This window comes from Xenopus laevis, chromosome 8S, assembly GCF_017654675.1.
Source record: "Xenopus laevis strain J_2021 chromosome 8S, Xenopus_laevis_v10.1, whole genome shotgun sequence".
In the NCBI taxonomy this organism is placed as follows: Eukaryota; Metazoa; Chordata; class Amphibia; order Anura; family Pipidae; genus Xenopus; species Xenopus laevis.
In genome coordinates this window covers 58,947,334-59,235,691 of record NC_054386.1, presented here as the reverse complement: position 1 = coordinate 59,235,691, position 288,358 = coordinate 58,947,334, and the positions used below count along the sequence as shown (strand labels likewise).

Below are 288,358 nucleotides of genomic sequence, written 5' to 3'. Positions count from 1 at the left end.
AGTTCTCTTGAGATTTGGGAGCAACATCCGTCACATGAGATTTTCCCGGGTCACCTTGAAGAGGGGAACTCTTAGGCTTCACAGGACAAGAGTTGGCAAAGTTGGATTGACCACCACAATAGAGACAAAGTCCAGCCGTACGTCTCTGGAGTATATCCTCTTCAGAGAGACGAACTCTTCCGACTTGCATAGGTTCCTCCGGAGGAATAACAGAAGGCTGCTGGGGGGTAGAAGGTAACAGCGGTCTTTGGAAGCGAGGAGCCAACATGGGTTGAAATTTCTTGACTCGATCCCTATCAGCCTGATGTTCTCTCTGACGGGTGTCCACCTTGACAGACAAGGCAATGAGGTCTTCAACCTGCGTGGGTAATTCACGGGAGACCAGGTCATCTTTGAGGCGGATAGAGAGTCCATTGTAGAAGGCAGCATGATAGGCATCATTGTTCCAACAAGTCTCTGCAGCGAGAGTACGGAAATCAATGGCATATTCCGCTACACTGCGATTCCCTTGGCAGATCTGGAACAGACGAGAAGCAGTGGTCGCCACCCGACCGGGAGCAACGAACACCGTCCGGAATTCTTGAAGGAAGGCTTTGGAATCATCTAATAAAGGAGATTCTTTCTCCCAATGCGGAGATGCCCATTCAAGCGCTTTCCCTGCCAGACGATTGATCACGAAACCAACCTTAGCTCGCTCAGAGACAAATTCTGCAGGTTACAGGGCGAACCGGATCTGGCACTGATTCACAAAATCACAACAGGCTTGAGGGTCACCACTGTAGAGAGGCAGTGGAGGAATAAGTGGACCAGAAGTGGGGGACTGTGTAGCCATATCGGCAGCAACTGGCGTGGGCGTTGTCGGTGTTGGAATGGTCGGCGTCAGCATGGATAACTTTTCCAAAATCGCCTCCAGCGTGTGTCCGACAAAATTTTGCCGAGCTTTGTACGCCTCCATGCAGACCTCGAAAGGCCCTGCCGAAATCTGCCTGAGTGGGATCCATGGCCCAAGAATAATGTCAGGGAGCCGGGAGCTCCCTCCAAGGAGGTAGTCTGGATCAAGGAGGAAGCCCTCTTGAGGGAGCAAGTTTGCGGTATCCGAAGGGTTAAGCAGAATCAGTAGTAGTGGTCACAGGCAGGAGTTAACGAGTGCAGGCAGATCAGAATCAAATATCAAGAGTTCAGGCAGGGGGTCAGAACCAAGGCAGGAGCAGGAAACAGGCTGGGAGCTAGAAACAGACTGGGAGCAGGAATCAGGCTGGGAGCTGGAATCAGGAAACACAAACAGGAATCCAGGATCAATGGAAGCAAATCCTATTCTTGGGTGCCGTCACAGTGTTTTGGGCGCCCTTTTATGACGAGATCCCGGCACCATTAATGACATCATCATGCAGCGACGCTGCAGCCATGTGTTCAGCATGGGTGCTGCCATCTTGGATCTTCACTGACCGCCGGGAATGTAAACAGCGCCCTCGGGTACGTATGGCAGTCCTGACACCAATAACCAATTCACAGGTAAAGAGGGCCATGCCCAAAAGTGCTTACAATAGGATAGGAAACAAAGGCTTGCAGCAAACGGTCATGGGTAGCAAATGTGCAATTACTAATTAAGTAAAAAGACATTGCAAGTGCATTGCCATAACATGGGATCTGTCAGTAGAAAACAATATAATCTTATTTACCTTGAAACTCTGCCTTAGGTTTTGCGTTTTCCTTTAATCATAGTGAAATGCGTGTTGTTCTCACGCAAGCCGCAGGATGCTAAAAGCCCTCTGGGTGCCGCCAGATGGTTGTACTTAACAGAGAAGAACTGCAAATGCGCAGTTGGTATTATTTGGAAAAACATTCAGGTTTTGTAAGAAAATCTCCTTGTTTGTCACTCACTCACTGTACAGAAAAGAATATACAATCAAATTTTTAGGGTCTTGTGTAGTTGTATTCAGGGCCAGAACTAGGGGCAGCTGAGTATGGCCCTCTTTGAGGGTAGACTGTCAAGGTTGGGGTTGTTTTCTCTGGAAAAAAGGCGCTTGCGAGGGGACATGATTACACTTTACAAGTACATTAGAGGACATTATAGACAAATGGCAGGGGACCTTTTTACCCATAAAGTGGATCACCGTACCAGAGGCCACCCCTTTAGACTAGAAGAAAAGAACTTTCATTTGAAGCAACGTAGAGGGTTCTTCACAGTCAGGACAGTGAGGTTGTGGAATGCACTGCCGGGTGATGTTGTGATGGCTGATTCAGTTAATGCCTTTAAGAATGGCTTGGATGATTTTTTGGACAGACATAATATTAAAGGCTATTGTGATACTAAACTCTATAGTTAATATAGGTATGGGTATATAGAATTTTAATTAAAAGTAGGGAGGGGTGTGTGTAGGGATGCTGGGTTTTCATTTGGAGGGGTTGAACTTGATGGACTTTGTCTTTTTTCAACCCAATTTAACTATGTAACTATGTAACTATGTAACTATGAGTAGGCGCCCGTCTAGGGCTGCGGGGGGGGGCACACTTTTTTGTGGAATTATTTTTCTTTCTTTTTTAAACCCTGGATTGCTTGGATTTAAATAATGTTTCAATTGTATAAAATGCCTGCTCCAACTCCCTCTTGCTCATGATTCGTACTGTGGGCAGAAGCACTCCCCACCTCCCTCTTGGCAGCTGCTGGCACAGGTACATATTTGTGGGCAATATCTTGGCTGCTGCTTGCACAAGAGAACGGATGATTAGGGTCAGAATGATTTTGTCTGCTGCTGGCACGGATACATATTTGGGGGCAATATTGTGTTTTTTTGGCTGCTGCTGGCACAGGTACAGATTGGGGCAATATAAGGGATTGGCTGCTGCTGGCTCAGGTATATGGGACAATATGGTGGCTGCTGGCAAAGGTACACAGATGTTTGGGGCAATATGATGGATTTTTGGCTCCTGCTGACACAGGTACAAATAAGGGGCAATATGAAGGATTTTTTTGGTCGCTGGCATAGGTACAGATTGGGGGTAACAATATGATGGATCTTTTTGTTTATGATGACACAGGTACAGATTGGGGCAATCTGAGGGATTGACTGCTGTTGGCACAGGTACGAATGGAGGCAATATGATAGGTGCTGGTGCAGGTACATGAGGCAACATGATGGCTGCTGCCACAGGTACAGGGGGCAATATGAACAGTAAGGTTGGAAATGGCAGTGCAGAGCCGGCGGGGGCACTGATTGAAGCCTCTGCCTAGGGTGCCAAAATACCTTGGCCCGGCCCTGGTTGTATTACCTCAAATCATAAAGGTGGTCTTTTTGTGTGTAGTATGTGTAGCAATGTAGGGCGTGTTCTTTCTACTTATTTATGTGCGCAATATGTTAAAGGACAATTCATTTTAATTCCAGCCCCAGTAACGCTGATGGGGTTAATTATGGAGCTACATAGACCAGAAGTGCGTGGAAATATTCTTTGATTACACTTGCATCTTGGATAAAAGCCCTCACATGCCTCGTACTGATAGATGGAACTCCATCAAGGGCATGATTATTGTATCCAGATTTGTCCGTTTTTTAGTCCAAAACTCCATGCATTTTATTAATATATCAGACCAATAAAAGCAATTCATATGCAAATCCATGTTACCAGTCTTAACGATTGAAATGCCCCAAAAATCAATTCCTATGCTTTAAATATACATTATAAGGACACTATAAGGAAAATAGCTGGGAGGAACCATGTTAGAATCCAACTTAACACATCAATACCTTATTGTCAAAGGGCAGTTGGTCAAAATGGTGTGTGTGCAACCACCAGTTGGTCATAAGTCTAAACACACAACTTTTAAATCTATATTGTATCTGGGAGGTCACCAGAGGAATGCTAGCTCTTCGGCATGAGGATCAATCTACATGGTGTTTGCGCTGCCATAAACCTAAAAGGAATACTACTTATTTGTAATTATTATTAGTATTATTGCACAAAAAATCCAAATCAATATATATATTTTGCTTTTCTATGTGAATACATTACACTTATTTAGATAAAATGCTTCTGTAACCCTAAAGTTTAGCTTTGGCAATGTTATGAATAGGAGAGGCCTAAGGCTTTTGTAGCATTTTGCATCAGTAGATGTTTTCATTTAGAGTGGGCCCAGGGCAATAGATAAAAGTTTTCCCTTTTTACATTTTAATACAGGCATTTGAACCATATACAGTATGTGTAGGAGAGCTATGTAAACATGTCTCTGCTCTGTATTGTTCTGTGCAGGGAGTGGGAGGAGTCCCCACCCTGTGACCTGATAGGAAAGAAGTGCTGAACAGGAAGTGCTGGGAGAGAGAAGCAGCAAAATCAAAGCAAGGTACTGCAAGATCCCAGAAACCACTGTATGTGTAAAGTCAGCAGGGAACCTCAGTGGCGGAAAAGTGTGCTCTATATAGGGTGCGGAAGGAAAGGGAGCCCTTATCAAGGCTCTGAGGAGGAAAGCATGCTCTTCTCAGGGTACAGAAAGCAAAAAGGAGTCCTTCTCAGTCCCCCCCAGCAGCTCAAAGATACAACCATCTGAAATATTATGTACTAGACATTAAGCCCGTTAAATTAACGGGCGTTAGAACATATGTAGTCAAACATTCGCCAGAGACGGTCCGTGGGGCACATGCGCAGTAGCGCAATCCCACGGACACAGGGACTGGACGCAGAGACACTTCAACTTTATTATATAGGATAGGATATAGGATAGGATAGGATATAGGATATACATATATATATATAAGGGGGATACCAACTTGTGTTCTTATCTAAAGGAGACTTTTTACTCCACGGCAGTTTCCAGCAGATGGCGGTCCTATTATTAGAAACGCATTGGTCAGGAATTGGCAGCTATTTTTTTTCCTGCGGGGGGCGGAGATTAAAAGTAAAGCGTGCGTCTCTGTTGTCATCAACACACCGGAAATGGATTGGTAGAACTTTGACTGGAACGCAGGTCTGGCTCTAGACCAAGGACAGAAACGGGGCATAGAACACAGTGCGATGGGTGCACTGGGAAGACAGGAAGTGGGGCACAACTAAGGAAATGCGAATGTCAGCGCTGTTGCTAGGCGCAGAGCGGAAGTGGGGCTTGTGGAGCAGGTGTGTGGTATTCGCAGCTGGTTAGTGTGAGTACAGCAGTATGGATAACCCGGCTTTTCCCTGCCTGTGCGCTCTGTTGTTGTTGGGGACCCTGTGCCCGGTGTGTCCCTCCGCCACTAAGAAAGACATGTTGGATTACTCGGAGACGCACGACCATTATTATGACTATAAACAACTGACTGAGCTTCTCCGAGCCCTTGAACAGGCACACCCAGAACTCGCCAGCTTGGGCAGCATGGGCCTTTCGGTGGAGGGGAGGGAGCTGTGGTACATGAGACTCACCCATTTTAGAGTTTAAATTCGCCAGAGACGGTCCGTGGGGCACATGCGCAGTAGCGCAATCCCACGGACACAGGGACTGGACGCAGAGACACTTCAACTTTATTATATAGGATTAAGTTGCTCCTGGCTGGCATGCTGTATATATCATGGTCAGTGGCGTAACTAGATGTTACTGGGCCTCACTGCAAATTAAATTAAATTTAACCAGAGGTAGGGCTTCATATGTAAATCCATTATCCAGAAAGCTCTGAATTATGGGAAGGCCATCTCCCCATGAGTTCTTTTTAAGCAAATAATTCCAATTTCTAAAAAGTATTTCCTATTTCCTTGTAATCATTAAATTTTGCTTTGTACTTGATGATAACAAAACTGAATGAATCCATATCAGTGGCAAACAATCTTATTGGGTTTATTTAATGTTGAATGCATGCAAATTATGGCTAGGCCCACTCCATCCTATACAAAAAAAACCCACAATTCCAGATACTAGATACTATACTTGTAGTAATAAAGAGGGAAAAAAAATATAGGCAACAAACCTGATTACCTCCAAAAGTGTTTTAATTCAGCTATATATCTAAAGGTAAGACTATGCTCTTATATGAAATGCTTTACGATAAACCTTCATCTGTACTACTTATGAACTGTTTACTTTAGTACTTTGAAGAGAACATGGAGCACTGTAAGTCAGAGGCCTAACTAGAAACCCTTGGGCCAAACAGCTAAATCTTTTTAAGGGCCCCAGACCAGTACCGGCCAGTCACGTTGCCTCCCACCCCCTGACTCACTAATAGGCATGCACCTATGAATAGTCACACACGGCCGGCCTCTCTCTACAGGAGTAACAGAATGGACAAATGTGGAGACAGGGGACTGGACTAAGGTAGACAGCAGAGAAGGTACATGCCTGGTGCCCCCCCCCAGCTTTGCGCCCTGCCCCAGACTCAAACCCTGCAGGAAGATGATCTGTTTTGTAATAAATATAACAGCCACTGGGCCTGCAGTCTCTGTGGCTACTGTTGTGTCATTCCCTTTGCCCCCTTAAGGTGGATAACAACAAGACTAAATGAAAAAACACAACCATGGTCAAGAGTATATGGCTGGTCAAAATATTAATTAAAATCAATTATTTAAAGAATCAATTCTGATTCCTATATCTAAGAGAATAGGCTTTGTGAGACTAGGGCTTCCCCACTGCATCCTTAGCTTGCTGCACCAAGATTACTGGCAACTGACTCAGCACTTCAGTTCCACTAGATGACACTGATAATATTGTTATAAAACAACGGTCCCAAATGTATCCGCCTGTTGAAGAACTTAGATGATTTGAGTCGCTTGTAAATACTTAATGAACATTTTCCAGATGTATGTGCCTTCACTTTCTCATGTCCAGTCTTTGTGATCCTGTGCTTCAGTTCCTGCATCCATAGTTAGCTGACACAATAGTGAGTGGAAAAGCCTTCTTAAAAAAAGCTATTGAAAAAAACCCATAAAAAACACAAGCAGGGCCTTCAAATTATAAAATGTCCGTCTGACTATTTGTGTGCTTTTTTCATTAGTACAAATTCATGTTTTTTTTACAGTTTTTACTAATATCTATCTAACACCTACCGGTAAGTTGGCTAACAAGTATATAGGGCTTATTAATGACCACAACTGCAGTTGGGGCTGTCGAAAAAAAAAAAACATTGGCCCTATTCATTAAAGGTACATGTGGGATCCGTTATCCGGAAACCCTTAATCCAGAAAATTCTGAATTATGGAAAGGATGCCTTCCATAGACTCCATTATAATGAAATAATCAAAAATTTTAAAAATTATTTCCTTTTTCTCTGTAATAATAAAACAGTCCCTTGTACTATATCCCAACTAAGATTATTCCTTATTGGGAGCAGAACCAGCCTATTGGGTTTATTTAGTGATTTTCTAGTAAACTTGGGGGGTTATTTATCAAAGTCAGATTTTTTTCTGGTTGGACTTTTAAAGGGGAAAATCTAAATTTTTCATACAAAAAAACCTTGAATTTTTTATGATTTATTAAATCCTGATGGTGTTTAAAGTTCGATTATAAAAGTACTCCAACTCAGACCTGCCAAGTTCATGTACAAGTCATTGGCAGATGTCCTGAAGATATGGGACTGGGTTTCCAAAAAAGTCGCAGTATTCGGACGTCAAGTCTGCATTAGGACTGGTCAAATCTGAAAAAGTAGTGGATTCAGATTTGTTTACAACCTTATCGAGACTTTTCCCGCATAAGAATTTTTTGTGAAAATTGAATGATAAATAGGGCGGAAAAGTACGGATTTGGCCAGAGTGGCTTTCCCAAAATAGTGACATAAATTTAGATTTTGATAAATAACCCACTTAAATTATTAAGACCCAGATTACAGAAAGATCCGTTATCCGGAAACCCCCGGGTCCCATACCTGTTCTTGATTTCTCATGGTTTGTGCCTATTGACATAGAAGAACCATTAAAGGTGTCTTAATTATTTTGTAATTGTGCCTAAAAAAACAGGTTAAGAAATTTATTTGGATTTTGAAATTTTGACCATATTACCAGTTTCAAAACGAAACCAGTTGAACATGCTGTGCTTCTGGTCATGGTGTCCTACAGAAATCCAGTAGGCTATCTATGTCACGAACAAGAACATCATTACAACCCCCCTGGAATGAGGTGACACTAAACAGACAGACATTTGCAGACAGGGTAGGGTAAAAGTCAGCACTGTATAAGAACTAAGGTGAGCTAAAAAGTCACTGGCTTTTAATTAAATATAAAAACAGTCACTCATTAAACCTACAGAATATTTTGTCTCAAAATTGGTCCTGAGATTATATATTAATATATATAGATTATAAATTATTATGAGAATTATAAGGGAGTATTAATGATCGGTATAAAAAGATGAGTAAGTCATTTTGTAACTGTATCCATGATATCTGAGGGATCACTAGAAACAAAGAGGGCCAGGAAAACAACAACAAAGGGATATGTTTAATCCTAGATACTATATGTAACCCGGAGTATAGTCCATCCACAGAGCAAAGCAATCATTCTGTCAATAATAAGTCTTGATGTCTTGACAGAGTTTTTTGGCTCATCCAAGATGTGCAGCCAGATATGAATTAACTGTATATCTTACATTAAGGGGGTTAGTTATTTACTAAAATCTGAATTTTTCTGATTAATTAATAAAAAAATCAGACCAAACTAGAATCCACGATTTACCCTTATTTATCATTAAAAACCACGGAAAAATCTGATCAACAAAAAAAGGTGATTTTTGCAGATTGTCGCTCGAAAATCCAAACTTTTCAGAAAAGTCCGAATTTTTGGCGAAATCGGCTGAAAATGTTCGGATTATTGTACGGAACCCAGTACAGCCAATAATATCTTCAAATTGCAAATAGGACTTTTGCCATTGACTTCTACAGGACCTCAACAGGTTGAATATGGAGTATTTTCAGATTCTGACTTTTTGTAGCCTTGGGGTATAATACATCTAGAAAAAAAAATTATTTTATGGTAAAAAAACTAATTTTGTGAGTTTTTACCATTATAAATAACCCCCTAAATTTGTCACCTGCAAATATATTGTATATATTTGTTATTGCCATGCTGAAATCAGACACACATAGTTCACACATACCTATGAAGTAAACTTTCAGCGACAATTGGCTCCCATCACATATTTGTTTATTCACTTCTAATTTGTAGTGAGCACTACTTTATGCTAAACATAGCACTTTTTGATTAAAACTTTTGACTAAAACACAAGCCAATAATGAGACATTAAGTGTGAGGCTAGGAATTTGCTTTTTTTCTTACAGGAACACCTTCATCATTTCTAATATATTAGCCATTGTGCTGTTTCTTAAAAATGTTTATCCTTTCCCACCCCTGCACCTAGACAGTTTATACTGTTTTATTTTATAATACCTGGATGCTTCGATCATTGCAGTGGGCCCATGGACTAATTCTAGTTTTGCTAGGACATACATGTTATTTGCTTCACGTTAGTGTTACACATTGCTAAATCACACACATGTTGCAATTACACTTTAAGGCCCTAGGCTACTTCGACCTTCGACTACGACCTTCGACTTTGAATCGAATGATTCAAACTAAAAATCGTTCGAATATTCGACCATTCGATAATCAAAGTACTGTCTCTTTAAAAAAAAACTTCGACCCCCTAGTTCGCCACCTAAAACCTACCGAGGCCAATGTTAGCCTATGGGGAAGGTCCCCATAGGCTTTACAAGGTTTTTCTGATCGAAGGATAATCCTTCGATCGATGGATTAAAATCCCTTGAATCGTTCGATTCGAAGGATTTAACCGTGTGATCGAACGAATTGCACTAAATCATTCAACTTCGATATTCGAAGTCGAAGGATTTCAATTTGGCAGTCGAATATCGAGGGTTAATTGACCCTCGATATTCGACCATAGGTAAATGTGCCCCTAAATGACAGATTGCATGGGCAGTTTTGGGCATTTTAATGCCAGCAATTTGCAAAAGATATGGTGGGTTAGATCTTAGCATCATCAGGGTGTGAAATGCACTTCAGAATCACTATAGTCATATATTACTCACTGATTTAATGAAAGAGAGTTTATTCAGACATGACCTATACAATCAAGATAAAATATAGTATTTCTGTGTCCTATTCTGGTGATTAAGGTTCTGCAGGAAGAGACATAAGAGAATATTCTTTGATCGGAGGAGCTAAAGATGGCCCATCCCGATACGACTATGAGGTCTTCCCAATAACCCACCCATTGGACAAATATTTATCGAGCAGTCCTCCATTATGATCTGATGATTGCCAGAGGTACCAAACCATCAGATCAGCTTGATCTGCCCCAGCACATTGATGGCACATTTGACAATGCCCCAGCACATTGATGGCACATCAAATGAGTGGATCTTACACTGTATGTCCACCAGTGTAATATTTACAACTTTTGCAGAAGGAGTTTTTGTAAACTAGATTTATTTTGTAAAGTATTATTTATTTCTATTGTGCTCTTCATTCTCCCCAGCAGTTCCAATGATCAGAGGAGCAGGAAGTGGAGAGGAGCCACAGAGCTGTGTCACCTTTTTGTTTAATGTCACTCTCCTTCACTTCACTATTCCAACTGACAGAAATTTGAATGTCAAGAATGATAATCATTGATACACCTAGATTGCAGTTTGAACAGGACCCTGGCTGAACATACAGGCCCAGAATGTAGGGCAGCATGGTCAGAATTGTCTAAACTGCCTGACCAAATCTGAGTATGTATGGCCAGTTGTATACATGCTAAGTTCTGATACTCAGTGTACCTTTAAATGGGACAGGGAGTATGGTATATATATATTTCATAGTGCCAGGTGATTGTTAGGTTCCCCACTGTGCTGTGCATACAGTATTGTTCCTGGCCTGCCTCAGGGGGATAAACTTAGGGACTAAAGATGCCTCAGTCTCTCATCAAAGGATTCTGTATAGCATCCCTTTTAAATGATGTGATTTCAGCACCCTTAGATGTGCCTTACATGCATCTTAAGGCATTATGTGTTATTGGAAACTATGTTAATTGCAGAGATACTTCTTTATAGCCTAAGGATAGTTAGTCATGGATTTAGGGACCACTGTGGCTTAAACTGTGTTTGAACCAGTCCTAAACTAGTTTCAGGGGGTCATGATCTTAAATGCCTCTCCATTAAGTATTAAGCATAGATATTGATTAATGCATGGACTGAGAAATTAAGCAATATAATATTGTTTCATTATAGTCTCGGAGGGGCCAACACCTTAGAATATTAGCCAATTTAACTGGAACTGGAATTTAAGGAGGATGGTTTTAAAATGTATACATCTAAAGGCTGAAGTCTCTAAGTATATATCATCACTTGTTTGCATTACTTGTGGCATAATATCACCTCCAAATCAGAGCCCTTATAGATTAGCTTCAGGAAGACAAGAACATAGAAAAAAAACATGAACATGCAATCATAACTGAGATACAAACAGGATCTCCACAACCACTTGCTTGTGCAGGAAATGAGCTTAGCATGACAATTGCCCCTAGTCAACTATGACTGCATGTAAATTACCCATAACAGTCAATGAAAGTAGTAACCTGAACTATAACCATTACATCAAAGTATGACTTTACAATCCCCAGATAAGTGCTACAATACCACAACGTAACACTGACCACTGCATAAAGGTATTGAGTCCTGGAACACATAGCTACTGCCAGCTAAATGCTATTTATTCAAGAAAAAAACTGCCAAACTGTAGAGTTGTTCCCATAGGTGGAGGGTGATTTTTGCGCTTGGGAAGGCTACTTAACCCATTCCTTGTTTTTATTTTACCACAGGGCAGGTCATAGAAAAAAGAGCATTTACTGTGCTGTACTGTGTTAAAGGAAAAATATAGCCCGTCGAACAATGTAGGCCTCTATAAAAATATATTGCATAAAATAGCTCATACATAAAAATCTGCTTCATGTAAATAAACCATTTTCATAATGATATACTTTTTTAGTAGTACATGCCATTGGTTAATCGTGAATAGAAAATTGCCATTTTAAAAAATAAGGGCTGCCCTCTGGGATTCTAGGATTCACGGTGCACACAAACAAACCAAACATGTTAGGTCACATGAGTCAAATACAGACAGAGTTCTGTCTTTTGCTTCCACACTTCTTCCTTTTACAGTTAGGGGCAGATTTATCAAGGGTCAAATTGAAAAATCTAATTTTACAGGTATGGGACCTGTTATCAGAATGCTTGGGACCTGGGGTTTTCTGGATAAGGGATCTTTCTGTATTTTGGATCACTATAAATCTGCTAAAAAAAATCCAATACAATTGTTTTGCTCAAATAAGGATTAATTATATCTTCGTTGGGATCAAGTACAAGGTACTGTTTTATTACTTCAGAGAAAAAGGAAATTGTTTTAAAAAAATTAATTATTTGTTTAAATGGAGTCTATAGGAGATGTTGAGGCTGCCAAATGAGAATACTTCCACCCTAAGGAGGCTGATCTGATCATTTTGATCAATTTATAATGGAAGCCTAGACAAATTGGAGAGAACTGCTTGTCAAGAAGGCTCCAAATATAATGGACAACTTGGTCTTTCCAGACATAACCGGTTTATGGCCTTCTTAACAGTGAACAAATTCGAGATTTTCAGGATTTTTCATAGCTGTCATCTTCTCTTCATCAATTGCTTGCTTGGACCATCTTGATAGGTGACTTATACATGAACATCTCTAGAACTCACCACACTCAATGCTACATGAACCCTACATAAACGCTTACACAAAATGTCTCAAACTTTCATCTGCATGAAGAATCAACAGATGAGTAAGTGGTTCCTCTTCATTTCTTATTGTGCTCTCAGCCCAAATAAATGGAACAGTAAAGAGGTGGCAATACTATCTATGGCCCACGTAACGTACAGTATCCTGTTCAGCCTGTGGGTCAGTTGGTTCTGTACTGTACAGGATTTTCCTTTAGAGCCCACCTTTATCATCTGAAAGATTTGAGTGGCTCATGCAAGTTAGAGAATTTGTGATTTGCTATATCAAATGATATACCAAATCCAAAAAAAGGATCAAACGTTCTAAAACTGTCCTATCTCATTTAAAAAGGTAATAATTTGAATAGTTTTAGAGATAGTTTTATAATATAATAATGAGTTTCCTTCTGTCCTAAGAGTCCACTTCAGTGTTGAAATAAACTATTGACTGAGCTAGGCAGAGACATATATCCACTGAGAGAGTCTTATTCATTCGCACCTATTCTTTACAAGACACTAATGTCCCTACAAAGAGTACAGTATGTTGAAAATTATAAGAAGAAGCACAATAGCAATCAGAGATTAAAGCTGTGTTATCTAATTATGTAAATCATGCAAAACCCTAGCTAAACAATTTGTGCCCTGGGATATTGATTCTGCTAACGGAGAAGTCATATCAGTGTAGGATTCTGTAATAAAGAAAAATATATTTGTTTTCTATGTGTGTATGTGTGTGTACAATATTATACATGGATAGTACACAGTCAGAATACACCATTAGGTCGAGTATGGACTGAATGTAAGAGAAAATATTTAGATGCAAAGCAATATGGGCTGTAGCAGAATTGGCTAGCGTGTGAACTGGGAATCCCACCACTGGTAAGCCACTCAAATCTTATGTTTACTGTTATTATTATTATTATTATTATTATTATTGTCAGCATATGCATAAGTATATACAATGCCACAAGGTTCTGAATAGTTTACAATAATGTATAAGAAATGTTCAGTATCAGTATAGTCAACCTATATGAATCTTAATGGACCATAGGGCTCTTTTTTAAAATATGTTTACAAGATGTTTGTGAGTTTTGGAAGAGATTGCCTTGTGTGTAGCTTGTGTAATACTGTGTGATGCCCATCACTTCAAGAATTGTCCAGGGCTGATAAGCTATCATGGGTTTACCAAGGAAAGTTACAAGGGGAAATGAAGATGGAGCTAGACAAAGAAGTCAGTGAGATAAACTTTAGGTTTACTCTGCTCTAGATACTGTAGGTTTGAGGGATAGATTTGGAATGGTTATGGCTTGTCCTAAAAATAACACTTTGCATTTAGGCTAAAGCAAGGATTCTTAACCTATGGGTCAGGACCTAAAAATGGGACCCCATGATATTTATAGTAAGTTTCCAAGATCCCATTTAATACATGGAAATTACCACCTAAAACAGACAATAGTAATTAAAAAGCTTACATAATTTATCCTTGGCCACATAGCTTCTTGATGGTGTAATTTGTTCCACTGTTTTATCTTAGTTTTCACTTATCATCCAAAATGCTCTCTACTTATCCCATAATCTGAGTCTTGCTCCTGGCCCCTGCTGACCTAGACATGACCCCTACCTGCTGTGCTGTCAGGGGCTTATTGGGGTATAGAAATGAGGACTGAGAAGGAAGCAAACAATAAAGGGTTTTATAGCATTGAGTCCAACAACTTGGCAGGGGTGAAACCCAAAAGCCAGACAAAGGGCAGGACATGTGACAGCCATGGTCTGGATATGCAGAAGTTTAGAATCCAAGAGGTCCAATCAGGCCTGGATTTGTGGAGAGGCCACCAAGGCCCGGGCCTAGGGCAGCAGGATTTTAGGGGGCGGCATGCTGCCCAACCACATCCACACAGAAACACTGGGGAAGCGCAGGAGATCCGATAGTGTTTAAAATTTCCTGTACACCAATCCCCATTGCTCTGGTCCTGATGATAAACATTTTAATTAATAAATGGGTAGGGACGAGCAATGAACGACAGTGGGCCTAGGGGCACCTGCTATGTAAATCCGGTCTTGGGTCCAATTGTTAATTTACACTTACAACAAGGGAGGCTTAAATATGGGCACAGTACAGAAGCAGAATAGGTGCTATGACCTGGGAGCTGAAATGCCAGGTATCAAAGTGCACCTCACAGTGTGCAGGAGGCGGCACATTACAACCAGCAATTGAAAGGGTCACCAGTTAGAGATCCCTCTTACAGAACAATAACTGTAATATAAATTGTTTGCAAAATAAGGTCAAGGCTGTTTTGTTGTGTAGGCAATGATTTAGCATGGTTACATAATGTTGTTCTTATCTAATATCTTGCTGAATGTAATGTTTAATTGGAACAATAGCCATAAGTAAGCTCTAAGCACCTACAGGCTAAGACCAACTATGCACAATTAATGTGTCACATGACCTTTGAAACCCCTTGAGAGACATTGTGGGAAATAGTTGCAGTTGCAGATAATACTGTAGCTCACTTTATTAGGCTCAGTTTTTTTGTAAAGGTAATGCAATAACTTCTTAGCAGGCAGTAAAAGAACCTGAGATAGTTATAGCCATAAACACTATCAGGGATACAAAGAAGGTACAAAAGTTTGCATTGGCATATGGTTAGAAACTCATAATTAACCAACAATGATAGGCCATGTAAGCACCATCTAGAACACATATGTTTCATCCTTTATGAACAGATACCGCTATAAAATGTATATATTTAAATGGATACTTAAAAATTTTACAGCCAGATGAGATGACTAGAGTATTATAGAGTGTTTTGTTCAGCTGCAAAATTGGTCTTGCAGCCTCCCCTCACTCCCACTTAGGCCCAGAGGAACCTTAGAATGATTTCACAGCCACATTTTTCAGTATTCATTGAGGTCTGGCAAGTTGCAGAGAGACTGGCAAATTGCTAATGTGGTGCCACTATTAAAAATGGTATCCCGTTCTCAGCCTCAAAATTATAGGCCGGTAAGTTTGATAGTAGTAGGAAAACTTTTCAAAAGGGCATTAAAGAATAAGATACTTGACTTCATTGCAAATCATAACACTATGAGTTTGTGCCAGTGTGTTTTATGCTAAATAGATCTTGCCAGACTAATTTAATTTCCTTTTATGAAAAGGTGAGCAGGGACCTTGATTCTGGGATGGCAGTGGATGTGATTTACTTAGACTTTGCTAAAGCATTTGATACAGTGCCACACAGAAGGTTACCTGTTAAACTAAGGAATGTTGGTCTGGAAAATATTATTTGTACCTGGACAGAGTACAAATAATAGAAAGATAGATTACAAAGAGTTGTGGTAAATGGAACATTTTCTAATTGGACCATTGTTGTTAGTGGAGTACTGCAGGGCTCTGTGCTTGGTCCTTTGCTTTTCAACTTGTTTATTAATGACCTGGAGGTGACATTGAAAGTACTGTTTCTGTTTCTGCTGATGATACAAAATTGTGCAGAGTGATTTGACTACATTGGAAAACTGGGCATCAAACTAGCAAATTAGGTGCAATGTTGATAAATGCAAGGTTATGCACTTTGGCACAAATAATATAAATGCAAGTTATACACTAAATTGCAGTATGTTGCGAGGTTCCTTAACTGAGAAGCATCTAGGGGCTTTTGTAGATAACAAGTTGTCTAATTCCAGGCAGTGTCATTCTGTGGCTACTAAAGCTAATAAAATTCTGTCGTGCATAAAAAAGTGCATAAACTCAAGGGACGAAAAACATAATTGTGCCTCTTTATAGGTCCCTGGTAAGGCCTCACCTGGAGTATGCAGTGCAGTTTTGAGCTCCAGCCCTTAAGAGGGATATAAATGAGCTGGAGAGAGTTCAGAGACGTACAACTAAACTGGCTATTGGGATGGAAGACGAGGGTAGATTTTCAAGGTTGGGGTTGTTTTCTCTGGAAAAAGACGTTTGTGAGGGAATATGATTACACTGTATAAGTATATGAGAGGACATTATACATAAATAGCAGGGCACCTTTACCCATAAAGAGCATCACCGCACAAGAGGCAACCCCTTCAGACTAGAGGAAAAGAACTTTCATTTGAAGCAATGTCGGCGGTTCTTCACAGTGAGGGCAGTGTGATTGTGGAATGCACTGCCGGATGTTGTTCTGATGACTGATTCTGTGATACTAAAACCTATAGTTAGTATAGAAATGGTTATAGTATAGTTTACGTGAGTGTATGGAGGAGTCTGCAGTCTGCCGTCACTCAGACAAAGACAACATTTGGAATTATTTTACAGCCAGATGCGATAACTATAGTATTAGAATTATTATGTACTCAGTTTTAGCCCTGGTTGGTCCTGCAGCCTGTCCCACTCCTTCAAAATGATCTGTAAAGGGTACAGCCAGTTAGAGTCCAATAGACCCTTCACAAATCATTTTGCACACAGATGAGAATTTTTGCTCAGTACTGTTATAGCCTTGGTTGGTCCTGCAGCCAGCACCCCCCCCCCCCCCTTACTCCCTTTAGAGCTGGTATGACACTCCCACTCCTAGAGAGCCTTTACAAACTATTTCCACCCAGATGATTTTTTCCCCTCAACTCAGTTGTAGCCTTGGCTGATACTGCAGCCTACCCACCTCCACTCCCTCCCAGTGCCAGTCTGACAGTCCAATTTCCAGAGACCCTTTATACATTTTTTTGCCTATTATAAATTCTTTTTTTGCTTAGCTCAGTTGTAGCCTTGGTTGGTCCTGCAGCCCATCCCCTCCCCCACAGACAGTCAGACAGTCCCACTCCCTTTACAATTATTTCGCCCCCAGATCACAGAATAAAAATGTATTTTTCTTTCTCTGTTCAATAAAGCCTTGTTTGGTCCTGCAGCTGCCCCCCTCCCTCACGAGATGGACAATCCTCCGATGCTTTCTTTTACAAAGTCTTTTGCACCTATAAAGAATTAATCATAAGAAAATAAATGCAACATTTTCTGCTATGACCAGTGTTGTTAGGGAAGTGCATTGGGGATCTGTCCATGGTCCATTGCTTTAATGAGGTAGGCACTGTAAGAACACTCTCTGTCTGTTATACTTGCAGACAAATAGATGCAAGCTTTTACTGTATGTAAGTTGTACACCAAATGGATTTTTGCTAGAGTCTGCCTAAACTGATATAGATTTTGAGGTTGTTTGTTGTACATAAACAAATAATAAATAACACAACTCAAGGCAGTCTCAGTTGGTGGTGACAAAAGCACTCAATTTCAGCATACAGCGCAGTTTCAGGCATTATTCCATAAGTACCGTATGATGTTGATGAGCAGGAAAGGATGCATAAATGTGCAACTAATTCATATGAGTTATTAATTATGATTATGAAGACTTACAAAATAGGGTTTGTTTTTCACTTAAGAATTCTCTTAATATATGATATTTGTTCTACCAGTTGGTTCTTTGTTAAGAACTCACTACTGACAGCTCCATAGTTGGGCAAGCATGTCCCCTTATTTTTGTCATGGAATATTTCATTGTTGGAAAGCTTGGTACAGTCTGTTAACCCCCTCTAACAATGTAACAGCAGTTAAAGGGCATGCTAACCTGACCTCCTGACGCGATCTCATTATTCAGGGCACCATAGGAGGCTACTTGTCAAATGCAGAGCCTGGTAAAGTAAAGCCAATGTCAGAAAGGAAATCTCACAGGAAGCAGCGCTGTCAGTTGCTGTTATGCTTCATGAAGTCGCAAATGTACAGTATAGCAAGCATTCAGGAAGTAGGAAAATGATTGACAAAATGACAATGACAATTGTCATCTCTTCCTCCATGGAATATTCTGCAGCAGATTTATATCAGCTCAGTGACCTGTCCTTTGGGCATTGACTGGTGTTTTTTCCCCAGGGATATAACACTGTACAGCAGAAGTATTAATGTTACGGATTGTCTGCTTTAGCATCTAAATTTAATAACTAATAATTAAAATGCAACAATGCTGTTGGTCTGGGCTACAGGTTTTAAATCTGGATTTTGAGAAAACTATTTGTTTAATTTATTCAGTAGCCGCTAATACAAACAAGAGAACAAAACAGGGAAGAAGGGAGGGAAAAACTGTATTATAAATTTGCAGGAGGTTTAATAAAACTTTACCACTGGCCAAACTTGGGGGTATATTTATCAAAGAGTGAAGTTAGAGATCACCACAGTCCGCTAGAATGAAATACCACCTCTCTTTATTTATTTCTATGGGATTTTTAAAGGCTTATTTATCAAAGGGTAAAAGTGAAAGTTCACCATTTGATAAATACGCCTTTAAAACTCCCATAAAAATGAATGGAGAGAGGCGGTATTTCACGCTAGTGGACTGTGGCGATCTCTAACTTCACTCTTTAATGGGATGCTGTCATGGGAAAGCATGTTTTTTTCAAAACGCATCAGTTAATAGTGCTGCTCCAGCAGAATTCTTCACTGAAATCCATTTTTCAAAAGAGAGAACAGATTTTTTTATATTCAATTTTGAAATCTGACATGGGGCTAGACATATTGTCAGTTTCCCAGCTACCCACAGTCACGTGACTTGTGCTCTGATAAACTTCAGTCATTTTTTACTGCTGAACAGCAAGTTAAGCAGGCCACAGACGCAAAGATCCGATCGTAGTATCGGACTTTCCCATCTCCCGACCTGCCACTAACCATAAAGATCAAAGTCTTACTATTCAGAAGTAGTAAGAACAGATCAGCCGATGTTCTGACACTGACAGCAATCGTACGATAGTTATGTCCCACAAAGCTAGTGACAGTCTCCCTCTGAAAATCATATGATCGTCAATACACGTAGAGATATTACCCGCAGCCGACAGAAATTTTCTAACCTGTCCGATCAACCAAACGACCGTTGGACGAAAAATGTCGGGACTCTCCACACACAGTCCGAATATCGTATGAATCCTCGATTTGTACGATCGGATCTTTGCGTCTATGGCCAGCTTTAAAGTGATATCACCCACTCCCCCCCCCAGCAGCCTAACAAATGAACAATTGGAAGGTAACCAGATAGCAGCTCCCTAACACAAGATAACAGCTGCCTGGTAGATCTAGGAACAACACTCAATAGTAAAAGCCAAGTTCCACTGAGACTGATTCAGTTACATTAAGTAGGAGAAATAACAGCCTGCCAGAGTAGAGTAGAGTAGTTTAGGATGGAGTAGTTCCATCTTAAAGTGCAGACAACTGGGGGCAGCTGGGAAAACTCACAATATGTCTAGCTCCATGTCAGATTTCAAAATTGAAAATAAAAAAATATGTTTGCTCCTTTCAGAACTGGATTTCAGTGCAGAAGTCTGCTGGAGTAACACTATTAACTGATGCATTTTAAAAAAAAACATGTATGCCTTTAATAAATATACTCCTTGGATTAATAAAACCGATGATGCTACATTTTTGTATGGCAGTAAGAGGGCAAAAAAATCTGACAAGGGATTATCGATGAGGACAAGATTCCATATTTGTCAGTACAGTGTTTGTGTAATAAGATAGGGGTATTGTCATGGAGAATGTGGAGAAAGCCTGAAGTTTGGAAAACCCTGGGGAACAAAGTAGGAAATGTAATGAGATAATGCTACTAATATAAACCTAGAAAGCACCACCAGAACTTCCCCATATATGTAAACAAAAAACAACAATAGCATGTTATCAGTTATTAGAAATTTCTATATTTCTAATAGTACTTTTTAGCCATTTGATAAATTCCTGAAAGTGACCATTAACTTGGCTGGAAAGCACCTGCCAGCACCAGTATTGGCAGTTTTTAGCCAAATATTGTGTTACAGGTTCTGGTAATTCTGGGCACTTTTCAGCCATACCAAAAGCTGAAATTGTGACATTTTGGCTGTTTAAAACAGGTTTTATTTAAGCATGTAGAGAAAAACTTTCTCTGTGACAATGAATAAACTCAAGGTCGAATCCAGGATAGATCTATGAGTCACAGGCAGTTGGCACTCCCTGCTCTGAGCCTTTTTATTATTGCTTGCCTTGAGAGAGCCAGTAATTACAAAGCTACCTGAGCCTAACAAACCCCTTTGCACACTGGCCTGGCTTTATTCAGGTCATTCATATAGTGTTCCCCCATTCAACCCTATTCGTCACGGCTAACATAGAAATAAACCCACTACTGTATCTTATCTGTATACATCTAGTCATGTTTTAAATCGCCAGATTTCTTTATATTTATCACAAATGAAATCCCATAACATTGCTATTTCATGTAGGGGAGCTTTTGCTCCAGTCATGCAGATCCTGGCATAGACTTCTTGTAGATGACAGGCCCCATTGATGCCCCCCCCCCCACACAGGTATCCAAAGAGGAGTGCAGAGTAGACATGAGGCCTGCAGAGCAACTCACAAGAAAGCCCTGCAATACCATAGAACAGTGATCCCTAGCCAGTAGCTCGTGAGCAACATGTTGCATAAGCAGGTGCTTATTTTTTAATTCCTGGCATGGAGGCATGTTTTGGTTGCATAACAACCATGGTGTACTGCCTAACAGTGCCTCCTGTAGGCTGCCAGTCCATATAGGGGCTACCAAACAGTCAATCACAGCCCTTATTTGACATCCCCATGGACTTTTTCATGCTTGTGTTGCTCTCCAACTATTTTTTTACATTTAAATGTGGCTCACGATTAAAAAAGGTTGGGGACACCTGCCATAGAATTTGGATATAACCAAAGTGCAGAAGGCTTCAACATGGTATAAGCTTCAGGTTTGCATGATTATGTAATCATTTTCTTGGTGTTAGAGGTTAATGTCTGAGTAAGAAACACTGTCAGACATAAAGCAGTCTTACTGTTCAACCCATCTCTTCCAATTATCTCACTTACATCTATTATTTCACCCAGAAGCAGGAGGCAGAAATTTAATTGGCAGGTTGTAATTCTACATGTCTGCTATTTTTTTTAGCAGGAGAATGATTGATCACAAATAGCTTTACAAATACATCTGAAATAAGTAATGTTTTGTGGCAGTAATCCAAAGTTCCAGGAAAAAAAGTCCATTACTTTACTTTTTTTATTAGAATCAGAAATAAGAATGTGTATGGGAAATTTTGGGCTCCTTAGTGCACCTAGTGACCATAAATGAGCCCTCTAATATAAATGGGTTTTACTTGCCCTTGCTGATAAGTTCACGAGAGACCCATATGAGGAAGACCACCACAGGGCACCAATTGTTATAGGAAAATAAATATTGGTAATTTTATCGTAATTATTTATACGCTCATCTATTCTCCCATAGCCAGAAAGGCAGACTGATTTCTAGTATCATCTGTGTGGCTGGTGTTCCTAAGATGGTGCTGGCAACACGTGCACCAGTACTTTATGGTTTGTTTGAGCCTGTGGCACCAAAAGGGGCTATAATTATTTAGGTGGGTCAAATGGCTCAGAGTGGACAGTGCATTTTCCTTGCACAGTTGATGATATCCCCTATCTCAGAGAACTCTCCTGGAGAATTAGCATTTGAAAATGATAGAGTATACCTTCCAAAAACCTGCTCCAAAACAAATGGCCGGATGATTGATTTAATTTTACAGGAAATGTGAAGATGAGTTATTTATGTTGCAGATAACTTCCCTACACAAGGGTAAGAAATTATGGCAAAGGGATGTCAGAGGCACATATTTCTTCATGACTTTCTCAACTCCAATGAATTTTAATGTCTGTGTATTCCCAAGGTTATTTAATAACAGAGTAGTATCATTAGTATTCAAGCAGTAGTCCCTATAATGTTTAAATTACTAAGTACAAGCTGTTTTTCGAAATGAATTTGGGAATGAGTGGTGATCTGTATTCTGGGTTAACTCTTTGCGTGATAGAGAATGCTGTTTTCTTATCTAGTCTTTACTCTTGAACGTTTGATTTCATTCTTATGCAACACGTTATACCAGTTTCACATTGGTCAAATCAGTTTTTGAGTCTAGATATCAAACAGTTTAACACCTTGCTGTATAAACATGTTAGAGGTACAGTAACATCAGCGTTAGACACTAGTCTTGCACACACCCAGTTAATAGAAAAAAGAGGAAAAGCCCCACTGGGGTTCAGTGGATCATATTAACCCCATCAGGTAACGTTACTCACCACAAATATATACTAGTATCAGGCCTGGACTGGGATTTAAAATGGGCCCTGGAATTTCAAGTACACCAAGGCCCGAACAGCCCCCACAGGTCAAATAAACAGAGACTGTGGCTATTGCAAAGATTTAGGTTTGGTGATGGTGCAGGCCAGTCCTGCTTCTTTCCTAAATAAGGTTTGCGCAGCTGTTGTTCTAATGCATGATGAAATTGGCACCCAACATGCCCTGACCACAGGGCATGGTATGCCATATTTACAGTGATTGGTAACTTTTAAACACAAGTGTTTCTGGCCCAGGGTAGGAAAACCTGAAATTCAAAGACACAAGCCCCCAACAAAGGTTAGAATATTAGAGGGCCACAGGGTGAAACCAGGGGGAGCTGCCGGGATACCCTTAAGACATAGGGGTATAAGATAAGATAAGATTTGTTTGTCAAATTCAATCTAATACTAGCCCTTATGTCCATCAGAAATGAGTGGACATGATCACAGGTAATAAATTAACTTTAGCAGAGTCTCCATGGAACATATTTAAATGATTATATAATTATAGATTGATTCATTCTTTGCTGAGATGTTCATAGTGATGGCAGTATATCTTATACATGCCTTATTTTTCAATTGATTTAATTCTATCATTGCTAGCCAATGTATTATATGATATTGACCTCCCCACCTATTTCCTTTAAATGTCTCTTTGACAAATATTGTGTTGTTTGGCTAAAGCAACATCAATCTGTTCCACTGGGCCTTTCATTCATTCACTTGAGTTTGAAAAATGGTCGCTGTGAATACCTGCCAGCTATTCCATTAGTTATGTCTTATACAGGAAATATGGTTGTAAGGCCAAAGTACAAACTCAAAACATTAACAAATTTGATTTTCTGTCCCATTCTTCACTGGTGGCTGATAACAACCATGCATTTGTATGTTGTTGGTTATTTTTTACAGAAATGCTATACTATACCCTAATTGGGTAGGTGGTTTATTTTATTCTATCTATCTATCTATCTATCTATCTATCTATCTATCTATCTATCTATCTATCTATCTATCTATCTATCTATCTATCTATCTATCTATCTATCATCTCTCTCTCTCTCTCTCTCTCTCTCTCTCTCTCTCTCTCTCTCTCTCTCTCTCTCTCTCTCTCGCTCTATCTATCTCATCTATTTTATTTACAAAGGGCACATTCTCTAATGCAGATCAGGTACATTGTTTTAGCTATCTATCTATCTATCTATCTATCTATCTATCTATCTATCTATCTATCTATCTATCATCTATCATCATAGTTGTACCCCAACTAGCCTAATACAGTTGCATACAGGAGACAGATAGTTACACATTTTTAAAGCTATTATGTACAGGGCCCACGGGATTCAAAATCTCCGGGGCCCCCGCAGCATGTGTGATGCGCATGTGCCGGCCTGTGATTTGTTGTTTTTTGGGCCAGCTGAATGGGGAACAAGTCTGGGCTGGTGTGGGCCCACGGGGGCTGGGGCCCTACGTTTTTTTTCCAGGTGTCCTGCTCACCCAGTCTGACCCTGATTATGTAACTGAAGGAGCTATATTGATACAAGAAAAGCTAAATGAAGAAGATGTGAACACACACCATATTCCACATGTTAGTATGTCCTGTAAATGTGTAGATGGGGTTCATTATCCAGAAACCAATTATCCAGACCACTCTGCATTATGGAAAGGCCTTCTCCCACAGACTAAATTGTATCAAAATAATCCATTTTTTAAAAAAAAAATAATTTCCTTTTTCTCTATAGTAACAAAACAGTACCTTGTTCTTGATTTAAACTAAGATAGCATTAATCGTCATTTGAAGCAACATTAGCCTTTTGGGTTTATTTATCGTTTACATGATTTTCTAGTGGACTTAAGGTATGAAGATCCAAATTACAGAAAGACCCATTATCAGGAAAACCATAGGTCCTGAGCATTCTGGATAACAGTTCCCAGAGCCGGTTTTCCTCCGAGGGCGCCCAGAGGCCAGCGTCCTCTGGCACCCCCTCCCTCCTTTAGGATTACGCACATGCGCAACCTTTTCTACCAGAGTGCTAAGTGCCGAGCTCTTAGCGCTCCAGAATCAGGCGAATGACCGTGTGGCTGGGCGGCATGCCGCCCTTTACTTTATGCCGCCTTAGGCCCAGGCCTTTGTGGCCTGTACAACATTATAATGCAGTTTAAAAATATTTTCAATCTGATTTGTTTGCAAAATGTGGGCTTTCTGCAGAGTTCTGTAAACACGATTGCATGATTGCATTTTGCCTTATGGAATAATATTTATTAAATGCTATCCATTATTAAGATTGTGCTAACAAATTTGCTTTAAAGAAATTGTTCATTATTGCATCTGATTTGAGCCAAAATGCTGCAGTTGCACAAATCTTGACACATTGGCTGCAATTGCATCAAGCTCACCCCCTCCCCTGACAATTACAATTACACTGGAATGCTGGAAAAAGATGCTACTTTCATAATAGGCATAGAACACGGATAGCACACTTTTCCCACTGAGTTTGCAGTTAGATAATAACCCCTTAAATGTTTCTAATTCTAGGGAAACCCAGGAAGCTAAAGCTGACCCACTGGAGTTTTAAAATACAGCTAGGAAAATCTGTTATCTGTGATAGGCAAATTTAAAATCACTGATATTCAGGAGAAAGAAAGCTTGCACCCATAACAAAGCAATATACCAGGAGAGGAATATCATATTTGGTTTAGTGTTTTTTTTCGAGCCCCTCTTTGTTTAGTTTCCCTCGTAACAAGATTGCATCCACATGGGCTTTCCATAACACTGTATAAAAAAATAAAATAAGGGGGTGTATACTTTTCCAAAATGTTGTGCTCCATTGTAATCAAACTTCAGAAGGGAGGACATGGGGCTGTTTCGGTGTTCATATTAAGAAAAATGTGTTTAAATGAACAGTAATTCACGACAAAAATAGCAGTTAGGCAGGCACCAATCCGGCACATCCAACAGAAATAGAATCCAAGAGCCAAAAATTGAATATAAAAATATGATACTTTATTTTACACTACATCTAAAAGAATAATGCCTGACGCGTTTCGTGTCACGCAGGGACACTTAATCATAGGCTAAACTTTTTGAAATACACACAAAGTATTTAAAGGAAAGGGAACCGATGAGAAACCACTAAGGCGTCTTTAGTAAAATTGCCTAAAAAGTAGTTATCTCTAGTGGCCAATTTGTAGAATACACAATATACAATATTGTAAAAAATGTGTTTATCCACAAAAATACAAATTCATTAGATACAAAGATATTTAGATGCATAATGTAAACAATTATTTCGTATATATAAAGATGCTCAATATTTTTATATATACGAAATAATATCTAAATATCTTTAGATGTTTGCTTTATAAACTCTAAAATAGTTTATCTTAACAGCCTGGTGTATAGCCACAGGGGCAGCCATTATAAACTATAATTGTGTATCTGAAGCAACACACCAGTTTTACCAGTCCAGGACATTACTACATTATATTGTTCCTTTAAAACACTTTCATTTATGGTTGTTACTGTTCCTTTAATGCTCTTAGCAATGACCAAATTAAACTAAGAGCAGAATCCATCTGTACAGTCACTGGACTACAGCTCCAACTGTTTATAGTTGCTGGGAGATGTAGCCCAGAAACCATTTGATGGTCATTAGGAACATTTATTTTAACTTCTGCAATAATTTTGAGGCTACTGTTTTTCTAGTTACAAAGTTCAGTTTTCATCACCCTTTTTTACAAGCTCTGATTTATGGTAACTCTTCTTTCCTAATGTAGTTTCCACTCCAGTGGGTACAGCATGCTAGTGTCAGATTTTGGGGTTAATTAAGCCAAAATGTTATCTAATGCCAGGATAAATACGTGGCAAGTGCCATTTATCATTTTCACCTGCACACAGGCCTGGGAGCACAGTAAGATTAATTAGAACAAATATGGCTCCAACTGAGCTAATTGGAATAGGGAATTGTTAGACTTTCTTTCTTCCATGTGGTGTTGTTAGATTTGCGTTAGTTGCTGGCATGGCCACAAACTGGATTTACCTAATATCCTCCTGCTTGCTCATATTCAATTAGCATTTTATTTGCAGTCAGATTACACCTTAAAGGGGTCAAAAGTAGGGATGGGCGAATTTTTTCGCCTCGTTTCGCCGAAAAAATTACGCCCATAGACTTGTATGGAGACGTGCGTCAAAAAAAAAAGACGCGCGACAAAATAATTTCGCCGCGCAACAAATTTTTTTTGACGCCCATAGACTTTAATGGGCGTCTGCAACATTTCGCCGGCGGCGAATTTCTTGCGAAATGAAACGGGTCAAATTCGCCCATCCCTGGTCAAAAGCCCCACGTCAATAGGCATTGGTATGGATCATTTTAGTAATATCCCCAAACAACTGTAAGCAGTGTGCAGCGTCAAGTAGGTATAAAAGCTCCTGTGGTTCCAAAGATACAATTCCTCTGAGCTAGATTGCCAGAATCAGGAGCAACAATATCCGCATCCAAAACTGGAATGTGGTTACCTTAGATACCACCTGAGAGTGGTGGATGTAATTAAAGAGGCGCAAGACTGTATAATAATGGATATTTTATAGGTTCACTGACCATTTATCCCAAAGGTAGGCCACATGAACCTGCAAATACCTTGAGAAAGAGAAGGAATAACCCCAAAAAATTCAATAACACTATTTTCTTGTAAAAGCATGTTGGGAGCTGTAGTCCAATAACCACAGGGTTGGATTCTTAAAGCAACACTTTATTTAGACTTGACTCTGCATTAAACAGGAATCCTAAATTTAATTACAGACACACTGATAACCATCCCTAATAGCACTACTCAGTCATCTTGTTCTTATATCAGTGCTGAACCTTCTATCCGCACATATTATTGGAGTTCATAAAAGAGGATAAATGGTGCTTCCCAGTATCATACTTTGAGCAGTACAGGGAGTGCACCAAGGGTTTTTTTTTTTTGTAAATGGGCAGGCAGCATACACTGTTCACAAGTAGGGGATGGCAGCAGTGGGGATAACTCAGCTTGTTCGTAATACAGGTGATGGGGATGTCAGCTCAGATCAGAAGGAACTGACAAAATCCCTAGGGCGTGATCTCTTCAAGGAATGACACACGAAAGCTCATTTCATGGAAAGATCATCCCCCTCCTTGTAAAGCACAAATGCAGAGCTTAAAGCAACATACAAAGATACAAATAACTTTCTTTGTCGGCATCCTGGTAAGATTGAAGTTGCCTCTCAGCAGGATCATGAGCAGTGTCCAACCTATGTCATAGATGTATTTTCCCTCTCACTGTGCAGTATGATTAGGAGGCTATGCTCTCTCTTTTTAACTGCTAGCATTCCACAGTGATCATAATGTTGTCATGTCCCCTATAATACTGTCTTTTAAACAGGCAATTTACTTCTCCTTTCAACATGAAGCACATAAATAGGATTGTTAAAAAAAAACAAACATATTTTTCATTAAAAAGCATTTTGGATGATTGTGTTGTTTTAAACCTTACTGTCTTCTGCTCCCATTATCTGGAGTTAAGGTTAGGGGAAGTTTAAAGAGAGATAATTAGCTCTGTATGCATAAACCCTTTAATTTCTAAGCTCCAATCCACGATGCACATTTATAGATGTAGATGGTATGTTAAACTCAAACAGTTTCTCCTGTATTTGGAGTGAAGAGGTCGGCCGCCAAATCTGGCCATTGTGGAAGTGACATCAAATGCAGCAATTCACGTGGCGTCACTTCTGCAAGCAAGGGGGTGCAGTGAGGTCCAGTGCCTAGGGTGGTACCAGCACTAAATAAAGTACAAGTACTGGGTCTACTGTGTGCCACAAAGGGCTCCTTTAATGGTTTAGTCAGGACCAAGTCGGAGGCTGAGCTGGGAAATAAGCAGAATATGTGCTTGGCAAATAGGACCAATAAATTAACATACAGGCATGGTTAAAAGGCAATGCAGAAGGTAGGCACTGACACAGTGATCTCTTTTGGCAGTCTCCACTTAGGCAAGGATCTGTATTATAGAATAAAGTCTACATGGGGACCCACTAGAGCACTTGACATAAGCTAAGAGCATTGCTTTAGGGACTTGCTGGACTATCTAATCCATATGTGTATAAAGTCCATTTTATATAACTTTAGTGGATAAAATAGCACATCTATTGAAGTAAGTGAAGTACCGTATTAATTAATTCCTCTGTTATGAAATGCTATTATTACAGAAAAAGTTGTTGGCATTAGACTTTCAGGACAGGTGCATGTTTGTAAACTCCTTTTTTAAAAATAAGCTGTAATTGAGTGTTTGCCCCATTACAGCTTAAATTGTTTTTTTCTTACCTTGTTATACATATGATTCCTTTTTTTCTTCTTCCAGAGATCAACAGAACATATTCTCTATAATAATATTTGAAGGTAAACAGTCAAACATAAAAGTAATATCATTACAATGGCTTTTTGCAACTCCAAGACTAATGTATATTTTATGAGCCGCACAGCCTGAGGCAGTATAGCTTTACCTTTAAATCACTGTGTGCACAACTCATTCCAATCTGTACATGTGCCTGTATTGCAATAAGAAGTCAGATTTACTGAGGGTGGCTGGTATGTAGAGCACAGAAAAAACTGTCTGTATTTGTACAAGAAGAGAGACATATCTAACCCAATTATAGTTAGCGATATCACTGATGAGTTGGGGGGGATGCTTGGATTCATTTTTGATTGATTGAAATTGGAAAATACAGTTCACGTAGCAGTTCTGTTACCTAGAAAGTTCCAAAATATGGCAATGGCATATCCTATAGTGTAAAAAAACAACTAAACCTTCAATTTAAGCTAATGTTCTCATTCTCTTCAATAAAGAAAAAAAATACACAGCAAATGTATTAAAATTCACAAAAAAGGAAGAGTGCAGAAAAACTTCCCCATAGTTAATGTGTGTAAAACCCCATTTGTGACAAGTACTTGTTTAAAAATTCACTCCTTGCACTTCCACATAGTTGCACTAGTGGTTGCTCAGTACTTCCTGCCCCCCAGTCTGAATGGATCGCAGTTGCACCTATTGATACAGAGGAACCTTGGAGCTAATCTACCTTGATAAAGAGTTGAGGTTGTGTGATACAAATGTGACATGGCAGGCTATGTATGAATGTGAGTGTGATCAAGTGCATTCAATATGGCTCCTTAGTTGTAAAATGGATGTACTGATATTAATAGACCAGGGAACAACTGGAGTTGAGTTATTCAGTCATTAGCAGGAGAACAGGGAATAGTAGGAGTTAAGGTAATAGACTCACAAACATATAAGTATGTTTATTAAGGAGAAAGCTCATATCTTATTCACATAGTTATAATCAAAATACACAGCTATTATACACAGCAATTATTTTCAATTAACATGGTTATTTCCATTTTCATGATCATTCTCATGGCCATGTCCTGGGCATGTAGCCATTATTATTATTTTATATGTCTATGTGTAATGATCTATTACTTTGTTATTGTACCAATATAAAAAGGAGCTCAGCTGGGGGGGCTTCGGGACTTCATCTACAAGCAGACGTGTTGTGTAGAATAATTGGTCTTGTAAGGACCATTGGCCGATTGATGTGCTCTGGGAGTCGATGTATTTGATTTGGGCCCGGGGTCCCCCAGCTGATGTTCCTCTCAGAAGTCTGCCAAGGGAAGCTCGGCTAGACGTTGCGTTGTCTTCAATCGGTATTGTATTACTTTTCTTACAATATATTATTCTGGTTTAATGATGATCAATGTGTGTGTGTTTTATTTCCAACCCTATATTTGATAAGTCTGCTGGGGGAAGTGCTCAGTTAGACATTTAGTTTGTGATAAGTCTGCCAAGGGAACTTGTAGCAAGACATTTTGGTACCAGGAGCGGGGTTCGAGAATAAGATAAAATGTTTGAGAGAAAGAATAATAGCATTGTGGGGAAAGCTGTAAATATTGTAGATATCCCTGGTTGGGATGATACTTCATGTAAAATTATTGCCACTGAGTGGTCTAAAGGTGCAGGATTGTGTGAGGATTGGGTGCATCAATTGAATGATGTTAGTCCAATTAACGTAGTTACATGTTTAGAGAAAGTACCCTTTGAAAAAGGACAGGAGTTGTGTGCTTTAGGAAGACGGGGGTGGATTTTGTTGTCTGTGTATCGCAAGCAGCATAGTGATTGTTTAGAGTTAAAAGCACGTATTTCTCAGTTTGAAAAAGAAATACTTGACTTACAGAGTCGGGTTACAATGTTGCAGTGCCAAAATAGATTATTAATGGATAAAGCTGACACGTATCAGCAAGTTGCCGAAACGGCCGCTGTGCGATGTGCAAAGTATAAATATCGAAAGCGTAAAGGAAAAATTAATATGAAGAAAGTATCCAAACTAATTGCTAAGGCAGGAGTTGATTGGGATCCAGATGAGTGGGATGGCAATATTTGGGATACTAGTGATGAATCAGGGGATGATAGGGAAACCCTGTGTGAAAACCGACAACAGTACTCAAATGAGTTTCATGCTGTAGCCAAACCAATTGAGCGGAGAAAAGCAGTAAATGCGCCAGGTGGGGTCGTAAATACTACCACCTTAGAAGATTTTACACAGCAAGAAGTAACAGATTTACATGATAGGTTTAAACAAAGATCATCAGAGCCCCTCATATCCTGGCTAGTGCGGTTATATGAGGGAGGGGCTGCTGGAGTTAATTTGGATAATGGAGACTCACGTAAGTTCTGTTTATTGTCTAATGAGGCAACTGTGCAGGATGAGTTTCGTAATTTTCAGGGTGCAAATATGTCCTCGATGTTAGCATTGGCTGCTCGTGGTGCATCCAGGCGTTATCAGATGGAGTCAGACTGGCCGGCTAATGATAAATCTTGGTATACTTTGAGGGATTGTGTACAGCGAATAAAAGAGGAAGGTATGAAAACTGCAGTATTTGTTGGGCAAGCAGATCAAGTACTGGATACTCCCTTAACTGTACAAATTAGAAACAAAATGATTAAGCTTGCTCCGCCAGCATATAAAAATGTTATTATGACGCTGCTCGTTAATGAGACAGGGCAGCCGTTACAGCATGTTATTGAGTCCATTCGAGAGCTTGGAGATCTAGGAGATTGGGGTCCCAAGGATAAGTACAAGGACAGGGATAATAAAAAGGATAACAGTCAGAAGGGAAATTTTGGTGATAGAGTCCCCAGAAGGGACATGTTTAATGCCCTAATGAGAGATGGAGTCCCAATAGACGAGATAGATGGAATAGATACTTTGGAAATGTGGAGATTGTACAAAAAACGGGGCTTGCATAAAAATCAAAATAAAAGTGTGGGAAAACAAGATAAAGAGGATGTTACAACCTCTACTGGATTAAAAGCACATGAGTTGAGTGAAGAGTCAAAAGGGATATATCCCTGGGCTGATCTGTCTCAGGCTCAGTGATTTAAATCAGATTAGGGATCAGGTCAAGCTCCAGTAATAGGGCGTATACAGCATGTAGATGACCGCCCGTACGTTTATTTAAATATATATTGGAAAAATGGAAATATACAAAAAGTACAAGCCCTAGTTGATACGGGAGCGGAGGCCACTATAATTGCTGGGAATCCAAAATATTATAAAGGGCAACAAGTCACTATTACTGGATTGGGGGGAAAACAAACCCTTGGTGTACAGGCTATGGTTGAATTAAAAATTGGACAACTTCCTAAAAAGAAATATTCTGTGTTGATTGTACCTATTAAAGAACACATAATAGGTATAGATATATTAAAAGGAATGCAATTAGATTTGCCTGATGGCCGATATCAGTTTGGTGTTCGTAATTGTAAATATGTAAATACTGTTATAGTTGGTCGGGTTAAAAATGCCTCCCGTGGAATTACCTCCAGCTGTTAAGACTACGAGAATGAAACAATACTGAATTCCGGGAGGGCATAAAGAGATAACTGATACAATACAAGAGTTAGTCAAAGCAGTCAGTATGCAGAATTATATGCTGTTTTTCAAACTTTAAAGCAAGAAAATTTAGGAGAGTGTTATCTATACACAGACTCGTGTTCGGTAGCTAATGGGTTAACTACCTTGTTGCCTACTTGGCAAAAACATCAATGGAAAGTTCACGCAGAAGAAATCCGGGGTAAGGATTTATGGCAGGAGATATGGGATATTGTATTTAAAACAAATGTTACTGTATTTCATGTTGATGCGCATTGTCCTATTGATTCGTTAGAACGTTTATTCAACTCTATTACAGATGAAAAAGCAAAAGTTGCTGAAGCAGAGACCCAGCCCATTGATGATATAGACCTTAAAGGTTTGGCTTCCTGGGCACATCAGAAAAGTGGACACTTAGGAGAAAAAGCCACGTATAGATGGGCGCAATCACGGGGAATAGGTATCCCATATGATATCATTAGAACAGTGATTTCAGAATGTCCCATATGCCAACATACACAGCATAGACCAATACCACATACTATGAAAGGACAGATTACAAGGGGTAAACTACCTGGTCAAATATGGCAAATAGATTAGCATGGCCCCTTACAGAGCAACGCCAGATGCTGCAGGTTTAGATTTGCATGCTTATGCAGCAAATACAGTTGCTCCACAACAAGTTCAAATTATTGAAACAGGAATAGGAATTCAAATTCCTCAGAAACATTTTGGATTAATTTGTGCCAGATCAGGATTAGCTATTAAAGGTATTCAAGTATTAGGAGGAGTTATTGATTCAGATTATCAAGGAGAAATCAAAGTAATTTTACTGAATTCAAGTGATACTGATTTAAATATACAAGCAAAAGACCGTATTGCTCAAATAATCATTATGCCAGTCTATCATGGGCCAATAAATAAAGGAAATCCTCCAACTGTATTAACAATAAGAGGTGATAAAGGTTTTGGAGCTACGGGAATTCAAAGTGGTGCAAAAATTTGGATACAGCACCCAAATAAACAACCAGAACCTGCTGAAGTAATTGCAGCAGGAAAAGATAATGTTGTATTAGTAATCAGACCAGGTCAAGAGAAATGGGATTATGTCCCAATAGAAAAATGTTATTTACGAGAATAATAAACTGTATCTTTTTACAGATCAACATTAAATGAAAAAGAAGTCTTACCTATGAGGACTGAAAAACTCTTTCCCAAAATGGTGGTTGGATTCCCAGGACGATCAACTATCTTGTGGCCCTACCCAGTCTTTGCTCCAGGAAATGGAGGTCGGGTTTGTCAAGTTCTTATTTTGGCAGGACTTGTGTTCCTGATTGTCATGCTGACTACTACCTGTGTGTATCAACCGCAGGATCTGCCATGGTGTGCACAATCATCCGATCAGCTCAATGGGAGCAGAGAGAGATCTAAAAGGGCACTGTCTTTGCAAGGGGACAATTTGTGGGAGTATATGGCTAAAGATGTATTGAACACTAGCTACATGTGCTTAAAGGATGTCCTAAGTGCTGGTGAACTAATTGAGACTTGTTTTATTGCCATCCCTACACCCACGACAGTTTTGACAGCAACATTTCAAAGAAAATATAATGACTCAAATGTTGAGGACTCAGATACTGAAACTTATATACCTGTTTATGCATATGTTGGAGATCAGAATGCTACAAGAAAAATGAAAAAAAAGTTTTCTTTCTTTGATCACTCACCATATAACTGCAGCAGATGTGTGTTATAATATGACTTGTGCTAGTGTAAAGATTCCTGCTTGTATTATGGTCAAGAGTATAAATGCTACCAGTAAAGCTATTGCTAGTCTCTTAGCAGATTTTGGAGATATTAGAAATGCAGTACTACAAAATAGGGCTGCCATTGATTATTTGCTTTTTAAGCATAACCATGGTTGTCAATATTTTAAGGGTATGTGTTGTTTTAACCTTTCTGACCATTCTCATGCCATTAACCAACAATTAGGTATTCTACATAATTTAGTCACTAACATCACTGAACATAAGGATGAAGGTTGGTGGGACTCAGGGCTGGTCCTATCAAATGTGGGGCCCAATTGGGACCATGTTGGCGGGGCCCCTAGACAAAGTGTTGCTGGCTACTGACACACCAAGTATTTAGGAAAATAAGGGCATACAGGCACAAAATAGAAAGGAAAGGGGCAGACAAGGTAACATAATAGGGGCACACAGGGTAAGAGAGAGAGGGAGGAAAAAGGAGAGTGGACTGGGCCAATTAGTTTGGGGCTGGGCCGATTCAGCTTGGGAGCAGGCTTGGTTGGATTGGGGGCAGGCAGGGCCTATCAAGGTTGGAGGAAAGCTGGGCCTATGAGAGTTGGGGGCAGGCTAGACCTATGGATTTGGGGATGGGCTGGACTCTCAAAGTTGGGGGCAGGCCAGGCAGCATCATGTGCTGAGGGAAATATTATCTGTGCTGCCCTGTGGTGCGGGGCCCCCCAGAGGTGCGGGGCCCAATTGGGCCCAATTGGTCCAATTGGCCTAAGGCCGGCCCTGGTGGGACTGGCTTACTAGTTGGATCCCTGATGTGGGAGGTTGGGTTCAAACAGTTATAGAAGTAGTTTTGGTTGTGATATTTTGTCTGATCATAATTCAATGCTTACCCTCACTAATATCTATGTGTACCCCAAAGCAATGAAGAAGTATAACTTTTTAGAAATATACTAATAGATATACTATATAACCCAGTTATTTAGTGGTATAGTTACAGTTACCATAATCTTCGATAGTAGGAAAGTAGGAAATATAATTTAGTAGTACATCCAATATTGATATCATTGATTTTCATATGTTGTGAAGTCTCTCGCTTGTATTGCAAACAACCGAGGGTCGCGTGAGATTCTATTGAATGCAATTGATCAAGGGTCGAATGTGATACAAATGTGACATGGCAGGCTATGTATGAATGTGAGTGTGATCAAGTGCATTCAATATGGCTCCTTAGTTGTAAAATGGATGTACTGATATTAATAGGAGACCAGGGAACAACTGGAGTTGAGTTATTCAGTCATTAGCAGGAGAACAGGGAATAGTAGGAGTTAAGGTAATAGACTCACAAACATATAAGTATGTTTATTAAGGAGAAAGCTCATATCTTATTCACATAGTTATAATCAAAATACACAGCAATTATACACAGCAATTATTTTCATTCACATGGTTATTTCCATTTTCATGGTCATTCTCATGGCCATGTCCTGGGCATGTAGCCATTATTATTATTTTATATGTCTATGTGTAATGATCTATTACTTTGTTATTGTACCAATATAAAAAGGAGCTCAGCTGGGGGGGCTTCGGGACTTCATCTACAAGCAGACGTGTTGTGTAGAATAATTGGTCTTGTAAGGACCATTGGCCGATTGATGTGCTCTGGGAGTCGCTGTATTTGATTTGGGCCCGGGGTCCCCCAGCTGATGTTCCTCTCAGAAGTCTGCCAAGGGAAGCTCGGCTAGACGTTGCGTTGTCTTCAATCGGTATTGTATTACTTTTCTTACAATATATTATTCTGGTTTAATGATGATCAATGTGTGTGTGTTTTATTTCCAACCCTATATTTGATAAGTCTGCTGGGGGAAGTGCTCAGTTAGACATTTAGTTTGTGATAAGTCTGCCAAGGGAACTTGTAGCAAGACAGGTTGCTACTACTGTGAGTATAAAAACTTTTTAACAGATTTGGTGTGCTGCCTTTTATGAACTACTACCACCTCTGGAGCAGGCGGTAGCTCAAAGGTTCCCTCAGTGCCCTGTATTAATAGGTGCAGAACTGGATGTGTACTTCACTCTTGTGCCGAATAATGGCGAAGTGACAAAATTAGACTTTAGCACAATCGTGTCCAATTTACGGCAAGTACAACAGTATTCATTTTGACACATTGGCCACAATTACACCAGAAGCAAAGGCCCCTGTTACAGCAACAATGCTAGAATTCTTGAGAAAAAGCTGCATTATGTGAAAAAAACGTTGTAATAACGCTCACGGAACTTGAGGACATAAAGGAGTCCTTCAAACTCAGTTTTCTGATTTTTCTTAGAATTTTTTGGATTTATTAGAAAAGTATCACAAATTTGAATGAAATAATTCAGCAAATAAACCTGACACACTTCTATAGAAATATTATACACAAACAAGCAAATTTATTTTACAAGTCAAACTTTTCTGTAAATAAGTTAGGAATAAAAAAAAAAAAATACTTGAGAAAGAAACTAGGATTTATCAGTGAAGAAAGAAAGTACTCTTATTCCCAGACAACATACATTTAGGTTGATGGCAAATTCATCCCATTGCACTTTTTTCTAATGTTAAAATGTTTTAAATTTCCTTCGGTCATTTTCATTCATTTCATTATGTAAAGGCCCCTACCCAGATGCTAAGTATTTTGGATAATTAAATCCCATATTTGTATATAAATGGTTGTGTCTTAGGGCTCTTACAGACGAGAGTTTGAAGCTGTGCTCCCCTGCGTTCTGTTTTTATGTGTTCAGCCGCAGGGGAGCGCAGGAGTAGACGCATACAGTTTTTTTCAATGGGCCTGTACTCACACAGGCGCATGTAGGCGCTGAACGCAGGTTGAGACGCAACATGCTGCATTTTTCCTGTGTTCGGCGCCTACATGCGCCTGTGTGAGTACAGCCCCATTGAAAAAAACTGAATGCGTCTACTCCTGCGCTCCCCTGCGGCTGAACGCATAAAAACGGAACGCTGGGGAGCACAGCTTCAAACGCTCGTCTGTAAGAGCCCTTACCCTCATTTCTGTTTCTGAAATTTTACACTGTATTATCTTAAAGTGATGTTATACAGATGTAGCTTCATACAGCATAACATTTACCATCCCTACTGGCCGTTCACTGGTGCAAATACACCAGATAAGGTAAGCCTTGAATTTCATAACTTTGCAACCCAAATGTAGCCAAGAAAAAAGGAAGCAGATGGAAAAAAAAAGCAAAACTCAGCGAAGAGCTGAGAGAAAAGTAAAGGCTGCTGTTTAGTTATACAAGACCTAAGAGAAGGAAAATAAGATCCTACATACTACTCTTGTAGACTTTTAGTTTTTCTTTGCTCATGCGTTCTGGGCCCTTACCAGTATGTCGATTATTTCTTTTATTTCTTTTATCTTCGTTGGATATTTATGTTGTAATTTTTCTTTCATTTTCTGCATGGTCCATGGGGGTGATTCCTCTGCTTGTAGACTTAACAGCTGCATTGTGGGAAAGTAATTTGTATGTTTCCCTTAAACATCGAGGGATGTTTTTCTTTATGAAGGGATCCCATTAGAAGGGATGGTGACATTTAGCTGGACTACAAATCTGAGAATGTTTAAAAATATTATCAGGGTTCGAGCATGCTGGGAGCTGTAGTACAGTAATATCAGATTTGCAATGTTAAACGACATTTCCCAGCTAACTTCACCTGCTCTCCAGAGGCTGTGGTTAAATTAATGCATGGCAATCCTCCATTAAGAAATTATTAAAAATAATTTGTTTTTCCTGCAAATAACATATATGTGCACCCTACGGTATGGTACAGTAGTTCCACTCACAAGCAAATAAAATTGGCCAGTTAGGAAGGTGGGGAGTACCAGGCCCCCTTAGAGTTCAAATAAACTTATTATAAAACCCTGTGAAGATATTCAATCAATTTATGACAAATTATCCAAGTCATTTATTCAAGTATTGGAGCACTCATTTTGTTTGGTGTATACATCACATTTATTAGGGCTTTACGTTGTCTAGAAGGCCTGTGACTCATTATCATTTGATCCCCAAGTAACGATTGGATCATTCACAGGAGATTAAGCAAAAGCATTGGCATGTTAACCCAATGCATTTTGACCCCCCAAAAAACATATGGGGAATTGGAATACTTCGACTTCGAATATCGAAGTCGAGGTTTTTTTACATCGAATTTGGCCATTTGCGGTCGAAGTAAAATAATTTGATCGAACGATGAAATCCTTCGAATCGAACGATGAAATCCTTCGAATCGAACGATTCGAAGGATTTCATCCATCAATCGAACAATTTTTCTTCGACTTCAAAAAACTTAAAAAAATACTCTAGAAGGTCCCCATAGGCTAACATAAGCACTTCGGCAGGTTTAATTTGGCAAAGTATTGAAGTCGAAGTTTTTTTAAAAAGACAGTACTTCGATTATCGAATGGTCGAATCGAAGTCGAAGTCAAAGTCACAGTATCCTATTCGATGTTCAAAGTATCCAAAAAATGACTTTGAATTTTGAATTTTTTTACTTCGAAAATTCCCTCTAATTCACTTCGACCCTTGATAAATCTGCCCCATGGAGTCTTGACAAAGGGGAGTGTCCCCGAAACGTTGCATCACCGCATAATAAACGAACAGGCTGTTCCCTGCAACGCTAGTTGCCTTGTGTGCCGATATCCTTCTTCTATGTCTTTGTAAGAGGCTCAGAAAATACAAGCAATTACACTCATGTCAGTGCAGAAATTAAATATCTTTTACAAAGTACATTAAGGAGTGTACCCAGTGTGGTGGGGATCGTTAACGGGGGCCTATGAAGACCAGTCAGGAGGGACAAACTCACCAATGTGGTTTATAAGCGCTAGGATATATGAACCTGCCCATAAGATATTTTCCCAAATTTTCACCAGATCTTGCTTCAGCTGGCTGTCCCAAGGGCCCCATATATGGAAAGATTTGTTGTCTGGAAAGCCCCAGGTCTCGAGCAATCTGGATAACAGGTCCCATACCTGTACTTATAATTACTACATGGCAACACAGAAACCAGTACAGTTAGCATCAGAATTTAATAATCAGCCTTGTAGCATCAGCTTATATTACAGGCCAACCTCATTTTCTGCTTGATAATTTGTAATGACCCTTAAGCTTTGCTTCTTAGAGCCCACTGAGCATGTGAGTGTCACAGACACTTTCTAAAATGGTGACCCCCCGTGACAAATTAGCCCTGCTATTGAAAAGCTTTAGGCTGGTGCAATAAGTTCTGTATATGATGGCATTTTTTGCCATCTTAATTTTTAGGGTTTAGTTTTCCTTTAAGTCAATACAGTTTAAGTTATTCAGCAGAGAGAGAATATTATATCATGGTTGGGGGGCATACCTAGAAATCTATAGGATCCTTGAGCTGGATTGGAACCGTAAAAATCTATTTGAAGGTTACATCTGACCCAGTATGTCCAAGTATGCCTTAGCCACAGATGCTGCCCTACCTTTACATAGATACATGGGGGAAAATTCACTAACCTCCCGAAATTCAGCAGTGACGGCTTTGATCACAGCGCAACACTTCGCCAGGCGTAGATTCGCCAGGACAACGCTAATTCACTAAAATCCGAAATTGCGTCCAGGGTGCTGAACGCTGGCGAAGTTGCGCTAGCGTTACTGCGCCAAGGGAAGCGAAGTTGCGTTAGCGTTGGCTAATTTGCATACACGGGAAGTTAAAGTTCAATGGATGTATATGTTGCAGCAAATACATTACACTACACAAGCCTGGGAAACCTTAATAAGATAAAATAAAGTTGTTGCCCTACACATGAGCCTAGTGTATAATTGATGTGCCATATGTTAGGAAATGTAGGGGGGAGGCCAGTTACCCACAAAAAAAATTATGCTATTTTTCAGCCTATCGGCCTGAAAAAGGAAAGGACGCCAGCGTTTTTTGGGACTCTTCAGCTATTTTTTGAGCAACTCCTATCTACTCTATTGCGCTTCGTTTGGTCTGAGGTGGCGAAGTCAAGTCTGGCGCAAGAGGTAACGTTCAGTAAAATCAAAAACTTAGTGAATTTGCGTAGTTACGTCCATTCGGTAGAGCGCATATTCGCCAGGCGTTAGGGAGCGAAGTACCTCTAGAGTCTATCTCCTTTGCAAGCGTTACGCCATCGTTATTCACTTCACCCTATAGTAAATTTGCCCCATAGTCACAGTTAAGCAACAGTTCATACATACACTGGTACATACTGTTCTGTTCTCACTCTACCCAGACATCAAGTCACCTTTATAACCTATGTTACTATACTGCGATGATACCATACATGCACTATGCATTATAGTACAGTGTAATATTACAGTATAATATAATACAGCAGAATTTCACAATATCTCTGTATGAGGAAAGACAACAGCACTCTCACTGGTGAATTCTCTTGCAGTGAACAGAGTTATGTAGGGCTTTTATTTTTATCTCATTGACAGGCAAACGCATTTGACACATCTGTCTAAATTCTTTACCTTGTTAAATAGGCCTCATAGAAATTTTTGTGTACAAATGCTATGCATGCTGTTCATCTAGTATGCACAGAATCACTGTAATTTCAGGACTAAGTGAAGCAAAAGCCTTATTGAAACGTTACAAAGGACACACCGTCTGCTGTGATAATTTCCCCTGACTCCTATTGTCAGCACTTCCAAATGTTCTCCCTTATGCCATTTTAAGGAAGAGGAGAGCAGAAGAAAATTGAGTCGGATGCTGAGAATGGACAGGTGAAGGCATTATTCATAAGATCTGGTCTCTGTCTTGAGGAAAAAAACTGAATCAAAGATATTTCTTCCCCTTCCATCTGCAAATTACCCTTTCAAGTTACAGACGCACATACAGTAATCTCCTTAATTGCAGGCAAGGGTGGAAAACTCTGCAGAAATTATAACCATGGAGAGAAAGAAATCACACAATGGCACTGCCCACAGTGGGTAAAGCAACACTCTGTAAAGAACCACTTTCTGCTCTTATAGCCTACTGTGTCCCAATACAATTCCCAGACCTTGGGGAAAGCTTTGCCGTCTGATTGTGTGATGCCACATAACCTTTTCTTACCAGCTGCAATGTAAGCTTAGCAAGTGGATACTAGAGTTCTCATTCAGAACTCTCAGTGAGAAGGAAGAAGAGGATGGAGGTCATGAAAGCCAAAGATAAAGTGAAAATATGCTACATATTACACTGTATAAGGAGAAGGAAGAAACTTAGAAATGGCTATCAATGAAAACAATGAAGAGACAAGCCACCCCCTCTATGTATGCCATAAGATACTAGATGCACAACTTGAGATTCGCTGAATCCAGGATTCAGGTTGGGAGTTCTCTTTAACCCTTTCTTGCCCTCATTTGCATATACAAAATAGGGTTTGGTTCAGTATTCTGCCGAATCTTTCATGCAGGATTTGACCTTTAAACCTAGTAAAGGTTTTTACTCTGCCTGAAAACACTGAGTAATATTATATTGTAATGGTTACATTTACTGTAAGAGTTAATTGGTATACTCAATCCACCCGCAGATTCATGCCCCCCTTCAATAGTCAGTATTGTTCTAAGTCGTCCATCATGGACACAATGAGGTGGTTAAAAATTACCTATCCATTGCTGTACCACTGGTGTAACATCTCTGGGTCTTATCAGTACTATGTATGGTTTCATTGTTTAGCAGCTGTGGGGCCAGTAAGGAAGGTGAGACTCCCTTTGCCAATGTTCAAGGCTGTTCTCAAAGCTGAAGGCTCCCATACCAATGTTTTTATGTTTTTTTCGATGAAAGAGAGGAGAGCACTCGGACGCAGATTAACTGCTAGTGATTATTTATTATTCATGCTGCTTTACACATGTTTTGGGCTAGTGGTGCCCTTTCTCAAGTGTCTTGAGAAAGGGCACCACTAGCCCGAAACATGTTGTGTAAAGCAGCATGAATAATAAATAACCACTAGCAGTTAATCTGCGTCAGAGTGCTCTCCTCTCCTTCATTAAAAAAAGTGGATATCTCTGGATGACTGGTACATCTTTTTGAGAGGATTGATGGATTTACAAATACGTGATCATTAGGCCGAGCGTGGATCTTCACAGCTTTCAATGTTTTCTGCCTTTTGCATAACTTTGTAATAACATGTGATGTAGAAGGGTATAAAATACCTGCCCCACCCCTTCTTTGTTCTGTATCCTGCCTCTTTGGAGTACAGAATCCACGCAGCTCGTGCCAATAAACTTCAACTCTTTACCTCCTGTTTTCTGTGAATTCCCATGACAGTTAATAGTGGAGAATGCGGGCAGACTCAAGTCGCCATTCACAGTGAGGACCCAGCGGAGTATTGGGACATCACGGGAGTGGCCACACAAGGTATGATTACCTTGTTCTGTCTCCCTTTTCCCCTCCGGTTCCACGCATACTGGGTGTTGCTGCGCGGCCAGCCTGAACTAGATCACTCAAGGTATCTGTGTTTTGTCCTAACCCTGTGTTCAGTATGCGGGTGGACTCTGTCTATATTAAGTATACCAATTGAACTCTTACAGTAAATTTAGCCATTACAGTGTAAAGTAGCATCGTTTTGGAGAAAAGATTTTTTACTCCTGGGAAAGTAATCAGCACTTTTTTTGCTTTCATGGAGGAATCCATGTTCTGCAATTTATGTGACTGTTTTTCCTTTCTGGCTTAAAACAGATTCTAGATATACTGAATGCTCAAACAGGTAGACCATGGCCTAAGTAACAAACTGGAAAATACACCGGAAAGAACCTCAAATGAAAGATAATTACACTGCATGGAAGTAGTTTGCTCTCTTAATGTTGGAAATATAAACTTTCTAAAGATTTAATAAAAATCTGAATAATAACTAGTCCTTTCCACTTCCAAGTTGGTTACACTTAGACAGGAAAAATTACAATAGACACACACCCCAGTAAAGTCCCTAAAATAGATAAATAGTATGGGGAGCTTGTCTATTGACTTAAAAAAGGATAATGACTGGAAAACTCCATTGGGATATAAGGAAGAACTACACAAGCAATAAAATATTAGAGAGATGGTCAATATTATCCACTGTACAATACCTTTACAGGTATGGGATTTGTTATACAGAATGCTCGGGACCTGGGGTTTTCTGGATAATGGATGTTTCCATAATTTGGATCTTCATATTTTAAATCTACTAGAATGTCATGTAAACATTAAATAAACCCAATAGGCTGGTTTTGCTTCCAATAAGGATTAATTATATCTTAGTTTGGATCAAGTATTATTTTATTATTACAGAGAAAAAATGAAATCACTTTTAAAATTTAGATTATATGGATAAAATGGAGTCTATGAGAGATGACCTTTCCATAATTCAGAGCTTTCTGGATAATGGGTTTCTGGATAACGGGTCCCATACCTGTACTATCCTTTAGCCTGTTCTGTGTCTCTTTAATTGTACTAGAGAATTCTCCCAGCAGGGTGTATGCCTTGACTAGGTGACCTGGAAAATCTAAGTGATATTTTCCAAATCTCTCCATCAGTATTATGGCTGCTGTCAGTTTCAATGAAGTGAAGATGCGGAAAATATGACATATTAACCAAACCTTTCCATCAAATATGATTACATTCAGCTTTACCTAGGCTCAGCATGCTTTATTTAGGACCAAGAGTAAAGATTTATAAGGCCCTCTGATATAATGCTGAAATAAGAAAGGATACACTATATCATTGGTTCACTTCCAGATTTAGAAAACTGCAGCAAGGTCAAGCTGAAAGACGGAGAGAAAGAAACTGACATGAGCTGGTTGCTGACTCTATTTTCAACTTAAAGGAGAACTAAAGCTTATCAAAGAAGAAGAGTAGAAATGCTGCACATTATGTTATGAGGTTCTGTACTAACCCAAGGCAACTGAAGCCCTTTAGTGATTATGTCTAAACTATCTCCCCAGCTTCCTTTCTGCCAATTCCGAGAACATGCTCTGTGCAACTGTCAGTTACCTGAGCTTGGAGAACAAATCATAAAATACTGTTTATATAGTGAATAAAGTACCCTCTCTTGTAAAATATAAGGATATTATAAGTTACCTCGGAGTTTCATGACCATATGACATCAGAACTCACCATTTATATGGATATAATTTACAAGATATTCATGGCTTTTGTGTATCATATAGAATATAAAGTTCACTTTTAAATCGCCTTTTAATATGATGTAGGCAGTGACATTCTGAGAAAATTTGCAGTTGGTCTACAATTTTTATTTTTTGTGTTTTTTCCGTTATTTGGCTTTTTTTTCTGCAGCTCTTCATTTGTGTTTTCATCTGCTATCTGATTGCTAGGTTCTTATTTACTATAGCAACCAGGCAGTGGTGTGAATGAGAGACTAGAATATAAATAGGGGAGGGGCTGAATTGAAAGGTAAGTAATAAAAAATAATAACAACACAATTGTACCTTAATAGTGCAACCACCAGCAGGTGGCGCTGTTATAACAAAATTCATTCATATTAACAGTACATGTACAGCAGGGGTCCCCAACCTTTTTTTACCCATGAGCCACATTCAAATGTAAAAAGAGTTGGAGAGCAACACAAGCATAAAATAGTCCCTTGGGGTGCCAAATAAGGGCTGTGATTGGCTCTTTGGTTGCCCCTATGTGGACTGGCAGCCTACAAGAGGCTCTACTTGGCACTATACTTAGTTTTTATGCAATTAAAACTTGCTTCCAAGCCTGGAATTCAAAAATAAGCCTCTGCTTTGAGGACACAGAGAGCAACATCCAAGGGGTTGGAGAGCAACATGTTGCTCGCGAGCTACTGGTTGGGGATCACTGATGTACAGTATCCCTTAATATCTTTGGAATAAAAATGAAATAAATAATGAAAGTGCTAAGAATATCCCCTCATAAATTTTACATTCACTAGTAAAATAACAAATCAGACAATATTCTGCCCCTGACAGCAACCGAACGAAAGTTAGGTCCGACAAAATCTGTTGACAGTCTTCCACTGATATCGTAAGAACGGCAATACATGCAGAGATATTATCGTAGCCGACAGAAATTTTCTAATGTGTCCGATCGTCTGAACGACCGATTGCCATGGCACGAAAAATGTCGGGACACTCCCCGCGGCCCGACAATCATATGAAACGGAGATTTGTCCGATCAAATATTTGCGTCTATGGCCAGCATTAGGAGACAATAGGATTGAAGGGATAGCAGTTAACATCTTATGCTTTTTCCCTGTGCCTGTGTTTTAATCAGTTTCATTCTATTGTAATCTATGCTGGACCTTGTTCATTGAACAAAGCATTACATATTCTTATTTAGGGTATTAACTCCCTTACTCTAACTACTGGGACCTACCTCTATCCCAGGTAGGGTTGCCACCTAGTTGGGAAAAAAGATAAATATATAGGAAGGCCGGTATTTATTTCCAGAAAAGGTGACTACACTAATCCCAGGCTTCTAGCAAACATTTCCTCCAGCAAGGGAAAGCCAAAGAGGCAAAGCACATGTTGGCTTCCCTTTTTATAAACTATAGGGATCCTGACACCTTATTGCCATACACTGAGCTCCCCTTTCCAATTATAATATAGGCCTTAATCTAGCTTGCCATAACCCTCCTAGTTACCCTTTATCTTCCTACACATATACCCAGTGAAACACCATAAGATATGACTCTTGGCCTACTGCCCATCTAGGCAGGTACAGTGAACACTTATATGGGCAATACCTGCAATACCTGTATATATATATATAGTAAACCCCTTCTAATACTAAACCATGCTTATCTTTATGTAGCTTCAGTGTGTTGCTAAATGAAATACCCTATGCTACATCTCTTACCTTGTTAAATTCTGATCTTGCTCATTACCTTACCCTGTGTCTCAACACCTTCTCCTTGTAGACAGTAAGCTGTTTTGATCAGGCCCTTTTAACCTCTTGTTTTGGTTATTGGTCACTATGCATGCAATTCTGTATGTTCAATCTATAAACCCATTTATTATACATGTGGAATATATTGATGCTTTATTAGTACATGATAATAATACTGGTATGAGACTTGATATGCAGAATGCTTGGGATCTGGGGTTTTCTGGAAGATTTTCAAAAGTTGGATCTCGATACCATAAATCCACTTAAAAATCGTTTACACATTAATTACACCCAGTAGTATTGTTTTGCCTCCAATAAAAATTAATTGCATCATAGCCAAGATCAAATTAAGGGGCAGATTTATCAAAGGTCGAAGTGAATTTTCGAATTCGAAGTAGTTTTTGGGTACTTCGACTATCGAATAGGCCAAATTCGACTTCGATTCGAATTGAAAAAACCTTAGAAAATTCAACCACTCGAAAATCGAAGTACTGTCTCTTTAAAAAACTTCGACTTTGACACTTCACCACCTTAAACCTGTCAAATTGCTGTTTAGCCTATGGAGGACCTCCTAGAACCCATCTGAGGCTTTTGGGCAAGTTTTGAGAAGTCAAAGGTTTTTTTTGAAAAATCCTTTGAATTGTTAGATTCGAAGGGTTAAACCGTTCAATCGTACCATTTTAGGGTTAAACCGTTCAATCGTACAATTTTACTTGAATATGGCCATTTTCGCTGGAAAACGGCCGTATTAGACTATCGAAGTACTCAAATTCGATGGTCGAATTTCAAAGTTTTTTTACTTCGAAATTCGATCCTTGATAAATATGCCCCTAAATGTACTGTTTTTACAAGAGAGAACCTTCCCTTGATCCCAGCTCTCCCACTAACTATCGACCGGTCTCCCTTCTTCCATTCGCCTCCAAATTACTAGAAAGGCTTGTTTATAAACGCCTGATCCAGCATCTCACTCACAACTCCCTCCTCGACCCCTTGCAATCTGGCTTCCGCCCATCACACTCGACTGAAACTGCCCTCACCAAAGTAACCAATGATCTTCTATTGGCAAAGTCTAAAGGTCATTATTCCATTCTAATCCTACTAGATCTCTCTGCAGCCTTTGACACAGTTGACCACACACTCCTCCTTGACATTCTACACTCATCTGGCATTCGGGACACTGCTCTTTCATGGTTTACATCTTATCTGTCTGACCGTTCCTTTAAAGTTTCCTTCTCTAACTCTACTTCTACTACTTTCCCACTCTCTGTTGGAGTTCCTCAAGGCTCTGTTCTTGGCCCCCTGCTGTTCTCGCTCTATACAACTTCACTAGGAAAACTCATTCAGTCATTTGGACTTCAGTATCACCTTTATGCTGATGACACCCAACTCTACTTGTCTACTCCTGATCTTTCTAATTCTGTCCTTTCCCAAGTCACAGACTGTCTCTCTGCTGTCTCCTCCTGGATGTCACAGCGCCACCTGAAACTGAACCTTTCTAAAACAAAACTCATCATATTTCCTCCAAGATCTTCCCCTGTCCCTCAGATATCACTCACCGTATACAACACCACCTTTCATTCCACCACACAGGCACGCTGCCTAGGAGTTATCTTAGACTCTCATCTGTCTTTTTCACCACACATTCAAACACTTGCAAAATCTTGCCGTATTCAACTGCGCAACATTGCTCGAATACGACCCTATCTCAGTTCAGAATCAACTAAAACACTGATTCAGTCTCTCATCATCTCCCGCCTTGATTACTGCAACTTACTCCTCACAGGTATTCCAACAAGTCACCTTTCACAACTCCAATCTGTTCTAAACGCGGCCGCTAGACTCATTCATCTAGCTCGCCGCTCAACATCAGCTGCTCCCATATGTATGTCCCTTCACTGGCTCCCAATCTCTTCTAGAATCAAATTCAAATTACTTACACTCACATTCAAGGCCCTTAATAATGAAACTCCTCCCTATATTTCATCTCTAATCTCCAAATACACTCCTTCACGAAACCTACGCTCTGCTTCTGATCTTCGCCTCACTTCTCCTCTGGTCACTTCTGCCCATTCTCGTCTACAAGACTTCTCTCGGGCTTCTGCTTTTCTCTGGAACTCTCTGCCACAAGCTGTCAGACTTTCTCCTTCCTTCCAAACTTTCAAGCGCTCCTTAAAGACCCATCTGTTTAAAGAGGCCTATTCGTTGTACCTTAATTAATCATTGCTGTATCAAAAATGACAAAGTGTTTATATGATCCTTTTGTCTCAATTGTACCCTAACCTTTTAGTTTGTAAACCCTATTGTACTCTGTAATCCTTGTCTGTTAGCCACCATTTATTCCCTGTTTGCTATAACTGCAGTAAAGCACTGTGTATCTTGACAGCGCTATATAAATAAATGATGATGATGAAGAGAGAAAGGAAATCATTTTTAAAAATTTGAATTATTTGATGAAAATGGAGTATATGGGAGATGGCCTTCCAATAATTCAGAGCTTTCTGGATAATGGCTTTCCGGGTTATGAATCCTATACCTGTACATCTTTTTAAAAAGTAAGAAAAATAAATGAGCACATTTTAAACTGCTGCAGAACAGCCACTTGTTGTGATAAATAGATTTTAAGAGTTGTAATTATTGGCATCTGCCAATGCAAGGTCATGGGGGATATTTTTCATGGTGAAAAAAATGGCAAAGTGGGGATGAGGGCAAGGGACAGTGTGAAGGCTAATGTTATGAAACCATTGCTGTGTATCCTTTGCTATACTTTATTGTAGCAGGTTCTCCACTTGCTACATCCTTGCCCACTTTACCAGAGAGCTGAGCTGATCGCGGTAAATGGGATGTTGCCATTTCATATGCATCATAGTGTGCCTAAATAGCATTACATTTTTCCACATACTTTGTTTGGTGTGTGGAGACTTAGTTGTGACATCCATAACAGTGTTGATATATTAAAATATAGTGCAGAAAAAATCAACATTATAAACAATTGGAAGAGAAGAGAGAGAAAGAAACAAACATGTATGTATAAGCATCAAATGTCGCAAGTGTATCAACTCACCAAATTGAACAGGTGGCCCAGGTGCTCCTGCCCCAGGCCCTCGGCTCAAGGAAGAGGACAAACCATATATAAGAAAACAAAATGTTGGAGTAAGGCACTCGAATAGGTCACCCATGGATCAGATAAATGTTGAGTAAAAAAGAAAATTCTATTTGTATAAACAACTCATGCCTGAGGGGTTTCGTGTCGAAGACAATTAGTCATCGGCTACCAAAGCAAGCTTTGCTCCAACATTTTGTTTCCTTAAAAACAAAGTTTTCTGCCAGCCTGATATTGCCTTTCTCAGTATTGTCTGTGGGCCTGGGGTATAGCCCCAGTAGCATTTCTAGGTTTGTTCAAGTTGCAGGAGTGTTACAGTACATAAGGTGTGTATGTGTGATAGGACATCTCCCCAAAAGGTATATAATGAGGTGTGTGTTCCATGCTACCGTCAGAATGGGATCATTTCATGCATTGTAGGGAAGTGGATAGGCCTATTCGATGTGCACATTTATGTGTAATATATAACCTTTGGAGGAGTTTTAAGGTGGTGAAATTTGTTGCACAGTGACAAATCTCCTCTTCTTCGGGCGACTAATCGCCCCGAAATTCCTTCCCACTGGCAAGAATGTGAATCGTCAGGGGGATGGCTTTTGGATAGCTTTGTTTTCCGAAGTTGCCCAGAATTGCCTTACGAGATAACTTCGGGCGATTTCGGAAAATCGAAACAATCCATATGACATCCCACTGGCGATTCAAACTCTTGCCGGCAGGAAGGCATTTCTGGGAGATTAGTCACCCGAGGTAGAGGAGATTTGTCGCTGGGCGACTATTCTCCCCGAATATTCACGTGTGCCACCAGCTTTAAGGCCATGTCTTGAAAGTACACTGCTGATAAGTCTTTGGTACACTTAGCATATGCTGTATTGAGTAATGTAGTTGTGATATTTGGGATCACTTCTAGCAATCTAGACATCCCTTCTTTGCAGAGATCATAATTTATTGTTGGTTTAATGATGGCACATACACCTGAAGCATATAGGATTTGCCTTCTGTTGGCTTTCATCAAGGTTTTGAGTTGAGATTGTTTACATCTGGTCACCAGCTCAACATAACTTTTGATCTGTAAGTACACAAAGCTATGTCTGCTGGGAAGCCCATCTTAGAAAATATTTTATCACTGATTCTAGGGTAAATGCTCAATACTGAATGTTAATCCCTATACACACTGCCTAAGAAGAGTTAAAGGGATCATGTCATCAGAAAACATGTTTTGTTCAAAACGCATCAGTTAATAGTGCCACTCCAGCAGACTTCTGCACTGAAATCAATTTCTCAAAAGAGCAAACAGATTTTTTTATATTAAATTTTGAAATCTGACATGGCTAGACATTTTGTCAATTTCCCAACTGCCCCAGGTCATGTGACTTGTGCCTGCACTTTAGGAGAGAAATGCTTTCTGGCAGGTTGCTGTTTTTCCTTCTCAATGTAACTGAATGTGTGACATGGGTTTTTACTATTGAGTTTTGTTCTTAAATCTACCAGGCAGCTGTTATCTTGTGTAAGGGAGCTGTTATCTGGTTACCTTCCCATTGTTCTTTTGTTTGGCTGCTGGGGGGGGGGGGGGGGGAGGGAGGGGGTGATATCACTCCAACTTGCAGTACAGCAGTAAAGAGTGATTGAAGTTTATCAGAGCACAAGTCACATGACTTGGGGCAGCTGGGAAATTGACAATATGTCTAGCCCCATGTCAGATTTCAAAATTGAATAAAAAAAAAACTGTTTGCTCTTTTGAGAAATGGATTTCAGTGCAGAATTCTGCTGGAGCAGCACTATTAACTGATTCATTTTGAAAAAAAAATGTTTTTCCCATGACAGTATCCCTTTAATTTTGAATGTACACTGCACACCTTTGTGCTCCTAGTAAATAATGCTTTAGTAATAGGATAACTAATATTTCAACCAAAATAATACAATGTTGTGTATTACATTATATAAATTGTGTTCTTTCATTATTCAAAGCTAATGATGAATATGTGATGAACAAGGGTCAGAATTGTTTAATATTTAAGAGGCCTATAAAAGGCTGGATGAAAGATACATACTATTCAGCTCAACTGAGCAAAAGAAATTACATATTGTTCTTCATCGTCAAGGTTTTATTAAACAGTTCATTGGGTTTTGTCTTTGACATTTGTATTGCAAAGTGTACAAACCTTTTATGTATAACTATAGCTTCTTCATCCATTATTCATCATTATCCTTGCCTTTACTAACTGCAAGATAGATTCCAACCTCTCTCAAAAAATCTTCAGGCCGAAGATAGCTGCTTGCTCAGACTAGATTATACATCATTGTCATGGTCTGATACTCGCTGTGAAATAAATAAGGCTAAAATAAGTATAAACCATACAATATAGGCAGGATCACCCTTTAATTATGTGGTTAGTCCTAGTTAGTAAGTGTAAGAACATGCTCTTGTTTTAAATAACTATTTATGTATACCTTGCTTATTGCCCTTGGATCCCTGTGTTTGGATGTGTTGGAAAAAATCATCTCAGAACATCCCCAGTTCTCTAACCTGTAGCCATTCTCCACATTGCTCCCTTGAACTCCACTCTTGTAACTAGTATAGTATGAGCTCAAATTCAATATCAAACATTTTAGTGTGATAAATACCACTGCTAGCCTAGAATATTTTATATTTATGATTTTACACAGGAGCATAAATGCTTTATTTGATTTTAGGTACGTTTAGCTCAGTATTTATGGCATCTCAATACTTAGGGGAATGTATTTTATCAATGAAATGTAGCTTATTTTTAAATATGAAAAATAATGTATTCAGCTAATCCCTGTAAGTGCCCAAAGACAAAGTTTGTGACTGTCTTAGAGTGTTAGCAGAATGGTGGCACCATGGTTAGCACTGCTGTCTCACACCTTTAGAGCCTAGGTTAGGTTCCAGCAAGGAAATGATCTGCAATTCATTTGAATATTCTAGCCATGCTTTCAGAGGTTTCCTCTCACTCTCCAAAAACATACTGGAAGAAAACTGACTATAGCCTAGACTGTAAACTCAACTGCATACAAGATTGATGTAAATGATGTATGAACTGCTGAAAGTGCTGCAGAGCATGGTGATGTATAAATCAAGGTTATTGTCCTTTATTTATACAGCAACAACATAGGCTGCATCTCTTTTCAAAGATTTTACATTCCTTTGCATTAGTTTCTGACCTACTAGAGGTTACAGTCTAAAGTCCATACAACATACCCAAACACACTATAGTCAATTTAGTTCCCCCTCCCTTCAGATGGGAACCTCCTGTTCTTCACAACCTGATTTCTACCATTTTTTTTGGAGACTTTCGGTTTTGGCAAGCCCTGTCTGTTTTTGCATTTTTGTTACTGATCCATGTCTGTTCTGCTCTGGAACTTCTGCCGTTACCCCTGTGTGTACCTTGCTGTTAGCGCTGTTGCAGAAAGTTCCAAAGCTTCAAAATAGTGGAAGTCTCTTGCTTTATGGAAGGGTAAGACAACAGATAGCTCTATGAGCAATATAAGAAACACACCTTTAGCCAGTTTTGTAATTATTAGTGCACCACACTGAACATGAAGAAAAAAAAAGCAGAGAACTGTCTGAGAAGGTGACAGAAAACAAATAGACAATCTCAAGTCTACAAGTCCATCTTTAGAAACCTTAAAGGGATACTGTCATGGGTAAAAAATATTTTTTCAAAATGAATCAGTTAATAGTGCTGCTCCAGCAGAATTCTGCACTGAAATCCATTTCTCAAAAAAACAGCAGCCTGCCAAAAAGCATTTCTCTCCTAAAGTGCAGGCACAAGTCAAATGACTTGGGGCAGCTGGGAAATTGACAATATGTCTAGCCCCATGTCAGATTTCAAAATTGAATATAAAAAAATCTGTTTGCTCTTTTGAGAAATGGATTGCAGTGCAGAATTCTGCTGGGGCAGCACTATTAATTGATTCATTTTGAAAAAAAGTTTTTTCCCCATGACAGTATCCCTTTAATATTTCTGTCCCCACCATATGCAGTGTTATCATGATGTTTGACTCTGTATCCAATCTCCCTTGACTTGGAAGTAAGAACTAATTGCAGAAAATGATGATAAGTGAACCTCGAACAACTGCCAGAACAGATTCAAGCTGACCTTCAGACACAATGTACAACAGTGTCAGGGGGATCTATATTAGGCAGTTATCAGAGAAAACACAATTAAAGTTTTTCTGGTAAAACACAACATTAAGGGGCACATTTACTTAGTTTGAGTGAAGGAATAGAAGAAAAAATACTTCGAATTTCGAATGTTTTTTTGGCTACTTCGACCATCGAATTGGCTACTTCGACCTTCGACTACGACTTCAACTACGAATCAAGCGATACGAACTAAAAATCGTTCGACTATTAGACCATTCGATAGTCGAAGTACTATTTCAGCTACTTTGCCAACTAAAACCTACTGCGGTACAATGTTAGCCTATGGAGAAGGTCCCCATAGGCTTTCTAGTAATTTTCTGATCAAAGGAATTTCGTTCGATCAATGGATTAAAATCCTTTGAATCGTTCGAACGCTTATTCCTTCAATCGTTCGATCAAACGAATAGCGCTAAATCCTTCAACTTCTATATTCGAAGTCAAAGGATTTAACTTCGATAGTCGAATATCGAGGGTTAATTAACCCTCGATTTTCGACCATTAGTAAATGTGCCCCTAAGGGGCAGATTTATTAAGGGTTGGATTGAAAATTCGAATAATTTTTTTTACAATTTGATTCAAGTTTTTTTTTAAAAAATTAGAATTTTCGAGATTTATCATACTCTGGCCCTTTAAGAATTAGAATTTCACTATTCGCCACCTAAAACCTGCCAAAGTCCTGTATAAGTCAACAGGAGAGGTCCAGGGATCTATTTGGAGATGTTTGTCGCCTTCCTGACATTGGACGTTTTTTTTAATTCAAATCAAATTGAATTCGAGTTTTCAGGTTCAATTTTATTAATACATTTCCACAAGTCAAATGTCGAATTCAATTGAATTTAAGAGAGTTTAATAAAACGCACATGCATTTGAAATTCAACCCTTGATAAAAGTGCCTCTAAGTCTTCATAGAAGAAAATACAGTATCATCCCTATAGTCAAACATGTAGGAGATATGCTGGATGCATGTAGACTGGTTTGCTGCCTCTGGAACTGGATACCTGGAGTCTATGTATGGTACCATGAAATCAGGAGATTATGTTGGGTCTCTGTTGCAAATCAAGAAGCATAAGTATGACATTTTCCCGGGGACCCAGAAAAAGCTACGTAAAATCATAAAATCTAGTAACAAAAGAATGCAGCCTTACCAGCACTGGACCACATTTCCGGGAATACGTACATTCAGGGTATGTAAAAGTGGGGCACAACTGTAATTGGCTTGGAACTTACTTATGACTAACTGATGAACACAATACAAACGTAGAAGCTCAGTTCCAGCACTGAAAACCTTTAAGCATGAATCATGGGGAGAGCATTTGTTGCCTTTAAATGTTCATGTTAAACAGAATAGATTTCATTTGGCTTTGGATGTCCAGGCAAGCTGCTCACGGACAGACTCATATTATGTATATCAACATTGATTTTGTGGAGACTAGTAATTCAGTCTCGATAGCAGCTTTCTAATTTACGTTATTGCCATTTCAATTTTATTATTCCATAAGTAAATTGGGTAGTTTACAAAGTCAGCACACTTAAAATCTTGCTGTCTCTTTTATATAAAACCTTATTATAACATTGTTATATTTTTATTGGTGTTGCTATTAAACACAATAGATTTTTTTAAGCCAGAGAGCTATAGCCACTAAAACATTACAATAGCGTCAGTAAAAAACTGACCGAACTCTATTATATTGCTTTGAATGCATGATATATATTGAGGATTAAGGTTCCCTGTGTCATTAATAAAGTCGTTAGGAGTCCTAGCTACATTAAGGGGGTTATTTACAATTTTTTTCTGGTGAGAGTGTTAATGGGGAAAATACTAAAACACTTTTGCTTGTACTTGCTTCTGTCTTAGACAAACAAGGGAAAGCTATGCTCACGAAAACTTTTTAAAAACATTTAGCAGGGATGCAATGAGGCTGTAACTACAAAATTCATACAGACAAATACAAGAGATCCTCTGCACTCAGCACATTATCAATATATTAAGGAAATTGAAATATTTTGTGCCTTAAGCTACTAAAAAATATCTTACCCTTTAAACTAACAAGAATTGTTTTTCCATATATTGCAATATATTTAAGCTGGCCAACTACGTCAAAGTCAACCCCAGAATGGCTAGTCCTACAATCAACTTGCATCTAATTCCTTAAGAATTCAATTGCTTCATTATACATTTTACACAGGGAACGAGCTTTGCCTGCAACTTACTCGCTGCTTTCAATGTAAATTGCAGCCCCACTTAATGTTTTTAAAAAATAGTGGTTAGCACAGCTTTTCCTTGTTTGTTATAATGTATACAGGAGCAGTGACCAGCTCCTTGTTGTAGCTCCCACCATTTCCAGCTATAGTCAGGTGATACCACTGGTGACTAATAAAAGGGCAACCATGATTGGAAGTTTTACTTTGAAAGCAGCAAGTAAGTTGCAGGTAAAGCTTAGCCCCTGTGTAAAATTTATGAAGTAATTGAATTCTTAATGAATCGGATGAAAGTAGGACTGGCCATACCAGGGATGACTTTGACGTAGTTGGCCAGCTTAAATTTATTGCAATATATGGACAAACAATCCCTGTTTTGTTTAAAGGGTCAGGCATTTTAGTAGCTTAAAGGACATGTAAACCCCCCACAGAAAAATGTAATCGCTGAAGAGCCTCTTTGAAATCTCTAAATACCTGCCACTCTGGTTGTTCAAAGGTTAACAGTAAGGCTGCAGCATCCCCATAATCACCTAGGATTTCTTCTACTCCTCTAACCCACTCAGCCCCCTCACTCGGGAATTTCCTTTGGCTGTTGGTTCATGAGCATGCTCAGTTCTTCTCAACTCAGATTAACAAAGACACCCTCCAGTATAGCAGCCAATGAAGAGATGGCATTGCTGGTTCCCACAGAAACTCTGCTCTAGCTGTCTGCTCCTATTTTTAAATCCTACCCCCCTCTCCTGAACTCAGAGTAGCCATTACAGTGCTCAATCCAAGCTGTACTTGTCATCATAGTAAATTATGCCTGTGTTTGCCTGCATTCTTCAATTGCATGCACTTTACATCACATCACATACATGTGCTGTTGGCGAATATAAATGCACAGATGAAAAATGGCCCCCGGGTGAAAGCTGCTGTTTGTTTTGGAAAAATGTGACGGCGCTGGCAAATGGAGGGGATGTCTGCAGTAAAAATAATGCCATTTTGCTGGGGGAGATGTGCCCAACTTATTTACATGGTAGGAAAATGTAGACTTTCCATGTCCTTTAAAGGCACAAAATGTTTCCATGTCCTTAATATATTGATAATGAGTGCAGAGGACCTTTTGTATTTGTATACTATATATATCAAATTTTAAAATTAAACAGATTTTTGTATTTCTAAAGAGGTATTTCTAAAACCCCAGAATTCTGCCATTATAAATGTTTCTTTGAAAGTGCGATTTTGCATCAAAATATTACATTTTGTTTAATGAATTTCTAGAGCTGCAGCTGTCCATTCATAATATCCAGCAAAACAACAAATAAACAAAAGCAGAAACTTGCATTCATGTCTGGCAATTTCCCTTTGTGTATTGGAAACAATAGCAACAGAAAATAACAGGAAACTGACGAAAATCAGTTTTCTCTACTCACAATGTTAATCGACTCATAGCCTAGCAACTAAGGTTTTGAAAATAAGAGCCAGAAAGCTATATGTTTTACTATAGAGCAAATCTTCACAAGAAATACCGAAATGCCTCTCCTACGAGACTGTGATGGTAAATCAATTACAAACCAATGTAACACTATTTTGGGCTATACGGGGTTAATGTCCAGCTAGTGATTAGAGCATGGGTTACATGTGACTCTTACACTTATTGGCAGATGTATCAAGGGTAGAAGTGAAAATATGAAGTAAAACATTTTGGTTGTTTTTTTTTTTTATTCGAATTTCGAAGTTTTTTTTTATTCGAAAGTCGACCCTTGATAAATCTGCCCCTTAAAGAGATACTGACACTAGAAAAATTACCTTTTTTATCCATCATAACATTATCTTTGAATGTTATTTATAATTTTGCCATAAAAGTATTTGCCTGATGCTTTTACACTACCTTTCTTACCCCCATGTTCCTCTATGAGGGGGCTGCAATATTTGTGCAGCAGGAGTCCGTTAGCATTGACAGACTGAGATCTGACAGTCAGGTTGGCAAACCATTCAGGTTATGAACTTTAAGTAATAAGTACTTACAAAAGCAGAACTATCAGCAAAAAATGATGAACATGACCTATATGTAACTTTTAATGTAGATTAATATTTTGAAAAGAATATTTTTAGTGTCAGTAAGTGGAAGAATAAAGGTGTGGCATGGTGTAACAACTCAGGCTACTGTGCAATAAAAATATAAAAGAATGGATGCCGGAAGGTTCTTGCAGTGAAAACAAAGGGTAACAATTTATTTGTCAGAGACAAATGATCCACAGGGTTACTTACAATGGTCAGTATGACCATTTTGCTTTGCCGGAAAATTCACGAATTTCCAGTGAAATTCGCAAAAATGTGAAAAATTTGTGAAACTCATTTTGGATGCTGGAGTCCGTTTTTGGACGACGGTCGCATATTCGCCAACGAAAATGCGGCGGCATCCAAAAAAACTGTTTTGCGAATTTATTCGCCGTCGGCGAAAGGCTGGAATTCGCCGCAAATTCATGTCTGCCAAATAAATTCGCCCATCACTAGTCAGGGGCTGAAATTAGACGGTATATTACAACAGCCTGATTTTGCCCCATCTGACCCTAGCCTAAAAATATGAGATTTTAAAATGTGAAAACCACAAAGACGCTAATACAAAACTTCAGCAAGGAAAAGATGAGATCCTATAGAAGTCAGTAGGAGCTGTGCTAATCCGATTGTATAATTTTTTCAGAATTATGGAAAGGCCATCTCCCAAAGACTCCATTTTATACAAATAATCCGAATTTTTAAAAATGTATTTGAGTATGAACAAATATGAATTCGTAGGCTAGTCAGCCACATTTTTTATTGGCAAATAAATGTATTTGTCTGGTCAGTATGAAGATTTAAATCTTGTTACCATATAGCCTTTTTTTATAGTAGTAGTATTTAGTATTTATATTTTGTCCTAGCTCCTGACGTTTACATCTGTATTGCAATCAATTTACATTCCATTTCCTTTGCCAAAAGAATGTAAAACAATGATATTAGCTACTTCAGCTACTGACATTTTATATTTTACCTAAGGATAGTTTTCCCTCAATGGTTATTTCGCCTTTTGTCTGTTTGCTTGAAACTTCATTTAGCAGCATTTTATACCTTTCTCTAGCCAAAAATGGAATTAGCATTTCCAACATCACACCGTGAGTCCAATTCATACATAACTCCTAGGTTGTTACAGGGTTAGTTGATCTGCCCGTAATATGTGTCCAAGTACACTGGAGATGTTGATAAGCTGCATACAGTAGGTCACAATGACCCATGAGTATAAACAAAAGCCAAATAATTCATAAATCGCCATTATTGTTTTACTTATAATCTGCACAGCACATCAGAGTAATCAGGGATTTAGCAATCCAAGCTGTAAAAACATCCCATGCTTGCTTATATTACGCAAACATTTCTGAGTGGGCTGGAGAATTTGCTAATAGGCTGGCAAATATATTGTCCCATTGAGTTGGGAACAGCAGCAATAATCCTGAGAACAAAAGAGCTCTAACAAACATGTTGTTTTTTCCCCTTTTCCCCTGGAAAATGTGTTTGTCTAGTCATTAGTGATGAAGTTGCCACGCAACACAGGAACCCTACAGTATGGTGATGTTTTGCATTCAAGTGCCTGGATGCTTTATGCTGATGTATCTGCTGGCCTGTTCTGCATGTGAATATTATAGTTTCATGTATAAATGCCCCAAACGCCATCTAAGGGAGCCCTTATAATGCCCTATGTAGATATGAGGTCCTTGGCTTCCTTTGGCCATTTGCATCTGGTTTGGTTGTACACTTAACTGTCATCATAGGAAAGAAAATGTATTATACAGTACAGAACAATGCAGCTAAGGCAAGTAATGAAGCTAAAGCTCTGTCTTGTCTAGAGAAACCTAACTTTAGGGGATCCAAATAGGAGTCCCAGGAAGGTTGGCTAAAGTAGAGTAGTGTTACTGAACAATAACGTAATACATCTCTCCAGCTTTTGTTAAAGAATAACTCAGTGCCATAACCACAATTACTAATTATTATCATATCCTGATACGAAATATATTATACATTGCTATATAGAACCTTCCCTATATTTCTTGTTTATCGTGATAATGATAGATATGATGGAGCTTTTTGTGGAAATTCTTCAGTTCTTCAATCCCAAGATCATTTATTACCCATTATGTATATGGATAATATAGAAGAAGGCTATTAGTACAGTGCAGACCATGATGCTTGAGGCCTAAAGGAAAAACAATAAAGCCATAAAAATGGCTGATTACGGTTCTCTCAGATGACGAAGCCTATAGTGTTGGGATAGGAGGATCAGTTGTACTCCGAGTAGGTGCCTAATGTCCCCAAGACCCTGCTAATATACTTTCAACACTAATGGAGGGTTTCCATTGTGCTATTACTTAGATCAGTGCTGTCCAACTTCTGTGGTACCCAGGGTTGGAATTTTTATGGCCTTCATGGTGGAGGGCCGTTAATGGAAGTCAGTGTTGATCACTCCCTATTTTTAAACCACACCCACTTTAAACCACACCCATGTTACCATAAGACCATGTACACATTAATGGTGGTAGCACACCAAGAGATTAAATAATTGGTGCTCACTGCAGGGATATCACCTATCACTCATATGTGAAAAAAGTTGTCATATTAAAGGAACAATTCAGTATAAAAATAAAAAGTGGGTAATAATATAGGCTGTACATAATAAAAAAAATTTCAGTTAGTTAGTTAGCTAAAAATGTAATGTATAAAGGCAGGAGCGACTGGACGTATAACATAACAGTACAGAGCACTACTTCCTGCTCTCTTGGTTTCCTCTAGGCAGCAACTAATCAGTGACTTGATGGGGGGGCACATGGGTCATAACTGTTGCTTTGGAATCTGAGCTGATTGCTAAGGATCAATTTAAAATTCACTGAACAGTTATGTATATCCAAAGTGGCCCTCCTTCAAGTCACTGACCAACTCAGAGTTAGAGAGCGGAAAAGCAGGAAGTAGTGTTCTGTTCTATTTTGTTAGATCACGCTCACTCCAGCCTTTACACATTACATTTGTGACTAACTAAATATATTAGAAACATTTTTTATTTTGCATAGCCTGTCTATTTACCCAGTTTTTATTTTACATTGAACTGTTTCTTTAAGAACTACCCTTAAATTGATATGTCTCCTCCCCTGTGGATAATACAATACCCCCCCTCCAACATGTTAGGGGCCTCTAACAATAATTTTCAAATGCTAACAAACCCCCACAAAAAATACCAGGCTTATGTTCAACAGGCACAGCAGGGTACACACATGCAGAATATGGCACACAAAGGGAGCATAGGGAAGGCAAAGTATGGCACACCTAAGGAGCATAGGGCAGACAGAGTATGGCACACACAGGCAGAGTAGGCCAGGCCAAGGTTATGACATACACAGGGAGCATAGGGAAGGCAGAACAGAGCAGGAGACAGTTTCCACTGATAGATGTACTACATACAGTGCTGTTTGCTCATATGGAACGCATTTTAGGACATCCTCCTGAAAATTCCTGTCCTCCATGTCAGTGTCGGACTGGCCCACCGAGATACCTGGAAAACTACCGGTGGGCCCAGGTGTCAGTGGGCCCTTCTACTCACCCAACTATTTGCCTATAAAACAGCAGTTGCCCCATTTCTATATAAGAATAAAGAGTGAAATGGAGTTAGAGTGATGATAATATTTGAGGAAAAGTGATTAAAAGAATAAAGAAAGTGAATGACAAAAACAGGAAAAATATTTTGGAGAGTGGGCCTGTGACCAAAGGTCCGACACTGCTACATGTGATGTCCTACGGCTTTGGAATGCCGCATCGGGTGCTTTTACCGTCACTCATCCTCCAAATCTGCAGTCATACCTCGTCCTCTACCCTCCCTTCTCAGCCGTCAGCCATACGAACTCCGCCCTCGGCCCTCCGTCTTCCTCCCTCAGTCCTCCGCCCTCTACCCTCAGCCTTCCAACCTCCCTGTTCAGCCCTCTACCCTCTTTCATCAGCACTCAGCCTACAGATTTACCTGTTCATCCTCTGCACTTCACCCTCTGCTCTCCCCCCTCAGAACTCATCTGTCAGTCTCCTCTCTAAGCTTTCAGTCAGAGAAAGCGGAAATGTGTTTAAATTGGGGACTTTTCCGTATGTGTCTTGCAATATTCTGCACAGCCTCTGATCCTATAATGGTTACATTTATGGTCAATTTAAAACACTATTTATTTAAAGGATTAACATTTTTTTCCCGTTTTCATAACCATGCTCTGCAAGTACTGTATTTTCCAATTCTGGAACATTCAGCAGAGAGCAGTTATGATTATGATCTTTTCACTTTTGTGGTTTCTGATTTATAGTTTATATTTTTTTACTGTATATATGATTTGCTCTTCAATAAACTCTTTTTTTATTTGAGGGAATTGGAAGCATCTATACAATATATACTGTATATATATATATATATATATATATATATATATATATAGCATTCAAAAAGACCAGCAACACCGGGATTTTTGTGAAACAAAAAAAAAAAAAAAAAAAAATATATATATATATATATATATATATATATATATATATATATATATATATATACATTGTCCTTGAGAATTGCATTTGCTGACCTCTCTGCTTTTTTGCTGTAGACCAGAGCTGTTCAGTACTAAGGGCCAGAATTTTTCTGCCTTATATGGAGGAGGGTCAATAATGGAAGCCAGTGTTGCCCACTCCCCCTTTTAAACTACACCAATTGAAATCATTCCCAGGTTATCACAAGAACTTTTAAGTTTCATGTCCAAATTAATGGTGATAACTGACCAAAACATACCAAATGGTTGATGTTTACAGGGATATCACTCATCACTCATATGTGAAGTATTTAAGTCATACCCTTAAATATAACTTAAACATACCCTTTAATCCATATGCCACATCCTCTCCTGTGGATAACACAGTACCCTCCAGCACATGATTAAACACCTTAGGGGCCACCTAACAACAATTTTCAAATGTTAACAAAATCCCAGAACAAACCCTACCAGGCTCACGTCCCACATGGTACAGAGTAGGGCAGGCAAAGTATGGCACACACAGGGAGCATATGGCAGGCCAAGAATGGCACACACAGGGAGCATAGGGCAGGCAGAGTATGACACATGCACAGGGAGCATAGGGCAGGCAGAGTATGACACACATAGGGACAGGTGGCAATCCTAGACTGAGGTGTGAACAGTACAGCGCTTTTGGGGTGTGAACAATAGAGGTGTTACAGGTGTGAACAATGCAGTGGGATTACAGGTATGAACAATGCAGGAGTTTACTGTCTGAATTTGAGGTGTAAACAATGCAGGGGCCACTTAATCTCAGTACTGATACCTTTTAAATCTTACGCAAGGTAAGGAATCACAGCAGGCAGATATTCATGTGGGGGCCACACAAGGGCATCCAGCCTGCGGGCATCCAGTTGGACAATCCTGCTGTAAACCTTTGTCATTAAATGAACACAGCAGTGCTTTCATTACCACCACCAAGTACATTATTCAACTGTTTTAGTATTCATTTTAAAGTACAAGATTCTGAAAACATGAAAGTAGGTTGTGGCAGTCAGTTTAATGGTGCAAAGACATAGTAACCTGTGCACAGCCATAAGGTCATTTGCCTTTTATTTATTTTCTTTTTTTTATGCACCTTGTTTCCTGTCCATGTGTGATAAATGAGTCCTCTTGTCTTTATTTATAGCTGGGCACAATGGATATTGTAAAAGGACCACAGATAAAAGTATATAGGTTATTCAATAGTAGTAGTAGTCTACTGTATATTGATCCAATTGATTGCTGCAAAGGTCAGTGGACCGGATAAGTGCAATTGGCTATCCATGTGTGAGCTAGAAATCACATAATTAAAGTACTTAGAAAATGTTACTGTACATAAAGTAATTCCTTTGTATGCAGTCAAAGCAAGAGGATTTACATATATTACCATTTTGCATATTAGGAATGTATATCTAATCCCCTTAACGGAACTGTGCTAAGTGAATCCTCAGTGCAGCAATGATCCTGTGATTCATAGAACTTGCTGTATTTTATTCTGTGGCATGTGAGTCAGGAATTATTTTCTTGGCTTCCACTAGGTGTAGCATTAATCCTGCAATACAACTATATGTCCCTAGTCAATACTCAAAGGGGCAATACATTAGAAACACCAAAGTTGACTTATGATTATTTAGGTAATCCCTTCACCAAATTCAGTTTATATGTAGTATATACCTTTTGTGAAAAAGAGCATATATGTAAACTATGCAATGTAACCTTAGAGTACATGTACAACATACATGTCTGCATCCTCAGCAACACCCTGTAATCCTACATGCAAAATAAACTAGCAGATAATGTATATCCTATTATTTTCATGTATATATTCTTGCCACGTCAACTCCACGTGTAAAAAGCAGAAAGAAGAGTGCAAAATTCAAGTTTCTAAAATTTGAATTCAAATTTGTGGGTTTTTTTTGGCAAGAGAAACTTCAATTCGAATGTTGATAAATGCCACCTTAGTCTATGAATGTTATTTAATATATATATCATATAATATGGAAGTTCTAATTCATTAAGTAAAATATAGAGCAGCCTTCTAATTGCTGGGGCCAAATTCAGGTAGAGAATAATAAATGACTGAAATCCTCACTAATTATTTTACACATAGGCTGAGTGTAATACATACTAAAGGTGTGCCTAAAGGCCTCAAGATAGATAAGAAAGGGCAACATACTGTATACAAATCCCAAAATTGAAATATATATAACAAGTCGGGGTACGACTACTCTTTACTTTGAATAAATCCTGTTACGGTATGGATGTTTTGTCTTGAGTATGCTTTGCATCTATGTATCATCTATCTATCTATCTATCTATCTATCTATCTATCTATCTATCTATCTATCTATCTATCTATCTATCTATCTACAGTTATGGGATTCATTATCTGGAAACTTGATATCCAGAAAGCTCTGTCATCTCCCATACACTTAATTTTATTCAAATAATACACAATTTTAAATATGATTTTTCTCCGTAGTAATAAAACAGTACCTTGGACATTATCCAAACTAAGATATAATTAATCATTATTGGAAGCAAAACCAGGGTTATTTAATGTTTACATGATTTTCTAATAGCCTTGAAGAAAAACTATACCCCCAAAATGAACACTTAAGCAACAGATAGTTTATATCATATTAAGTGGATATTAAAGCATCTTACCAAACTGGTATATATATTTAAATAAATATTGTCCTTTTACATCTCTTACCTTGAACCACTATTTTGTGATTGTCTCTGTGCTGCCTCAGAGATCACCTGACCAGAAATACTGCTGCTCTAGCTGTAACAGGAATAAGTGTGGAAGCAAAAGACAGAACTCTCTCTGTTAATTGGCTCATGTGACCTAACACGTATGGTTTGTTTGGTTTGTTTGTGTGCACCGCGAATCATACAATCCCAGGGGGTGGCCCTTATTTTTTAAAATGGAAATTCTATTTATGATTACCCAATGGCACATACTACTAGAAAAGTATATTATTATGAAAATTATTTATTTACATGAAGCATGGTTTTACATATAAACTGTTTTATGTGTAAATATACACAGAAAATTGAAAAAGCCAATACCTTGAATTCTTCAAAACGGATTCAAAATGAATTCTTTATTGCATTTTGCTTCTGACAACCTTACACACGATCAAACATTTCGGGACCACATATCCCCTCCCCATACCTGTACATATGCATCTTTTGCTGATACACCAACTGGATGTTTTATATTCTAGAAGTTACAGGCAGAGGCTTATGTACATTTCATAACAAATATTTATATAGAATGAAAATTATCCAGGCTTTAGTTATAAATAGAAACTGCTTTAATCCTTGTAGCAAAGGCCATCTATTATATTAGCGGAATTAACACTGATTTCCCATCAGAGCACATATCACAATGGTGCTGGAACGAAAAAATACATTCTCTGCTCATATTGTGTCTGGAAAGCAAGAGCATAAAATTCCTAATGTTCTCAGCTTAGTGAAAGCTAGAAAATAGCTCAGTAGCTGAGAAAACCTAATATTTCTCAACAGAGAGTTTATTTTACACAATATAAACTTTAAGGAAATATTGAAGGTGTTTTATTGTGTCGGATGGGTCCACTGGATAATGTGTTTATATAGAGTATAATGACTACAGAAATGTGGTAGACTGTAAATCTGATACTCCTAAAAGAAAATAATGTTTATTTGTTATTAGATAAAGTGGTTGGTTGGTTTTTACTATTGACAAGAAGGAAAGGCTGGTATGACCAAACATGTTTTGGATCTAAAGGTTAGCCCATGGCATCTATTGCTTTAATCATTCAACCAAGTTTTATTTTTTCTACAGATTTGTCTAATACTATCAGCTAAAGTTATATTGATTTATTTTTGGTTTTCCCCTTTATGACAGTGATGTAATAAAAGGCACTAAGTTTGCAGTAACCTATAGCCACCAATCAGCAGGTAGCATTTACAGGTCACCTGTTTAAATGAAATCCTTATTTGTTGCCTGGGCAAACTTAAGGGGTTAGTCTGTTAAAGTTATTGAGGCTCATTTATCAACACTGGGCAAATTTGCCCATGGGCAGTTACCTATAGCAACCAATCAGTGATCAGCTGTTTAAAGCCAGCTGCAAGTAGAACAATGAATGCAGCAATTTCATTGGTTGCCATGGGTTACAGTTACAGGATCAGGCTGGCACAGGGAAGCCAAATACTATGCCTGGAGAGACAGACAGTATGAGAGGAGTTCGGACTGGAGGAACCAGCCCTTTCAGGTGATTCCCATCTGAGTATCCAAAGGGGCTGGAGTTGCACTGTGTTTCCATAAGTGCTGGATGGTATACTAAAGTAGCGCTTGCAGATTTTATAGACCGAGTAAATGGACTTTGTTTCTTTTAGTTAGTCAGTTTGCACCTGCCTAGTTATATAGTCAGGTCCCTATTGCCACCTTGTTAGGAGTGCTGCTTGTATAAGTTGGCCACTTACTTTTAGATAAACAGTTATTTAGTTTACCAACTAATGTGTGTGCATTATTATTGTTCTTTGTGGGGCCACCCGTAGGTGCATTTCCAGATTCCACTAGGTGGAGGCACTGTGCTAAAAAGCATCAGGTATCCAGTCTTTCCTAATACTCAGGTTTGTCCCATCCAATCAAAAACGCACCACACATGAAGATTATCACCAACAGAAGGGGTGTCAATAGATTTGCAAATCTCCAAAACCCACTAATTTACATTAGTTTTGCCCTGTCTTGAATTTCTTTCTGCTAATATATACCAAACATTAGTAGTTAATAATATAAAGGTATATTTTAAACAGTAAGTACAGTGATACTTTAAAATATGTAACCTTTTGGACACAGTTACACCACAGTCAGGTCCAATATGAGACAGATTATAAACTGTTTGTGTGTATGTGTCATAGCCGGGCTAGGCACCCTAAGAAACATGGCCGTCCTCGGCAACAACTGGGTGTGCGCGCATGCACGAAAGGACACTCAAGCACATGCGCAAGCAGACAGTCCGGCAGAGAAGGTCCGGACTGGGAGGCAGAGAAGGTGCATGCCTGGCGCCCCCCCCAGCTTTGTGCCCTAGGCACGTGCCTACTCTGCCTACCCCTAGTTCCGGCCCTGGGACGTGTTATAAATCATCCAGTTATATAAATATTGACAAACCATAATTTCCATATATAGAATAAGTAGAATAAGAGAACTGGACATTATTTGCATGTCACTAGGACATATATGAAGATCTGTGGTGAGCTGGATTTTGTAGATGATTTACTCCATACACCACTAGTGATGGGCGAATTTATTCGCCAGGCGTGAATTCGTGGCGAATTCCCATGCGGCGAATAAATTAGCGAAACCGCAGTGTAAATTCACCAGCGTCAAAAAAAGTTTTTTGACGCCGGCGCATTTTCACCAGCGAATTTGTGCCAGCATTAAAAAAAAGGACGCCGGCGTCAAAAATTAGACGCCGGCGCTGTTTTGCGAATTTTGCTGGAAATTCATGGATTTTTCGTCAAAACGCCCCAAATTCGCCCATCACTATACACCACCTGTTATAGATTCCAGCAATGACAGCAGATTAAATAGTATATTTAAAGCAGGTGTATTGACAGGTATTTTTACAACATGGGCAGGTTTGCTCAGGGATTCACACAGTGGCATAACTATGATTGGCCTGCATCCCCCCCCACAATAAAATATTCAGGGAGACTTGGTGCATGGCATCACCATGCACACATGGAAACCCTCCCATCTGTGCCCCACACACTTCTTCTATCTGGTGCTTGCTCATCTGCCACTTGCTTACTGTCTATGTAACTAATATTTCTGGTAAGGAGCCAATGTGTTGTGTAAATGTTATTTTAGTAAAGGAAAAATTGTGCACACACCTCTGCAGATGAGTATAAATGGGGGGCAGACAGTAAAACAAGTCCTTGAGACAGACAAAAAGTCAAGGGCAGGCGGCAGACAAGCATAATCCAAAAACAGGCCAAAGGTTAGGACAGGCAGAAAACTTGCAGGGTCAGGAAACAGGCCAAGGTCCAACCGAGGAGTCAGAACTAGAGGTAACAGGGGCAGGGACAGCACAGGAACATGGTCACGTGAACAGGATCAGGAACATGATCACAGAATCAAGACAAGATCTTCACAAACTCTGGGCTTGGAGTCGGCAGAATGGCAGGGAAGTAGGCTATAGACAGGGGGTATGGATCAGGGAAGGCTGACAAGGAGGCAAAGTCACAGAAGACACTCTGGGGCAGATTTAATATGTGGTGTAAATGGCGGCAGAATAATTAGTCTGACATCGCTAGGCATCACAGTGTAAAAAATGGGGCATAATTTTTTATGTCCTTTTTCTTTGAGCAACTTCTGACGAAACTTACTTAGCAAAGGTCTAAAACAGTGTAAAATAACAGCTGACAATCTGGTGTTTGAATGGTGTAAATTATCACACACCTTGATAAGTTCAACATTTATTTTACACAGCTTTTTGCACAGTTTTTCTGGCAAATATCTCTTTACACAGCATAATAAATAGGAGCCTCTGTCAGAGTCACGCTTCCTCCTGTGGCTCAAGCAGGAGGAGGAGTAACTGCCAGTATCCAACAGCTCCCTAGGAGTTCCTGACAGTCTTTTGTGTGGAGGACTATCAAACAGCAGACACCATTCCCTGTGCCCCTCTGTCTCCAGACCCCTCTGTGTCTGCTATATGATACTTATTAGTGATGAGTTTGTCTTGCCACTTTTTTGTCCAAATGCATTAAAGTCAATGGCCATATTTTTTCTCATGGTGACTTTTTTGTCACAGCACAATTTATCACTTCCGTGAGGAATTTCGCAGTGAATCCATGCCTGGCAAAAAATTTGCTCATCGCTAGTAATCTGTCTTTAGGTAAAAGTAAAGTTCACTCTGGAGAACCACATTCGATTCAGTGTACGTATTTTATTTAAACACAACATGTTTCGGACAGACATGTCCTTCATCAGGTGCTACAATATAGGGTCAAATGAGTGAGACATACGCTTATAAGAAGGGCTATTATCCCTTCTCCATTGATCCATGCTTGGCGCAGGGAAACACAGAGCTTCCAATTTCCATTTGTAGCCATAGGCCAGGACTGGAGATGGGTTAGTCATGGCACTGCAATCAAAGTTTAGTCTACTACATGGGGGGTGATTTTTACACAAGTTTTTGAATCATGCTCTGAAAAATGTTACTTTCTAAAAGCCTTCTGGTTCATGTAGAAGTCAATGGGAATTTTAAGGTGTCTTTTGATGCAAGTTTTTTTTTAAAAAAATCTTTCAACCTGTTGAAAATGATAAAGAATACAATTTTGGCTATTTGTTTTTTTTCCAGAATTTATTATATTCAGATTTTTTTAAATAAATAAGCAGTTTAGTTTATTTGAAGTAGAAAAACCCTCTAACACTATAAATAAGTCCATTGATCTGTTCTGTGACATTTTTGGTCCTCTATCTATTAACTTGAATCAAGATGTTTTCAATAAGGACATGTTGACTATATATCTATATATATATATATATATATATATATATATATATATATATATATATATATATATATATATATAATATATATATATATATATATATATATATATAGTCAAATACAAGTGTCCTCTGCACTCAGCCCATTATCAATATATTTAAGACAGCAACATTTTGTGCATACTGCTACTAAAAAATGCCTTACCCTTTAAACAAAACAGGGATTGTTTGTCCATATATTGCAATATATTTAAGCTGGCCAACTACGTCAAAGTCATCCCATATCTGGCCAGTCTTATGCTCAATTTTATCTGATATATTGATAATGGGTTGAGTGCAGAGGACCTCTTGTAGTTGACTATATGTATTTTGTGGTCACAGCCTCATTGCACCCCCCGCCTAATGGTTTTAAAAAATAGTGGTGAGCACAACTTTCCCTTGTGTGTTTTATATATATATATATATATATATATATATATATATATATATATATATATATATATATATATATATATATATATATATATATACAGCCTCATTGCACCCCCGCCTAATGGTTTTAAAAAATAGTGGTGAGCACAACTTTCCCTTGTTTGTTATAGTTTATACAGGAGCAGTGACCAGCTTCATGTTGTAGCTCCCACCCTTCCCAGCTATAGTCAGGTGATCCCACTGGTGTCTAATAAAAGGGCAGCCAAGTATGGAGGTTTACTTTTTTATGCAGCAAGTAAGTTGCAGGTAACACCTAGCCCCTTTGTAAAATGTATAATGAAGCAATAGAATTCTTAATGAATCAGATAAAATTGAGCATAGGACTGGCCAGATATGGGATGACTTTGACGTAGTTGGCCAGCTTAAATATATTGCAATATTGCAATATATTGCAATATATGGACAAACAATTCCTGTTTTGTTTAAAGGGTAAGGCATTTTTTAGTAGCAGTATGCACAAAATGTCGCTGTCATAAATATATTGATAATGGGTTGAGTGCAGAGGACTCTTGTATTTGACTATATGTATTTTGTGGTCACAGCCTCATTGCACCCCCGCCTAATGGTTTTAAAAAATAGTGGTGAGCACAACTTTCCCTTGTGTGTTTTATATATATATATATATATATATATATATATATATATATATATATATATATATATATATATATATATATATATATATTTGTGTGTGTGTGTGAAACAGATACAGCAAGAGTTTAACTGGCATATTTATTCTTATAAGAAAAGTGCAATACACGTATGGGACCTGTTACCCAGAATTCTCGGGACCTGTGGTTTTCCGGATAACGGATCTTTCCGTAATTTAGGTCTTCATGCCTTAAGTCTACTAAAAATTAATTTAAACATTAAATAAACCCAATAGGCTGGTTTTGCTTCCAATAAGAAATAAGTATATCTTAGTTGGGATAAAGTGCAAGCTACTGTTTTATTATTACAGAGAAAAAGGAAATCATTTTTTAAAAATTTGGATTATTTGGATAAAATGGAGTCAATGGGAGTCAGCTATTCCATAATTCGGAGCTTTCTGGATATCGGGTTTCCGGATAAGGGATCCTATACCTGTATAAGCAGATAAGCCGTTACTACCATATCTCAGTTGCTGTATTTAATGAACTACACAGTGTCTCATATTTTTAAGCCATTTTCAGTTAATAAATGTACTTAAATATGTGTGAAAAGAAATGGAAGGAAGTTAATCCAGAAATAATTGCTGCACAATTAAGCATGTGTGGCAAAAAAGAGGGGTGGGGGGAAAGCTATTGACTATTAAGTTGCTATTTCATCCATGCATTTTTTAGTTATAGTTTATATATTAGGAGTTTTTATTTTTATTTTGGAGGTGATCAGTCATTTTGGGGTAGTCATTCAGGTGGAAGAACTTAAAGACTAGCCCCGAAGAGAGAATTGGTCTGTAGCAGGATGGCCTATTATGTTATACCTTTCTGAGACATCATTTTTCTCTACTGTTTTATTTTTTGGCAGTGACGTCACTGTCCTGGTTATTTACATCACCATTGTATGGAAGACTGAAGCAGTAATTATATGGAGCTCAATGTGGCAGCATGCCTTAGCTGAGTGTTCTGTGGTAAAAACTACAGTATGCGGCTCAGGCTTTTTATTCCTGCCAAAGAGAAAGAAAAGAAATGATAATGATATGAAACAGAATGTTAATCATTTGCTTTTATCTGTTTGTTCTGCATATAAATGGAAATGAGGGTGTAGGCTTTCTCTCCGTTCTGTAAGAACAATTTGGCATTTGTTATATTTCTAGAGGCTATGACTGTATATTTTGTTGTTGTTCTGCTGTTGAATAATTCTCAGAATAAAATTTGTAACTAAAATTTAAATGGAATCTCTCAACTATAACATGGAAGGAAATGGAAAAACTATTCTCACTGCCTGCAGCACAGCAAATAGAATATTTTTGGCTTCCATGCTGCTTTCTTTGTATTCTTTATGTCTCTGCAGCAGAAGGAGAAAACTTTTTATTTTTTATTTTCTGGGCAAATTTGCACCAATGGTGCAGCGACCCATAACACCCAACCAGCAAATCTCTGTCAGACATTAAGGGGTTATTTATAAAAATCCAAAAAAAAGTCAGACCAAACTAGAATTCACGATTTACGCTTATTTATCAATAAAAAAAACACAAAAAATTGGATCGTGAAAAAACGAAAATTTTTCAATTTGACACCCGAAAAGTCCAAATTTTTCATGAAATTGGCGTAAAAACAAAAAATGACTGGATTTTATTGTTTTTATTGTAAAAAAAAAATTTTTTTTTCGAGTTTTTAACATTCATACTTTAATAAATAACCCCCAAATGTAAATAGTCCAGTGTAGATAATATTGTTGAAATAAGAACATTTTCACCAGTAGGGTTCAGGTGCACTAGTGCCAGACCTTTAGGTAGCCGCAGAGGGTAACTGAGAATTATGGGAGGAGTAGCCAGCATTCTCTGTCAATTAAGATTATCTACCAAAAGAGGCCCTTGTGTTTGCATCTCAGCTTGGAATCTTCCTTTTAAAGTAAATTAAGGCATCTATGGTCTGGTGTAATACACACATCACTGTTAAATGGTGCATTATCCAGATTAATCAAAAGAAACCAATGTATGGCCATAATCTGAGGAGTAGGATATACAGTTCATGTGGCCCAATGACTTTTCACGGTTTGCCTATGTGATACAATCATTGGGCAACTGACTACATAACCTGAACAGTTCTTCCTAGACCTTACTGAAAGACAGTATGTAGTCTGGTCTACCTAGAAGAAAATAGTCTCAAACGTGTAACAGAAAAATGTAAACCATAACATAAATATGTAGAGTGATGAGATACAGTATAAAGCACAAAATATACATATTTATAGTGAAAAGTTTTGTTCCATTTCTATATGATTTGTGTGAAGCAAGAACAATGAAACAAATAGTATAGTTTATAAACTAATCATCATTCAATCATTATTTGGTGTCTAAAACCATGGTTTATTTTATGCATTCTGAGCAAACTTTGATATGAAGTCTGTTTGTTCCTTTTGTGCCTAAAATGTTATTTTTTAATTCTAAAAGTGTAAAATGAAACACCGCATTTCAGCCCTCTACACGAGTCCTTTAAAAAAAGTATTTGTGTAAAACTCTTTTAATTTCCTCAAATTGCAGAACCACTCCGTGCACTAACGTGACCTCCTCAATCAATAGCAAACTGGGAATCTTCAATTAATGGCAAGAAATGTATCCTCATTGTACAGCTATACAGTCATATCACCAGTCCATATCTTAGAGAGTGCCAAATACAAAATATCAGGACAAAATATTAGGACTGTCATATCGGGAAAACATTTCTGGTTTGATCTTTAAGCACTGTGTTTGATTTTTTGGGAAAGGTTACAACAGTCTAGTAAAGCATTAAAATTAAAGCAGGTACTTGTTTTTGCAAACTCTCAGCTAAGACCGTAGAGCCTCACAAGGAGGCAGCTATAAAAAAAATTTAAGTTTTTATAAAACATAGGGTTACTGATGCAGAAGACCAGGATATCATTGTTTCTCTTTATAAACTCCAGTTTCAAACCAACTGGAATATGTTTTTTTCAGCCAGGATAGGCATAAAAAATTATTGGTGGCAGTTCTTGAGTTCCTATAAGAGGAAGCGCTACTGCCTGCTCTAAGCTTAAGGCTCTTTTCTTGAAAAGTTAGTAGCCTTATCCGTACAGTGAAACATAAGCTAAAGCTTTGAATATTTATAAAGAGAACAAGAACTATGTGTATTGGGATACGGTCCAGAGAGTTAACATTGATCTAAAACAATCTTTGTTGACTCAACACAAAACTTGAACACACTTAGCATTAGCACCTTTTTTAACATTTCAATGTCAACTGAAAAATCCCCTATAGAATCAGTTTGGAAAACTTGTTTCAAACATGGCAGTTTGTACCCAGGGGCGATCCTGGCCCCTCCGCCGCCTGAGGCAGCAGCAGTTGCTGCTGCCCCCCTGCCCCGGAAATTCGCTCTTAAAGTACCAGGAGCAGCATTTTTGCTGCCCCTGGTACCTAGTGGGGCGCTGCCGTCTGAGGCGACAGCCTCAACTCACCTCATTGGTGAAGCACCCGATTGTACCAGCTCAGCAGAAAAATCTATAGGCCAAACCTATAGCTACAAATAAAGCTGTTGTCATCATCAACTTCATGAATATAGTACATGTGATATAAATCAATGAGATGTTTCTATGGCTTGGAGTTTTAAACAGATAAAAAGAGTTTTAAAATGAGATGTGTTGCTCATACTAATGAATGACCTCCCTATAAAATATAGGACCGTGCACTAGCGTAAAACTTTGTGCAAGCTAAATGGACATCAGCTTTTTCCTGACTCGTGGCTTTGTTATTGGCATGATAAACAATACACATTATATGATGTGGCTAACCACAATTTGCATTATACTGATACTTTTGCATGTCTATGGTGTCTTCTTACTTCCTTGCTGATGAGGATCAACCCCATCTACGTGACAGAAATAGGCATAGATCTGAACACAAGTAGGTGTGTGAATGGGAAGGGGACATTATTTCTGGTGAAGTTCAGCATTTACTACCACTGAGAATAAAAGTTGTTACTCTCTTTATGTCCATATGGGATAGAATCTCTCAAACCCAAGTGCATGGTACATTCAGTATAGTCTAAGAACATGAGCGTGAGTCTGAAAATGGGTAGGGAATATAGAGTACCATTGGGGTTTAACTGCTTGTAAAGTTTTTAACACCAATAATAAAAGTTAAATTTTAATTTTATATTCTCGAATAAACCTAGGGGTGGTTGGCTCTGTTTGCAGAGTTGGAGCCTGAATGATCAATGTGTTTCAAGAAGCCAATTCAAGGCAAATGTCTGAGCAATCCTCTATTTTATTGTAGGTCTTCAAAAAAGCAGGAGGATCTTACTCTCAAAATAATCCCACTAAATACTTTTGTATCAGACTATGATTTCTATACAAAGCCAGACTAGACGATGATCATGGAATTACATAGAGCAGTATTCTTATAAACCACTTGTATTCAGGCTCAGCGGTGTTACACTGCCTTCTCTGACTGCAGGTGAGTGAGATAAATAATGTAATTTCATGGTAATCTGTAAAGGAAGAGAGTCTTGTAGATCACAGCACGAAATGCTGATACTTCGCACACTTTCGGAAATATGAAAGTGATGTTATTGGCACTGGCTTCTGGGGAATTCAGGAGTACAGGCAGACCTTTGGGAATATTGATTAATGAAGAGTTTCAAAATATGAAAAAAGATCTTCCATATAGGGTTAGAAAATTGTAAAATACAGAACCCCCCATCTTTTTTAATTTTCTTTATTATAGATAATGAATTAAGAAGTCAATTCAATCTCATTCATAAAATTAAAACAAAAAAAAAGTGCATGGGGAAATTGCCTTTTTAATCAGGGCCAGAACTAGGGGTAGGCACGTGCCTAGGACGCAAAGTTGGGGGGCACCAGGCACATACCCTCATACCCTATTCCGGTCCCCTCTCGCTAATCTAGCTGACAGTGTGTCCTTTCTATGTACACTTTTTGCTGTGCATGCGTGCATCTATGTTGCTGCGCATGATCATGTAACTTTATTGACGGGCAGGCGTGTCCTTTTTGACGTTTGTGCATCTATTGGGTGCTTCAACTGGCCAGGTTGCCTAGGGCACCTGGCCGGCCTGGCCTGGTGCTGTTTTCAATTGAAGTTTTGAGTTCAATCCAAATTTGTTCACATAACATGAAATAAACAAACAGGAATGGCCAAATTGGAAACAAAAAAGTCTAATGTGAAGAACCTTTTCTATTGGGGGTCTGGCTTCCTACCAGTGGATATAAACATCCGAAGTGAGGTGCACTCTGCTGTGCCAGTGGACCCAAGCCAATCCTGTCCCTAATATGTGTCACAGGGCCCCATTGCTGCCTGAATCCACTGTACTCCCTAACATGTACATCAAATTAGTCCCAAGAAGTTGCTTGTTTTCTGACCACACATACTCTTACTCAAAATACTTCTGTCTTTTATTTTAAATGCTACTCACCCCTTTAATTTATGTAAGGTAAATAATTGTAAGACTATTCAAGATTTTGAATCTGGGTTAAAAGCAGTGCCCAAACTCATGTTTGGGTCCAGGCAAATGTAAGAATTGGCAATTAATGAAGGAAATAGAATATTATTTCACACATCATGTAATAGTGGATGCACTGTCAGGATGCAATTTAATATAGAGTGTAAATATACAGTGCAATATAATATACACCTACTGGTTAAAACATATAAACATCAAAGTGGAAATTCACACTGGAAAATGGGAGCCTAGCAATCACATTTGCCATTAACTGGGCCACAAGTGCTTATTTTGGGTTCATGTTGCTATATAGTTCGCACTTATATTACAAATGGTGTGCCAATTCTGGAATATTAGGTATGAAGACTGCATTGTCTTTAAACTATGTTGCTAAAAAGGTGCAACTCTTTGGAGTGGGAGAAAGGTGGCACATGGACATATCCTGGAAAGTCTCCAATTTGAAAAGACATGCAAGCTGGGAAGCTCAGTAGGCATTGCAGTATTATTGTTTATCAACTGCCTATAGCAGGAATTAATTACAGGAATTCCTTGCACCCTTTCATGGTGTTGCTTTTAATCATTTATTAAAGCCCCTGACTAGCCCAAGTCTCTAGCAACTAGTTCAACAAAATGATAGATCATTGGAAGAAAAGGACAACAATTATACAAAATATGGAATCATGATTAATAATACAAAATGTATATACCTTGTTCATCTTGGTTTTTTGAAGCCTTATGGATTAAAAGAATAAACAGGATAATCCTGGATTGGGTACATGTACATCAATTGGTATGCCAAAAGTTCATTAAAGCATAGTGCTTCTTTTAACCCTTATTTCCACTCAGCTCTTGTGTAAGACTATTTATCTGATACAGGAGGCTTTTCCAAAAAGTCATTTCATGAAACTGGCTTAAACAAGGAGCAATCTTGATTGCTTCCCTGTCCCTTTAATATCCACATATCAAAGATTGACATATGGAGATGTTAGGATTGCGTGTTGCTCTTTATCCTAAAAGGGCTTACAGCTGACAGTTCTTGTGCTGTCATTAACTACAGTATTTAGAACTCAGTAGTGACTGTTCCAACTAAAGATTTTATCTAGATGCTTTTTCTGGATAATATGGAAGTATAGTTAGATAAATGCATACAGGATACTTGAGACTGAACTTATTAAACCTTTACTCCCATTGCTGGTGCTTTTGACAACAGATGGATGTCTGAGTTTGATATGTCATAGTTGTTATAGATTAGTCACTGCTGCAGTTTGCGTGGTTCCCTAATACAATGCACATCATCTGAATAAAGCTTTGAATTCTGGTTCATACTTATGGTACAGTCTGACCAATTGACATTCTAATTTTTCTTTTTCTTACAAATACCTGACATCACTTGTATATCATGACTTTCAAAGGCAAAGAGTAGTACAAGACACCAGCACATTTACTTTGGTTTCTTTAAACAGTAATATACTTCTAAAGTATTCTTGGTGGAGAAACTTAGGGGGAAATTCACTAACAGGTGAAAATTCGCCAGCGACGGCTTCGCCGCCTTTGCCAGGTGCAACTTTGCATAGACAACGCTAATTTACTAAGTTGCGAAGTTTCATGTCTGGCACCAAACGCTGGCGAAGTTGTGCTAGCGTTACTACGCCAGGCATAGTGAAGTTGCGTTAGCGTTAGATAATTTGCATACGGCAGGAAATTACATTTCAATGGATGTATATGTTGCAGCAAATACAGTACAGTACACAAACCGAGGGAACCTTAATAAAAAAAAATAGAGTTGTTATATTGCCCTACACATGAGCCCACTGTATAGTTTATTTGCCATATGTAAGGAAATGTAGGGGGGAAGGAGGGTACCCAAAAAAAAATTTACAATCTTTTGCAGCATATCACCCTGTAAAAAGGAAAAGACGCCAGCGTTTTTGTGGGACTTAGAAAAAATTTCAACTTTTTTTGGACCAAGTCCTATCTACTCTATTGCACTTTGCCTGGTCTGAGGTGGTGAAGGCAAGTCTGGCGATAGAGGTACTGTAATATTCAGTAAAATCCACATCTTAGTGAATTTGCGTAGTAACGCTCTTTCGCCAGAGCGAAAATTTGCCTGGCATTAGAGTGTGAAGTTGCACCAGAGTCTATCTCCTTCACTGGTGTAATTACGCCAGCGCCCGGCGAAGTGCCGAAATGACGCCATGCTGGCGAATTTTTACCAGCGTTCGCCACTTCGCCCTTAAGTAAATTTGCCCCAAAGCCTTTAAAAACATAAGAAATAAACAATGGCAACCAAATATAGTCACAGAGGATTACATGCAATCTTCTCCTTCCTTTAGGAAATGCAGAGTGAATAATAGACACAAATAGCCAGCAAGGACAATGTGCATAATTTCAGATTTATTCGGCATAAAATCTAGTTTGGTTCATCAACGCCAATTGCTTTGTCATAATAATGCTTTCACCTCATTATTGCAGAGACTTCAATGAATGCAATAGCTTGTGATTATAGCTTGGCAAAGCAATTCCATTACCTTCAGCTGCAACAATCAAGCTTAAAAAATTGAGGAAATCATAAGATCAGATACAAACAGCTTAGTCATTTGCACTAGGGAAAGCAGAAATTGCTCAAAGTAACAGCTGCTGCTGCTAGAAATATGGTTATCTCAATGAAGAAAAGCACCAAGGAAATCGCTGTACATTCATTAATCTGTTTACTAACATCTGTGACCCAACAGAACACAGCTATGAAGCTACCATCAACAACATATACATGAGCAATAAGCAAAATTAAAAGTCAAAGCTTCAGCTCAGAATTTTAACTCCTATCCTTTTTTTTGTTTAGAAAACCCATAACTAAATGCAAAGTGGAAGGAAGTTCTGTACATATTTATTTTATTAATAGAAGGGTGCTTATTTCAATTAATTTATAACATTAGCTATAAAACCCTCTTGGCAAATTCAGTGGAAATTTTTAGATGCTACATTTTTTATTGAAATTACCTTTCAAAGCAAATAGATTAATGTCAAATTTGTATGTCATTCCTGAAGGTGTTTGACCTTCAGTGTTGAGTAGCAGTCACCTGGGGTTTCAGTGATGGACACATTAATGATCTCTTCCCGTGATGAAAAGTTTGCACCATGGGAGTTTTTATTCACTATACCATCTCATTCTCAGGATGAAATGCACTGCGTTTGAAAGGAATATTCCCTTGGGAAATTCAAACTAGCTATGCTCTAGCTATGGACAGCCATAGCTAGAAGCATATTAACACTAGTTATTTTTTTTTGGGGGGGGGGAGTTAAATAACCAAGGAACACTTTGTTTATAAAGCATTTATGCACTCCGAAAAGTTACTAGATAATCACACTGCAATGCACTACAGTTTGATAGTTTCCTGGTACTTTGGCCAGAACTTCCTGTGAATTTAAACCCCCTTTATTGTGGGATTGTTTTTCACAGCATTGACTAGTCCATTAGTATAAAGGGAGAAACATCTGTGGGCTCTGATTCCGGTGGGCCTTTCCAGGAGGTTGAGGGTTGATGGCATTAGTGGGCTTAGGTCCTACATTGGACCCAAGGGTCTCCAGTCTGATATTGCAACCTCAATGCTTTAAACTGACACTTTTAAGTCTGCTTTAGTTAAACTTAGGTACATTGCCAGTTGGCTCAGAATGCTGGAACATAGTAGCACTAAATTATCTTAGTAAAGGAGGTTAAAGCTTACCTGTCCCTCTCATTCTATTCAGTAAATATGGTTATTGCCATTTGTATGGTGCCCTGCTGATCTCGACCGATATCCATGAATGGATATTGATTGTTTTGGGAATTGAGCAGGTTTCAAAATGTCTTCTGCCAGTGCAATTTGTTGGCTGATTCATAGTCCTTTGGCAGATTAAGAAGCGAAGAAGAGGCTCTTTGCACAAATAATTGGGAAACAATGTGAAGGCTTCCATAACATGTGGGCCTTGTATGATCTCCCGCAAGTCAATTGGGTGAAAAATGTATGTGGAAGGTGTACAAAGTCAACATCTTTATGGCTGCCTTAAGAAAGGAGGAAATGTGAGCAATGCAATTCAGTCAATGACATGTCTATGTTTATTATACAAAATAAATACTACTACTAAACATAAATACATCTCTCATTTTCGCCAGGTAAAGTAACATTATAAGAGCCTCATTGCTGCAATCAATGTGCTAAAGGAAAAAGTGGTTACTAAAAGAACAAAACTTGTGTATACTATGTACAGATATAAAACAATAAAGTGTGAAATAATTCTGTTTTCCCAGACATACAGCAACAAAATGATGAATACCATTTTGTTATTGTTATTGCAGTATATATTTCAGTTGTTTAAACTTTTCTGTCTTTGTTATTTGCTAAGTAAGAGGAGATACTCTTTATCCATTCGTGACACAGCCCTGTCCTGGTTCTCTTCTTACATCACCAATCGCTCCATCAGTGTCTCCTACAACGGAGTAGCATCTTCTCCCCTACCTCTTTCTGTTGGGGTTCCTCAAGGCTCTGTCCTGGGACCATTACTATTCTCCCTCTATATTTCCTCCCTCTGCAAATTAATCAACTCGTACGGTTTCCACTTCCTCCTCTATGCTGACGATACTCAGATCTATCTCTCATCTCCTAATCTCAACCCAGAACTCCTAACTCGCGTCTCCTCCTGCCTGTCCACTATCTCTACCTGGATGTTGCAACACTACTTTAAATTAAACCTCTCTAAAACTGTAATGGTTCTCTTTCCTCCAACTAACACCAGTAACATCCCGGAAGTATCCATCATAGCTAACAATTCCACTATCACCCCCTCTCCTCAGGCCGGTGCCTTGGGGTTATCCTAGATTCTGCCCTGTCATTCACTCCTCATATCCAGTCACTTATTAAATCATGTCACTTCCACCTGAGGAACACACCCAAAATACGATAATTTATCACCCACGATTCTGCCAAAATTCTTATTCACTCTCTCGTCATATTACGTCTAGACTACTGTAACTCTCTTTTAATTGGCCTTCCCCTCCAGAGACTGTCACCTCTCCAGTCCATAATGAACACTGCTGCGAGGCTCATATACCTCAGCAACTGCTCCTCCTCTGCCACGCCATTCTGTCAATCCCTGCACTGGTTTTTGCTACCTTTCAGAATCAAATTCAAATAATGACCCTGACATTCAAAGCACTTCATAACTCTGCCCCACCCTACATCTCTGAACTCATCTCTATATACTCACCCAACCGCTTACTACGCTCCTCTACTGACCTGCTACTCAACTCTTCTCTCATTACCTCCTCACATGCTCGCATTCAAGACTTTGCAAGGGCTGCAACCCTCCTCAAGAACTCTCTCCCATGGTCTGTCCGACTTTCTCGGAAATCTCTTTAAACACACTTCTTTCGCGAAGTCTACCCTCACTCTGCTTAACTACCAAATGCAACACCGCATACAGTACCACATTTCTCACCCACTTAATTCGATCCTGCCCACTCCCACACCTTGTGTATTACTCCCTTCCCTTTAGAGTGTATGCTCTTTTGCATAGGGCCTTCATAACCTTTTGTACCGGTATTGATTGTGATGTATGTAACTCCATATGTTCTATGTATAGAATTCATGTGATTTAGTTGTATAATCACATTTACTTTACAGTGCTACGCAATATGTTGGCGCTATATAAATACACGTTAATAATAATAATAATAATAATAATAATCTAGATTTAAATTATTTCTAAAAACAAGGGCATTTGTTTGTATTTTGTTAACATTGCAGCTTTTATCCCATGTTCTGACATCATTACACAAAGCCAAAATGTGTATCATTTCAAAATTCGATAAAAAAATTGCTTTTGCCTACTCCCTAATATCTTCTGATGAATTGGCAGTGAGTCACGAAACGCGTTAAGCGGGCAGCCCCACAGGAGAGATGCTGCTGTAATTTTTAATGGATTTATAATAAATTTTGACTTTTTTAACATATTATTCTGGCTCTACAGTGCTCCGTTCCTCTACATTGATTTTGCCCTGGATTGCCGTTTGGGATAGCTGTCTGGACGTTGCAGCATGCAGAAGCTTGGCTGTGTACCGGTAAGTGCTCCCACTATCACTTTGTTGCTGGACTGCCCACTCCCTAATATTAAATATTTATTCCTAGAATAATGAATATTTGCTAATTTCAGTTATATCCCAGTGCCAAAAGGTGCCTAAGCATTAACAGGACCCCATCACAGCCAATTACCCAAATGTGGTCCAGGTTGATGTCACAGGCTACTGCTCATCTTAGATTACTGCAGAGGCAAGTCGCAAATGCAACGTAGAATATGCATTCTCCATCACTCTTATGCTTCCTCTAAGCCACTTAATCAAAATGTTTTGGTGCATTTGAGATCATATCTAATAATATTGTTTGTATTTGCTTCTAGTTGTAAGTGCTATTAAAGCTGACAGGCTAACATACAGCTAATAAATAAAGCAGCTGGGCAATGCCCTGTGCAACGTAACCCTTATGGATTTGAAGATTTTCCTTTATGCTGTTTATCAGACAGTGGAAAGGTATTTGGATGAAATAGGGATTCATTTCGCAGGGTTACATTAGAATAAACAGTACTGTGTTTCTTCTTTATAATGCCAATATAGAATATTTGCAAAAAAGAGAAATATCATTTGTTCAGACTAAATTGGTGCTATGTTCCAATTCAATACTACCCATAGGGACACAGAAAAGACTTGGTTAATCAGTGCAAGGACCAAGGGATCTTTGACAGACAACCAGAGAACATAAATGAAGCTGTTCCATATTCAGTGGGATCTATGATGCTTAGTTGATACCCTTGTGTTAATATATTTAACTATAACTCCCTACTCCTACAGTGGGTGAAAGTGTGTTTGTTAGGGGGTTGCCATGTTTGATAGCAGAAGTTCCACAATGTGGTCACTAGTTGTATCTGTGCTTTCAAACTGCTTGTAACCATACAACTTCTTTGAAAATCACTGAATTGCCTGAAACAGATAAAAACAGTTTATTTTAACAAATGTCTTCACAGATTATTAGAAATACTCTGAGACTAAAGATAACTTTCTCAGTCTGTTTTGGGCCAATGGCCAGGAATCAAAGCTGGTTACAAATATGAAACTGATTTTTGTTTCTCCTACTTCTCCGTGTACAAAAAAAAAAAAAAACCTTTTAATTAAGTAGCAAAAAATATTTGAGATTGATGACACTTTTTTTTACACAGAAATCTATCAAGGTGACATGTCATATCACTGATCCATCTATGTATATCTGTCATTTAACACTTTTTTATGGTCTATATATCAGGATCCCTCTTTTGTGAATCTATCGTACTTCTACTCCTGAGTGACATGTCTATTAAAGCCTGACAAGATAAAGTGATCATGCCTAGAAGAATGCAGAATGAAAACTCTCTGATAATGATATCACCTTATGTAACCTGCCAAACTAACACATGTTTGGGAATGGTCTGATGCCAAACACAAACAAATTGATCAAACAGTAGTTGTCATCTCAATGATTCCAGTATTTGTGCCTTTGTTTTATTTTGTTCTTCTTTATAATTAGTTCTGTAATTAAGTTTCTTTAAAGCAGCACAGTCCTAAATACTTGCACTCTTTCATAGATCCCTGGCTACTTATAATGTGGATCCTGCTCTACTACTTGACGTACTTCATTTACTTTGAATGCAAAATAAAACCTTTCCATGGTGTTTTCCTTGGCCCTCTCCATGTCCTCACTTTCCGGGATACTTCCTCTCTCTCCTCAATGAAGAACCCAACCCCCTAACTAAAAAATTATAAGGCCACCCTCCTACCCGGTATCTTTTTTGGCTTCTTTTTCTCTTCTCGCGCCTGTATTCAGGAGCCTATTTTTATTTTGGGGAAGAAGCAAGGGCTTGCTGGTAAGCGTCCCACAGATGCGGGGTTTGCCCATGGGGCTTTCCTTCAGCAGCTTACCTCAGGATAGTGGAGCTTCAATGTGGGCTTTAATGGCTGCATCTCCATGTGCCTATACCTTAACCAGCCTGCCTCACCTAGAGGTGGCCTGTCCCCTCTTCAGCTCATCTCACTATTTTAAGTAACAGGAGGTGTGGCAGCAGCTTAGTTTATAGTGAGTCGCACGGCAGAGCTACTGCAGATATGCTTCACTTCTGAGTTTGACGATAGAGGGGCTTGGACCATGTTTTTGGTGGAAGTTTCGGCATCTCTAACATTGGTGCATGGTTGTTGAAGTTGTAATAAGTTGTTGAAGCACTCTTATTATAAATTCTGTTTTTGGTTATAGTGCCATCATGAGACTGTCCAGTTCGAGAGAGAGATTGAAGGAGAACTCAGAAGACAGAAAGGATGTCAAGCAGGCTTCAGCCACCACATGCCTGGGATGTATGGAGCCTCCGTTACCTGACAAGAAATAGTGTCAGGCATGCCTAACTGCTGCCTCAGGCATAGAGGCAGGCTCAAGTGCAGGAATTCTGTCCTGGATAAGTGGCCAAAGAAATTTCTGCTATAGCCTCTACTTCAAGGGGTCCTCAGGTGGAACTAGACCTAGATCCAGAAGCAGTGTCAGACTGGGCTGGCGGGACACCAGGAAAAAACCTGGTGGGACCCCGGCTCTTGTGGACCCCGCCAGCCCAGATCTGCACCCAGATCCCACATCTGAAAGATTCTTTCTGCCGCAACCTTCCGAGCACTCGTGGCAAAAAACAGTGTGAGCGCTCAAGCACACATGGGCACACGCGCGGTAGCGTGGCGCGACGGAGCAGCAGGTGGGATGTGAATTCTTGATTGGCTCACCCAGGGACAGGCAGCTTGCTAAGTCCAGGAAAGTGAGGACATGGAGAGGGCCAGGGAAAAGGGAAGATTGTCCTCTCCATGTCAAGTTTCCTTGTTATTATACAGTAGATTACAGTAGAATTAACATACCCTACATGAGCCTAAATGGAACATTTCTTAAAATAATGTCTTTACCCTTTCCAGCTTTTGGCTCCTACCTCACTCACTCTGACTTTACCCTGCCATCACACTGCAACCTACTGATCAAAGCACTCATTCTTTAGTACACTACTATTGTTTCCAAATACGGTGGTATAATTTTATACATTTCACAAATGGATTATCCAAAATGACTCTAACAAAGTTTTTGAAGTGAAGAGGTTAATTTATATATCTATCCATATATACAGTGTACACACATATTTTTAAGTCACAGAAACACAGAGTTCTTTTTATCACAGGATGAAGCACTACTCTGCTTTTTCTCATCTGTCTTTCTGCCCTTCTTTCAATGACTTATTTGGAAAGTTCTGAGATATGTTATAGTATAGTGAGCACAGTGGCCTTTGTAGAATGTGCATTCCTAGAGCTCAATTTTTTTCCCCTGTACTTTATCAGAACTCATACAATTTTGTGATATATGGGTATGGCAAATATTATCTGGAAACCGTATCCTGAAAGCTCTGAATTATGGCATGACCATCTCCTATAGACACCATTTTAATTAAATAATTCAAATTTGTAAAAATGGTTGCTTTTTCTCTCTGTAATAATAAAACAGTACCTTCTATGTGAATTAAGATATAATTAATCCATATTGAATTCTAAATAATACTATTTGGTTTAATTCATTTTTAAATTCCATCTTTTTTAGTAGATGGTCAGTAAACTTAGTGCTGCAATTGCATGTGAGACTATTCTAGGTTGCAGTTGAAGACTACAACTGCTGCAGCTTAGTTATCCAACAGGTTTTTGTTTGCAATGCAGCACCCCCATATTTTCTTTATTCTATCTGTTATATGAATCAGGAACATTTCACAAAGGAGTTTTATCCAGATTTATCCTACTCGTAACTTTCCTGCCGTAGATGCATATTTGCAGCCACATGCTTTAGTTTGGTGGTTTCTATTTTATTCTAATGGTATCTCATGCAGAGCCAGAGACACAGAATACTAAATAGTGACTGCAGCTCTTCCTTTTCAAGTAGACCTTTATCTGCAGCATCTGATACCAATAATTCATAAAGAGAGGCAAAAAGAGAGAGAGAAACTGAAATATAGGAAAACAGCCAAGTTACCTGGCAGTGAATCAGAAATCATTTTGACCAAATTATCTCTCAGAAAGGATTATTTCATTTTGAGTGGCACTAGTAAAGTATTTGGGGAAGTTTTAATTAAAGCAAGGAAGAAAAATGTTTGTGTGGTGTTTATACAAAGGGTCTGTAGGTGTCTCTGTGCACAAGAGTTATACTGTGTATACATAGCATTTTCTATACTGCTTAAAAGTAGAGTTGAAGTTACTGTTGAAGTGTAATGGCTGCATGAACCTGCTAATAAAGCACTGTTATACTCTACTCATCCTCGGCTACCAAAACATAACAGTTTGTGTCACTTTAAGAATGTTGGTTATTACAGCAGGCTGTATTATTCATGTACATCCTGCCCTCATTTTCGGCATTACATACCTTCATTAATTAATAATAAGATGATAATGAGAACCGGCCACTTGGAGATACAAGTGGTCATTTTTAACTGCATGTGCAGTATGCAAACAGTAATTTTATGTTCAAGTAAACATGTTTTTTTTACCCAAAGTGCAATGCTTTACCATAATTTCAGTATATTTGCAGTTGCATGGGGAAGCTGCTATCCTGATGTATGCAAATCAACCACAGTTGGGGGGGGACAATCTTCGTTGTCGGGATGTGTAATGGAAAAGAAATGCTAAGTAACTTTTCAGTATACAAATTTCCAATGGTTTTGTAAATATTGCTGTTGAAAGCAGAATCTGTCTATTCCTATTCTCTAGTCTACTGGTTTTGATTATCAAAACCAATGTATCAGAAGCCAACTGATTAATAAATCTGTGGAGAAGCAGCCTTGTGGGAACTGGAGTCTTGGCAGAAAGGATAACTGGCTTTTGTGACATGGTTTCAGTAGTTAGAAAAAGTGCAGGGAATAGCTATGGACATACATAGCATTCAACAGTAATTATATACAAAAAAAACAGAACTTAAAAACCTTTGAAAATGTGCAATGGTTGTATTTTTAGAATGGGGTTTTGAATGCCATATTCTCTCATTGAGCAAAATAGATTTTTGAGTAGTGATGGGCGAATTTATTCACCAGGCGAATTTGTGTGATTCGCGACGGCAAATAAATTCGCGAAACAGGCTCGAAAATTCGCCGCCGCATTTTCGCCAAAAAAAACAGACGCCGGCGCCGTTTCAGCGCAAATTCGCTCATCACTAATTTTGAGTTATAACCCCTTTAATGTCAGACACAACAGGATTCACTCATAAGATTCCTGCCTAGCAACATGGCCATTCCCCTTGCTATTTAATATATTGAGACTTCTGTGCAAATTTTGGCTTCCCAGTGTTACTCTGTAATCAAACATCAGAAGGGAGAACATACGGCTGTTTCCTTATTCTCTGTTTGAAAAACTGTGATTAATGCTTCCAACTCCAACTGCAGGAACAACGAACAAGGAGCCAGATTTACATAGACCAGGCAGGATTTTCATCTCATGATTATCCAGCATTCATTGGGCCAATGGCCCTGGAGAGTTGGAGAATTAAGATAAATCTTCATATCAAATATGGTCCTAAAGAGGAGGAACTTTTGAATTTATCTCTGCAGCACCAACCTGACCTCCATTCTCTGTAGGCAAATAAGAAGGAATGAGTAATAAATATGAAGTGTTTCCTGTTGTCCAAGGCCAGAGCTATAAACAGTGCAGCCCATGCAACAACTACAAGTTTGATATTTGTTTATCTGAAGGACAGATGAGAAATTGAGGCTTAAGTATGTTCCCCTAGGGCCCTTCATCATTTTGTTGCATTTGACATTCCCAAACTAACTTATGTGTAAGTATTGGAGCCTGTTTTTATATTAGGTAGACACACATTGGTAATAAGTGATTGCACAAGTGGTAAAATGGGTTACTGAACGGGCAGTGTATTTCTTCTCTTCTGGGGGAAGTCCTATTAGGAAAGGCCCTAGCTAGTGAGCAGGTTTGGATATGTGGAAGGTGGTTCCCCATCCAGACAGGGTTGCCCTTAAGAGATGAGTGGTTCCTGTAGAACCTTGTAAAGCAGGTGAGACTTCCCTATAGTATAAAAGTAAAGGTAAATCCCTGTCAATAATTGCTGCAGCAGCACTTCAAACCTTGATTTAAACTTTTATTTGTGCAAAAAACACGGCAATGTTTCGGGCTATACCAGCCCTTTATCAGGCTTGATAAAGTGCTGGTATAGCCCGAAACGTTGCCGAGGTTTTGGATTCAATCTCTGCAGAGAGGATTACAGCGTGCACCAGACGCTTCAAACAGCGGATTAGTGTGAGTGTGGCACTTTATTTTGACTTTTACTGGTAAATCCCTGTCAGGCATTTTAGGCTTAATGAGGGAAGCCCACCGATGGAACTTTAAACTCAGAGAGAGTGTAGGAGAAAGAACACTGCAAGACATTATTGTTGGCCCTTTAACTGCTCATTTTGAGAAGCAAGACTAGGCTAGACCTTGTTTGGCTAGGAAACAGGCAGATCAGCGGTTACATTTGACCCTTTCTCCACAGGATGGGCCTTTGCTACTTGAAAGGTGAAGGAATGGTGTTGTGCAACTACATCTCACTTGTGCTGCGTGACTAAATAACAGAATTGGACGCCAGAAGGTTTTTGAATAAAACAAATAGCCACAGGCTTTATTCACATAAAGTGCAAATCAAGGTTTTATACTAACAATCCTCTGAGGTTTATCACATACATGTCAGGTAACAGCATAGCATTTTAGATGCCAGCACCTTGTCACATCCTTGTGGAGATTGTGTACTACTGTACATGGAAAGATACACCCTCAGAATCTCTGTACCATGACCTAGATCCCCACACATTGGATCAGGGAAATCACTAATCCTAAATCCCTATCAGGCTGTGATCCCTACACTACAGGCCAGACTTAAGGGGAGAGCTACCCCTTGCTATCCCTCCCAGTTGGAGCCAGGCTGCTCTTGTTAAACTAGCTCTATCCCTCACTTTCCTAGAAAGTGCTGTTACAGAGGACTACCCTGTCCAGACTACACCTCATTTACGGGTCCCTCTATCCCCGACTTCACCAAGGCGGGGCTGTGATCCTGCCCAGTTTTCCTAATTTGGAAAACCAGGCAGGAAGTTTTGACCCGGTCAGCCCTTCAACATACTGGGCTATCCGGGTCTAAACTTCCTGCCCGGTTTTTTCAAATTAGTAAAACCGGGAACTGTGGCAGGAAGTTGTTATCAGCCTCTTGGCCAATGATACACTGTACACATTATGCTAATAAGCAAAAGTAGACCCATGGGCTTTTGCCCAGCAACCAGAAAACAAGGAAGTGTAAAGCCATAGAGGAATGTTAACCCTATGGATCCCTATAGCAGCTAATAAAGAGTCTGTGGCTCTGATGAGAAGGCAGTGGGCATAGTACCCCAGTTTTTCCTTGTACAAGGGTGAATATTTTAATTTTTAAATCTCTTTTATTGTATCGCACAAATGGTTCAGTAACATTGCTTTTATTTGGATGATTCCTGTTATTAATCTGAACCCCATGCTCTTTAATCCTTTCTTTAAGGGGTCTCATGGTACAACCTACATATGGTTTACTGAATTTTAGTCAATAAATTGTTGACACCTGAATTGTTACAGTTTATAAGGCTCTTAAATGCTATTAAATACGTCTCTTAAATGTGTGAAATTCTTTTGTAACTGATGGAAATAAGCAGCTACAGCCCTATTTAAAACAACCACATATGTCTAAGCTACTGACTGGAATGTGGCTAACATTATGCTGTCTCTCAGCCATGTGCATAAGTTGACCATAGCTTCCCTTGGAAATGGTGCTGCTACTCTGCTCAGTAGAATGTATATGTAATCCAGAACTGTACAAAAATACAAACAGGGACAAACATTTCAATAAATAAATACAAACATAAAGAGAGGAGTGACACTTCCCTAACCGGTATAAAAATAAAAAATGTTAAATTTCTGCCAAAATGAAATACAGCTTCCCTGTCTGGAGAAAGAGAGCTGGTGTTTTCTTCTCTAAACCAAAAACTCTGTATGGCATGGGACCTGTTATCCAGAATTCATGGGACCTGGGGTTTTCTGGATAAGGTTGTCTTTCAATAATTTTCATCTCTGTTCATCACTCGACTAAAAAAATGTAAACATAAATGAAACCCAATAGGATTGTTTTGCCACTAATAAGGGTTAATTATATCTTAGTGGTGATGAAGTACAAGGCAGGGTCGCTACACCAATGAGACGAGTTGAGAAACTCACCTCAATCCAATCAAATGGAGCGCTCACCTCCCTAATACACACTTTTGTAGTGCCAGGTGCTGTACTGTGAGACCCACTCCTGTCACTGTGTCAAATCGATATCCAAAAGAAAACCAGTAGCACACTGAGTCAGGTTGCAGTTGTGTTCAAAAAAGAAGAATTATTTTATTAAGCCCATATGCAAAAAGGCAACGTTTCGAGCCTACTAGGCCCTTTCTCAAGCCCCAAGCCTCTTGAGAAACTCACCTCAAGCGGCAGTGCCCCACTGGTAACCAGGGTCAGCACAATTTTGCTCTCTGCTCTAACATCGTGGACCCCTCTGCCAACATCGTGGACCCCCCTTTGACCCCCTCCGGGACAAAACAGGTGAGCAAGCGGGGGGGTCAGCAGCAGCAAGCTGCCTCAGACAGAAGAGGGACAGAACAATTCTGCTTCATTTTTTAAATATTTTAGTAGAATTTTGGAAAAAATATCCTTGGGAATTGATTACTATACCCCTGGCCTTAGGATTAGAAAGCTATATTACATTATACAACATGTCCTGAAGATTTTTGATGCATTCAGATGGGATCACGTTAAGGACTGTCTACTTGCAGTACAATGCAGGTATAGGATCCCTTATCTGGAAACAGTTTATCCAGAAAACTATACGTTTTGGGAAGGACATATAACATAGAGTCCATCTTAAGCAAATAATTCAGATATTTTTAAAAAATGTCCTTTTTGTGTGTAATAATAAAACATAACATTGTAGTACCTACGCAACATGACTTTATAGTGTTGGCAAAACAATCATATTGGTTGTGTAATGAATAGTAAGGTGACCAAAATTAATAAAAATCCCTTATCCAAAAAAACCCATGTCCCAAGCATTCTCAAAATAGATTCTATACCGGTATATTCATAAACTTTTGTGTATGCTAAATTTATAGAATGCACTAAAGTAACATTTATCCAGTGAATTAAATACTAAAATTGTTAACTTTTTGGATAGCTAATTGTAATTGATGGGTTTGGAAGTTGCCTCTCAATAATTTATGAAAATCAGTATAGTGGCAGAACTTAGTCAGGGGAATTCCTGTTGTACTGTCTATTCAGTTTAATGGAAACTGCTCCACTAGGAATGGTTATTGAGATAATCCAGGGTCAGACTGGCCCACTGGGGAATCAGAGGGAAACCTGGTGTACCCCAATCCAGGTGGGTGCCACATCCCTGGGCACAATAATGTGTGTGCGCTGTGAAGTTGTGCATGGTGAAGGGGTGTCGGATGGATGTTGGTCAGTATTTTTGGTGGGCCCTTGACCCGGTACACCAGTCCAACATTAGGTAAGGCAAAGCACAGAATATGATACATTGATTTTTGGAGTGTACAGTGCAACTAACAGGAATTACAATAAGGTGCTTAGTAGAGAGATTTGTTAATGAAATGTTATGTATTAAGCTGCTATTCTCTGTTTAGTTTAATCAGAAAAATGCAAGTTTGTTTTTTCTTTCCAGAACAGATGGTCTCCTAGACTCCCACAATTTCACTCTAAACATCCTATTTTTGTCTGTCTTACTTTATTGGTATTTGGGTTTTTAATGATGACTTGGTATTAAAAACATTTCTTCCATCTGTCCAGTTGAGTAGAACACCTTCTGCATCAATATGTGAAAGAATGAAATAAGAGGAGGTTAGGCAGGTTCTCACATCCCAGTGTGAAAGATTAATGTTCCCCATATTGAAATTCACACATATTGATATTGTGTGCCTATTCACTAACCACAGTAATCTATAACTAGGTAATGGCTGTTTCATTACTAGATTAATGAGTATGTGTGTTAATGAATGATATGTCACAGCCTCAGGAGAACACATAAAGCTGCTAATGTGGCCTTTGAGCCGACTGCATCATCATAAAGAAATATCAAGGTAGGAGGAGAAAACCTAAAAAGGAAAACAATTCCCTGCTTTTTGAGCATGAGCTAATTTAGTTGGGCTTATGTAGAAAAGATACATAAACACTGAAACTTCCATATATACCCGGTACATGTATTTTTTATATTTAATTTCTCATATTAAAAAGAAACTATAATACTGGTAAGGTCGATTTTTCAATCCCTCTGGATTACAGTTTAATGCAACCCCTCCTTCACTTTTTCCATTGTGAAGTGATTACGGGACTTGAAGTCCCTCTGCTTTTCATACTAGGTGGTGCACAGATTCTTTTGAATCAGAGGGACTTCAAGTCCCAGAATCAATAAATAATGTGCATATATTGTTTTCCTTTAATTATGGGGAGGATATCTCTCGAACCAAGACTCATCATCAAAAAAAAGAGGCTTAAAGGGCATGTAAAGGGTATAAAATAAAATCCCAATTTTTACTTTCTTTAATGAAAATGGTACCTATCGCCAGTATACTTCAATTAAAATATGTCTACAGTTTTTATAAGAAACCTTACTGTATGCAGTGAAATTCTCCCACCATTAACTTTCTCTGACTGATGCGAATAGGAAACTTCAGACGGTCCCTAACTGCTCTGCAGGGAAACAATCCTACTTTCAAACAGCAGGGTGGAGGGACTAGAGTCCTGCGCGGAACCAATTTCTAAGACCCGACCCAAACCCACAGCCTGCGACTCAAACCGCCTATTTACCCACTTTGGTCCACTACCCGACCAGGACCTGCAACTGCCTTATCCGTAACCCGACCCGCAACCCGCTGACCACCATCAAACAGGAAGTGATGTTGCTGCAAACCGGAAGTGACATAATCAAAAGTGGGCAGGGACAGAAACATGTTTTGTAAAACTTTAAAAGGAGTAAAATATAGACATTATTAAATAAGATAAGAAATTTAGATGAGACCCGCAACACGACCCGTGACCCGCATCTATACCCGAACCTCAAAATCCTCCCCTCATTCCGCAGGGTGCCCGCTTTTTTTGCGGGTAACTTGCGGGTACCCGACCCGCTGCAGGACTGGAGGGACTTCCCAGAACTTGAGAAAGTTTGTTTGTTTCCCTGTAAAAAAGCTGCGACCATATAGAGAATCATATATGCAGCAGTCAGAGCAAGTAAATGAAGAGTGAATGTAACTGCATACAGTCAGGTTTCTTATAAAAACTGTACAGATTTTTTAATTGAAGTATATTAGGGATCAGTTTCTTTTTCAGCTAATAAAGTAAAAATGTAATTTTATTTTTGCCTTTACATCCTCTTTCCAACTCCAGCTACAGGGACAAAGATCATGGCGCCAGATTTAAACAGATAAACTGGGATTCTATTTGGAGGATTTTTTTGGTTCTGCATTTGGAGAAAGTATATATAAAACTATAAAATCCACATTAGATTATATGACAAAACAGGACCCAGTGCAATCTGCATATTCTGATTATTAATCAGTCTTGCTGTATCTGCTTCTAGCAGATATTATTTGACTTGTGCGGTTTTGATAATTTATGACGATCCCTAAGCAGCAGCTCAGACCACACTGAGCATGTGCATGGACTTGGTCTTGCAAAGATGTTTAACAATGTTACAAGATGGTGACCCCCTATGGCCAACTTTGAAAACATAAATCATTTGTTTTATTAGGCTTGTGATGCAGTAAGTTAATGTTTATGCTTAGTATACAAAATACAGAATTTCTAGCATTATTCTATTTTGGACTTTAGTTTCCCTTTAATGAAAAATTATATGGAGTATAATAGACTGTATTCATAATCACTCAGATGATATTGTTTTAACGGTACATGCATATAATGCATTTAAGTGTGCTCAACTATGTGTGTAAAGCTCATGTTGCCCCAGCTGTACACTGAGCACAAGGCAGACAAAATTGAATTGATTATAAATACAGGCCCGGTGTTTGATGCACATTAAAGGTGCACTCATATAAACACAATAGCCTTCAATGTAGTCATTTAAGGAGAGCACTCAGAAGTAATTCTGCAGAATTGCTTCTGAGTGCTCTCCTCAAACTACTACTTTATGAGTCTCCATAGGGATTGCGGTAACCTTGATCGATGCGCCAACTCTCCAACTAATCATAGACAGAGCGTAAGAACAACCTCCACTGTTACAATAGCCTTCAACCCATTTTACAAGTGCCTGTATGTATTCACCTTAAAAGTCACACAACACTGAGGTGACTTCAAGCAATCATTTAACCCTGATTGGGGTATAATCTATATTTTATAATATTAGAATTATTAATTTATATACTTTATATATCAGGGTAAAAATAATGATTTTCATGCACAATGCATATCCCCTCTTCTAATTCTACACAGGTTTCATGATTTGTTCAACTCCCAGATCAGATGTGCAGCCAGCTTGCCCTGCCTGCATCTTTACCATCATGGAGAACTCCCAAGATCTAGATTTTCATGATGCACCAATGCACCAACCATCCCTTCACCTTCTCACCTACAAGTTGCATTTCTGCTACCTCCCCAGACATCCAACCAACTGTTCTTCCCCTCTAGCACCCTCTTTGCCATCCACAACTCATAGAACCTTCATTCTCAGGCTCAACTCCCTTTAACTGGAAACCCATCTTCTGTTTCCCTGCCTACTGTCCCCCTTGGACATCTCACAAACTTTCTCTGAAGCCCCTTCACTGAACAGCTCCTTTTAATCGTATACATAAATCCTAGCACCATTCTCTGCTGATTCCCTACAAGTTTTACATATTTATTTTTTTAAAAGCCAATATATTTGGGTCCTGTCTTGGCTTGGTTAATGAATTAAAGTCAGATAAAAGTATTCAGATGAATGAGATATGAACTATACACCTCTGTGAAATAATTGTTTGAGCCGTGAGAATTACCCCAAATAGTCTATTCTCTATACAACCTCAAAGGGCCAATCATACTCCCTACTTATGGAGCTTTATCTGTAGTATCCCCTCTTCTTCACAAATTCACATCTTCACTTGAACAGAGATTGATGTGTAGATATTATCCTTTATAGCAACAGGTAACTATTACTTTTTGTGGCAGGTTGATTGCAAAATGATTCTCTTTTTGTGCCTGCTACTCCCTATATTCTCTGAATATATAATATGTGAACATAAATGGCATAGCATTAGCATCGCGGTGCATGGCTATGAAATGCCAAATCATTAATGCTCTCTTAGGAATTATTCGGACATTCCTGGGAGCTAATGTTCTTTAAACAACTCTGAAGGTTTATGAAGGATGTGGACATCCCTAATGGCTGCCCATTCAGTTAAAAAATATGGGGTGCCGTTTGTCCCATGTACATTATGTTGACAAAAAGTACATTTTGTAAGCAAAATTAATCTGTTAATAGGATTTTCTGCATCATTTGGACAGAATTAATGAGAACATGGATTTTGTGCCACAAAATATATGTAGTCTTGCTTAAATATGTATTGTGGAACAAAACTGATAATAGTTAGCAAAAATAAATTGTGTACACATAATATATCTATTGTATTTTGACAAAAGTGCAAATTACTTTTTTGTAGCACAAACACGTTTTGCTCAACTTCCAACAAGTTTTGCTCAACTTTTGTTGTTTTACAAAAGAACATACAGCTTTTGGTTTCACCAAATACATTATGTACAACCATCTTTATTTAAAAGATATGTATGTTTTCACATTATCTCTTTTGTTTGACAAAATGGATAAAAATCAGTGTCTGTTCTTCAGATATCTACAGTATATCACCTAATTCATTTTGTCAGCTAATATTCTGATGCAAACTATGTAGAAAGATTACTTTATCAGTTTTGTGCTATCAGAATTATTTTGTCAATGTAGCATTATTTTTTATCATTTTGTAAGAATTTTGAAAGCCAATTAAAATTTACTGACAATGAACAAATCATGGCTCCTGTTATTAGTTTTCCCCACCCCCTATTTCCTCCTGTTACCAATCCACTGCATGATTTTATAGTCCAATCAAAAGCTTTCTTCTAAATGTAATATGATCTACACATCAATAGCCACCTCTTTCAGCTAGTGCTGCTTTCTCAAGAGCTCCAGCATACTTCCACATCATTGTTCAAATATGGCATCTTCTGAGGTGAGAGCACATGATCATGTTTTTGTCTTAATGTTATTGTACATAATTACTGATTTCTAGCTGATAAATATAAGCAAGCGGGTGTGAGGATTTTATAGCATGCCCTATACATTTGCATAAAGCATTCATTAGACTCTTTGGTACTGTAGTGCAAATGTGCCCAAGAATTATTCTTTTCACAGGTATTACTTGGTTTAAAGGAGAACTGCCATGAACTATAAACCATACCATTTTTGTCACAGATATATAACATTAATTACTACAATAAAATCTATACCCAACTGCATCAAATTTGTGTTATAAACACACTTTCTTCTCACTTATTTCTAACAGCTGTCCAGATCAAGCATTTTCAGAATCTGAAAGTAGTAGAATCTATTCAGTTCAGCAATATTTACTTAGGCCCGCCCATGTTTCCTGAGTCATATTTCCCCTACCTCATCCTCTAGTAACATCATATCTGTGCGCAACAACTCTTTGTTTGCAGACAGGGGAGCATTATTGAAGAACTGAATTTGTGCCTCTAGTTTGGTTGACAGAACATAACTTTTCAAACTGATTGTAGATTATCATTTTCAGTAGTACTGCTCCTTGTCCTTCTCAGGCATGTATTGTTTAAACCTATAATCTCCGACAGTATTGTAAAAACCTGTACTGTTCACCTCAGAGTCAGACCCAAACTGTAATTGACTGCATTGTTCTCCTGATCAAATCTCACACAAACTGCTGGAGTATGTATATATTATGTACACAACATACTATATTCCCTGTGTGTTTGCCAGGGCAGCCATCAGGGGGGGACAGGGGGTAGAGTTGTAGGGGGCCCCGGGGGTAAGGGGGGCCTGGCTACGCCACACTTACTTGATTATCCGGGCCCCCCATCTTTCTGAGTGCTGCTGACTTCAGGAAGGCATGGACGTTTAAGGGGCCCTGGCCACCAATTTTGACCACCAATTTTTTCTCATGTGGGGTCCTAGCCACCAATATTTTTTAATGGGGGGGGCCCTGACCACCAATATCTTTTTATTTTTTATTAACATGTGGGAACCCTAGCCACCAATATTTTTTTTTTAATGTGTGGTGGGGGGCGGACCTGTGGGGTGGGGAGGGAGGACCTGTAGGTGTGGCTTGCAGTGGGCGCAGCCCAGGGGGGCCAGGAAATTTTGTCGTATGGGGCCCTGTGATTTCTGATGGCGGTCTTGGTGTTTGCTATACTCTGCCTGTCCTACACTGCCTGTATGCCGTACTTCATGCTGTATGGCTGAGATTCTAAATATTCTAAACACAACATTATTTCACATTGGCACAGCTCTAAGTTTATACCATTCTTTCACACTGGCATATTTCCTCTCTGATCCCCATTATAAGCAACTTTTGAGGGGGGAGAGTTAAACATATTAATGGAACGAATGTCACATTAAGGGGCAAATTTATCAAGAGTTGAATTTTGAATAGAAAAAACTTTGAATTCAAAAAGACCAACCGAAATTAAGCTAAATGTTTTTTTTGTGTCAAATCGGTCCGTTTTCTTATGAATAGGTACGTATTCTGCCGAATTTTAATTTTTCTAATCGAAGAAATATCGCATTCGATCAAATTCAATTCAAAGTTTTTCCCAAAGTCCACCAATTGATTCCAAATAGTTTCTAGGAGGCCCCTCATAAGCTAAAACAGCAATTTGGCAGGTTTTGGATGATGAATGGTGAAAGTCGAATTTTTAAAGAGACAGTACATGATAAATTGCGATATTCAAATTTTTTAATTTTTTTCAAATTCAAATTGAATTTTGACTCTTCCCTAGTCGAAGTACACAAAAAATAGCTTGAAATTCCACCTTTTTTTCCTTTGAAAATTCGCCTTGAATTTGATAAATCTGCCCCTATTGAAACTACAATCCCCATAATTCCTTGCAAATGGCAGGCTTATGATAAAGGTCATGTCCTTATGACATCCTATTTGGTGGGGGAATCAGTGTGATTGGCTCCTCCAGGGGGATACATAGGAGCATACTTGGAGCTGATTATGATGACACCTTGTTGCAGACTATGCTGCTTTTGAGTTTGCCTGCATGGGATTAGTAAAAGCTTGGTTGAGGATGCAGAGGTGACATAAGGCTATTGTTTCATTATGTAATAGGTTTTATTTTTTATTGTTAACTTTACTGTGTAATACTTAAAAATAGAAATTACTATATCTCATGACAGTTCTCCTTTAAGTTTTCATGAAAACATCTATATTTATATTTTTTAGTTTCATGCTTTCATAACTATACTCCTTAGTCTAACAAAAAAATGGAGAGTCATAGATTCAACCATTAAAACCAGGATTGTTTAAAATGCTGTTGACAATGTGCTGAACTAACACTCCCAGAATCCTTTAACAATTGTAAAAACTGTAAAAGTGATTACTTTCCTTCTCTATTAAAGGATCAGTTCAGTGTAAAAATAAAAGTGGGTAAATAGATAGGCTGTGCAAAATAAAAGTGTATCTAATATACTTAGTTAGGCAAACATGTAATGTATAAAGGCTGGAGTGACTGGATGTGTAACATAATAGCCAGAACACTACTTCCTGCTTTTCAGCTCTCTAACTCTGAGTTAGTCAGTGACTATAAGGGGGGCCACATGGGACATAACGGTTCAGTGAGTTTGCAAATGATCCCCAGTATTCAGCTCAGATTCAAAAGCAACAGTTATGACCTATGTGCCCCCCCCTCAAATCCCTGATTGGTTACTGCCTGGTAACCAACCAGTGGAAACCAAGAGAGCTATTGTTGAAATACTAAAGTATCATGCATTTTACAACTTTTCTTAGTGCTCAGTGCAAATGTATCTACAGCATAACATTGTGTAATAAGAAATTTTAAGGTATGTTTAAAAATAGCATAACTCACATGGAGTCATTTGTGTTTCTAGGTGCACAAGTGTAAGAGCACCAAATCGTGCAAGAGCTCACATAAAAAACATATTTGCCCTGGGGAAAGCTGCATTCTGCTTCTTGTGCTGCATTAAAAATCCGGTGTGGGGAACAGAGTGCAACATCAGCGGGGCACATGCAAGCCCTATTTTTATCTGTTTATTACCACATAGATGCATATGGTAGAACTGCCTGTAACATGCAAAGAAATACAATTTGGATGTTTTCAAATAGTGTACAGTCCTGTAGATCTTGTTTGTTGCAATAGGGGTAGTATAACTTCTTGTTTAACGTGTGCAATAAATATGGCTTGTGCTGAATATACTTTTTTTTAATTGTTGTTTTAACCACATAAAATCCATGGTTTTGCTATTTCTTCAGGTAAGCAGGGCAAGCAGGAAATTAAGATTACTACATATATGGTCCATATGAGGTAGATAATTATATGCATTATATGCAGTTGGATTATTTATAATTTGTTTGCCTAATTATTATCTAATTACCTACCATTCAAGGAACAAACAAGAAGTAGCTTCATTTTCTGTAACAATATGTTCAGCACAAACAGGGTAGGACAGCACTGGGAAAAGCCCGGCCCAGCAGACTAGCATGAACATTGGAGCATGCAAATGAAGCATAAACCTGTAATAATTCAATTGCCATCCTAGATTAACCAAGCAGTAAAATGAGAGACTGGACTGAGTTGAAGAGGGCCTGTACAGCAATAAATTAAAAAGTAATAGAAAGTAAAAATAATAAAATTAGAGCTTCATAGAGCAATAGTAATTTGGTGACCCCATTTGAAAGCTTAAAAGTGGTAGAAGTGGAAGGCAAGTAATTCAAAATCTATAAAAAATACAAATGAAGACCAACTGAAAACCTGCTAATAATAGGCCATCAGCATTCTCTCTTTCATTCTCTCCTGTCCACTATTTACTAAAGCAGATTCTTAACTTGATTCTACTCTTACTAAAGCCTAAATTAACTTTTAGTATGATGTAGACATTGGTATTCAAAGACATTTTTCAGTTGGTCTTCATTTTTATTGTTTTCAGTTATTTAGCTTTCTGTTTTAGTAGCTCTCCAATTTGGTATTTCAGTGGCTAATTGGTTTTAGCTTACTTACCCTAGCAACCACATAGTGGTTTAAATAAATAAATTCATGGAATTTAAAAATAAGAGAGCCTTAATAGGAAGCTAAGCAATGGCAAGTAACAATAACAATAAAATTGTAACCAAAAATATTTTTTGGTTTTCAGGGTCACTGACCCCAATTGGAAATATAAAAAGAGGCAGAAAAGGAATGCAAATAATTCCAACTCTATAAAAAATAATGAAGGCCAATTGCAAATGTGCTAGTAATAGGATATTCTAAAACTTATAGGAAAACTAGACCTCATATAAAAACTCCTATGTAAAACACTGATTTATTTAAATATATAATTTTCCTAAAAATTTACTTTTCTAGTGCCAATGGGTAATCCTAAATAGAAAATTCACATTATGTGAATGACAGTTGTAAATAGTGTTGGACAAATCTGGCGTGTTTTACCGAGAATTTGCGAAAACACATTGACAAAAAGTCAAATATTTTTCAAAATGTGCAACTTTTTTCAACTATACATTAGAGTCTGTAGGCATTTTTTTGCTTTCAAAATATTTTACTCATCCCTAGTTGTAAATCCTGTTGTAGCATTTACACTAGTTATTTTTACACAGACTTTTGCATATAGCTTTTAAGACAATGCATTGACAATTTATGAGTTAAAAACTTCATCTATAACTATTTTTTTCTTATTTTTAGGGAGTTCTAGTTAATAATATAAAGAGATTGTTTGAGTTAAGGCTGACCATATCTGAAATTGCAAGACGATTGGATATCAGTCAAAATATGGTCTATAGACTGATGGATGCAAATGAGATTTCATGGCAGAAATTCACCAGCAATAATGATGCTACATTGAAAGAGGAGATAAAAGATATTAAAAAGTGTCACATGCATGCAGGTGAAGTTTTCATAAATGGTCACTTAAGAGCACGTGGAATATATGTTCAGAGACATCGCCTGAGAACAATACTTCATGAAGTTGATCCTGAAGGGATTGCAGTGAGAAAAAGACCAACCATCTCAAGGAGAGTGTATTATTCACCCTGCCCGAATTATGTCTGGCACTTGGATGGATTGCATAAACTGATTAGGTGGAAGCTTGTGATCCATGGAGCGATAGATGGCTTTAGTAGGCTTATTTTATTTCTTGCTTGTTCCACCAATAACAAATCAGATACAGTTTATTCTTTGTTTCCAAACTCAGTACATGTGCATGGATGGCCCATACATGTTAGAACAGATCTTGGTGGTGAAAATCAGAAAGTGTGGCAAGTTATGACAGATCATCATAGAACAGCAGCATCTGTAATAAGAGGAAGCTCCGTCCACAATGAAAGGATTGAGCGCTTGTGGAGAGACATAAACAGATTAATTAGTTCCACATTCAGATCAGTTTTTTACAACTTAGAAAATATCTGCTTGCTTGATCCACTAAATGATACGGATTTATTCTGCTTGCATTGGGTTTTTAAAAAGTTTATCAATAATATGCTGTCTGACCACATAAAAGCCCATAACAATCATAGCCTTTCAACAGAGTCAAACTATACTCCATTACAGCTGCATGAACTAAACAATCATCTAACAGACCTGCACTTACACAACCCTTCAGAGGAAGAAAACAGTATAGAAGAAATACACCTGACCCATGTTGAAGTACCAGATGTCAGAATTAATGCACCCCCTGAGCTTTTAGAGATGTTGACTGCTGAAATACCACAGGATTTGGTAAACCTCAACAACTGTGAACAACTTTATGAAAAAGCTGTGAATATTGTGGGGCAATTTATTGCTGAAAAGCAAATGAACAATGAACAGACCTCATAGGCTTGATGTTTTGAATAATTAATTTTCTCCCATGGACAGTTGCCTATGCAAACCTGCAGGACTATGTCATATAGCAATTATATTTTTTGTTGAATTGTTGTCTTGCATGTAATAGTTCACCTTCAAATTATATGAAGTATTCATGAAATACTGATTTTATCTGAACTTACTATTTTCTAAAAAATATAATAAATACATAACTTTTTTTTGCAAAATAATAAATTTCTGCATGCAATATCTAAGCACACAGGAGCTCATTTATTAACACTGGGCAAATCTGCCCATGGGCAGTAACCCATAGTAACAAATCAGTGTCTGGCTTTATTCAGGCAGCTGCAGGTAGGACAATGAATGCAACAATTTGTTTGCCATGGGTAACCATGGGTGCATGGGCAATTGTGTCCAGTGTTGATAAATGAGCCCCTGTCTCAAAGAGCATGTAAAACACATTTCATTGGGGAGCATCAACATGTTAGGTACATCCAAGTGAAATAGTTTGCGTGTGTTTATCCTTGGGTTAGTGTTTCTGTTAGGAGAAACCAACACCTGCCATGGAAAAGCACTGCCCCAGCATCTTATATATATCCTATATATATTTCTGCCCCTAAATCAGCTTTTTGTTTGTGCAGTAGAGTAAACCCAGTGAATTGCACTTTACATGTTCTTTAAATAACCTGATAGCACTTAAGTTAAAAATGTCTTCTAAAGTTATTGATTCACTTCTCTACCATAGATATTATTGGAATGTCTGTGAATTCTTTTGGGGTTAGTGCAAGGCAAAACTAAATAAATAAATATTAATAGAGTCAGGCCTGCTTTAAGGTAGCAGTGGGCCCAAGGCAGAGATTGCATGGTATGCCCCCCTAGATTGAAAAAAACATTAATGGGGTACAGAGCATTAAGTACAAGTCTGAGGGGGAACATTATTTAAACCGGCAGACTACCGGAACCTTGACATATCCTTTTGTGACATCAATACAGGGAACATAGGGCAGGCAGAGTATGGGACACACAGGGAGCATAGGGCAGGCAAAGTATGATATACACAGGCAGGGTATGGCACAAGCAGGGAGCATAGGGAAGGCAGGAGACAGCAGGATATAAGGAAACCTATCAGGACCACCCTAAGATAAACAGTTCATACTGTGCTACATACAGGGACACAATATGGGTGCCCCTCCAGCAGTTTGTATGAGTGTAAACCATGGGATTATAATGGAGGCTTGGGGAGGCTTAGCCTTCCCAAACCAGCAGGGTAGTGTTTCCAAATAGGGTATGTGCCTTAAATAAAATCCTAACAAGAATCATAAGCCTTCATCCGAAACGGCTGTACCCTCTCTAAGCAAGAGTTAAAGGAGAAGGAAACCCTGTAAGAAAAAATCCCATAACCCCAAACCACGTAGACCCCCCCTCCCCTCGGCTAACTTCCCCCGGGGAAATGCCCCATACCTTATACTTACCCGTTGTTGCAGATTCTGGCAGTGGACTTCACGGCATCCATCTAACGGCTCCTCGGTAAACTGACTGGGAGTTCGGTATGTCAGAGCATGCGCAATTGGAGCAATTTGCCGGTTTGCCAGGCCCGGATTTGTGGAAAGGCCACCTAGGCCTGGGCCTAGGGTGGCAGGATTTTAGGGGGGTGGCATGTTGCCCAACCACACCCACATTGGTTCAAAAACACTGGGGATGCACTGGAGATACAATAATTTTTTAAATTTCCTATGCGCCAATCCCATTGCTCCAGTTCAGATGATGAAAATTTGCATGAATAAAGGGGAGGGGACAGGAGCGATTAATGAAAGTGGGTCTAGGGGTGCCCACTCTGTAAATCCGGCCCTGCGGCTTGCGACAACTGCGCATGCGCCAAAATTGTCAGAGATTGGCGATCTCCCAATCATCTTACCGAGGACCCGGAAGATGGATGCCGTGAAGACTGCTGCTCCTTTAAGGACCAGTCCCACGGGCATGTATATTCTGGCAGGATGAAGCTGATTGGAGAGTGCCACTGTCAATCTCAAATAGAGGAGGGAGCAAGAGCGGAGAGAGAAAGGAGGAGGCGGGAACTCCAGTGAGATTCAGATAATTGTGCCAGCTCAGACGTTATGAGAAGTGAGTGTCAGTGCTGCTGCAGCCCATGTGTCTGTATGTATATTACATATTTATGATAATTAATGTGAGCTGTTTGCTATAAAATCATCAGGTTGAAAAGTTATTCATAAGTCATTGCCCAAATTATTTAGCTTGGTCCATTTGATTTCTGTCTGTCTTTAACAACTTCAGCTTCTTAGGAAGGAACAGAGAAGCTGCACCTGGGGAAACTTGGGGGAAACTTGAGAGATCCTGGTATATTTACTGGATGTGCAACTACAAATCTCTTCTGAATCAGTGTTGGCCTGTCTAAGATTCTGATTGTCTGCATCTGTGTGTATGCCAGTGTCTGTGGGCTGCCTAAGAATGTGTATATGTTGTGTGTCTATGTGCCTGCCAAATATGTGTTCATTTTCACTGCCTGTCCCAGTATTACTGCATCTCTATGTGTGTTCCTGCCTAAATATGCCTGGGTATACTTATATCAGAATTTCTGTACCTGTGTCTTAATCTGTGTTTGCGTATGTTTATATCTTTATGAGTCCCTGATTAAATGTAGTTAAAATCTGGGTTATTTTATAACCTCTAAACTTGGCTATAGCACTAGTCTACAGGAAGCAAGATTTTATTACACTACATTTCCAGGATTTCATTCATTACTGTTCAGTTGCAAGATGAAACAGCACCACTCCTTTTTATTTTACAAAGGAGTGGTGCTGTTTCATCTTTCAACCGAAAGTTATACCTATGGAAAAGTGGCCACCGGGGAAACCTGCACCACAAATCAAGAAAAAGCCAGGAAGCTGTGCTGACTACTCTGTACGATTCATTATTGTTCAACCTAAAGTAATATGTTGAAATTATTCTAATACAGGTATGGGATCTGTTACCTGGAAACCCGTTATCCAGAAAGCTCTGAAATATGGAAAAGCAATCTCCCATAGACAAGATTATAAACAAATAATCCAAATTTTAAAAATGATTTTCCTTTTTCTCTGTAATAATAAAACAATAATTGTACATGATCCCAAATATAATTAATCCTTATTGGAAGCAACACCAGCCTACTGGGTTTATTTCATGTTTACATGATTTTTGAAGATCCAAATTACGGAAAGTTCTGTTATCTAGAATACCCCAGGTCCTGAGGATTGTGGATAACAGGTACCATACCTGTATTCGTTAATACATACATTTTTTTACACATTTACATATAATTACTAATGCATTTATTCTGGGGTGCATAATGACGCATAAAGGTGACACCTGCTTATTTTTAAAGAGTGGGCACATGTGCACCTGGGCAGTAACCCATAGCAATGAAGTTTTGCTTTCAGTGTTGAACCTGAAGCTGGATAAAATTGCTAATCACAGGTTGGTTGCTATGGATTGTAGCCCAGGTGCAAATTTGCCCACTGTCCATGAATGACTCTTGTATATACTTTTTTGTGTGTTTTGAATATGAAACAAGCAGTGGAAGGTATAGCCTTCCCAAACAAAAATATCACCCTCTGTCTATGGCAGGGATCCCCAATCCTTTGAACCCGTGAGCACCTGGGCAGTAACCCATAGCAATGAAGTTTTGCTTTCAGTGTTGAACCTGAAGCTGGATAAAATTGCTAATCACAGGTTGGTTGCTATGGATTGTAGCCCAGGTGCAAATTTGCCCACTGTCCATGAATGACTCTTGTATATACTTTTTTGTGTGTTTTGAATATGAAACAAGCAGTGGAAGGTATAGCCTTCCCAAACAAAAATATCACCCTCTGTCTATGGCAGGGATCCCCAATCCTTTGAACCCGTGAGCAACATTCAGAAGAAAAAGGAGTTGGGGAGCAACACAAGCAAGATAAATGTTTTTGGGGTGCCAAATAAGTCCTGTGATTGGCCATCAATAGCCCCTATGTGGATTGTCAACCTACATTGAGACTCTATTTGGCAGTACAACTTGTTTTTATACAACCAAAACTTGCCTCCACATTTATAGATTTGTTGATCCAACAGCATTTTCTGTGTATTCTAACAGACACAAATTTCCCTATAGCAGTCTGTCTATATTTCCTTTTGTGCGTTTTTCATGTTAGGGTGGAATCACAGTACTCTGGTAACATACCTCTTTGGCATAACCTACAGCTCACTCATTATGCTCTATATCTGACCACAAAATACAAGCTCAGTGCAATATAAAATACCTGGAGCATGTCATAGTCCAAGGAAATGAGTCCACCTTTGAGAATCTGAAAGACACATTTAACTTACCCAATACTATGTTCTTCAGGCTCTTTCAGTTTTGGCCACACTAAAATTGATACCTCACCATGGTGAATAGAGGAGCTAGCCTTCAAGCCCCAACCTATCCAAACCAGTATCCTCATTTTAACCCTGAACAGGCCAAGGGATCCAATTAAAAATGTCACAGGACATCCCCATCTTACATAAGAACTGTAGAATTACATCCTAGAAACACTAATGATATGTTAAAGGAGTTGCTCAACTTTAAATTGACTTTTATTATGATGTAGAGAGGGATATTCTGACATGATTTGCAATTGGTTTTATTATTATTTGTGGTTTTGAGTTATTAAGCTTTTTATTCAGCAACTATCCGGTTTTCTATTTCAGCATTCTGGTTGCTAGGGTCTCAATTACTCTAGCAACCATACATTGATTTGAATGAGAGCCTGGAATATGAATAGGAAAGAACCAGAATAGAAAGATGAGTCATTTAAAGTAGCTTATTTGTAGCCTCATACAACATTTGTTGTCAGAAGAAGGCAAATAACTCAAAAACTATAAAAAATAATCCAGTTGAAAAGTTGCTTAGAATTAGCCATTCTATAATATACTAAAAGTTAATCTAATGAAGAACCACCCCCTCATTAGCTTTAGGGACAAAATTATACAAATGTGCTACCTACATAGAAATTAAACCCACACATATTTAATACGATAAAGTCTAATAGTCCTGATTTCTGTTCCAAAGGTTCTCATTCTCCAGTAGATTTCATGCTCCTGTCTGCCCTACCATCAAGCAGTTCTGAACAAAAGTGACAGGAGAAATTGGGCTTAATTAGCACTTATTTTTCTAGTTACTCCCAAAATGTTGTCACTGAATCGAGTAACGTAAGGTACCCTCCTCAACCCTCTCTTTATACAGTCAAAGCTTATTGCCATGAAGTGGAAGTCAAACCATCCTGCCCAAAGAAGGGAATCAGTTCATACCAATTAATCAGTTCATACAATACCTACAGAGAGGTTGCCCCAAAAAATTGATTAGGTGTGGTCTTCCTGGATATCAAAACACCTGCCCATACCAGCATCTCAAACTTTGAAATCCCCCCAACCCTTAGGCCACCACTGCCCCCCAGGTAGCAAAAAAAGACACAAAATATGTTAGTAATTTGTTCATTTATGTTCATTAATTCATGATAGTTCCTCCTTAAATGAACAGAAAATATACAACAAAGGATAATGATTTTTCATATTTCAATGGGATACAATTGCTGGATAGGCTACAGACCAATGTCTGTCCTCTAAAATTTTAATTAGACAGTGCTAAATACTGCCCCATTCATAAGAGCAGTCAATAACAAATATAAAAATTATTATCTTTGGTTGTTTTGGCATTGACAAACAACTGAAGCTCATTGTTGCATGTGTGTGCAATTGGATAAACATGATCCTCATCATGAATGAACGATATTCGTGGCCTTGGAGAAAATCCTAGAGCTGGTATATTTCCACTTCCCGTGGCAAATGCGAGGATGTGGCTGGGTTTCAGTTTTTTAATAAATGCAACCTCTTCGTCTGCAAGTTGTTTACAATCTAGGATTTCAAAATAGGTTCCATCTAAAAAAAAAAAAAAATCAGATAATATTAACAAACCCGTTATCCAACAGAGAAAGAGAGAGCAAGGATATGTAATTTATTTAATGTATTTAATCAATTACACTCCCCAGAAATATAGTGAAGCTACTACTTTCTCTAAAACTATGACAGCTACTTGACATATCCACTTGTGATTGCTGCAATTATTACATTTGTTAAAGTTTAGCTTTTAATCTAGTTATATATTTAAACATAGGTCATAGGCTAGGCTGAAATGAGTGGGAGTGTCTCTTCAATCTTCTACAGGAAGTGGTCATAGCACAGACTGACAGGCTGAACTCTGCAGCTGTAGCAAAACCTAAACCCCATCCCACCCTCTGTCCTGTGTGTTCCCAGCCTGCACATAACTGATTTATGCTGCTGCCTGATCATTCAGTTCTGACAATATACCTTAAATGTTACACATAAAGCAATAAATCAAGGGTTAATACAAACTGTAATAGTAATGTAATAGTAGTATTTTCTTTAGTTTAAGTACAACAGTATGTTCCTGTGTTCCACAGCAAATAGGCAGTCACACATGTACCAGCTGGACATAATCTATTGTTCATAATGGAGGGAGAGAAACAAGTACTGTAAGGAGGGGGTTAAATGAAAAGGGCAGGGAGGGGTTAAATGAACAGGACAGAGAGAGAGAGCAGTTCAGGAAAGGGAAAACCAGCAGTAAGGGTTAACAGATGTCTGCAGGGAAGGACTGAGAGTGACATCACAGACACGCCTACTCCTCCCTCATTGGCTGCTGCTCTATAGCTTATACAGAAAGAGCTGTTGGCTGCAGCTCAGATACTGAAGAGTCTGAGACAGGAAGTTGCAAAGGGGGAGGGCTGAGAACAGTTTTCAGGCTAATACAGACATTTTTTAATCCAAAAGGTATTAAAATAAAAAAGTTTTCTTCTATTTTATATGGTTTGATGCATTGTGAAAATATATGCAATATGTCCCATTTAATGTCAGCAACTTTGGGTTTACTAAATTCCCTGAATTGTTTTGTATCATCAAAAGACAGATAATATTATGCAATGTACCACTGCCATCTACTCCCTGTATACAATGATTATTGTTTTGACATAAATGTAGAAAGTACATTTTCATGTATCCCTATATGAAAAGAGGGTTCGATCACATATTGTTACAACCCCGTTGTCCAACCATTTATTTCAGTGCTGTCCAACTGGCCTTGTGTTGCCCCCACATGAAAGTCTACCTGCTGGGTCTGTTTAGCATGTGTAAGGTTTAAATGGTATCAGTACTAAGATTAACTGGCTCCTACATTGTTTACACCTCACATCCAGACACTAAAATCCTGCATTGTTCACGCCTGAAAAAAAAAGTCTTATAGGAAATACGTAATTACTTTAGGAGCGAAGAAACCAGCCGGTAGCTAGGCGGCGGCTTTGCACCGTAACTTCGAACCTTTTTTCTTAGCACTTGTTTGGGCGCATTGACTCCACAAGCAGCTGTAGAGCTCACAAGGCTGCAACTGCGCATTCTACCAGGGAACTCAGAGCACACTACCAAGGCAGTGCATCTCCTGGGACAAGACAGCGCAGTTGCTGGGACCAGTGTCAGTACAACTGATACCACTACACCCATGAGTGTGACATTAGTTATAACTTTAGCTACAGGGAGCGATAAATGCCACGCTCTTAACCTAATGCACCACACTAATTGCATGTCCTGTACCTTAATAGGTATTTATTGGAGCTACCCTAACCATGGAGGAGACTGATTTCCTTAAAGGAACAGTTCAGATTTCCTTAAAGGAACAGTTCAGTGTAACTGAAGCAAATCATTGCGGAAGTCACAGGGGGTAAGAGCACATTTCTACTCACTGGAAAGAGGCAAAAGTTGAACGCACCTAACAGATTTTCCAATAGTAGACACTGGAACTCACAAGGCCAGACCCTATTGCTCCTTTCACTCTGCATTCCAGTCAAATCAAACCGACCAGAGCAAAAAACATACCAGACCAATCTGACACCAACAGGCCAAGAACAACAAAACGACAAACATAATAGTTAGTATAGGTATGGGTATATAGCATTTAATTAAAGTAGGGAGGGGTGTATGTATGGATGCTGGGTTTTCATTTGCAGGGGTTGAACCTGATGGACTTTGTCTTTTTTCAACCAAATTTAACTATGTAACTATGTAACTATGTAAAGGACCTGCCTGTGTATGGCCACCCTAAGGCGTTCACAGCAGAAGGGTCTGTGACTAAAGCTGGCCACAGACGCAAAGATCTGATCGTACGATCGGACTTTCCCATCTCCCTACCTGCCACTAACCATTCAGATCAAAGTCTTACCATTCTGACCAAGTAGTTAAAGAACAGATCAGTCGATGTTCTGCCCCTGACGGCAATCGCACGATAGACAAAACTATGACAGTCTCCCACTGAAAATCATACGATTGGCAATACACGCAGAGATATTATCGGTAGCCAACAGACCTGTCGGATCGACCAATCTCCGTCGGACAAAAAATGTCGGGACTCTCCACACACGGTCCTATCGTACGATTTTCAGCCGTCACTAGCTTTGTCTATCATAAGATTGCTGTCAGGGGCAGAACATCGGCTCATCTGTTCTTTAACTACTTAATAGATCTTTGTGCCTATGGCCAGCTTAAGTAGCTGTTCAGGAAGAGAAGTGCTATGCATAACAACTGAATGGTTGTGACTTCACATTAGAGCAGGAAGCAATAATAAATACTATACAGTATGTTGATAAGTAACTAAAAAAACATGCAGAAATATAAAAATATAGAAAATATATGACCGTAAAAAAACTCATAAGGCTTTAGTAGAATTCATTGATATAGTATCAAATTAGTACTGACCACAGCATACTGTATGCATACCTGTCTTACTCATATGCTTTTCATATGCTTTTCTCTTACATACACTTGGGGGGGCAAAGCACCTCATATACACATAAATATTATACTTGTAACAAAGTTCCACACAAAATAAACATAATGTTTTACCTTGATGCATGGTGTTTAACTATAGTACTTACACAGAATAATATTAGATATATTAAATTTAATAATTGAAAAATATTTTTTACCTGAATCTGAAATTCATCTTCACTTCATTAAGGTTCTGAAGCTGGGAAAATATTTTTAGTGTTAAAACTTTAAAGAAATATAGAGAAAAAATTTAGAAATGCTACTTATTAGGCTAAAGTAGCAGAAGGCTAATGGAATAAACCAATAGAATGCATGGCAATTAAAGGGGTGGTTCACCTTCAAACTAGTTGTTTTCAGAGAGATCACCAGAAATAATGACTTTTTCCAATTACTTTCTATTTTCTATGTGTCACTGTTTTTCTAATACTGAAGTTTAAGGTGTAATTTTTCACGTTCTAAAGCAGCTCTGGGAGGGGGGGTCGCCGACCCTACAAACTGTTCTAAATTGATACATTTAGTTAGATACATTTCTTATCTTTGTCCCTGCTGAGCAAAATCCCTGGATTTCATTTCTGGCAGTTGTTAGACTTGATATAATAGTTGCTAATACTCCAGAGATACTGCTTTCAACTAAATGTTGTAAAATTGTAACAGTTCAGAGTCTGCATCTGAATTACTGAGCTGCCAGACTCAAACACCAGTGACAGGGACATTCAATTTTAAACTTAGATTTTGGAAAAACTGTAAAAAATAAATAATGGAAAGTAATTAAATAAAGTCTTTAATTCTCAGGAACAATCCGAAAACAACTGAACTGAAAAAAGTGTTTGGAAGGTGAACAACCGCTTTAATATTATTATCAGTTTGTATCATAGTTGTCATAGTTAAAAAAAAACATTTGTTCATCCTTTTGTGCTAGCAAAATCTACCTAGGTAACTGTTAGCTAATCATTTGTGTATTGCATACAAGGGGCATGGCCAAAACCTTTGGTACTATGTGCTTGTGTTCAGGGGGAGCCCCTGATGAATAACTTGTATGTGGCTCAATAATTTCTGATGGTGGCCCTGAGTATCCTGAGATTATAGTGATTTATTTATAAAGCATAACAATTTACCAGATCACTTTTAGTAAAAGAGAAATGAGGAGAGCACTCAGTAAGCATGAAAATGCTGTGGTTACTTGTTTAAGTAACCACCAGTACACACAGTGTACCTTGAACCAGTGTATCTTGAACCACAGTGTATCTTGAACCAAGTGGGCAGTGCATTTTTGGACACCAGTACTTTTGAATTTGCATGTTGCAGGGCTGCAGTGCTCATTCAAATTAAACTACAATCAGTGAAGCTGTATTTTCTAGACATGTTGCTGAATTTTCAAGTGATCTGGTTAGCCTAATTTAAAGACTTTGCCATAGTTTTCAACCAACAGGTTCTTTAAATAGTGTATATTTTGTATTACTGTAAAAAATTTTAGCTAATGGGTATGTATATTTTTTGACAGTGGGGAAATTAACATTTTGTTGGTATTCAAATACACTCATACCTGATTAATAGTAGTATTAACTTGGCTGGGTTTTGTTGGAAGTTGAAATGTCTAAAAAAAAAAAAAACAGTTATTTTATTAAGGGGCTATTTTCTGGTGGTTCAGAGAAGAAATCTAATTCAATCTGCACCAAATATTACATTTTCACATATCTATATTTTTTTTACATTTTTCAAGTTTCAAAAATAAAAAGTTTTGGAGCGAAAAAACATGATCAAATCCATTCAAAGTAATAAGCATCTGCAGAGAAATATCATTACTTACACATTACTTAAGCAGAAAATATGGTGCTCATTTATAAACACTGGTTAAATTTGCAACCACTCAGTGATTAGCTTTTCTCAGCCAGCTTCAGATAGAAAAATAAATGCACGTCTGATTTGTCATCATTGGCTACTGCCCAGTTGCCAATTTGCCAAGTGTTCATAAATGACCCTAAGCAGTTCCTGATTTTATACTGCACTAATGTTTGCTTACTAACTCCAACTTCCCTCAACACTAGCTTGTTTTAATTTTTATCAGTCTTGGACTGACCCACAATTAGACTTTTAATATGGAGTTTTAAAATGGACCATTTAGTCACAGGTAGGAAGAGAGGAGAAGGTGTCACCTGCCAATCAAGCTTACTGTTAGACAATATCTGTTGATCAGCCAGAAAAGAAGTCTGCACCTCTGCTCTTTAGTTTGTGCTGTTTATTGTAACGAATAGAACAATTTAAAGATAACTATACGTGTGTATGTGTATGACAGATACAGTGCAGGCCAGACATGTATGCCTAAATTCATTTTGATTTGTTTTGTTGGCAGACCCTATACACGAGATCACAGTTAGCCAATAAGTTCTTATAAGTGAATTGTAAAAGTTTTGTGTGTGTGTGTGAAATTTTTTTTTGCAACGTTTAGGCTGAAGACGGCTCAAGTGAGGAACCGAAATGTTGAAAAAAAATGTTTTCACTTTTTTTTTAAGACCTGACTGATGCAGTCTTCTCATTGTGGCACACACACACACACACATATTATTTATATATATTTCTCTAGTCGGCCCTCCTGTCAGTGCAGACGTATGAGTTATGTCCAGGTTCACCTCTGGAGGCAGGACAGAAGAATTGGTTTCTTGGCCCCTCCCTCAGGATATATAGGCTGGCTCCACCTCTGTTCCACAGTTCATTGTCCTGCCTTGGAGGTTAAGGACAGAAATTCTTCTTCTAGTTTTATTTATTTATTTATTTGTTTATATTTTTTACAACATTTGATATGGGGGCATGCTGATCCATTCAAACTGATCCCTCCTGGCTGGCATTTTGCAGTTAGTGGACAGCCTTATACACACATTATGGAGGCATGCAGAGCTGTCTCTCATTGTGTTAGGATTCTTCCTCCTTACTGGCAATTAGCAGTAAGTGGAGTAGATCAGACTAATTATTACTCCCCAGGGGCTAGGTATGCAGTGCTACCACAGAGCCCAGTGAGGATTGTCTCTGGTACATACGGGGTTAATCCCCATGGGCAGCATGGAGAGCTACTTTTAGTCTCCTATGGACCCATAACTGTGAGTCCGTTCACAGTATCCACAGCCTTTATTACTAAAGTGCTGTGTCCCTAGGTAAGCAGAATCGCACTTTCCAATATAACGCAAGGCGCTATGTCTGGTAAGCGCACTCTGCGCAACCAGAATCCACCATCTTCCTTTTGGGTGACCGCTTTGTTTTGGCATGAAAGACGTTACACGACGTCATTACGTCATAGCGCAGCGCCCAGCGCCATTTCTAGTTGCGCATCACAACAGGAGCAGTCAGCACACGGAGCTCTCATGGCCAGCGTGCAAGGCGTTTACACACAGCCTTTATTACGCCAAAACTGTGCAACTATACAATTGCTACCTTTACTATAGAAAGAGCAGATTCGCTCAGGGACTTAAGAGTCGACATGCAGGCTGCAAACTCTGTAAAGAAATTAACTACGAAGCCAGCAAAAGTGGTTAAATGCAGAAAATACGGCACTGACTATAAGCCTCTTGAGCCACCAACCTTATCTCCACAGGATATTAATCTTGACCCTAACTCAGCCATACTGGAGCTACAGGGGAATGAGGAGTCCATTTCTAATGATCCAATAACTATGCAACCAGTTTCTCATGTAACACCACAACTCCCTCCTCAGGTAGGAGACTTCTTAGAGTGGATAAAGACAGCGTTCCTACCACACCACAAAGAGCCACCAAACGTAAGGCTCAATACCCTCCACCTGACATGTCTGACAGTGAGGAAGGCCCTCATCTAATGTTGATGCCATTTCCTTTCATGATTCAATGTTACCAGAATCAGGGGAGGTGACTTCTGACTCAATCAGTGATTCAGATTCAGAGCAACCTACTTTTGCCAAACCAGATATTTCCAGGAAGCTCCTTAGAGAGATGATGGAGACATTAGAGATAAAAGATGAAGCCACGGCTGTCTCAAAAGCCGATAGGGTCCTAGGTGTACACCAAAATAAATCCCTGTCATTCCCCATATTCAAGTCAATCACCCAAACTATTGACACTGAATGGTCACAACCAGACCGGCGATTTACCTTAAATAAAATATTTTATGATACTTATCCAGTTCCAGAGGAACAGCGCAAAGTTTAGGATAAACCACCAAAGATTGATTCAGCTATGTCTAGTCTTTCTAAACAAACTACCTTGCCAACCGAAGAAGCGGCCGTTAGAGAGCCTATGGACAGGAAATCAGAGCCTTCCCTAAAAAGAGCTTACACTCAAACAGCAGCTATTCTCAGACCGGCAGCGGCAGCAGCAGGCCTGGCCCGCACAGCTAAACAATGGGCACAAGAGATAGCTGACAATCCACCGGCTTCAGCTCAGGATTTAGACAGGCACATCAGTAGACTAGATAATACCCTGTCCTTCCTAGCAGATTCAGCCCTTGAAATTGTCCGCCTGGCGGCAAAGTCTTCAGCCAATTCGGTGATGGCTCGAAGGGCCCTGTGGCTTCGCCAGTGGTCAGGGGACACAGCCTCTAAAAACAAGATGCTTGGATTATGCTATACAGGAGAGTCTTTGTTTGGACCAAATCTAAAACAAATTATCACTGAAGTTACGGGTGGAAAGAGCACCTTCCTTCCAACAGGAAAAAAAGGGCATCTAGACCAATGGAGCCCTAATGCCAACAGATCTACTGGCAGACGCACATGGTCCCAACCGCAATTTTCGTTCCTTTCATTCCCCTAACTTTCGTACCAGTAACACAAGACAGGGGGCGAGACCCAATAAACAACAGTGGCAGCAACAGGGTAGACACAGAAGCCTACCACCCCTAAAGCCACTTCAGCCTGACTGCCTCCAACAATTACCTAAAGTAGGAGGGCGCCTGTCCATCTTCCTATCCTGCTGGGAAACATATGTTCTGGACAGTTGGGTACTCCAGATTATCAAAGAGGGCTACAGAATACACTTCACAAAATTACCACCAAGACGGTTCGTTCCGTCAGTAGTTCCCCCGCACAGACTACTTGCCTTAAATCAAGCAATCGAATCTCTACAACAGTCAGGGGTTATCATACCAGTAGCAAACAACCAAAGACTCCAAGGGTTCTACTCCAACCTCTTTCTAGTCACAAAAAAAGAAGGATCATTTAGACCATTGTTGAACCTCACATTTTTGAACCAGTTCATTCACAGCCAAAAGTTCAAGATGGAGTCGATTTCACCCAACACCTTTATTAAGTTTTACCAGTTACATGTTTTTGCTTCTACACCGGTCTTTGGCCGTAAAGTTTTACAAGCTGCAGTAGCGGAGAGGCATGTTTAATTCAATTGTGGGGTAAAATCAGGTCTTGCAGTACCAACCCAAATTATTAGGGGACAGCTTTTGAACGTCCCATACGTCTGCACTGACAGGAGGGCCGACTAGAGAAAAAGGGACTTATACTCCTGATAAATTCTTTTCTCGTAGGCCCGAACTGTCAGTGCAGTAAGTCCCACCCAAGTCCCTGATTTTAGTATGGGTGTCAGGACTCTCTACTCTGTCTCTCTCTATAATTCCTACTTTTGTCTCTTGGCCTTCCTTCATATCATGCTGTCTCTTCATCACCTCACCGAGCTTTACAACAGAACTGTGGAATAGAAGTGGAGCCAGCCTATATATCCTGACGGAGGGGCCAAGAGACCAATTCTTCGGTTCTGCCTCCAGAGGTGAACCTGGACATAACCCATATGTCTGTACTGACAGTTCGAGCCTACTAGAAAATAATTTATCGTAAGTATAAATCCCTTTTTATATATATATATATATATATATATATATATATATATATATATATATTTAATTTTTTTTTTCCCTATGGGAAATACAAATTAATGTTTTGTGTTCACATATTGTAACGTAAACATACCTTTTCAGTAGCAGAATTGATGTGTCCTTGTTTTGTTAAATGATGTGACCCTAGAGGCTAAAAAAAAAAGTTAAATATATATAGCAAAAGGACCCACAGTTCATGTACAAGGCGTCCTAATGTGGACCCAAACATTAATCAATTAAAAGTTTGATTCACTGTACATAGGGATATATATATATATATATATATATATTTAAAGGGGTTGTTCAACTTTGAGATAACTTTTAGAATAATGTGGAGAGTGATATTCTGAGTAATTTGCAATTGGTTTTCTTTTTTTATTATTTGTGGTTTTTGAGTTTATTATTTGTGGTTTTTGAGTTTTATTCAGCAGCTCTTCAGTTTGCAATTTAAGCAGTCTGGTAACTACGGTCCAAATTACCCTAGCAACCATGCAATGATTTAAGCAAGAGACTGGAATATAAATAGGAGAGGCCTGAGTAGAAAGATGAATAATAAAAAGTAGCTATAACAATACATGTAGCCTTACAGAGCATTTGTTTAGTAGGGGTCATCAATGCCCATTTGAAAGCTGGAAAGAGTCAGAAAAAGAAGGCAAATAACTATAAAACTATAAAAAAAAAATAATGAAGACCAATTGAAAAGTTGCTTAGAGTTGGCCACTCTATGACATACTAAAAGTTACCTGAAAGGTGAACCACCCCTTTAAGTAAAAACTAGGCAAGATATGGATTTAAAGGAGAATTCAACCTGTGGGGAAAAAAAATTTTTTCCCACAGGTTGAATTCTCCTTTAATGTTCCTGCCTCCCTCTCCCACTGCATGTTGGGCAATGTAGTTTTTGTTTAACAATTTGCCTGCTACCAAGGTTAATGTAAAACTATAATACCCAATATTTTGCTTAAATTGCAAACCAAAGAGTTGCTGAATAAAAAGCTAAATAACAAATAATAAAAAATGAAATCCAATTGCTGCATATTACTGACAGTGTAACAAAGATCTGTCTGGTTTCTGAAAAGATTCATTGCTTAGCCTATATCTGTGATTTTCTATTAATATGCAAGAGATGATATTAAAAATAGCAACATATGTAACATGTTTTAGCAATGTTAGGCTTATATGCTATGTTTTTGATAAAATGTACAATTGCTGTAATGTCTTTTCTGCTTGACAAAAAATAAAGATTTAAAAAAAAAAAAAAGAAATCGCAATTGCAAAGTGTCTCAGATTATCACGCTGAACAACCCATTTGAGACTTAAAAACGCATCACAGCAAGAGAAAAACAAAGCAAGCAAAATAATATAAATGCAGTGCTATTATCTCTATAGACCTCTCTATTGCCCTTTTGCACCCTTGAACCACTTCATCAGCTGACTGGTTGTATGTGCGTTGAATTTCAGCACCAAAATGCAAGAGTTTGTATTTTGACACCTTTAAAAAAAAATAAAAAAGGAGGAAAAAAAAAGCAATAAATGCCCTACTCCCTAACCCTTACTGAATTTATAGTGTGAACCCTGCATGTGGGGGGAGCAAGGGGTGGTGTATGTCCTCTCACCTCTGTATTTAGCTATATTTTTTGATAAGTTTAGATGCTTCATGTTTTGCCCTGAGAGTCCTGGTATGACTGGAATTGGATTGGCTAGAGGTTAATGTTTGACCCATTCTGCAGCCAATCAAATGCCTGCATGGCAGTACCAGGGCTTGAACCAGCAGCATCAAGGGAGATCGATTTTAGGGAGCGGGAAAGTGCAGGAATTCCTGTCTATGAAGTTTTTCTGCAGCTGACACTGGAGGTAATTAGCATCACCTTCCACCCAAACTTTAAAGGGGAAGGAAACCTAGTCGGCGCAAACCCCCCACCCCCCCTCCCGTTTGTTGCCCACCCTCCCTCCTCCCCCCTGGCCTACCCGTCCCGCTGGGCAAATGCCCCTAACTTGTTACTTACCCTTCTGCGCAGGTAAGGGTAAGTAACAAGTTAGGGGCATTTGCCCAGCGGGATGGGTAAACCAGGGGGGGGGGGAGGGAGAGTGGGCAACAAACGGGAGGGGGGCTGTGGGGTGTGCGCCGACTAGGTTTCCTTCCCCTTTAAGTTCTATAAGAACTGCAGTAAAGAATTGTCTTACGCAAACAAATACTTTAGATAGTCCCTCAGTGCTGAAAACTTTGCAGCATCTCTCTAACAGCATTAACCCTTTGCCTTGCTGTAACCAGAAATGCTATTTTTAACTAGATGTACACTTTGTGGATTAAACTTTGGTTCTTAAGTATTACAGGCGATAAAAACAAGCATTTATTCTATTATTTGTGTTCTGGGTATTATACATTAAATTTGTAATGATTTTATTCTCTTATGTAGTGTGTTACTTATTATAGATAAACATAGAATGAGCATTGAATTTATCCTACATTCTCTGGGGAGTCGGGGCATAATACATGAAACTGGCATGGAATTGATGTTACCCAATGTTCAGGGGGGCATTGTAAATGAAAGTGACTGGTATCAGTACCCACTGTGCTGGGGTATCATTACTCTATCACTGTATTTAATAAGTGTCCACTGCCTTTCACTATATTCTTTGGATGAATTAGCAGGCTGGTTTCAAAGGTTGAACTTGATGGGTAAATGTATTTATTCAACCTAAATTACTGTGTTAGTATGTCAGTGAGCAATAAAGCACCTAAACATATTTTCTGGCAAGAATACAGTAATTTCAGTGTTGGAATATTGAAAGGTATTCCTGAAAAATACACTTCTGACTGAACTTTTGTACTGAAGTTGGTGGGAATTGTAGATATAGTTACAGGTTATCATACTGGTGCAAATCTTAAATTTAATATATTGCCTTGTATACGGCCAACTTTAGCCTCTCCAAACAAAAAAATCAAATTCCATCTATGCATTCCGGCACCAAAATCTCCCCCCTGTGCCTGCACCCACATTAACCCAGTGGTTCAGGCTGTGGGCAAGGAAGGAATCTGGCACTAGTTTAGGTCTGATTCTTGTTCAGCAGGTTTCCTGCAGGCTGAGAATCAGCTCCCTGTGGCATCTATCTAATTGTGGTCTCACATAGGTACCTAACCTACTAATCTGCTGTCAGAGTCTTGACACATGACTAAAGAATATGGTATATTCAAGGTGCCCCATATCAGTGTGATACTGCTGGCACAGCAATCTAGTACAACAAGGACCAAATGAACAGTTAGTTCTAGGAGCATACACATTGATGCTACTCTCCCTACTGATGTAACAATTTCGTGTTTCATTTTCCCTTTCAATGCTAAGGGTCAGAAAGGGGACAACAATTATTCTACGAGTCACTTTATTAACCATTACACAGAATACTGTGTAAAATAACTTTCAAGGTTAACTGTAGGTTAAACCTAAAATGCATCTGCCTCTTTCATCTGCACAGTGTGTCTGAATAGAGCATGATCATTTATTGAAGGATAAATGCTGTTGGTGATCCAAGATAGCAAACTAAACTACTAATCTGCTATGAGTGAGGACACATGGCTGAGAAATAAGATATAGACAAGGTATATACCAGTCAGATATTGCTGGCACAGTAATCTGGCACAATGAGCACCTAATGGTGAGTGATCAGGTTCTAGGCACATGCACATTACTACCTCTCCCCCACTTGAAAATGTTTCTATTTCACATTCACTCCATTTCTCAGGGTCAGAAAGGGGACAGCAGCCTTTCAGTAGAATAGTATTAAGTATTAAAGGGGTTTTTCACCTTTGATATAACTTTTAGTATGATGTAGAGAGTGATATTCTGAGACAATTTTAGACAATTTTGCAATTGGTTTTCATTTTTTATTATTTGTGGTTTTTGACTTATTTAGTTGTCAGTAGATCTCCAGTTTGCAGTTTCAGCAAACTGGTTGCTAGGGTCCAAATTACCCTAGCAACCATGTACTGATTTGAATAAGAGACTGGAATACGAATAGGAGAGGGCCTGGATAGAAATATGAGTTATACAATGTAGCAATAACAATTAATGTATAGCCTTACAGAGCATTTGCTTTTAAAAGGGGTCAGCGACGCCGATTTGAAAGCTGCAAAGAGTCAGAATAAAAAGGCAAATAACTATAAAAAATAAATAATCAAAACCAAATTAAAAGTTGCTTAGAATTGGCCATTTTATGACATACTAAAAGTTAACTTAAAGTTGAACCACCCCTTTAACATGTACGCTAACGGTTCACAATACCTATTGGTTAAATCTAAAATGCATCTGCTATAATGACGCCTTAAATAACTGTAGTTGTAGTTAGAGTGTAATACATTATGAATAAAGGTTGCTTTGGAATCAGCACACAAGAGAAAGAAACTTGAAATTTTACTGCAAAAGTTGTGAATGCTCATTTGTGTGTGTATGTGTATATATATATATATATATATATATATATAAAATTTGTGCAAAATGCTGTTGCACTCTATTATTAGAATCAACGTTTCGACCCTCAATGGGGTCTTTATAAAGACCCCATTGAGGGTCGAAACGTCGATTCTAATAAAGTTTTTTTACTGCAAAAGTCCCTAGAGTGCAACAGCATTTTTCACAAATTCTATATAATATTACTGTTAGTACCAGGGCACTATCTCTCTTAAAGTGTGTGCAGCAGCCTTACAGACTTTAATCAGGTCAGGTTGTGGGTCTCATATACAGCAAGTTTTACTCCTTTAAAACCTTTTTTCCTCTTTTGACTGATCAGGCATTGGGTATAAAGAAGTAAAATTTAGCTGATGAAAATTTAGTAGATGAAAATTAACCAAACATTTCAATAGACCACCACTTGATAAATATTGTAATGATTGTTTGATAAATATGACTTTAAATCCCTGCAAAAATGTGTATAGTTATAAATGTCTGGGTTAAAAAGGAACTTTTGTGCAAATAATCTTTTTTATAAGCTTCATATCATGGAAGTAAAAAAAATCTAAAATTATGTACTGTTTCTGAAATATTAAAGTAACTTTTCAGTATGCCCCATTTAGCAATCTCTCTTCATGCAGGCGTTTGGGACAGATTTTAATTAACAGTTCTAATACATCTTTTAATTGTTTTATTTTGCCTAGAAACTGTATTATAGGTAAATAACATAACCAACACCAGCACAAACAAAAACTACCACAATACCACACTCCAGTATAAATCCTATAGAGAGATCTAGTTATTTTGAAAGAGTGAGATCCAATTCATCTTCTAGGCAAACGGCATAAAACCAAGCACCCCCCCCCACACACACACACAAAGAAATTATTAGACCTGACTGTAAAATCAAAATCTATCTGATTTCGCAAGAGATAATGACCAGGAGGACAATAAGAATAACTTCATTTCACGGACATAATTTTAATTGATTATATGTATAAGGTTTCTAATTTCCATAAGATAAAGCACATATACAGTTTTCATTTTTGCAATTGTTTTCCATTAAGCTAAAAATGCTGTTTAAATGAAGAGACAAGAAAAAAGCTCAATTAAAACTTGGTAGCTAATTAAAAAGATAAAAAAGAAAAAACAAGGACTGACAAAGAAACAGAGAGACAGAAAATAGATGGGCAAAGTGATAGGCAAAAGCTAGCAGTGACTTTCAATCAAGTTCTCTATTGTACGTATATGCCAATGCAAAAATCACAGACTGGAGTTCTAACAATAATTTACTAAAACTGAAACTGCAATGAAGCTCAATTAAAATATCTTGAAAATAAATTCTCCACTGGATAGATATATAGATGATAGATAGACAGATAGATGATAGATGCAGAAAACTAATAGAAAAATCACACAGACTTAAGCATTAAAGGGGTGCTTCTTCACCTTTGAGATACATTTTAGTATGATGTAGAGTGTTATTCTGAGACAATTTGTAATTGGTTTTTATTTTTTATTATTTGTGTTTTTTGCGTTATTTAACTTTTTATTCAACAGCTCTGCAATTTGCATTTTAAGCAATTTGGTTGCTAGGGTGCAAATTCCCCTAGCAACTATGCACTAGTTTGAATAATAGACTGGAATATGAATAGGAAAGAAGCTGAATAGAAAGATCAGGAATATAAAGTAGCAATATCAGTATATTTGAACCCTTCAGAGCAGCCAGCCAGCCAGCCAAAGATTATATATCTATATCTATATCTATATATATATATATATAGGGATCCCTGTGGGGGATCGAAATGTTGAGTCTAAAAGATCATGGCACCCGGGCAAAAGCCTAAACGGTGTGCACCTTGGATTTGGGAATATATATATAGAGAGAGAGAGATGCAGAGAATAATCACACAAACTTAAACTCAAGCATTAACAACCCGCCTATAAAAGAATCTGCAGTGCTTTTAGAGCTAATATAAAATAAGAATTGGAATTGTACTGTTTGAGTTAAGTTTAAATGGGGAGAAAAGAATCAAAAAACAAATTTAAATTCTGCATCTGCTATTGAACAATAACTCAAATAAAAGCTGGAATATGCAAATGTAATGATGACAGTAATATTTCCAAATTATAAAACACAAGCTAAACAAGTCTGAAAAAGCAAGTTGTGCAAAGTTTAAGCTGTACACCTTATAGCAGTAGAGAAATGAATAAAATCACTGTCAGACTTACCCCAGTGTTGGAGCGTGTAGAGGACAAATTCTCAACTATTTTTGAAAGGTTCAAAATGCTGTCAGCTAATAGCTTCACATTAATACCCCTAGGATCCATTCTGGAGAGCATGTGCTAGAAAAATGGCAGCCTCAGGGGAGGGGAAACATGGCAAGAAGCTGCAGGATCAGAAAAAAAATGAAACCTAATATTATTGGCCAAATAACTGTTGCTATTTGAAAGGTGAATGAATAGATAAATGGACTTCAGTTAAAGAGTGCTTGTTATTGGTTAAGAAGTATGCTTGCATCTCATTGGTTCACTAATTTGACTGACAGAAATTCACAAAATAGTTATCTGGATCTAAAAAATATCTGTTTTGTCTGTTTTATCTGTTTTGTCTAACTTAACTATTTTGTAATGTTAAACTGGTAAATCAGAGACATTATTTTTAAATTCATTCATTCTGTAAAGTGCCTTTACACTTCACTGGTTCTGTTTTATGGATTTTATAACTTTCAAAGACACAGACACATGGATTTGACTTTTTAGAACTAACTCTCTATTTCTCCTGCATGGCAAAGCAAAAATCACATAGATTTCTATTCTCTGATAAAAATTAACTTCTATGACTGGAACGGCATTGTTTTCTTAGAGTTAGGATGCAGCTTAATGCAGCTAGAAACTAGCTCAATTAAAAGATTTCAAAAAGATTTCAAAAAGATTTCAAAAAGATTTCAAAAAGATTTCAAAAATAAACTCTCCAGATGAAAGACATATATAGAGAGAGAGAGCAAGTGAGAGAGAGATATTATAAATGATAGATAGCTGATGGTCTTGGAAAAAAAAAACTGCACCATTTGATAGAGAGAAGATATAGTTAATACATAGAGAAATAGAGAGAAAATAGAGATACATAGACAGAGATAAACATATAGACAAGATATAGACAAGGAAAAAACAAAGCAAAAAAACACAGACAGAGATGTTCTACAGGTTAAAGTAGACAAGTAGAAAGCAAAAATCACAAATACTGAAGCTGTGACAAACATCAACAGAATAAGGAGCTCTAAACAAGCTTTCACAGTGGTGGCAAAAAAAAGGCTACCTCAGTAAAAAACATTCTGCTTTTTTTCTACAGGGCATTGCTCCTGAAGAAACTGCACCAGACAAAGAAATACACAGATATATAATGAAGTAGGGGGGAATAGATAAATAATAAATAGATAGATGATGGCAAAGCAAAAACACTAAAGATGTAACAAACATTAACAGCTTAAAAAAACTTAAACTCTCACAACCTCGATGACTGCAAGTGCATTGTTTGAGCTAAAGGGGAAGTTCACCTTTAATTGAAATTTTAGTATGTTATAGAATGGCTTATTCTAAGGCAACAGTTGCTCTTCATTGTTTATTTTTTATGGTTTTTAAATTATTTGCTTCTGCTGCTTACAGCTTCAAACAGGGGTCACCGACCCTACCTAAAACAGAAATGTCCTGTAAGGCTACAAACTTGTTATTGCTACTTTTTATTACTCATATATTTTGGCCCTCACTTATTCATATTCCTGTCTCTAATTCAAATTAATGCATGGTTGCTATGGTAATTTGTACCCTAGCAACCATATTGCTGAAATTGCAAACTGGAGAGTTGTTGAATAAAGCACTAAATAAAAAAAACTACAAATAATAAAAAATGAAAACCAATTGCAAATTGTCTCAGAATATGACTCTCTACTTAATGTAAAACTTGATTTATAGGTGAACAACCCCTTTAAAGGACAAGTAAAGTATGTTTCACTATGAGGTTGCTATATTAGATGAAAAATAGATGATAGATAATAGATGAGTGAGAGAGGATTGCTATATTAGATGATAGATGATAGATAATAGATGAGAGAAAGAGAGAGAATTGCTATATTAAATGATAGATAGAAGAGAGTGAGAGACAGATAGAGGGAGATGATAGATATATTAGATGCTAGAGATATAGTATTGTTATATACTATACTATACAATGCACTGTAATTTATTTTGATCTTGTGTATTGATAGATTTATCAAGCGCCGGGCCGTGGCCCAGAAGCCGCACAGACCAGTGCGCAAAAACGAGGCGCGCCCCAAATTGGACGTCGGCATGCCAAAATTGGACACCGGCGCGTACAAGCTTGCTGCCGACCCCTGCCAGTCCCATCCCCGATCCCCCCCCCGGTCCTTGCAAAAGACAAAAAACTATTTTTTTTTGCACCGGTCCCCGGTCCAAAAAAGGTTAGGGACCCCTGCATTAAGAGGTAAAAAAATAGCGTGTTTTTATCCTTTTTAAGTAGACTGGCCAGTCAATTATGGATTGTATGCTTATTATTAATTGAAGTAAAAAAAAAAATAGAAGCTAAATAAGTCTGACAAACAAGTTGTGCAAATTTTAAGATGTACACCTTACAGCAAGATACCCATATGTTGGTATACACCACTAGAGAGATGAATAAAATCACTGTCAGACTTACCCCAGTGTTGGAGCTTGTAGAGGACAAATTCTCAACTATTTTTGAAAGGTTCAAAATGCTGTCAGCTAATAGCTTCACATTAATACCCCTAGGATCCATTCTGGAGAGCATGTGCTAGAAAAATGGCAGCCTCAGGGGAGGGGAAACATGGCAAGAAGCTGCAGGATCAGAAAAAAAAGTGAAACCTAATATTATTGGCCAAATAACTGTTGCTATTTGAAATGTGAATTAATAGATAAATGGACTTCAGTTAAACAGTGCTTGTTATTGGTTAAGAAGTATGCTTGCATCTCATTGGTTCACTAATTTGACTGACAGAAATGTTTCACAGAATAGATAATCTGAATCTGAAAATATCTGTTTTGTCTGTTTTATCTGTTTTGTCTAACTTAACTATTGTGTTGATATTGGTTTTGTTGAACTTGGTGTTAATTTTGTTGATATTATGGATTCTGTGATAGGGTATATTCCTTTCTGTAATAAGCATCTATTTTGTCACTTCAAACTGGTAAATAATAGTGAGATATCAATTGTGTGGATTCACATATGATAGCCGCTTACAACATTATATATTTTGTTCTAGTTTTTTTTACATAATTCATCTTGTAGGTACCTTTACACATCACTGGTTTTGTTACATGGATTTTATACATTTGAGAAACAAAATACAGTGTGAAAGACAAAATGCTTGTTTACAATACTTTGATATCCTATTTGTACAGAAATCAGATTTTGTTCTCATTTTTGACTAAACATACTGCTTTTGTACATTTTCTACCAATATATCTGACCACAGTTATATATGTATCCTGGTAAAATGTATTTTGTGCCTCAACTATATTGAAGTTATTTTTGCAGACAGAATATACTTTTTGTCTACAAAATGTACACTGGACAAATGGCACCCCATAAAAAAATGCAGCTTTAAAAGATTTTTTGTGATTTTTTTTCTTTAAACCATAGCGAAATTAGGTGAGTGATCCAGGTACTTCTGCACTGTGCTTTGTAATATAATTTCAGCTTCTACAATGGGGGAGCATGAATGCAAATTCCAATTTATGAGTCTCCAGTTAATTTTTTTCCTTGCTGTTGTGACATCATAGAGGGGGCTGTTGTATATACAGCTGCTAGGAATAGTGCACAGTTGGGATATTGCCTTCGTTATGTTTAAGAGGTGAGCACCATAGAAACTTTTCCAGGTGGATCATTTAAATAATCATTTAGGTGTGAATGAAAGCTGAGACTGGCATATCTAAAAACCCAGTTCTATGTAAGTTAAATGAAAAATGTCTATATAGAACATAGAATATATGCATACTAGGTTATTGGCCTATCTTTACCTGAACAATAGTTACTCTCTAACTCACTTGCACTCAAAGATGGACCCTTAATTATACTGTAAGTAATTTGTGCACTATTGTTGTGGTACCACTTCTTCCCCAGTGGGTACAAGTAGGTCTTGAACATGAGGAACAGAGTCATGAAAAAATGTTTGCAATACAGCAACACAGTAGAGTTCAATATAAGCAACAGGTTACCCAAATGCATGTTAATATTATATGCTACACATGCATTTCTCTTATGGGCCACTTCATCTTATAAGTATTACTGAACTGAATGCATGCTGATACTATTATTCACTTTAAAGGGGCATTATCAATATTTATAACCCTATTTCATAAACTCTAAAATAACCCAATGAAAAAAGTAACTGAAACATTTGTTGTATGAAGGCTCAGTCTTGCACTTTTGCACCAAAACAAGGTATTGAACCAGTTATGCACGCTTATTTTTAATAACTAATTTCTTCTGTATAAAGAAACTTCATATTATCAAAGCTGCTCCTGCAATGCATAATTATAATAGTCCATCTGTGCTTGGGAAGGGATGGTGGAATTTCTTAAATATGGAGTTTACTGAGACAATTCTGTTTGCAAATTCTGCCAGTACACAATTAGTATACAACCAGCTACCTAGTGTCACCAGTCTCCAACTATGTAAAAAAAAGTCAAGCCAATAGTATGCTTCACATATTAGACCAAAACTTCTTAAAATACACAATTCATTGGCAGAGACAGCTGCTGATTTGTTGATACAATAGGTTGAAATTCTGACTTATTACACGCGTTTGGATTTTTGGTAATCTGCATAAAAAGTAACTCTGCCAATTCCATATCAAAATAGTTGGAATTATTTTTAAGCCTATGGGACATTGGTTTCTAACAGCTACTAACTGTATATGTAGTTGGTGTGCCAGTACATCTGCATAAAGTTCCTATAGTGCAAGACCCATTGCTCTTATTGTATATGATAGGAATGCTATTACCCTTTTCTATTATTAACGGTGGCCAAATCAACCACACATGACCTGGTATCTCTATGTACAAAAACGGCATATTTATTCCCTTGACCACATACCTTTGATAAATTCCAGAGTTACAGTAGCAGCCACTTGAATATATTATGGGAAAATACAGTGTCCAATCATTTTGCATGTTTTTTTTCCATACATAGTTACAAAGTTAAATTGGGTTGAAAAAAGACAAAGTCCATCAAGTTCAACCCCTCCAAATGAAAACCCAGCATCCATACACACACCCCTCCCTACTTTTAATTAAATTCTATATACCCATACCTATACTAACTATAGAGCTTAGTATCACAATAGCCTTTGATATTATGTCTGTCCAAAACATCATCCAAGCCATTCTTAAAGGCATTAACTGAATCAGCCATCACAACATCAGCCGGTAGTGCATTCTACTTCTTCTTTTGTTATATAATGTTGGGAAATGTCCCACATTGCACCCCCTACTGCATTTCCCCATTCTAAAAATATGTTCCACTCCCTATCGCCAAATTATCAGATGCATCACCTTTAGTCTGTTTGTGGGCATTTTCCCTGATGGTTCTTTAAATGTGGTGATTCGTGCATTTCCCTGTTTATCTTGCTGCCCTTTATTCTTTCCATGACACATCAATCAGGCTCATTTACTGGATAAATACACACCTGGAAATATGCAAATATGCCCACTAATAAAAAAAAATGAGCTCCAAGTGCTACAGCAGTGGGGCACAAAGTCTATAACTGGCACATTGCGGTATCAACCCCCATTTTACAGAGAATATGGGAGCCTTTATATATATCTATATATATATATATCTATATATATATATATATATATATATATATATATATATATATATATATATATATATATATACATATATATATATATACACGTGTATATATATATATATATATATATATATATATATATATATATATGCTGCATATATACTTTACATATATATATATTTTTTTATTATTTTTAATATTACTTAATTATTTGTATATTAATACCTATACGTTCAGCTACTGCTTCAGCCCAATGTATGTCCTCTTTCTGTTGATCTCCATTTAGCAATTTCTTGGCTGTACATACATTTTTATGTGTGTATGTGAGGAAAGGCTAGGTATTCCATCCTGTCGACAGAAAGAAAGAGAACAAAGAAAGGCCAGTGATAGTATTGTGGTAGAATTGGTATCAGATATATCAAATCATTTAACAAATGGTATTTGAGAAATGTGACCGAGAGAAAGAGAGACCCCTCCCAAGTGCACAGTAAGACACATTTTAAATTAAATACTATACAGTGCAATTTTGTGCTGCTACCAGCATCTAATGTTACCATGGCAACTACCAATCAGAAACTCTAAGTTGAAGGCAGCCATCCTTAAAATTATTAGTCAATCAATCCAGTTCTTTGTTTTCAGACCCAAATGGCAAGATTTGCTCTGTTAGAGATCTCTGTACTGATGATAATTTGTGTGTGTAGCCTACCCAAGGGTAGGACTTGATATTGTAGTGATATGATTGTGGTGACACCCCAAAGATTCCCAGTAAATATCAACACAAGCCAAAAGTGAACCCAGATTTATTACACAGGAACTGGGCTGAAATGAATTGGTAATTAAATGCAGAAATAGAGATGGTCAAAAATAACATGCAATGCAATACAATGTTTATCAGTTAAATCCACACTAGTATATGATTATAGCAATAAAGGTAACTAAGCATTTGACATGTTATATATGGATATTTAGGAGCTCCCCTAAGGTCCTAAAAGCCGGCAACGTTGGGGCCCTTAAAGAGAAGTTCACTCCCAGGATCACTGAGCTTTGCATTAGATTTAAATGTGTACTGTCACTTTAAATATCGTTAGCCTTGACTCTGTACTCCTCTTTGTATTGGTCAGCATTAATAATCCCACAGTGGATTGGTACAATAAGTGTCCTGTAGCAAATGGCACAGAATGTTTCTTCTGCAGAGTGGGGAAATATACTTTACAGTCAATCCCAGTGTTGCTTTTGCACAAATGAGCTATTGGTTACGTGTATCTCAGTACTGCTGCACTCTTACTACTGAGATGTGAGGCAGGAAAGTCTGATACTAATAAAATTGCTTGCAGGTCTCACTTCCAAACTAGCATTACTGCACTGGAGGCTTGGAATGGCTCTGGCTGGATTTCAGTCTGCTTCCCAAACTGTGCAGGATGATCTCTGCTACCTCCCTTACAGCATGCACACACACTGGCCTTTCACAGAAATCTCCAGCAGCTCTCAGCCACTTTTCTCCTCAGGCCCTTTCCTTCTCTCTCCTCCACTATCTAGAGCAGGGATCCCCAACCTTTTGAACCCGTGAGCAACATTCAGAAGTAAATGGAATTGGAGAGCAACACAAGCATGAAAAATGTTCTTGGGGTGCCAAATAAGTGCTGTGATTGCTCATTTGGTAACCCCAACATACAATAAGTTTCTGTTTGGCAGTACACCTGGTTTTTATACAACCAAAACTTGCCTCCAAGCCATGAATTAAAAAAATAAGCACCTGCTTTGAGGCCACTGAGAGCAACATCCTAGGGGTTGAAGAGCAACATGTTGCTCACGAGCTACTGGTTGGGGATCACTGATCTAGAGGATTTCCTTTCTTCTGCTTCCTCTGCAGAGCACAGCCTTCTGGGATCTGTAGTCTCCTGATTCACATTATTCTTTACACTGCTGCAGCTCTCTGAATAACAATGACTATTAATACACAAAACAAGGTAATAAACGTATTTGCATAGAAATCTGCAGGGCTACATGTAGAACTGCTAATTGTTATTTCTTGGGAATTTTTGGTAACGCTGTTCACACTGCCACAGCCTACAGTAGTCTGGAATATCTGTAAGTGCTGCATTTGTGCAACCACATATCCTATATTGTATCAACAAGTATGCAGTCATGTCTAACACCAATTTGATATATAGGATCGTACATTTCAAGGCTTTCCCATTTTGGATATCCACATTAGTGATGTGCGGGCCGACCCGACTTACCTGTGGGTCGGGCGGGTTTGGGTTGACCTTGCACTGCTCCTCACAGGTGGCTCTTCTTCTGCTCTCTCCACCCGCCACCTTCAAAAGTCGACATCCGACTTCTGGGTTCCGGTTTTATAGTCTCCGGTCTGCTCGCCCCGCCCCTTTTGTAACATCACTGTGATGTCATTGGCGGGTCGGGTCGGCGCTGGTCTATAAAAGGACCCCGGAAGTGCAGCAGGGCGGGTTAGGGTTAGGTTTCCCTGACCCGCACATCACTAATCCACATGTAGAGATTTGTATGCTATCCCTGATCTAGCAGTCACAAGTCTATACCAATACTGACCTAATAAAGTGGCTCTTAAATCTCTGTAATGTGCCACTGTGCCTTCTAGCTCACTAAAAGAAGAAAAAAAGGTTCAAGTACACCATGGGTTTCAGGTAAGTGATTATAATAGACAAATTCAAGAGTCCTCTGCACTCAACCCATTTTCAATATATTTAAAACAGAGACATTTTGTGCATACTGCTACTGAAAAATGCCTTACCCTTTAAACAAAACAGGAATTTGTTGTCCATATATTGAAATATATTTAAGCTGGCCAACTACGTCAAAATTATCCCATATCTGGCCAGTCCTATGCTCAATTTTATCTGATTCATTAAGAATTATATTGCTTCATTATACATTTTACAAAGGGACTAAGTTTTACCTGCAACTTACTAGCTGCTTTCAAAGTAAAACTCCCAAACGTGGCTGCCCTTTTAGTAGACACCAGTGGGATCACCTGACTATAGCTGGGAAGGGTGGGAGCTACAACATGAAGCTGGTCACTGCTCCTGTATAACTATAACAAACAAGGGAAAGTTGTGCTCACCACTAATTTTTAAAACCATTAGGCGGGGATGCAATGAGGCTGTGACCACAAAATACACATAGACAAATACAAGAGTCCTCTGCACTCAACCCATTATCAATATATTTAAGACAGAGACATTTTGTGCATACTGCTACTGAAAAATGCCTTACCCTTTAAAAAAAACAGGGATTGTTTGTCCATATATTGCAATATATTTAAGCTGCAATATATAAAATTACTGGGCAGGTGCTTAACATGTGGCATCCTCCAGAGATTTAACCTTTCCTTCTCCTTAGGACCACAGATGCATCAATGATGTTTACTAGCATACCATCAGCCATCTTGCTATTATCTAAGATATCTTACTCTCTGGTATTACACTTTGATTGGTAATGAGGCGGAAGTCCATGGTGCTGTTTGGATGAAAATGCAGCCAGATTTGTGCATTCATTGGGTCATTGATCCTGGAAAGCAAGAGAAAAGTACCATTACAGGATTTTTCCTGTAATTCACTTAGGGTTGCTGGACTACAGCTTTCAGCATGTTTTAATCTTAGCTGCATGATGGGATTTGCATTTCAATAAACTTTGGGTTGAGAAATCCTCTTTAAATAACCTGATATAGGAAGACTATAGCTTCCGTTTTCCCTTAACTGGCATCAAAAACCCATTTCCATTTGGGTTAGGGATGCACCGAATCCACTCGAACCCCCGAATTCTTTGCGAAAGATTCGGACGAATACCGAACCGAATCTGAATCCTAATTTGCATATGCAAATTGGGCCTGGGAAGCGGAAAACATTGTTTACTTCCTTGTTTTGTGACAAAAAGTCATGAGATTTCCCTCCCCACCCCTAATTTGCATATGCAAATTACGATTCTGATTCGGTTCGGCCAGGCAGAAGGATTCAGCCGAATCCAAATCCTGCTGAAAAAGGCCGAATCCTGGCTGAATCCCAAACCAAATCCTGGATTCAGTGCATCCCTAATTTGGGTCTCGTATAAATGTAAAATATTGACATGTACAACATTTTAGCTTTCAGGACCAAAGCAATGAGCGGGTCATTTACTTGACAACATATTTGGATTATAGTTAGTCTAGTTGTAGTTTGGCGTAACAGATATGGAATGATACACCAGAATTCAGGTACCATATGTCTTCCTTTAACTTATACCAAAACAAATGCAGACTTACAATATGATGGGTGAGATTCAATTCAATAAGAAAAGTTTATCTCATTCTTCAAATTCTGATTTCCCATAGACTGTTATGTAGGGGTTGTTCACCTCCCTGGCCTGGCAAGCTGAGGAAATCCCATCTCCCACCATCCATACTCAAATCCTTCTACAGAGGGACTATCGAGAGTATCCTGAGCAGCTGTATCACTGTCTGGGCTGGGAACTGCACTGTCATGGAGCGCAAGACCCTACAGAGGATAGTGAAGACAGCAGAGAAGATCATAGGTGTCTCTCTTCCTTCTATCACGGACATTTACACCACTCATCCGTAAAGCCACCAGCATTGTGGCTGATCCAACACACCCCTCACTGTTCACACTCCTGACATCTGGAAAAAGGTACCGAAGCATTAGGGCCCTCACTACCAGACTGTGTAACAGTTTCTTCCCCCAAGCCATAAGGCTCCTGAATACTCAGGGACCGGACAGATCTCTCTCACACACACACTCCATCTGACCTTACCATATACCACAACGTTACACAGCCACTGTACACCATTGTATGGATGAATAGCCATTGGATACAATTGTTCCCTATGAGCACATCTGCACTTTGTCATGTTTATCTTTATCATGTTCTTGCTACTGTCATATCACGATGATACACCCATCATGTCTGACGTTTAGCATTATTTACTTAACATAGTACATCAGCTGAGTGTGCACTATCTTGTCCTGTCCCTGCACTGTGCTGTCCTGTCTTGCAGGACTTGCATATTTCTGCACTTGCACTTTTTGTCTGTTGTCCGGTACATCTATGTTGTGTTGTGTAGCACCATGGTCCTAGAGGAACCTTGTTTCACTGTGTACTGTACAAACGTATATGGATGAAATGACAATAAACTCACTCTTGACTCTTGACCTTCCAAACACCTTTTTCAGTTCAATTGTTTTCATATTGTTGCCCAGAAAATAAAGATTTTTTTTCTTTGTATCAGCAGCCATCTGTCCTTAGCCTGCATCCTCCAAACCCCACAATTCCTTGCACACATGAACGGAACATCACAGTGCAATGCATTGTGGGTTATGTAGTTCTTGCATGCTGTCTGTAAGCTGTGGAGAAGTTATTACAATTTGTAACATCATTGTTTAGTCCTTCCCTGCCAGGATTTCAAATGATGCAGAAAGAGAAGAACTGTTAACCAGCTGGATTTCAACATAGAAAATGGCATTTATTCATACTTTTTGAAGAAACAGGTAACTGTGATGGGTATACCAGGGGTTTCTGTGTTATGTGGGCCTCTTTATCAAATGTTGGTTTGGAAGCCAGAGTTCCCCTTTAATAAATAGCATCAATAACATTTGTTTCCATTTTTGCATGACAAATTATATTACCTGCCCCCTGCTCTCAGCAGTGGGCTGCTCTTGGATGTATGTTCAGACTCCTGTCTGTTGGTGAGTTTCTCTTTTTCTTCCAAAGAAATATCAAGCATTATTGTAGGGGGCCCTCTTGAATGGATGGCATCAATACATGCAACACCATTTAGTGCAATCGGCTGCATGTGTAAATGGCCATTTGTATGTGCAAACATTCTGATGTTTTAGCAGCTTGCAATGGATTTTGGTGGAAGTGTAAGATTTTCCTGAGAGTGTTGGTGCAGTCAGTTAAACAAGCAATTTATCCACAAAATGTAAAGGAAATCGGATACTACGGTGAGTTCAGCTGATGTTTGCAGTACACAGTAGGTATACACATTAAAGGCATCCTATACAAACCATTTAGAATTCAATCATTGATTGGTATGATATGTTATAAAGTAAACCAAATGCACTCTCATACAGTATGCAAGAGAAACCAAAATATCTTTATACAGGTATGGGACCTGTTATATAGAATTCTTGTTACCTGGGGTTTTCTGGATAATAGATCTTTCTGTAATTTGAATCATACCTTAAGTTTACCAGAAACTCATGTAAACATTAAATAAACCCAATAGGCTGGTTTTGCTTTCAATAAGGATAATTATATCTTCGTTTCAATAAATTTTTATTATTTTTCAAAAAGTAAAAAGGTTATCGTTTGTTACAGACAAAGGAATATCAGAGTCTATTAGACATGTGCATCGTATAACATGTTGCAATACATAATAAACAGATGGAACATGTATCATATTAAGACATGTCGTATGTAACGGTTGACCAGTATGTTCAACATAAGAAGCAAACTAAAATTATACATATTGAGTAATATTAAGAAAGAAAAAAGAAAATAATCGAAGCAAGAAGGTGGTTTACATCAACATCATATCATTTCCATTAGTATTGTAACAGAACAACTGTACGTTATATCTGGATGGTCAGAGTGTCAGCAAATGAGGAGGGAGAGTTCCACCATATCTGTAGTCTATTGTCAAAGGGTCAAACCGGGTGATCAAGCAAGGGGTTAAGCAGAAGAGTTGTCGTAGGCAGGCAAGGGTCAGGATACAGAATGCAGAGTAGTCAGGAACAGGCTGGGTCAAACACAGATAATCAGTCAGGATAGCAAATTCAGAAACAGGTAGCAAAAGTTCAGGAAACCACAGGCTGGTTGGATTTCCTCCTCTGTTATTTTTGCATTTAAAGATTGGATTTGTGGGGGGGTTAGAGGTTATAATGCAATATCCTGAAAAAACGAATCAAATTGTGGGGTTGGGGAGTTGGTGTGGCTTGAATTTTTTATAGAAAGTGTGAAATTCTCCCAAGATAGTCTGCATCGCAGTAGTAGTGAACCCAGTGGAAGTTTTAAGTTTAGTGATTGGGGTAAAGTCTAAGCGATTTCGGAGTCTTCTCGCGAACAGGCGGCTAGGTTTATTGGTATGATAGTATAATTTTTGTTGGGACCATTTCCAAGCTTTCTCCGCTTTATGAGTGAGAACTAGATCTAACTTCGTACGAATTTGGTTGATTTGTGTTCTTAGGTCTATATTGGGATTGTCCGTTTGACGTATCATTAGATCACTTAATTGTGTGGACAGAGTAGCGATCTCCAAATTCTGTGTCTTTTTTCGCTGTGATCCCCATTGTATCAAAAGCCCTCTAACTACAGCTTTGTGGGCTTCATAGATCATAGCGGAAGAAGAAATGGTAGATACGTTTTCATGAAAATATGCATTAAGGGCAGTTTTTAAACGTGTGTATAGGTCTGGCACTTTTGAAAGTGATTCATTTATGCGCTACCTTGCCAGAGTTTTGGGTATGTGTAGCAAAGTAAGTTTATAAAGGATGGGTGAGTGATCCGACCAAGATATGTGCAAAATTCTGGAGGACTGAGGCATCGATAACAAGCTTTGTGAAGACCAAATGTGATCAATCCTAGTATAAAGATTATGGGGTGAGGAAAAGTGTGTAAATTGTCTAACTGCCGGGTGGAGCTCTCTCCAGACAACCACCCAACCCTCTGAGTTGCATAGTTTGCCAATTTTTGTCCCCTCTGATGAAATATGGGGGAGGGGGAGATCAGGAGGTGTTGAAATTGTTTGTCTATCCCAGTATCTATCTAGGACGCTGTTGGTATCCCCCCCAATAATGAGGTGGCCTTCTCCCCAATGTGACAGAAAGCCCACCAACTTTTCAAAAAACGAGAATTGTCCCGAATTTGGGGCATAGTAGGAAACTAAGTTCATTTTCGTTTCGTCAATTAAGGTTTTCAAAGTGATATATCTTCCATCCGGGTCTGCAAAGGTCTCTAACACCTGTAGGTGTAAACCCTTCCTCAAGTAGATTGCTACCCCTCTAGTTTTTGTGGTGTTATTAGCCATATAAACCGTCGGTAGTTCTTGTGTACAAATTTGGGGTAGGAGGTCGTGGAGAAGTGGGTTTCCTGGAGGAGTAAAATATCTATATGGAGGGAGTTGTAATATTGAAAAGCCTTCCTTCTTTTCCCCAGGGAGTTAAAACCTTGGACATTATGGGATAAGATTTTCAGATCCATTATGAATATAAGGACCAAATATCAAACATATATACATCAGGGTAATTAGCACAAAAAATTTGTATGGGTTATACTGATGTCTGTCAAATGTGAGAACCACCTTCTCAATAAAGTAAAACATCTTAACAAAAAAGGAAAACATGAAAACGTAACCTTACAGTAAAATACACAATATTGTGTGAGGTCTTGTCAGTGGAATCTTCCACCATTCGGCGAGTTTCGCCCCACAATCCCACAAACACTTTAGGGACATTGAGACAAAAGTGTTGGGGAGCAACAAGATAAACCCCTGGGGGCAAGCCCTGGAAGGGAGTGAATTACGATGGGCAGGCATAATTGGGAGCAACAGGGGCCGATGACCCCCCCATGTTAATTCAATGGTGATATAGAAACGAGTATAAGTGCGTCATCAAATCCCCAGCAAGATCTACCTTTGCTTGTCAAAAAACCATCTTCCACTAACCAACATCCCAAAATAGTCACATTCGTGGAAAAGAAGGGAGGAAAGGTATTCTTCTAAGCTGTCATGGGGAGAAAACATGGAGGGCATCAGGTGGAACATGTGTGATGGATGCATGGCCCAACTTAAACACATAAAAAAAGGAGGGGAAGGAGAACTAAAACAATGGCTTCATCTCACCAACCGTCCCGATTACCGTCCCGGACATAATCCAGTGAACTTTTCCAAGGAGGGTTCACCAAAGATTCAAGTGGGTGATGTTCTCCGCAGTGGTGAACTTGATTATAATGGAGTCTATGGGAGACAGCCTTTCCGTAATTCAGGGCTATCTGGATAACAGGTTTCCGAATAATAGATCCCATACCTGTACATACAAATATGCTTTTGTGAACCTTTAAAAAATGATATATTACTGTAGTTAATTGTTACTGACATGTTGTATAGTTTAAGTGCCAAAAAAACTTGGCACAGTTCTACTTGTCATTTGCCACCCTGATTCAGCAAGTTAGTTAAAACACTTTAAAAAACAAAAACCACAGACCGAATGAAAAGTTGCTACGAGTTGGGCATTCTACAGCATACTAAAAGTTATCTTGAAGGTGAGCAACCCCTTTAAATGGGCTCTATGGCAAATGGCCTACCTGGAATTCAGAGCTTTCTGGATAATGGGCTTCCGGATAAGGGTTCTCATACTAATACCTCATAATGTTCACAGTGAATCTATTCCCAGTTCCATATACTGTACAGTAAACTGAAAATTATTGTCCATACTGATTTTATCATTTTACTTGCAGTAAATTTGCAGCATGCAGGATAAGCTCCTGGACATCTAGTTGTTGCAGTTGAAATCACTGGTAGGAGATGATGGGTAGATGCAGCTGACAACAGCTGAAAGGTTTGAGTTTGATATTCCTATAGTCAGTTAATAAAGGAAGAAGGAATACTGTTAACAATCACTGTAAGCAAAAGCTAATCCTGGGAATGGTGCAGGTAAATGGAAGTCTTTTTATCAACAAGCTGTTCATCTCAGTCATGTTTGTCGCCCTGCAAGGTCCCCTTGGGAAATCAGCATACAAAATGGACCTAGGAATTTCAGATAAATTTTGTGGGTGATAAAAGCACTTGTCAACAAGAAGTGGGAAGATGGAATTTGTCTTGTAAGGTTCAATCTGCTTCCCATGTGTATCCCCTGAGTATTAAATGCAACCAAATTAATGTGGGTCATCATGGGAATTACTCTTCCAAGAAAAGTCATTAAAGAAACAATGGCTGTTACTTAACAAATTAGGCCAGTATTTTCATTAAACAGTAAATGTGTTGTGAAAATGAAGTATTGTGCTGTCCGAGAGTCGTTTAACCTAGTGCAAAAGGCATAAATTAAGGTGCCATGGTTTGACGAACCAGAACAGGTTGTCTTTGCTTTTTCTTATGAGATTTAAAGTGACAGTTACATTGTATAATATAATAGAGTCAGCTTACTCAGGCAGAGGGGTTTCTAAAAAGATATTACTAGAATAGCTTATAAAACCTAAATATATTAGAGGTTTTCCACTTGGGAGAGGAGGTGTCAATGGATAATGATGTGTATTGATTTCAGCACCCTGCTACTGGACAGCTGCTGAAATTACTCTATATTCCCTCAAGTCAGAGTATGACCACTGTAATACGATCTTGAATCCAAAGCAGTTCCCACTTACTAACAGACAGGAGCAACGCAACTTAATTATGACTGAGCTGGATTGTGCACATGATTTCATAACTATTAAACATTGATGACCAAAAGGTAGAACTGGCAACAGACTGGAGATGGTGCCCATATACCCCAATAACTGGCTGATAGCTATCATCCTAGCAATTATTCACATTTTCATGTACTTTTAGTGTTTTCATTGTTTCTACTTGCATTGAAAAATAAAAGAAATACAGCCGTTGTATGTCTGAAACACTACTGTGTTATACTGTAGACTGGTGTATGAATTATTTGGCATTACCCATAATTCCTGAGAGACCAAGAGGATGAGCTATTTTACACCCAAAATGCACCCAAAATGGTAAAAGTTTGTGTGGTGGCCCCTATAAAATTGTATGCCACCTAATCAATGTATGTAATGCTGTTATTTTATGTTGTTATTTTTATGGCATTATCTTTTAACTGAGAAAAAAGTGACAGGTAAATCCCAGCAGTAAACAACATTGTAAAAAAGCAGGGATAAGTGAATTACTTTTGTGATAAACATGGCCCTAAGTGTGCCATGTATTTAGTACATTTTAAACCAACAGATAAGTTTCTGTTATGCTGAATCTAAATGATTCATAAGACTGCTTTGTAAAGTCCTGGTATAAATGCAGAGGCACAGACCTACTTTGAACTTTTACCTGCTGCATTTGCAAACCCATAAGCTGAAAATGGCCATTTTTTATTTGACTTTCCACCCTGCAATCGCGTGTAAACAAGTGGTGTGCAGAGACCCCTGTTTTCTCTTGTCTATGGAATAGGGGTTGCAATGCAGAGAGCACTTTTGACCCAGGAAGGAGTGCTTTTTTTAGCACTACCTAGGTGAGTAGGGGATTGCTTAAAATAAGTAGGAGCTAGGTCACTGGTTAGGGGTAGGTGCCCCCCCCCATCATTGCGCCCTAGGCAAGTGCCTACCACTAGTTATGGCCCTGTCGGAGGGAGGGGACGACATTGCTAGTGCAGAGAGTGCTGTCCTGCACTAGAAAAGACAAAATTCTGGTTTAAAAAATGGAAAGTCAACTTTTAAAGGTACCAGGAGTGGTTTCTTTGGGCTGCTGCCTGAGGTGGGTTTTTCAACTTGTCTCATTGGAGCAGTACCCCTGAACTGCAGTTTTTCTTAGTTTTGCCTCTGTCTGTTGTGCTCACATACTTTGTCTGCACAGTTAATAGAACATAGGAATCAATGCACTCTGTATTTATGCTTATTCATAATACATCTTGCAGCAAGTAAAACCACTCACCTGGTAACACCATCATAAGCTCGACATAATGGCATATTTTCAGTCTTTATATACTGTATCACTGTACATTATTCATTATCCTGGAATAGGAAAGGTTGTATTGTATATACAGTATATATATATATATATATATATATATATATATATATATATATATATATATATATATATATATTTATATATATATATATAAATAAATAAATATTCTTGAATTGAAGATTATATATATATATATATATATATATATATATATATATATATATATATATATATATACACACACATACAGATTTCTATGTCTTATTATTTTAACTTTGTGAATTTATAAAGTATCATTTAACCTCTATTAGTGGCCAGTGTTTAGGGGACAGCACAGCATTGCTGATTGGGTTGCTTTATCCATAGTTCCATCCTAGACATGATGAGACGAGCAAGAAGCTGGATGCTCTCAGCAGATGACAGCACTGCTCATCCAAAAACGGAATGCATATGGGTTTATGCATATTGGGAATATCATGTAGCATTCGCTGTATCTGGGAAAATAAATGGAGATATAAGGGTAACAGATGCGGACAGCAAGAGGGGGGCTTTGTGTAGTGTGCTACAAGCAGGCTTAAGGCAGACACTGTTGGCACAATATTCCCTGTGTGTGTGTCTGTGTTTAGTGATGTGTGTGTGTGCAAGGTGTATGGCAGAGAGCAAGAGAGACAGGGAGGGGGAGAGGGAAGAGGGAGGTGCGTGTATTTCACTGACTGCTGCTTCAGCTCACTGAAACACACACACAAGCATCATACAGAAGCATCCACAGCCATCATCTGCCTCTATCCAAAGGTAACTCTTCACTGGAACCAGTCTGTCTCATCCTTTCTTTTTGGAAGAGAAAAAGTCCTGTGCACTCTTAATGGCACTGGGGAACCAAGCAGTGGGGTATTGTTGGGCTCTGATCTGGCTGTACACCCATTGGTTTTAGGGACAAAGTGCCTCAATCTCCAGAGGGTTGCTGAAGCAAAGAAACCATGATGTTACTGCTCTACATTCTCTCCAAATGGAGAAGGGGTTATTGGTTCTTTGGATTGGCTTAGAGGAGGAGGCAGGTGTAAGGGAAAGGTGGAATTCCCCCTAATCACAATATTTTGGTCAACATGGAGAAGTTTTGGAGCCATTAAAAAAATGTGGGACTCACTGGACATGTCGGGCTGTTTCTCAGGTTGCTAAGAGGATTTACAAATGAAGTGGTTGCTGTATATGGCAAAGGACCTTTGGTCATGTAACCCTCAAGTGTCAGCCTAGGTAAGTGTCATGCAGTTCAAGTCTATTGTTCTAAATCTGAATCCCTCTTAACTGCAGTGCGCCTGCGACACATGGTCAAAAAGTGCTCATCCTAAGCTAAAGCAACAGGGTGGCCATTTACTCACAGTAATGTTTGGGGAAAAAAAATCTTATTTTACATCTTTAGTCCTCATTTCATGTCTTTCCTCCAAAATTGTGGCATTCTGAGGATACAGCTTTACTTGAGGAATAGGTAAGGGCAATAATGAAATAGCGCCTCTTAATTTGTAAAATAATTACCTCTATAGAGGTTTGAAGAATTGATGGAATCCTCAAATATTAATTTGGGTTTTGTATAATAAATGGTTAATTGGTGCATCTGTACCAATTAACAGAAAGATTTCACAGGCAAGAATAAAGAATATTACCCCAGCATGAACAATGTCTAATTTTTTCCCTGAAATTATATATATATATATATATATATATATATATCTATCTATCTATCTATCTATCTATATATATATATATATCTATATCTATATATATATATATATATATATATATATATATATATATATATATATATTAACAAACAGTTTAACAAACAACTGGAGGGTTTCAGGTGGGAGATTCCAGTTCCTATATATATATTGTTAAACTGCAACTCCCACAAACAACTGTTTTACAATATTGTGTTTCCTTTCTTTAACTGCTCACACCAGGAGTGCTTGTGTCCCAGGTAAAATGACCTCTCTGCCCTATCCTAAAACCAGCCCTGAATTTTAGTTGGCAACTGGTGTGCACCACTAGAAGTTGCCCAGCTGCTCATCAATGTAACTCATTTTCATACATCACTTTGTTCCTTATGAACTATGTTAGACTGCGTTTGTCTGATGCCAAAGAGAGTCACGGAGCTCTTCTTGGTTACGCAATTCCAAATTCTCTCATCGACTAATAAATGAGGTGGGGGGGCGGGAATAGTTAATGAAATAAGCAGACACAATGGGTCAACAACGGCAAGGCAGAGGTGTTCCTATTTGATTGTATTTGTTTGTTTTTTTTTAGAAGAAATACACTAACCCTGAAATATACCAGGCTGTGAATAATTATATATACATATATTGCAAAAATGATTTCAGCCACTTCCTCTTCAGAAGATCTCATGCAATGTTCCTAACTAAACCATATTTTATGTAGAATCTGCAGGATGATTTCAACCCCCTCCACCCCAATTACATTGCTCCTAAAGCCTGCAGTCTCTTAGTGGATAGGCTGCAGCTCAGTACTCTTTTCCCAGAGTCTTCTTCAGAAGTAGCCATATTCTACTGCTTTATTCCGTATGCGCATTGTAATCCTTCAGTTGTCTGTTATGACATGCTTAGCTTTGTGCTGCAAAATTGCATGCTTAGTCAAGGTGAATAGTTTCTATATTATTTCTTCCTCGTGGACTTTTGCACCTTATGCCACAAAGAAATTTTTTTGTTTTAGATTGTAAGCTTATTCAAAAGAGTCATTTTTAAGCATAGCACAATGACAGTACAAAAAAAAAACCAAGATTTTATACTTTCTTGCTAACAAGCATGATCTTTATACAATGCACCACACTGATGCAGTCGTTGGTATATAAGAACTGTTGAAGGTCACTTAAACTGCATTTCATATGGGGTTCCTTACAAAGACATTATCAAAAATGGTACGTGGCCTGTTATCCAGAATGCTCAGCACTGGGGGCTTTCCAGACAGCGGATCTTTCCATAATTTGGATCTTCGTGCCTTCATGCCTTAAGTCTACTAGAAAATCGTGTAAACATTATATATACCCAATAGGCTGTTTTTGCTTCCAATAAGGATTAATTATATCTTAGTTCAAGTACAAGATACTGTTTTATTATTACAGAGAAAAAGGATATAATTTTGAAAAATGTGGATTATTTGGATAAAATGGAGTCTATGGGAGAGGGCCTTTCTGTAATTCAGAGCTTTCTGGATAACGGGTTCCGGATAACAGATCCCATACCTGTATTATTATCTTGCAAACTGCATATTCAGAGTGTCACCTGACGCATTCCAGACCAAACTCTCAGCAGGTTTAATTGTTCACGGCTGCTGGCAGCTGAGGGGTTAACACAAAGTATTCTGGTTATTGATTACCAGTGACAGCATCTAATTATTAACCATGATTAAGCTTTAATTTTCCTAAGACAAATATTTTAAGGTTTGGTTTTGAATTCAGATAATTCAGACAATTAAGAAAAAGGCAATGTTGGTGCTGTTGGGTGTGAACATTTGCTTTGTGTATGTTATCCCTTGTTGCATATGATCCGTAACAGGTTCATGGCTGTAAAACAGCTGTGTACCACAATAAGCCTTTTGTATGCACTAAACCTCTGCGTAGATAAAGCTGAATATATTGCAGCATGTGCTGCATCCCATTAACCTTCTAGCTAGACTGGTAATCTGCTTTATGCTTTCAATTTAGGCTGCTGCACAAGGCTGTACATTGCTGGCATTCTTAACAGTTTGAATGCCAGACGGATTCAAAACAATAAGCTGCCTGCTGTTCTGGGCCTGGCATGGCTACACTATCCATGCTTTCCATTTCATTGTATTGCCCTGGCTATCATTTCATGTGTTCTCACGACTCGGAATTACCCAATTACATCCTTGTCATTTCTGCTAGTCTGGAAACGTATTTCCAGGTGACATTATGGCTCCAACACAAAACTTGTTGCATCAATACATTGTAGACTTGGGAAGCACACAGACAGGATTGGACTTGACTGTTGGAAGCCCACCTGGTTTCAAACTTCTGGGACCCCCCCCGCATGCATGAACGTCGGCGTGTGCCGCGCAATCTTCATCGAACCAGTTCACATATTGTTTTTTTGTCGTGCCCAGCCGATTGGGGAGTGCACCTGGGCCGGCAGGGCCGATTTTTTTCCCAGTCTGACCCTGCACACAGAAGCAGAAAAACTGCAAATTAAGATTTTATTGTACATCCACACAACATTTTTTCGAGCACCAAAGGCCCTTGGTGACCAAAACATGTTGTGTGGGTGCACAATAAAATCTTAATTTGCAGTTATTGTGTTTCTGTGTGTGCTTCCGAAGTCTACAATGTATCGACACAACTTAGTGAACCATTGTAGTATATACTGATATTACTTATACTGGTACTGGGATCTGTTATTTGGAAACCCATTATCCAGAAAGCTCCATCTTATGGAAGGCCATTTTCCCATAGACTCCATTTTAAAATGAAAATTTGAAAATGATTAAAATTTTCTTTATAATAATAAAACAGTACCTTGTATTTGATGCCAACTAAGATATAATTAATCCTTAGTGGAGTCAAAACAATCCTACTGTTTGCTTTAACATGTGTGTGTTTTTTTTTAGCAGACTTAAGGTATCTAAGGTACAGTAAGAAACAAATTCAAGCATTCTGGATAAGAAGTCCCATACATTTGCATATTTGTAAAATACTGCATCAAAAGAGATGGCCAATGAGCATTGTAGAACTTTGACTGTTGTGGGAATACAAAGCAACAAGGCCCAGATTTGCGGCAAAGCCGCATAGGCCCGGGCCTAGGGTGGCATCAATTAAGGGGCGGCATGCCGCCCAGCCGCACAAGCAGTTTTTTGTCGGAGCACTAGCGCAGATTAGCTAGTGCTCCGAAACCAAGCTAAGAGGATGCGCATGCGCGCAATCTTGAGAGAAGGAAGGGGTGACGGAGGACGCCGGTCTCTTAGTGGATGCGCATGCGCGCTATCTAGAGAGTGAGAGGGGGCGACGGAGCGCCTCTGGGCACCCTCAGGGCAAATCCGGCCCTGAAAGCAACTTGGTCTTTAATCTTTAATAATACTTTCTGAAGGTCAGATGGAGAAGACTGTAGATAGATAACCTTTAACTGGAGGTCAGCAGGATAGATATGGGCCTTTAAGAAGATTTTATTGCCTCGCCTGGCTGAGTTTTGTAAAGATCATTGTTTTTATAGGATTTGGCCCCCCAGTATAAAAATTAACAAATTAACCCACTATGTGGAAACTGTTATATTTGGAATAGAAGTACTGAAATATATATATATATATATATATATATATATATATATATATACATATATATATATATACACACACATACATACATATTGCATGATAGCTTAATTGGGAGACCACCAGATACACTGAAATTGATACTTTTAAAGAGAAAATGCACAGCAAAACCTGCACAAAAGCAGAATTAAATATGAGTGAAAAAGGGCTCTAAGTGCACTGGGGCATCTGACCCTTCTTTAGAATAGTTAGTGAGACGCCTGAAATGTTCAACCATCATTGTTCTACAATCTGCTCCAGTGTAATGCAGAAGAAACCATCACTGTAGGCCAACTGTCTATTCAACCTCACATTGTAAAAATAACCCCAATTTTAAGAGAATAAACTTCAGATTTGTAGATATTATTTTCCCAAGACTGTGTTTCTGATTACCATCACTACTCTGGACCCAGGGCAGAATTTAATGAGGTAAAGTTATTGCTAGAGCTTTGAAAACCCATATTGATTACTGTTTTCTATGGCACAGGGTGGGCCAAGTGTTACATTTATATGAGAATATTCTCTAAGGCGATGGACCTTTTCCCTTGCATTGATTTCTAAACAACACAATGTCTCCTTACTGTTGAACCCAAGCAATTCTTATATGCTTGATGCCAACATCCTATAAAGATTGGAAGGACTGCTTCTGGGAAGGTTTTTTAAATACCTACCAGCCCAGATCTAAGTGAATTCTTTGTTTGGTACAGGTGTGATATCATTATATAAATTTGGAAAGATGCTATAGAAAAAATAGGCGCATAGGATATTGGGTTTATTTATTAGCTCTGGTGCTTTAATGAGTAATGAGTTATAGGTCATTTTACCAAACATTATTTAATGGACACCTTAGTATTTGGAGAAAACCAGACACTAAACACCTGTAGGATGAAAGCCTTTTGCATTTTGTCATGTTACTGGCCCTTTAAGGATGCAGCTCTGATCACCTACTTGCTATCATGCAGCCCTGCGACATTTCTGAAGGCCAGCCTAACTTGGATCAGTAACCATTTACTGATTTATTTCTCTTCTCCAGGGCCTAATTACAGTCAGCTCTTGAGTGTGGATCAATCTTACTCTAGAGTCTAATTTATTCAAAGTATGCCAATAATTGGCGCTTTATGTATTTTGCTTTGTTCTCTTTTTCACGTTCAGATGGTCACTTGGGGTAAGATATAATATACAGTATATTATATTGGATATATATTTCTTTTAAAAAAGCATAAACAGGGAAATATTAAAGCACTTTGCACCTACCTGGCATGCAAATAATTTGACAAAAGGAAAAGAACAGTTAACTTCAAAATAATAAAACTGTTCCACAGGGAATTCATAGATTTCTGTACATTTATTCTTAATAGTGTTGCTATTTTTTTTTTTTGAAAGGATGGAATTTTTAGAGAAAATTTAATTTATTATTGGCCCAAGTTATAATTGTCACTGATCTTCAGTTGAGTTTAAGGTTTGGATTGATGTCACCCAAGGAGATTAATAGCTGGTGTTTTCCCATGGGGCTATAATGAGGAAATCTGTTTGCAGCCAGATCCAGCCGGTTGTTACTAATCTCCATGTGTATCATAAGCCTAGGGCTAGTGCCATAACAGGAGATATATCAGGACTTGCTGCATCATTTGCAGGTGGCAGTTATTAAGAAAAGGTATATTTCAGTGACCCTGATCAGTAATAATTCTATACAGTTCAATTACTATTAACCTGTAAGCAAGTGCAAGAGCCCAAGGGTCTTAAGTTTGCACCATGTACAGTGCACTTGTGTCAAGAGTAATGGATGTGTTCTGTACCATGTCCTGGATTGAAAATGTAGCACACGGTGGAATAGAGTAGAGGTTGAGCGAGGAGAGGAAGAATAATAGTACTGAGAGTGGGGCCTGGTCTAAAGTTTTGGGTGGGCACCTGGTGTCCTAGTCCGACACTGCATACAAACATTTACAGCCATTTAGAGGTGGTGTCTGCCAGGTTAGATATCATCTATTTTTTCTTCAGCAAACCTATATTAATTAAAATAATTAAGCAACTGATTGACCCATTTATCTTTCTTAAGATCTGGCCTGTTGGCTCCTAACAACAATTTGCCACCCATGTAATAGCATGCTGACTTTATTCTTGATGCTCTTGTTAAGAAACCATGAGAACAAGATTAACTCTTACATATTTCAGGATATTGATATTTTGGACTCCCAGCATACTGAGCTAGTTGGAGAGACAAAGTTCTGCTGCTTCAGGTCGTATCCACCTTATGTGATTCTAACATAAATGGGCACAGTTAGATAGGCTTAAAGCTATACAAAATGTAGCAAATGCAACAGTGTTAGCCCCACTCCCTACTCTAAAAGGGGACGAAATATGTTAATATTCCCAACATTCAGAATTATAGATCCCTATATACTGTGTAAACAGAAGGGATTATTGATATGTCAGCTGTCAACCAAACTGTATGATTTGTGTCCCTTCTATCAGCAGCTTCTGCTGTCAATGAGTCTCTAATACATAAATTTATGGTCCAATATATAAAAATAAAACGTACTGCACCAAATCTACCTCTGTGTATTATTACTGTATTAATCACTAATTTCTCATCGGCTAGCTCCTAAGCAATCTGTTCAGCATTTTTAGGGGAAATTAAATTAAGAATTTTTTTGCTGTAGACTTGTCCTTGAGAAAGCTCAGATCAATGCAAAATGAATTGCTCTGATTTGCTATTTCTTCTAGAGTAGATGTTAAAAGAAATAAGACCTCTATCTACACATTTTCCTATATCTCATTTTCTCTTCCCATTGACAGTATAGATGCAATAGGTCACACAACACAATTAATTGCTGATGACATGAAGGACAAGGTATAACAATTATGCTGAAACTTCCTTGAACTCTTGGAGGCCAGAGGCAGATCTGTCAGTTGTCCTGTAGCCCATGTTTTTGGATTTGTTTCTCCCATACCACATTAGGCAGGGGAAAAAAGAAGAATTCCTACCATACTTACCGTAATTCTCTTTTCCTGGCCACTCTCCATATTAGCATTACATACGGGGATTCCCCGTCCCCGCCCCCTGACCAGATAGTCCCTCCCTCCTAAGCCTTTAAAAGGTACCCCTGGAGCACACTCACCTTGTCTAATAAAAAGCATCTGTACTCACAAAAAGGGGTGGGAAATGCTAATATGGAGAGTGGCCAGGAAAAGAGAATTACGGTAAGTATGGTAGGAATTCTTCTTTTTCCTGGCCACTCCATATTAGCATTACATACGGATGTATATAGCCATGTCCCTTAAGCAAGGGGTGGGTAAAAAAAATGAGAAGTAAAATTTCCACTAATATGCAAGGGTTTTATTGAGTCGTAAAGGCCAAGTGAGCTCCAGTAGCAAAGGAATGATTGCTCGAGGAGGACATATCCAACCTGTAATGTTTCACAAAGGTTCGTGCCGAAGCCCAGGAGGCCACCTCACAGATGTGTGGGGTAGGAACATCTGCCAATGCTGCCCAGGATGTTGACACAGCCCTAGTAGAGTGGGCTCTTAAACCCTCCGGAGCTAGCTTGCCCTGTATTTCATAGGCCTTGGAAATACACAAGGAAATCCATCTACTGATGGTAGAAGAGGCAGCGGCCTGCCCCCTTCTACTCCCAGCTGGAATAACAAAAAGAGTATCTGACTTTCTGAAGGCAGCCGAAACTTCCAGATAACGTCTTAGGCAGATGACTGGGTCTATCTTCCTTAATTCCTCTGAGTTTTCCAAATTCTCCGGAAAAATGGGAAGAGTCACCTCTTTTCTCAGATGAAATGTGGAGACTACCTTCGGCAAGAAGGATCTTGTAGGTTTTAAAGAAACCCTGTCATGAAAAAAGGAGATATGTCCTTGGGCACAAGAGAGGGCTTGCAACTCTCCTATTCTGCAAGCTGAGGCGATGGCCAGCAGGAATAGAGTCTTAAGAGTGAGTAGCCATGTAGATATTGATTCCAAGGGATCAAACGGTGTTGTTGATAGAGATTTTAGGACTAAAGGAAGACTCCATGCCGGAGGAGATTTGGTGACAGGAGGTCGTATCTTTAAGACTGCCTTGAAAAATCTTTGTACTGTCGGGTCTGCAGACCAAGTGGATCCAGATAGAGCTGACAGAGCTGAGGCATGCACCCTAAGGGTCCTATATTGTAGGCCCTTGTCCAGACCTGACTGTAGGAATCCTAAGACTTGAGGAAGGGAGATGTTATCCGAGATATATTCACTGTGTGAGCGCCAGAGCATAAATCTTTCCCATATCCTGTAGTATGTGCGAGATGTTGAAGACTTCCTTGCTTTGAGTAAGGTGTCTACCACCTCCCTGGGGAGGCCTAGTGTGGCCAATCTCTTGCGCTCAACCTCCAAGCCTGTAGGGATAGGGCTGCTGGGTTCGGATGCAGAATAGGGCCCTGGCTGAGCAAGTCCTTCCTCATTGGTAGTGGCCAAGGAGGAGTTGTTGACAACTTTAGGAGCAGGGGATACCAAGGCCTGCGTGGCCAGTTTGGTGCAATCAGAATCAGATCTCCTCTCTCCTGAATGAGCTTTTGAAGAACTCTCAGTATTAGAGGGAATGGAGGAAATGCATACGCCAGCTTGAAGGACCATGTCTGCAGTAGAGCATCTGATCCTACTGCTGTCTGGCAATATCTCCTCGAGAAGAACCTCGGGACTTTTGCATTGAGGTGAGAGGCTAGGAGGTCGCACTCTGGTAGACCCCAATTTCCCACTATGCTCTGAAAAACCTCTCTGTTCAATGCCCATTCGTGGCTTGAGATGCTGTTTCGGCTCAGGAAGTCTGCCTCCTGATTCCTTACCCCTGGGAGGTGTTCCGCCGTCAGAGCAGACAAGTTGCTCTCTGCCCACTGGATTATAGGCTGAACCTCCTGAAAAAGAGATTTGCTCCTTGTTCCTCCCTGCTTCTTGATATAGGCCACCGCACTTGTATTGTCCGTGAGGATCTTCACTGATGATCCCTTTAGGACTCTGGCGAAAGAGAATAGAGCTAGTTTTGCCGCTCGTATCTCTAAGATATTCGAGGGGACATTGGTTTGAAGAGACGGCCAAAGCCCCTGTGCCCATTCTGGTCCCAACCGGGCTCCCCAACCCCGGGATGATGCGTCCGTAGTCAGAATCTTCCATTGAGGTTGTGACAGTTGAAACCCTCTCGCTAGGTTTCTTTCCGAAGTCCACCAGTGTAGGGAATTCTTGAATGATTGGGAGAGGTAAATCCATTGCTCCCAGTCCTTCTGTTCCCTGTTCCATTGCTCTAGAAATAAGGCCTGGGCTGGACGCATGTGCCACCTTGCCCATCTTGTGACTGGTATGGTAGAAGTCATGGATCCCAACAAAGACATTAGATCCCTGGCCGACAACCTGTCCTTCGAAAGAGTCTCTGAGGCTAAGTTGACCAGACTCGAGATCTTTTGGGGAGGAAGTGAGACTAAATCCTCCAATGTGTTGAACCAGGCTCCTAGATAGACCAGGGACTGGGATGGGACTAGTTGGCTCTTCTCCCAATTTATAATCCATCCGTGGGATCTCAGATAGGAAAGGACTCGATCTCTGTCCTTGATCAGAGTTTTCTCCTCTTTGGCTGATATTAGGATATCGTCCAGGTAGTGCCAGATCGATATTCCCTCCAATCTTAGTTGGGCAATGAGGGTGACCAGAATCTTGGAAAAAACTCTCGGGGCCGTGGACAGGCCGAACGGAAGGCATCTGAACTGGAAATGTCTTCCCCCAATGGCAAAGCGAAGGAAGCACTGATGGGAACTTGCAATGGGAATATGCAGGTAGGCATCTCTCAGATCGATGGAGAGGAGCCAGTCTCCTGGAAGGACCGCTGAAATGATGGAAAAGATGGATTCCATCTTGAACTTCTGGATCCTCAAGTATCTGTTTACTACCTTGAGGTCTAGAATAGGCCTCCATCCTCCAGATATCTTCCTTACTAGGAACAGTGTTGAATAATATCCCTTGTTCCTTTGTTCCTGTGGGACTGGTAATATGGCATGCTCCCTTAAAAGCCACTGCAGATAGTGGTCTATGGCTCTTCTTTTTTCCCCCTCTTTCGGAAATGTTGAAGTTACAAACTGATTCCCCGTAGGAACCCTGAGGAATTCGAGACGGTATCCTCTCGACAGGATATCCAACACCCATTGGTCTGTGATGGAAGATCGCCATTGTTCTTGAAAAAGCTGTAGTCTGGCCCCTACTCCAATGGTATCCGACGGATAGTCAGGAGGATTTCTTGCTAGGTTGTGCCTGTCTGGATCTATCGTTTCCCTGAAAAGAGGACTGTCCTCTTTTCCACTGAAAAGGTCTGAACCCCTCTGCAGAAGACCTGTTTTGCTGGTGTCCGCCCCTGAATTTTCCTGAGCCGCGAAAAAAGGGAGATTTGAAGTGCACGGGTTTTTTATCTTTCTTTTCCTGAGGCAAGAATTGGCTTTTTCCCCCCGAGGCCTTGGTTATGACATCATCTAGCCTGGGGCCAAAGAGTCGTCCCCCTTCAAAGGGTAAGGTGCAAAGACTCATCTTTGAAGAGACGTCAGCTGACCAGGTTCTGAGCCAGAGGGCTCTTCGTGCTGCAACCGCAAGGGACATAGATCGGGCTGCAAGTCTAGTCAGGTCTATTGCCCCCTCAGAGATGTATCCGGTCGCCAACTTGAGTTCTGCAAGGCTAGAAGAAATTTCTTGTTTGTCGGCGCCCTCCGAAAGGGCTTTGTCAATGCTTTCTATCCAAAAGGACATAGCTTTGGCCACCGAAATGAGGGCCACTGCTGGCTTACATGCCGCTCCGGCCACCTGAAAGCTCTTCCTGAGGTCTGATTCTGCCTTTCGATCCATAGGATCCCTCAATGCTGAACTGTCATCTATTGGTAGGGTAGTCCTCTTTGCCAAATGGATAACCGCCGGGTCTACGGCAGGGGCAGCGATCCAATCCTTGACATCTGATTCCTTAAAAGGATAAAGTTTAGAAAATCTCGTACCCTGAGATAGAAATGACACTTTTTTGGCTGACTTTTTCCACTCCGTCTTTATGAGGTCCGAGACCTCTTGGAAGAGAGGAAAAGTCTGACGGCTCTTAGAGGGGTTTGGAAGCACCTTGAGAGATACTGTACCCTCTGGATCCTCTTCTGCTCCCAGGGTCAATTTAACTGCCTTTATGAGAGGAGAAACCAAGGATAAGTCAAAGGAGCCGCTGGACCCCTCAGAGTCCTCATCTGAATCGATGTAAGTATTTGAAAATCTCTCTTGTTGCGATTCCTCCTCTGAGGAGGCTTCCGCTGTGTCCCAGACTGCATCCCTGGACGGAGAGTTCTCCTGGCTATCTTCCCAAACCTCCGTAACTCTGGTTGAAGGAGGAAAGGCTGAACTGCAGAAATCCTTCCAGCAGGTGCTGCAGAATTTTTTGCCCGGAAGAGGAGGGTTGAAACATCCCATGCATTCTGGATGGTGAGAGGAGACAGCAGCGGCTTTGCGTTTTCTAGAAGTCCCTTCTTCAGGCAAGCTGAGGAAGAGAGAGAGAGGACAGCTAATTAGAAAAGGAGAGAGAGACAAGAAAGATAGAAACAACCCAATTGAGGGACCTACCTAGCTTGGGGGGCAGAGGCATTGGAGGCTGAGGAGTCCATGAAGCAAGAAAGACAAAGCCTAGCAGGAGAAGAGAGTATGAAAAAATGCACATGCTTAAGGGCTAAGGATGCCACCATAAAAGAATCTTACCTGTAAGGCTGAGGGGAGAAAAGAAGCACGAACCTTTCCTTGGAAGGCAGAGGGTGGAAGTGAGCAGCACGAGCGCTGCCTTGTCAGGGCCTTTTATACTGCCGGCCCTCTAAAATCCGCCCCTCCAAAAAAAAGCATGGCCGCCTGGAGAGTGCGCCAAGCACAAAATGGCCGCCGCCAGCGCGAGGGTGCGCACAGGGAGAGCGCGCTAGGCGCTAATGAGGAGGCGATGCAATCGTAACGACCGCATTGGCCTCTGAAACCCCCTGTGTACCGGAGCGGTCGTCTCCTCCCCATACGAAAGAAAAGATCCGCAGCATGCCAACCACAAGATGGCCGCTGGACAGGAAGTTGACTGAGACAGGAAATAGCACGCGTCTCAGTAATAAGAGAAAAGGAAAAGGAACTCCTCGTGACACAGGCAACTTTGAAGAGTTACCTCCATGTCACACCTCTCTCAGCAGGAAAAGCAGAGTCGTGCTGTGGTAAGGATGTCCCTCCTGCTTAGGCCTTACACACAGACGTTTAAAACGAATGGGGGGAAGGCATAGCACTCTGCCCAAATTCACCTGTAAAGCTCGAGGGCTTAGGGAATGAACCCAACCAGGAGAAAACCCTCAGGTCAGAAGAAGAGTGAGGACAGAAAGAAAAAAGACAAGGTGAGTGTGCTCCAGGGGTACCTTTTAAAGGCTTAGGAGGGAGGGACTATCTGGTCAGGGGGCGGGGACGGGGAATCCCCGTATGTAATGCTAATATGGAGTGGCCAGGAAAAATCAGTTTCCAGCTCCCTTCCTGTCAGCACCCCGATTGGCCATGTAACTTGGTCAACTGGATTGCTATGTCATGAATCTTGTGACTAAAGCTAACACTGTTGGAATCAGAATCTGGGAGGGGGGAGTTAGTAGAGGTGCAAGTACCATGCAAAAATTTGAATGAGTTCCTCACATTTTGCAGTGACCTGCTTTTCAGCTGTGCAAAGGATGAATGAAGTTGCAGGTAGCTCCATCTGTCTTGAAATCAGTAAAGAAGCAAATCCAATCCAAGACCCTTGGGGTTTTAGGAGTTAAATAACATTATTCTTGTTACACAAGAAGTCCCCTAGGAATTACTTAGTTTGAATGGCTTTTTCCCAGTGAGTAGATACATTTACAAATTAAAATAATACCAACCAAAACATAAGTCTGAATTAGTGTAATATAATATACTGTGTATATATATATATATATATATATATATATATATATATATATATATATATATATATATATATACTGTACATATATATATATATATATTGTGCATATATATATATATATATATATATATAAACAAATTGATTGACATTTTAAGCAATAATAGCAAATGTAAGACAAAAGAATGATACATAAGATGGAATAAATATACCTTACAGTTATTAGTTGGCTGGAAATACTGTAGAAGATAAATGTTGCAGTTATATATCAAAAATTTAAGATGCTAGACTCTTAACATTTAATCATTGTACCCATATAAAGAGATTTACTGTAACTTTGACCTTGATTACTCTGCACTGGCCAAGCTATCCTATGCCAGGGAATATATACTGGGCATTTACATGTATAGAATGTTATAAGAAACTATTTTTTATGTCACAATCAGCCTTATATAATATTATTTTGTATGGCACTGTATTCATTTTAATTTGTTTTCATGTATTTATATATACCCAAATGCCTATTATTTTTCATTATCATTAAGTTAAAATTATATAAACTTTTCAGCAGGGCATTTTAAAAGTTTTACAATAATGATCTTCAGGGGCATTTTTGCTTGGTTTGGAGAGAATTTACTAGCTTCACTGATATTTTCATCATAGAGTTTCCAACCTAAGCTATTTGTGATTGAAACGCTGAGAGTTTAACAAAATTATTTATTTTGGAAGAACATATTTTGTATTCCAAAGCCTAATGGATAGAGGAGTGAAGTGACTGATTATAGGAAATATAGGCGACAATAGATTTATTTTGCAGTGTGGGGATTAAAGCAGTTCAGACAGGAAGAATTAAGAGTCAACTGTTGATCTTTAGGAAATAACTCATACGAGTTATAAATTCTGGGGTTATTACTTAACCAATAAGCATTTTGATAAAGATATACTTGATATAAAGCTGTACAATACATACAGTACATTCACTGGAGGTTGGAAAGTTCAAATTGTTCAAATTAGTTTGGATCAAGTACAAGGCATATCAGTAGAGTAATGGTAAATTTAAGATGAGTTAAGTATCTAAAGCAGATACATAGAAGGAAATCCTGTAGTACATTAAATACTTTTGCTGTGGGTCTTGCCTGTAGGAAATGTAAAAGATCAGCTAAGATATAAACATTTAACTTTATATTTCATTAGACTAGAAACAAGTTTCTATGGAAGAAATACGATCATAGCTACTAGTAGCTACTGACACTATTACAGAGTTAAGGAGAGTCAGAGGCTTATAAACTACACGTTACATCTCAAAAATTAGATAATCTCTTTTAATACAATGTTACATAATCTGTATAATGTATATCATACAGATACAAATGTCTTTATATCTTTATGTCTGTATATTTGCATTTAGTGATTAGAGTTAGTGTTGGGAATTTGAGAAAGTAAACCCTGTTCCATAAACAATTTATTTTACCTATTACCACCAAGGTTCTCAAATCATATTAGACAAAGCCACTTCACTGGATCTTTGGTGTGAAATGAATTGAGATTTACATAAAAAAAACATTTTAAGAAGAATAAAATAGTAAAGGGACATTGTATTGGGTGGTTTTACCCAAAAACTGTGACTTTTCAAGATGAGTAAAACATATAAAAATATCATGTCTAATAGTTGATTGGATAAAAGTTTTAGATAGTCAAGCATTTCACCATTTTCCTGTTAAGTTGGATACTATACTCTACAGTATATGGAGGACATTGGACACTAGAGACTAATAAGTTATCCTGTGCACAATAACCTATTGGCCCAAGCTTACTCTCTAAAAAACCCACAGATGTACCATGATTGAACATGATTGAAACAGTCAGTATCTATGGATATCCAAGACAGCGAACAAGCAGTCACCTTTAAATGTAACCCTAAACTTGCCTTCAACTGAGGCCCCTGCTTTAGAGGTGCAAGCTGCATAGACTGTCAACCACTGATGTAAATTGTAAATAGTAATAGGAATGGTGTAAGTATCAATACTAATTAAGAGCTGTTATTTTTAATGTGTGTAAATCTCTCCGAATCAAATCAAATGCCAAAGTGGCATTTTATGCACTGTGTTCCTCTGTATATTAGTAATGCAGATCTCCTATCAACATGCTATATATTCCACAAACGTATCCTGCAAATTGTTTTGAAGCTATTTGCTTATCCGTAGAGATATCCGAGAATTGAATGTGGGTATCGGGTAAGATTTTGTAGGATGCTAAAAAATCTAATCCCCCTAAGCTAGAATGTATAGTTGGATCAGATAAAGTCGGTAGAGTCTTTATTTCATGTGTTTACATCTGACAGTCAATATATTTGAATGAGAAAAAAAAGCCATTCCGACACCATCCATTTTTATCTTGTTAGATAAAGATGCAGCATGCAGCACTCATATCTGTCAGAGCTGTTTTGTTGGATTGAAAATTTTACATGTGGTTTATGCATCAGATTTTTCAGTTCCATTATATTTTGAACCATGCGACACCTGACTTCTCTGATGAGTTTTGTCAATCCAACACCATCCTACAAAATCGCTCGTTAAGTTTTGTCCTTAGAGTCAAAACCATAAACCATACTCAACCAATAGGCTCTCATTAATAGGGGGCCATCCCAAATCACAGACTCTACAAGTACTGTGGCTTATTGGCAACTGATGGGGGCAATTTAGCGGCATTTCCTTCGCGGACTGAAGTTTTGTTATTTAAGAATTGAGAAACCATAAACTTGTTATTTTTATACAACTTTGTTGTAAGTTTAGAGCAGTTATTTTCCAACTTTCAGTCAAGCACCCCTATACTACTGGCCATATAAACATCATTTCAAATCTCATCCAACTTTTTCCATGAAGATGGCCAATTATCTCTTACAACAGTACTCCACATTTTACATGTACACAGACAAAATAGTTTCAATTGACCCAAAAAAAAGACATTCTTATAGGCAGAGTATCATGCTGATCAGCTTGTACATACAAATGGGCTTGGTCAGGGTGAAATTGGTAAAGACATTTGGGCATGTAGGGATAGAAAATGCTGATGACATATCAGAATTGGGATCTTAGACAAACTAGGCCCATAAAATCTCTTTCAAACATACTTGAGCCTTGGTTCAAGATTCATATCCTACCTGCTGGTTGGTTAATGTGGGATACCAGATCTCATGTAGACTTTTTATTTTAACCTGTGTGATTTTGCTGGTATGATTTGGGATTGTACTCTTTACCATCCAGATTTGCTGGGCAGCTTGTTGCATTACAACTAGTATAACAAAACACTCCTTCCACAGATCATTTTATATGAAATCATACATAGCTAGCTATGCTTTGTATGCACAAGGAAATACAATATGTTCCTGACCTTATTCTTTCAGTCAGTGCTAAGTTTGTGAAGTGTGCTTCCATACAGAGCTACCCACTGTAGAGGAAAGTGGGATTTCCTAGGGAGGGCTGAAAGCTAATTATCAGTTTGCTGTTCAATTAGTTAAACTGCTAGAAAAAATTAGAACTGTTAAGAGGATGTTTTAAATGTGTTTCAACACAATGTCACTTTTTTTTACTGCCTGATTTTATTTGACTGTATTAGCTGGATTTGCAGAAGAAATGGTGCACAGACAGCCCAAAAACCAGATACTCCCAGACAAGAGAGTAAGAGACATGATGCAGAGCAAAACCGAAGTATTCAATTTCTTTTATTATAACATTTGGCAGTGCAGTGCTAGGGAATGACACAATAAAAAGCTTAAAAGGTATCCATAGCCAAAATGCATCATATTTTATGAGGGCGCAACTTAAGAAAGTAAAAAATAATAAATAAAAGAATAGTAATTTTAAAAAATGTTCTCATTAAGTAAAAGGGCTAGGTTGCAACTTTGCGTGCTTATATTACATCAACTAAAGACACGTAATAATAGAAAAATAGAAAAGTCCAAAATAAATAATGGCTAAAGTGTACTGAACCAGTAGATCTTATGTGCAGAAGTTATTTCTTCTTTCTATCTAAAGACTGTCTTTAAATCTCTCTTGGTAATTCTTTTTATGCCCCTACTGGCCCAGCCACTGAGTAAGACCCCATTGTTCTTATGCAGGTGTGTGGTGACGTATTGGAGCCTGGGCAACTGGATTATGTCCCACTGCTGGTGCTGCCTATTGTTCTTCTGCCTATTGTCAGGCACAGACTTCTTGGAATCTTGAATATCTCCTATATCCTTTCAGGATCAACATTTTCAATGCTTGTTACAGGTCTGTCACAATACAGTCTAGCTATTTTGAATTATGCACCCCTGGGCCAATATGCAGATTTCCAAGTAACCAGCACCAGAAAGTGAGCGACAATCCTTAGAATGTCACAGTGATAAGTAGGGGTATCAAGAGATACTGCCTTTAACATCCTACTTTTATATACTATTATTATTACTATAATATACTATATCATATACTACATTCCCAAGGCGACATGCATGCCTTAACGGATACAGTATCCATACATCATCTAGTCCGGAACTAAAAAATATATGCTCAATACCTTCAATAACGATAAAAAAAATCAGAAAGTCAAGTGTAAACATTGCAATCAGGATTAATTAACTTTGAAGGAATGTAATCAAGCACTTGTTTTTCTACATGAAAATGCAAATTAGCCCCACATTCCTTTAGATCATGAGTTGAACTGGGTCCTATGGAGACCTGTATTATATGAGTGGATGTGCAGAAGGCAGATTCAATGGTTTTCTTGAGATGCCCACTTGCTGAGGCAAATAAGAAAGTTGAAAGATGTCTTAAAAACAAGGTTGTCAATACAAAATGGGATACGCCTTTAATTGTAGTGTTGCACTGTTTCAACATATTAACAGCTTGACAATTATATATATATATATATATATATATATATATATATATATATATATATATATATATATATATATATATATATATATATATAATCTAGTTACATAAACAGAAATCTATGTAATGTCTTTGCCTTGCACCAGTATAGGAGTTATGGCCCAATCCTGTTTTGAGACCTTTGAGATCCTCATTTGAGACCTTTGTCAAGCTTTGACAAGGGATCGATGGAGACTGGAAAAAAGTTTTATCAAGCAATATTGCTTAAGGATGGTATTGTGCATAGCTCCCAACCCCCTTGATACTATTTTAAAGTACTTTGAAATTTGTAGCCCAGCATAATTTAGCAAAATGTGGTTGGGCAACTATGACAACGCTTCTATTCTATTCTATGACAACAGGAAAAAAAAGCATCCATGCAATCTGTAACATGTGACTTTTGTCTATTCTATTGTGTGATCCAATTATGTTCAGTGAAGCTTACTTGGTCCTGATTCATTCCCTGCAGATCAAATTGTATGTATGCTATTTTTACAGTAAAGCAATACATAATGATATAGACAATTTACTAATATACAGAATCAGTACATGTGTACTGATAATACATCTATGAAAAATATATGTCTCATAAAACCATTTTAGGACAATTTAACACTTTCCAGCAGTACACTTGCTGCATAACTAATTTGTTGCAGCATTCACTTTTAAAAGCCAAATTAGGGTCTCATATATTTTTCTCTTGGATATATCCTAAGATAAATCCAAAGGACACAGGGGCCAGCACCCACAGGACTTGATTAGAAAGGATTCCCATAGATGTAGTAGCTGTCTTTAATATGATATATAAAGTGTTACATGGTTGAGTCTTAATCTCGGAGCATAAAATCTCAAAATTCCTTGATAAGAGAGAACATAATAATCTGTATCGTGCAAGGAGTGTTTATTGCCTGGACTATTTATACAATTCAAAATGTTTCTAACAAACAACATGACCTCAAATGTTCCACTGTGGCTCTTTTCTGCCATGATCAATGATTGGCAGGATGCGCCCTCCACCTCAATATGGATTCTGCAAGGGTTCAGACTTCCTGTTCCTTCTGGATTATTCCTTAATCAGGGGCGTAACTATAGAGGAAGCAGACCCTGCGGCTGCAGGGGGGCCTAGGAGGTATAGGGGCCCCATGAGGCCCTAATTCATATAAAATTTCAATAAATATTGGGGAAACAAGTCAACCCCAAAACATTTTGGGGGCCTGAAAAATAATTTTATGTGGGGCCCAGTAATATCTAGTTATGCCACTGTCCTTAATTTAATGATTTAAACATACTCAGATCATCCTTCGATAGTGTCAAGGTGTCTGTTAGTTCTTCTCAGCACCAGTGAAAACCCATAGGAACATGATTTGTCCTTTGCAACAATGTCCTGCTGTGTCCTCTGATACTATCATCATAATTTTATTGGTCAAATAAAAAGGCCTGTGATATTGGGGTAAATAAATGACAGATTAAAGCTAAAATCCTCAGATAACTTTTTTTATTGCATTTGATCACACCCTACAGAATGCAGAATTAAATACTTCTTTGGCTGAAGACATAATAACTAAACTAACAAAGCCACAAACAGACTAACTTTTAAACCACTGTCAAGATATAAGAACAAACTTGAATCAGAATCAGTGATTCATAAGGAAGGTGACTTCTCATATCTTACAGTATATATTAGAGTGGGGGGGTTGCATTACTATTATAAAAAAACAAGGCTTTCTGGTGTGGCTATGTAGATGTTTGGAGGCGGGAGCAGAGGACCAGATGTGTTGGGATTCAGATAATTAATTTTGTGCATGATATTAGAGGTCACATCACACAAATCTAGATCATTAGCTGTACTGTAGAAGGTAAGCAGCACTGGATCTCTGTCTACAAATGAATGTGTACAATATGATGTCATGTCAGCATTACATGATCTATATAAAAGCATTCAGCACTCTAAACACCTAAAGATCTCCCCCTATGAGTTTTATTGTAGTGTGATTATGGCTAGCAAAAGTTGCATGATACTCCCAATATGTTAAAAAGCAATGACATGACTGATGTAGCAGTTGGAGGGAGGTTTCTTACTTGAGAATACTCTTGCTTCTCTTATTCATCTTGGGGAGAGTATAGAAAAGTCAATTCCTCTTTAAAAGCACACTTGCTGTGCCCACCTTATACTATTTAACACATTACCTCTTACTTGTTTAGCATAGGTTAAACAAATGACTAACCATTGTTTGAACAGGAATCTTGATCTCTGAAAGCGCTGACTTAATATCTAAAATAAATGATATTATACTGATAAATGACTACAAGCCAGCTACATTCTTCCTCCATCACCCACAGTGCTCTGCTGGGAATGTTGTCTTAAGGGTCAGAATTATGATCCTAGTCCCTGTTAATCTGTGTGATACATCCAATCTATGTCTATGTGTTTGAGGGAGCGGAAAAATCAGGCTGTGTAATTTGGTGCATTCATTTGGTGCCTGTAACAAAGGAAAAAGTGCTGAGCTGATTCTGTGGCGCTGCAGAGCTCCCTGCAGCTCGAAATGAACATGGGTATAGAAAAAATGGCTTCATCTTCAGTCTTTAACCGCTCACTGCATCATGTCATTATAATGTTAATGCTCAACCGTTTTCTTTCAACTCTCAATGAGATGCAACTTGAGCATTCACAACCTCAGAATCAGAGTTGTAGCTCAGTGTAATCTAGAGAGCCACAGATTGCACGTTCCTATGGAATAACAGAAGATTATTTTTATTTTCTGTTAAAGAGGTTATTGCTGGGAACACAGGCACACTCTTTATTTCAGCTTTTCTTTCTGCGTTACCCAAGCCCATAAATTTAGGGTTTGCAGGTGTTCTGTATATGTTCTTGCACCGCATGAAATGCTTACGCTGACTGCACATTATACAATTTTCTGCAATTTAACTCATCTATTTTTATTGCTGCATCTTATTTCAGCAGCTCAGCCATTCTCTGACTGGGCGGTGTCATTTGAAATTCTTATGGTTACATTTTCTCAGGCAATGTCACAAACCCTACCAGCTTGAACCATCAAATTCCCGATGTTGCTCTGTTCAGAAAAGAAGCAATCTGTTAAATCTTGAGAATTGAAAAAAACATAATGTTAATTGCACAAAAATGCTCTAGTACAGTGAGCAAGTTTACATTAAAGGGCACCTATCACCTAAATTTACTTTTATTAATGTAATTTCAGCAGAATGAGTCAATATGCAAACAAAAAAAATGCTCAGCTCAATTGACAAGTCTATCATTAGAGTTATAGCATATGCTTGACAAAAAGTACACAGTGTGATATATATTTTATTCGTATAAAACAATAACTGGCTAAGTGAATACTCATAACGTTTAACAGAGAAAAGATTATACATTTAACAGGGTGCTCAACACATTATGTCCAAAAACCTGATGGTGGTGATTAGTGTTTGGTAAGTGATATAATCATACAACTGTTTGAGTCTCCTTTGAATATAAGCGTCTTGTAAGTAATCAGTACTGGGGTCTATTCATCCTTCTTTATTATAACTTAGGAAAATGGTCAACTGACAAGCTCACACTATGAAGAAAAGGAGAATCTGGGAATTTAAATAAAAATGAAATGTAGGCAAGTCCTTATCAGGCTTATTCCATAGCCATCCCATGCTACACTTCCACACATCAAATATGTTCCAGTTATTACATCAATGCCATTACTACCACAGTCATTTTTACTCTGTTTGTTTTAGTGGGAAGGAAATGGCACAGTTTTTCACTATTTCCAGTGGCTTCTCCCACCTTGGTGTTCCAGGTAAGGTATGCAAGGCCACATTCCTTCCTGCAGCACCATGTGGTATGAAAGGCTACTGTGCTTTAGACTGTCCCTCCTTTATCAAAAGCCATCCTCCCATGAAGGCAAGAAAAATCTTCCAACATCCTTCCTGACCTAGAAATCAGCCACGCTTAAATAAATCGTATCACACCCTAGTACAGTGATCCCCAACCAGTGGCTCATGAGCATGATCAACCCACGTGGATGTTGCGCCCAGTGACAGCAAAGCAGGTTATACTTCTAATTCTTGGTATGGAGACATGTTTTAATTGCACAAAAATCACAGGTATACTGCTAAATAGAGCCTCCTGTAAACTGCCAGTCCACAAAGGGGGTACCACATAGTTAACCAAGCTCCTATTTGGCATCCCTAGGGACTTTTCATGCCTGAGCTGCTCCCCAACTCTTTTTACATTTGAATGTGGCTCATGGGTAAAGAAGGATGGGGACCCCCTCCCTAGTACAACACTGAAGCAGAAGCTGGCCTAACTCCCCACTAGGGTAAGATAGTTTCTTATTCCATGGCATTCAATCAGAATGTTGAAAAGAAACAATAATAAAATGTACCAGGCTTCTGGCAGATTGTCAGTGAAGGTGATGGGGCTTAAAGCTGCCTAAACATTAGGGACTATGTTAGGACACATATCTCACCTCCATAAGCACTACTGTGCTTTCTAAGATAGAGTGTTGAAATGGAAGATCTTCTTGGTCTAGACAATTTCTCCGGTAGTTTCATTTAATGCAGAGAAATTATAGCCTAGGTATCCTTTGCTGGTAGAAGAATGAATTGAAAGGTAACTATATAAATGATAGGTGTCATTGTGCGCAGTTTAACAGAACAGCAAATTACCTTTAACTGTCTCCCTCGCACGCACATTGTAGAGAAAGATCATGGCTACAATGCAGTCTCCATTCTCCCCTCATTTATCTCAGGCGTTTGCTGAAACGACCATGAGTCACAATTGAAATACTGCGCTCTCTAACCCAAAATAATATATCTGAGGCTACGAACTCATACTGTGCTTCACATGTACACTATTAAGAATGCCAAATCCTGCAGGAAATATATCTGTAAATATACCATTTGTCCTAGTTTTACATAATTGGATTTTTTTTAAAAAATAACTCATTTTCTTACAAGGATAAAATCCTTAATTATCTGACAGCTTATAAGGAGTAAAAATCCATTGTGAATAATCAAGGCCCTATAATACTTTTGTACTAACATTAACACTTAAATCTAGCGTGTGTTTTAATTGGTATGCTTTGAGGTTGCACTCAATTCTTGGATGCTGGGTCCACTCTGATCTTACAGAAAACAGCACTAAATTTGAATTTCTATAATAAACTTTTAAAGCCGTGGTTCACCTTTACGTTAACTTTTAGTTATAGAGTAGACAATTCTAAGCAACTCTTCAATTGGTCAATTGGTCTTCATTATTTATTTTTTATTTTTCTGACTTCTGACTTTTTATTTTTCTGACTTCAGATGCTCTCTTTCAGTAGCAAATTGTTCTCTATGGGGCAAATTCACTAAGATTCGTAGTTGCGCCAGGCGTAACTTCGCCGCACTTCGCCACACTTCGCCAGGCGTAGTTTCGCTAGCGATCCGCAAATTCACTAAAATCCGAAGTTGCGCTCAGGGGTAGCGTAAGGTTGCGAAGTTGCGCTAGCGTTGATTCGCTAAGCGAAGTTACGCTAGCGATGGTTAATTTGCATACGGCGCCAAATTCAAATTTTAATGGAGGAATATGTCTGAGGTGGCGAAGGAAGTCTAGCGTAAAAGGTAGTGTTCAGTACACTGCGCGTGTTAGTGAATTTGCGTAGTTACGTCCGTTGCGCAAATTCACCAGGCGTAAGGGTGCGAAGTAACACTAGCGAATGTACGCCAGCGTTCGTTAGTGAATTTGCGAAGTAACGAAAATGACCAACGCTAGCGAATTGACGCTAGCGTTAGGCGCTTCGGCGCTTAGTGAATTTGCCCCTATGTCTGTTAGTGAATTAGCGATATCCCTGCGGATAGTATTGCTGGCAAATTTTTGCTAGTGATGACCATTTCCCTCTTTAGTAAATTTGCCCCTATGAATCTATGCAGTGCTGGGTAAATTCCCAAATAAGGATGGCAGGAGGAAAATGCTAAACTCTAGTTGCCCATTAAGTTGCATATCACAACAATGATTCCGATTTGCCTTTTTTTGATATGAAGGATTAGTCCAAATCTTGTGGGAAAAAATGACCAGAGCTAGATTTAGAAATGATGGATGCATTCTGTATTTAGTAGAAATGGATATAACCTTCAAACATGTAATAATACTATTTTATTACTTACCACTTGATCTCTATACTGGGGTCCCCAATCTTTTTGTATACAAACTCTTTAGAAAGTGCGAATGTTTTTGGCTCTTGGTACAGTCTTTAGGCTACTGGTATTAGCTGTATAGAAAGTAAAACAAGGGGAAAGAATACCTTTCCATGTTAATATACAGTATCATTTGGCAAAATACAGGTAAAATACAAAAGAAAATCTTAAAATTATAGTATAATGGCCCTCTTCATTTCAACCAACTACAAAGACTCTTTTTGCCTATAAATTAGCAATCGATTCTACTCTTCCATAGCGACATATATCAGACAATAGACTATAACCTCCTCACTATTGCAGGCAGACCTTGGGATAAACTTTATATCATCCAATGAACATGCTTCTAGCGATATTCAAAGAGGACCTTACCTTTAACTGGCTAGTCTTCTGCTCTAGGAAATCTATTTTAAAAATTCACAAACAATAAAGATAAAAAGGCTAAAATAAAATCAAAGAATACCATAAATGGCATGCCTTCTACTTTTTTTCAACACCCATAATATACTAACCGTACTCTATGTTTTACTTTTCTCTTAAATTCTCTGGTAACAGGTCTGCTACAAGACAAATGAACTAATGATCCCTTTTAACTAGAAAAGGTGTTAGCAATTGATCAATGAATGTACTGTGATTATTCATTTCACTGCACGGAATTATTACCCCAGGTTAATCACATGATAATCTATACTGTGCTGGATACTCTGCTGCTTATCATAAAATATAGCCAGTAACTTGCATTAATACAGCATCAGGTATATATAATGGGTGCTACCATTCTTAGATCTAATTAATTTAATTGGCCATATAATCTCAAATTAATTCTGGCTAATGGCATTGTCCGCTACATGACCTCCCTGCATCTGTCTAATATGATGAAAGGCTGAACCGTTCTTTGTTTTTCTTAAAGAAAAATGCAGACTCATATAAATTCTCCTCTACACTTAAAGGGATACTGTCATGGAAAAACATGTTTTTTACAAAATGTATCAGTTAATAGTGCTACTACAGCAGAATCCTGCATTGAAATCCGTTTTTCAAAACAAGAAATGGATTTTTTTATATCTAATTTTAAAATTTGCTATGGGGCTAGACATTTTGACATTTCCCAGCTGCCCTCAGGTCATGTGACTTGTGCTCTGATAAACTTCAGTCACACTTTACTGCTGCACTGCAAGTTGGAGTGATGTCATTACCCCCCCTCCTACAAGCTGCTGTAATGTAAATAGAGCCTTGTCTGCTGAGCCTGTCAATTGAACAATAGGCAGGAATCAAGATAAGCTCCCACTGACACCACTTCAGAAGGACTGAAATAAGATAGTCCTGTGATCACTGCCCCTACTTACGTTTCAAAAATAAATATATATATATATATATAAACACACAATTCATTTTGGGCACTGGAAAAAATATTTTATTTAGTTTATTATATTTGTTTACACAAAAATGAATGGCAGAAACACAGGAGTACACTCCCAGGACTGATGACAGGGAATAGAAAAAAAGGATAAAATAAGGAGGACATACTTGAAAACCAGGAAAACTTTGGAGGAAGTCTAGGAAGGGTTAAAATAGCTCATGAGAAAGGAGGCAGTAAGTAGTTAATGAAAAAAGAAGTATTACAGGCAGGAAAGGAGCGCAGTGTGTGTGAGGTGGATAGCAGAGGGAACTCACAGCTCCTTTACCTCATCTAGTAACCAGTAAAACTAACTAGGAAGGCAGCAAGGAGAGAAAGTTCCCCTCACCAAAGGAAAGCAGAGAACAAACTTACAGAACGGCAGGAGCTTTGATAGTGTCTGTGGGAGGAGGGGCTGCTAGTGCAGCTGTAGAGCAGGACGTAGGAAAGTGAAAGTAATTGCTTCCCTGCAAACCATGTGACCTCTCTCCTCCAAACATCACACGCATGGGCAGAGAGGGGAGGGGGAGTGTACTGCTAGATTCTCATGTCGTAGTGCGACCTGGCTTTTCATTATAGAGTGGCTGCCTCCAAGCACACAGGTAATGCTGTGCCTGCTGTTAGAGCAGCACAGGATGAATGTGTAATGAGCAGAAATGGAAGCCCCCATGACAAAATACAAACTAAAATAACTTATGCATGGATTTGTGGATTAACATTTTGTTTGCCAGACAGTGTTTATGGATGTGTGTTTTTTAGAAAAATGCAAAAAAAAAAAAAGTTTAAAATGACGACAGATTCCCTTTAATGTGGATGATAGAAACAGATAAACTCTAAAATTCACATGATAATAAATCTGCTCTTTAAATCAGCCCCACAGAATAACAGAAATAAGAGTATTATGGTCTTTAAATCAGCCCCACAGAATAACAGAAATAAGAGTATTATGGTGTGTCAGGGAGAACATGGATACAGTTAAAAAAATAATCTATTACTTACATTTTACAATTCAATATATTCTTTAATAATCTAATGATACTTTTTGTTTGATTGCATTGATTGAGAAAAAAATAGACATTTACAGTCCAATTTATTGGCAACATATACTCAGATAACCCAACCTTGAGCCACATGATTGTATTTTCAAGTTATTGTTTCGTTTCTGTGTTCCACTAAGTAGTAGTAGATCTGCTTTCACATTGATCATTAGGACATACACTGACCAATGAAGATTGGTCCTGTGCTAACCTGGTAACTTAAAACGTAAAATAAATTTTTCCTTAACATATCTTGCTTTTAGCTTTCTTGTTTCACAGTGGCTCCATTTGCAGCACTACTACCTTGTAGTGCTGGGTACCAAGTTGACTGTTGACCAGTGCAAGGAGATTGTATGATCTCCCTGTGTTTGTGTGGATTTTTTACTGCCTGCTATTGTTCTTGGTGGTGCAACACTGATATAGAAGGTATCAATTGCCTTTAAAGAGAAGATATGATTAACTCCTGTTACCTCAAGTAACTTCTACATGCGGATCTGTGAATTGACTAATGAAGCAATGTGCAGTTCAAAAGATCATAGATGAATGATCCTCTGTTAATTCTCAAATGATCGTTATGTAAAGCAGAACAAGTACTCTGGGACTTACCAAATACACTCCAATTAGACATTAACGTCATGTAAAATGGAAAAAATGATTCCTCTCCAACCAAGCAACATTCTCATCAAAGCATCTCTGAAACATAAGGAGCACTTGTTATTCCTTATAGATAAATAGAGCAACACATGAACGATCAACAATATATGGCTCGGTCATAATAAGGAAAAATAAGGAAATATCGGCATTAATTATGTTTAATATTTTTCCAAAAAAATTCATTGTTATTTATGATTATATTTGTATCTTGGTTGAACATAAATCTTAAATGAGATAGACACATTATTTAGCAGTGTTCATCAAGGGCTAGAGCATGCTGGGAGCTTTATACCATCAACCATAGAGAAGGATTCTTAGCAACACTGCATGGAAATAATTTTCCAAGTCCGTCAACTGATACAAAAGTATCCTACTCACTCTCATAAGATCTGATCAACAGCACTATAATGACCCTTCTAAAGTTTGATTACAGTGTAATATTGGCATGCAAACTTGTATGGTTACTGACTTAGTTTTGGTAGAGATGATTCTCAATGGTGAATTTTCCTGTGACTTTAATTAAGTTTAGCAAGTCTTGGAGAGCTAGGAGGAGCAAAAGACTTAGGCTACGGCCAGACAATACAGATTCTCAGCATTTGCAAATGTTGCATTTCATCGCTGATATCTATCACGTCTGCCTGCACCCAAGTGGAGACAATACTTCTGGGTGCAGGCAGAGCAGGAGCAGAGGAGCAGATTCTGCAATCGTGTGTCCCTAGCCTATGTTTTAGGAAAAGTAAACATCACCTTTAAAATGTTACAGGTGGAACCCACCCCAAACAAGGATAATATCACTAAGACCAGCATTGATAACATTGCACCTTATTTTAAATCAGTTTTTTTTACATGCCAGTATTGAGAATTCCATACCTTGCTTTCAATTATGCTGTTCTTGTTCCCACCAAACTTTAAGTAAACAGATTTAAATACAATGGGGCCCTTACACAGCCCCAATTCATTCATTGATATCTGAGGGGCAAATGCATCAGGTGGGTATTTGGGGGTTGGACTATTATGACATCCTTTAGAGCATCCAAAGAAGAAAAGTATTTGTTGCCTGATAAATTAACTCCATAAAAAATTCTCATAATGGCAATGACATCCAACCATAGCCAGCAATTATTGGTTCATGCTAGCAGACAACCTCCGATCAAAAGAAAAATTAATAACTTTGAAAATAATATTAACAAAGAGACTATTTTCATTCATTCAGCAAGCCCATAAGGCTGCAAATAGGGAGAAATGAATACGAATGGAATCATAATAGAAGGTAGTTGAGTGACAAAAAGAAACTAGACTTACTGATTAAGCCGCTCTACTTGTGATATACATAAGTAAATCTTGTTCCATTGTTGTATGATCACTTGTTATCTCTCACGATCTGCAGATATCTAGGAAATGTTCTAGAATGTAGTGCCTTTCTTTATCATGAGGACCATGCAACAATGATTTAAACATACAGTATATTATTTTATTACTGTCATGGTTTAACAGTAAGAATATATCAGATGTAATATGATGGTTGGAGAGATGTATGTTTAGAAGTAAACAGAGAACTGTTCTGATGTTGCTCTGTTCCAGAAAGATACGGCAAAGGTCATCTGAGGTTTCTGATCTCTTTCCTAAGCACAGCAACTTCAGAACAGTTCTCTATAACGGTTCATATAGGAACTGACTTGCAGGTGGCACTGTTCTATTTTTGCTTTCAAGCATTGCCTTATAGAGTCACAGTGAGCTAAGTAAAATTTTGAGAGCAATAGGCAATTTTTTCCCCACAATGCTACATTTTTCAGAGAAGTCTGGTGTAATTATGGACAGAAAAGGGTGTTATGCCTATTCCAATTGTATTTGATTTTCCAAAATAGACTGGACTTTACTTATTTGTTGCAAATATGTTAATATGACTGGGGGTTCTAAAATCATGCTTTAGCCAAGGCTTCTTCTCATAGCCAGACACTAAAAAGCTTTAAGCTTAGCTATTGGCTTTATATACAAGTGGAATCTCTCATACTACCACAGCTAACAATTATCAATAGATTGAGCTGCTTAGAACTATATGGAAATGCCTTTTTTGTATTAGACTGTGCAAAATATCAATCAAGGTAAGTGTTATTGTATCCCCATTAGTATGTGAAGGCATTCAGATTGGAATGCTTTATGAACACATTAACAGTACTTATAAGTAATGTTTTCATTAAAGGGGGCATTGCGTTATACCAAAATAGTGACAACAATATGGTCATGCCAGTATTAAACAATAACATTATCTATAGAGCCTAACACTGTTCTGTACAGTTTCTAATGATTAATGTTTAGTTTCTCCTTTTTACTCACATTTGAGTGTGGTGAAAGCACCTACTGACAGGAAAGGAGGGTGAAGTTTGTGTTTTACGGAGGCTACCAAGAAATAAGCTTTTATCAGTATAATTATATATGGCAGTTGGTCTATTTTGGGGAGGCTGAGTGTAAGGGCTAATTACCTTGGTGGTCTAGTGGCTGGCGGGGTTGCCCGCCGCATGGTTCCTTGCTCCTTCTGTGAAGGTCTTCTAATAGCGTGCGCGGCACGCACTTCCGTGACATCATCGCGCATTGGCCTGAAATTCAAATGTATGTAAAGGGGCTTTTGAATGAAACTCATTGCCCGTTGTTAGGTCTAACTTGTTCAGTTCCTGGGTGTTTATTCCTTGTGAATCCTGCTTGTTTATACTGGTTTTGACCCTTGCCTGCATGATTATTCTGAACTCTCCAATCCTGATCCCAGCCTGTCTGACCTTGCTTGAACTCTGCCTGTACCGACCCAGCCTGTCTGACCACACTATTACATTTGGTTCCTCCTGAGTTGTGGCCTTCCGTCAAAAATCCTTGGTAAACAATCGTGCCCTTTGCTCATCCAGAACTCTTGCTAGGCTCCTCTCTTATTTAGACCTGGCGGCATCCGATTAGTGGAGGGCTCCTCCCGAAGTGAAAGGCGACTGCTACAGGCGGAAGCAGAGTGAGACTAGGGAGCCTAGCACTTGTTCTGGATTTAGGGTGCCGATCGTGACACAGAGCCTCCTTTTCACTTATCATTCTTCTCCTATGGTTGAATGGTACAAAGCATAACATATTAGATGTAGAGATGAGATGCCACATGGTTTGCTTATTAGGACCTGCCCTTAGGTACAGTAATGAGGTACAGATTTCTGCCATGAATGTTATGTCAGTACAAATTAAGTTATTGGTTTCATTTATTCATCTCTTGGAAAAAGCATATGGTGTCTTTGGTTATCTGTGTTCGATAAGTAAGACTTCTATTTGTATCATACATGAGTGTTACTGGGGGGTGTGTGTGTGTGTGTACACAATTCATTTGGCCAACCGACTAATAGTTCAAGAACAAAAATGAAGTTAAAATGAAAATAAACTTCTTATAATTCTTTTTATGTATTCACATTAATTGTGTTAAGGCAAAAGATATATTACCAAGCTAGAAATTAAGTTAACAAAAAAAGGTATGCTGAACTCTGCTGTGCTAATTAGCTACTGTCATTAGCTAAATTAAAGAAGATCTTGGAATAATTATTTCTGGGATTGGAAAGATAAACACAGCAGTGATAAATAAATCTAACATTGTTTTTTCATCTTTTCTTTTTCATCTTATTTTATTGAGACACAGATTCTAAACCATCTTGCCTGGAGTCTCAAAGTCAGATGATGTGCACTCTACGGGTATTTACAGTAAAAGGGGAAATCTGGGAATATTTCATGAGAGTATTTAGGAAACAGAAATACATCTGCCCTAGGGTCAAACAATCGCATTACCTCAATATTGCCCACACAAGGTGGGCCTTGTTGGGGGAAAGATTCGCTTATTTGGTGACCTCGTCAGACTATCTTTGCTTTTATTGTTTTTTTTTATAAATGCATAATTGCATAGGCCTTAAGGACCTTTGAGGTGAACTCAAAGGAATCTTAACCTCGAGTGGAATGGGCAAAACTGCTTTTACAAATCCTAATGGATAAATGATAAGTGGAAATCCAGTCTTAAATATAACACAGTTACAGGGACATATGGGGATAATGTCATACATATATATATATGTTTATATATATCATTCTGAGTGATTAGGCTGTTGTGTGGGTACATCACATTGCTCTCTGCTTGGCACCCAAGCACCAGCTCCATCAGTCAGCTTCAGAATCACAATGTAGATTTAGAACTTTAGATTTTTAAATTTGTTTAGCAGGCTGTATAAATAAAGCAGAGCAAACGGTTAAGAGAACAATGCTCTAAAGATAACAAATTAATCTAATTCACTAGCAAATTAGTAAGAAGTGCAATATTCACAAAGAAAATCCAATAATGTTTAATAAAATAATACTGCAGTACATACATTTGGGCCAAGTTATTTAATTTTCTTTCCGTTACATTTCTCATGGGCAATCATTCAGATAAAAAAGAATAAAAAATAGTACAAGGCACAGCCTCCACGTGATTCCCCCTTTTACAGCACTGAATTCAATTTAGTCCTTGACACACAGGTCAGGAAATAATCTAAAGTAGCAATGCCTCCATACTGACTAAAAACAGACAGACAGAGATTTAAACAGTCTTCAGACAGACAAAGTATAATGGAACCTGGGGCTTGGCAAGAGGCGGTGAAGAAGAAGATTCACTTGAAACTAATTCTTTACTAGGTAAAGCAATGATTCAGCTGTAGAACTGTTTAGAGCTTTCAGACTAGCTACTATTTTATTGCTTGTGTTGAACAGGCAGAACCGTAGAACCCTGCATAATGCCCCATATTATAAAGGGCTAAAGCATGCTGGCAGCTGTAGTACAGCAACGCCCAGGTTGTCTTGTTAATACTTGATAAAAACTTTCCCCAGCTCACAAGAACCAGCAGCTACATTAAAATGCAACCTAATTGGGGACACACAAGATTTCATCACTTTTGGGTTTGGATGAATTTTGAACCACATTTTGCATATTAACATTTAAGCAATATCCAAAGAAAAATTGTATCACCTGGAAAGAATAAAGGTGGCCATACACTGGTAGATTTAGGCTGCCGATATAGGTCCTTTAGACTGATTCGGTAGCCTATCTGCCCATGTTTGGGGCATTCTGATGGGCCTCCCAGATCGATATCTGATCAACAATCAGCCTGATATAGATCCAGCAGGTTTGATTTCCATTGAGATCGAGGACAGCATCAGCAAGTCGGTGCCATTGCCATCTCTGTAATCAAATCATTTGGCCCTAGGGCCAAAAGATCAGACTAGCCTGATATCATCCTGACTTCGCTGGGCATGTAGGAAAAATATACGCTTGTTTGGTGACCTCGCCAAATGAGCGGATCTTGTAGTGTATGGCCTCCCTAAGTCACCTTCAGCTGACCAGCACTTTTGAAGTCATACAAAACGAAGAGTTCTGATTCAGTTCATCTGAGTTCAGGATCTGTCTGAAAAAGAATGCTACTTTAGAGATCAGATCCCATACTGAATCCTGGATTTGTTACATTCTTATAAAAACTAATGGTACAACTAGAATCCCTATGTAAATCTTGCCTCAGGCGGCAGCTCCCCAGCAGCTACGAGGGGTGGCAAAAAGTAAATTCGCTCTTAAAGTACAAGGAGCAGCATTTTTGCTGCCCCTGGTACCTAGTGGGGCGCTGCCGCCTGAGGCGACAGCCTCAACTCGCCTCATTGGCGAAGCACCCCTGCTGGTAGACAATTTTCCGATTATTAAATCAAAAATTCTGTTTTTTCAGGGCAGGGAGCACAATTTGGCTCTCTGCGCTAGCGATGCGGCCCCCACTGGACCCTAGTCACGATCTGAAGGTAAGCGCGATGGGGGGGGCGGCATTCCGAATGCAGCCTCAGGCAGCATTAATATCCGAAATGCGCCTGCACTGTGGAATACACATTAAAGATATTAATAATAATAATAATAATAATTCTCTATAATGTGTGTCCCCTAACCAAGTTACAAATGCAAGTGGATTCACAAATGATAATGCAGCTTACCACTACTATGTCATCTTGTTTCAACATTTTTATTGGGTTTTCCAAAGCATGAAAGATTTACTTTTTAACAAAGCATATCTAAAATGATTAAATTACATATGATCATATATCATGCAGTTTACAGTACAAGAATATACATTTATATATTTATATATAACAATTGTATATGAAAACTATTAGGCAAAAGGAAAACGAGCCAGGAAAAACAAAAACACCAGGAAAAATAGTATATAACCAAACCACTTAACATTTAATCTCGCTTGGTGGATTTACAATTCAAGAAAGTTTTGTGATGACACTTTTCTAATACCCCTAAAATTGAGTTAGTTAAAATTTTAGTAGCTCCAAAATTTTAGATTTATGTTTAGAGTCTATTTGATCAAAATAAAAAGACCAAATATCAGTAAACCTGAGCTTGAAGTGTGGTTCCTCTGATTTAATTTTAATGGCCTCTTGCCAACATAGTTGGTTTAATTGTGCTAAGATTTCTTTTGTGGAGGGGGGAGACTCCAGAACCGAAATATGGTCTTCTTAGTAGCCACCATAAAGTGTAGAATTAAGTTAGAAATCATTTTGGGCTATGTCATCTTGCTGTTTGTTAATCTAACAAACAGAGATTGCTGAGCAGCTTTTGACATCCTGATATTATTACTGTGATCATTGTGGGAATAAGAAAGTTTAGACCTAGAGATCTGAGACATAGTTACCCGGTGGGCCCCCCATGCCCAGTCCAACCCTGCCCCCAACTAATGAAAACCCCCATCCCTACCCTCCATAGTCCCCCCTACCTGTTCCCCCCGCACAGGTGTTATACCTGTAAAGCCTCTAAGTCTTTAATTACCCCTCAATGCAGAGTCAGCACAGCAGAGCTCACAGGCTTCTGGTCCTCTCTGCAGTTTCCGTGGCTTTCGGCACATGCACAGTTGTTCAGGATCGGAATATTGCTACAATTGCGCATGTGCTGATACGCAGCTTACTTACTGAAGATTCCCAAAGCGGTGAAGATGGCCACGTCTGCTGTGTTAACTTTGCAATGAGGGGTAATTAAAGACTTGGGGGCATTTACAGGTATTAACACCTCTGAGGGGGGGGGACAGGGAGGGAGGACTATGGAGGGTAGGGGTTTTCATTAGTTGGGGGTTTAGTTCTCCTTTAATGGGTTGTTGTACTCCTATTTTCAGCCTGAATACAGTAAAAACACTGGATTGGGCTGTTCAATCTAGCCATCCCCTTTCCAATCATCCAGACCTCTATAGGCCAAGGATTACATGATAATAGGCCAATCGACCCTTCAATACTGGGAGACCCTTCACAATTGTTCATCTCACTCTTAAGCTTTTTACGGTATTAAAAATAACAAGCTAGATAGATCATTTGTTCTTTCTCAGTATTTTTAGAGTATTTTAGAAACCTTCAGTCTCTACACTATCGGAGCATTTCCAATATCAATATTTGTTTTCTCAATTTTGTCATTTTGTATTATGAATTCTGAACACAATCAGTGGAGTTATACATACAGTATATACCTGAAATTCTGAATTTGCTTCCAATCACCCATAAGAACATTAGTGAAGTTGTGTTAGGTTTGCCACATTTTCTAGAAAGAAAATACCAGTCTTCCTACACTTTTAGCTTTTTTCCCTGTTGATAAAATTGGCATAATTATTACTGTCCAGAAAAAAATTATTATGCTGAAACAATAAAGAACCTTCCCCAAAGTGCTGCCACAATGTAGGGTTGCTTTTACAGAAATCAAACCAAAACTTTGCAGTCGTCATTAAACAAAAAAGAATGTTCTCCTGGCATCTTCCAAAGTCCAAAATATAAATGGGTACAGGTCCCACTACGTTCACTCCACGGGTCACAGTAACACAGATTCTGGACAGCACTCCAAAGAAATGTCTTTATATAATTAAAATGCTTTTATTTGCATTATTCGCACAGTCCAAAACAGCAAGGTTTCCAGTCCACATTGACCCTTTATTAAAGGGGTTGTTCATCTTCCAAACACTTTTTTCAAATTCCGAATGGCTACAATTTGCTGCATTTCATTGATACATTCAGCTGCATTATCTTTGGAATATTAGCAACTATTGTATCAATTCAACAGCTGCCTTTAATGAAACTCAGGGATTCTGCCCAGCAAGGAGAAAATAACAAATGTATAAACTAAATGTATCAATTTAGAACAGTTAAAGAGTCGACGACTACCCCCCCAAGCTGTTTTAGAAGGCGAAAAATGAAATGTTACTCTTCAATATTAGAAAAACAGTCACAAATAGAAAATAGAAAGTAAATGGAAAAAGTCTTTATTTCTGGTGAACAATCTGAAAGCATCTGAACTGAAAAAAGTGTTTGATGGGAACAGTGTCTGAACGTCACATGCTGGGCCAGAAAGTGAGTGATTTATAAACCAAGAAAGTGAGTGATTTATAAACCAAATCATTTCAGTTTATGAGAGACAAGCTAAAGCAATAATGTCTTTGGGTATTGTGATGATTAACCAAACATAATATTCCCACTGTCTAACATGGATCATCTTGGTACTGATGAGTTTGACATTGGCAAATATATACGTTTGTTAGTCCTTTGTTACCGGCTATGAAAACGACATTCCAGAAAGTAAAATATATTTGCTTGTCAGTCTTTTGTCAGTTACATTGACTTTAATAGTTCACTAAACCTCGTTGAGTCTATTCTCAGGATCTGGGGTTTTCTAGATAACAGATCATTTATTTAAAAAGCTAGTCTAGGCACAACTGGGCTCATGTTATAAAAGTCACAAAGTTGGCACCAGGTCTTTAAACTTAAACCAATTAAACCACTAAATGTTACCTGAATACTGATTGCAATGGATTTATTTATTTATTCAAACTTTTCTTATTACATTATCCCCAGTGCCAAGCTGCATGTAGAGTGTGATAGCTAAGAGGGAGATAATGAACAATAACTTGATTATTTCAGAAAAGATGCAGCATTTCTGTTGTACCTTTTGTTATATTTATAAAGTTTTTTCTTTCCGTGAGATGTAGCTTATTTTCATTTTTTATTTTCCTCTTTAAAGTTGTCTGCTTGTAGATTATAATATATTATTATTGATGAATAAAATTATTTTTTGTATGTGATCCAACTGTAAAATTTGGTGTTCCTCTGAAATATTGAACTGCAGAAAATATTGGATTGGTAGCTAAAGTCCCGGGAATTACGGGGCCCCTGAGGTTGCATTTCCACTGACGAATTTGCTGCCTTCAGTGATACACACAGAATTATTCATGAATAATGATCCGACCCTGCAGAGCTTAGAATGCAAGTTATAGTGCCTGAGATCAGACAAACATAAGGGACTTGCAAAAGGACAAGAAGCTACCGCTGTGAAGTTCATTCATTTATAAATTCACTGCTGTCTGTCCTGGCTGGGATGTTGATTGTGATTAATGCTCCCTTCTCAAGCTTTGCCTATAGATCTGGACTGCATTGCCCTCTTTAAATTGCTCCTAGTCTACATTCCCCTCCAGTGGGATTTGGTTACTGTGATGTTTCTCGGTCCAAATTCCCCTTGAAGCTGCCAAGTTACTATTGAACAACCATTACATTGGAGTGTTGCCCATAATGGCTAAACAGGTATCTGACATTTAAATAAAACAGCGGTTGTTTGACCATATATTGCAATATATTAAAGTTGGTGAACTATTTCAATGTCATCCTTGATCTGGCCATTCCTACACTCACTTTCATCTCATTCATTTACCTTCCATAAAAGGGTTGCTTCATCCAGATGGTGCTACACTACTACTCCGAGCATTATGCAGCATGCTAGCAAAGGTTAAAGCATAATAGCGTTTAAGTCCAGTTGAGGCTTGAGCTGCCTACTTTGGAGACCTAGGGTTATAAAATAGTCAGTTTTAGGGAATGTTCATGGTGTTCCTTAAAAACAATTTAAAACAGCATTTAACTATGTATTTTATTTTTATGGCGTTTTAATATTGATTCAGTGCAGAGGATCTATTTGGTTTGGATTTTCATTGTATATCACTTATACTTTAATAAGTCCTGGAGTATTTGTCTGGCCCAAAACATCGATGTTAATGTGCACAAAGATGGTGATGTATATGTTTTATACTCTTTATTATAATCTTTTGCAATAAGATGTGAATGCTGTCCAAGAGTGCTCTCAGTTTCTGAGCAATAATTGCTTTTTGACCCATATTGGGTGCAAGTTGTGTCTAGAATATTGGGGTATGGGGTTGCTTCAACTGAGTGTTTTTAAAAGAAGCATTTGAATTGGATTCACTGGGCTCAGCGATATCCAGGGCCACCTCTCCCGACATCCACCTTCCTGTCTCTTACCCACTGCTGTAACTGCCACAGCCGAGGCACATATGTTTTACCTCCTTCCTCAACTCTAGGCTGTGATCAGGCGAGAGGGAGCAGCAGGGGAAACACCCGCAGTGCCATGAGCAGGACTGAGTCAGCTCGGGGCCCATCAGGTTTTTCCCAGTGTTGTTCCGGCCCAGTCTGTTACCCACTGTGGGACCCCTGCAGTTATAGCTCCAGTTGCGCACCAATAAAGGTTAATTTGCAAATGACCCTTGACATGTGGCATAACTGGTGACTTAAAAGTATATTTATGTGCAAGGTTCATAATGATTTAACATAGGGTTATTAAAACTTTTAGAAAAACAACCCCATTTCATTTCATTGCACATTATGTATGTATATTAGAACAATTACTGGATCAAAATCAATCACTTCTCTTAGCTGGATATATCATCAATCCATACAGTAAGCAATTCTCAGAACTAGGCTGCCTGGCTCAGGTTAGTATACTGCTGGGAGAACAATTTCTGCTGCGTAACTGGTGATCCATTTAAATAACAGCACCACTGTCATTATTCCAATCCAGGGAGCACAGACACAGGTAAATTGCTTTGATGCTACAGAAATAAGTGCCTTGACTTTGGCTGAACTCTAAAAATGGATGTATTTTTCTCACTGCTTTATAGTTTACTTTAATAAATAAATTCAGGTTTAACCTTGGAGAGACAAACAGGAATATCCACCTCCAACCCTTCCACCTCCAGTTTTTAATATTCAGTCAAAATCTTTGCATTTGTTGTCAAACCAGTTTCTGAAACATAGCAGACAGCAGTGTACAGTACATAGCACATTATATTGGATTTGGTGTCATTGTACCAGAGATGGTTGTTTTTTTTTTTAGCTTGAGTTTGAGCCGGACCCACATACCACTGCATCTAACGTAATCCTCTAGATACAACAAGGAATAGCTAAAAGGTGAGGTGATAAATAAATCAGTCTTTAAATGAGAGGACATTAAAAAGTAATGTGACCGAGCAGAAAAGACTGGTGCTGGAAGGCTGGTGCTGGAAGTTTCCCCTTTTAATAATCATTTCCCTTTTAATGATCATGCCCAAACAAACAAAGCTTACAATGGTGGGCCAGATATGTCTGCCCTATTTCGCAATACTGTTTATTTCTTCAATCAATGTGAGCTCTAATGAGCAGGGCCTCCTCTATAGCTTGGTGTTTGTATTTATATGTATAGCCAGACAAGTTACAACTCCCGGTAAAGCATGGGTTACATGGAACACTTTCCTCCGAGGTGGGCCCTTGTGTGACTGTTGGAGGAAGGTGACCCACACTGAATTCACATACAGAATTGATATCTCAAATAACTTCGGTGTGAGTAGTTGATGGATGACATACCATTGCTTGGTTGGTGCTGTGCATGTCGACCATGCCAAAAAAGGTCAAACATTTTTATCCCCTGAATGGTACACTTTCAGCTGCAGTGTTCACAACACCCTAGAGGACCAGTCCCCAGTGTCAGGTGATGTTCATAGTAGAGTATTACTCCAGATTTTTCTATTTCTAAGCCTGACCCTTGAGTCACTATAGTAGGTGATTCTGCATGGTAGTAACCCGTATTCTTCTTCTCATTGGAGCCTGTGGCTACTTTACTAACTACCTTGATCATTTCACTTCTAGAGTGAGTAATTATAAAACTTTATAACACTCATTTACGTTACTTAAACCTACCTCCATCTCAGGCCCTTTAGCTCACCTGATGCCCCTTGGCCAAGGGAAATACTTTAACCCAGGAATTGGAAACTACTACCCCTCCCAACTACAAATCAGGACCAACTTTTAGCTGTCCAAAATACAGGTTAGCATGCCCCCTATTGTCTTTTGCTAAATGTGTGTCAGTTTTGTTAAAACTTCTCTGATTGTTAGGAAAATGTTATTAAACACAAAATATTAAACTGCTGGTAACCTCTGTGCATTACTTAGTAAGATATTTCATAAACGAGGAGCTGCTGAGGAGCTACTATGTCAGATGCTTCCTAGATAAATGCAAAGATGAAATCTTTTATCCGCTGACTCGGATTCCAGAGTCATGGAATCATCCATGTGTTCAGCAATCCATTTTGTAAAGAGAAGCAATATATACAAATGATTTCATAGCAATTGATTGATTTTTTTTAGGTTAAACCGCAGTGCAATGTTTAAATCAATACCTCCCTTAAGTACCATTCGTTTCTTTATGTGAATAACCTCAAACCAATAACCATTTACCCCTCTATTATGTTATTATGTTTTATGTTAACTGGTATGTGAGGAACATTAACTACTTGAGAACCAAAGCTTTAAAGTATAATAACGTAGTAAAGTAGGCTCCATGGGTTTGAACACTTATCATAAGAAACTTTTTGATAGGTATTAAGGAAGAACAATCAGAATTGGTCTTGTACAAGATGTTACAGCATTTTAGACATTTATTTATTATATGTGATAGTATTTGTATAAATTTTATAGGATGAACATTATACATAACATACAATAATATTAGATGTAGAGGTTCTGAAACATGGCTGATTTTTAAGAGATTCAACATTTTAATTTACGTTCTTGACTGCTAAATAAATTAATTTCTGGGGCATCAACCATATATAATTATTGCTCTCTATGCAGGTATATGATCTGCTATCTGGAAACCCCTTATCTAGAAAGCGCCAAGTTACAGGAAGACTATCTCCCATTAACTACATTTATCCAAATGATTCCCTTTTTCTCTGTAATAATAAAACAGCACCTTAAACTTGATCCCAACTCAGATATAATTAATCCTAATTGGGTTTATTTAATGTTTACATTATTTTACAGTAGATTTAAGGCACAGAGATCCAAATTATGGACAGATACCTTATCCAGAAGAGTACTGTGGATTATATGTCATATTCCTGTACAAATATTCAGATTCTCAAAAATTACTTAGCAAAACTCAAGGCTATAGCAGCTATTACAGCTCATATGTGAATAGAGAATCGTACTTCGGCATACTGTAAATGATAATGCTATGAGTTCCCTACTGCATATCAAGTAATAGTACTAATGCCATTCCCCAGTTAGCACTATCTCTTCGCAACATGTGGTAAACCCCACTGACATAGGCTGCCCATGACCTATGGCTGTCTCCTCTACCAGTAGCATTAATAATTTGTCAACGAATGAGCTTCATTAAACAATTGTCTCTAGTTCTCAAAGTGTTAAAGCAGATTCCTTTTTTTTCCCATGATACTGTAAATGCCTTATGGCTGTCTAGTGAAACAGAGGATAAAAAGATATGGCAGGAATAAGATGTGAATTATTTTAGGAGAAGCCATAATAAGAAATATATCAGTGTGCTCTGTGTTACAAATTCCACTGGGAGCTGCATACAGCAGTATTTGCTCAAATAGGGCAGCGCATGCTGAAACCTACAGCTGTTTCTACTGATATTTCAGGTTGTTTAACCACATCCAGTAATTTCCTTTTACCTCTTCAGCCACAACTTTCCATTCGTTCCTCCACTTGTTCTTTCATTTCAACGACTTATAATTGTATGGCTTTCTCTCTCCCATTTGGTGAAGACATAAATAAGGACTATTGTGTCTCATTTAATGTATCCATCTTTATTCCCGAAACCCAGAGACTCGTCTGGAATGAATACGATTTTGTAGGAATGCCTTTGTTCTTTATCACAGGCACAGAAAGTTATGACAAGAATGCGAACACACTGCTCCACCAAGCCTAATTTAGAAATCATACCAAAAACATGAACATGAACTGCTGGAACCAACCACACATATTTGCAATTTGACAGAATACTACTATTTGCCCTAATAGTTAGTTAAATTGGGTTTAAAAAAGACAAATTCCATCAAGTTCAACCCCTCCAAATGAGCATCCATACACACACCCCTCCCTGCTTTTAATTAAATTCTATATACCCATACCTATACTAACTATAGAGCTTAGTATCACAATAGCCTTTGATATTATGTCTGTCCAAAAAATTATCCAAGCCATTCTTAAAGGCATTAACTGAATCAGCCATCACAACATCACCCGGCAGTGCATTCCACAACCTCACTGTCCTGACTGTGAAGAACCCCCTACGTTGCTTCAAATGAAAGTTCTTTTCGTCTAAAGGGGTGGCCTCTGGTACAGTGATCCACTTTATGGGTAAAAAGGTCCCCTACTATTTGTCTATAATGTCCTCTAATGTACTTGTAAAGTGTAATCATGTTCCCTCGCAAGCGCCTTTTTTCCAGAGAAAACAACCCCAACCTTGACAGTCTACCCTCATAATTTGAGTCTTCCGTCCCTCAAACCAATTTAGTTGCATGTCTCTGCACTCTCTCCAGCTCATTTATATCCCTCTTAAGGACTGGAGTCCAAAACTGCACTGCATACTCCAGATGAGGCCTTACCAGGGACCTATAAAGAGGCATAATTATGTTTTCATCCCTTGAGTTAATGCCCTTTTTTATGCAAGACAGAACTTTATTTGCTTTAGTAGCCACAGAATGACACTGCCCAGAATGAGACAACGTGTTATCTACAAAGACCCCTAGATCCTTCTCATTTAAGGAAACTCCCAACACACTGCCATTTAGTGTATAACTTGCATTTATATTATTTTTGCCAAAGTGCATAACCTTGCATTTATCAACATTGAACCTCATTTTCCAGTTTGATGCCCAGTTTTCAGTTTAGACAAATCACTCTGAATGACAATCAGTAATGAAATACTGATGTTTCAAATATTAATCAATTATGGGTTTTCAAATCTATGGGCATTGTGTACGACTGTATTATTATAAGGGCACAACAATGTGATGCCTAAACCCTTTCAGGGGTTATGTAATAAAAAGCACTGCGTTTGCACAGGAGCAGTAACCCATTGCAGCCAGTCACATCTTATTATTTGGTATGAGTTACTGCTCCTGTGCATAATTAAGGGTTTTTATTACATCAAGGGGTAATTCTGTTGCACCCCATTTTGAGCTCCCTAGATTTCCAATGGCAATTCAAACGTCGGTAGCACACCCGAGGGTGGATTTGAGATGTGTGAAAATAATGTAACTTCCTGCCAGTGTATCCCGGGCACCCTGAAGCTATGGGCAACTCCCTGCAACTCCCAGCAATGTGTAGCAGCCCCTTTAAGCACCTTACCTTACCCTCAGGTGAATACTGGGTCTCTCCTGGTGCACAGATCATTCAGTTTATAGCAGTCCAGGGGTTGCTTTAAATCAAGAACTTATTTATTGAACAGGCAGGAATCTTGGACAGCATTTGGACAATAGTATCTTCCAGTACATTCACAGCAACAGTCGAAAACCTTCACTCTTTAGGATATTGGCAGGAGATCCCTCTCAGGGGTGGTGCAACCTGTCTTTTTCCCCAGCGCTAGGGATCCCACGGGGTATCTAGCTCCTTGGCATTGTCCCTGCTCCTGAGCACACCCACTCGTGTTCCTGTTTGGTGGCTTGATCACCACAAAGGTGCTAACCCCAAATCCTGTCCTTGTTGGAGCCAGAAAGCTGCTCACTAAATTACTCTGCCACTATCTTTTGCTCCTAGTGAAACTATTACATAAAATTCTGCTGTTAAATAAACTGTCTCTGCTATTGAGCCTGACAACATTCAAACCCACTCCTGTATCCACCTCCCCTTGAGGACGTGTGCTTTCTGATGGGCAAACCTTGAACTACAATGGACCCAGGAAAAGGGAAATAGCATCCTGGGTGAATAAAAGGACCGCTTAGGTGTCCAATACAAGGGGAAACCATACATAAACGTCAGGGTCTCTACATGTAATCTTCTGATAAAGACATATTTCCAATGAGATCACTTTTCTCTTTTGTTGATGGACTAGATATACCAGAATACTTTAATATATTAAGGGGCACATTTACTAAGCTCGAGTGAAGGACTCAAATGAAAAAAACTTCGAATTTCGAAGTATTTTTTGGGTACTTTGACCATCGAATAGCCTACTACGACCTTGACTTCGATTCGAACGATTCGAACTAAAAAACGTTAGACTAATCGACCATTTAATAGTCAAAGTACTGTCTCTTTAAAAAATACTACATACTACATACTTCGGCAGTTCAAACCTACCGAGGTTCAATGTTAGCCTATGGGGACCTTCCCCAGCACTTTTCTAAGTTTTTTATGATCGAATAAAAATCGTTCGATTGATCGATTAAAATCCTTCGATTCAAAGGATTTTAACATTCCATCGAACAATTTTTATTTGATCGTTCGATCTAAGTATTTGCGCTAATATTATTATTAACCCTTGAAATTCGACCCTTGATAAATCTGCCCCTAACTGTAGTCCAGAAACATGAGGTTGTTTAATTGTACTGTTTGTTTGTATTGTACTGTTTGTATTGTTGCTCAATAAAACTTTTCAACAGTAATCCAGGAATGGCAATGCCACTTGAAATGCAAAAAGTATCCTTTACTAGAACTTAACAAACAGCAATATGCCCTTCTTTCTACTTACAGTGCAATTGCTGCAATCTCATACAGCCATAATAACACACTCATCTCTATGTGCATTCTCTTTAAGATGTCTGTGTCGGTGGTCAGCTTCTTTATAGAACTAGGGGTATCAGAATTCCAAAAAGATTCCAGAATGCTTGTCATCTTCTAACATAATGTACATCAGTAGAACTGTTTGTTACATTGACTAGAATGTTTTTCCCCACTGAGACTAGGCTTGCAAATAGACAATTGTTTTGGCAGGTTGAGAAGGTTTGCCAGTTCTTACATACTGTATAAGTCCCTTTGTCATTCTACTTGGGAAAACTCTTGTGTGGTCCCTTTGAACCAAGCAGCATAGCCTATTTTAGCCCGTAATAGTGTTACACTGGTTCTGCTTCCATTAAGAATAAATTATATCTTAGTTTGGATCATGTACAAGGCACTGTTTTATTATTACAGAGCAAAGGAAAATCATTTTTAAAAATGTGGATTATTTGGATAAAATGGAGTCTATGAGAGATGGTCGTCCCATAATTTGGAGCTTTCTGGATAACAGGTTTCTGGAAAATATCCCATGTCTGACTATTCATATAGTAAATGAAGAGTTCTATTTATTGGCTACACTGTTTTGTTATTCTGCATTAACATCTGCCAAGGCATATAAAAGAAAGAAACGGAATCATTTCCAGCTCAGTGTTTTTACTTTGCAAAATCTCCATGTAAGCTCATCCTCACGTCTACTTGTGTGACCGTTGAAGACATGGGGCTGAAGTTCCAAGTGGGCCAATGGCCAGCTCACTACACTTAGGTAACAGCATGATCTGCCAGAATACCTTGTATAACAAATTAGTTTTGGAAACACAGTCAAGTCAACAAACCATTCTCATAAATAAGAGAAGCAATGAACAGCTGGGGACAACCTAAAAAAATTGCATGCTTCTAATTGGAATATAGAAGGCACTAGTGCTTGTTTGCCTTCAACCTGAAATTAAATTGCCTTTCCATGTTATTCTACCTTGAGGACTATCTTAGGAATTTCTGGGCCCTTTACCAAAAGTTATTTAGGCAAGGATAAGCATATATCATTTTGGGATATGATCAACAGCAGAAATACAAGTTCAGTACAAAAACAAATCTAGAAACCTCTTTCTAAATGAATGTAGGTGCCAAGGGTATAACCACAGTTGCTGATAGAAAAGAGATTTCACCATAACTATCAGCACAGGAAAGGGTTAAGGGTAGTAACTGAAGTAATAGCTACTGAGGGATTTTGTCTGCCATCATGTCGATCATGTTTAAAAATTTTAGAAGGTTGAACTTGATTTCCTTTTTCAGCTCAATTAACTATGTAAATACATAAAACATTGATTAGGATTCAGGCTTTGTGCCCTACTGGCCCCACATGACATTTTATTCCAACGGAATGCTTTCAGCAATATTGTTTGCATGTACCCTGTGAGTATAATAGTTACCATTTACTTAGGTGAATTAGTGGTGGGTGAATTTGTCCCGTTTCGCTTAAGAATGAGAGAATTTCCAGCGAAATTCACGAAACATCTGAATGGGCATCAGAATTATTTTGATGCGCGTCAATTTCGGCGCCTATGACAATTTTTATACGCATGCCTATTTTGTCCAAATGCATTAAAGTCAATGGGCTTTGAATAATTTTGACTCAAATTTTTATGTGCACTACTATTATGATGCGAAGCCAAATTATTGTGAAACTGCAGATTTTTCATCAGCGGCGGCGAAACGAGGAAACTCGCCGCAAATTTGCGCCTGCCGAATTTATTCGCCCATCACTAATGATTATACTACTAATGTTTCATTGGCCACATTGGTTAACAATTCACTATTCAGAACAGTTCAGAAGTCTGTCAACATTTGCAGTGGTATTCTGGGAGTTTAGTCTAACCCTTTCACTGCCAGAAGAATTTCACACTTTGTTTACATTTACTAACATAATGTTTCAAAATCTGCTGGAGTATTATGTACAAACCATCCTAAATATGAACTGCCACAAGTCTATTAAGCAGTTTTATGTGCATAGATTTATCTGAATGTATTGTTTTTTATTACCTGTCTTTCTATTCAGGCCCTGTCCTAATAATATTCCAGTCTCTTATTTAAACCAATGCCTGGTTGCTAGGGTAATTTCTAAATTTGCAAACTGGAGAGCTGCTGAATAAAAAGCTAAATAACACAAAAACCGCAAATAACAAAGACTGCAAACCAATAGCAAATTTTCTTAGAGTATCCCTTTCTACATCATACTAAAAGTTAACTTAAAGGTGAACAACCCTTTAAACTTACTACTACTCAAAAATGTCCTTTTTTCTAAACTTAGGCAAAAAAATACTCTTCTGTTCCCCAATGTAAATTTCAAGCTTCAATAAAGTGGCAAGAAAATTATCCAATAATTCTTACGTCAAACATTTTGTTGTTAAAGAAAATATTCTCCATTCTCCAAATAATCACCATGAAAGTTTTGCTTCCCAATATCACACTGCATTTTACTGACATTTTACCGTTAGAAAAGAGAAGTATAATTGCTTAACAATTATTAAAGAAAACTAAGAATAGACAGCATTCATTATGATCTAGGTACTGTTTGTGAGTATTTTCTTTTGGTATCCTTAAATGACCAGCAGTGATGGTCAATAACTTTAGATGAGGCCAGAAATCCTGCACATGATAAGCTGTAAAGAGTGTCTGTTATCTGCTAGGGTATTGTGACCTTGCTCTTCAAAGGCTTGTGTTGGATAATTACCCTTGGGAAGAGTAACCATGGTGTTGAGTTTTCTTTGGGACATTTAACCCTCTCTGTTTATCTCTGGATTGACTGTTTGATTGGAGGACTATTTATGTAGTAATAGTTAGATTACCCATTCCATCCTCTAAAATAACATTAAATGCAGTGAGTCAGAGTGAACGCTTAAAGGCTTTATGGTTTTAGAATTGCTCATGTGTGTCTATGCACTAATACAGAGCTGTATCCCTGTGCATTAATAGATTTTGAAAGCTCCCCAAATGTAGTTAGCATGCATAAAACAAACACACTAAGTAGGTAAAGTAATTAAAGGTGCACTATATCTTTATATGCAATGTATGTATAGGCTTTAGCAAGCCAGCAATGGCTACAATATATTGGCCAGCAAAGTGCTGATTGGTTGCTATGCTGTAAAAGGACACAGAAAGGGTTAATCATGGGGGGGTTTGTTAAGCACCACCCTCATACCCTAGGCCAGCTTCTAGAATAATATATAGGTGCAAGCACTTTATAAAAAGCACAAATGAAGAAAAGCTAAAACACGCACTAAAAATATGAAAACTTCTATGAATTTGAGATTTTTAGACAATTATTAGCGAAAAAAATACCAAACACCTCTAAAAGTCTGAATGCCTAAAAAAGGTCCAATAGGAGCAACACAGCCCCATTGACTTCTATAGTCAAATTTTTGGTGGTTTTTACACTTAACCAATCTCGAATTTTTAAAGTTTTAGAGATATATAAAAAAAAACAAGAATTTTTAGAGAAAAACTGATTTGTGTAAAAAAAATTAATTTAGTAAATAGGCCCCATAATGTTACATTTGCTACTTTGCTTCTAAATCAGTTTAGGAACAACGGGAGGTACCAGTAACAGACAGCACAGTGCAGTCTAAAGAAAATAACTAGGTCACCTGTGAAAGAGCATAACATGATCCAAAATACAGGCACTCAAAGAGCCGTCTTACAGACTTGTAAAATCCAATAAAAATGTACTCAGATAGCCTTACATGTTTCGTACTGAAGGCTGTATTCATATGTACCTCTGATTGCCTGCTCTACACCAATATGGTTTGATCAGCTCCCCCAGCTGAAGGCTCAGTGCAATGCACCTGGGCCTCTTCTATTACTTGGTGAGTTACATGAATTTGTTTTGGGACTTTTCTCAACCCCTCAATATAAGCAATGAGTCTTCTTCTGGGGCATATTCATAATCAACAATGTAGCAGCTATGCCCTCTATTTATTAGCTCTATGTATTAGCTTGAATAGCCTGGCTTTTGATGTAATTAAGAGGCATCATATGCAAAGGCAATACCCCCTGCTGCAACTTATTTGTCTCCCTTATAGCGTGTATAGCATGTATATGTATGTTAGTTGTATCAGAGTCTTGTGTTGTGTTGCACTATTATATATATTCTGAATTTCTCTTATAGGTGTTAATGTCACTATGAACAATGGCCCAGCTGTATTACAAGAAGGTGAATTACTCACCCTACAGAGATCGGATCCCTCTACAGATTGTAAGGGCAGAGGCAGAACTGTCACTGGAAGAAAAGGCCTACCTCATTGCTGTGGAGAAGGGGGATTATGCCAGTGTAAAACATGCCTTAGAGGAGGCCGAAATCTATTACAACATCAACATCAATTGCATGGATCCATTGGGCCGCAGCGCTCTTCTTATAGCCATAGAGAATGAGAACCTGGAGATTATGGAGCTGCTGCTAAGCCACAATATATATGTGGGGGATGCTCTCTTGTATGCAATAAGGAAGGAGGTGGTGGGAGCTGTAGAACTACTTCTCAGTCACAGGAAACCAAGTGGGGAGAAGCAGGTAGGTTTTGTCTCATTTAACAAAGATGACCTAAAAACATTCGTAGCTGATGTCAATTGCATGGAGGAGTGGATTTGGTGCTGTGAATTCCTTTCTAATAAAATGCAGAATCATAGTTTTGCTTTACAGCAAAGATTCTTGACATACACTTAGGTATCAGACCATGTGTTTGATACCTAGATACAATGTTATTAAATCCCATGTAGATAGATGATAGATAGATAGATGATTGATAGATGATAGATATAGATAGATAGATAGATAGATAGATAGATAGATAGATAGATAGATAGATAGATAGATAGATGATAGATAGATAGATAGATAGATAGATAGATAGATAGATAGATAGATAGATAGAGAAGTGTATTGCACCTAGGTACAAAATTCTCTGTTAATAAAAGGCTCTAAAATATATGAATTATATGAATAATAAGATATATATGAAGCCCCCAAAAATGAGTCTCAACCAATACCCATGAGGTATAGAAAGCATTGAATCAGAAACACCCAAAGCGCAATTCACCTGAGTAGGCTTCCTCAGGGGCACAAACTCTTTGATCTCAGTGTTGAATGAATATTTCAGTAGGCATTATCATAAAATATTTTCTGGGCGACATCTTCATTCCTTTAGTCATTGATTTTCTTTGTAATTAAAAAGCAAATTTCCTTATAGGATATAACTGTACCCCTGCTGGCTTTTCTCTACTGCTTTTCTCTGATAGCCTCACATTTCCTGTTGGTGTGCCAGTACAACGTTATTCCCTGCAACTGCCCCTTTTAGATCTTTCTGCATTGATTTATAAAAAAGGGAAAACAAGCACTGAAAAGGCTGGTTTAAAAGCAAGACAAAATAGTGTACGAGGTGGTAATTTTAGTAGCTATATTTACATATTTCTCATGCCAGAGTGTAAAGCTATGCTAATTAAATTTGGGAGATTACATTAAAAGTACTTTAATGAGTGTTCTCACATTCCATATTCAGAAGGTCCTAAGAGATTCTTTCTTTAGGGATGATTTAGAAAATAACTCACTAAATGATATCTACCCTCTTTAGCAGAAATATTGTAAGATACAATGTTTATTTTGGTTTATTGCTATTATTTTCATTTCTAGGGCATTTGGATTTTGAAGATCAGACTTTTCTAAACAAACTCTCTCATATTCAAACCCGAAAAAAATAGAGCTTATTGTATAATATTTATAGAGTAGCTCCAGTTGCTCCATCTCTTTAGAGACCTCATATAATTATGCACAACTGATGCAATCCAAAAAGGGCAAGTAAATGCTAGAATATATTGCCTAAAGCAGGGCTGTCCAGATGGCGACCCTTGTGTGGCCCTCCACATGAAAGTCTACCTGCTGTGTCTGTTTACCTTGTTTAAGATTTAATAGGTATTACTACAGAGATTAACTGGCCCCTGCATTGTTTAAACCTCAAATTCAGACTGTAATACACTGTATTGTTCACACTTGTAATCCCCCCTGCATTGTTCACACCTGTGACACCTCTATTGTTCACATCCTAAAGCCTTGCACTGTTCACACCTGAAACCCAGACTGAAACTGACCACATTGTTCATCTGTTCACACCTTATTCAGAATGCTAATGAGGCCCCAGCACTGTGTCACTGTATGAAGTACATATTAGAGTGGCCCTGATGAGTTTTCCTATCTCCTGCTCTGCCTGCCCTATGCTCCCTGTGTGTGCCATTCTCTGTCTGCCCCATGGTCCCTGTGTGTGCCATGCTCTGCCTGCCCTATGCTCCCTGTGTGTGCCATGCTTTGCCTGCCCTATGCTCCTTGTGTGTGTCATACTCTGTCTGCCCTATGTTCCCTGTGTGTGTCATGATCGGAATGTCCTATGCTCCCTGTGTGTGCCATACTCTGTCTGCCCTATGTTCCCTGTGTGTGCCATACTCATACATAAGCCTGGTATTTGTTCTGGGTTCTTGTTAGCATTTGAAAATTATTGTTAGGGGCCCCTAAGGTGTTTAATCGTGTGCTGGGGGTGCTGTGTTATCCACATGGGAGGATGAGGTATATAGATTTAAGGGTATGTCTTAATATGACAACTTTTTTCACATATGAGTGATATCCCTGCAGTGAGCACCAACCATTTGGTTTTGCTGGTGTGCTATTAATGTGGACATGGTTCTGTGGTAACATGGGTGAGGTTTAGAGTGGGTGTGTTCTAAAACAGGGAATGGCCAACACTGGCTTCATTATCGGCACTCCAACATGTAGACCAGAAAAATTGCGGCCCTCGGTAGCACAGAAGTTGGACAGCACTGGCTTAAAGGATAACCTTATCGTGCTATGGGTACTGTAGTAATATACCAGCTCAATGCAAAATTTATTGAAATCCACTAAACTTTTATTCAGCATCTGTTAGCTGCCAAGTGAGTGTTTTTTTTATCAACAAGTATTTATAAAATGATGTACTCATGGAGGGATTTACCTTTCCCATCACATTTTGAAACTATCCCTACATCCCTTGTGCAGCAGCATCATCCCTAATAACATTGTACTCTAAGCCGCAGCCTACGTGGACTTCACACAAATCTGAGCTTGGCTGTACAATAGATAGTGAATAAAGTACCCCCTCTTGTAAAATATAAGGATATTATTAGTTACCGAGGAGTTTCATGACACGAGGCCGAAGGCCGAGTGTTTTTATACAGGTCATGGAACTCCGAGGTAACTTCTAATATCCTCATATTTTACAACTGGGGGTACTTTATTTATTATAATACACAAATTTTAGTAAGTCATGTGACAGAAATGACATCACTACCCACCGTTTATAACTGATGACATCACTACTCACCGTTTATAAGGATATAATTTACAGGATATTCATGGCTTTTGTGTATTATACAGGTATACACATAAAATGTAAAGGGACCATTTTATTATTGACTGGTATATCTGCCTGCCTGCAGCTTAAGGTGATACAAGGTCTTAGTAGAAATGTTAATGTTTCTATAGGACAAACAGTCTTTCTTACCACAACATAAAACTGCCTTCAGGAAATGTGGTTTCCTTGAAAAACGTTGTAGTTTTATTGCAAAGGGACGACTTATTCTTCGAATTTGTGATTTCAATTAATAGCAATAACATAACTTTATCATCCTTCCCTTTGCGCTAGCTGCAATTATACATTTTTCTGTTGAGCTAATCACTAGCTTTGCATCTCTAGAAGCAGAGCTGCAGTTTGCACTGAATGAAGATGCCTTTGAATCAGTCGCTGCTTGGCATTTGGTGCCTTTTTGGTATGCCATGTTTCCCCGGAGGTTTTATTATACTTTACCAATGGGAGACAGGCTGTCAGATTTACACATTTCCTGTCAAAGGCATCTCCAATCTGAAGGATAAAATGCTATATCGGGAGAATGCTATACATTGCTGCAGCTGTTGGATTTGAAATGGAAATACACTCTAATGAAATATTCTTATTGCTAAAAACTAGTGATGGGTGAATTTGTCCAGTTTCACTTCGCAGGAAACTTTCCAGCGAAATTCGCAAAACTGCTAAAAATCGGAGAAATGCCACCGGCGTCTTGTTTTTGGACGCGGCGCACATTCACAGACAAAAATGCACCAGCGACAAAAAAAACAGGATTTTTTTTTGGACGCCAGCAAAGCCTTAAAGCACCAATACTTTTCAAAAGGGTCTAATGTAGGTGCCACTATGCTCAGCTCTACCTTATTCTCATTCTCCTCGCAATTCTACTCACTTGCACCAAGGGGCCGATGATTTGTGGTTTTTTAGGCTAAGTTAGTTCTTTACAGCTTGGGGCAAGTTTTAAACAATGAGACCACAGTCACGGTTAGCCTGCCTTCTCCAGCTTTGTGGTGTCCCAGGGATACAAATTATTAGGCAGCAGCTTTTGGGACAACTCCACCACTCTTTATATAATTTTCTCTCTTTTCCTTCACATACCTAAGCAAGTGGTTTTATAATTTATTCCATGAATTTATAATTATCGACTCCTTTTTCTATCTATTTATTCGAATTTAACTTACTGAAATGTCCCGACTTTCTCTTTGATCTCCTGCACTGACAGAAAATGATACAAAGTTTCTGAAAATTAAAATAAGGTTTTTGGGCCGAGAATACTGAGAAGCTGCACTTAAATACATTTGTAACAATTTAAGATAAGCACAGAAACAATTGTAACTATTTAAGATAAGCAGATCTTTTAGAAGAACTGAGACTTGCAGCTTAAAGGACAATTTCAGCTTTATTAGCAAAACTGTTACAACACATAAAAAAAACTCCCAGAAATGTGTTCAAACTTTCCTAACCTGACAAATTTCTTAAAATGGACATTATAATTAGGTGGTATGGCCATAAAATGGGCATGATCAAAACATTTTTACTGCATGCATCAAATATTTTTGTCCCTCTTTACATTTCAAATGTTGGGCAGTATGGAATACACATACAGTGTGTGTGTATATATATATATATATATATATATAATATATATATATATATATATATATATATATATATATATATATATATATATATATATATATATATATATACACATGCACATGCCCGATATATGCAGAAATTTCCAAAATGATGCCCTGTACACATAATACCCCATGCTTCATCACTTTATTTTAAAGGGAAAACAATGAAAACTGAACCTTGCTTCTAAATCGGGCATCCTTTTATGTTTTTTTTTTAAATCAGAGAAAGGCACTGCTGTTGAGCTGACGATTAAAGAATTAGCCTCCGACTATTTGCATTTGGATTACAAACAGAAACCCAATCTAAAATTAATTGTATGTAAATGATTAAACAAACACATTTTGGGGCAAGAACTATAATAACAGCAATTTCATAATAAATTGTTTGATCTTGCATGCAATATATTTGTGGTTGTGCTCCTGTGTATCGGGGAACTGGCACTAACTCTGTATCTGTACTAGCAATCCATTATGTGGCCTCTTCTATGTGTGGGCACCGCATGTTATTTAACCTTTCCTCTGCCATTCATCATTAACAGTTCCCAATCAACCTCCCCATCCTAAGAATACATTGAAAACAACTCTGTTTTCTGCCTTTAAAGGGGATATATACCTCACTTAGACGCTGATACTGTAATATTGGTAATCTTATATTCTCTGATAACAACGAGGGAGGGAATGCTGGATTTTTATTGGAGAAAACGTACACGTGTAATTTAAATGGGCACATACAGACATTAGCAGTGTTATAACTCCAAATATTGTTGGGATGTAACATACTGTATTCCCCAGCATATAATTGAGAGGCATTTAAAGGGCACCTGAAATAATTCCAAATTTCTTTCTATTGGCTATTGCAAAATAAATGTAATTACACAATATAAATTATTTAAATCTTGTTTCCTTTAGTCTCGGAATTAAACAATCATGGCAAGCAGGCATGCTCCATTTTGTGATCACTGTTATTAAGACAAGCTTTATGTGCTAGAATATGGGACCTGATGCCCATGCCCATGCATTGGCTACACAATTAGATGATAAGAAGAGGGGAAATATGAGGAGTACAGTGAAATCTAGGCAGTACACAATGGAAAGTGAAGGTAATTGCCTGCCCCTGTACACCAGTGTCGGGCCAAGTCAGCTGGGCGCCCTAGGTAACCTGGCTGACTACGTAGCCCCCTTCTCAAGCGTGCGCACGAATGGCAAAGATTCCTCACTCAAGCGTGTGCGTGCGCATGCACGCACATGACGTTGATACCAGAGCTGCTGCCAGCGGTGGGGGACACGAGTCAGAGCACAAGCGCATGTGTGCGTTTGCGCGGAAGAGCGCAGGCACACACTAAAAAGACAAGAGGAGCTGCCCGAGATGTGAGACACAAGGGTCTGAACTAGGGGAAGGCGGCAGAAGAGGCACCTGCCTGGCGCCCCTCCACCTTTGCCCCCTAGGCACTTGTCTCTTCTGCCTACCCCTAGTTCCGGCCCTGCTGTGCACAGGCAGGGCAGGCAATATATGACCAACTGTTGAGATTTCTAAATACCTTTATGACAGGCATGGATGTTTGAATAAAAACAAATTTGGGTTCATATTTAATTTGAAAAATACTTTTATTATACACATTTTTTTGTCTGAATGACAGGCCCCCTTTAAGTCATGGTGGCCCTCCAGGGCCAGTGACCTAGATAAGGCATAAATATCCCCAAACAAGAATTCTGCCTGCTCTATTTACAGTACACTTGCCTCTTTCTTTTTGGCACTACATGTTCATAGCCAATGGCAAAACCTAAACGTTTGATGTCTGACTCACATAGTAACATAGTAAGTAAGGTTGAAAAAAGACACATGTCCATCGAGTTCAACCTTTTTTTTTTTTTTTATTAACTACCTATCTGCCAGTTGATCCAGAAGAAGGCAAAAAACCTATCTGAAGCCTCTCCAATTTGCCTTAGAGGGGGAAAACTTCCTTCCTGACTCCAAAATGGCAATCGGACTAGTTCCTGGATCAACTTGGACTATGAGCTATTTCCCATAACCCTGTATTCCCTCACTTGCTAAAAAGCCATCCAACCCCTTCTTAAAGCTATCTAATGTATCAGCCTGTACAACTGATTCAGGGAGAGAATTCCACATCTTCACAGCTCTCACTGTAAAAACCAATTCCGAATATTTAGGCGGAACCTCTTTTCTTCTAATCGGAATGGGTGCCCTTGTGTCAGGTGGAAAGACCTACTGGTAAATAAAGCATTAGAGAGATTATTATATGATCCCCTTATATATTTATACATAGTCATCATATCACCCCTTAAGCGCCTCTTCTCCAGCGTGAACATCCCCAATTTGGCCAGTCTTTCCTCATAGCTAAGATTTTAAATACCTTTTACCAACTTAGTTGCCCTTCTCTGTACCCTCTCTAATACAATAATGTCCTGTTTGAGTGATGGAGACCAAAACTGTACGGCATATTCTAGATGGGGCCTTACAAGTGCTCTATACAGTGGAAGAATGACCCCCTCCTCCCTTGACTCTATGCCCCTTTTAATACAGCTCAAGACCTTATTTGCCCTTGATGCTGCCGACTGGCATTGCTTGCTACAGCCAAGTTTATCATCTACAAGGACTCCAAGGTCCTTTTCCATAATGGATTTGCCTAGTGCAGTCCCATTAAGGGTATAAGTGGCTTGGATATTTTTACATCCCAGGTGCATGACTTTACATTTATCAACATTGAATCTCATTTGCCACTTAGCTGCCCAGATTGCCAGTTTGTCAAGATCCTGTTGCAAGGATGCCACATCCTGGATGGAATTAATTGGGCTGGATAATTTTGTGTCATCTGCAAACACTGATACATTACTTACAACACCCTCCCCTAAGTCATTAATGAACAAGTTAAATAAAAGTGGACCCAATACTGAGCCCTGGGGGACCCCACTAAGAACCTTACTCCAAGTAGAGAATGTCCCATTAACAACCACCCTCTGTACCCGATCCTGTTGCCAGTTTCCTATCCACGTGCAAACGACTTCATTAAGCCCAACAGACCTTAGTTTAGAAAGCAGTCGTTTGTGGGGCACAGTATCAAATGCTTTGGCAAAATCCAAATAGATCACATCTACTGCCCCCCACTATCCAGAATCTTACTTACCACATCATAAAATGCAATTAAATTCGTCTGACATGACCTATCCTTCATAAAGCCATGCTGATTATTGCTCATAATGCCATTCATTAGGACAAAATTTTGAATGTGATCCCTTAACAAGCCTTCAAATAATTTGCCTACCACAGATGTCAAGCTTACTGGCCTATAATTGCCAGGCTGAGATCGTAATCCCTTTTTAAATATTGGAATACCATCAGCTTTTCTCCAATCCATAGGCACCATACCAGATGACAGTGAATCTGAGAAAATCAGAAATAAGGGCTGGTCTAAAACTGAACTAAGCTCTCTTAGAACCCAGGGGTGTATGCCATCAGGCCCCGGAGCCTTGTTTACATTAATTTGTATTAGAGCTTTTTGAATCATATCCTGAGTCAGCCACTGAGTAGATTGAGCTGAACCATTCGTGCAGCTATAAAGTGAGCCTGGGAACTCAGACTCCTCTATTGTGTACACTGAAGAAAAGAACTGATTTAACACATTTGCCTTATCTGTATCTGTTACAACCATACTGGTAAAAAAAAAAAACTTACACTCGCACACACTGGCCGTCCAATATCAAACGAATCCCAGGTGCTCGATGTTAGAGGAATTGGGCAACCTCAAAAACAGCGTAGACACAGAACACACCGGCACAACATGGGTAAGTCTAGCAGGTTTAACCTTGCTCGTTTATTGCGGATGCAACGTTTCGGGGCGTGACCCCATGCTTGAGAAAGGGGTCACGCCCCGAAACGTTGCATCCGCATTAAACGAGCAAGGTTAAACCTGCTAGACTTACCCATGTTGTGCCGGTATGTTCTGTGTCTACAACCATACTGGTACCATTATTTAAAGGAGCAACACTCTCAACCTGCATCTTTTTACTATTAATATATTTAAAAAACTTTTTAGGGTTAGTTTTCACCTCCACCGCAATTAACTCTTCATTTCTTTTCTTAGCCTTCCGGATTGCTGATTTACAACATTTATTACAGTGTTTATATTCATTAAATGCAGCTTATGTCCCTACAGATTTGTAGTTTTTAAGTGCCTTTCTCTTCTTTCCCATTAACGTCTTTACTTCTGTATTAAGCCACACAGGATGATTCTTAGAGCTTCTACGTTTAGTCCTTAAGGGAATAAATTGAGAACAGTAATGATTTAATATCATTTTAAAGGACAACCATTTCTGTTCTGTGTTTTTAGCTGAAAACCTAATGCCCCAATCAATGCTCTGTAGGGCAGCCCTCAAGGCACTAAAATTAGCTTTTCCAAAATTCATGGTTTTTGTTGCCCCAGTATATTTTTGTTTTTTGCACCAGACATTAAAAGATATAACATTATGGTCACTATTACCCAGGGGTTCAATGACTTGCACATTTGCTATAAGTTCTGGGTCATTTGAGATCACTAAATCAAGAATAGCATTTTTTCTGGTAGTCTCCTCAACAACCTGTGCTAAAAAATTGTCGTGCAATAAGTTTATAAACTTGTTCCCATTAACTGATCTAGCAGTACCGTTGCTCCAGTCAATATCTGGGTAATTAAAATCCCCCATTATCATTACTTTACCTAAACTAGCAGCCTTTTCTATTTGCATTAGGAGCTTGGTCTCTTCCTCCTCACTTACATTAGGGGGTCTATAGCATACGCCTACAATTAATTTGCTGGATTCTTTACAATTGGTGAAGAACTCCACCCATACGACTTTAGCCCCCTCATTTTCTAACATAACCTCCTCCTTTATATGAGCTTTTAAATCCTGCCTAACATACAGACATACCCCTCCTCCTTTTCTATTGCCTCTGTCCCTCCGAAACAAAGTATAGCCACTGATATTTACTGCCCAGTCATGCGACTCATTCAGCCATGTTTCGGCCACACCAATCACATCATATTTTCCATCCAACACCAGCAGCTCCAGCTCTCCCATTTTACCAGTCAGACTTCTTGCATTTGTAAACATACATTTAATACTGGCACCATATTGAACATACTCCAGTTTAATATTCTCAAACACACTATGTAAAGCAATCCCTTTATGTTAGATAACTGATATTGCACTGGTATGGATGAATATTGATTGTATATGTCACATTAACCATGTACATATACCTATGCATGCTGCTATATCATTAAGGGCTCTTACTTACTTGTGTTCTGACCTGCGCTCCCCTGCGTTCCGTTTTTTGGCGTTCAGCCGCAGGGGAGCGCAGGAATAGACGCATGTCATTATTTCAAATGGGGCTGTACTCACTCAGGCGCGTGTAGGCGCCGAACGCAGGAAAAATGCAGCATGTTGCGTCTCAACCTGCGTTCGGCGCCTACACGCGCCTGAGTGAGTACAGCCCCATTTGAAATAATGACATGCGTCTATTCCTGCGCTCCCCTGCGGCTGAACGCCAAAAAACGGAACGCAGGGGAGCGCAGGTCAGAACGCAAGTGAGTAAGAGCCCTTACACTGTTGCCTTGCCTTATTATGTATACTCAGTAATTCTAACCTTCATTAGCATGCCTGTTTTTTATCACGTGCATCTGCCAGTGGCTAAGATCCTTGCTGATCACTTCGCATGTGACTAATCAATTACAAGTCAGGACAAGTCTAGGCCGTATCTGTCTAATGACTGCAATTGGCAATCTAATTTAGCTGGAGATTTTAATTTCATTTGTGTTGCTGTGGCTTTACCATTTAACTAATTTAGATGGAAGCAAACTAACTGTGTTTTTTCCCCTTTTCTTTTAAATGCTATTTGTCTATGTGTCACAAAGTAAAGCTTTTTTTCTATTAAAGAAACAGACATTTAGTGCTTCTTTATAATTAAAAAATGAGAACAAAATCTGGGGAAGTTGAAAAAATACAATTTATTTTTAATTGAACCCCTATAAAGTAATCTGGATACTGACCTGTAATCAGGTCCATACTGAGATTCACCATAAACCCTGGCATTCAATGTACATGGAGGCCCAAACAGTCCCCAACAAGCCCAATAAATAGTAATAGGCTTAATGATCAAAAATCTAATTTGTGAAGTTTTAAAGTTTTCGACTACTTTAAATAAACTATTTTTTTTTTTAAAAAAACTTTAATTTTCGTTTATTTATTTAAAAATCTGTATTAAAAAAACTTGACTGAATACAATTTTGAAGAAAACTAAAAAAACTTGAAATCTCGAATTAAAAAAAATCGCTTGGATTTTGCTCCCATGGACTTCAACATGAACTTCCAAACTTCTAAATGCCGAAGTTTTATGTTTGAGTTTTTCACGTTTTTTGTGCTTAATAAATATTAAACATTCAAGTTTGTCCTCTGTTTTATTTAGAAGATTTTTTTCACCAAGCTTTCTGGGAAATTTCCAGGAGCATTTCTGGAGCATCTTTTACTGTTATAAGTCTGCAGGAGTGAAAAACTAGGGCACACTGTTTCTGACTTTATCAATTCACAAAAAGAATCTAACCAACTAAAGTACTGTACTGTGATGTCTGCCCTCGTGGAGTTGGACTGGGGTGTCTGGGACTCCTCTCCTTAGTCACATACCCCTGCCCCAGTCATAGCCACCCACTGATTGTACCTTTTTTACCTATTGCTGCCACAATAAGAGGAGCGAGGGGTGTGCCCACAGTTCCTGGCAGAGGAGAATGGGCCTGGCCTACGTGTTTTTCCTGGTTTCTCCATGGTACAGTGTAACCCTGGTCTGACTTTATTAGCCAAAAGAATCTGACCAACTGAAATACTTGAGTCAAAGAAGCTCAAGAACTTTTTCAGGATTTGGCCAGGGTGTTAAATCCTGGAAAAACATAGGATCCACAATGATTTTCACTGTTGTCTTACAGTAGTGGGGCCTTGAGTTGGATTCACTGCTTCTGCCTGCACACGAGCCAAGGTAATGTCGGCCTGCATTTCTCTGCAACATCTGGCCCTAGCCTAATATACCTGCTGTGACTTTTCAGAGAATATTATCTCCACTGCTATACCCCCCTCTTCCTCGGGGCGACTAATCTACCCGAACTGCCTTCCCCTGCCTCCCCGTGGACTAGAATAAAAATTTGCTGGCGGGATGGCACTCAGAGCACTTTGTTTTCTGAGGTCGCCCGAAGTTTCCTTGTGAGGCAACTTCAGGCGACTTCAGAAAACAAAGCGCTCCGAGTACCATCCCGCCTGCGATTTTCATTCTAGCCAGCGGTGAGGCAGGGGAAGGCAGATTTGTCGCCGGGTGACTAATCTCCCCAAATCTGACCCTGTGTCCCTTCCTTACCTGCACAGTCAAGAGCCTACCTACAGCTGCTGCTCTGCTGGGCCCTAGAAAGATCATTTTGATTGTTTTAGAGACTGCAAGATAAAGCATTTGTGTTGTTTTTCTAACCCTCACTGCAGTATAGACCTTTCTGGCAGGAACATGATATTTAGAGCCGCAGTCACCTTGTTTCATGCTGAACAAGCACAAAGTGAATGCCCTGTTTATACAGTGTGTTAATATGTATATTCTGCACCAGTTCATTCCTTTCACTGGCAGATAATAAATCATTCTGGTAATTTACATTAAAAGCAAAACCAGGATGAGAGGAAATTCTGCTTCCACTGCTCAATGTGTTAAATGAATGTTGCTACAAGTCATCTGCATTGAGAGCCTTCTGTACCAACTTTCGCATTTTCTGACAATTGTTCACAGCAAAAATATAACAATGTGAACTGAAATCAATACTAAACTTTTTCTTTGGATAGTGAAAGCTTAACCCAAGCTTAAATAGGGCCTAACCCTTCCACAGCAGTGTTGCTCCATGCAAACATTGTTGCACTACTGCTCCCAGTATTCTCCAGCATCATGAGAGCTATAGCTCACCTGATATTGACCACACCCATACCCTGTGTCTTAACCTCTTTTATCTCTTAGACTGCAAGTTTTTGTATTGGTTGTTTTCTTGTATGGTTAATGTATACACCCATATGTTGTGGAATATGTAGAACTTTATATATAAATGTAAATAACATTATTACCTTGTTTCTCTGCTGCACCCAAATGCTTAATGTGGTAGGGCTTTTTTTTCTCTTCTCTTTTGTCTTTAGTTTGGTAGAATTAAAGAAGAACTAAAGGTTTACAAAAAAGTAGGGTAGAAATGCTGCACCTTGTAGTTCTGTACCAGCCCAAGGCAACCACAGCCCTATAGCAATAAAGATCTGTGCCTCCAAAGATGCCCTAGTAGCGCTCTATCTTCTTTTATTCGGATTCGCTGCACATGCTCTGTCCTGCTGCCAGTTATGTAGGTTTAGGGACCAGAGCACAACATGCTGTATATATAAAATATAAGGGGGGTTATTTATTAAGCTCCAAATTTTACTGGTCGGAAAATACTATTTTTTCTGAGAAAAAAAAATAGATTTTTTTCTGGATGGTGTTAAAAGTTCAATGAAAAAAGTACTCCAACTCAGACCTGTCGAGAACATGTAAAAGTCAATGGCAAATGTTAACAATTGGAAGATTGGCATTGGCTTTTGGGCGATTTTACAAATTTGTCTGACATGACCTAGCCTTGCTGATTGCTGCTCATAATGCCATTCACTAGAACAACATTTTGAATGTGATCCCTTAACAAGCCTTCAAATAATTTGCCCACCACCGATGTCAAACTGGCCAGACTGAGATCATAATCAGGGCCGGATTTACCCTCCTTGCCCCCCTAGGCCCAGCTACTGTGCCGCCCCCCCCCCCGCACGCATTTTCTGGATGTGAATCTTTTTCCAATCAGGACATTTATGCAAAAGTGGATCAGATGGATCAACTAGCAGTTAGGCTTGTTTGAGATATATCTATATATATTCTCTATATATAGACACCTTTTTATACATAGATGCAGAGAGAGATGTGTCCCTTGTTTTGATAAGTTTGTCAATTGTGCTACAGTGGGCAGCCACAGCATCAGTTAAATATTTATTATAAAATAAAAAAGTCAAATCTTGGCAGCATTATAATCTTTGTAGTTCCTATTTCTCAGCAGACATTATCCCTTATAATACATGAGTGATACTGTGTAACTCAGCCTGCAGCCTTGTGCCTTTATATGGTCACAGAACAACCCCTCAGTGACTCCTAATATCCTTATCATTTACAGTAGGGGGTACATTATCCCTTATAATACATGAGTGATACTCCGAGTTCCCTGTATAACTTAGCCTGCAGCCTTGTGCCTTTATATGGTTACTGGATCCCTCAGTGACTCCTAATATCCTTATCATTTACAGTAGGGGGTACATTATCCCTTATAATACATGATGATACTCCGAGTTCCCTGTATAACTCAGCCTGCAGCCTTGTGCCTTTATATGGTCACAGAACAACCCCGTCAGTAACTTCTAATATCCTTATCATTTACAGTAGGGGGTACATTATCCATTATAATACATAAGTGATACTCAGAGTTCCCTGTATAACTCAGCCTGCAGCCTTGTGCCTTTATATGGCCATAGAACCCCTCAGTGACTTCTAATATCCTTATCATTTACAGTAGGGGTTACATTATCCCTTATAATACAAGAACTGAAATGGTTTTCATTTGGTAGGAAGCAGGAAAGGGCCATAAAAACATCTATAACAGGTTTAGATCACTTGTGATTCTGCACCTCCAGCAAATCTGCAAGTTGACTATGACATATTTCTCTACATGGCCGATATACAGCAGATCTGCAGGGGAAATATTAAATGTACATACCAGGAACAGATCACCTTGCTGGGACACCCAGCACAGCAGAGACAGCAGCAGCACGAGCACAGAGAGGAGTGGGAGGGGGCGGAGCCACAGCGGGAGATAGGCTGGAGGAGCGGTCCTAAAGCCAGCCGGATCTATCAGGAGCAGCCGACTTACACAAGATGTTAGGGGGCGCCTTCTTGCCGCCCCTAACATCTTGCCGCCCTAGGCCCGGGCCTAGGGGGCCTTTCCCTAAATCCGGGCCTGATCATAATTCCTTTTTAAATATTGGAATGACATCAACTTTTCTCCAATCCATAGGTACCATACCAGATGATAGCAAATCTGTGAAAATCAGAAACAGGGGCTGGTCTAAAACTGAACTAAGCTCTCTTAGAACCTGGGGGTGTATGCCATCAGGCCCTGGAGCCTTGTTTACATTCATTTTTATTAAAGCTTTATGAATCATATCCTGAGTCAGCCACTGACTAGATTGAGCTGAGCCATCAGTGCAGCTATGAAGTACGGTGAGCCTGGGAATTCAGACTCCTCTATTGTATACACTGAAGAAAATAACTGATTTAGCACATTTGCCTTTTCTGTATCTGTTACAACCATACTGGTATTATTTAATGGAGCAACACTCTCAACCTGCATCTTTTTACTATTAATATATTTAAAAAAACTTCTTGGGGTTAGTCTTAGCCTCCGCTGCAATGCACTCTTCATTTCATGTTTATATTCATTAAATGCAGCTTCTATCCCCACAGATTTGTAGTTTTTAAATGCCTTTCTCTTCTCTCCTATTAACTTCTTTACTTCTATATTAAGCCACATAGAGTGACTCTTAGAACTTCTACATTTACTCCTTAAGGGAATAAATTGAGAACAATAATGATTTAATAACATTTTAAATGACAACCATTTCTGTTCTGTGTTTTTAGCTGAAAACGTAATATCCAAATCAATTCTCTGAAGGGCAAACCTCAAGGCACTAAAATTAGCTTTTTTCAAAGTCATGGTTTTGGTTGCCCCAGTATATATTTGTTTTTTGCACCAGACATTAAATGATATAACATTATGGTCACTATTACCCAGGGGTTAAATGACTTGCCCGTTTGCTATAAGTTCTGGGTCATTTGACATCACTAGATCCAGAATAGCATTTTCCTGGTTGGCTCCTCAACAACCTGTGCCATAAAATTGTCATGCAGCAAGTTTATAAGCTTGCTCACATTAACTGATCTGGAAGTACTGTTGCTCCAGTCAATATCTGGGTAATTAAAACCCCCATAATCATTACCTTACCCAAACTAGCAGCCTTTTCTATTTGCATCATGAGCTTCGCCTCCTCCTCCTCACTTACATTAGGGGGTCTATAGCATACCCCAACAATTAATGTATGGAATCTTTACAATTGGTGAAGAACTCCACCTCTAACCCAGTTAAATCAGTCAAAAACATAACAACGATCATGTTGTCATATTTGTGCCGAGTTCACAAACTTTCAAGGGCATGAAAACTGACCACGTGCACAAATGTACTGTATTTTAATACGAGAAAAAAGTTATCAGTGCTTGCTCTCATTTTGTGGTCAAAAACTCATCTGCTTGTTATAGCCTAACTATTAAGTATTTCATGTACAGGTATGGGACCTATTATCCAGACTCACAAGGACCTGGGGCTAATTTGGATCTTCTTATCTTAAGTCTACTACAAAATCTTGTAAACATTCAATAAACCCAGTCGGCTGGTTCTGTTTCCAATATGGATTAATTGTATCTTAGTTTGGATCAAGTAGAATGTGCTCTTTTATTATTATTATTATAGAAAAAAAGGATATCATTTAAAAAAATCTGGATTATTTGGATAAAATGGAGTCTATGGGAGATGGCCTTTCTGTAATTTAAAGCTTTCAGGATAATTGGTTTCTGGATCCGATGCCTGTAGTAAGTATGGTACATCAGTCCTATTGTTAAAGGAGTGTTTCACTAGAATGGCCAATTCCAGAGGCGGGCCACGCCAGCTGGGTGCCCTAGGCAACCCAGAGGGCCAGCCCGCTACCACTTCCCCCATCGCATGCTCACGCATGCGCAGTGACGTGGCGCACTTCCGCGCTTGAAGAGGGCATTCACGCATGCAGAGGGCATTCACACATGACGTGGTTCACGCATACACGGTGACGCAGAGCGGTGTTCGTTTGCAATCAATGCTAGGTAAGTCTGGTCTAGGGGTAGGCAGAAGAGGTAGCTGCCCAGTGCCCCCCAATTGTTGCGCCCTAGGCAGCTGCCTCTTCTGCCTACCCCTAGTTCCGGCCCTGGCCAATTCTAAGCAACTTTTCAATTGGTTTTCATTATTTATTTTTTATAGTTTATTTGCCTTTTTCTTCTGACTCTTTGCAGCTTTCAAATGGGGCAGGCTCCCTCCTAAAAAAACAAATGCTCTGTAAGGCTACAAATGTATTGTTATTGTTACTTTTTATTACTGATCCTTCTATTTAGGCCCTCTCTTATTCATATTCCATATTCTTGTTCAAATCAATGCATGGTTGCTAGGGTAATTTAGACCCTAGTTACTAGAGTGGTTAAAATGCAAATTAAAGAGCTGTTAAATAAAAAGCTAAATAACTCAAAAACCTTCAATAATAAAAAATGAAAACCTATTGCAAATTGTCTCAGAATATCCCTCTCTACCTCATACTAAACATTATTTCAAAAATTCTCATTTGGTGCAAATGCCAAGCTACCCTGGAACAAATTTTCAAACATTAGCAATTCAGTTCTGTTTTCCAGAATGCTTGGGACATGGGACTTTCCAGATAATGGATCTTTACATAATTTGGATCTTCATACCTTAAGTCTACTAGAAAATCATATACCGTAAATATTAAATAAACACAATAGGCTGGTTCTGTTTCCAAAAGGAATTAATTATATCTTAATTTAGATCAAGTACAAGATACTGGTTTTTATTACAGACCAAAAGAAAATCATTTTAAAAAATTCAGTTTATTTGGATAAAATGGATTCTATGGGAGATGGTCTTTCCGTAATTCTGAGCTCTCTGGATATTGGGTTACCGGATAATGAATCCCATACCTGTACTGTAACAGCAGCAATACAATTAGCATTTAACACTTTATTCAGCACAGCATCTTTACTTCACTGGTCTTGTTGTTTTCTGGCATTGATAATCCTCATATACCGTAATAAGGGCTCATTTAGATATAACATCATCTTTCAAGGGCTTCATAGTCGCTTCGCCTTAGGAGGAAATGCAGAGCAGAATGCTAATCTGTTTGTGCCCGGAGATGAGGTTAATGGAAAAGGCTGAAGTAATATCACAGTGACTCATTTATTTCTTATAGTTGTCTTGTTTTATATATATATATATATATATATATATATATATATATATATATATATATATATATATATATATATATATATATATATATATATATATATATATATATATATACACACATAGAAAAAGGAGCACCTTGTATATTATTATTTACATCGGGAGCCCAAACATATCAGAGCACTGTGAAAGCTGGGAATCCATTCCTAAAGGTGGTGATAATGTGATAAGGTGATAATGCCTTTTGTGGGAACGCTTAACAGTGCTAAGAGGTTGTATTAATCACTACCGTAAACCAAAGGAATCGGTAACCTTTAGCATTATGGAATTACAATTCCCAGCATCTCTCCACTGGTGGAGCTCCCCATCAATTCAGCACACATGATTCATTATGAAAAATCGCCCCAATCCTTCTTTTAATATCTGCACTTTTCAGCTGCTATAATTAACATGCCTGCCCTTTGCCCATGGCTTCCACTTCACTTCCTCCATTTGTTCTTTTTGTCTTTTCTCTATATTGCTACAGTAAAAATGTAGGTTATTTTAAATAAATACATAGAAATATTAGAAATGTGCAAAGCTGTAACAAAACAAATAGCCTTGAACAATTTAGTTTAAAACAAGCAAACAATTTTTGGGGAAAGTGTATATTTTTTAAATCAATTTATTGCTTTCTTTTTATTGTACAGGTATGAGACCTGTTATCCAAAAAGCTCAGAATTACGGAAAGGTCATCTCCCATAGACTCCATTTTATACAATTTCTTAAAAATGATTTCCTTTTTCTCTGTAATAATAAAAAAGTACCTTGCACTTGATGCAAACTAAGATATAATTAATCCTTATTGGAAGCAAAACCAGCCTATTGGATTTATTTAAGGTTTACATGATTTTCTTGTTGACTTAAGGTATGTAGATCCAAATTACAGAAAGATCCGTTATCCAGAAAAACACAGGTCCCATACCTGTACTAGTAGAGGGTTCTCCTAAACCCACTTTGTAATACAGGGGATATTTTTCATGATTTACAATTTATATAAATGTCTTAGAAAGGAGGTGCAGAGAGAAAAACAAAGATATATTATACTGATGGACTAATGCAAAAACGCCAAAATATAATAAAAGAGTAACATAGCTTCAAAAATACAATTCAGCGTCATAAAGGGGATAATTCACATATAATCAAGTGACCTCCTGGGTCAATTATGAATTACAAAACAATTCTATATAACACTTTGTTGTGCTGAGAAAGTATAACACACATGCTTAATCCCAGCCAACAATCCCTTATCACAACCTGTCTTGGTAGAGAATTCCATAACGGGACTTTCTTTAAAGTACAAAAACTAGTAACATGCGATCAGGAAAAACTCAACCCGCACCCGACCCTAACCCACAAGTTGTTGCCATTGCATGACCCAAACCCAACCCCTACCCTTGTTTTCTCATTCTATATACTACTTTTGTCCACAGCTCTGGTTCCAAAAGAGGGAATCTTTGGGAGCAATGTAGGTTTGTACTTCCCCAGTCTTTGCACTTAACCCTAACCCACAATGGTTGGCCAAATTTCAACCCGAATCTGAAACAGGTGGTCCATCCTTGGTTCACTGCAGGTTTCGGGCCAAGCCACACATCACTAAAAGCAGTAGCGTTCCTAGAGGGGGGTGGGCCCTGGTGTGTGACGCGCAGCCGGGCCCCGCCCCCCTCCGTACGGCTGATTTTGCTGGGGATTTCAGTGGCTTGCGGCACTGCCGGGGGGCCCTGTGGGGGTGCGGGCCCTGGCCCGCTCGCACCCCCTGCTCCCCCGGTAGTTCCGCCACTGACTAAAAGGAACCTTACTATGCTGCTGGTCAGGACTGTATTTACCATGTAAGCACCCAAGGCCCTTGCCTATGGTGGCAGCTTTAGCAGGTGGCTCGTGTGTGCCTAAAAAAAAAGTGTTCAAAAACACAGTGTACAAAACCTGTACTACACATGCATAGCCCAATGAGAATCATCATTACCGTGCAAATATTGGTTGTTAGTATTACACAGAAATAGAACTGCAGAAAAGAAGATGTTCATAGATGCATGGTGTTTTGGTGTTTGTGGAGGCTATTTTTTGCAACATGGATTCCTTCATAGTATTCCAGGACCAATTCTATGTATAATGCTCTAGAACACAAAGCAGTACAAATACAGTGGCAATGTCATGTTTAATACTCCCAAAATATAGTGCCAGCTTCATGTATGATACCCCAACACACATGGCAGGATTAATATAGTGCCAATTCCGTATAATGTATAGAAACCCAGAACAGGAAGGATAAATACAGTGGCAATTCCATATTTAATAAATAAAATGCCAGTTTTGTGTATAATAACCACAGGAGACACAGCAGTGGCAACTCCATGTATAATACCTCTATCCCGTTATATGAAATTGGTGTTACTTTGATTTGCTTAATATTAAAATCAAGTATAATTACAGGAGGCAGAATTCTCATAAAAAAAGTTTCAACATAAACTGTTGCTTTACTAATAAATCTCTATGGTGGATCATCTACAGTTGTCATCATAATTTGACCCTAGATGTGTTGTGTATTTAAATCCAAGCTTTAAAGTTTGCCATGATTTCTTAATAGCTTTTTATTGTTATTTTTTTCTCTTTATCACAATGGATTTGTATTCTGTTTCTTAGGTGCCAACGTTAATGATGGACACACATTTTTCCGAGTTTACCCCGGACATTACTCCTATCATGTTGGCAGCTCACACTAATAACTATGAAATTATAAAACTCCTAGTCCAAAGAAGAGTCACCATCCCTCGACCACACCAGATACGTTGCAACTGTGTGGAGTGTGTCTCCAGCTCAGAAGTTGACAGCCTTAGGCACTCCAGGTCAAGGCTCAACATTTACAAGGCTCTTGCTAGCCCGTCTCTGATTGCCTTATCTAGTGAGGATCCCATCCTGACTGCTTTTCGCCTTGGCTGGGAACTGAAAGAGCTCAGCAAAGTGGAGAATGAATTTAAGGCAGAATATGAAGAACTGTCTCAACAGTGCAAGAAATTTGCGAAGGACTTGCTTGATCAAGCTCGAAGTTCTAGAGAACTGGAGATTATCCTCAACCACAGGGATGACCAAAGTGAGGAGCTGGACCCTCAGAAGTGTCATGACCTTGCAAAACTGAAAGTAGCAATAAAGTATCACCAGAAAGAGGTTAGATTTATCAAAGATCATTCATTTTCCTATAAGATCTTTGCTTTTGTTTCTAACTTGTAATTGTCAATGGCCTTCATGGAATGTTCTTCCCATTTATCTTTGTAAAATTTTATCTTATGAAAATTGTCCCAGACAAAACTTATTCTAGTTAATGGTTCTATAAACCCTTTCCTCCTGGCTATGCCAATCATTACCCACTTTTGTTCCTGGTTGGTAAATCCTCAGTGCGGGATCAGGTTGTTGTTGTTGAACCTCAGCAGAAATCAGGGTTTGTTTATGTGCCTGCTATGAATCTCTAAGGCCCTAACCATGGCTTATTTCTTATTTATTAAACATAAGGGAAGTGATTGGTATACATGTATGCATGGCACAAGAGAATGATTAATCCACATGACAGAACTTCTTTATTCTTTAACATGCATACTAGTTTCCCAATTCATTAGAAAAATTGACCACTTTATATTTCTCTGGTGTCTTAAAGGAGAAGGAAAGCTACAGAGGCATTTTATTGCCAATAGATTAGCTGCAATAGTACAAGCTAGAATTCTATATTTATTCTGTAAAATGTTTTACCATACCTAAGTAAAAAGCTCTAGAAACTCTGTTTGTTTAGAATAGGAGCTGCAGTATTAATGTGGTGTGACATCACTTCCTGCCTGAGTCTCTCCCTGCTCTGGGCTCAGATTACAGTAGAGAAGGGAGGGGTGGGGGGAGAGGAGCAAACTGAGCATGCTCTTGCCCAGGGCAATGAGGTTTAAGCTGAAGGCAGGAAGTCTGATACAGAAACCCATGTTTAGACAATAGAAGGAAAGAAATGCAGTATTTCTTTTGACAGGGGACTCAGAGCAACATTACTTTGGGGGTTTACTGGTATATTTAGATGGACCTTTCTGATAAGGCTTACTTAGTTTTAACCTTTCCTTCTCCTTTAAGATGTATTAACTGTCATACTGACTGAGGCTGCATGGCTTTATCAAATAATAGGTTTAGATTCAATGAAACCTTAGCTCCTAATTTTCCAGATTTCCTTCTACTTTAATGGACTTTAATTGGTAATGTGGACCAATGTATGAGGCAATTTACTGTGCTTGGCAAATGCAGCATTGCAAATGGAATAATTTTACATAATATACTGTATATATTTGTGACTATATATATATATATATATATATATATATATATATATATATATATATATATATATATATATATATATATATATATATATAACGAAAATACAGATGATACCCGCACTCCTTCACAACATGTCGTTTTACCGCGTGCGTGGTCAAAATGGTATATAAAAAATTGTAGAAAGGACCAGCACTCCGTTTTCCAATAAAATTCAGTAATTTATTGTAATTGTAATATATATATTCCAATGAGTATCCGCACTCCAAAGCTGCTGTCAATGGCGGGGTGCACGGTAATTGTTTATGTATCGAAAATCTTCAGACCAGCACTCCCTTTAAAAATGTAGTAATTTTATTATCATTCTGTAGTATATCTGTATATATTCCCTCCCCCATCCTTAATTGATGGGGGAGGGAAGTGGAAGACACACTCACCAACACAACACATCAAGGTTGTTACAACATAATTGCAATATATCAGAAATAAAGAAATGACTGTTTTTCCAGTGTGCGCTGCCTACAAAACTGAATTGATACATGTGAAGCATTGCTGTATGAAGGGAGTGCACATACCTTTGGGATTGTCTATATATATATATATATATATATATATATATATATATATATATATATATATATATATATATATATACAAAGAAGAAGTAGTAACAGCACTCACGCTTTACCGCAAGTTCAGCGGTGCACGTCCCTTGGGGATTCCGGTCGGTCCTCCACAATATAGAAAACGTAATGACGGACAGCACTCGCTTGTAATGCTCAAAAGGTGTCTTTATATCAAATATTAAAAGATGACATCACCATATGTGTGCACATATAAAAGCGACGTTTCGAGCCTATATAGGCTCTTTATCAAGCCATGTGAAGCTATGGTATCAAGAACAAACATATTCCATGTGAATATTTAAGGATCATCAAAAGGAAGTGACATCGCAACATATTCATTATCCTCTATACAGGGTTGATACATTGTATACTGAACAATGGTTTAATTAGATATATAACATTTGTAGAAACAGATATAGTTACAAAAATAAATACAAATTGTAGTCTTTATTAAGGCCTGCTGGATGCAGTGAATTTAACCTTTTAATCCACCATACTTCTCGTTGTTTAAGTCTAAGTTCACGATCTCCTCCCCTAACTAGGGGGGGTACATGTTCTAATATCATAAACCGTAATTGATCCACAGTGTGCCCCTTTTCTTTAAAATGACGTGACAGTGGTAAGGCAACATTCCCCAGTTTAATGGTGGACTTATGTTGTGATATCCGTGATTTGGCCTTTTGGATAGTTTCCCCGACATAAATCATGCCGCAAGGGCAAACTATCGCATACACTACAAATTGTGATAAGCAGGTGTGGTATCCCATAATTTGAATGGACTCTCCAGTACCTGGATGTAAAAAGAATTTACCTTTGATCACATGTCGGCACTGTTTACAGTCAAGGCAAGGATACATCCCAATGTTGCGTTGTCCTAAAAATGTGCTTGCGGCTGGTTTACATATTGGCACTACAGTCTTATTCAATTTGGACCCTATAGTTTTCCCTCTTTTGTATGATGTCAGTGGGGGGGAAATAAATTCCTTCACCATAGGATAGGCTCTACATAGAATCGGCCAATGTTTCTGTAGGATGCCATTTATTTGTCTAGAGAGTCCACCATATTGTGTAACAAAGGTGATTCTAGGGTCCTTCACTTTTCTAGATTTTGACTGTCCTACAGCCTTTTTCGGCCTTATCCAATACTTGTGATGGATACTCCCTCTTTTTAAATTTATGTCTCATTTGTTTGATTTGGACATCCCTAATCACTGGGTCACTAACCAACCTATGGACTCGTGTTAATTGGCTGATTGGTATCGAATGCTTGGTGTGCCTAGGGTGGTTGCTATCAAAGTGTAAAATCTGATTTCGGTCAGTAGGTTTGGAATATAATTTGGTCTGTAGCCCTCCTTCTCTATAAACCAATATGTCCAAAAAGAAATTTCTTTAACATCATGAGTTAGTGTAAATTTGATGGAGGAGTGGAAGCAATTGAGATGATCGTGGAACCGAGATAGGGAGTCAATGTCACCCCGCCATACAACAAAAATATCGTCGATATATCTCCACCAGGCCATACAATGTTCCTGGTAGAGAGCATCACGATATATGAATAGTTCTTCAAGCCAAAGCATAAAGGTATTGGCATATGACGGGGCGACATTAGATCCCATCGCGGTTCCACGTAACTGTAAATAAAATGTTTCCTGAAAAACAAAGTAATTCAGTCTCAATATAATCTCTAACGCCTCCAGAAAAAATTGAATTTGTGAGTCTTGATACTGATTACTTCCACGTAACATCCATTCACATGCCTTCAAACCCTCATCATGAGGTATAGAGGTATATAAACTGGACACATCAAATGTGGCCAGTATAACTTCCTCACCATCTGAAATATTAAGACCATCCAGTCTCTGCAAAAAATGACCACTGTCCTTAACATAAGACAGAGTTTTAGTCACCAAAGGTCCCAGAATCCGATCCAAAAAAATTGCCAAAGGGCAAAAAACTGAATCAATGCCCGATACTATCGGACGCCCTGGTGGGTGGATCGGATTCTTATGGATCTTTGGGAGAGTATACAGTGTGGGTGTACGTGGAAATGCAACCGTCAAGTAGTTTTTCAATTCATCAGAAATTATGTTGTTATTGACCATGGTGGTTAACAATAGTTCTATCTGTTTGGAGATCCCCACAATCGGGTCCCCTTCAAGCACCCTATAGACTCCACCATCAGATAACTGTCCCAAAATCTCATCAACATAATAGGATGTATCCATGACTACAATCGCACCCCCTTTATCAGAGGGTTTGATTGTAATCCTGGTATCCTCCATTAGGGTCTGTATGACCTCCCTTTCCTGTTTAGTTAAATTGGGTCCCATGCCAGGGGTGTAATTTCCTTGCTGGCATAGAATCTCAATTTCATCTTGAATGTTCTTAATATAGGTCTCTACAGCAGGGTAGGTGGTCGGCGGGACAAACCTACTTTTGCTGCGCAGACCAAAAGTTTTAGTGGTTAATACATGAGTCTCAACAGTGTCCAATGTCTGTGTATCCAGCAATGAAAAATGTACCTTGAGACGTAAAGTCCTGAAAAATCTGTAGAGATCCACGTCCAACTGGAAGCGATCAACCGGAGAGGTTAGGCAGTAATTGAGTCCCTTCCCCAGGACCGATACCTGTAATTCTGACAATGGAATAGAGGAGATGTTAAATACTATTTATCTGATGGTGGAGTCTATAGGGTGCTTGAAGGGGACCCGATTGTGGGGATCTCCAAACAGATAGAACTATTGTTAACCACCATGGTCAATAACAACATAATTTCTGATGAATTGAAAAACTACTTGACGGTTGCATTTCCACGTACACCCACACTGTATACTCTCTCAAAGATCCATAAGAATCCGATCCACCCACCAGGGCGTCCGATAGTATCGGGCATTGATTCAGTTTTTTGCCCTTTGGCAATTTTTTTGGATCGGATTCTGGGACCTTTGGTGACTAAAACTCTGTCTTATGTTAAGGACAGTGGTCATTTTTTGCAGAGACTGGATGGTCTTAATATTTCAGATGGTGAGGAAGTTATACTGGCCACATTTGATGTGTCCAGTTTATATACCTCTATACCTCATGATGAGGGTTTGAAGGCATGTGAATGGATGTTACGTGGAAGTAATCAGTATCAAGACTCACAAATTCAATTTTTTCTGGAGGCGTTAGAGATTATATTGAGACTGAATTACTTTGTTTTTCAGGAAACATTTTATTTACAGTTACGTGGAACCGCGATGGGATCTAATGTCGCCCCGTCATATGCCAATACCTTTATGCTTTGGCTTGAAGAACTATTCATATATCGTGATGCTCTCTACCAGGAACATTGTATGGCCTGGTGGAGATATATCGACGATATTTTTGTTGTATGGCGGGGTGACATTGACTCCCTATCTCGGTTCCACGATCATCTCAATTGCTTCCACTCCTCCATCAAATTTACACTAACTCATGATGTTAAAGAAATTTCTTTTTTGGACATATTGGTTTATAGAGAAGGAGGGCTACAGACCAAATTATATTCCAAACCTACTGACCGAAATCAGATTTTACACTTTGATAGCAACCACCCTAGGCACACCAAGCATTCGATACCAATCAGCCAATTAACACGAGTCCATAGGTTGGTTAGTGACCCAGTGATTAGGGATGTCCAAATCAAACAAATGAGACATAAATTTAAAAAGAGGGGGTATCCATCACAAGTATTGGATAAGGCCGAAAAGGCTGTAGGACAGTCAAAATCTAGAAAAGTGAAGGACCCTAGAATCACCTTTGTTACACAATATGGTGGACTCTCTAGACAAATAAATGGCATCCTACAGAAACATTGGCCGATTCTATGTAGAGCCTATCCTATGGTGAAGGAATTTATTTCCCCCCACTGACATCATACAAAAGAGGGAAAACTATAGGGTCCAAATTGAATAAGACTGTAGTGCCAATATGTAAACCAGCCGCAAGCACATTTTTAGGACAACGCAATAGTGGGATGTATCCTTGCCTTGACTGTAAACAGTGCCGACATGTGATCAAAGGTAAATTCTTTTTACATCCAGGTACTGAAGAGTCCATTCAAATTATGGGATACCACACCTGCTTATCACAATTTGTAGTGTATGCGATAGTTTGCCCTTGCGGCATGATTTATGTCGGGGAAACTATCCAAAAGGCCAAATCACGGATATCACAACATAAGTCCACCATTAAACTGGGGAATGTTGCCTTACCACTGTCACGTCATTTTAAAGAAAAGGGGCACACTGTGGATCAATTACGGTTTATGATATTAGAACATGTACCCCCCCTAGTTAGGGGAGGAGATCGTGAACTTAGACTTAAACAACGAGAAGTATGGTGGATTAAAAGGTTAAATTCACTGCATCCAGCAGGCCTTAATAAAGACTACAATTTGTATTTATTTTTGTAACTATATCTGTTTCTACAAATGTTATATATCTAATTCAACCATTGTTCAGTATACAATGTATCAACCCTGTATAGAGGATAATGAATATGTTGCGATGTCACTTCCTTTTGATGATCCTTAAATATTCACATGGAATATGTTTGTTCTTGATACCATAGCTTCACATGGCTTGATAAAGAGAGCCTATATAGGCTCGAAACGTCGCTTTTATATGTGCACACATATGGTGATGTCATCTTTTAATATTTGATATAAAGACACCTTTTGAGCATTACAAGCGAGTGCTGTCCGTCATTACGTTTTCTATATATATATATATATATATATATATATATATATATATATATATATATATATATAATATGTACAAAATGCAGTAGGTGACAGCACTCCAAGGAAAATACACGATACTTCGATAATCAAGAAAATATAGTGGAGGTTTTATTGAAATCCAACATTTCGGCTCCACACAGGAGCCTTCCCTGACGAAGGCTCCTGTGTGGAGCCGAAACGTTGGATTTCAATAAAACCTCCACTATATTTTCTTGATTATCGAAGTATCGTGTATTTTCCTTGGAGTGCTGTCACCTACTGCATTTTGTATCTCTGATTTACTGACTAGCACCCAGGCTTTTTTCTTCACTATGGGAGTGCGTTCCATTCTGCTTGCACTATATATATATATGTATGTATGTATATATATATATATATATATATATATATATATATATATATATATATATATATATATATAGTAACCAACAATGGACTGTCTATATATATATATATATATATTTGTTGTGTTGTGTTGTGTATATATGTATATATATATATATATATACAGTATATATACATATATATATATATATATATATACACACACACAGGTATGGTATCCGTTATCCGTAAACCCATTATCCAGAAAGCTACAAATCACAGGAAGGCCATCTCCCATAGACTGCATTTTATCCAAATAATCCAAATTTTTAAAAATGATTTCCTTTTTCAGTACCTTGATCCAAACTAAGATATAATTAATCTTTACTAGAAGAAAACCAACCTATTGGGTTTAGTTAATGTTTAAATTATTTTCTAGAAGATAAAGTATGAAGATCCAAATTATGGAAAGAACCCTTATCTAGAAGACCCCAGGTCCCGAGCATTCTGGATAACTGTACAGTGGTGTAACTATAGAGGAAGCAGACCATGCAGCCGCCAGTCCCTGCGCAAGCGGCATGCATGCATGCTGATGGTTTAGCACTTTTGAGATTGCACTCAGTTTTAGATTCCAGATAACACCCTTCTGCCTTATCTTGTTTACTACATTTTCCCAATTTTAAAACCAGTGGCTGGGCAACAATCCTCAACCTGCTAGGCAATATCTAGCTAAAGGAGTTGTTCACCTTCCAAAACTTTTTTCAATTCAGTTGTTTTTAGAAATAAAGACTTTTTTCATTTACTTTCCATTATTTATTTTTTACTTTTTTTTCCAAAATCTAAGCTTAAAGTTGAATGTTTGTATCTCTGGTGTTTGTTTGAGTCTGTCAGCTCAATAATTCAGGTGCAGACTCTAAACTGTTACGATTTTGCAACATTTAGTTGATACATGTCTCAGCAGCATCTCTGGAATATTAGCAACTATTGTATCAATTCTAACAGCTGTCTGTAATGAAACACAGAGATGCTGCTCAACAGGGACAAAGATAAGAAATGTATCAACTAAATGTATCCATTTAGAACAGTTTACAGGGTCAGTGACCCCCCCCCCCCACCAGAGCTGCTTCAGAAAGTGAAAAATGATACTTTACACTTCAATATTAGAAAAACCATCACACATAAAAAATAGAAAGTCATTGAACAACAGTCATTATTTCTGGTCATCTATCTCAAAACAACTAGTTGTCTGAAGGTGAACCACCCTTTTAATCCAATATGCCTCACTTGGATCTTTGGTTATCCCCAAGGATCTAGGTTAACTAATTTGTTTCATTGTATTTTGTTTTGAATAATCCCACAAAAGCAGCTTGATTTTGATAATTTTCCACAGCTTTCTGTATCTACTGTTATCGCTTGCTTTCATTTTATTTTACTATTTTACTATAGTTTGCTATACACAGTACTTGTTCAGTGAATGAAGAATATTTATTTTTTTTCGGATGTATTGCAATCTCATACTTCCCAACATTTGAAAACTAGAAATAGGCAGATAGTTAACAGATGCCCTATGACCGGTGGTGAATTTTTGACTAAGTCTATGTTTTAGTCACCCCCCATAAAGTACCAAATACATCAGCCTCATTTTCTGTTTATAGTTCATTTGTTCTCACAGCTATTGGTCCAACTGAGAGGGTAGGACTGCCTCAAAAACAAAAGTTTTTGTGAAGACAGAGACCCACCAATGACACCTTTTTCTCTCTAACCTACTACAGCTTGAGATACAGCTTGTTCTTTTATCAAAATGTACAGGGATTGGATAGGCTGGAGAGTGGTGAAAATAAGTTGATTTATTTCACATAATTTACATCTTATACATGTAAATTGTCTGAAATAAATCAACTTATTTTCACCATATTACAGTGAGCGCTGGCTTTATTTGATTTGAGTGCGGGTACCGTGGGACTTTATATATAATAATAAAAAGTGGGAGAGTGGGATGAAAATAGAGTCTGAAGTAAAATTACAGAAAAAAAACAAATTACAGAAAGAAGAAATGTTGATGATAAAGGGAGAAAGGCGACGAACGTAGAAAAGGCAAGGGAAAGGTGGCTTGGGGAGCAGATTGTGGATCAGTGAGAGGATGATGTGATCTTGTGTCAGGCAGAGGTGAGGGTGGAGGGATATAAAGTATATAAGGACCAAGCTGTGTTATGACATTGAAGGGACAATGCTATATAATGGAACACCAATGGCAACACTGTGTTGTAAAATGCTGGGGGACAGAGACACTGTTTCAAGAAATGCAGGGGCTGTTCCATTTTATTTTTAAATGCTATAATGGGTCTGCTGGTGGGATGTGTCCGTGGACAGCCCTTAATGGATATTTGCAGTGGGCAGGGCTTGTTTTTTGTTCATCCCTCCACCTTTTATAATGCACTACTGGAAAAAGCAATGGGCATGTTACATCTGCAAGTGAAATGGTGCCATTTAAAGAGGTGGTGCACCTTTAAGTTAACTTTTAGTACATTATAGAATGGCCAATTCTAAGAAACTTTTAAACGGATGTTCAGTATTTATGTATTTACATTTTTTGAATTATTTACCTTCTTCTTCTGACTCTTTCCATCTTTCAAATGGGGGTCACTGACCCCATCTAATGAACAAATGCTCTGTAAGGCTACAAATGTAATGTTATTGCTACATCCTTGTATTCGGGCCCTTTCCTTCACATATTCCAGTCTCTTTTTCAAATCAATGCTTGGTTGCTAGGGTCTATATTGCCCAGATTGCTGAATTATAAACTAAATAACTCAAAAATCACAAATAACAAAAAATGAAAACCAATTGCAAATTGTCTCAGAATATCACTCTCTACATCATACTAAAAGTTAACTCAAAGGTGAACAACCCTTTTAAAATAGAAAAAGCACTGTACAAGTAAAAAAAAAAGTATATCAAGGTTCAGTATTAAATCGCTAATTGGACAAACGTCCTACAGAGGCTGAGAATATGGAGAAGCCTCACAGATGCTGGCGTTGAATGAGAAGGTAATACTATTTAGGGGAATGTAGTGCAACTGCAAATTAGGGTTGTTAAGCCATGATAAACTAAATAGATAATTATCTGTGAATGTTCAAAACATTACAAATGGCAGTACACTTTTTTGTACCAGTAACAGGTATTCTGAGCAAGAGCTCAATTATCACATAAAGTGAATGTTATGTACTTGAAAGGAAGATTAGATGACATGGGACTTGCTTAAACCTAAACTAATACATTTAATAATATCTATAGATGTTAATAGGATGTCAGGTGCATTAATTCATGCCTATTCATGAGTTGTTAAAGAATAGCTACAAAAGTTCATGGCCTTCTTTTCTCATGAGGACCAGGCCAACTTCATACAAACCCTATTGTGCGCCCTGTGATACTGGAATCCTGCCCCTCGGCTCAGGTAGGTCCAGAGGTGTATGAGAAGTACTGTAGATAGTATTTATGTGTTATGAGTTATTGTACAGTGATTTTAGAGAAGGCAGAGTTTGGGCTGTATTGTTGAGGGTTGCTCTAGTTAGAAATCATATATCAGCCCTTTATGGGATACAGAACACAAACAGATCAATTTAAGAACAGTTCATTCAAGAGACATTAGCTTTAGCCTTATAATCATGCTACTGTCTCCTGGTGCTTAATATTAAAGAACTAAACCTCCCCCCCAAAAAAAAACCCTACTCACTACCCTACATAGTCCCCCCTCCCTGCTTCACCCCCGCATAGGTGATTACCCCTGAAAGTGACCCTAATTCATTACTCATGTATAGGTGCAGTGCAAGCGCAGTGGAGCATATGGGCGCCATCTTCCTGCTCTTCTGTATTCTTCGGGAAGTGAAAGCCATATTGGCCCATGCGCAATTGGTGCAGTAGCACCAAAGTGTGCAGTGTGCCAAAAGTGCTGGAAATTGCCAAAGAGAAGGAAGAGGGCCTGAAGAATACAGAAGAGTCAAAAGGGCAAATTCACTAACCGGCGAAAATTTGACAGCGATGGCTTCGCGCACATCGCAACACTTCGCCAGGCGTAACTTCGCCTGGACAATGCTAATTCACGAAGATCTAAAGTTGCACACAGGGTACCGAACGCTGGAGAAATTACGCTCAGCAGTTCGAAGTTACACTAGTGTTGGCTAATTAGCATACGGCGTGCAGTTAAAGTACAATGGCTGTATATGCTGCAGCAAATACATTACACTACACAAGGCCTGGGAACCTTAATAAAATTATATAAAGTTGTTATAATGCCCTACACATGTGCCCACAGTATAGTATAGGTGCCATATGTTAGCAAATGTAGGGGGGAAGGAGGGTACCCCCAAAAAACATTTATGATCTTTTTCAGTCTATCACCCTTTAAATAGGAAAAAAAACCAGCTTTTTTTTGAGGAGCTCCTATCTACTCTATTGCACCTCGCCTGGTCTGAGGTGGTGAAGGAAAGTCTGGCGATAGAGGTAACGGTCAGTAAAATCAAAAACTTAGTGAATTTGCATAGTAACGCTCTTTCACCAGACAGAAAATTTGCGTGGCGTTAGAGTGTGAAGTTGCGCCAGAGTGTATCTCCTTGGCGAAATTACGCCAGCTACCATTAGTAAACTGGCGAAGTGCCAAAATGACGTCACGCTGTCGAATTTTCGCCAGCATTAGCCACTTAGCCCTTTAGTAAATTTCCCAAAAAGATGGCACCCATGAGTTCTGCTGCTCTTACTCTGCACCTCTACATGAGTACCTGCTTTAAGTTCCTCTCTAAGAGCAAAGGGCCTCTGGGAGGTTTGTTAACAGATGGTTAGTTTGGAAAACTCTTAGTACCCGCCATGCTGGAGGAGTTAAAGCAGCTGAGGGCTGTTACAGTGATATGATATAGTGGCATACATATGTGTAACCATTGCCAGGGACATTTAAATGTTATTATCATACATTCTTATGGATTATTTTGTGTTATTTATGTTCTTGTTATATTTTTTTCATTAATAAAGTGTTATAGCAACTTATCATTCAATAAAACTATGGCCAAAGCAATTCCATGTTCATTTTAAAATATCCGTTACCCGTTATTCCTAGGCCGTTAGTGGGGTAGCAGGGCAGGTATTTGTTCTTGCCATATTTCTAGTTATATTAACTGACAAAAGACAATGGCTGTTCCAAAAGCTTTAACTGTAACTCATGTGCAGAAGTGTAGCGTGTGTCTCTCTTGTGTGTGCGCGTGTGTGCTTTTAGGAGAACTATTGATAAAACATAATTGCATCTATAACATGAGACGAACTATTGACTTGTTTTGCCCTCACTCAATGAACCCGAATGATTTTTCCAGCATAATTATAAATTGCGTGCCTGTGTGACAGCAGTATTATTAATGTGGCTATTACCTCACAGCCATGGACCTAGTTATCCACTTCCTCTACTCGTCTCACTTATCATTCTCTCCTACCTCCTCAAGCCTTCTTTCCTTACACATTTTCTCATGCACATACTGTTAACCAAGAAAAAAAAATAATCATTATTCTTTAGCCAAACAGAAGGGCTTGGAAAAAGAAGATAACAGTGGCTGGTCATATTTCCTTCACACCAAACGTTAGTCCCAAATCATGTCAACAAACCAAGTGCAATTTCATCAAATGTGATTACTCTAAATACACAGAATCTGGGTTTGAGATCAGCGGCCAGTCAGGAAATGCAAACTGTTGCACTAAGCTCCTTCCTAATGCCATGTGCCAAGTAATTGAACTGCTGATTTTCATCCATATGCTAAATGTGACCTCATTACAGTTGTCTGACCCACAGGCCTACATTTTTAAAAGGTTTAAAATTAAACAGAAGTGAGGAGTTGTTTTTTTATATGAAATTCCATTAATCAATACGATTTTAGTTGAATTTGTGATACAGGTAAAACCTTTGTGGAATTTCAGGAACCAGAGACCACTTAAGGTGAAGAACAAAGTTTATTTTACACAAGCTCTGTGAATTGTGAACTCATAAAGAGTCAGAACCCTGAACAAAGGAATAGCAGAGTATTTATAGACTTATAAAAAGGGAGTTACCGGTGGGGAGCATACAGATCCCTCTACAGCATGGAAAAATGAAGAACTGCTCCTACAACCAACAGGTGGCCCTGCCCTCAAGGCCAGAGTACCAGTGACCAAGGCTAGCTTGAGAACCAAATTCATATAAGTCAGGGGGGCTTCTGAGGGAATCTTCATACACAGAATTGTATTCTCTCTCACAACCAATAATAGATTTAAATTGATGAATTAGTTAACATAAGCATAGTCAAGGCCCTTTTCCAGAGCTTGCATAAAGGCAGTCTTATTACTAGACCTCTTATAGGCCTATTACAAGCTAAATTATTTTGCACAGAACTGAGCTTAGAGCAGAGGAATACTAACATTAGCTCAGACAAGGTATATCTGCCTCTGCCCCTGGTATAGAGTCTGCCATTTATTGCCCATTTCAGATGGCTATGTCCAAAATGATGTCATCTTAACTGTTAAGCAATGCCCCTTTGACTATTGGAATTGGATTCTAAACACAACAGAAGTCCATTGGAGATTATAAAAAGCTTGAGGTCAGCAATCAGTAAGAAAACTGCTGCTTGGGCAAGGCTAATACTACATTCTGAAACAGTAACACCATCACTGAATCTTTAAACTAATAAAACAAATGGCAGATAAATATATGTGTAGCTTTCAGTAATTCTATTTATAAGGCCTATAAGGAAAAATAACAAAATTAAAGTAAAGTGGGTTTTTTAAATGAGACTGGCTGTTAAAGGAAATTACAAGGGTGTTTTTTTTGGAAACTAAAAAAAAATCTTGCCAGTCATTGATGCATATTGGAACTAGTGTGCACTGCTATAAACGAGCATATGGTAGTTTTGCTGGGATATGAAACAGTTTTTCACCAAGTACTACAAAAAGATTCTTACATACTGTTATATGGTAAATGTGATTACTATGCCTTAAAGGGGACCTGTCTCCTAAAAAATATATTCCAAATCCTATTTTTTCACATTAGTCAAGCAAAATTAACTTTAATTACACAGTATCAATTATTTTAATCTTGTTTCCTTCACTCTGGGGCTGCATAATTATAGCAGGCAGGAGCCATTTTGTGGGCACTGTTATTAAGGCAAGCCTTGCATCATCTCCTAATCTTGTCTGTGCACCAGAATGGGGGAATTAATGTCCATTCCCATGCACTAGCTACACAGTTAAATGGTGAAGAGAACAGAGGCATGTGGGGAGTGCAGAGTGACCAGTGAAAAGTGATGAGTGAAAAGTGAAAGTAATTGCCTGCCCCACTTCAATGACTAAGGCATAGAGTAGGTAGGATAATATTTGATTGACAGCTGAGATTTTAAAATGAGTTTAAAACAACTATGAATGCTTTAATAAAAAATATAGTTTGGATTTCATGTTTAATTTGAGAACGACTTTAATGTGATAACCAGGGTCAATAACAATAGAACTTTTGAGGAAAGAATAGCTTTCATACAAAACAAAACTCCCAATTTCCTGAAGGTTTGGTCTGTTGGGGTGCTTAGAGGAATCACGGCAGAAGCGTGAACTAAAACTATAGGCATGCATAACAGAAGTGTACTCAGACAAAGGTATAACAGGGGAATGTAATTAAAGTCGCAAAGAGCAAAACAATTCACACCAATAAGACTAAAAATCCACATCTCGCAATGTAATATTGTTCCTTAAACTGTTATTGCATTGCGAATTTTAATTGCGCATTGCGAATTTTAATTGCGCATTGCGAATTTTAATTGCGCACTCATAAGAAGTGCTTGAAGGTGTCGTAATCTTTTGGAGCAAACATAACGACTTTTTCAGTAAGAAGTTTTATTACATTGACTGCGCATTGGCGCAAACTATAAAATTCGCAAACGGTCTTTCACTGTCGGAAGTGGTCGCTAAACAGTTTCCGGGCTCGCAAAAGCTATATTAAATTCGCACAAAGCAAAATTTGTTCGCGCAGAGGCATAACTTTTCGCATTGCGAATCGTTTTTCCGTTAGCGATTTTTATTACATTCCCCCGTTAATGCATAACAAATGTACATCCTCACTATTCCTCTTTTCCTTTTTAACATTGAGGCTGAAAGTTTCTATGTTTTCTTTCCTTTATTTTGTATTTTAATTTTGTTTTCTGACCCTATTCTGTACCCCCCCCAATAACTTTGCATTGCCACATACTTGTAAAGCTTCAAAATAAAAACAGATTTTTATGTCTGGGTGACAGGTCCATTTTAATGAGAACAGAGAGTAGCTGTGTCATTGAAAGTGTAAAAAAAAAATCAAAAAGAGATCAATACAATGTGTACTAATTCCTTAGAACATTAATTTACATTAGTAGTCAATTCTTGGACATTTATTCTTAAAACAGGGGGTTATACTTGTGTTTGTAAGAGGATGAAGTTTTTTCTGTATATGTTTCAATGTAATTTTCCAGTTGAGCACTAGATGGCCTTTAAAGTTGTACCTTGGTTTTGACTAGCATATTGGTTTATCAATACGGTTTATCAATGCAGCATAAGGTCTAGAGGTTTAGAGCCTACTATATATAATGGAGTTAGGGTATAAGGTGTAAGGTGTAAGGCACCTTTGGCCTGGCAGGAGATACTGAATCAAGATCAGGGACCAAGAAGTGAGGTATTTTTCTTAGCAAGTACCTACCTGTGTTTCTTCATTTGCCTTCATCCTCTTTTGGGTATTGCTAGCCCGTAGTTTAGTCCTGCTATAACTAAACTAGGATGAGAGACAAGTTGGCTAGTTAGAAAGGTAAGCGGTGACCTGATCAAGGATGATAGTGGAGTAATGAGTCTGTGGAAACCTCAAGTGTAAGCTTAAGTTAGTTTGTGGAAACTTAAAGGAATTATGTCATGGGAAAGCATGCTTATGCATCCTCTCTGCATCTCAGCGTTCCTCCAGCAGAATCCAGCATTGAAATCCCATTTTCAAAAGAGCAAATAGATTTTTTTATATTTAATTTTGAAATCTGGCATGGGGCTAGACATGTTGTTAGTTTCCAAGGTGCTCTCAGCCATGTGACTTGTGCTCTGATAAACTCTGATAAAAGCTGGGAAATTGATAAAATGTCTAGCCCCATGTCAGATTTCAAAATTGAATATAAAAAAATCTGTTTGCTCTTTTGAGAAATGGATTTCAGTGCAGAATTCTGCTGGAGCAACACTATTAACTGATTCATTTTGAAAAAAAAAATTTTCCCATGACAGTATCCCTTTAATCACCAATATTACAAGTAAAAAAATACATTTATTATTTCAAAAATAAAAATTTAAATGGTAGAATGAATTACTTGCAATGTACACAATGTCATTTAGCAATAAATACTATACCGTAAAAATCATGACAAAATCCCTTTAAGGAATTTCCAGTGTGGAAAGGTGAAGTGACATCAGGCTACTTGCACATGCCAGATAAGAAATGAGGGAGAGTGCAGATGTTTGCAGGAGGACCTTCACTTAGAGCTTTTGGGTAACTTATCATGAGGCTGCACGATTGCAGTGATAGGTGTTCTGGGAACACAAAGAGCCCTCATTTCCAAAAAAAAAAAGAAACATACAGACATATTCTAGCCGGCAGGATTAATGAAGTGAAGTCTCCCCCTGGAGTGAAAGGTTTGAGGTCCTGCTCTATACTACGTTCTGGATGATCCCAAGGTGTTAGTTGTAATATGACAAGCAAGAGGTCATACTGTTTTCATGTGCTCCTTGTACCTGTATTTAGCTGGAGGATATATACAAAATGTATTAAAGCTCTCTGCTACTACTGATAGGTTACACCAAAAGCATCTGTTTCATTGCGACACTCGTCTGGATAGAAATATTGGATTTCCACTGTAATGGAATCCTCTGTGGGACAGGCAGACTTTTTACTTTTAGTTAGTAATTTGAAACATGTGCTTTACAATACCGTAGTATAGAAAATTACAGAAAAAAAGAGACATAGACATGAAGAATCTAAAGTGGTAAAGAAGAAGTATGGGAATAGTATGGGCTTGTGAGCAGGGAAGAGATGCAAGTTATCACAAGCTAGAAAGCAGAAAAGCAACAAAGACTTTTTCAAGTGTATAGATAAATTGGTGTCATGTAATATACCTAATGAAATCCCCAAAGCAATCCAGCAGAACTGCTTTAATTGGGCTCAGTGCACCACTTGACAAATGACCCTGCAAGAGTCTTTATTGTTCTTTAAGGTCCACTACTAACAAGAGCATAAAAATGTACAGGTATATGATCTGTTATCCAGAATGCTCAGGACTTGGGGTATTCAGGATAATGGATCTTTCCATAATTGGGAAGTATGTGAGGAGCTGCTGATGAATAGGTATCCACTTTTTTTAAACAATGAATATTCAACATAGGATCCAATGCCTTCCTTTTGTTTTGGCAGAGCTCCTCTTGGAAATGACAATGCGGCACACTGAAATGATGTCACCAGCTTAAAAGTAATGTGTATTGAATAATAATAACTAAAACCATTATTAAAGCCCAGTCAATTTCTCATCCTCCTGCTGACCTCAGGATGCCGCTCAAGGTCCCAGCAGAAATGCAGATGCTGCATATAAAGTGGCCAAGGGAGTGAAGTTATTTATAAGTGCTGAGCCCTCTGATTTTCTTTCATCTGCAGCAGAATAGGAAGTTCAGCCTCTAAGCATTCTGCCCACATTGAGACGCCGAAGGACAAATGGAGATAATCAGTAGTACTTATGGCATGCCTGCTCTTCCTTTTTAGCCAATCCTCTTGTTCTATATAGTTTACATCTAGCATGTAGCAGGGCAGTCCCTCAGGCATAGTATACAACCAAAGAATTATCCATGTTTTGTGTCTATAACATTCTATAACACTCATTTCAGGCCCTTTTTGGCTCACTCAGGGAAAAGCACACTCCTGACCACTTACACTCAAGCATGAAACTTTGAAAGAATGATTCCCCTACTAATTCAGGGAATATTGATAAAAAAAGAGCAATGTTTCAGTCAATAGCAGCAACACACACAATGTATTGGTTATAGTCTTGTCTGGGGGTTACAGCATTTAAGTGAGTGGCCATCGATTGCCTATATAGATAAATACATTTCCTTCAGCCCGTTGCTGGAGCTAGACTCTGGTAGCTAAGTTTGGTGGCAGAGTTGCGGCTGATCGGTACATACTAAGACTGTCCTGCACAGGCAATAATCAGCCTCTTCAGTGGGAACATACTCCCTACACACCTGTGACCTTAACTTGACACATTATTCACCTAGGCTACTAAACCACTCACACTCCTTGGAGGGGTCAAAGATAATTGCAAAATAGCCATAACCAGTAGGATCGAACCATCATCCTGAACATCCATAAAGGCTGATGGAATTGTAGTTAATTGACAGCAGACTTCCTTCTCCAATAAAAACAGAAGATGCAAAATGTATCTTTAGATTGTAAGGTGGACTGCCAGATCATTTCATTGCTTATTTGCTGTTATTTATCTAGAGGTGTGCTGCATTGCATTGGCTTCTATGCTGCCACACAGAACAATTCTAACTTAATGGCCAATTACACTTTCAGCACGTCAATCTTATAGTCTTGTTTTAAAGTAAAGTGGTAAGAAACATAAGGGAGGATGAATAATGTCTAATCTCTTTTTAGCGCCACAGAATATGCTGTTGCTTTATAAATACAGCATTAGAATAATAAAAAAGTTTGAAAAACTGTGACTTTTGCAGTGTTGATTTTCTTTGATTTTCTTATTTTGATTCCATTCAATTAATAACATTGATATCAATCATTATTTATAGCGGCTAGGAGGCAACCCTATAGACAAGGCAATGAACTTGTATGTTCTAGAAAGGAACAAAGAGGAACAAAAAACATAGAGGAACGAAGAGCACAGAGCCAGATTAATACAGATCAGATGCAATTTTAATTGGATGATGTTCTTGCTTTACAGTTCCCATCATTCCTTAATTCTGTTCAGCAACAGTATTGAGATCCCCTTAATGAACTGCACATACATGTTACAGAATACCATATGCCAAACTGCATAAAGATTTCTTACAACATGCAATAGTAACACTTCTGTTGTACAAAGGCCATTTATAAGCAGGGACTGCTTATATTAGGGGATGGGGTGGCATGCTTCCTTAATATCCCTCACTTAACTTTCCTGTGTTTATGGGGCCAAGCTTATATTGGAAGCTCTGCAAGGCACAAACGCAGAGCCTGCACAGTGCACTATGGGTACATTTTTAATTGATTTAAGATGTTTGGCCTTAGTATTTGGCCAGATAACAAAAACACATACATTTCTGTCAGTTGTATTTAGAAACACTAAATCTCCAAGGCACTGGCTAAGATTTTACTTAACAAAACACAGAACTTTGTGCATATAATATTAACTCATTTGCTATAAAGAGTACCAGAGTTGGCATTTGTTTGTTATATAAAGCATTTCTGTACCCAAAGGCCAATGCACAGGGCAGCTGTTTTAGTGGGGTAACCCTTAGGATGCCTATACATGAAAAAGAGCACCCCAGGACTGCCACCAGGCTGTTTAGATTAGAATTTTGGACAAGTTTTGTTCAATTAATTTTTGAAGGGATCTCTTATTTTTGGTTTAATATCACTTGCATTTTCTTACTGTCATTTAAATATTTTATGTATCATAAAAGGGTAAAGGTTTTGCATAACTATATATCAAGATTTCCCCATATGGGGGAATTGTTTCCTTTTCCTGGAGAGAGTGTAACCTGACATTGCCTTTATTGGCTCAGGCTTCTCTAGTCTAGGGGAAGGTACCATATCCATGTTCTGTTTGGATTCCACCTGATGGAGGAGGTTGATGGTACTCAGAGCCTGACGTAGAGGTGGCCTCCATAGGAGAAGACAGTATGAGATTACACCACAGCACTTACCCATAGAATTAAAGTATTCATTGTGTTTCCCAGCCAATTATTTTTTTTAAATGTTGTGAAAACAACTGAATTTCCTGGCTTGAAAACTAAGAAAAGCATGACAACGTCAAACTAAAAGCCAGAATGAATCAAGCTGGCATGAATGATTGCAGAAGGAAAAAATTTTAGGTTGAGAAAGCATACTAATACACTACTTATACGCCAACAACTATGAAAATAAAATATATTTGCCAAATAGAATATGTTTCATTTTGGGTAATAAGTCAGATATTTTGACACATACACTGCATTGTTTTCATGGCTACAGTAAATATGTATAGACATTAAATAAAACATTAAGGTGACAGGAATAAACATCAGCACATTTGTTAACCAATATGAAAATAAAAACATATCTATAGGTAGATGAAAGCTACCCTACATTTTTGTTAAGGTAAAAGTAATCAATTAAAGGGGTTGTTCACCTTCCAAACATTTTTTTCAGTTTTTTCCCCAGAGATAAAGACTTTTCTCAATTTCTTTTTAAAGAGGACCTGTCACCTTGAGACATGAGTAATATATAGCTTTCCCTCCTTAGTTAAACCCTTTAGTCAGCTGTTTTTGTCTATATCCAAAACGGATTAGAAAATATCCTACATGTAAAAAGTGTTTCATAGGCGCTGCCATCTTGAAACAGGACCCCTTTGTTTTCTGTGTGTGTGGACTGAGCCAAACTGCCAAATCTCATGCATGCTTAGTCATAGAGTATACTCGGTGACAGACATGATCTGCACAACTTATGTCACACCAGGACTTGATATTCCATTAGGATTGTTTGAAACACCTTCTGTTTAAGCACATTGTGTGAGCTACTACTAAAAATCTCAAAAACTATGAAATTACCAAAAGGCTAAAACCTACTAAGAATGTGCAGTCCTTGGGGCTCATTTATAAACACTGGGCAAATCTGCACCTGGGAAATAACCAAATAAATGTTTGATTTCATCATTCAACCTGTAGCTGCCTGTAAAAAGCCAGTCACTAATTGGTTGCTATGGGTTACTGCCCAGGTGCAGAAAGAAAGGATTACCCCTCGCACACCCTGGCCGTCCTGTCCTAAACGAATCCCAGGTGCTCAGTGAAGGAGGTGCTGGCAACCTCGAGTTCAATGTGAAAGGGAAGAATCACCGGCACAACGTGGGTATTTCTAGCAGGGAGAACCCTTGCTAGTTTATTGCGGATGCAACGTTTCAGGGCGTAACCCCTTTGCCCAGGTGCAAATATGCTCAGTGTTTATAAATGAGCCCCCTTTACCTTAAAGTCAACCCCAAAATAAAAATGTGCCTAGAAAAGAAATCATTCCAAGCAACTTTCTAATATATATTTATTAAAGATGTTCATGCTTTACTCCTGGTTGGTATGTTTTAAACAATGTTGCAAAAGTCTTAGTTCCCCAGCAGCAAAGGCAGTTCTCTTAATCAGCTGCCTTGTCTTAGTTGTATCCACAGTCTGAGCCATCAGGGCAGAGAATAGAGACGGACATCCAGTACACATACAAATAATTTGAAAACCATAGAAAATTGTATATTTCAAAGTTAGAAGAACCTTTTATTTTATAAGGCAAACATTTTTTTTGCGTTGACATCCCTTTTAAAGGGGTGTTCGCCTTTTTGTATTAAGTAGATATGGATATTCTGAGACAACCTGCAGTTGGTTTTCATTATTAGTATTTGTGTTTTTTGAGTTATTTAGCTTTTTATTCACCAGCTCTCCAGTTTGCAATTTTAGCAATCTGGTTGCTAGGGTCCAAACTATCATAGCAACCATGCGCTGATTTGAATAAGAGACTGGGATATGAAAAGGAGAGGTCTGAATAGAAAGATGAGTAATATATAGTAGCAATAACAATAAATGTGTAGCCTTACAGAGCATTTGTTTTTTAGATGGGGTCAGTGACCCCATTTGAAAGCTGGAAAGAGTTAGAAGGTGGCAAATAATTCAAAAACTATAAAAAAGAAATAATGAAGACCAATTGAAAAGTTGCTTAGAATTAGCCATTCTATAACATACTCAAAATTAACTTAAAGGTAAACCAACCCTTTAAGGCAAAACGAAAGAAATTGCAAGGTCAATAATCTCCTTTTTTGTCTGGGCCATTATATTGGGACATTGTGTTTATCACATAAAAGGATAAGTGTTCCCTCAGCAGCGTTACAGCGTTATGTTCTGCTCTAGAGTGTGTTCTGCCAGGGGTTAAAAGCATTGCCAAAAATGGAGAGGGGAGTATGACTTCAGTAAGAAATGCAGCAATGCAAAAGGCTAACAGTATGGAAAACAATGTTACAATGCCCCCCCCCTTCAAAGTACAATTATTTATTTCCCACTCCTACTACGCAAAACACTGCTTTCCATGACCCCTCAATGCCCCTTTATCCTTATGTACTTCTATGCCCCTTCACCTTCCAAGTTTCTCGATCCACAGTGTCAATCTATCTCCAAGCACATTCTTTTCCACAATCTCCTTTCTCCGTGCTTGCCCCCCCCCCCACTGCCTTCCACATTATCCTATATACTAACCGAAGGCCTATCTATGTCCCGAGTGGAGGGGAGGCAGATGCGCACGCAACTTCGGTTAGGATCTATGAGATGCGCGCGCAACTTCAGCCGAAAGACATAGATGCGGCCTTCGATTAGCAGATGTGCTGGAAGGTTAGGATCAGAACAGGTTAGGATCGGGGAGGCAGATGCGCTGGAAGGTTAGGATCTAGGGAGGCAGATGCGCTCACCGTCTCCTTCTGCCTCCCGCCGCCTCTTCTTTCCTGCTCACTCAGGCGGCGACCGCTGGAAGGTTAGGATCTAGGGAGGCAGATGCGCTCACCGTCACACTAGGGGAACCGGTTGCGTACCTGCACGAAAGTCTGTATAAGCGTCGGCCATCTTGCTACTCCTCTGCGACTTTGTCATCCGCCCACTGCCAAATCCGCCCACTAAAGTCTGTATAAGCGTCGGCCATCTTGCTACTCCTCTGCGAGTTTGTCATCCGCCCACTAAAGTCTGTATAAGCATCGGCCATCTTGCTACTCCTTTGCAAGTTTGTCTAATGGCGGCGCTAGCGTCACTCTAGGAGGGGAACCGGTTGCGTACCTGCACGAAAGTCTGTATAAGCGTCGGCCATCTTGCTACTCCTCTGCGACTTTGTCATCCGCCCACTGCCAAATCCGCCCACTAAAGTCTGTATAAGCGTCGGCCATCTTGCTACTCCTCTGCGAGTTTGTCATCCGCCCACTAAAGTCTGTATAAGCGTCGGCCATCTTGCTACTCCTTTGCAAGTTTGTCTAATGGCGGCGCTAGCGTCACTCTAGGAGGGGAACCGGTTGCGTACCTGCGTGGGTGGCCATTTTTAGCAAAACGGGCTATATTATCTCCAAAAAATATTGATGTTGACATGATAAACAACCAAGTGATTGCATTACTTCCTGGACAAAGCTGTGTCTTTCTGAGTACTGACTGTATTGATTCTGAAGACGAAAGTGAGAAACTTAACTTCCCATTAGAATATTTAAACACTATCAACAATGCTGGATTACCACAACACAATCTTATACTCAAAGTAGGAACAATAGTCATGCTGTTAAGAAACCTTAAGGGTAGGGGCACACGGCGCGATTTCGCCGCGATTCTGCGCTAAGCGAGTTGTCGCTGCGTTTTTTAAGCCGAAATAGCTTTGCTAACTTTGGCGCTGGCGTCAATGCAAATCGCGGCGAAATCGCTGCGCTAATTCACACGCGGCGATTCGTTTTCTATTGTCGTCCGAAGTTGCCTCGCTGAGCGTTTCCGGGCGACAGTAGAAAAAGAATCGCCGCGTGTGAATTAGCGCAGCGATTTCGCTGCGATTTGCATTGACGCCAGCGCCAAAGTTAGCAAAGCTATTTCGGCTTAAAAAACGCAGCGACAACTCGCCCAGCGCAGAATCGCGTGTGTGCCCCTACCCTAACACTAAGCAAGGTTTATGTAACGGTACACGGTTGGTTGTGAAGAGCATGAGACAAAATGTTATCAAGGCAGAAGTGCTTACAGGATCCCATAGCGGTGATACTGTTTTGATTCCCAGAATTGACCTTACCAGTTCTGACCAGGAATTACCTTTTAAACTTAAACGACGACAATTCCCCATTAAGGCTGCATTTGCCATGACAATCAACAAATCACAAGGACAAACATTGGATAAAGTCGGCATTTACCTATCTGAGCCTGTGTTTGGTCATGGTCAACTTTATGTTGCATTTTCAAGAGTGCAGCGTTCATCTGATGTTAAAGTCAAGATTTTAAGTACAGCTCACCAGGGAGAACTCATTCAAGGACAGGAGAACATTTTCACAAAAAATGTTGTTTATAAAGAAATTTTTCAGTAACACTTTACTACCAATAAACTCAAAATTTAAGAATTCTAATAGCAGATAGGTAATAACAAGCAATAGGCACAGATTCACTCTACATCCCCACAAATTAGCGTCGCCAGTTGCTGCCTGGGGATGCCGAGTGAATAAGCACCCATCGCATTTTGCTGCCTCACTGTTGTTACCATTCTTTCATTAACGATTCTTTAGAGAATCGGGGGTTTACTGGTTTATTATAATATGCAGGGGGGTAACGGAGCTTTCAACTTTTCTCACTAATACTCCGATAAGAAGGGACAGGATTGCGTAGGGATACATTGCAGCTCCGAGGATTCCAACGGGTGGGAGGTGAAATCTCGTGAGATTTATAGTTTTTCCCTTGAGGCTTTGCGTGCCGACTTTCAGAAAGTCGGACTGGTAGAGTCTCGTGCACACATTGAAAGCACTGCATTAGTCACATTTATTCCAAAATAGATGGTGGTATGTGAGTATTTATAACTCTTCAATTACAGTCCTACTGTCAGCAAAAAAGTGACAGGTTTCCTGTAATATTTATTTTTTACAGTTTTTCCAAAAGCTAAGTAAAAAGTTGAATGTCCGCGTCTTGGGTGTTTGAGTCTGGCAGCTCAGTAATTCAGGTGCAGACTCTAAGTCTAAACGGTTACAATTTGTGATTTATTTGATACAATTAGTTGATACATTTCTCAACAGCATCTCTGGAGTATTGGCAACTATTGTATCAATTCTAACAGCTGCCTGTAATGATACCCAGGGATTCGGCTCAGCAGGGACGAAAATAAGAAATTTATCAACTAAATAAATTTAGAACAGTTTACAGGGTCGGTAAAGGTGCTTTATAAGGTTACAAATGACACTATACACTTGCATATTAGAAAAACAATCACACATATAAAATAGAAAATAATTGTTTAAAGTCGTTATTTCTGCTGAACTATCTGAAAACAACTATGTGTTTGAAGGTGAATAACCCCTTTAATAAATTTAAAAAAGTATTAGACTTGTTTCCCTAAAGCACAGCAGCCACTGAGGGAATATAATAGCATTAATCCTTGCTAATACAGTCAGGTGATTATTTATCAAAATCCGAAAATCCGAAAATTTCTGATAATTTTTGGTAAAATAATCTGACCAAATCCACATGAATTTTTTATCCTTATGTATTAATACAATTTTACAAAAATTTCTTGTGCGGTATACATTTTTTCAGATTTTTGCCCAAAAACCACACAATCTTAAACATTTTAAAATTATTGTACAAAATCCAGTGCAGATTATTAAGTTTACCCCTGTAAGATCGCGACTTCTACATGAACTCAGCAGGTCTGAGTTGGAGTTCTTTTTTATTCTGACTTTTAACACCCTTGGGGTTTAATAAATTCAGAAAAAATCAAGTTTTTTTCCCAACAAAAATTCAGATGTTTCGAGTTTTTAGCATTCAGACTTTAATAAATAACACCCTCAGTGTCAATAAAGAATTGTCCCATTCCAGGGACATAAAGTAATAAAAGCCCATGACTTAGGAATGGAGAATAAGCTGAAACAATCATTAAGACATTAAAGTTCTTTTAGATAGTAAGCTCTAATGGACAGGACTCTCTTTACCCCATTTATCAGTCAGTATTGTATGGCATTTGTAAGTTCTGCTGTAAGCTTGGCAGAATACATTGGTGCTTTATAAGTACATAATACCAATGATAATTATTGAACTTGCTACATCTAAATTAAAATGATGCAATTCCAAATACAAATGATGTACATTACTGCAGTAACTAGTAAAGTATGGCGTTCCGGGTTAATACAATTTTCCTGTAGTTTATACAAGGTGAAATGAGGTTGCTTTGTTTACATGTGTAAAGCTGAATTGGCTGTGCATTAAAGTCAACCTTCCCTTTCTTAATAGCTTTCTTCCACAGCAGACTAGAAAACATACAAAAAATAGTTTTTAGTTAAGTGAAACATTTCTTCAGTCCTTATTGTTTTCCAAGTAATCGTATAGCTTTATAATACACAAAAGCCATGAATATCCTGTAAATTATATCCTTATAAACGGTGAGTTGTTATGTCATCAGTTATAAACGGTGAGTTGTGATGTCATCAGTTATAAACGGTGAGTTGTGATGTCATTTCTGTCACATGACTCACTGAAATTTGTGTATTATAATAAATAAAGTACCCCCAGTTGCAAAATATGAGGATATTAGAAGTTACCTCGGAGTTCCATGACCTGTATAAAAACACTCGGCCTTCGGCCTCGTGTTTTTATATGGTCATGAAACTCCTCGGTAACTTATAATATCCTTATATTTTACAAGAGGGGGTACTTTATTCACTATATTATAGGTTTATTATTATGGTCTGTTTCTAAAGACCAGAGGCTAAGACAGTGGGGTTGCATAAAGGGAAATAGCAAAGCACTTAACTACATGGAGAGGCACTGCTTTAAATATAAATATAGAAGATGACAAATGATTAGAAGAAAAATTTGGTCCAACTGCATTGCTAACATGTTTTCTCTTCTTTCCCTCAGTTTGTGGCCCAGCCAAATTGCCAGCAGTTATTGGCTACACTGTGGTATCATGGGTTCCCGGGTTGGCGGCGGAAGCACTGGGCTGTGAAGCTGGTGACTTGCATTACTATTGGACTGTTGTTCCCTGTGTTATCCGTGGCATATCTGATTGCACCGAACAGCAGGCTGGGACTGTTCATTAAAAAGCCATTCATCAAGTTTATCTGCCACACAGCCTCATATCTCACCTTCCTCTTCCTCCTGCTCCTGGCCTCCCAGCACATAGTGAGAACAGAACTGCACATGCAAGGGCCTCCTCCCACAGTAGTAGAATGGATGATCCTGCCCTGGGTCCTAGGTAAGAAGAGTCATTTCATGAATTGGCTGCACAATTGATACTGTTACAAATTCAAGCAAGCAATAGAAGAATCACCCTAAATACTTTGCTCTGCTAAAGTCATCAAGGGCCCATGTTATTATAAAACTGGTACAATGCACTGATAGTGATAAGCGAATCTGAAAATCGAAGAAATGCATTGAAGTCAATCTGTATTTTTTCTTGTGCAAAAAGCAGTCTGTTTTTTTTCCCTCAGGGATAACTTTTTTGTGGCAAAATTCTGCCTGTATTGCGAATGGGTATTTTTTTCTTGTGTAGAAAAATGCATTGGAGTCAATTTTGTCACCATTTTGTCTTGTGAGCTTTTTTCAGGATGAAATTTCTATGGCAATATTCTGCCTGTTTTGCGAATCCATGCTTGGTGAAAAATGTTGCTCATCACTACAGTTTAGGCTTCAGCATGCAACTTTAAATTTTAATTTCTTTTACAAGGTGTGATTCATTTTTTCCTCATAGAAGCTCTATTAGCAATATTAGGTTCTCTCTATTTAAGTCAGGAGATCCATGTCAGATGTTCACATGGCCTAGTAATTCTCTACTGAATTGAGTCAGAAATCCATTGACAGATCTGTTTTATCTTTAAGTGGGGCTTCCTTTCCTTGCAGATATTTGCATGCTAACTCAAATAGCTAATTCCAGCACAAACAGAACTGAACACAACGGCACAAATCCTGCACATAGGGACAGGATTTCTGTCACCGTCAACAATGTGGAAACATCTTCTTCTTGGCAAAGGGAGCACCCCTCACAAAAGCTGTATTAGACCAAACGGTCAATCAGACTCTGACTCCAACTCATAAATCAAGAGATAATGAATAGAGATGTCGCGAACTGTTCGCCGGCGAACTTGTTCGCGCGAACATCGGGTGTTCGCGCTCGCCGGAAGTTCGCGAACGTCGCGCGACGTTCGCCATTTTGGGTTCGCCATTGTTGGCGCTTTTTTTTGCCCTCTCACCCCAGACCAGCAGGTACATGGCAGCCAATCAGGAAGCTCTCCCCTGGACCACTCCCCTTCCCTATAAAAACCGAAGCCCTGCAGCGTTTTTTCACTCTGCCTGTGTGTGCTGAAGAGATAGTGTAGGGAGAGAGCTGCTGCCTGTTAGTGATTTCAGGGACAGTTGAAAGTTTGCTGGCTAGTAATCGTTTTGATACTGCTCTGTTATTGGAGGGACAGAAGTCTGCAGGGGTTTGAGGGACATTTTATCTTAGGTAGCTTTGCTGGCTAGTAATCTACCTTCTACTGCAGTGCTCTGTATGTAGCTGCAGTGGGCAGCTATCCTGCTTCTGATCTCATCTGCTGACTGCTGCAATAACAGTAGTCCTTGTAAGGACTGCTTTTATTTATTTTTTTGTTGTTTTACTACTACTACTACTACTACTACTATAAGAGCCCAGTGCTATTAGTCTAGCAGTGTTGGGGAGTGGGACTGGTGTGCTAATCTGCTGCTCCTAGTAGTTCAGCAGCACCAACTTTAATTTTTTTTTTTAATATTCATTTTTTTTTTATTTTACTTTTTTTTATTTTACTACCGCTGTAGTAGTGTATAAGTTGACCTTTTAGGCATTATTTGCCCTGTAGGCATTATTTGCACACTGTTTTCTTCAACCCGCCATCTAGCTGTGTGACCTTGTTCACATTCTGTCTAAATATCCATAATATTACCGTCTCCAGAAAAAACACCGGAGTGACTTTTTTCAAGCAGCCATAATATATTTTACGTAATCCGTATCCACCGCTGTAGTAGTGTATACGTTGACCTTGTAGGCATTATTTGCACACTGTTTTCTTCAACCCGCCATCTAGCTGTGTGACCTTGTTCACATTCTGTCTAAATATCCATAATATTACCGTCTCCAGAAAAAACACCGCTGTATACGTTGACCTTGTAGGCATTATTTGCACACTGTTTTCTTCAACCCGCCATCTAGCTGTGTGACCTTGTTCACATTCTGTCTAAATATCCATAATATTACCGTCTCCAGAAAAAACACCGGAGTGACTTTTTTCAAGCAGCCATAATATATTTTACGTAATCCGTATCCACCGCTGTAGTAGTGTATACGTTGACCTTGTAGGCATTATTTGCACACTGTTTTCTTCAACCCGCCATCTAGCTGTGTGACCTTGTTCACATTCTGTCTAAATATCCATAATATTACCGTCTCCAGAAAAAACACCGGAGTGACTTTTTTCAAGCAGCCATAATATATTTTACGTAATCCGTATCCACCGCTGTAGTAGTGTATACGTTGACCTTGTAGGCATTATTTGCACACTGTTTTCTTCAACCCGCCATCTAGCTGTGTGACCTTGTTCACATTCTGTCTAAATATCCATAATATTACCGTCTCCAGAAAAAACACCGGAGTGACTTTTTTCAAGCAGCCATAATATATTTTACGTAATCCGTATCCACCGCTGTAGTAGTGTATACGTTGACCTTGTAGGCATTATTTGCACACTGTTTTCTTCAACCCGCCATCTAGCTGTGTGAGCTTGTTCACATTTTGTCTAAATATTGATAATATTATCGTCTCTAGAAAAACCACTTGAGTTACTTTTTTTCAAGCAGCATTCATATATTTTACGTAATCCGTATCCACCGCTGTAGTAGTGTATACGTTGACCTTGTAGGCATTATTTGCACACTGTTTTCTTCAACCCGCCATCTAGCTGTGTGAGCTTGTTCACATTTTGTCTAAATATTGATAATATTATCGTCTCTAGAAAAACCACTTGAGTTACTTTTTTTCAAGCAGCATTCATATATTTTACGTAATCCGTATCCACCGCTGTAGTAGTGTATACGTTGACCTTGTAGGCATTATTTGCACACTGTTTTCTTCAACCCGCCATCTAGCTGTGTGAGCTTGTTCACATTTTGTCTAAATATTGATAATATTATCGTCTCTAGAAAAACCACTTGAGTTACTTTTTTTCAAGCAGCATTCATATATTTTACGTAATCCGTATCCACCGCTGTAGTAGTGTATACGTTGACCTTGTAGGCATTATTTGCACACTGTTTTCTTCAACCCGCCATCTAGCTGTGTGAGCTTGTTCACATTTTGTCTAAATATTGATAATATTATCGTCTCTAGAAAAAACACTTGAGTTACTTTTTTTCAAGCAGCATTCATATATTTTACGTAATCCGTATCCACCGCTGTAGTAGTGTATACGTTGACCTTGTAGGCATTATTTGCACACTGTTTTCTTCAACCCGCCATCTAGCTGTGTGAGCTTGTTCACATTTTGTCTAAATATTGATAATATTATCGTCTCTAGAAAAACCACTTGAGTTACTTTTTTTCAAGCAGCATTCATATATTTTACGTAATCCGTATCCACCGCTGTAGTAGTGTATACGTTGACCTTGTAGGCATTATTTGCACACTGTTTTCTTCAACCCGCCATCTAGCTGTGTGAGCTTGTTCACATTTTGTCTAAATATTGATAATATTATCGTCTCTAGAAAAACCACTTGAGTTACTTTTTTTCAAGCAGCATTCATATATTTTACGTAATCCGTATCCACCGCTGTAGTAGTGTATACGTTGACCTTGTAGGCATTATTTGCACACTGTTTTCTTCAACCCGCCATCTAGCTGTGTGAGCTTGTTCACATTTTGTCTAAATATTGATAATATTATCGTCTCTAGAAAAACCACTTGAGTTACTTTTTTTCAAGCAGCATTCATATATTTTACGTAATCCGTATCCACCGCTGTAGTAGTGTATACGTTGACCTTGTAGGCATTATTTGCACACTGTTTTCTTCAACCCGCCATCTAGCTGTGTGTATTATCGTTTCCAGAAAAACCAACTGAGTTTTTGTTGTTGTTGTTGTTTTTTTTAAAAATAATGCCAGGCAAAGGCAGGCCGCCACGCAGAGGCCGTGCTAGGGGCCGTGCTGCTATGCAATCCTGTGGCCCTAGCAAATTGCCCAGTTTTAAAAAGCCAATGACCCTGAACTCCCAAAATGCTGAAGAGGTAGTTGACTGGCTTACACAGCACACCCCATCCTCTACCGTTTCTAACTTTACCACAACATCCTCCTCATCCTCCACTGCTATGGCCACCCCAGAACAGAGAACACGATAGAGATGGACATAATGAGTGATGAGGAGGAGGTCCCCGCTGCTGCTTCCTTCTGTGATGTGTCAGAAGAAATTGATGCATCTGAGGAGAATGATGATGAGGAGATTGATGTTTTGTGGGTGCCTAGTAGAAGAGAGCAAGAGGAGGGTAGTTCAGATGGAGAGACGGAGAGTCAGAGAGGCAGTAGGAGAATAAGACTTAGAAGAAGCAGGGAGGACAGCCCGCAGGGATCAGTAGGGCAACAACATGTATCGGCACCTGTGTTCAGCCGGCCAACGCACCCGCCATTGCCGCCAATGCCGCCAACTTCTACTGTTACCGCCAGATCGCACACTTCCAAAAAGTCAGCAGTGTGGGATTTTTTTAATGTGTGTGCCTCTGACAAAAGCATTGTAATTTGCAATGAGTGCAGTCAGAAACTGAGCCTTGGTAAGCCCAACAGCCACATAGGTACAACTTCTATGCGAAGGCACATGAGCGGCAAGCACAAAGCACTTTGGGAGCAACACCTCAAAGGCAACAGGCAAACTAAAAGCCACACTCCTTCTGGTCCAGCATCTTACTGCTCTACCTCTGCTCTCCTTGACCCGTCTGAACCACCCTCCACTCCGCCTTCCACCTTGACCACCTGTTCCCATTCCCAGTCATCTGCCACCAGCCAAGTTTCTGTGAAGGCCATGTTTGAGCGTAAGAAGCCAATGTCTGACTGTCACCCCCTTGCCCGGCGTCTGACAGCTGGCTTGTCTGCACTCTTAGCCCGCCAGCTTTTACCATACCAGCTGGTGGACTCTGAGGCCTTCCGCAAATTTGTAGCAATTGGGACACCGCAGTGGAAGGTACCCAGCCGCAATTTTTTTTCTAAAAAGGGAATACCACACCTGTACCAACATGTGCAGAGCCAAGTTACCGCATCTCTGTCACTTAGTGTTGGGCCAAAGGTCCATATGACTACTGACGCATGGTCCTCCAAGCATGGTCAGGGCAGGTATGTCACCTACACTGCCCACTGGGTGAACTTGGTAATGGCTGGGAAGCAGGGAATGGGTAGCTCAACAACAACAGTGGAGTTGGTGTCACCGCCACGGATTGCACGCGGTTCTGCCACCACCTCTACTCCTCCATCGCTCTCTACCTCGTCTTCTTCTTCTTCTTACTCTGCTGCTGGGTCCTCCTTCTCCTCCTCCACACCTGTGCACCCCCAGCTCCCCCTAGGCTATTCGACGTGCCAGGTACGCCGTTGTCACGCTGTCTTGGGGATGACGTGCCTGGAAAGCAAAAACCATACCGGATCTGTACTCCTGTCATCTCTGCAGTCACAGGCCGATCGGTGGCTGACCCCACACCAACTGCAGATCGGAAAAGTGGTGTGTGACAATGGAAGCAATCTGTTGGCAGCGTTGAGACTAGGCAATTTAACACATGTGCCCTGCATGGCACATGTGTTAAATTTAATAGTCCAACGTTTTGTCTCCAAGTACCCAGGATTCCAGGACGTTCTCACCCAGTCCAGAAAGGTGTCGGCCCATTTCAGACGTTCCTACACAGCCATGGCACGCCTTGCTGACATTCAGCAGCGCTACAACATGCCAGTCAGGCGTTTGATTTCTGACAGCCAGACTCGCTGGAATTCAACGCTCCTTATGTTGGAACGTCTGCTGCAACAACAAAGGGCCGTCAACGAGTACCTTTTTGAACTGGGTGGTAGGACTGGATCTGCACAGCTGGGGATTTTTTTCCCCCGTTACTGGCTGCTTATGCGCGATGCCTGCAGGCTCATGCGACCTTTTGAAGAGGTGACAAATATGGTCAGTCGCACCGAAGGCACCATCAGCGACCTAATACCCTTCGCTTTCTTCCTGGAGCGTGCCGTGCGACGAGTGACAGATGAGGCTGTAGACCAGCGTGACGAGGAGCTGGAAGCGCACGATTTCTGGTCGGAATCACCAGAACGAACCCAGGCACCTGCTGCAACGCAGGGAGAGGTGCCAGAAGTGGAGTCAGAGGAGGAAGGTGGCTTTGTGGAGGAGGAGGAGGAGGACCAACAGGAGCAGGCTTCCCAGGGGGCTAGTGGTGACCTTTTGGGGACCCCTGGTCTTGTACGTGGCTGGGGGGAGGAGACCGTGGATGATGCAGTCCTTGATAATGAGGAAGCGGAGATGGATAGCTCTGCATCCAACCTTGTGAGAATGGGGTCTTTCATGCTGTCATGCCTGTTGAAGGACCCCCGTATCAAGAGGCTTAAGGAGAAGGACCTGTACTGGGTCGCAACGCTACTAGACCCTCGGTACAAGCATAAAGTGTCAGAAATGTTACCAACATACCACAAGTCCGAAAAGATGCGGCATTTACAAACCAGCCTGCAAAACATGTTGTACAATGCTTTTAAGGGTGATGTCACTTCAGGAACTCATCAACATTCCAGGGGCAGAGGTGCCAGTAATCCTGCCACGAGCACACCTGCAAGGACAAAGCCCTTTGGCCAGTCTGTAACGTCAGACATGCAAATGTTTTTCTGTCCAAGGCAGCGCCACAACCCTTCTGGATCCACCCTCAAAGAACGCCTCGACCGGCAGGTAGCGGACTACCTGGCATTAACTGCAGATATCGACACTCTGAGGAGCGATGAACCCCTGGACTACTGGGTGCGCAGGCTTGATCTGTGGCCAGAGCTGTCACAATTTGCCATGAACCTCTTGTCTTGCCCAGCCTCAAGTGTGCTCTCAGAAAGGACCTTCAGTGCAGCAGGAGGGATTGTAACTGAGAAGAGAACTCGCCTAGGTCACAAAAGTGTCGATTACCTGACCTTTATTAAAATGAATGAGGGGTGGATCTCGGAGGGTTACTGCACGCCGGAAGACTTGTTCTGACTTCTATGCAGCTGTCCTTCTCTTCAAGCCTCATGACTCCACACACAGCTGTCCTTTAGCGTCCTCCTCCTCCCTCCGCCACCGTTACAAACTAGGGTGCAAACCCTACTGGTTTAATTTTTTCTGGCCTCTGTGCTTCAGTGGCTGCAACCAAAAAAACTGGGCAAACAATGTCTACAAGGTCAACGTATGGCAAAAAATGACTATTTTCAGCATTTATATGGCATATTTTTTCTGGCAACTGTGCTTCAGTGGCTGCGTCCAAAAAAATGCATATTTTCAGCATTTATATGGCATAATTTTTCTGGCCTCTGTGCTTCAGTGGCTGCAACCAAAAAAATTTATATTTTCAGCATTTATATGGCATAATTTTCTGGCAACTGTGCTTCAGTGGCTGCGACCAAAAAAATGCATATTTTCTGCATTTATATGGCATAATTTTTCTGGCCTCTGTGCTTCAGTGGCTGCAACCAAAAAAATTTATATTTTCAGCATTTATATGGCATAATTTTTCTGGCCTCTGTGCTTCAGTGGCTGCAACCAAAAAAATGCATATTTTCAGCATTTATATGGCATAATTTTTCTGGCAACTGTGCTTCAGTGGCTGCGACCAAAAAAATGCATATTTTCAGCATTTATATGGCATAATTTTTCTGGCCTCTGTGCTTCAGTGGCTGCAACCAAAAAAATTTATATTTTCAGCATTTATATGGCATAATTTTTCTGGCCTCTGTGCTTCAGTGGCTGCAACCAAAAAAATGCATATTTTCAGCATTTATATGGCATAATTTTTCTGGCAACTGTGCTTCAGTGGCTGCGACCAAAAAAATGACTATTTTCAGCATTTATATGGCATATTTTTTCTGGCCTCTGTGCTTCAGTGGCTGCGGCCAAAAAAACTGGGCAAACAATGCCTACAAGGTCAACGACGTTGACCTTGTAGGCATTGTTTGCCCAGTTTTTTTGGCCGCAGCCACTGAAGCACAGAGGCCAGAAAAAATATGCCATATAAATGCTGAAAATAGTCATTTTTTGCCATACGTTGACTCAACGTATATGGCAAAAAATGACTATTTTCAGCATTTATATGGCATATTTTTTCTGGCAACTGTGCTTCAGTGGCTGCGACCAAAAAAACTGGGCAAACAATGCCTACAAGGTCAACGTATGGCAAAAAATGACTATTTTCAGCATTTATATGGCATATTTTTTCTGGCAACTGTGCTTCAGTGGCTGCAACCAAAAAAACTGGGCAAACAATGTCTACAAGGTCAACGTATGGCGAAAAATTACTATTTTCAGCATTTATATGGCATATTTTTTCTGGCAACTGTGCTTCAGTGGCTGCGTCCAAAAAAACTGGGCAAACAATGCCTACAAGGTCAACGTATGGCAGTTGTTTAAGAGAACAGTAGATTACTAGCCAGCAAAGCTACCTAAGCTAAAATGTCCCTCAAATCCCTGCAGACTTCTGTCCCTCCAATACAGAGCAGTATCAAGCAGATTACTAGCCAGCAAACTTACTATCATCTGTCCCTGAAATCACTAACAGCTCTCCCCCTACACTATCTCTTCCAAGCACACACAGGCAGATTTTTCAGATACATTTTTGCCCTTGATCCCCCTCTGGCATGCCACTGTCCAGGTCGTTGCACCCTTTAAACAACTTTAAAATCATTTTTCTGGCCAGAAATGTCTTTTCTAGATGTTAAAGTTCGCCTTCCCATTGAAGTCTATGGGGTTCGCGAACCGTTCGCGAACCGTTCGCGAACCGCTCGCATTTTTGCGCAAGTTCGCGAATATGTTCGCGAACTTTTTTTCCGACGTTCGCTACATCCCTAATAATGAAGAGAGACAGACTAGAGATAGTGAAGACCAACTTAATTATTAAAAAGTTACAGAATTTTTAAGTGATTGTAAAGAATGTATGATTCAGTATGATGAAGCTGACATTAAATTTTCATTTTTCGCAATAGTTCCTCTTTAAGAAATTAATTGAATGATTTATCTATATTTCTGCAGCTAGGTTCCCTTACAACATATTCTGCTCAGTCTGTCCTTATTCTCACTGGTTCTTTGCTCTTTAGCAGCCCTGCCTGTCAACTTCACTCTCAGTGCATCTTTGTCTGCACATTGCCTGCTGAAAAGTTCAACTTGCAAATTGTAAACCCGAGGCACTTTCAGAACAATTGTTTTCATTTATCTACAAGAGGGCAGCGTAGCACATGCTTCTGGCATATGCACATTGTTTGAAGCTTGACTTTTATCTTGTAAATGAAAGAGCAGAGCTTTACCCTAAACCTTACATTGCTCAGTGCTAGGATGAATTAGTACTGGCCCTGCTTTCATTTGTACAACAACAGGATCAGCCACGGCTGAAACTAAAAACAGTTCTGTGTGACATTGCAGTTATGGTGTAAATCTGGATGGGGCTGCCTGCAAATTTCTGGTAGCCCACAGAACCAAAAAATATATTTGGTTTCATTCTCTTCTGTCATCACAATGGTGTTCCAGCTAAACTGAAACTTTGAAAAACAAGCAGAATAAACGACTCAGTATTGCCTGTAGAACTATAGTCTCTGTGCAAGAGCACAAGATAGCACTGCTGATTGGTTAGTTCAGATTAAACTAAATAATGTATTTAGACATCTGAACTTTGATCAGACTTCTAATGATATATTTCTCTCTTCTCTTCAGGTTTTATTTGGGGTGAAATAAAGGAGATGTGGGATGGCGGGTTTACTGAGTATGTTCATGACTGGTGGAACCTCATGGACTTTGCAATGAACTCCCTCTATCTTGCCACCATCTCCCTTAAAATAGTTGCTTATGTGAAGGTAATGATGGCTTCTTTATATTATTATTATTATTATGAACATGTATTTTTAGAGCATCTACATTCTGTGCAGCACTGTATTGACTTATATGGTACAGGTGCTAATGTTATGCCAGTGGATAAAACTGCCTTGCTTCAATGCCAAGGATACCTCACTGTACAAGGTACTTACCCATTTATGCAGGAAGTATAATTATATAATAATTGCTAATTTATTGTGTATAATTATATGTGTAGTTTGCTGTAAATCCTTACCATGCCACCGTCCTTCCTTTTACCTTCTAGTTTCCATTTTGCTCTTCCTTTCACCCTATTTATGCACCTGTGTTTTTTAACCCCTCCATGCGGGTCACATAAATGGGCTTATTTATCAAAAATCTAATTTGTGAGGTTTATGAAGTTTTTTATACTTTGAATGAACACGCAATTAAAAAAAATGGAATGTTTTCTTATTTATGATGAAATAAGAATGTAAAAAAACTTGAATACAATCACGAAAAAACCTTGAATACCTCAAATGATTCGAGTTTATAGGCTTACAACTTGAATCTGTGAGTTAACAAACTCAAAAATCTTGAATAAAAAAAAAATTACTTGAATTTTGCCTAGGACAACTCCCATTAACTTCTGCTATTGAAGTTAACGTGTAAGCATGGCTTTGACTGATGTAATTCAAGTATATGCGGTCTTATTATCAAACTATACAACAGAGCAATTTCTTAAAGGGCCAAGAATAATTGTTTGCCATTGCACAGGGATGCCTTTTCTGCTGAACCTGGATAAATGACTAGTGTTTTTCTGTGTATTTCTTCAGTACAATGGTTCAAAGCCAAGAGAAGAGTGGGACATGTGGCACCCCACACTGATTGCTGAAGCTTTCTTTGCAATATCCAATATCCTGAGCTCCCTACGTCTCATCTCCCTGTTCACAGCAAATTCCCACCTGGGCCCGTTACAAATTTCCCTTGGGAGAATGCTGTTGGACATTCTCAAATTCCTCTTTATCTACTGCCTGGTGCTGCTGGCGTTTGCCAATGGACTAAACCAACTCTACTTTTATTATGAGACTAGTGCCTCTGAGGAACCTAACAACTGCAAGGGAATACGATGCAAGAAACAGAACAATGCATTCTCCACGTAAGGCTGCATTCTTTTTAACTCATTTACTCTTGTTTGCTTGGTTTATTTGGTACTCAGCTTGCAGTCTGTTGTCAGGATCACTATCCCAAGCAACCAAAACACAGACTTTATACTGTATAATGGTGTTACGTTTTTCTATAGGGTCCCTCTTCTATTCATTTCTCTTCATATAAGGTGAATAATTCATTTAAAAGACATTAAAAGGCAAACATGTTTTACACATTACATAATAGTGCATAATAAAACACACCTATTCTCAATATACACCAATTAGAAAATGATTTGCCTTTTCATCCCCACTGAAGCTTCACTTTGCTGATTCTGCTACAGATACAGGTTGCATTGCATTTGTAGCCTTTGTAGTGGATTATGAACCTTCCAATTAAATGCTATCATGTTGTATCTGTGCCCCAAAAAGTGTCTTCTTGCCCTCCATGCTCCATATTAGTATATGCCTCTGACAGCAAGAGATTCTTCCCTTTCCTGGATTTGCCTAGGTGTCTTTTCACATAAATATGTGTTTCAAATCTTTTATGAATGAAATCTTCCCAGAATGTATTAAATATGTGACATTGTAAAAGTGTCAGCAGAAAAAGTTAAAAGAATATAAAGTTGGAAAAAATATGGGTTTATTATGTTTTACACTCTATTTTTTGAGCAGCTCCTTGGTTTTTACTGTCCAGCGTTACTTGCGCTTGGAAGACACCATTACACAGCAGTTCTTATTCAATATACTATGTAATCATAAAATGACTTCTGCACTTCAGCTATAGGTAATGGCAGGAATGTCATTTCCATTAAGACTGTGGCAGCTTTATGGCTAAATGTGAAGGCTATGCACAGCTTAGCTTCTCTAAATCACAGAATAGCTATACTTCCATGATAAACAGCTTGCTTCTCTCCAGTGCTTATCTGCATAGCTGAAGCGACTCAGTTGCAAGACACAAGGGAATAGAGTTATGGCAGATTGGAGGATATGCTGTTCTCTGGTTTATGAATATCATTTTCGCTTCTAGTGAAGTGGTTGTAAAAAATATTGTTTTTCATATGTCTTACACAAGGAATCTCCTTAAAAGCGAAGTTCACTTGAAAGGCAATTTGTGACTAGCCTTGTTTTTCGTGGTGTTAAAAAATGATAGAATAATAGACCTTTTCTTCTATATTAATTTATTTTGGAATTTAAATTACAGTCTTTTGCCAGGGTCACTGATCCTCACACCTGGGCAGTGGTTTGAACAACAAAACTATGAAACAGTAGATAGATGAATTGTAGAGTTTTTTTAAAAGATAAAAATGTAACAAAATATTATTACAATAAATATACAGTATAAAGCAGATCTTTGTCCAGTCTGCCAACCCATACATTGTGCCAAATTGGAGGCCAGCATTCAGATAATAAACTGGGCATACAGAGACCTGTCACATGAGGGCTGCATCAATGTGCTAATGCTGTTCTCAACCAACTAGATTCGCAAACTTCCTTGACAGATACAGTATCTGTAGAATATCTGCTTCTCTGTCTGGAGGGACCCAGTCCCAAGCTTTTATCAGCACCAAATTGTGGCTATTAAAATTTTGTGACCTCAAAAAGTGATCTACCGACAACCCTAAGCACCTAAGATGTTAATCCCGCTCATACGTCATAAAACAGTAAGCTTGATTACTAGCAATTGAAGGTACATTTACGAGGAGTTGATTACAAAATAATACAATACAATCGTGGATTTTAAGATAAGATAGGAAGTGCTCATTGTACCTCCAGTCTAATTGCAATACCTTATTTCATATAACTTCACTTCAAAAACTGACAATCTTATTCTTTAATCATAATGACCGAAATTGGGTTAAGAAGTGCTTATTCAGCCTGCTTAGACACGCACTGACTCTTGCCAAATGATGTTCTTCTAATTCAATGACTATGAAACAGAAGATGCAGGATTTCTCCATAGACCTCTGTCACCTTAGCTTGTACATTACAATAATGGCTTTCAGTGTTGACAATTGAATTCTGTTTCTAAAGTGTACCTTTACACAATGAGCTGACAAGCAAAACAATACCAACCTCGTCTAATTCTACTGTAAGAATTCTAAAAGAAGGTGGCAGCCCATTCACCCATGGCAGACTAAGAGACATACCCCTGTTGCATTAAATAACTTTGTTTCCCGCAGCAATGTGTTAATGACAAAATTATCCAAGGCTCTAGCAGCTATTGTATGTCCTATAATAAAAAATAAAATAAACCAAACAAAATCTGGTCACCAACCATGCCCCTGGTATTAGAAATAATATACTCTCCACTCACTGGCATAATAGTTTGGAACCAGGGGGAAAGATTCAGTGGGGAACCATGGCCCTCCTGGCCTCCCCAGATCTGACGCCCATGGTATAACTGGTTAAAGAGACAATAATAGAAATATTAAGAAAGCAGTGTATCATTATCTTTCTTTTGCTTTTTTTTTGCTTCTGATTTGCTTAGATTTAAGCCATTTAAGCTCTGTCTAAACAACAATTGTCTCTCAGGCTGACTAGTCACAACATTCATTATAACCCTCCTAATATGTTATATTCCCCTATCAAGAAACCACAAGAAGAAAAGGCATTTCAGCACATGAATATTATCCTTTAACGCCAAGGGGCTTGCTCAGTCTTGCAGGACCATAAATGGAACTACTCCATTGTTTCATAGCCAGAGAGAGGCCAGAATAGGTTTTTTCCTGTACTAAGCACTAATGAACATACCAGTATAAAGCTATTGTTTCATTTAATAATTGAACAGCAAAGAAGGCATGAATTTTCTAGAATATGAATTTTTAGTTGGACAATGCTTTTGGAGTGTTTCCTTAGCAGACATGGCACCTTTTAACCTTTACTACTCCAAGTGACCCTTTCCTAGCATATCCCCTTATATAATACCAATATCAAATGTACAATAGCTAATACATAGACAGTTGAATTTGCTGTGCAGCTTGTATTGCTTTTTATAAGCAATATTCATTGTTTTTGCAATGGGCTCTTTATTGCGGAGATCTTTCATCTGTCTGCAGCTGCAGACACATAAAATATATTGAAAGCCTTAGCTACCAGGTATCTTTTTGCCATAAAAGCTGATGCAGCCCAGTTGATTGTCCCTTATTCATTGATTTTTGGTCACAAGATCACCTTCACTTATTGCTATGAGACGCTCTAAATCCGTGTCCCTTAGACTGTGAAGAGCAAATGCGACCATGGCTCCCTGAACATATTGTATATCTAAAATAGAACACTGTATTACAATTGTTCTGTTTAGAGTTATTTTCAGTGGCAATAGGCAAAAGAAATGTTTTCATAATCTTGTTGGTGATGCTCTCATTATGTTAGGCTGGGATGATAATGATAAATATGTTCTGATGTTATTGAGAATGTTATTGGATTGTTGGCCATAGGAAGCAAAACTGCAGTCATTTGCCATAATACTATTATTATTTAATGTTTGTTATTTTAATTATTTTTCCTGTAGCTTTCTGGTTTAGAATTAAATTTTTTGCTATGGTCCTGCTTACGCTAGCAACCATTTTTTGAGTGGCAGACTGCAAGAATTACAGGAGAGGGTCTGAACAGAAAATTATGTGGTTTAAAATATTACAGGGGACATAAACCTTCTCCGTCTGTAGCTTGCTGGATCAAAATTATTCAATGGTTAAAGCATGATGGCAGCTGTAGTCCAGAGACTGTAAAATAGATACTAAAATGTTATCTGAGTCCTTTAGGTACAGCGGTTCAATTTATACAAGAATAACCTTTATTGAGAATCCTGACTGCTATGTTTGCATTCTATCATGGTATCATACAATCATTGACAGCTATTGTTTCCTAGCTCCGAACACCAGCAGCACTACGGTATATCTGCCCTTTAATATTGGCAACAAAAGTTGCATATTCATCCTATTATGTTTGGTAACAAAACAATTACTGACATAGCACCCAGTACTTATGATTCCCATTGAAGAATTCTCTTGCACCTATCATTCATTTTAGGGGCCTTCTTTGGAGAGCTAGTGGGAGCCAACAAGTTAGAGTTAGCAAAGGTACTGTATGTATTCAATCCAAAAGCAATAAACATCTTGCCTTAGAGTTAATTTCTGGTCTCTGCTGTGAAAGGGTCCTCTGCATCCAACCAGTATTTCCAGAGATCGGGCAGAATATAAAGGAAAATTGTTCAAAAACCACAAAAAAAATCTACATTAAGTGATAAGTTAATTTCAAGATGCACTTCCACTTTAACAAATCATGAGAAAACCATTTATTGTGACATGATTGGACACATACAAAAGAATTGACAATTGCAGGCAAGTGCACAAGCATAATGGGTCCTCCTGATTTTTGCTCTTTGCTCTTACCCCATTTAAAAAAAAAATCATTTCTCTCTCTCTCTCTTTCTCTCTCTCTCTCTCTCTCTCTCTCTCTCTTTTCGTGAAAAGGCTTGAAATATAATAATGACCACATCACAATCAGCATGGCCAAGAAAGAATTGATAGAGCTTGAATGCCATCAGCTTGCAATCACTGTAGCTGGTGCCTCAGTATCGTATTAAATGAATGTGCTTCCCTGTCCTTGTGCTGCAGATTAATGCACAGCTCCACAATAAAACTATGCAGTGTATCTATTATCTTGACCATTCCAATGGGTCCTGTTTAATGAGATCGAAGTGCAAACTTCTGTCTATTCTGCCTTGGAGATCAAAGAAAGAGCAACGCATAGCGGCCGTTGACTAATGGCGACATTAGTAGTCAATTAAATGCCAGTTCAGCTTGTAGAATGCCTCTGGGTGTAACACTAATATGTTTTTGTTGTATTTCTTATTTAGCATTTGCTGCTGTTTCATAGGCGTTTTATTTAGACTTTGCTCAATAGCATTTCAGTACAGCTCTGCCTACATCATAATACACAGCATAAATATGCACTTGCCATGGTCATGCTGAAAAACCTGTTTTTAACTAAGTATATATTTGGTGATACACTCCAAAATTATACAGAAAACACTAAGAGGTGCTTACTGCAGGGGTCACCTGTAAGATCCTAAAGATAATACAAAAGAAAATAGCAGCAGGGCACTCAAATAAGTAAAAATAATTTTAGTTGCACATTAATCCCGTATTTGACCACAAAAAAACATTAGGGGGTCTTTGTCAGAAGCACAGAAAAATTGCAGCCCTGATTTTTTTGAAACCACTGATGAAAACTCCTAACGTATTTTAGGGGTGGAAACACATGGGGTGTAACCATAAAAACATATTGTATGCAATATACAATCTGAGGTGGAGGGATGATAGACAAAAATCTCAATACAGTAGATACTTATATTTGTTAAACATCTTTAAAGCCTTTTTTCTCTTCATCTGCAGCCTTTTCGAGACTCTTCAGTCTTTGTTTTGGTCAGTGTTTGGTCTACTGAACTTGTATGTCACCAATGTTAAAGCACGTCACGAGTTTACTGAGTTTGTTGGCGCCACAATGTTTGGAACATACAACGTCATCTCATTGGTTGTGTTACTCAACATGCTGATAGCTATGATGAACAACTCCTACCAGCTCATTGCAGTAAGTTCTAATCTGCTTGCTTGCTTTTCAGTTCACCCTGCCTGCACTTCATTTACTGCCAGTCAGAAATATTTTTGCCTCTGGAAATGGGAAGCATTGGGCCCAGGCAGGCAGAATTACAAGACACCACCAGGGAAAAAATGTGCATTTCCCACAATGCAACATTGTAAAATATGTGCCCTTATAAATCATAAAAGTGCATCTTGGACTGAGCAAAGGCTCTAGTGTAAAATGCAAGTTTTAAATCAAAATCATGGAGCCCTTACACTAGAGCCATTTGCGGCAGGGGCTCCGCTTATCTGGATATGCCCAAGTCCAGAGCATTCTGGATAACAGGACCCATATCTGTATTTTGGTTAAACCATAAAATATTTGCAAGCCCAATATGAGGGGGGTTTGTCCAATAACTTATAAAGGACCCTTTACTCATACTGTTGTTGTTTTGATTTAAGCACTGGCCTGAGTGCAGAGCAGCAGAAGATTCAGATTTTCACACCTTTCTGGTTGATGCAGAACACAGGAAGTGGCCGCTGTTTCCCTGACATCTGCTGTGTTATGCTAACCTGTTATGCTTTTACTGATATAAAAAATATACTGTACCCATAGTCCATGAAAAGGAAACTATATCATGTTTATATTCCATTATTATATTCCATATATATACTTTTTTACAGAAAGTAAATGAATATTAATGGACATATGTATAATAATATGAAGGTTTTTTTTCCAACAAAACTGTAAAACCTGGAATAAATGTAATCATATATTTATCAAGTTACAGCCTTTCAAATGAAAGCAAGCATTAATGTTGGCATAAATTCCATAAAAGCTCTGCACACAACACCAGAGTAAAGCTAAAATGTATGCCAAAAACATTACACTTTACACTTCAATGGACTTGGCAAAGTCATTCCTGCTTCTAAAATGGACACATTTGTCAACTTTTACATCATGATGGGCTGTGTAGAAAGTGGCTTCATTTTTATACAGCTTAACAAATATTCCTCATTCAGCAGTTTGTATGCATGGCATATTCCTTTCGGGCATACTTTTTTTGCTGGCATATAGCTACAGTTACAGAGATATACAGAATGCATCAAATATTCTTTTTACTCAAGTAACCTCTTATCGTATATATCTTCAAACTGCCTTCATCCCTTTTGTTGGACTGACCTACCAGAGGCTGTGCTATTGGCTCCAGCCCAAAATCATTTCCATTAAAAGGGGTCGTTCGCCTTTAAATTAAATTTTGGTATGGATGTATAAAATGATATTCTGAGACAATTTGCAATTGGTCTTCATGCTTTTTTGTGTTTGTTGAATGATTTAGCTCTTTGTTCAGCTGCTCTTCAGCTTGGAATTTCAGCAGCTGTTTGCTTGGATCCAAAATATCCTAGAAACCATGAATATGAAACTGGAATATAAATAGAAAGATAGGTAACAAAAACATAACAGTAACAATAAAAGTGTAGAATCACAGAGCAACAGTTTATGGGCTGCTGGGTCAGCAACCCCCATTTGAAAGCTGGGAAGAGTCAGAAAGCAAATAATTAAAAGGTTATAAATAAAAAAATAAAAACTGAAAAGTTGCCAAGAATAGGCTATACTATAATGTAGAAGTTATTTTGAAGATGAACTACCTCTTTAACCTTGTCTTATTTCTACCATAAGCCTATGTAACACCTATAATATTTATTACATTGCTGTTATGAGACAGACTCCAACAGATTCGGCTCTCGCACACCATGACGTAATAAATGGTAAAGATACCTGGTGCTTAAAAGGTAGAGGTCTGGCCGCCTCATAAGAACAGTTCCATGGAAAGAAATCCAATGGCACACAGGATTGATTTTTGTCAAGTGACCAAAAACGTTGCCCCAAAACGTTGCACTCGGCATTAAAGCTTGCATCAATCTTGTGTGCTGCTGGATTTTTTTCTATGAGAAAGGCCCATAGGAGACCAAGTCTGTCATCAGTCCAGTGATGGGGAATATATAAAACAGAGATACAATTAAATTACCACTTCTTGGGAACTGGATGCAAATCACTGACAAGTTGCATCTCTTTGTAATGGAATATGTACTTGTATCATCTGAATTTAACTGGAAACAATATGTACTCAAATGGCATGATTAATTAATATAAGTCTGATGACAAGTCTGAACAGTGTAAAGTGTATGAGGCCTAAAACAAAATCAGTAATGCTTATTGTGCCATCTGTCTGAGGGCTGCAGGGATCTCATAAGCCAGTAGGAATCTTGCTTCTTAGACAAGCTCTATCTGTACTCAGCATGGAAGGGAAAAGGTGTGACTGCGCCATCAGCTCAGTGCTGGTGTTTCCCAATGAGTGCTTGTCAGCATAATCATTTTACAGCATTACTCAAAACACATCCACTTCCTCCACGGCCCCACTACAGATCACACAATGTACCATATCCATGGATATCCATGTATTGCCTGTGCACACATCAACAAACAAATCTTTATTGATGCATAGTTTGTTTTATCTAACCTCATTTGCTTGAGCAACCATGGTTTATGAAATTACACCTTTGCCTTTATTCCCGTAACTATGGACTGCAGCATATGGAGGCGCAAGCTGTGCTCATTACTCCAGAATGGAATAAATATATCGGTCATCTGAGAGAACAGATTTTTTTTTATATACAAAATTTGTTGCACATAAAAAAACCTTTTTATAGCTGTATTTACGGTGCGGTTTTCAGTATAGACAGGGAATTTTCTTTGTCTGAATTAGACAATAGAATGTGGGGAGAACCCACAGTTTTTTTTTATCTTATTGCATTCTAGATTTTAGGTAAAATCCACATATTTCTATCTTAATATACTTATGATATCTTTAGCTAAAGAGTAAAAACACAGCTGCAATTTTATGGGTTTTTTTGTGCTAAATTCAAGAATTTATCAAACTTGCACTGATTACTTAGGTTCCTATTCTACATATTTGCAGAAAGCTGTCTGGTTGTCATGGACATTGACCTTAGCAACCAATTAAGAAATATTATTAGAAAACTGCTCCCTACCCCATATTAGGGGGGTTATTTATCAGAGGTCGAATTTTGAAGTTATGTGAATTTTTTTTTAAATTGGAATTTACTCACAACTCAAATGGGAGGTTATTTAAGAAAAACATGAATGTCTAAAATTCAATCAAATGGGAACGACCCGAAAATCCGAATCGAATTTAAATAGAGTTTTCCTCTGAAAAAAAACTTGAAAGTCAGGAAGGCAATTAACATCATTAAATGGTTCTACGGACCTCTGTCATTAAATTCTACATGAGGTGTGATAAATCTCACATTCAAACCGTATGTAAATCTACCCCTAAAAGTTCACTTTAAGCAAAGTTTTCTTGAGAATGAAGTCTGTCTATTTAGGCAAGGTTATTGAATGAGCTAAACTTTGACCAAAAATAAAAGTTTTATATCCATTTAAAAAGAATAATCTCTCCCTATATGTGTATTCTTGGAAAAAATACAGGTATTGGACCTGTTATCCAGAATGCTTTGGGATCTGGGGTTTTCCAGATAACAGATCTTTCTGTAATTTGGATCTTCATAGATTAAGGGGCAGATTCACTTAGTTCGAGCGAAGGAATAGAATAAAAAAAACTTTGAATTTAGAATTTTTTTTTTGGCTACTTCGACCATCGAATTGGCTACGACTTGACTTGGAATCGAACGATTCAAACTAAAAATCGTTTGAATATTTGACCATTCGATAGTCTAAGTACTGTTTCTTTAAAAAAAACTTAGACCCCCTACTTCGCCACCTAAAACCTACCGAGGTGCAATGTTGTTATGGGGAAGATCCCCATAGGCTTTCTAACCATTTTTTAGTCGAAGAAAAATCGTTCGATCGACGGATTAAAATCCATCCGTTCGATCGAACTATTTACGGTAAATCCTTCGACTTCGATATTCGAAGTCGAAGGATTTACATTCGCCAGTCGAATATCGAGGATTAATTAACCCTCGATATTCGACCATATGTAAATCTGCCCCCAAGTCTACTAGAAAATCATTTAAACATTAAATAAACCCAATAGGCTGTTTTTGCTTCTAAGAAGGATTAATTAATTATATCTTAGTTGGGATCAAGTACAATGTACCGTTTTATTATTGCAAACAGAAAGGAAATCATTTTTAAAAAATTCAATTATTTGGATAATAATTCTGAATATCAGGTTTCAATATAATGGATCCTGTACCTGTACTATAATATCTCAGAACAAAACAGATCTGCATTAAATTAGCAATTATATATGAGCTAAATACAATACAGAGAATACTTATGCTTACCCATGTTATATCATTGCTCTCACAGGATCATGCTGATATTGAATGGAAATTTGCTAGGACTAAGCTATGGATGAGTTATTTTGATGAAGGTGCGACAATGCCTCCTCCTTTTAACATCATTGCCAGCCCAAAGTCCATCTGGTACTTCTGCAAATGGATCCGCTATACACTCTGCCTGGGCAAGAACTCAGAAGACGACATTCAAAAGCAGCACGAAAACCTGAAGACCTTTACAGTAAGATAAGATCAACATTTTAATGCCTATGATTTATTAATTTAGAAGCGTTTTTGGCAGATTTCTTAGATAGAGGGTTCCTTTTTTATAGTCTGCAGGGGACCTCATTAAGTTGAGTGGCAATAATGAGGTTTGCCTTTTTTTTACGTTTGTATTTTTAATTTCAGGAACGGCACGCTGACAACCTGATTCAGAATCAACATTACCAGGTAAGCTGTGCTCTGTTACATGATTACAACCCTGTCTTCTTGGCAACATTTGATTGAAACCACTTGTGACAAGTAGGATTAGACCTGCTGCTTACAGTACATTCTGTCACTGGTTGAGACAATCAGGCATTCTGCGCTCATCCCTAAATAAAATATGTATGGCTTCCTCAGCAGATGTCAGTGATTCACAATTTGGACCTTTTATGAGAAGGTCAACACTATCAAAATCTTGTCAGGTTGCTCTACCGACGGCAGTTCAGTGATTGGCTTTGCTTTTAATTCATCATGAACATCCAAATGTTAAAGACTGAATGGGAGAAATAGCTTGGAAGTGCTGAAGTAGCTCATAAACTGCGACAGGGAAAGTGTTTATTTTTAATAGGGTAACACTGTATTAAATGTATCTAGTGACTAGCAGGCTATATGAATTCCACAGAGAAGTTTAAAACAAGTGTTCCTTATACAAAATAATGAAAGCACAGGCGATTTGCTGCACTGCAAGAGTAGGGTTGCCAGCTTTTTTGGAAAAAAATACCGGCCTTCCTATACTATTCTGTTTTTTCTCTATTAATGACATTGGCATCAAGTACTATTTTTATCGGTCAGGCCGGTAAAATACTGGACAGGTGGTAACCCTATACATGAGTGACATGCCACAGGGCTTCAGTGTAATACTTTGCAATCAGACATACTGCTTACACATAGTGCTGAATTTACATTTACATGCCAGGCTACACAAGCAATGCTACATCTGCTTTACCTTCACTTGCCTTTTTTTTTGCCAACCACAACTCTTTTGTAGAGCAAGAACAGAGCCTGCCCCTAATGTTCCTTCTAATCTCTTTAATCATGTACTCAAAATGGGTATTTGTTAAAATAAAAAATGAATTTTAAAATACAAAAAAATATTTTCATGTTATTAGGGATGCACCAAATCCAAGATTCACCTCCTGGATTCAACCAAAGTGCCTGGCAAAAACAAATCCTTAAATCACATGACTTGGCACAAGATAAAGAAAATTGCATTCTTTGTGGTTCTTTTTCAGACTTCCTTACCTTAATTTGCATTTCAGTTCAGATTTGATTTGTGATTTGGCTAAATCCTTCATGAAAGATTCAAGATTTGCATCCTTACATTATACTTATGCTTATTAAAGTGAACCTACTTTTTGCTGATTATATATATATAGGTAGGAGGAGATGGCACTCACAGGATTTGAAGAAAAAACAACTTGAGGATAAAAATAAAAAAAAAGTTTATTGATCATTTTTTTTATTTTTATCCTCAAGTTGTTTTTTCTTTTTTACTTTGTTTTTTTACTATATGAGTGTTTGGATCTTATTATGTATTTGGATAAGAGCCTCTCAGTTTAGCATCTGTGTACATTTGTTTAAAAAGCATGTAAAGGCAAAAAATAAAATCCCATTTTTACTTACTTTAATAAAAAATAATCTCCAATATACTTTAATTAAAAATTGTGTACCATTTTTATAATAAACCTGACTGTCTGCAGTGAAATTCTCCCTTCATTTACTGCTGTGGATAGGAATGGTCAGATGGTCCCTAGTTGCTGTGCAGGGAAACAATCATACTTATGAACAGCAGGGGGAGCCCCCACCTTAATTCCCAGTCATGCAGAACTCAATCAGCTTTGTTTGTTTCCCTGAAGAACAGTTGGCGACTGTGTAAAGATTTGTATTTGTATTTTTGCCTTTACATCCCCTTTACTGTTTCCAACTCCAGCTGCAGGGACAAAGATCATGGAGCCAGATTTAGACAGATAAACTGGGATTATATTTGGAGGATTATTTTGCTGCAGCCACTGGTTCTGCAGAGTTGGAGAAAGTTTATTATTTGATTAGGCTTGTGGTGCAATAAGTTCATGTTTATGTTTAGTATACAAAATACAGCATTTCTAGCCTTTTTCTATTTTAGACTTTACTTCCCCGTTAAGGCATGTTTGTTATGTATGGGGCTTCCATGAACACACAATACAAGTGCTTGCTGACAACTGAACAGTTCCAAAGCAAGCAATTCCTACGAGCCAACTCTCACCCATAACAGCCAGCTTTCAGTTAAAACTGATTTAATTGCACAGAGATCATTTAAATGACAAATAATTGTAACAGAACAAGAAAGCAATTAAAAACAAATTCTAGCAGATGATATTGTTGATAAGAAAGATTGGTCATTTGAGTAAAACAGACCAAAATGTTTGAACTGAAAGAAAATGGCCAGTATATTCATGGAATGGTTATTACAGGCTGATAATAATGTACCATTATTATCCTTTGAGCACAAATAGATAGATAAGGATATCACTGCTGGCAGTCAGCAAGAGCTGTCTAATAAAGTCTGCCTAACTTTGGCGATCAAAATATTAATAGAAAGTAAATAAGAACTAGCCAAACTGCAACATCAGCTATTGTTGCACTACACCTTACAGCTCTCACAATAGCCAGAGAGTGATTTGAGTTGTAGTATAACACTTGGAGGCCCTCAGGCTCACCACCCCTAATGTATTCACTAGAAAACATTTAACAATAGCTACACAACAATTTTTTTTCCTCATGGAGACCCTGTTATTGCTCTAGGATATGATCAAAATACTTCACTACCCTGAAACTGACCTTGCGTTTTACTGTTCCTGAACTTAGTTCTTAACTTATTCTCTCCGATATTCTAGGAAGTTATCAGAAATCTGGTAAAACGATATGTCGCTGCAATGATTAGAAATTCCAAGACCAACGAAGGGCTGACAGAAGAAAACTTCAAAGTAAGAAAAATACAGTTTGGAACTGTTCCAACTTAGACATGATATTTCAAATTAGATGTCCAGATACTTCTGGCCATAAAATGTGTTCAATATCAGAATACAATAAAACTGTTTTTACAGGTATGGGACCTGTTATCGTGAATGCTCAGGACCTGGGGTACTGTATTTTACCGTAATATGGACCTCCATACATTAAGTCTACTATAAAATCTTTTAAACATTAAATAAACCTAATAGGATTGTTTTGCCACCAATATAGATGCATGATATCTTAGTTGAGATCAAGTACATGGTACTGTTTTATATTATCACAGAGAAATAAGAAAGGAAATAATTTTTAAAATATAAATTATTTGATAAAAATAGAACCTATGGGAAATGGCCTTCCAGATAACATACCCTGGAGTGGTGGGATAATGGACCCCACCTTTTAGTTTACTTCAGGGATAATATTAGGGATAAGTTTCCTCTTGAGACAAAAGCCAAAAGCACTGAAACAGGCAGTGTTCTATGGATAGTTAACTGCTAGTATGTTATAGAATGGCCAACTCCAAGCAACTTTTCAACTGGTATTTATTATTTATTTTCTATAGTTTTTCCATTATTTGCCTTCTTCTTCTGCATTTTTCCAGCATTCAAATGGGGGTCACTGACCCCATCCAAAAAGCTCTGTAAGGCTACAAATATATTGTTATTGCTACTTTTTATTACTCATCTTTCTTTTCAGGCCTCTCCTATTCATATTCCAGTCCCTCAGTAAAATCAATGCTGGTTGCTAGGGTAATTTGGACTGGAGAGCTGCTGAATAAAATAATGCAAAAACCACAAATAATAAAAATCAATTGCAAATTGTTAACTCAAAGGTGAACAACCCCTTTAAGGACAGAGGGAAAATATCTGGTTAAGCCACAAGTGAGCTCATAGTATCTTGGAGGAAAAGTCAAATAACTTCTTGAGTACAGCTCATCATGTAGATCAATAGCTCTACATAAATGCATAGATAGTAATCTCGGGAAGGCTCATCTTTTTCTCCCAGGTTTGTCTGCTTTCTAAATGATTTGAATCCTTTTTCTCTCCAATGGTTATACGTTGGGGATTTGGACAAATGATAGTTCTGAATGCTACTTCTAAGCAATGTGCACAATAACTCCTTAGTTCAGAATGGAGTTGAACACAATCTGATAAATGGAAACAGGTACCAGGTTTGATAAAATGTTTAAATTTGTTAAAACCTTTTAAAAACATTTTAAGGTTTAATAAACAGAAAAATATTGAACTAAATACATTAGAATAATCAATGCACATTTGTTCATTTTAAGATTCCTTAATAAACCTAGTTTACTAAAGTCATAAAGAGATGCTTAACTAATGCTATCCTAAAAACTAAGCTCTCTATATATAGTGGTGTTTATACAAATGGCCTGTAGATGTCACTGTGTCCAGACTTATTCTGTGCATACTTCCTGACAGTTTAAAAGTGAAAGTTACTGTTGTAAAATGGCTGCATAAATCTGCTAATAAAGCACTGTTATACTCTACTCATCCTTGGCTACCCAAAATATAACAGATTGACGACGAGATGGATCTTCTATCTCTGCAGCAGCCTGCACCTTTTCTTCCAAACCCTGGTGAGCCTACAATACCTTTTACTGCTTGGATCCGTATGTTTGAAAATTACATTATTGCTGCTGACCAAGGGGAAATTTCTGCGGCTAGAAAGCGTACTTTACTTATTCACTGCCTGGGAGCAGAGGGACAGCGTATATTCTATACATTACCATTACCTGATGATACTTATGAAACTGCTCTTACTGCTATAAAGAACTTTATCGTGCCAAGAGTAAATGTGGTTGCTAAAAAATATAAATTCCGGCAACGTGGACAACGTAATGGCGAATCCACTGGACAATTTGTAGCAGTTTTGAGAGAGCTGGTTGTTACCTGTGAGTTTGGGAATCTAACAGATGAAATGCTAAGAGGCCAAATAGTGGAAAAAACAAATTTACCTCACATTAGAGAGAGACTGCTCCTAGAGCAGGATTTAACCCTTGCAAAGGCTATTACAGTTGCTAGAAAAATTAAAACAACAATGGCAGAGGCTAAAACTCTGTCAGGGAACTGTTGGGAATGTAAAGACTGTGAATTCAACACTGTGGCCTAATAATGCACAGTCACAGGCACAATACAGTGCTAAGGAAAGGGATTCACCTACACTGCAAAACCCTACAGCAAATACAAATAGAAAATACTGCTTTCGCTGTGGTTCAACACAACACACTGCAAATCATGTTACATGTCCTGCAAAAGATCCGCTTGTTGCACCTGCCCTGAAACTGGTCAGTTACTTAAAGGATCCAATCCCTGTGCTTGGTTGCTTGCCAGTGACTGTACAATTTGAATCAAATACTGCAAAATTTGACTTTTACATTGTGAATAAGGGTACTGCTATACTTGGAAGGGATCTCTTTGCTGCATTAAACCTACAATTAGTTAATGGTCTCATTACTACAACGCCAGTGCCTGCCACACAGCCAGTGTCTAATATTTCACCACAAAGCAACACTTCACTGGGTTGTGCAAAGAACCTTGTACACAAGAGACTAGATGTAAAACCAGTACCATTTCCTGATTCAGCATGGGAAAAACTTGCTATTGATATTGTCGGTCCTTTTGCAGATGCTCCTATAGACTGTAGATTTGCTATAACCTTGATAGACTATTACAGTAAATGGCCTGAAATTGCATTTGTTTCTCATATAACATCAGCTACAGTAATAACATTTCTGTCTACAGTCTTCAGCAGAGAAGGTAATCCAAAATAGTTAATATCAGACAACGGACCACAGTTTGTCTCATATGAGTTTGAATCCTTTCCGAGAGAGAGGAATATTGTGCATAGGAAATCTTCAGTGTATTACCCACAAGCAAATGGAGAAATTGAGCGATTCAACAGAAGTCTGAAAGAAGCATTACAGACAGCAAATCTTACTGGGAAATCTTGGAAAGTATTTACAACAGAGTTCCTACATAACTACAGAGCAACGTGCCATGCAACAACCCACTCATCTCCTGCTGAATTATTACATGGCAGACAGATGCGCACTAAGTTACGTGTTGCAGACACCAAACTTCCACAAAATACTGTGCCTACAAAATCATCTTCTGCTGATATTGTGAAACGTCAACAAGCCAAATGTAAGGCTTATACTGACAGAAAACGTAGTGCCAGAGAAGTGCACTTTCAGCCTGGATCTTTAGTCAGAATTAAGAAACCAGGAATACTGAAACAAGGACAATCTAAATTTACTACGCCACTTGATGTAAGACTCCAGCGAGGACCATACACATATGAACTGTCTGATGGACGCATATGGAATGCAATTCGTCTTGCTCCTGTTAGATATGATTTTGGAGTAGCTCCATTTGATGAAGGACATTTTCCTACTCCTGATGTTAACTGCAATAGGCCTGAAAAGTGAACCTATAAGGCGCACTGAGAGAATCAGAAAACTACCTGCATGGATCCAGGACTATGTGATGTGAATAATGTATATTATTGCTTTAAGATGCATTGTTGTTGTTTATTACATTTGCCCAAATGCTTTCCTACTATAGGGGGAATATGTGGTGTTTATACAAATGGCCTGTATATCTCACTGTGCCCAGACTTATACTGTGCATACTTCCTGACAGCTTAAAAGTGAAACTTACTGTTGTAAAATGGCTCTGCTAATAAAGCACTGTTATACTCTACTCATTCTTGGCTACCCAAAACTTAACATATATATTTGTACTTAGCTAACATATGGTATTGACCAGCTGTAGAAAGAAATACTACAACTTCCTTCAATTGGCAATCATTTACTCCAAATTCTATTAACCCTAACTGGCTGAACAATGGGCAGATAATCATTTCAAATGCTAGAGGGTGTGGTAAGAGAACAAGTCACGTTATGAGAAAAAAATGGGTCCTAGGTACCCACCCATTTAAAAAGGCACGATGAACATTTGATGGTATTTAAGGACCATGAAATTATATCCACCTCACATTGAGACTTTACATTGTATTGATGGCAATCCTTTAGCCAAAAATTTAATATTTTTGGTGGTTCTTATTTGTTTTTTTTTAGCAGCTAAGCACTGTGTTATTCTGCCCTTGTCAATTATTTTTCTCAAAGCTCATTCAGAATTTTCAAAATTGAACATTATTGTATCCCAACACCTAGTAAAAGAGATGTCACATATTTTCCATTGCGATTTGACTTTGCTTCTCTACATTACATATTTCAACACTTCCAGCAGCCTCTTACACAGCCTTGGGATACAAATCTGTATGTGCAAATTGTATGAGTGGCTTCCGGGAGATTTTGGCTTAAGTAGAATCTCACAGTTATTCCCAGGTTGTGTACACTGAGAACGAATTTTGTTCCCCTTGCTTTTTGTATTGCATGCAAACTGTATCCTATATAGAACAAAAGAGCCAGTTCAGAAATAGACAAAATCAAAGGCTATCCGATAACATAGCTTTTCAACAAGTTCAAAAATAGGCCATGAGATTGTACATTGTACAATACCTAGCAAGTAAGCCATGGATCTGTCAGGGATAGGTAGTGGGCGCTGAAGAGACAGAGGTAGGTTGGAGCTGTTTGTGCACACAGAAAACAGAGAGAAAATGACAGGATCAGGGCGATGAGGGTGTAGAGGCAGGACTGGACAGAAAGGGCTGGAGAAGGATAGAAATTAGACAAGGTAAGGTAAGGGCAAGGTACAGTCCGAGGCCAGAGCAGAAAAACAGAGCTAGGGACTATGCCTATATGGTCAGTAAAACCAATGCTCAGGGACTGGTTGTGAGGAGGGCTGGCCTTATATGGGTCAGGGTCAGCTCTGATTGGCTAACCCCAACCCACCAATAAGGATGCTGGGGTATAATGGCTAAAGCTAAGACCAAGCAGAAGAGCAAATGGGAACTTGCTGACTGCTCTCCTGGCCTGGTGGTTAGGATGAGCACCAGGAGGTCCCAGAATTAAACCCAAGACAGGATTCATCCATAGTGCTGCTTGTTGAGAAGCTACTACATTTAGCAGAAATTATGAGGCAGGTCATTTTATACCATATGTATTATTCATTTCTTGCTGGGTGTCAAGCACTGGCATAGAAAAAAATATGGCATAATCAGGTCTTTGCATTGTAGTACACAGACAAAAACAGAGTTCTAGACAGTTAAACTGCATGGAATTTAGTTGACGCCCTGACCAGGACAGACCAGAGAGTCTGATACATTGTAGTATCTAACTGTAATGGGCCCCCAGAGAATTGGCCAAGTAAAGCTGTACTGTACATGGGAGAGGGTCTGCATGGTACTTAGCACCAACATACAAAATAGCGTTACTAAGCATAATCATGTAAGGCAGCGAGCAAGCATGGGGGGGGCAGGAAGGGGGTTGAGGGCTACCCAATTTTAAAATTGTACATCTCATACTGTATGTGTGGTTATTTTTCAAGGGGTTATAATATTGACATTTTAACCATTTAGATATTTAACATTTAATCTGTATTGACACCTCTTCCGACACTAACTTCCTACCCACTGGAACTCTAGCATTACTATATTCACCAGGGTTGTGCCTTCCTTATTATTTTCTATTATTCCTCCACCTTAAATCCAAGGCCTTTTTAAGTACTCTGCTGTGGCCTGAATTACTGATTCTCATCCTTGAATTATGCCTGCTGTCTAAAACATTCTCTCCAAGTTGGTATAAAGCTACACATTTTAAGAAATGCACTTTCATGTTTCTCTGCTTACTATGAGTTACTGCCCTATGTCATGCATATACTTGTTTTAGACCCCCTGGAAAATATTTATCTTGATGCATATAATCCCCTCATCATAATTTAACAATATACAGTTGATATAGTTGCAGAGGTTTCCAGAGTGCATTGCTATTATTATCGGTCTTTGATACTATTAAACTTGATGCAAATTAAGCAAAGTTTTTATAATTAGCAGGCTTCTGGGCATACAAACTATGTGTTAATGGAAAACTATACCCCCCAAAATAAATATTAACGCAACGGATGGTTTACATCATATTAAATGGCATATTGAAAAAATCTTTCCAAACTGGTATATTTAAGTAAATATTGCCCTTTTACAGCTGTTCCTTGTGCCCCCATTTCATGATAATCTCTGCACTCCCTCAGAGATCACCTGACCAGAAATACTGCAGCTCTAACTGTACCAGGAAGAAGATATGTGACAAAAAGACAGAACTTTTTCTGTTAAATTGGCTTATGTGACATGACATGTGATTTATTTGGTTTGTTTGTGTGCACCATGAATCATAGGATCCCTTGTTTCTTAAAATGGCAATTTTCTATTTAGGATAGAACTCCTACTAAAAATAAAAACTTCTACTAAAAATAAAATAATATTATAGAAATATTTAATATAAATTATGCTGTTTTATGCAAGATATTTTTATGACCTATATTATTTGGGGGTATAGTTTTTCTTTAAATCAGTAAGTCGTCATGCACTAAATGCTTTTAAAAAGTCTATTTATATTTAAAGACCGTTCTTTTGGGTGTGCTTCAAGATTCTGTTGTAAGCTTGGGGCTCACTTTTCTATACTGCACATACACAGTGTGTAAACCTGATTTATCAAATGTTCACATTTTTATATCAATTCCAACATTTTTTTTGTTCTAAAACACATGAATTCAAATTAGGGTCCAACATTTTTTAAGCACAAAAATTTGTTAATCACAAAGGTAAAACTTCGTCATGTAAAAGCTTGCAAGTTTATGTAGGAGTCAATGTCGTTGGCACAATTTAAACAATTTATTATTATTATAAAGTATAGACCCATGGGAGTAAAATACAAATACAATGCGTTTGAGTTTTTAGATTCTAATTTTGTAATAAAAAAGCAAAGATTTGCATTGGTAGAATTAAGACTTTATTTGAATGAAAAAATAATAATTTTGATAAATAGGCTTCTTCGCATAAATCATCATGCTCTTGAACGATTGTAGAGGTTTTTAAAACTACAAAAAAAAACAAGATTTCATTAAACCACAAATGTCAAATAACTTGATATATAAAGAGAGAATGAGAGAAAATGTGAAAAGAATATGAAGAATCCAAAAACCTCAAAAACCTTGTTTTCATAAGAACTTTTTATTACAAGCGTCAAGATAGTAACATAGTAAGTTAGGTTGAAAAAGAGACACACGTCCATCAAGTTTAACCTTTAAACTCTATTTTAACCTGCCTAACTGCTAGTTGATCCAGAGTAGAAGCTCATACTACTGTTATAATAATACATTGACTTTTGTATGATAACCTTTGGGTTTTACATTTAATGATTAAATTGGGTAATGAGCAAATCATATGTTAAAGATATTATGAAAATGATGGTCAGTCACACCACAGAGCTAAATGAGTTACTAAGAGGTAAATTACTTGTGATAACATACTTTCTTCTGTTTTAGGAACTGAAACAGGACATCTCCAGCTTTCGATATGAAGTGCTCGATCTCTTAGGAAATCGTAAGCCACCCCGAAGAAGCTACTCCACCAGCAGCACTGAGGTGTCTCAAAAAGATGAGATGACAGAAGAGCGTCCCAAGGCAAAAAGTGTTTCTTTTAGCACAGCCAACAAAAAAAAGGATTTTAATGTATCAGCATTGATTAAGACAATGTCTGGGATTGAAACAGTGGAGGATGCACCAAAGAGTAATGGCATTAGTAAGCACTCCTTTATCCGGAATGGTAACAAGGTCCAAAGGCTTTCAAGTTCTAAGAAGGAGTCCTTTAAAAGACTGGGTCTACTATTTTCCAAAATGAATGGGCATGTGACAGAACCAGTGTCTGAACCAGTATATACCATTTCAGATGGGCTTGTCCAGCCTCACGCTATGTGGCATGACTCACAACATACCCAAACTGGCCAAGAGACAGAGCGGTCTGTAAGTGAAACTAACCTCAATGAGGTGAGTCATGATGGGAGCCTTGTTGGACAATGCAATGAGAATCCTCCTATTTGTACCAACTCTTTAAACTGTGCTTCCAACCTCTGCTCTTCTAATACCAGGCTTATAGACTCAACAGAAGATGTTTTTGACTCTTGGGGTGAGACATGTGACCTCCTAATCAATAAGTGGAAAGATGGCCAGGAAGAGCAGGTCACAACAAGACTATAAGTATAATCTAGAATTGTTGTATCATAGAAAAGATATTTTTACCATTTCCTTTTACAAATACCTAAAAAAGGTAGGATCGTCTTTATGTTTATGTGAATATGTGTTACTTCCATATGTGTTCTTACTGAATTTTGTTTTTTTTGGTTTAGGGAGCAGAGGGCTTGGCCTTCGGCCTTCGGCCTCGTGTTTTTATATGGTCATGAAACTCCTCGGTAGCTTATAATATCCTTATATTTTACAAGAGGGGGTACTTTATTCACTATATATCCTCCTGAGGGCAGCACTCTGCCTGTAAACTTTCACTCCCAAAATAAAGACCAGCACCACCGAGTTAACTTGCACAAAACTGTTAGTGTATTAAAAAAGTTAGATGAAAATAGCAGACGTGTCGACACTGCGACCTTTCCTTTTTGTATAAACAAAATTTATACCCATAAACCAATCAATAGGAAGTGACATCATCACCACAAAGTGACTACTGATAGATTCAGTGCATTCAATTAGTGCAAAGTGACAAGTGCTTCAAGGTGACAGTGCTGCTTGCATATGTCTGGACATATTGAATTGTGTGGCGCCTAAGGCCTGAATAGTTCACTATCCTTGAACTGCTTTTTATAAATGAACTGTGCCCAAATTTCATGATGATACAGTGTTATGATGCTTTGTAATAGCTATTATATTGTATATCAACAACCCATGATAACCATATAGGATCTTATAACTTTTGATGTGTGTAATGCTTTTTGCTGATTCATTGTTGAGTAGTTGCAAAACCAGAAGTGGCTTAGTTTGAAATTGTGTGTATAATAGATAAGACAGATTATACAGCATTGGGGGCCCCCAATCAGTAAAGTAATTAGAATAGAATTATCATAAGCTTTTTCCTTATGGATATGTTTTTATTTATGGATATACACACACTATACACCGAGGGTCATATTTATCAAAGGTCGAGGTGAAGTTTCGAATTGAAAAACTTCGACTAGGGAATAGTCCAACTTGAAAAAAAACCTTGAATTCAAAAAGACCAATCGAATGGTTTTTTTGGGGTCGAAGTGGGCCGAATTTAGCCTACTTCGAATTGTATTATCGTACTTCGATCGTACGTCGATTCAAAGTTTTTTTTAACTTCGACCTTTCATCTCCCAAACTCCCCCAATTGCCTCCAAACAGCACTTCGGCAGCTTTTAGGTGGCGAATGGTTGAAGTCGAAGTTTTAAAGAGACAGTACTTCAAAAAAATTCGACCTTCGAATTTCAAAGTCTTTTTCAAATTCGAATCGAAGTTGGACTATTCCCTAGTCGAAGTACACAAAAAATAGCTCGAAATTCAAAGTTTTTCAATTCGAAACTTCACCTCCACCTTTGATAAATCTGCCTCTGTATGTTGAAACTTGGTTACATCTGTACATACTTTAATGCTTTATATTTGTCACCTTTGCAATTTTAAAGGTTTGCATAAGATGTCTTTTTAAGAATATTTGATGAACATAATATACATGAAGCACTGTCACCTTAAAGCACTTGTCACTTTGCACTAATTGAATGCACAGAATCTATGCAGTAGTCACTTTGTGGTGATGATGTCACTTCCTATTGATTGGTTTATGGGTATAAATTTTTTTCAGTATGTATGGTTGTCTTGAGACCGAAACGTCACGTTGGCTTTTTCATGCTAACTTTAATGCACAGTTAACAGTTTTTTGAAAGGTGTTGCTTGTCTTTTTTGGGCAATATATATATATATTTTTTTCACTATATATATATATATATACAATCGAAAAATGGACAACACTCGCTATTAATGCTCAAATTCTGTATTAAAAGGTAAAAAACTTTACATCACCATAAATGTGCACATATCAATCAGCTGCTGATGGTGATGTAAAGTTTTTTTACCTTTTAATACAGAATTTGAGCATTAATAGCAAGTGCTGTCCATTTTTTCGATTGAATATGATACTATAGAATATTTACTGCAACTTCTCCAGCAAAGAGCAGGAACCCCTGCAAATTTTTTTATGCAGCATTTTAGATTGGTCATCGAGTCTCTGAAGCATGTGGTCTCTTATGCTTGCATTAATTAATCCTAAACTGTAGTCACCAATAGAATCTTTAAATGCTGATAATAATAATACACAAGAAACAGGTTTTAAAGGGGTTGTTCTCCTTTAAAAAACCTTTAATATGATGTAGAGAGTGATATACTGAGACAATGAATAGGCTAAGAACTGAATAGGAAGAAGATAGCCTATGAAAGCAATCTTTTTTTGTCTGTTGGGATCAGAGACCCTATCGGAAAGCTAGAAAGTGAGAAATGGCAAATAATTAAAAACTATAAATAGTGCAAACTAATTCCAATGTGGCTAGGAATAGGACAATCTACTGTCATACTAAAAATGAATGGCAAACTACACCTTTAAGGACTTCCTACACAAACAAATTCCAGCAAGATATAATAGATTAACATTTCCCATAAAAATAAGAATTTAAAACTACAATACTATATATACTAAACATCAGTTCTTATCAGTTGTCCATTCCCTGTGTGAATAATTCAAGTTAGAGCTAAAAGCTAATTCAGATTTCACAGTCCCCCCAGCATTATCAAGAGAAAAAAATGTGTATCGGATTTAAAAGATATTCCTACTATATAGTTTTCAAACTATTGCACATATCATTGTAAACGCAATGCTTCAAAATAAAGCTACCAACATTGAAGTATCTTCTCCCCAGTTTACACCAGATACTATAGACTCATAGAATATTTCTAAGAACAGGAAGTGAGCACTCACTGAGCAGCTCATGAATAGATGTAGCACAATTATTCTTGTTTGCAGTGGGTCTGTGACCTTCATACCACCAAACAGCATAATTACCCAAGTAAAACTGCTCCATTTGGGTATTATATCCATTTTCACTAATATTATTGAGGTGCAGTACTAAGACAGTGTTTTAGGGAGACTAAACCCAACTGGCACCTGGAAATTTATCTTGTCCATTCTAAATACTTTCTGGTGGGGCCATAGACTCATTCACTGAGCAAGAATAACAATGCAAAAAACCCTGGTTTCAAAAATATTCTGCATTTCTATAATGGTATTCCTTCAACTTCATATTTTCCTGCTATATACCCAGAATTAATTCAGTTGGTAGCATGAAGAAAAAAATGTGTAAAAGCATAAACCCACCAGTGATTTATGCAATTATGGTAAAAAATATTCAGCTGTCCCCACTGCATAGCAAGTTGTGGTCAGGGGTCCATATGTGTTATTTGGTTTCACCACTGTAAGAGGAAGTATTCACATGAAGGAAGGCAATAGAACAAAAATGAAGAGCACCTCAATGTACAGTATATGCTTTATAGTTTCAGCATATATAAGTGAAGAACATCTACAGTCTTAGGATTTAGGTAATCAATTCAACAGTCCAGTGGAAAACTCTGTATTCACAAACAGTACACGTGATGGTAACACTTCCAAAAACTATACTGATGAAATAAGGAAAGTCTCTCTGTCTTTAAATCATCTAGCACATCTCCTCATCTGAAAGCAATACTTTAATGTCAATGTCAAGTCATTAGATATCGTAGCATGTCATAAGCATAATCATAACCATCATGATCATCTACTATTGGCAGAAAACCAATAGAAAGCATATAATTGATGATGTTAGTTACCCAATCACATATGAGGTGCTCATTATTTCCCCAAAAAAGATACAGAAATATTGAAGTAGGAGGGCACGCAATTCAAACAAAATGCCAACATTGGGTGGGGTTGGGGGGGTCTGTGAGGGTTTTTTTTTACTATGCCCCTGACAAAGACCTCCCACCCCCAATTTAGCGGCGGTGGAAACGAAAATAAACTTTTTTGTACCAATATTGATCTTGAGTGCCCTGCTACTTCAATATTATGAGTAAAAAGCCAAACAAATCTTTGTCTGGCTTTGATCCTTTCTTATTGAGGTGCAGAAATATTCAACTGTCTGCAATTAACAGTTTCCACAGTACAAAAAATGGCAATAAAGTAGTTAACTAGCAAATCAACCTACACAATTTTGTAGATAAAAAGCATCATCTTTTACCATTGCACCTTCCTCCAAAACAGCATTAATCCAAAATAGAGAGAGCACTGATCCAAAATAGAGAAACAGATGAGAAATGTTCCATTGACTTTTAGTTCCACATTAGAGACATCACATTAGCAACAGCTAGAATGTCTTCTCAGCCTGATCAGTTTACAAGTATCAACATAACAACTGTACAGCAGTTAGAATCTAAAACTGTTCCTCTCTCAAGAGACTAAAGAGAAGTTCATTTTTAAATTGCAGTGAAGACATCACAAATACAGCAAACACCATCTTACTTTTCATTAATTCCATATATGCAGTTATAAATTAGTTATGTATCCAACCATTTATTGCTAAAACAAGCTTTTGGTTTAATTGCCCACTCCAGTTCAGTATCAGCTGAAAATGTGAGGGTATAGTGCCTTATTACAATAGGATACTGAAGATCTTGAACATGCAGAAAGGCTTTCTGTTAAAGGTTAACCCAAACTGCAGGTTTATGTTTTGACAAATAATTTGATATAGCATATCAGAGCAAATACATATCCCTGCTATGTTTGTTTACAGTGTCAATACCTTGGCACATAAGTCGCGCATCTAAGAAATGAAGCCACCATCGACTTTATAGTGCTTCCAAATTTCAAATATCTTTACTTTATCTTTTTTAAGTTGAGCTTGTGTGCTTTCATTTGTGTTGCTATTCGTATTACAGCAGGTGCCTCATCTTCACAATATCATGTTTCTCCAAGAAAAAAAATGAACATTAATATTGGCTACACAAATCCATATCACATCGCGGGGTGAAATTCATTTCTGGGTGTCAGGAAATTGAACATAGATAGGTAGCAAATTAAAAACCCCTGTTGTAGCATAATCACTAAAACAAAAATAATAAAAAAAAGAGTGACTGAAATGATCCCCACCCATTATCCACTTGTCACAGTAATGTATGGGAAATGGTCCATGAGTATATAGTATTGCCTGGCACTGCTGGGTGTGCTCTGGGAAACGTATCCCATAGATTTATAAGGGAAGTAGCGACAGATAAACTAAGGCAGTGGCAAAAAACAAATACATGCCCACTATGTCATTAGATAAATGTTAAATTCTAAAAACAAACAAGATATTTACTGTAGTACAGTCAATCTAAGGTTAATATGACACAGGCCACTTTTCAGCCAGCAAAAAGCTCAAAAGCAGTAACACCTGCACCTGATATTGCTCTGGTGTTTTGGGGCTTACAAGCAGTAGTGTGAATCCACTGAACAAAATTGATTTCCAACATCCCAGCCTTAAATCATAGGATATGCCTGCCTCGAATGGCACACAGAAAAGCAGTCATCTGGATAAAATCTGTCAAAGCTATGAAATATATGCGGTATATATATATATACGTGAATGCATGCTTGTGTCCTATCACATTTTCTGGATGCTCTATGCCAGGGGTCCCCAACCTTTTTTTACCCATGAGCCACATTCAAATGTAAAAAGAGTTGGAGAGCAACACAAGCATAAAATAGTCCCTTGGGGTGCCAAATAAGGGCTGTGATTGGCTCTTTGGTTGCCCCTATGTGGACTGGCAGCCTACAAGAGGCTCTACTTGGCACTATACTTAGTTTTTATGCAATTAAAACTTGCTTCCAAGCCTGGAATTCAAAAATAAGCCTCTGCTTTGAGGACACAGAGAGCAACATCCAAGGGGTTGGAGAGCAACATGTTGCTCGCGAGCTACTGGTTGGGGATCACTGCTCTATGCACTTTAAAAGCATAGCTTGTTGTTTAATACCCCTGTGGCTTAAAGTGCCTTGAGTAGTAAGAAAACATGACGGACTGCTTCCCCTCTTTCAGACACCTGTGTGTTGTGTAAAAAACAAAAAAATAGAAACAAAGGAAAACCAGACAGAAAATCAGACATTTCATGATGATTTTCAATACAATTTACACAATTGTGTTAAGAAAACGTGTTCATCAAATGCCGCACAATATTGAAAAAAATTGTTTAAAATTGTCGTCAGTCTTAGCAATAGTCTGCACTACATGTAAAACAACATCACATAGATAAAGTATTTTCAAGTTAGGCTGCAGATAATATGATCGTACCCTTTAAGACTATGCAAGTTAAACAGCCAAACTGTAATTAATGAAAGTTGACCCTTTTGTGTCAGAGCACCAATATGTACAATAATTAACACTAAGGGCCTAAGGGACAACAACAGCTGTGTCTCCTGTTGTCCAACTCTGAAATGCTGCTCCATTTCACCAATATACAGAAATGTCTTTGATTATAGCAATGTCTTTGTTTGAAAAGGGATATTGTTAAAAAAGATTGGGCAGTTTCTTTTCTGACACAGCTACTGACCCAATTTTTTTTGGCATATATTAGAATATTTTCTTGCTTTTGCCTAAAAAGTACCATTAACTTGAGAAATGTCTGACCTACTGTACTACATTTTGATAAAGAAATATGCATGCAAAGCCTAGCAGTACCTATTTCTAAATGTAGTTTAATACAAGATGTCTATTCTGACAACTGGAAACTTTCTCTGGAAATGCACCAGGACCTGGAGACCTATTTACAAGTCAGAAAAAATGATTATGGCACTCAGTTTCCTCTTTGCATGCGCATCTCTTGATTAATAAGCTCAAAGGAGCACTGCCCAGTGGCCTACTTCTCCATTGCAAGAAAAAAGTTGTACAGTGACATCTTCAAACTATACAATATAAAAGAACACCAATACACAAATAAAACATGTTGGTTATCTTTTGGATATCATTTTCTTCTGGAGATGCCCCTTTCTGTAGAGAGATGAAAAAGTGACGTTTATATGAACCAGGGGTGATGCCATGAAGAAAAGTGAATAACTGCTACATAAAGATAAATCTTACACATTGTTTTCCTAAAATAGCAGGCACTTTATGCAGATTGATGTAATAAATTGACATACATGTGTGGCTTTAAACCATAGACATGGCTGGGCAGTTCTGCAGAAGAAATAGCCAGCAGGCAATTTATTAGAGATAGTGGTATAATTCTGCTTATGAGGGCAGGTGAATTAGAACCCTGCAAATGCATTGCCTATGTTTAACTCATTAAGTCCAACGTTACATCTAAAGAGGGGAACAATGCAATATTTATTGTCTACACTCACTTCAGTGCAGTATGCAATATTGAAAATTGTTTTAGAAGACCATACAAAATATAAATCCATTACTACAGGAAAACAGAAAAAGCAAACATGGTGAACTGAAGCAAAGGGATTGTGCAAAATGCAATCCTTGTGATTGTATTATATGTGGCTAAATATAAGATGGAAACCTCCCAGAGTCACATTTTTCTCCTAGTGAATTTCTCCTAGCCCTTATGGAAAACCAGCCTAGGGTAACTCCCACCAACCCTTCCATATTTCTAGTACAAACCTACAGCATTTTGGATTGTTTACATGGAATTGCTGTGGAGGTTGGCCCTAGGAACAAAAGATGCCTCTTTAAGCGAAATAACTGGAATGAATCAATGGTATTTTTTTCTAGCCAAGTTTTTTTTTTTTTTTTTTTTTAATGAACTATATATTTTTCATTTATAGAATACAGGGGAATTCAGACCTCCATTTTTATTTCAAAGAATTTATTTTAGTTGCCGATATCTAAGCATAATCCTTAGAATCAATGATTTCAAAAGGTTGCGCAAGAGAAAGCTTTTGTTTTATTTATTCAAATAAACCAGTAGAGTTATAAAAGCAGCATTGAGAAGTACCATGCTGCACATTAGTAACAGATGAATAGGTGACCTCACAGTACTTTGTGTAAAAATGTGCGTTTCATTTATCAGATTCTGTGTATGACTTTTTTTATTGTATGTCGATGAAACACTGTGCAGAGTAGCAACGACAAAGTACCTTTTGCTTAATCCCTCAGTTTGTATAACGCAATAAGATATCTGCAGACAAGCATGCTTAATGCCCCAGGCCTCCTTCTCTGTAAATGAAAACCTGCAACCTGTTTAATTCTTTTTATCTTAGGAGAAATATAGAGATGTATTTGTGTAAATGGATTGCTTTATTTTTTTATTCTTTGGAGATTTGCAGCAATATGCACCCAAATGGCATTTTGCCTGCACTTAAATGTACCAAGCAATGTCTAGTGTGTAAGCTTAACCCTTTCTGTCCCGGGAGAGGGGAGAGATATAGCAATGCCTTGCAGAGCATCCAGCACACACGGGTAACAGAACCTTCTGAATGTCCATTTCAAATACGCAAAATATAATTCACTTGGAGTGCACTTTGGGTTATGTACCATAGAACAGATATCTATACTGCAGAGACATTTTGTAAATAAAATAAAACAAAAACGTATTTATTTCCGTGTATTTTGTAATTAAATTGTACACTAAACTACTGAATAAAAGCTTTTTTTCAAATGTATGCTTACTGAAATTAAGATTTCTATTCTTTCATACAATATGTAAACATTACAGTTGCCAATAAAGATTTACGAATACATAAAACTGATCTGATTTCTCATTTAACCGTAAAGAGAACATGGTTGCCAGCATTATAAAATGAACGCATCAGTCATGAGAAAATAAAAATTCTGTCATTAAGGGAGTATACAACTAAAAATTGTAAATGTTATTTGTGGATTGCAGCTACCTGTCAGCTATAGCAATATGTTTAGCAACCTTGTCATTACTGTATTGCCTTTATTTTCTTCAAGCATTCCTTTACTAGAATTTTTGAGGGAATAATTATGTGACTATTGCTTTTGCAGAGGTTTATCTCTGTATAGGTACTAGCACCGCCTGGGATGATGTTGAATTATCTGGCAGAATGTTTGGATATTATGCAGTTGGCCATTTCATGTTAAGGTTCAGAAGCCATGACAAAACATATTATAGCCTCTCTTATAAGCACTTTTTCCATTTACATTTTTAAAAGGTTTTTTATTATATTAGCAGTTATTACATTGTTAATCACATGAAATGTAACCTTAGCTCCCCTGCTGTTCATCCCGAACAATGGCCAAACAAAATAGCAAATTACCATTTCCCCCAATGAGTCTGTTCTTGCTTATGTGATCAGCTCTATCTACCCTGTCATATGGAGTAATAGAACCAATCAGATAAGCTTAATGAGACACCTCCTGCTTCAGGGAGAAATTACTTGAGCAATTGCTGTGCTGTTCAACTACAGTGAGCCACACATCAGTGGTGCCAGTTTACATTTTATATTAGCAGTGTAAATATTGCTAATATGATGACATGAACTGATGAAGCTGCTTGGATGAGTAGTGAAATGTCTTCAAAGATTAATCAGCAAGACCAGTTGTTTTAGAATTACTTATATTAGATATACCATGACCTGGATGAATGAAAATCTTCATAGTCAAGGAATAAAGTTGAATGTTTATTTGACTTCTCAAAATATAAATATATGTCAGACAGAACTAACACATACAAGAAACAGTGCCAACATATTTAAATAAACTTTTTGTGCAAATTTGCACACTGGCAATTTCTTATTGCTTTTGCAGAGGTTCACCTCTGTATAAGTACTAGCACCGCCTGTGATGATGTTGAATTATCTGGCAGAATGTTTGGATATTATCCAGTTGGCCATTTCATGTTAAGGTTTTATCTACTTAAGTGACATTATGCTTCAGGAGGTTGCATTTTTAGCCATGACAAGCCATATTATAGCCTCTCTTATAAGCACTTTTTCCATTTACATTTTTAAAAGGTTTTTTATTATATTAGCAGTTATTACATTGTTAATCACATTAAATGTAGTATCCACTAAGTTTGATTTTGGCAAGATTTCTAGTCAAGATTTATGAATGATTATGAATGGCTAAATAATTTAGATGATACAGTTTTGACTTGGATATATGTTGGCACAGGTTTCGGTTTCAAGCTTAACTACAAAAGGGCATAAATACATAAGTACAAACCAGTACAGACGATCACCACCCTCTTTAAGCTAAATATTTGGCATGATGAATATCTGGATCAACCACTTCACATGTTGACAGCCAGTTGTGAGGTATTTGGTGATGGAGCATATGTCTGTGGAGACAGTAGCTTCAGAAGGTAGCATAGAAAGTATTTTACAAGTGTACAACATTCTTAAAAAGTTATTGGATAAAGGCCATAAAATGAATGGAAAATCCTAGTCACCAAAATTAAGAACCAGGTAGCGATTCTTCACAATAAAAACGAATGTGTCTTCCCAACACCTCACCACCATATTTGTGTTCAATTCAATCACTGTTGGACCATTCTGTGAAATCACAGATGCAGTAACATTTTGTCCAAAGATTTTGCTATCTAGAATGTAGCAGGAAAGAAGACACTGAATATTAAACTTGCATAAATAAAAAGTATTCTTTCATATACAAAGCAGCATAATGAAATTGAAATAATTCTCAGATCTGAGAATAAAAAGTGACACAATAAGCAACTGCCATTGCAGTTCTTCTTATTTCAAAAAAGAGAAGTTTCTCAGTACAAAGTGTGCAGATTTATACCTGCCATTCACAGAAAGGCTCTCTGCTCTGACCACAGTAAAGAAAAGGTAAATTATAGTTAAATGCAAGGTGCTTGAGCATGTATTTCTGAAAGTTCATAAACAGATATAGGATACTTTATTTATAGGCAGTTTAAAAATAATAAAAATGCTGTGTTATTCCTTAGGAATAGTGACACATTCTCAGCAAATTCCCATCGTCCTTACAATGGCAGAGAAAATAATGCCCTACCTACATGGGCCAGCAATGAGGTATTGAATTAACATATACAACATTAATTTAAAACTCGAAAACTTACTATTCTGGGGTGTCCAGAGAAACCTGGCCTTTTGTTATGACAGCACTCTTAAAGGAAGGCAAAATCAGTTAGTAATATGAATTTTCATTAGAGTGAGTTTTAAAGGAGAACGAAAGCCTAGAAATGTTGTACATTATGTTTTGGGCTTCTGTACCAGCCTTTTAGCAGTAAAGACCTGCACCTCCAAAGATGCCCCAGTAGCTTCTGCTGATTTACTGCACATACTCTGGTGTGCTGCTGTCACTTACTGAGCTTAGGGACCAGCGCACAATATACTGTATATACAGAATATAAATGTCCCAATATAAGGCTGCTTAATACTTAATACAGATAATTACATGCCAGCTCAGAAAGCAGTGCAATTAGTATCAGAATTTAATCAGCCCTGTAGAATCAGATTATATTACAGATGAAAGCTATTATTTTGCTTGTAAATTTGCAACAACCCTAAATTTAGCTTTACTGTTGGAACTAATATTCATAATCTGATAATTAGTATCAGAATTTAATTCTATAATACATATAAAAAGACTCAAGATCAGGTTCCAGTCTAGGTTCCATTGGTGTATTCTTCCAGTGAAGAAATTAGAGGCCCATTGGTCCAGGATGAAATTTCTTAATTCAAAACCCTCAACCCTTATATCTTGAATTGTGCCCTGGCCCCTGCACACCACTCAAGTGTCCTTCAGGTCTCTGGCATGACACCTCTAACCCCTTATGATGGTGAGTTCTAGGTGAGTTCAAGGACCCAATGGCTTTTGCCAAGATAATCTGACCTATTTCCAGAAACACCATTGCATTGGGTAAAGTGATACAGTTGATGTATTTAGTGTCACAGCATTTGAAAAACCATGACAAGGGGACTCCTCAAATGACCCTTCGCTTTAAGCCATCCCACTGAACCCCATGGGTACATACCTTAATAAACAACAGGAGCCAGAAATGGGTAAAATGGCCACAGCATTTACTCACATTTTATCATATAAATAGGACCTTGCCAGCCTCACCCCAAGGCAATATTCAAAGCCAGAATTCCATAAGAGATAGCTACTATGCTGTGCCATTACTCAGTGAAGACTTGAGATCAGCACTATGTCATTATATCCACCACTGAGTATTAGGCTGCCTCTACCTACAGAGAGAATGCCCCACCATGAGAGAAGTTCAGCAGCCCTGAGAGAAGTTCAGCAGTCCTGTGCTGTCAACTGGCACAAGCAGTAGAAGTGTCTGTATCAACCCACCGTGCCATCACAGTAGAGAACCACTTTTCTCCTTCTTCTACAACTACATGTGCAGTATTCAGGCAAGGTCCTACCGCGGCTGTGACAAATAAACTTGAAATATATTATCATATATCCATGATATATATATATAAACCCAGCCTGAAGACTTTTGTTGAAAAATTTCTACGAGATGTATCAGGTCATTCCCTTCATAGTTAAGCCAACTCAAGCAGCTTCATCCAAAGGACCTAAAGGAATGGCGCGAGGGCAATGACGTTTACATGCCCCTTTTATAGGTGTTAGATCGCTTCCAAAAACATACAGACAGTGGAGTCTCTACTTAAAACATGAAATGAAAATGTATTAAACATGTCAGCCTTAAACCTGAAACTCGATTGATGAACATTTTTGAAATTAAAATCCTAATTAGTATGACAGATTGGTCCTATATTGTTTGCTATTAATACCTACCACAATAGCCAGCAGAATTCCAGGCAATTTTGCATTTACCCCCAGGAAAAAATGTAATCTTAAGAAATGCCATACCTCTTTCAAAATGTAAAGTACAGCTTAGATCAGGACATTACTTGAATGAAACATTGCTTAACAGCTTGAAACCAAAGTACCAATTTAAGTTCTGTTACACTGTAGGAATCCTAGATTTTAATAATGGAGTGGCCATCTTAGCATCTAAATTAGAAGCAATTTCCAATTAGACATTATGAACAACTTTCTTTCTGCAAGAGAAAGCATTTTACACAAATGATTGATTTGGGAAAACTGGATTAATTAATGCTGTTTTGCATGCACAAATGTACAGAAGTGTTGGGAATACATATGCACAATGCATGAACATTGGGGCTGTTTCACAAGATAAGAGCAAGCAACTATTAAGCAATTCAAAATACAGTATGTTCTATCGATATAAATTAGGCCTTTTCTGAGAACAGTGCCCTGTAAAATAGGCCGGTATGCGAAATATGACATTTTACTTTTCCTCATCTAAAACAACATAAATTTGTTTGTAAGGTTGATAGCAAAAGCTTGACAAAAGCACCACCTGCTGCCTCAAATTAAAACACAGTGCCAAATTACTTCTAGAAGCAAAAAAAATATTGAATCACTTGCAGAATTTATCATTACAGCCACTATAAAACAAGGCTGCCAACATTTGTATATACACTACTAAGGGGCAGATTTATCAAAATGTGAAATTAGAGCTCACCGCAAAAAAAACCTCACCTGCCCTCTAGTCATTAATATGGCTTTTTAGAATCATATTTAATCAAATTGTGAACTTTCAGTCTTTGGTAAATACAAACCTATTCAATCCTATGGGATTTTTAGAAAGTGGGTAAATTTTCCTGTGGTGATGTTTAATCTAACATTTTGATATATCTGGCTATTGAAACAACTTGTGTAGCTTAGCCCTTAATGGTAAATCACTTGTAGCTGACTGCAAGTAGCAGGTGAAAAGAAATCCACTAATGGAACAATATGCTTTATTTTTCAGTACTTCAGTACTTTGTTTGCAAACAGAATCAGGAATTTCAGAATTTCAGAATCAGAATTGTATCAGATGTAAATGAAGGTGCAAAGATTGTAATTAAAAATACACTTTGCTATTTATATTTGTGTAGATTCTCATTCGTCCAGGTCATGGTATATCTGTAGAAATAAGTCAAATGAACTGGACATTTTGTGTTTTTCTTGAAGATGTTTCACCAGTCATCCAATTGGCGTTCTCAATTCAAAATGACTTGTAAAAAAGATGTCTCTGGAATAAATACTCTTGAATGTTGCTCCAATCCTCAATCCAATCTTCAAACGTGTGTCCTTTTTTTATTTAGATGTAGGAACAAGGCTGAGTCCTGAGCAGAGGAGCTGGCTCTTCTGTGTAACCGTTGTTTGGTTTCTCCCACATACAAATCATAACACTCCTCACTGATTTTTAATAAACACTGCATTCCTGTCTGCTTTAAACCCAGCAACACATTGAGGCAGCAACTGGTTCACCCAAAATACCCAACCCCAAAGCACAAGAAGAGTAACATTGTGTATTCAGAGCAGTGAGAAGTGTTCTGATTTGTATGTAGGAGAAACCCAACAATGGTTACACCAGCGTATGGCGTAGCACAGAAGAGCCAGCTCCACTGGTCAGGCATCAGCAGTGTACTTACATCTAAAAGAATAAGGACACACATTTAAAGACTGTCAAGTCTTGATTCTAGGAGATGACTGGTTTAAAAGAGGTGTTAGAAGTTGTAGCATGGAAATGCCATGCAGGGACTGGTGATGAAAATCAGTTCTTATCAGGACTTCTGTGGAGGGGTCCCCAAGGGTCTTGTGCAAGTCGACAATGCCTGGCCACTGGGCCCAGTGTTAAGGCTGGAACCAAAATGCCAGGCTGATTCTCCACAAGGCTCCTGGGACCCTGCCCTAATTATATGGTGGTTCCCCACCAAGACTTTACCTCGCCCCTACCTTGCCCTTCTATCCCAGCCAGGTATATGGTGGTTTCCTATCTAGGAACCCTGCCCTGAACTCCTGCACCTGGTTCCTCTCCTAGGAACTTCCAGAGAGTGGTGTCCCCTAGACGTAACCAAGAAGCTGGACAGACGGCTTCTGGGATCCTGCCCTGGGCGTATGGTGGTTCCTCATCAAGGCTTCTTCTTACTTTGTTGTTCAACCCACCGAGGTATATGGTGGTTTTCCATCTAGGAAGCTTGCCCTGGGCTTCCGCAACCAATTCCTACCCTGGGGACTTTCAGTGAGGGGCATCTTCTGGGAGGAACCAACATGCTGGGCAACTACTCAAGGCTCCTGGGATCCAACCCTGGACTCGTGTAATCGGCCCCTTGTCCCTGGGGACTTGTAGAGATGGGTGTCCCATTTGGGAAACCAAGAGGCATGGCTGATGGCTCCTTGCCCTAGAACTTCTGGGAAACTGCCCTGGGCAGTTCTCTCCCCACGGCCTCTGGAATCCAACCCTGGGCTCATGCGAAAATGTTCTTTCCTTGGACTGGTCCCCTGGTAAGAACCAAAAACCTGGGCTGCTGGCTTCTCTCACCAATGCATTTTTGTCTTCCCACGACTAGTTCCTCATCTTGGGGATTGGGAGTGGGACATCATCTCAGCTGTGAAATGCCATGCAGGGGGGCATAGACACTCACATGGCTTGAATCTATCTGGGCTCCTTGAACTGCAACTGGGGCTGGTGATACAAATCAGTTCTCATCAGGACTGCTGTGGAGGGGTCCCCAAGGCCACTGCCTGACCTCTTGGCCAAGTCTTTAAACTGAACACAGGGGAACGCAGGCACAGGCCCAAATTTGTGGTGAGGCCACAAAGGCCCAGGCATAGGGCTGCAAAAATTTAGGGATGGCATGCCATCCAGCCTTATAGTAAGGACTGGTGTCCCCAGTGCTCGCGTGGGGGGGGGGGGGTCAGCGTGTGTGCGTGTGCACGAAATGCAGACATTGGGCGCTAGGACCAAGCGGCCTCAGGGCACCACGGAGGGAAATCCGGCCCTGCACAGGCAAAACCACTCATATGTATGAGCTCTTTAGTGAAAAGTAAAATAGGGAGAAAAATCCTAGGAATAGCTTTGTTTACTTGACTTGTCTGCCCTCTTGTGTATAATTTGTATGATAGCACCTTTGAAATTGAGCATAGAATGAAACTCCAATTCTGGGCATCCCTGTGTGAATATGTAGATGCAGCAACACCTTACCTGTATGGCAAGGCAAGCAACACAATAAAAGAACACCCAGACACTAAGCTGGCCCCAGGCTTAATTTTATAATTCCAGCCAGTCTCTTTACTGGCTACTTATCATCCTCAGAATTCACTTCAAAATGCATGTACTAGCTTGCAATCATTCACAAAAAAGTGGTGTTTGGACCTTTGTAAACTTGCCGTTAGACAAGTTACTAGTGTAAATGAAGATTTATTTATTTATTCCCCTCTAGGTTTCATAGTTGTGTTATTTGGAATGCATCATTCTCTGATAAGGAATCAGATGAACCTTCTCAAAATTCTATTAATGAGCCTGAAGATGATCTACAACTAATTCTGTATGAATGGTCAGAATCTCTAGAGATCTTGTCTTTATTAGGATATCACCTAGGTAACACATTTTTTTTAACTCATGCAATCATAGAGCTGCTAGAACAAGAGCCAGCATCATTATAAGGGCATTGGGAAATTTGTCATCTGCAGTAAGTATGTGCTACCATGACTGACAAATATAAAGATGCCTTCCCTGTGCCTTACCTTTGGATTACTGCAGTAATTGTGCAATATGGCTTAATAATGGAAAATGCATTTTGTGGTTAAAGTTGAATTCAACCCTGCCCAACTGATAAAACCCCCTATCCCCTACCCTACATAGTCCCCCCTCCCTGCTCCCCCCTGCACAGGTGCACCCTTATTACAGAGTCAGCACAGAGGAGCTCATGGACGCTATTATGCTGCTTAATAAATATACATGTCAGTATATTCTGTAAGCAAGGAGTGTTGTTGCAAAGCAAATCCAATAAAAGTTTCAATAAAAGTGTTGGTGTTGAGGTGGGTAAGAAAAGTTGTGCTTTTAAGGCTTTCAAGTTAGC

The 288,358-nt window shown here is 38.6% G+C and overlaps 1 protein-coding gene across 1 annotated transcript; it reads left to right on the top strand.

Annotated features, from left to right (window-relative positions):
• Positions 1-142,158: 142,158 nt before the first annotated feature.
• On the top strand, positions 142,159-271,721 carry LOC108700107 (short transient receptor potential channel 5). Its single transcript, XM_018232979.2, has 11 exons — positions 142,159-142,741; positions 190,984-191,382; positions 211,731-212,252; positions 238,992-239,328; positions 249,034-249,173; positions 249,987-250,309; positions 255,695-255,890; positions 260,238-260,447; positions 260,615-260,656; positions 263,344-263,433; positions 270,928-271,721. Exons 2-11 carry the CDS (start codon positions 191,005-191,007, stop codon positions 271,636-271,638), a joined length of 2,949 nt encoding a protein of 982 aa, XP_018088468.1. The 5' UTR covers positions 142,159-142,741; positions 190,984-191,004; the 3' UTR covers positions 271,639-271,721.
• Positions 271,722-288,358: the final 16,637 nt, after the last annotated feature.

Coding starts and splice junctions, on each gene's coding strand:
- LOC108700107 (XM_018232979.2), top strand. CDS start 191,005: ATGGCCCAGCTGTATTACAAGAAGGTGAATTACTCACCCTACAGAGAT. Junction 191,383..211,730: donor AACCAAGTGGGGAGAAGCAG/GTAGGTTTTGTC, acceptor TCTGTTTCTTAG/GTGCCAACGTTAATGATGGA. Junction 249,174..249,986: donor AAATAGTTGCTTATGTGAAG/GTAATGATGGCT, acceptor GTATTTCTTCAG/TACAATGGTTCAAAGCCAAG.